Source organism: Hypomesus nipponensis, chromosome 27 (genome assembly GCF_054491055.1).
Source record: "Hypomesus nipponensis isolate SF chromosome 27, ASM5449105v1, whole genome shotgun sequence".
Classification (NCBI taxonomy): Eukaryota; Metazoa; Chordata; class Actinopteri; order Osmeriformes; family Osmeridae; genus Hypomesus; species Hypomesus nipponensis.
This window is the reverse complement of record NC_140387.1, coordinates 8,727,675-8,976,343: the sequence shown is the minus strand read 5'-3', so window position 1 is coordinate 8,976,343 and position 248,669 is coordinate 8,727,675. Positions and strand designations below refer to the sequence as shown.

Genomic DNA, 248,669 nt, shown 5'->3' with positions numbered 1-248,669 from the left:
CTTGTATCAGACACCTGCACTTTATAGATCTATAATAAATAAGTTGAATTTATCTTGAACTTGTACTTGGTGATTCACGTCATTGACTTGGTACTTTCACAGCAATTGGGTACTATCTTATACATCTTCAGTATTAACCCTGTAAGTTGTGAATTTAACGGTATAGAATCATGTTTAAAGCAATATCAATAGGCTAGTGACAAATAAACTTTGGTATCATGTTATAACAGTGTGCTAGGTTCTGTTAGTGTAGCATCCACACAAAAAATGAAAGTGAAGAAGAAAAGTGTAGTCAGAAGTATATCAATTAAAACTCCATTAGCAATAGGCTACATTTATTAGTAACTTATTAGAACCACCAAGTTAGCAAACACATCAAACAAACTCAACACAACTAGACTACACTGTTGCCACATGTTGGGAGATAACCAAATAAAAGCAATATAACAAATGTAATGAATGCAAACTTTACAAGCACCAAATACACTGTATTATGGTCACCTAGACTATTCTAGGTTGTGGTTCAGTGAAAGCACAGCTTCTTCAGTTGGCTATAATTGTTAAATACTACTTGAGAAAGCATATGTTCACAGATGTCATCTGTCATCTGAATGACTTAGTGATCGGGATGATGTTCTGATGATGGCATAAACCATGTTAGATTGTTGGCTCTGTGCATTGTTTGGTTCTCTTCTCCCTGTCTGTTTCTGTGTTTCTATTGCAGGATGGCAGAGGAGCTGTGATTGCTGCAAGGGTAGACCTGTGATCTGTGCCTCGGTTCTTAATAAGCTGTGCCCTACTATGCTGGGTCTCTCTATTACATATTATAGTCATTTATCAGACGCTCTTATCCAGAGTGACTTACAGTAAGCACAGGGACATTCCCCCGAGGCAAGTAGGGTGAAGTGCCTTGCCAAGGGACACAACGTCATTTGGCACGGCAGGGAATCGATCCGGCAACCTTCTGATTACTAGCCCGACTCCCTCACCGCTCAGCCATCTGACTCCCCTATTACTAGCAGGAACATCATCACTGTTTGATTTTTAGTTTGTAATGATTCTCTACACTTGCACTGATCCCACATCCACTCCCTACACTACTAATTTACATGACCCCTAATTTACATCCAACTGTTTCTTTGTAAGCACTTTTTATTGAATAAATACACTGTTATCCTTATTTTCTGTGCCTTGTCACTGCCTGAAGTGCCTACGTATCTATCTATTCTTCCTTCATATATGAACCCGGTTATGACAGGTTTAAACAACCACTGGTTGGCTACACACCCCATGCCGGGCTTATACAGATGTGTGTATTGGCACTTTGAAAGGTTTGAATGATTATATCCACATATCAATGTATAACTATTAAATGTCAAAATGTGAATAGCCTACAAACAATTAGCATACTACAGGCTACCTAGATTCTAGGTTTTAAAACATGCTCAAAATGAATACTGGATCTTAAAATGTATGATTAATCATTAGAGTACAACAAACCATGATAGAACATACAACTCTGACATCACTTTAACATGTTCTAAAAACCTTTAATCGTTTGTGTACATTATTGGAGAAAAAAAAATGTTTTCATCACAACAGTAGGGGGTGCAAAAGCACCCCCTGCACCTGTTGTAAAATCCTTTATGCTACAGACTGTGCACCGTTGGCTACTCTTACACTCATAGACATAACAGAGCCTGTTTAAGGAGAGCCTTGCCACTCCCTATTAAACCCCATTGTACCGAATTTGGCTGCAGTTCCACCAGAGTTCCACTGGGGGTGACTCGCGAGCGAGTGCATGTTGAATGGGAGTCTATGGAGCTAAACGGCTAAATTTGTCTCTTTCGCCTGATTGTCGTTGAAAAATCTCCGATTTGATTGTAGTTTGTGCATGTAAAATTGAATGAACGAGTACTTATGTCCTTTTGATTTCTTACATAGTGAGTCGTTGTTGCCCATAACACGCTAGCATTATGCTACTGAATGCTGATTGGTTAGTAAAGGACTGATACGACCAGAGCTCCCGCTTGATGGCATCCGAGGCGGAATCAGAATGTCGGAGCATTAGCAACATTAGCAACAACATTAGCAAGCCAAAACTCTTACAAGCATGTGTATTGACAGGGAGAGCCTAACCTGTCAGCTGTGTTGTCGATGCCCTGAGAGAAAAAAGTAAGTGACCAGAGCTTGCCGTCAAGCAGTAGCTCTGGTCGTACGATGTGTATGACGTCAATTACATTTTCAAAAGCTCTTTAGAACAGAAAGGCGACTTTCAACAAATCTAAAACCCGGCAGTGTTTATTTTTTTGGCCTCCCCTTTCGAATTCAGAATTCAAATTACTGGACAAAAAATTATATCCTGAGAAAAGTGGATTTTGAGGGGTACCGCTCCATAGACCTCCATTCATTCTGCACTCGCTCGTTAGCGCCCTCACATGGAATTTCAACCAGTTCAGAACCCGGAAGTTTCCCGAGAGTAGCGGTTCTCTCTATTCACCTTATTCCGCCCCGCCCACTTTCTTCATCTTTTTGCACTTCCGTTGTATTTGCACTTCCGCTTTACCGGGGATATCATTCAATTCAATGGAGAACTGCCGAGAAGTCCCTCTGCTAAAATATTAAATCATTTGGTGGATTTGTGCAAGATGTGCTATGTTCGTGTGCTACAACAAGTCAACAATACACCATTTCACTGGATGGCTTGAAAACGACTTTTAAGTGTTGATATAATTCGTTTGCCGGTCAGATTGCTGCCCTGCACTCTGCTGTGCTGCGATATATGCAGGCATCACATTAGCCACAAACATAAGATATTCTAACGATTTCACTGCAGGGCATATGCATTTGCTATACTTTGTTCGAAAGCTTAGGTCCTCTAGAATTCAGTCGTGTGATTAATTTTACAGTCAGTACATGTATTTGAGACTTCCCCTCTAAACCGACCAGCTAGCACTGTTAGCAGTAGAACGTTAGCTAGCTTCTTGTTTATCTACTTGAGGCTCTAGTTTTTACATCAGGTCTCTGCTATTAGCCATAAACTGCAAATGTATGAGTGACAAATTGTGCTGTAATAATAAAAAGTTACAACCTTTTCATCGAGGGGCTTTGGTACAAGCGATATGCAACGTGTTAAAACTTACAAGATATGTATCTTCCCTCCTATCTAATGGCAGTTAGAAAGACGCATGAAATAATTTGATTGCCGCGTTGTTTCAAAAGCTTTATATTAAATTTAGATGTACTGCAGCAATTGTTTTGCTCACAGCCATGCCCATACGTTTGGTTATAATCATGTATCTACTTATATCATGAATTGAGAACACTAAAACATACTAAAATATAGTTAGTTTACACCCTTTATTAATACGAGCAGACAAAAGGAAACTTCAGTTTTTTTTTATTCAGCGCCTTCAGCCAGGGACGCAGATCCTCAACTTTGGTTGGAGGTCGATGCAAATTATGTCGGCCCACAACACTCGGACCTCTTCTTTCCATGGTCAAAACAATGATAATACAGGGTCTGATTCCGTCTTCTCCACCTGTTATGGCAGCCACAAACTGCAGTTGACGCTGGGCATCTTTATTAGCCATAAATGAGTACCAGAGCCTGTTTAAGACACTGTCTTTTAGCACCGTTATACAGTGGAAAGTATCTAAACCGGAAATGAGAATACGCGGATGGCCGCGCCCATCGTGACTTCCGGAATAAGACATTCTCTGGACGTAATAAAGAGTGGACGCCGCATTGGCTGCTTGGGGACGAGAAATGCGGCCGCCATCTTGGAAAGGTCAAATTCCCAGTTGCGTGGCAGCAGAATAAACAAGATGCCGCAACACTGTGCAGCATATTCATGCTCTAATCGGCGAACCATCTTAAATAGGGCTCAGGGGATTACTTTTCACAAGTAATATTTACCATTACAGTACTATTTGTTGCATTTTGTAAATATAATCTTACCAACGTTGAGAAATTTTGAGCAAGAATCTTTGATATTACTGTACTGAAATTGTAGCTAGCAAGCTAGCCTAGCCCCCTATGTTTACTGCACCGGCCGGTGTATACCCGGCTATGAACTGAGACTTGATATGTCATATTCCATAACACTGACTTAGATGACTCAACTGACACAATAATGCTATTGTATAAATAAAACATATTACTGGAAAACATTGGCCAGCAAATTTTACACAAGTGGCACCGACTGTAGGCATCAGGGCAGTCGCTGTAGTACTGTAGGCTACTTGTACTTCTTCCACAATCGACCGAATTGGCCAAACAAGGCACGTACATTTAGTTTATAGTTTATATAATCTAGCAAGTTCATGTTGTTTTTTCAAATTTCACAGAAAGCTGCTAAAATCGAGGCTAAACAGTGCTACTACTGTCATAGCTGCCTATCAAAAACGGCCAACCCTGACACGTACAGTAGCTAATTCTTTGCTCAAATAACTCACGTCACTCCCACAAACAAATTCTTCGTAAGTAAAAAGTTTAGAATTTTAATCGACAATATTGACAACACATATTAAGAAACTTGTCTTTACTCATCATATCGTCTCCGATTTCAATTCGAAGCTGTGAATCTAACACAGAAGGCAATCTCCCATGGTCTCCGCTCTGGCTCCGCCTCGGAAAACAATGGCTCTTTCAGGCCAAATAGTGTCCTAGGGCCAAATAGTGTCCTACCTGACGTCACAATGCCGTTCCGAAGCAAGGACGCGTCCGTCGCTATGCCGACCTTAAATTCCTGAGATGGCTGCGCGTGCCAGCAGCGGGAAACTATCCTGGTTGCTACTCTGGTGTATGTAGTCATAGTATATGTATACAATAAAGAATTACAAATATAGTTTTTAATTACCTATCTTTGTGCTGCATTATACGTGTAATTTAATCCGTGCTCAAACATATATTTGGACTTAAATTAATATTACAGTGCATGACAGAGCAAACTGGTCAAAATATGATTGTCACATAAATATAGAGGAAAGGTAAGAGGTAGGTTAGTTTTATATACAAACCCCTTTGTTAATACATGGCAAGTTTTGTATTTAGGACTATTTAAAACAATTTAGCCTAGCCTCCTCTACGAATTGTCTATACTATACGTTTTCACTCGTTCGATAGCTAGTGCTAGCTAGTTTGGTAAACAATAAAAATATTACAAAGGTTATTAAACAACTGCCTTCTATGTTGAGCTAGTTGGTACCTTTTTTGTCGAAAAAATACATTATTTCGCATCGATTTTAACCGACCGGGTAGGCAAAGCGTATAGTATTCTCCATGCGCGCGTTGCTATCTTAGGAATGTCAGGAATTTAAGGTCGGCATAGCGACGGACGCGTCCTTGCTTCGGAACGGCATTGTGACGTCAGGTAGGACACTATTTGGCCCTAGGACACTATTTGGCCTGACAGCTCCCGTTGCTGACGATACATTTATTTCCCCCTCCCAGTAACCCCTAACCAATGACATGTACTTTGAGCTTAAGTTGTCAAGAGTATCTGGCAGTTTTCAGAAATAAAATCGGCAATTGGACGGCAAAGATATTGAAGCGGGAACCATGGGCATTTTAATGCCCATATTTGAATGGTCTGGCAGGAAAGGGTTTAAAGGAAAGGCCCACTATGAATATTAAAATACGCCGAAACATGTGGCCTGTATCATAGCTACATGTATGACCGTTGCAGCAAAAAAAAACGGTGTGAAAATCCGTTTGGTATTCAGTGCGGTATGATTAATTAAATGCGCTGACAGCTCATTGCCCCAACCAAACAGATTACACTGAGTGGAGCGATTGGACCTTTCCAATATGGCGGCCCCACGTCTCGTCAGCGCCAGTAGGCAGTAGCGTTCGATGCGGCGTCTATTCTTTATTATGTCTATGCTTACACATAGAATGTCTAATATAGAGAGAACCATAGATATATCTATGGAGAGAACTGCCACTCTGGGGAAAAACTTCCGGATTCTGAACTGGTTGAAGTTCCATGTGAGGGCGCTAACGAGCGAGTGCAGAATGAATGGAGGTCTATGGAACAATACCCCTCAAAATCCACTTTTCTCAAGATATAATTTTTTGTCTAGTAATTTGAATTCTGAATTCGAAAGGGAAGGCAAAAAAAATACACACTGCTGGCTGTTAGATTTTTTTTAAGTCGCCTTTCTGTTCTAAAAAACTTTTGAAAATGTAATTGACGTCTTACACATCGTACGACCAGAGCTACTGCTTTACGGCAAGCTCTGGTCACTTACTTTTTTCTCTCAGGGCATCGACAACACACCTGACAGGTTAGGCTCTTCCTGTCAATACGCATGCTAGAAAGAGTTTTGGCTTGCTAATGTTGTTGCTAATGTTGCTAATGCTCTGACATTCTGATTCCGCTTCGGATGCCATCAAGCAAGAGCTCTGGTCGTATCAGTCCTTCACTAACTAATCAGCATTCATTAGCAGAATGCTAGCGTGTTATAGGCAACAACGACTCACCCTGTAAGACATCAAAAGGACATAAGTACTCGTTCATTTGTCTTTCGACCTATAATCCATGTTGAACATGCAAAAACTACAATCAAATCTGAGATTTCTGAACGACTATCAGGCAAAAGAGACAAATTTAGCCTTTTAGCTCCATAGACTCCCATTCAACATGCACTCGCTCGCGATCACTCCCAGTGGAACTCTGGTGGAACTGCAACCAAATTCGGTACAATGGGGCTTAATAGGGAGTGGCATGGCTATCCTTAAACAGGCTCTGGTTATAATGACTGGGTTGTTACCTTCGGTGCTGCTTTAGTATTGCCTATTGTATTCAAATTGTGTTCAAATAAGGCCCAGTTTATAGGTATGCTCATTCTAGTCGGAATAAACTTCATAATTCATAAAATTCTGAACCTTTGCTTTTTTATCAACAGCATTTACTTGTACTTTTACTTTCAATACTTAAGTACATTCAATATCAGAAAATTACTTTCGATACTTAAGTATAGTAAAGATCAGATACTTTAAGACTTTTACTCAAGTAGTATTCTAAAAGGTTACTTTTACTTGAGTCATTTTCCAGTAAGGTATCTTTACTTTTACTCAAGTATGGATTTTGGGTACTTTATACACCACTGCTTAGTAGGCGTAAGTATTTTGTATACTTCCGAACATGCGTCGCCGCGACGTCGCCACCGGTAGACGTTCCTTACATGCTGTCGCAGTCCCATTCACTTCCATTCAAAAAATCCACACGTCTGGCGGCGACGTATGGTTAGGCTGCTCCTTCTCCTTCACTATGGGGGCTGATAAGTGCCCTCACACACACAAACAGCATGCACTGTATACTAGCTTTGCCCACACGATGCGTGTCGTCTCAGCCTTTTTAGCATTGGTTCCCAATGGGAGTGATGGCGGCGACATGGCAATGTAGTACGTAAGGGAACTTCGATAGCGGCGACGTATACAGCGACGTTACCTTTTTTTTTATTTATTTTTATTATTTTTTATTTTTTTATTGCATAAAGGCAGAAATACAATTACAATTACAGAGTATGCAAACACATACAGGAATTCAAGGGGGTACAAGACAGAAACAATTATACAAAGACCTTATAGAAAGTGCAGACATCAATTGTTTTGACAGCTTTCTCATTACAGGAATACAATATAGTTTGAATGTATATTTCTAATTCTTTGTAAAATATTAAAAAGAGAGGTTTTCTATTACCAAATTTGCATCGATGAATGTGATATTTCGCCATCAATAATACAAAATTTATGAGATAAAATAGTTTTTCCTTATTCTTATCACAATCATAAAAACCAAACAGTACATTCTCCCATAATAATACAAAATCAGCAAGAATATGATCCACCAAAAATCTGCTAGTATCTTGCCAACATTTCTTTACACTTGAGCAGTACAAAAACAAATGTAAGACAGTTTCTGGATGCTCACGGCGACGTTACCTTTGTAAACATTGCATTAGTGCGTGTGACGTCTAGCCCGTCTGCAATATGATATGGAAGGGCTAGTGGGCAAGTATTAATACGCCCCCGTGTGTTAACCACGCGTAATTAACGCGTAATTGTCTTTTGCGCCTTGTTTGACACGGCCTTGTCTCAACCACGCTTAAAAAACGCAGACTTCCATACAAAGTTGGCGTCTTTTTCGCCGCGAATTGACACGTCAAGTGACACGTTCAAAAGTATGGAAAGCCAAAAGGGTCATATGTACGCGTAATTTTGACGCATATTTTTGATTGGACACCCGTTTAGGAAGCGCCTGCGGCTGTGTCATAAGCGGCTGCAGCCGTAAATGTGCAGGCGAAAGTTACACATGAATGTACGCGTTAGTTAAGGCTTGCAGGCGTTAAATAAACGCCTGTATATTTACATGTGCATTTGCAGTCGTTAAATAAACGTGTGTATATTTACACGTGCAATTGCAGGTGTTAAATAAACGGATGTATATTTACACGTGCATTTGCAGGCGTTAAATAAACGTGTGTATATTATTGAAGGCCTAGTGGGCAAGTATTAAGACGCCCCCGTGTGTTAACCACGCGTAATTAACGCCGACTTGGCATGCAAACTCGGCGTCTTTTGCGCCTTGTTTGACACGGCCTCGTCTCAACCACGCGTAAAAAACGCAGACTTCCATACAAAGTCGGCGTCTTTTTCGCCTCAAATTGACGCGTGTCAAGTGACACGTTCAAAAGCACTCGTTTAAAAAAACGCGTGCTTTGAAAGTGTCACGTGACACGTTGCTATTTACACACGTAAATTACGTCTCAAATTTTGAGACGTGTCGAGCAAACCACACGAAATTAACGCCTGGTTTGGCACAATCAGCGTCTGGTTTTCCAAAATTAAAGTCTGCTTGCTTGAATCTCCGATGGGAAATTATGACAACAATTGTAACATCTAATACGTCAAGTAGGTCTTGGGATGCTCGTGCAAGCCTCTATTAAATGCAATGTTGGTTAGCTAGTTGGCTATTAGTATGAAGTTGGTGGTCACAATTGCAATACTTAAAGGGATGCAGACTAGAGACAAATAAATGCAGTAATATCAGGCTGGCTGGTTGTCTGGCTTTGCAGTTTTGTGAACTTTCCTTGCACTGCGATTGCGTTGCCTCAGTATTGTGCGCGATCTGGTTTCACTGCCAACATTCCTTAATGTAAGAGGCAATGTGCAAACTCAGTTGGTGGCAAAATACAACTGTTGTTACTATTCGTGTCAAGTGTATTTTATTGTCATTTTCAATTACTTATTGTTGTACAAACAAAACGTTTTCCCAGGACTGTGATGCCATATTAAAAAACATGACAGTAAGGTGCCAGGGTCAACGTATATGTAGCCTACAGTGACAGGGCAGTATATACACTGACAGGGCAGTATGTACACTGACAGGACAGTATGTACACTGACAGGACAGTATGTAGTGACAGGACAGTATGCAGTGACAGGACAGTATGTTCAGTGACAGGACAGTATGTAAAGTAGCAGGACAATATGTTCAGTGACAGGACCGCGTGTACAGTGACAGGACAGTATGTACAGTGATTGGAGGTAGCAGTTATGAAGTGATAGGTTCTCGTGCCAATATATTATGATGCCAATTTGTTGAGCGGTCATCTTCCTTGTATAGACTTAGAAAAGTGAAATACACAGCCACGGTGAGATAAATAAAGGTTCATCGGCTGTCCTTCACATTCACACACTGTTGTCTTTATACTTAACAGATCATCTATGATGTCCCAAAGGCCCAACTCCTTCTCAGGTCACCTTCTGGCAGCAACCTTGCAGGTGGGTTTCACTGTGCAAATGTAGCCGGTGTGTGGTGAAACTCACTCCTCAAGTATGTAACAGGCCACCCACATCAACAAATTGCTAGCTTTTCGTTGGCGTAGTTGGTAGTGGTGGCGCTTGGGAAGTCAGAGGTGGTGAGTTGGACTCCCGGTGGGAGCGGACGGTTGCCTGTATGCTTCTGACGGAACTTGCAAGACCACGTCTGTTACACAACCAGGCCTACCCAAAGCACCCGATACAGAATGAATCAGTAGATTTAATCGAACCAAATCACAAAAAAATCACCCATTTGAATCAATTAGTAGGGCACCTCCTGTCCTACCAGTAGTTTAGAAGGTTGGAATTACTCGATTTGTCTAATGATATGCTAAGCCGTGTGTGTTAATAATGAGCCACCCTGGACCTTAAACAAGCAGAAGGGCAGTAGATTACAATCGCACCTTTCATATAGTGATCCCAGTCACGAAAAATTATCAAATATTTCGTGACACGTTCAGAAATTAGCACTTTTTTTGTGACTATGCCACGTTTTTTCAACCAGTGCATTTCAATGGAGAGAATATGTGACCTCGGCACGTTTTAATTAGCCTACCCAATTTATTTCAATGGAGCAACAATAGTGAAATGTTTTTGTGTTCATTTAAGGTTTTGTTCCAATTTTTAAGCAATAAAAAACAAGTTCATAATATAACTTGCCGTGTTCTTTTTTAAGAGGTAGGCTTTAGAATATTTATTCGAATAATACCCTAACCTATTAAAGCCTACTACTTAACCACTGATCCGAGCTTTTACGTATCCTTTACCACCCGTATTCAACCGATCTTCCTATTTACAACCAAGGAAGGACTTAAGCAATAACCGAGGAAATATAGAAGCTCGCGACCTGGCTGGTTGCCCTGGCTACTATCTACCACGCTATTTTAACTTTCAGTGCGACTTCATCCCTTTCCTGGTAAGTAGCATAATCAACCTGCTCGATTTTTCATGTGCAGTCTACTTTGTGATGAAATTAGCCATAATTCCTGTTTTTTAAACTAAACATAGAAGCCCAACTGAATTGCAATTTTATTTTTATTTTTTTCAGTATTCATACATATAGTAACATTAAAGATTAGGAGGCATATTGAGGAATAATGTGGTCCCGGTTCTTGGGCCTTTATACCGTATATATCTATGCTTGGGACACCACCGGATAGAAAATCAGGAAACGACGTACTCGAATTAAGAGAGTTCGTGTAACTTCGTGTCTTTATCAGGAAATGACGTCCCGAAATGAAGATATTTCGTGTAACTTCGGCTCTTTAAATCGTCACCTTTCTGTTCTAAAAAGCTTTTGAAAATGTAACTGACGTCATACACATCGTACGACCAGAGCTACTGCTTTACGGCAAGCACTGGTCACTTACTTTTTTCTCTCAGGGCATCGACAACACAGCTGACAGGTTAGGCTCTCCCTGTCAATACACATGCTAGAAAGAGATTTGGCTTGCTAATGTTGTTGCTGAAGTTGCTAATGCTCTGACATTCTGATTCCGCTTCTGATGCCATCAAGCGGGAGCTCTGGTCGTATCAGTCCTTCACTAACCAATCAGCATTCATTAGCAGAATGCTAGCGTGTTATGGGCAACAACAACTAACCCTGTAAAAAATCAAAAGGAGATAAGTACTCGTTCATTCAATTTTCGACCTATAATCCATGTTACACATGGAATAACTACAATCAAATCTGAGATTTCTGAACGACAATCAGGCGAAAGAGACATATTTAGCCGTTTAGTTCCGTAGCCATTCAACATGCACTCGCTCGCGATCACCCCCAGTGGAACTCTGGTGGAACTGCAGCCAAATTCGGTACAATGGGGCTTAATAGGGAGTGGCAAGGTTCTCCTTAAACAGGCTCTGGCGTTTCCATGGCATTCAGAAATATACAACCGCGCAAATCGCGGTTAATACTGTAAGGTTAATACTGTAAGGAGTTTTCCTTGATGCTAGCTAGAGGCTAACGTTGTTACTTTATGGGTTAGTGGGGTGGTTCAGTTACATGTAGCAACATCTATCTGTATTATATACTTAAGACATATCTAATGTTTATCAGTGTTTATTATGACTAGACAGACCATCTTCAAATCTCAAAGCAAAACAGCTATTTATCAACTTGCCTTTCAGGTCCACAACCCCTGGTACCCTGAGTGTGCCAGCCTCCTAGCCCTACCTCCTGCTCTGCATCCAGCGCTGGTCCCAGCCTCCTTCCACTAACCCCTGCTCTGCATCCAGCACTGGTCCCAACCTCCTGCTCTGCATCCAGCGCTGGTCCCAGCCTCCTTCCACTAACCCCTGCTCTGCATCCAGCACTGGTCCCAACCTCCTGCTCTGCATCCAGCGCTGGTCCCAGCCTCCTTCCACTAACCCCTGCTCTGCATCCAGCACTGGTCCCAGCCTCCTTCCTCTAACCCCCTGCTTTGCATCCAGCACTGGGCCCAACCTCCTTCCACTAATCCCTGCTCTGCATCCAGCACTGGTCCCAGCCTCCTTCCACTAACCCCCTGCTCTGCATCCAGCGCTGGAGCCAGCAGCCTCCTACCACTAACCCCTGCTCTGCATCCAGTGCTGGTCCCAGCCTCCTACCACTAACCCTTACTCAGGTCCAGCGCTTTCCAATTATTTCGGTGTTGTAACCGCTAACCACTCTCAAATGAATGACAGTCCATGATGTTTGTGTGATGTGTCCAGAAAGGCCAGTACAGGACTGGTTGCCAGCCACAGTGGTGGCGAGAGAACTTGCCCTTTTCATCCCCCAACAGTGGTAAATCTGTTGATTAAATTAAAATATGCCATTAATAGTTAATATACAGCTAGCTGTCTTTTGTTTTTATGATGGAGACATTGCATTGCAACATCTCTAAAATTCCTTAGGTGAAAACAGCGGAACGTTTACTGCATCAGCAGTGTGAGGGATCATCAACTATTTTCTGTTATGGCTTGACTTAGGTAGCCTGGTCCTAACCAGACCCTCGTACATTTCATTTGTACAGAGGGTCTGGGATCTCTCCATTGACAAACATTAACTTCCTTGAAGGCGGGTCCTCTGTTGAAGTTTAAAACTATTGGATCCGCCCAGAGCCATTCTGATTTGCCATAACCAATCGCAAGCGTTCGCCTTAGCCAACTCCTTCACCACTACTGTAGCTGGAAAATCAAAATGTTCTCGAACCCCCTGGGGAGGAGGGCCACAACATCATGGCCACCAACAAAACTCAGCAAGGAATGTTCTTGCTCCGGCTTTAACCTATGGATATTCGGCAGCGTTGCCACAACCGCAGAATAGTTTCGCTTGCATCTTTCTCCGCCGCCATTACTAAACTACTCAAACTAGTGCACAACATTAATGTCATCGTTGTCTGCCACTCCCTCTGTTCGCTGAAGGGACATACAAAAAAATTGTTTCTGGAATTTGACTTCAGAGCCGAGCTCCCAGACCTAGTACAGAAGCAAAATCCAAATTGAGCGGAAGTACGTAGGACGGCAGAGCCAGGCTATGACTTAGGAGGTTAGTTTATGAAATTAGTATCTCTGTTAATCTATTCTTTGTTTTATCTTTGACTCACTGTGTTGTTTTTCAGATTGATATAGAAATGGAGGTCTGCTTCCCAAACAGCCTTGAAGAAGCCAGGGAGACCTTTACCAGCAGCTCTGCAGCAAAAACATCTTAATAAAGCATAATTTTTAACATTTATGTCCAATTATTTAATCAGAGATAGAATACAAAATGCAACCATATGAGCCAAACCTCGATCCAACAACTTATTAGATACCTACCCTACTTAAAACGTGCAACATGACCAAACTATTCCTAATAGCCTAGTTGGGGTTCGAAATATTCTAGGTTCTTTTAAGATCTTTTTGAACTAAGTGCAAGATCACAGTAACAAAACACTTCAATACAACACAGGTATAAGCATTATACATTGCAATTGACTTTTTCCAGTCTAAATTAATAGACAGCACACTCCTTGCCTGGTATAACGTCATTACAGAAGCCTATACCACTATGACTATTCTGACAGGAGCAAAAGTTATTGTGAAACAAGCCGAGCTAGTCAATACTGTTGAAATTCCCCGTCTCACGATTGTCACTTCTACAGTACGAACTGGTGAAGTGAGCAGCTCTTTTGAAGTAACATGGCATCCAAGATGAAAAGGGCAACTCCAATCATTCTCTCCCATGCTCCTCCTATATGTGACACATGGGGAATTGAAGATCCATGAACAGCTTTAATCTTGAGGGTCTGTAACTCTGTATTCTATATTTAGTCACTTAGCAGACGCTCGTATTTACCTTCAGCTCTTTGCAGACTCCTATTGAATTATTACCTACTTACCTATTACATAAAATTAGATTTAGTGTGGTGGCTAAATTCCTTTATGATATATATTTTGTTACTTACTATTGTTGTTAAGGATTCAACATGGGGCCAAATCTAACTTTTAAACAAATGTACAATACAAATACAGGGTTGCAGTCAGACATGCAGTTTTGGTCCAAAATTAGGGTTAGGGTTTTGAGTTCCCTTTATGGTACATAGTCATGACTTATTACAGTGAATAATTGGGGTTAGTTAAACACAATCTTTCAATATTATAACCCTAGTACCAACAGGGGTCAACAGCGCCATCTAGAATCCCAGATTTGGGGCCAAAAGTCCAAGTTCAGATGTCCATATTTCACACCAGGAAGCAAGTAGAACCTTCAGACTGGCATTGTTTTACTCTCCTGATCAAGAACTTTCCAATGACGTATTTGGTGTAGTCGTATGACAACATTTAAATTTTCACCCTGCTGGACTAGACCTTGTGTCAGGCGGACATTTCACAGAGGCATGAAAAAGTCAAATGCATAGAATTAGATTTTGTGTGTATAGTGGCTAAATTCCTTAATGATATATATTTTTTTACTTACTATTGTTGTAGAGGATTCAACCTGCGACTAAATACCACTCCCTGTCTGGGATTTTGTATTTAGACCAATATTGATATTCTTCACATAATGTCGGAACCACTTTCAAAGATGATGTGAAATAATGCTAGGTGAAGGTTACATATAAAGACAGTTAAATATTGACTTGTTGAGTATTGATCATTTGTGGCTTGTATGTATATTTTAAATTGTTGACAAAGATGTTTAAAATAACGAGTTTAAAAAGAAAACATTTCTCAAATCGCTGCCAACAAGTTTTTACGATAATGGGCACCATATTTGTAGTTTGGTTTGTTTACTTTGGTTGTAGCGCAGATGATATAAAGTTATTAAATATTAAATTACTTTAATATTAAACTTGTTGGAGTAGCCCACTATTAAATACAGTAAACCTTCAATGACTAATCGATCCCCAGCATGGTAAAAAAATATTTTGTATTTCTAATCGGCCCTTACCTACATAAATTGTAAATTTCTGGCCAAAACAAAAGAGGAATACTGAATGGAAATGAATGACTATTTAAAGTTGATAATAATAAATATTTACTTCTCAAATGTATTCCAAATAACACAAATAAAAGGGTGATGGTTAGGTAGTGGAGGTGAGGGTGGAGCTGTGGAGAAAAAGTAGCTGAGGGGACCTAAATCAACAGCTCTGTAGCATCAACATATTCATAAAGATTTTTATTTAATCAAATTATTATTCAATTATGTATCATTAGTTATTCAATACAATTATTGTTGGTGTCTATTCTTGGCTCTGTCCCGATGAAGGGTCTGTCCATTCGCTGTCGGAGGCCTTGCTTTAGGTGTTGTTGGTTTTGTCCTTGTCATCTGTGCTTCTCTCTGGCTGTCTGGCTGCTGGCATCCAGGGATTGTCTTCCAGAGGGCGCTTTAAAGGGGTGATAATCAAAACAAATGCAAATGCATTATTTCATATACACACTTTCTCTTTTAATCACAACCCGACTTCTCTCTCTCTCTCTCTCTCTCTCTCTCTCTCTCTCTCTCTCTCTCTCTCTCTCTCTCTCTCTCTCTCTCTCTCTCTCTCTCTCTCTCTCTCTCTCTCTCTCTCTCTCTCTCTCTCTCTCTCTCTCTCTCTCTCTCTCTCTCTCTCTCTCTCTCTCTCTCTCTCTCTCTCTCTCTCTCTCTCTCTCTCTCTCTCTCTCTCTCTCTCTCTCTCTCTCTCTCTCTCTCTCTCTCTCTCTCTCTCTCTCTCTCTCTCTCTCACACACACACACACACACAGCTTTCTGTTGCTCTTGTTGAAGTGAGCATGTGCAGAGGTGAGAGTCTTGTTGCATTGGGATGCATGCGCCTCCTGATGGTCCTGGGTGACCTTGCCCAACTTGCCAGGGTTGCTGGGCTTCTACATCTGTAATGGTAGATGGGTAGAGGGTGTTTACTTTAGGTTACACCAACACAGTTTGTGGGGCAAAAGGAACAACAGTATCATTTGTAAGTGTAGTTTGTGCATAGAGTATTATTATGGTGAATTATTTAACATTGGGATAAATTAAATTAAAAACAAGACCATTATGTGAATGCAGTCCCAGCAAAGTGTTAGTGTCATTATATATTAACTGTAGTTATATATAGTTTATTAGTTTACCTCCTGGATTCTGGGAAGGAGTTAGTGGTAGGAGGCTGGGCCCAGCGCTGGATGCAGAGCAGGAGGTTGGGACCAGTGCTGGATGCAGAGCAGGGGTTAGTGGAAGGAGGCTGGGACCAGGGCTGGATGCAGAGCAGGAGGTAGGGCCCAGTGCTGGATGCAGAGCAGGGGGTTAGTGGAAGGAGGCTGGGACCAGTGCTGGATGCAGAGCAGGGGTTAGTGAAAGGAGGTTGGGCCCAGTGCTGGATGCAGAGCAGGGGTTAGTGGAAGGAGGCTGGGACCAGCGCTGGATGTAGAGCAGGAGGTTGGGACCAGTGCTGGATGCAGAGCAGGGGTTAGTGGAAGGAGGCTTGGACCAGCGCTGGATGCAGAGCAGGAGGTAGGGCTAGGAGGCTGGCACACTCAGGGTACCAGGGGTTGTGAACCTGAAAGGCAGGTTGATAAATAGCTGTTTTGCTTTGAGATTTGAAGATGGTCTGTCTAGTCATAATAAACACTGATAAACATTGGATATGTCTAAATATGTAATACAGATAGATGTTGCTACATGTAACTGAACTACCCCACTAACCCATTAACAAAAAACGTTAGCCTCTAGCTAGCATCAAGGAAAACTCTGACAGCCTTACAGTATTAACCGCGATTTGCGCGGTTGTATATTTCTGAATGCCATGGAAACGCTCTTGACAATCGATTTAAAGAGCCAAAGTTAGACGAAATATCTTCATTTCGGGACGTCATTTCCTGATAAAGACACGAAGTTACACGAACTCTCTTAATTCTAGTACGTCATTTCCTGATTTTCTATCCGGTGGTGTATATGTTTATGGTCCCAAGCATAGATATACGGTATAAAGGCCCAAGAACCGGGACCACATTATTCCTCAACATGCCTCCTAATCTTTAATGTTACTATATGTATGAATACTGCAACAAAAAAAATGCAATACAGTTGGGCTTCTATGTTTTGTTGCAAAAACAGGAATTATGGCTAATTTCATCACAAAGAAGACTGCACATGAAATATCAAGCAGGTTGATTATGCTACTTACCAGGAAAGGGATTAAGTCGCACTGAAAGTTAAAATAGCGTGGTAGATTGTAGCCAGGGCAAGCAGCCAGGTCGCGTGCTCTCGTTGTCCAGGGGCCTGTACTACGAATCAAGATCAACATGCTCTGGATTACTTTCAGTTACCCGGCTACGCAAAGCCTAACAATCGCAGTCACGATAAGCGGTACTACGACGGCGGTTATCAACTCTCTAACTCAACCCAGATCTTTCCAATCTAGAGACGTGCGCGTTCACATAAAGGGGCGGTGTTTGCATCGTATGTCCAATTGCAAATTTGGACGAAACAAGAGCCGCATATTTCACGCAGGAGGAGCAGACAATAATCTTACAAACTTTGTCTACTCCTCCTGCGTGAAATATTGTAATACAAGCATATCAGGAATACAGACATAATACAGGCAAAATTCAACAAAGTCGCTGCAGCCAATCTGGCAGAAAATAGCAGCTGTAAATCCGTAAACTACATGACTTATTGAAGATGTGATCATAATTACACGTGTGCATTCCACAACGTTAAACTTTTGTTGCTGTATTATTTCAGTTGCAACCCTGCAGTGGCAACCCTGCAGTGGCAAACGATTGTGGGAGCAAATAAAAAATAAAACCATAATTCAAAACGGTAAGACAATACTTGTACATATTTTAAGGCCAACAAGTACAAGGCTGAATTGCCTGAACTCGTCCCTTTTTTAGGATATCTATCAGGGTCACCCCATGATGGAAGGGGGCATTTCTTCAGACCCTGGTGGCAGCAGGTTGGAAGCCCAGGCATATGTATGTTTCAAGTAGCCTAATCTATGTGACCATGTTCATTCAACAATTTTTTATGAATATTGTAGGAGTGAAATGTATTACGGTTCTCTGCAGTGACTGTCGTCCCACTGTGCCATACAGAGGTAACAGTGAAACTAATAGTCATACGCCAGTATGTATGCCATATGTGGTTGCTAAATATTGATCCAATATACAATTTACTTTCTCATCCAGGTCCTAGATGATCCGGAAACTGCGTCTGCCTGCTCATTTTGGGGGTACACATTTGAGTTGTATTTACCACTTGCAACACAGATGGTGAGAGTGTGTGAACGTGTGGTTGTGATTGAAGTGTCTGTGATAACTTACTAATGGTGGTGGTCTCAACATAAGACACAAGTCCTTAAAGTGCTCATTTCAAATATGACTCAATTGATTAAATTGCTATGGTGTTAAACTCAGCAGGAATAGGAACGTCTTCCTCCCCCTGAGCCTAGGGCCTCCACTTCAAAGCCAAGACAAAGACACAAGGTATAAGCAATGAACCTTGTAATAGTCAAATGGACACCTTCAACTTTGACCAAGTGTGCCTTGGAAAGGGACAATGTTCTTTTGTATTAGGTTGGAGCAGACAATGTGAGGGGCCCTGTATTTTAAAAAAAACCCTGGAGCTCGATTATTAGAGGCTTTTAATTAAAAAAACAAGGCTGGAGACAGAAAAACTGGAATATGAGGAGATAGTAATTGACTGAATGAATGACACTAAAATTAGTTACACTGACATATTTTTCTGTATTCCTAGGGAAGGGAGAACACATGAGGATGTATTTGTTAAACTTTGTTTTACGTTTTGGTCTTTTTAATACCTTTTTGTGGCTTTCTTGTTGTGCCCTTTGAATCTTTTCTGGGGGTTTTCACCACTTATCTCTTTCAAAGTCCTAAAAATGCTATAAAAGTGAATGAAACATCAAAATGTAATGAAAGTATTGAAATGATCATTTATGTATCACTTGTGAAGAGCTTTGTACAGATACCCATTGTTCTTCTTGGTTTGAAAGGTTTTGATTGGGGGAAAAAAAAAACATTTCTGATATGGAAATGATTAGAAAATGGCTCAAAGCAACCCAAGGACAACAGAATGGGTTAAGTTGTGAAATATGATATCATTTGCATAAATTTCCAGAAGGGAAATCAGAACATTGAGTGAAAAACCTTGTTTCATTTTGTCAACATATTAGAGTCCAAAGTTTTTACAAAGGGCACTTTGGAAATCTCTTTTTCACCACAACATTAATCAGCATATGGTGGCAACAACCATTAAAGAAAATCTGTTGCAAATAGCGGAGCAGACCTTGTTCTTGCTCTTGCTCAGGTACTCTGCATCACCCACACTATCAAAGTACCCATAGCGAAATAACGAAATGATGCATACAGTCTGTGGGACTGTGAGTGCACAGCTTCAATGTGTAGCATTGGCCAAATACGTAATTCCCTCTGCTAATAACCTATATCTTTCAGAAAGATAATGATGAGGGAATGCGAAAGGGTTTTGTCAGTCTCTAAATGTTCTGTTTCTTCTGAACGCACCTCTCACTATCCGCGCACCAAGCTCCATAGGAACTTCTATGAACGGTGACGACATTATCGTCAAGAATGAGTTAGTGGGCGGGGTTTTTATACCGGTTGATCTCTGATCTCCAACTTAACCTGCTCCCGACCAGGTTAGCCGTTCAGCATGTATTACCATGGCGATCTACCCCGTTAACAGTGATCCACCGTCGTAGTACAGAAAACCTTGGGTTGAACCTGAAGTTACCTCGCTAACGCCAAATCTTGAATCGTAGTACAGGCCCCTGGTAGAAGCAAGCCGCTCTGTCGTTTAAAGTGTTGTGTGGAGCCACGCTGTTTGTTGACGTGTTAAATAAACACATCAGTAGCAAGAGGAACTTTTGTAGCTTACTGGTATCCTATATTTTGAAATGTTTTTGACCCACCAATTTTTTACATATAAAAACGCCACTGTACAAAGGGCACTTTGGATATCTATTTTTCATCACTTCATTAATCAGAATATGGTGGCAGGGCCAGATTAAGACAATGGGCTTTAGGGGCTGCAGCCCCGGGCCTCGCCACTAGGGGGGCCTCAGGTTGCCCGATGTCGAGTGAGTCAACGGCACTGCTCATAAAATTAGAAAAATTCAGAGTGAAAACAAAAATAATGTTCGAAAATGTCCGTTCAAGGAAAGCAGAGAGTGTGGCCAAAATCTGCGATGGGACTAAACTCGAATAGCTTCGGCGACTTTTTATAGAACAAAATCGTTGTCAATCAAAAGGAGATGCAGTCTTTCGACACACCCTCCAATCATCAAGCAGAAGCCCAGCGTCCTGGCCAGCCCACTCCTCCATTCACTCCCAGAGACGCTGAGCTTCCAGAGAAGAATAAAATGGAAGGGAAAAAGATGCCAGGCGGACCTGAAAAAGCCAGGTAAAAAAAGAAAGATCTGTCACTTCATAAATCTAGGTTCCTGCAAGGGTGGGAACAATATGTTTTCTCAAAAGCCCTGAATCTTTCAGGTAAACATTTGGGTTGTAATTTCCAGGAAAATATAGCTAAGAATATGACTCCAACGTAATGTTCATATTAGGCTAGGCTACATAAAGCAAAAAAAAACGATTTTGCACTGAAATTAATATAAAAATTTCCGCTCGCGCGCCATGCGCGCTCGCATTAATGTGAAGTTCCGATTTCACCTCACATTAAAACCTTGACTAGGTAGGCTATTAGGTTGGGTTAAGCACCAAATGTAAATCAGTTTTTGGATATTTTAGGGGAAGCTGAGCTTCCCTTGCAGTCTTAAAGAAATCGCCACTGCACACAAAACTCTTTCTGCTTATGAGTTTCATTTTCACTGTCTCTCAGCCTACTACCTTGAACGGACCACCTACGTAAACACATTCCCGTATTCAACGGCGGCGTCATTATTTCGATCAGCGTAACCGGCGTAGTGCAAGCGTAGGGTTCGGGTTCGGTGGGAAAAAAATTAAGGTTTGGCCGAAACCGAATCCTGTCCAAAAGCCCAATATTCGACCAAATCCGAATCCTGGATTCGGTGCATCCCTAGTCAATAGAGCATGACATACTGCGCCAACTTCTTTCTTTTCTTTCAACTTCTTCTCTACTTTGAAGAGCTCATTGATGAGTTTGCATTGAGAAAGAGCAGAAAACGAACCTTTTAATATCACTGATGTGATGATGGTGAGTCACATGTTTAAACTAATTATATTTATAGAGTGGCTCTGTGGACTTTAAAGCACTGATGTGTCAGTGCACCTGGCGTGGGTTTGTGTGCGTGTCATGATGTGCGTTGGGGCGATATAGGGGCCTCATCCTGGTAATTAGCCCCAGGCCTCAAAATGTCTTAATCCGGCCCTGGTGGCAACATCCATTGAATAAAATCCGTTCAAAATTGCGCGGCAGACCGTGTTCTTGCTCAGGTTCTCCGCATCACCCACACTATAAAACTAGCTACCCATAGCGAAATAACGAAACGCTATGCATTCAGTCTGTGGGACTGAGTGCACAGCTTCAATGCGTCGCATTGGCAACATACGGCTCAAGAAGCTGGCAATATATGTAATTCCCTCTGCTAAGAATCTATATCTTTCAGAAAGATACTCATGAGGGAATGCGAAAGGGTTTTGTCGGTCTCTAAATGTTCAGGCTCTTCTGAGCGCACCTCTCACTATCCGCGCACCAAGCTGCACAGGATCTACTATGAACGGTGACGACATTATCGTCAAGAATGAGTTAATGGGCGGGGTTTTTATACCGGTTGATCTCTGATCTCCAACTTATCCTGCTCCCGACCGGGTTAGCCGTTCAGCATGTGTTACCATGGCAATCTACCCCGTTAACAAGTGATCCACCGTCGTAGTACAGAAAACCCTGGGTTGAACCTGAAGTTACCTCGCTAACGCGAAATCTTGATTCGTAGTACAGGCCAGATTCAGTGAGGAGATTGTTTTGTTAGCCATTGTTTGATTGCCATTTGTTTGATTTAAGACAGTTATTTAATTTGTATTGTGTCAAGTTATAGTTTTATTAAAAGGCTCATTAAGGTCAAACTGCAATCCTGACTCCTGGTCTCCTGTTTGTGCTATGGTAAGGTGTTATCTTTCTATTTCAATATTTGTTTCCATATGGACTGTGTAGTACAAGGTGCCAATGAAATGTTTCATTATTAAATGTATCTTATATTTGAATTTCTAAACATTCTTCTCACCACTAATGGGCTTTGGACTTAATACTAAATTATGTTAGTTTTCTGTTTTCTTTCATTTTGGACACCTCATACATTGAGTGATAGAACACCCTGATTTGTGATGCTATATTTACATATTTGGTATTGCTGGATTCACCACAACCCCACCTTCCCAACAGGCCATCAAATGTGTTTCTATAATAATCCCTGGAAAAGTAACCACAAAGTAAATGAAAACATTCTGCATAGATCTTGATTTTTGGCATGTTCGCCTATTTTAGGTATGTGTTTATATGTCTTTATTTATTCTATACATCAATATATTCACATCCAGTCTTTTCTAGCAGGTAAAGCAACTTCTTAACTACAAGCATGCCAAGTTTCAAAGCTCTCAGAGCTTGTGTGATTGATCAGCATTAGTTTATATGCCTATACTCCCATACGGACAGGCTATATTTTAGTCCTTTCTTGGTTTTGGGGTGTATAACAATATCTGTTAATTTAACAGTCTTAGCAGTAAAATATTTTTTGCCAAGAATCCATTTCATTTATGGGAGACCTTAGAGATTATGAAAAACATTGTTGGGTTTAGTTCTACCTCCGGTAGGGGTATCAACATTTTTTGGGGGTATTGTCACTACCCTATCTAACCATGGGAGCCGATATCTTGCCATTCTGTTGACAAAAAGCAGCTACCTCATTGGTGTGGAACGAACATGTGTCGAACCCTGGCACCACTCGCGACCAAAATCCTATTACGCTCTGAAGAAACTAGTTCTGCATAAAACAGACGCATCGACAATCGACTGTAAGTAAGTTCCTAATATGTTGGTCCTGGCACTTGAAACACAAAGCAAACAACTGAGAAACATGTTGACTTAAGTACACCTACAGGGAGCAGAAACAAGGCACAGGTGAAAACGATTTAACCTAATAACCGATGAAAAAACTAACTATCGGAGACCTCTAGTGGCCAAAACAAGTCCACAACCCTGACAACAAGTGCATCCAGTGTAGAACGACCCCTACGTTCCCCCCCCTAATCCACTCTGACATGTTTTAACAAGCCCCCTGCTTTCCAGACAAAACATCAACCTACCTACCAGCATTTTGTCATTGATTTACAAAGGTTAGATGTAAGGGCAATGGGCCGATAACTATCGATAACTAACCGCAGAGGAGGGGTCCTTTCCTGGTTTAACAAACAGAAGTACAACTGCACTCTTCCAGTCCAACAGTAATCAACCCTCCAGCCACACTTTATTAAAGAGTCCTAGGACAATCTCCATAAACCCATCTGAGAGATACATGACATAACATACCCTCTCAGCTAACGACTCTGCTTCTGTCTGGAGAGGGCTCAGGCAGATCACCAACTACAAGCCCAGAGCAAAGCAGCTGGGCTGGACTCTCCAGCCACACTGGAGCACCCTGAAGTGCACCCTGAAGCAGTGTGTATATATATAGACCCGGCTCTTCTGATATGCAAGCCAGCTCCCATTGTACAAGAGGCTCTTTCAGCTGACTCGTTCGCAAACAACCCATCACTATGTTCTTGCCATCGCCCTTTTATGTTGATAGCCTTCAACATCTAAAGAAGACCTTGCTCTTCTCAAGGCTGTGAAAGCCATATTGTGGTTGCGGATAGCAGTAGAGCATTCTTCCGTCCTCCATGGGACAGCTTTGCGACCATCTCCCCAGGACGTTCCAACATGAATAGTCTCAACAGCAACTGACACCATAACAACTATCAAAGATTAATTATACTCCTCCACAGCATCATCCACAGCAACAGCAGAACTGGAGGTATCACCGAGATATTGACAGAGGTTCCAGTTAGCCCTGCCCAAACACCAATGATCCACAACCTTATCGCCCACTCTTTCTACCAGACCAGACAGAACCGATAGCATAGGAAAATGATCACTCCCAATGGTAGACTCAGATAAAATCCTCCTTTCACTTCCAGCTGCCAGAGTCAGAAACCGGTGTTAAGTCTAGGCATGACGACGAGCCCCCGATTACATCCTGACGAGTAGCATCACCATCATTTTTACATACCAAACCCCTTGCTTCCATTAAGATTTCTTCTTTTTCTTCTTCTTTGGTTTATAATGGGAGCATTACCAAGGCCACTCAGTCAAATTCAGATGACTCTATTTATACACTTTTCTCTAGTTGCTAAATCATTTATGACAACTACTAAAACTAAAACATATCTTATTAAAATGTTTTGTGTGTACTGAAACTGCATTACAATTGATTGCATACTCAATTAAAAAACTCATTTCACAATAAAACATATTTATTGTTTATTAATCATATCAATAGCCTACAATAATACAGGCTATAACATACTAATATTAAAATTAATTTCCAATTTATTCATCTTCCAATTTATCTCCTAATATAGATTATATACTACAACATTTTAGTGGATTTGGCTGACTAAATTACATGCAGAAACATCAATAAGATATAAATAATACGACATACCGATAATGTAATGAAGTAAGGAGTTTTATTAGAAAGCATACATTTCAGTATTGTATTTGAAAGAAATCTGTTACTTTTGAACTACACAATGTCAACTAAATGGAAGGAAATAATGGGAATGAAGATAATTGACAATTAATGCAACATCAAAAGTGGTATCTTGCGTTTCACTTGTATTATTGGTACTTGAGTCAGAAGGTGCATACACATTTTTGTAATTTTCTATTTAAAAGTACAAAGCAGTCACAGAGCCCAAAAACCCAATGTCCTTCCAACTCTTGTCCCAGATCACAAGGTGATAGGTATGGGTACTGAATAAAGTCAAACCTTGAGGGTTACTTTAAAGAGTAACCAAACATCCCAATTCCAGACTAAACCCGCCCCTTTTTGTTTTCATGAAATGCTTTCTGGTGAAAAGTGGGTTGGGGATTTAACATTAATAGTCAGTTTGCTGCTTTCAGAAACATTGGAAGTACTACAGCCAATTAATATTCACAACCTCTCCATATGATGAGTCAGAGTAAACCTAAAGGGCATGTTTATAACCACTAAAGCCATAATTTACCACCAAATAACCCAAAATATATGTATGCACATATTAGTCAGAATCAGGACCAGGATCTATTAGTTAATCCATGTGAGAGTATTAACCATAAGAGTTTAACTTAAAAAAGAGGTTCTGGTGTAAACGTGGCATGGTGCTTTGTACTGCCGTCTCACAGCAAGAAAGTCCTGGGTTCTATCCCTGCATGGGACAATGGGACATGTTTTCCCCATGCTTGTTGGTGCTCAGGTGAGCTATCTCCTGGACCTCTGTGTGAAGTTTGCATTTCCACAAAGAACCCCAAAACAAAAACATGGAAAACATTAGAGATGGCTCTTCTGCCATATCCCTGACCAAGACATGGGGCATGAGCACACGGATTTGGTCCCCATGCGTCGCTTGATAGGGCTTCCCACTGCTCCTAGCTGCCCTTGGAGGAAGGACAGCAAGGATGGGGAAAAATGCAGAAAACACATTTCTACAGTGGACACTCCTGCATGCCTGTGTGTTCCCAGTGTTGCCACTCCCTGCATGTGTGTGTATTTGTCACTACTGTATGATGAAAAAATATTTTGTCTTTTCTATTCTGAATTCACCCGTAATAACAGATTCTGAAGCCATCAAACTACACTGTTATACCAAAGAGAAGCCTGCTGCTGCTCTATGATCAGTTTAGGCTACCCCCATCCTAACCATTGAACAGTTCAAAACATCTCTGACCCTAAAACAATGCTGAAGAGGGCTCTTAGTCAAGCCTTTGAAAGGTGGAGATTAGTACTAAGGTGACTCTTGGCTGGCATTGACTTAGTCACATTCACAAGCCCCCGGTCTGGAGCAACCAATAGCAAAGCTGAAAACAACAAGGCAGGAAGTTGCAGGAGCCCAGCAATTCATAATAGATCTCCCATAGTGCACTTGGTTCTATTCCCATTCTGATTGTCAGCGCTCTGAGCACATGGCTTTAAAGGTTGTTCTTTTCATCTTTAGTCCAACCATTAGAAAATGTTCATAGATTAGTTTTCTTCTAAATATCTAAAGTGCTGGCATTACATCTAAAGACATACAAACAAATAGTGCAGTTATATTCCAAGACTGCCAAGTGTTCACATGCATGTACATTACGCAGTAGTCAGTCTTCATAAGTCTCACACGGTTATAACAACCTAACTGTCGTGTTTATAATGCCGTGAGCTGGGTGGGTTAATGTAAACCGTCAGAAAGAGGCTCTTTACGGTATAAAGAAGTACACAAAATGGATACTCACTCACAGCAGGATTGCACACTCCTAATAGCGGTTCATAGCAAAGAGCTATACATTTGAAATAAAATGGATGGTAGAGATTTCAAGGTCAGACACTTCCATGGATTGGACTACCGGATTTTTGAAATTGAGCATGCATTATATTACAGGTATTTCATTAAATAAAAGCTTCTTGTTATCTCGACTGACTCTATGAAGAAACACAGAATTGGGGATTTTGTGAGGGATTTGCTCAAATTGGTTGATCCTTTAGGGCCGAAAGCCACAACAACATGGGTGTTACAACCAAATAGTGTGGAAATGGATAAACCGCCAACAAAGCAGTTACTTGTGAGAACACACCACCAAGCAGCTCACTGTACTGTGGGGATAGTGAATTGAGAACTTGGAAGGCTGACAAACCCAACACAATCCCACATGTTCTCTTGCTCATGTCGCATATAGTTGAAGTGATGATTTTATATAGCAATTGATGATAATTTGTATTTAATATAGTGCTTCTAGTTGTTTTGCAATAAAGTAAGCATTATTCAAATAGTACATCTTAATATTCACATACTGGGAAATGTTGCTTTTATGCAGCCACCACAAACAGTGCTCATTCTCTTTAAGGTTAGCCATGACATTCTCTGAGTTTCTCTGAGTTTCTGGTGCAACATATTATCAGTTTCCAACTACACCCAATGAAACATAAATGGGAGAGAGTAAATTGTTTATGAGGGTAGTTTTCTTAAACTTTTTGTGGGTAGACCAGTTACAGAAGAAGCAATAAGACAAGCAGAAATCTAATTTGATCCAAGCTTGTCAAAATAATTAACAAGGCAATGAACCAAGAATATTTACATAAATGAGTTCCTATGGATGAGCACAAACTCCAGTATTTTACTCCAAGGCTAAACTTAAATTGTTCTAGTTTACATGCTGTGTGTGAGCAGGTTTGATTGAGTCTGACTTGGAAGTAATCATATGGGTATAGTCTACATTATATTTTTGTTTCACTCTACAATTCAATTGCCTTGTCAGTCACAGATTGTCTATACCATGGTCAACCAGTGGAATAGACTGATATATTAACTTAAGAGTATGTAACAACATAGTGCATGTTAATATACCGCTCGTTGGTGTCTGTGAGAATCCCTAGACTTCTACAAGCGTGCCCATGCATACATAAACAGTATACAGTATGTTCTCAAATTGATAAATAGTTAGTTACGATCCGACTTGCTTCTCTTCACGTTTTGCCTACAGCTGCCGTAAAGTTAAAATAAATTCCCATATCCCAGCCTTAGTCAAAGTCATTGCCATAGTCTACCATTGAAATCTCAGTATTTATCATTACCTCTTAGCATAAAACTATGCAACAAATAGCTTTGAAAAACAACCATTAGAATACAACAACTCTTATAACTCTAATACCATTTAGTTGTCAATGACAGAATAATACAAACAGTGTTTAGAACATTCTCACACCCTGCAGTCTCGATTAAGGCACTTATCTCACCCCACATATCATCACAACAGGTGAAACCTAAACACTTCCTATCCTTTGTACTTCAACCCAAATGAACTACATTTAAACTAGCCCATCATCTCATCAATGTCACGTTTTTGTTATTGCCTGTCTACAAGAACATTTAATACATCATTTACTTAAAAACTGATGTATAGGTCCTAATTTAACGTTTTCTGACAGATATTTAAATATTTCTATTGAGAAACATGTTCACTCATTCTAAAAGGTATGAGAGCAGGTTTCTTGTTTAAATATGAGTAGAATAAGATAAGGTGCACAACCTATTTCAGCCCACATATCTGGCTAGTCTAGAATTATTTGTATATTTGGCAGATTAGTGGATATAATAAATCACATTAAAGACCCATTCAAAGTTACAGCCCTTCTCAGTGCTTGAGATCACTCAAGCTTCAGTCACACATGATAAGACCACATTGTACACCACATCGTACTGTCACAAAAAAAGGCATCAACATTACTCTCCAGCCTGCATTGATGAAACAGTACTGTGTTTCATCAGCTAAAAAAAAAAAAAGCGTTTTATCTTGTCCCAAATAGGGTTCCCAACTGTACCCTACAGAGTATTGGAAGTGTTACAATACACATTCACCCACAATACAAGACCTGTAACCCCACCCTCTCCCGGCCCAACTTTCCATAGCATATCACATTTCTCCAAGAAAGACTCCTGTAAACATTTTTCTCTTTACCTATAGTGCAATTTCAACCCTGTGCTCCTTATCACAGAAACAGGACCATCTTTAAGGTTCCCCCCAAAAAACATACACCGCACACATAGCATACAGACATTAAAATAACAAAACTGGCCCACCCTTTAAATTTGCGTATATACAGCACACACACACATATATATATGTACAAAAAATTGGGGGGGTGGGGGGTACTGTATCTATATTGTTAGATCAAGTCAGTTGAGCATTTTAGATTTTTTATATCAGGTCTTGTAGTGCACAGTCAAATGAAAATGTTAATGAAAAAGTCCTCTTAGACTTAAATCAGCTGAGTACATGTTGTTTGCATCATTCAACCAGACTATCCATATTTACTCAACCAACCTCCATATCCAGCAAGCAGTTAACATAATTTTAAAGCAAGGGTTAAAATCATTGTCTTAAATATTTCGTAGTTTATATTTCTGGGTGCCCTCCACTTTCATTTTAACCAAAAAGATTTGAACCAGATTTGAAGCTTTGATCAGGTAGACATTTATCCTTGAATTTTGGTAGCTATATTTATCCACCCTACCCCTCTTAACCTATCAACAAGATTGGAGTGAGAATGGACAAATACTAGCAGAAAAGGGGGCATTCTTATGTAACTTTTCAAATTCCATATAGCCATCCTCACTCCTTAACCTCATCAAGGGATAAAGCAACAAGCCAGCAAAACATTTGTGTCAGTTATTCACCCTGCATGACCCCCCAAACTCCCCAACAAAGATGGGTGCTGTAGTTCTTTGTGCCTGTTCTTCCATGGAGATGTAGTGAAACAGTGCTTTTCACTTACAACACTTGGTAGTGTACACTACTACGCATGGTATCTGTTTAGTACTCCCATTTTCAGTGTACTGTATCTTGTATCCTCTATATTAAGACAAAGCCAGTTAAAACTGATGGTAAATATTAGATCTTGGCAAGGACAAATCTCAGGTCAAACTTGGGTTAAACTCTTAAACTGGTCAAACCTGTGATAATCAGGTCATTCCTGGCTTCTCAGGGTCACATATGTATGTAAAGTGATGTATCTTCTGTCAACGGGAACTGTTTCTCTTCTGGATGCACCTTTATTAGTGACACATTGTTTTCTCTGGTGCTATTATCTATTTTAATTTTGCATGCAAGCTTTGTGTTTATATGTTCTTGTTTATGTTTCTATAATTTATGCCATTCTAAGCCTGTATTACAAGCGTGTATTATGGTCTGTTCTATTAAAGTATGCAAAGTATAGCTAGCACAATTAGCTGTCTTGTCTCAGACTCATGGATACTGGGGTTAAGACCATAAGGTGTGTGTGTGTGCGTGCAAGTGTGTGTGTGGCACAGGCTTCACATTGATGATCTAATTCAACATGTCGTGAGGGTAAACCATTAACAGACAAAAAGTCCTTCATATTTTCATATTGAATATTATCCTCAAGCTATTAGATGATAGTATCCTACCTTTACTCTATCATTAAAGTATCACATGCTGTTTTTGTCTCCATGTAAAAGTTATTAAATTAATAGGGTACCCTATGCACACAATTTAATTTAACATTTAAAGTAAATGTGTGACATGTCTTACAGAGTGGGCTAGTCTCATGCTACCATATCACTTCTTCAGGGAACTACAAGTTCAGTTGGCCACAGAACCAGTAGGGTCTTTTCAAGGTTACAGTCATTATTTTCAGAAGCTGGGCCGCTTTCCTAGAAAGGGGCATATCATTTGACCAATTCCTATCTATTGACACCACTCTCCAGAGAGTAGGCAAAAAGTAACTGTTACCACGGTGTACATCATAGTTACCAAGACAGGACAAGGGTATGAAATTTAAACATTTACATCCTATCTTCTATGCCTGTCTGTTCATTTGTTGTTAAAATTTGATGTGTGTGTGTGCATGTTTATGTGTGTACTGTATGTGAATGTGGCATTCTTACAGTTCTTAAATTTTTGCGAGCATTGCATATTGTGCGAAGAAATTCCCTTTGGAAAGTGCAGAGAAAAGGAGAGGTTAAAGAGTGAGTAAGTGAAAGTATGATACAACAAAAAAATTGATTGCATTCACTGTTCATTATTTCTTAGGCCCTCTGCAAACTCCTCCCCTTCTTGTACTGGGGATGTGTTGTGCCCAGCCTCACCTCCTGGAATCAAAGCCACTGCCCTCAATGTCCCGTCCACAGCCTCCAACCCTGCCTCATCCTCCTCTTCCTCCTGCTCCTCCTGACCCACCATCTCAGACTCGCCCTCACCTCCAGGAACCCCAGACCCTGGGCTACCTTCACCCGACAGAAGATGAGTCCTGAGTGGGTCTTTTCTCTCCTGGAACAGCCTTTGCTCCAGAGCTAGGCCAGAGGGGGTCAGGGACTCAAAGGGGTGTGCTACTCCAGCTTGGGAGACTCCCAAGGCTAGACCCAGGCCCACCCCGGCCCCTACCCCCATCCCGGCTCGGTAGACCTCCATGCCATCGGGAAGCATGGACTTTATCTTGGGTAGCCAGCGCTTGCGGACACGCCGCGCATTGGTACACATGTCGGCAGCAATGACGTTCATCTCACTTTCTTTAAAGTTTGGAGCAAAGTTCTGACAATAAACTGGTGATGGCGTGGGGATTGGGGGGATGGAAAACAATAGACACAGAGGCAGATACAAGGAAGAATCAACAAATAGAGATGGAAAATATGATAAGCAATATGATAAGCTCTTTGAGCTAAAACATGTATTTAGATATTAAATAGATATTGCAAAATCTTAGTATCTAATTTAGTAATAATTTAGTATTTAATGTCACTCAACATGAACTCTAAATCCCATTCCAGCACAGCAACTACAGACTGTTGGGATATGCAAGCAGTCACACTGGCATGGATCAGCTCTGCTCTAATCAGCTCAGCAGTGTAAAAAAGGCTGCCTGTTAGCAGTGTTGACTTACGTTTGACAGCATTGAGTACCCGACTGTCGAGAGGTTTCCTACTCGGGTCGCTGGTTGAGGATCGAATGCCTGTTCCACAACTGTTTGCCAATGTGTTCCTACAAATACACAAGAAAGCCACCAGAAGGCAGCATGAGGAACTGGTTTGGAATTAAATAGCACAGAATGGAGCAAAGAAGCACTATGAAAAACAAGCCCACAGAATAGTTGTGGAAGTTGTCATTGAAGTGCTTCAAGTTGTAATTACAGCCCCAGAAGAAATACATATTTCATGATGAGGGCTTGTATTGAACTATGAGATTAAGCAAAGCCTTTGGGTAGAGGACACTCAGGACAGTCAAACTGTTAGTCTCAAACAACCTTGAAATCCTGCTCAGTCAATTTTCTTTTTTCTTCTGAGTATCCTCTCTTACTGTACCTGTCGAAGAAGGTGGCAAGCAGGCGACGCAGCAGGACTTTGTGCTTAATACCAGCACACAGGTGACAGTTCATCAACTGGCCCCGTGTCATGAACACAGATGTTCCTGTGATGGAAAGAGAGAGAGAAAATTACAAAACACCTCAATATAAGAAATATCATCATAGCCTCACTCGTCTCATCACATTTACAGGATACTCTATTTAATAAAATGTTACTTTACGAACTAATTGCTGACTTTTTTGAAACCCTGTTCATAAATTTTACAATAGATATTGCTGCCTGGCTATTTACCTTTTCACCTTGTACATGCTTTGGTTTTTTCACAGGATGGTAAAATTATTCTGTCTCGGACATCCTTTTAACATCTTCATATCCGATCAAATATTTAATCTGATTCCCACTTTTCATGTTTACCTTTTATCTCTTTAATCTCAAATGTAATTTCTTATCTTTCATTTGATTGTATTTACATATTGTAATATATCTTTGAATCCACAAGACTTGGTTCAACCAGTTTTGTAGACATTGAGAAGCGATCTCTCTTCCATGTCTGGGAACCCCTATCATGCTGCTAACCTACCTCCCACCAACTCCAGCTTCTCCCCAGGATCTCCCTCTGTGTAAAGTTTGGGGTGGCAGCGGTACCCTATCTGGCTGATTAGGCTGGCGGGCAGTGCTACCAGGTCCCTGCGGATCAGCACACAGGAGCGGTTCTCCAGGGCCAGGGGCATGGATGCCATCTCCGGCTTGTCCTGGGCTGGGGAGGACAGCAGGCAGAATAACTTTCATGCCTGATGTGAATCACATTTGGGTTGCATCTGAAAGTCTCTTTTTTCATTGTTGACCGCTTACTTGGTTGCATTATACCAGATTTTACACATTTACATTTATTGATTTGGCAAATTATATTTAATATTTCCAAAGAGACTTAATAACAGTGCATATAATAACTGCTCTAGTCTATCCAATACACACTTCCCAATGGGAGTTTCTAAACACTTGAGGAAGAGTAAAGGCCAATTCACACCAAGAACGATAACAATAACTATCTATAGCAGAATTATATAGTTGGGATCACTTTCAAACTGATTTTTTCCAGCTGATGAACTTTAAAACTTGTAGTTTATGTGCGCCTGGACATTTGAAATGGAAGATAACATTACGAGAAGCTAATTGTCAAGGTTGGTGTGGATGCAAATACATAAATATATTGTTATAGCTATAGTATTTGTTATCTTCCTTCGTGTGAACGGGCCTTTAGGAATTATTAGAGAGATACAGAGAGGTCTCAGATGAGCAGAAGTGCTGCATCAGCATCTTCAGGGACTGAGAGTTATTATCCTTATAACACAAATATGTATGCAAGCCTTAAGTAAATTATTTTGTAATATTTAAGAACATGTAAATTAATATCAATAAACATTGTTGACTATTTTTTTATGATGACAAGCATCCTAAAATCAGAACAAACATTTGTGAGGGCATGACCAAGAAGGCACACAAGAACTGAGTAGGGTGCAAAATATTCAGGGGTTTATTAATTACATTTGAACGGATGGAACACATGGGCAAAGTAAATAAAACTGAGTAGTGAAGATAAAACCAGAGCCTGTTTAAGGAGAGCCTTGCCACTCCCTATTAAGCCCCATTGTACCGAATTTGGTTGCAGTTCCACTGGGAGTGATCGCGAGCGAGTGCATGTTGAATGGGAGTCTATGGAGCTAAACGTCTAAATTTGTCTCTTTTGCCTGATTGTCGTTCAGAAATCTCAGATTTGATTGTAGTTTTTGCATGTTCAACATGGATTATAGGTCGAAAGTTGAATGAACGAGTACTTATGTCCTTTTGATGTCTTACAGGGTGAGTCGTTGTTGCCAATAACACGCTAGCATTCTGCTAATGAATGCTGATTAGTTAGTGAAGGACCGATACGACCAGAGCTCTTGCTTGATGGCATCCGAAGCGGAATAAGAATGTCAGAGCATTAGCAACATTAGCAACAACATTAGGAAGCCAAAACTCTTTCTAGCATGCGTATTGACAGGAAGAGCCTAACCTGTAAGCTGTGTTGTCGATGCCCTGAGAGAAAAAAGTAAGTGACCAGAGCTTGCCGTAAAGCAGTAGCTCTGGTCGTACGATGTGTAAGACGTAAATTACATTTTCGAAAGCTTTTTAGAACAGAAAGGCGACTTAAAACATTTTTAACAGCCAGCAGTGTGTATTTTTTTAGCCTCCCCTTTCGAATTCAGAATTCAAATTACTAGACAAAAAATTATATCCTGAGAAAAGTGGATTTTGAGGGGTATAGCTCCAAAGACCTCCATTCATTCTGCACTCGCTCGTTAGCGCCCTCACATGGAACTTCAACCAGTTCAGAACCCGGAAGTTTCCAGAGAGTGGCAGTTCTCTCTATATTAGACATTCTCTGATAAAACCAATACATGAGAACCAACCAATGCTTCATATGCACAGAGGTTTTCCTTCTAGGTTGGTTCTTCCTCTCTCCCCTCTGCTTGCTCCTCTCACAGTTATATAAGCCTGGGCTGCCACAATAAATATAGGGAGGGGACGCCATACATCCTCCCACTTAATAATCGGAGCAAAATTGGAGCAAACACCCCTACAGCCCAGACAGGGATGAGATCTTCCCATCCACTCTGGAACTCCATTTAAGCATCATGTTTTCCAGTGGACACCCTTTACTGGGACACGGCAGCCATGCTGCCCTCATGATGGTCAAACAAAGAGGTAACAAAAATGCTAAAGCTAAACTGACAAAGATATATTAAACCAAAGGCAATGAAGATGACATGAGAACTAAGGAACAAATGTGACGTGTCATTTATGTGAATACAGTTGTATAGTGTTACTGAATGTTAACATGCGCATAAAGAAAATAAGGATACTTAAGTCCCTGTGTGGGCCGCTGTTAGGCGTCCATCACACATTTAAGATGATAAAAACGATTTATGTGTTAAATTATGGTTTGGAGATGCTTCAAAAGACAAAACATTCAAATGACAACCACAACCCTAACCTGTCACATATCAGTGGGGTTTTCCATCAATGTCGACTAAAGCCGCCCTCACGCCTGGGACACATTAGCTGCGAAGTGCCGCGATTAGCTGCAAAGTGCTTGGAAGCGCAGCCCTTTTCTGTTCGGCGCACATGTTATCAAATTGGACCGGCCACACAGGCTGCGAGGCGCTGCAAAGCAACGCGATCGGCTCGTGCTCTGCAGCGATCGTTTTGGCAGCTGGTTGAATTTTTCCGCGAGCCACAGCTTCATAACCGTTTTATTTTTTTTGTTTGGTGGACGTCGTTTAATTGAGGGCAGCGTTTATCACACAATGTTCATTTTCACAAAATGAGAGGACACAACAGACGAGTTTGCTACGCAAACGGCGTAAGGTCAGACTGTAAGAAAATGAAGGTGAAAGCTGTGCAGAATGTTTGTTTAGAAATAAATTTATGTAATCTGCTTGTCACATGTAGTGTAGTTGTTTGTTTAGTAGTGTGTTTCAAGCTGCATAGTGACAACAGCGAACAGTGAACTTCATTCACAGAATACGATGGTCACAAAAGATGTTATGAGTACCATGTTTCTGCAATACCGGAGGCTGCAGTTTCAGGACCACACTCCTAAGGCTACATTTCAAGGACCATGTGACATTGTTGCTTTCTAGATTTTATGGCCCAGTATTTTTTTTATTCTTCTTCAAAATCACACCTGTGTAGCGAGGTCAGCCAGACCACATGGAGCCAACATCCTGTCACACCTGTAGAGTCTGATCCGACCACATCAGACAAACCTAATCAGTCCTCTTAACACCCTCAGTATGCTGATTACCCATCAAATGCCGACGCAAAGGAACCACAGAGTTGGGGGGGAGCCTCTTCCTCTGCATGTGAGGCCCTCCTACTAGCTTGCAAGCTTCAAAGGGCATCCTTGAGATGCCATGTCTCCAGCAACCATGTGTGCTCTCCATTTGTGTTAGCAATTTGAACAAAGAACATACCTTGCCCAGAACTCTTAAGGAAAGTTCTTCAAGAGTTCACCTTTACCACAAAAGTAGAAGGTGGAGAATTATGAGAGGGATATTTGTGTAATGTTTGTTACTTTGTTTTAATGTTGTGTTTACTGTCATCCTGATTCTAGTAACTACTCCTTCTTCCTGAAAGATAACCAAGTCATTATTGGTATCTACTAGGGGTGCAACAATTCAACAAGCCCACGGTTTGGTTTGTATGGGTCACAGTTTCAGTTTCGGTTCGGTTTGTTTAGCACATTAGGGGGAAGAAAAAAACATTACCATTTCAGTGTTCTCTCTGTATTTTCTTTGCATGAATAACATTCTTACATCCAGAGATTTGATAACATATGAAATCAACATTATTTCTAGAGCAAATGTTACTCAGGCTATTTAAAGCAAACATAAAAATTATTCAATGTTAGTTTTTCCTTAATTTGTCTGAAATGTCTTTTGAAAGGCAGTGGGGAGGAGAGTTTGTTGTTTCTTCCCTGTCAAGTCCAACTCTTTTTCTCGTTCCGGCCAGGGCTATGTTTGGGTGATGCCGGCGTAGATGCCCATCATGTTAGATATATAACCATTATCATACTTTACACATGTCAAGCAATGCCTTGTTTACTGATGACCTTGACTCCATTGCTATTGTAGTCAACAACTAAACCCAAAATGTTACCACAGAGGTGACTTAAAAGACGATGGTACATCCCCAAACACTAACCTTTCGCCTCCACATGCCATCTCCATTCTCCACACATTCTTATCTTGCCTAGCTTCATATGATTTGCCTCTCTCCAGTTCCTTGCGGTACATGACTCGTCATTGATATACTGACAGCTCATTGGACAGGTACTCTCCGGGAAAGGGGAAGGACAAAGGGTGTTAGGTTGTGTTTTCTTGTAGATCCGAAACATGTAAAATGGCCATGGTGTGTGTGTTGAACAATAATCTTTTTTTTCGGTTTGGTTCTGCACCCCTAGTATCTACTCAAAGCTAACATAATAAAACAATCATTCAACCAGGGGTGTTGCTAGACCCATTTTTACTGGGGCATGTGCCCCAGTATAAATCTGCTGTGCCCCAGTAAAATCTAAAGTTTGAGTTTTAACAATTTACTTTATTTGTCAGTGCATTCATTTAGACTGATAATCCCGTAAAACATTAACGCAGTATCCCAATCAATGCTTGTAAAAGTGTTTAACCCTTGTGCTGCCTTCGGGTCACATGACCAAAAGGTTCATAACGAACCATTGTTGTGTTTACCCAATACAAAAGCAAATAAAAATAATTTTATTTTAAACTTCGCAATGTGGGGGGTCTGAGACAGCCCAACGGTTAAAAGAAAATGCTTCATTTTGTTTTTATATGCGGTAAAGTTGTTGCAAACGACGGTGGGTCACAATGACTGATGGGTCAGAATGACCCGAAGAGAACACAAGGGTTAACCCAAAACACAAACCGATGCCTGCAGAATTCCATGTCAGCACACTCTTCTGAGCTGGCCAAATAGCCACTGCAGCACGCACACACACACATTCGCACATTGGATTGCCATTTGACGAATGCATTGCCATTTCAATAAAGAGTCACAAAAACCTTGTGAATATTAAAAGCAATGCAATAAGCGTTCAGAATTGAGGTAGGCTAAGAAAACAATACAAAACTAAAGATAGTTTCTAAATGATAGGCCTACCAATCTTATTAATCTTATTTTGACGGAAACATAAAGACAATACTACACGAAGATCAAAAAAAAGAAAATGTGCCCACTTGCATTAGCTATTGATGTCCCTGTCAAATCAACCTCATGTCCCTGAACTGTTGTACAGTGGGTTACATTTTCACAGCCTGGAAACATACACATCTGCAACTGACGCAAGCACACCCCACAATTTGCCAAGAAATGTCCCCAGAAATTGTACCCTCTCTAGTTTTAGTTGGTTTATTACTTCAAAGGGTTTCTACTTCCGTCGTCTAGATGGCGCTTTCTAGGAATTGCGTAGATCTAAGTTTCCTTTCTTTTCCTGGTCAACGCCTCAGCCAATTTCAGAGGTAAAGGGAGAACAGCGTGGATGCCTATAAGTGTTTGTGAAGACCACTGCTGTATGTTTTGTGTTGTTTTTTCATTTTGGATGTTTGGTATGCCACTTATCAACCATTCCATGCTAATTAAGAGGGATAGAAGACATGTGCTCTCTCGACAACATCATCCATAATACAAATAACCCCAGAGAAGTTGTGTCCCTTTTAAAATACCTAATTATATGGGCTACACCCTTTTGGTACCAGGAGTGGGCTATTTTTTATTTGGGCTATGCAATGCGGTAGTGGTAAAGATTTGCGAGCAGTGTGGTCAGGACTGTGGTTATCCTGTTGAAGAAGGGTGATTACGGTGTGCAGCTGTCAGGTACCAGTGGCCAGCGTGGGTGCAGATGACTGGTGTTGTTCCAAGTGTTTTCGAGAAGTGTTTCCGATTCCTGGAGGTTCCTGCTGCAAGAAAAAAGCTTGCAGAGTTCATAAATGACTGCACCCAGTGCTGTATCCTACTTTTTTTTCTTTGAAACTGAATCTATTGTAACATCTTAAATGTCACAATAGATGGTGCAGGTGCTGACCAGGATCCTATGGTGGAGCCTATCCTATGGTGGAGTCCAATTCTGGAGCTTAACAAATTTAGAGATGAGATAGTAGCAAGTAGAGCTACAGCCAGTAATGGGTCTACTCGCTCATATATTTATGTACCTAGAGAGCGTAGCATTCCAGCATTTAGTGGGGAGCTAAGTGAAGATGGAAGGTTGGTTGAGGAGTTAATTGATGAGGTTGACAGGGTATTGAGGTCAAGAGAGCAATCTCAAGATGAACAGCTGGACTTTGTTATCTCTCTCCTTAGAGGTTTTGCCTTAGAGGAAGTTAGGTTGTGCATGGACAATGACATTCAACAGGCTAGTGATCAAATCAAATGTATTTGTATTGCCCTTTTTACACGCAAGAATGTCACAGAGGGCTTCACATACGCCCATAGAACTGCCCCATAACCAACGTAAAACCCCTATGTGGAGAAAAACGCAATGCTTCACCACTTTTACAGGCCTTTTACAATCGTAGACAGACAGAAGCAGAAACACTCTTTTTGAGCTGATTTTAAGCTATGTTGTGAAACAGTCTAGTGATACCATCCCTAATCAAAAAGTAATCCTTAGGGATCAGTTTATTAAGGGATTGAGGGATGCTGCACTTAGACGAGAGCTCCGGTTTCTGGTGGTTAAAGAGAATCCGAACTCACCTTCGGTGACTGATAGGCATGAACACTATTAGCCAATGCAGAAAAATAGTGCATGCTGAGTTTGATACTATTGGAGGGGGTCTGTTGGATCCTGACTGGAGGGAAGTTTTCTAGCAAATGCAAGCAGCGGCGGTAGTTGCTAAGGAGACCTTTGCTAGAGTTGCAGGGAAAGAACATGTTTTTAGTCCAGCCTCATCTGTAGCTACTGTCACGGCAAAAGGTCTCAAGACTGTAACAGCTAATGGATCCTCACTGCTTTTAGAGCCTGTAAGCACTTCTCTACCAAGTGGACTGGTAGTGTCCCTTACGAAAGGAAAATACATTGCAGTATATTGGAAAATATGATGTGATATATTAGGCAATATATGTCCATATATGGGATTTAATAATTATATTGTACGGAAATACATGGGATAATGTATTGATGATAAATATATTGCAAATATATTATAAACTATAATATATATTCATGTAATATATAGCAATATATTGCAGAATACAGCAATGATTGCCGTTTTCCATATATTGCAACATATTCAACATGAATACATAATATATGTGTTTATATATCCCAAAATATATGCAATTTTATATCTATAAATACCACCATAATGTATTCCGATTTATATGGGAAAATGTATTTGTAATATATGTAAATATATAGTGTCACATGTATGTTTAATATATGGTAGAATATATTTGAATTATATGTAAAAAATATAGCTGCAAGCAGTAATGGCGAATTCCTCCTTCAAAATGGCAAAATATTTTAAATTTGACATAATAGATAGTTACACCGGGATTACCCAGAAAACTAGAAACTGTTTTGTAAAAAAAACACCAAGGTCTGGAGTTGAACCTGGAACCCTTCAATTACCAGCACAACCTCTCATCCAATTGAGCCATTCCAAGATCTAGACTCTGCAGTGTTCAGTTACTAAATAACAAAAGAAGACGTTTCTCCTATGGCAATCATAGTCACATTTGGTCCAAGCTCAAACAACTCTAATTCAGGCATATATAAATAAATGTCAATCTTATGGTATTTACGTTTTTGGGGCAAATTTTCACTTAGCAGGTGGTACTGTTTGACCCGGGATTCCGTTTGAAATACTGCCGTTGACAACCTTATTAGAATACCTTGTAGATGGCTGAGTAGTTAGGGAATCAGGCTATTAATCAGAAGTTTGCCGGTTAGATCCCCGGAAGCGCAAAAATTAAGCTGTGTCCTTTGGGAAGGCAATTCACCCTACTTTCCTCGGGGTATGTCCCTGTACTTACTGTAACTTACTGTAAGTCACTGGATAAGATCGTCTGCTAAATGACTAAATGTATGCATGTTCTCATATATGTACACATGCATTGTACAATATATCTTTCCATATAATTTTACATATATTTAAAATATATTCTACCATATATGAAGCATACATGTGACACTATATCTTTACAAAAATTACCCAGACATTTTCCCATATAAAGCGGCATAGATTATGCTGGTTATTTATGAATACATAATTGCATATATTTTGGGATATATAACCACATATATTATATATATTCATGTTCCATATATTGCAACATATGGAAAACGGCAATCATTGTTGTATTCTGCAATATATTGCAATATATTACATGAATATATATTATAGTTTATAATATATTAGTAATATATTTATCATCAATATATTGTCCCATGTATTTCCATATATAATATATTGGTCAATGTAGTGGAAAATAATATATTAACAATATATTAAAATGTATTTCAAATCATATATTGGTAAATATATTTTCTTTCCGTAAGGGGTTACCTACATCAGTCACTTCAGACCATCATGTCTTTCCAGTGCAAATCATTAACATGTCTCAGGACAATTTGTGGCTTCTTCCCAGGACCAGGCTTGGTGTACTGGCTAATGTAGATCATGTAAATACAGTGAAGTCTTATGAGGTGAAATTTCAAAGAATTTCAGTGGATGTTGAGCAGATTTCCATTGATGTCTGACATTCAATACCCAGTCAGTTCTGGACAGAGTGAGTGTGGGTGGTACATCTGAACAAAAGGCACAGCTAGGTTTGTTTCTGGAGAAGTATGCACATGTGTTTGCAGCTGAAGATGAGGATTTGGATTACACATGAGGTTTTGGTCCTGATGGACCGCAGCCTTCTGCCGGAGGGGAGTGAGAGCCAATCACCTTCTCCGCAGTGCGGATGATGCGCTGAAGCCTGCTCTTGTCCTTGGCAATGGCAGCAGTGTACCAGATGGTGATGGAGGAGGTGAGGATGGACTCAATGATGGCTGTGTAGAAGTGCACCATTATTGTCTTTGGCAGGTTGAATTTCTTCAGCTGCCGCAGGAAGGACATCCTCTGTTGTGCTTTCTTGGTGATGGAGCTGATGTTCAGTTCCCACTTGAGGTCCTGGGAGAGGATAGTGCCCAGGAAGCGGAAGGACTCCACAGTGTTGACTGGGGAGTCATACAGGGTGATGGGGGTGAGTGGGACTGTATTCTTCTTGAAGTCCACAACCATCTCCACTGTCTTGAGAGCATTGAGTTCTAGGTTGTTCTGGCTGCACCAGGTCACCAGGTTGTCCGCTTCCCACCTATAATCAGACTCGTTTCCACCAGAGATGAGCCCAATGAGGGTGGTGTCGTCCGCAAACTTCACGAGTTTGACGGACGGATGACTGGAGGTGCAGCTGTTGGTGTACAGGGAGAAGAGCTGAGGAGAAAGGACGCCCTGAGGAGATCCGGTGCTGATGGAGCGAGAGTCTGAGACTTGTGTTCCCAGCTTAACGCACTGCTTCCTGTTAGACAGGAAGTCTGTGATCCACCTGCAGGTGGAATCAGGCACGCTCAGCTGGGAGAGCTTGGCCTGAAGCAAGGCGGGATGATGGTATTGAAGGCAAAGCTGAAGTCCACAAACAGGATCCTGGCGTAGGATGCTGGGGAGTCCAGGTGCTGTAGGGTGAAGTGGAGGGTTATGTTAACTGCATCATTCACAGACCTGTTGGCTCTGTAGGCAAACTGCAGGGGGTCCAGTAGAGGGTCTATGATGGATTTAAGGTGTGCCAGCACCAGGCGCTCAAAAGACTTCATTACCACAGAGGTCAGGGCGACGGGTCTGTAGTCATTAAGTCATGTTGGCCTTGCCTTTTTGGGCACAGGGATGATGGTGGAGGACTTGAGACAGGCTGACACATGGCATGTCTCCAGGGAGGTGTTAAAGATGTAGGTAAACACCAGAGACAGCTGCTCAGCGCAGTTCTTGAGGGTGGCTGGAGAGACAGAGTTCGGCCCAGCTGCTGTCTCTTGAACAGTTTGTTCACTTCTCTCTCCTGAATTTGTCACTGTAGAGGGGGGGAGGGGGAGGCCTGATTGGTGGAAAAGGGTTATTCAGGACTGTCCAATTGTCATTCAAATCTACAGTAGAACTCATTCAGGTCTTTGGCCAGGTGGGAGTCATAAGTGGAGTGGGGGGCTCTGGGCTTGAAGTTGGTAATCTGCCTGAGCCCTCTCCAGACAGAATCAGAGTTGTTAGCAGAGAAATGATGTTCTAGTCTCTCCAAGTACAGTCTTTTAGCCTGTCTCACCGCCTTGCTAAACCTGCTTTTTGACTCCTTGAATATGTCCCTGTCCCCACACCTAAACGCTACCTCTTTGTCCAGCCTCAGCCTTCTGAGTTTGTCATTGTTGAAGCTCAACCTGGTGCGATTGGTATGGCCTGCGGGGGCATGTAGACGCCGACCAGTATGAATGAAGCAAACTCACGTGGCGAGTAAAAAGGTTTACAGTTAATAAAAAATGATTCCAGAACAGGAGAACAGTGTTGCAGAATCACTGTCACATCTTCACACCAGCCACTGTTTATAAAAAAACAAATACCACTGCCTTTTGTTTTGCCAGAAAGCAGGGAGTCACGTTCCGCTCTTAGAAGTTTGAAACCTGCTAGCTGTAGCGCAGAGTCCGGGATCAGTTCACTCAGCCATTCCCACTAAATCCGCTGGAAGCATAAAAGTGGGAAATAAATCCACAGGAGTTGTAGTCCTGATGTTTAGAAGTTCTTCTCTTGTTAAAGAGCCCCAGATATCTTGACAGAACACTGAATTAACAGACAAAACAGAGTGCACTCGGTGTAGCTGCTTTGATAAGTTTCGTTGTTTTGGTTGCTGAAACGTCCGAGTAACATGAATTCTCCTCCACCCTTACGGAAAGAAAATATATTTACCAATATATGATTTGAAATACATTTTAATATATTGTTAATATATTATTTTCCACTACATTGACCAATATATTATATATGGAAATACATTGGACAATATATTGATGATAAATATATTACTAATATATTATAAACTATAATATATATTCATGTAATATATTGCAATATATTGCAGAATACAGCAATGAATGCCGTTTTTTCATATATTGCAATATATGGAACATGAATATATAATATATGTGGTTATATATCCCAAATTATATGCAATTATGTATTCATAAATAACCACCATAATCTATGCCGCTTTATATGGGAAAATGTCTGGGTAATTTTTGTAAAGATATAGTGTCACATGTATGCTTCATATATGGTAGAATATGTTTTAAATATATGTAAAATTATATGAAAAGATATATTGTACAATGCATGTGTACATATATGAGAACATGCACATACATATATGGTGATATTTACATTTAGTAGACGATCTTAACCAGTGACTTACAGTAAGTTACAGTAAGTACAGGGACATACCCCGAGGAAAGTAGGGTGAATTGCCTTGCCCAAGGACACAGCTTCATTTTTGCGCTTCCGGGTATCGAACCGGCAACCTTCTGATTAATAGCCTGATTCCCTAACTACTCAGCCATCTACAAGGTATTCTAATAAGGTTGTCATTGGCAGTATTTCAAATGGAATCCCGAATCAAACAGTACCACCTGCTAAGTGAAAATTTGCCCCCAAAAACGTAAATACCATAAGATTGACATTTATTTATATATGCCTGAATTAGAGCTGTTTGAGCTAGGACCAAATGTGACTATGATTGCCATAGGAGAAACGTCTTATTTTGTTATTCAGTAACTGAACACTGCAAAGTCTAGATCTTGGAATGGTTCAATTGGATGAGAGGTTGTGCTGGTAATCAAAGGGTTCCAGGTTCAACTCCAGGCCTTGGTGGTTTTTTTTTACAAAACAGTTTCTAGTTTTCTGGGTAATCCCGGTGTAACTATCTATTATGTCAATTTTACAATATTTTGCCATTTTGAAGGAGGAATTCGCCATTGCTGTTTGCAGCTATATTTTTTTACATATAATTCAAATATATTCTACCATATATTAAACATACATGTGACACTATATATTTACATATATTACAAATACATTTTCCCATATAAATCGGAATACATTATGGTGGTATTTATAGATATAAAATTGCATATATTTTGGGATATATAAACACATATATTATATATTCATGTTGAATATGTTGCAATATATGGAAAACGGCAATCATTGCTGTATTCTGCAATATATTGCAATATATTACATGAATATATATTATAGTTTATAATATATTAGTAATATATTTATCATCAATACATTATCCCATGTATTTCCGAACAATATAATTATTAAATCCCATATATGGACATATATTGCCTAATATATCACATCATATTTTCCAATATACTGCAATATATTTTCCTTCCGTAAGGGCAGCCACAGGTCGCTATTTGGTGTCTGATCTCTATCCCATTCCAGACTGGGCGGATGACAAAGACCAGGATGAGGAGGACTACAATTCTGGCACGGAGAACCAGGATGTGCTTTTCAGGATCTTATCAGGATTCTGACTGCTGAATGCAGTTGTTTCAACAAACTAGAGAATTGACCTACTATGTCATATTGAATATATTGTGTGTATAACTGCAAGAGCGACTGCCCCTCCAGATACAGTACAAAAAGACTTGGGGCCTCATGTACTAACGCTTTTGCGCCCACTTTAGGCGTATTTATTTTGCAATTTGAGCGTAAAAGCATGGCGAGGTATGTACAAAAATGCCGAACTGACGGAAAAGCGCAGACTGTCGCGGGAACTGCAAATTGCACTTTTCCGAATCATGCATATGCATTCATGGGAGGGACAAGGGGAAAATGGGAGTTCCCAAAAAGAGATGGGAGGAGATGAGTAAAGCGTGCCTAATTATATATTCTGCGGCATGTACAGAAACTGCCCGTAAAAGCATGCTTCCTTTTTGCAGTGACAATGATTCGCCTTTAAAAAGCTGGCGTAAACCAGGATACGCATATGCCTCCTGGTGAAATGAAAGCCATAACCCAAGCAAGACGAAAACATAGGCCAAAGGATTTTTGCCACAAGGATCACACTTTTTGAGTTGAGTAAACACGAAATCATTACGCGTTACAGATTAAGCAGCCATGCAATATAGTTACTGGAAGAAATCAAAGATAAGGCATCAAATCTCCGACTCAGCGTTTACTTTACATTCCAGCAGTGGTTAAACTCCTCTCTACATTACAAATATTGGCATCAGGATCATTTCAAACTGTCATCGCTGTTTTGACTTTGGTGGCTGATCCATGATGATAGAGAGAAGGAGGCACATTCAATTGCGCGTTTAAATCCTCGCAATGTACGGTATAGTGGGCGGAGAAAGGCGCTGTTTACCCGATGACCTGCAGGTTTCGTAATTACAACACAAAAAGCAAAACATTTGGCACAATTTTCACAACCTTCACTTGCTCGACCAATTGGTACTACGTCACACCCGTATCTGCATTAGACTCTGACTTTCCTTGTTTTTACACACTGATGTCAATTACACATCACATTGTTGTCACAACACTACACACAATGTTCAGTTGTTGCACACACTTCTCAAGTAAAGTCTCAAAGGATCAACCTACAACACACAAATATTCAAATCTCTAAACACTCAGGTCTGGTGAGCAATTTGCGATCAGGACTGCAGCATAAAAAGGGCCTTGAGCCTCTGTTTTGTTTGGTGAACAATGGAGAACTTGGAACATATCAACAACCAGAGAAGAAAAGGTATAAGAGTGAGAGGAGGAAGAGGAGGACAAGGAAGAGGACAAGGAAGAGGAGGAGGAGGCGAAGAAGAAGGAGGAGAAAGAAGAAGGAGAACGGTGATCTCTAATGAGATTTGGGCCACCGTGGTTGACCATTTGCTCAACCATGGTTTGAGCATGAGGAAGGCTGGCCAGAGGGTCCAACCAAATATCAGCCGCTTCACAGTTGCTGCCATCATTAGAAACTTTAGAATGGAGAACAGGTATGAATTATATTTGCCTTGTGTACTGAAATATTGCATATCAATAGAATACAGTGTGCTCACTGTATTTGTATTTTGCAGGACTGAAAGAGAATCACAACGTGGAGGAAGAACATGCACTTTCACAGCCGAACAGGAGACTGACATTGTGAAAATGGTTCGTGAAAACAACACTCACACTCAGACAGATACAAACCAGGATCCTGGCTGACCATGCCACATTCAGAAACATTCAGACCATCAGCCTCTCTACACTGTACCGTGTTCTCCGCAGGAATGCCATGCGGATAAAGCAAGTGTAGTTGCGGCAAGAGTTTGTAAGCCCCATACATTCAGCACTGACACATGCATGTATTGCACCTGTAATGTGTCTCACTGAACCCCACTGTGTTGACCCATCTGTGTCCATACTATACAGTAACTTGCATTATCATGCCGTCTGTTCCAGCAGATCCAGGAGCATGACACAGCTAATGATCTATATGAAGACATGAATACATATTCATTGATGAGGTTGGATTCAACTTGGTGAAGAGGAGGCGCCGAGGCAGAAATGTAATTGGCCAGCACACCATTGTTGAGGTCCCCGCCGAGCGTGTTGGGAACATCACTTTGTGTGCTGCAATGGGTTGAGCAGGCCCGTTGACAGTACTGTACTGTTCAAAAATAAAACTTTTTTTGCTGCATATGTGTGCTGTTTTATGTTTGACTATGAAATAATTTGGCCTACACTGAGACATTTTACAAAAGTTAAAATGGCTCATTTTCCAGGGTCATTGTCATTCATATGGTGTGTTCCATTTTGAGAATTGTGTTTTCAATTTTGCACTACTGTGTGCTGTGAATGCTTGGTAGTGTGCAGCAAATGCTTATTGTGTGTACTGTTATGAATGGTATGTGTGTGTCATTTGAAAATATGGCTGTGTGTACCAAATGAGAACACAAGTTCCATTTTGTAAACAGGTGAGAGATTTGATGGCAAAGAGTTATCTTGCAAAGGGAGTGTCAGGTTTAGCATTTTGTGTGTGAGGTTTTCAGTTTTGTGTGTGCAGTTTTGAGAAAGACGTTGTTTTGAGAAACGTGTGTTGTGAAAAATTGTGAAAAACTGTAATTAATTATTCATGATTATGATCATAAGAAAACACAGGACAAAGAGTTTTGCCAAAAATACTGTTAGTATAGTGTTGCTGCTGGGTCAAGTTACTGCACGTGCACTCCAGCAACAACTCACAGCATAGCAGGGGAGGGGCAAAGTGAGCTTGAGTGAAGTTAGAGGAGCAGTGTTTGCACAACCACTATGATGTAAAGGGAGTTGTGTACTGAATATAGAAAAGATAAATTGAAACTTAAGTATCAATCTCATCACGCCAGTATCAATCAATACTGACACCAACGTTGGTATCAATACTATTGATAGCCTTCTTTAGATCGATTTGCCCACCCCTACCATCTCGCTCAGGAACGTGAACACAATTTCATTGATGTCTGTGTCAGTCAGGTCTGATTTTATTGCTATATTTTCAGCGAAGCTCTCAATATGATGAAAAAAATGATGACAAAAAAAACAAGTGAATTGGCAGTTGCCTCCATCTCTTCAGCTACAGCCAACATTACGACCACTGTAGCATGCAGTATTTCATTCATTGAATTCGCACTAGGTGCTGCCATCTTGAATTAGTCAAAAGCAGTCGATTCAGGTTGAACCACCAATCAGAGGCTTTAACCCGCCCCCTGACTTGGTGACGGGTGACGACAGATATATTTTTCTGCAGGAAATTACTAGCCTGGATCTGCCCTCCTTCGTACTTCTGCTCAATTTTGCTTTTGCTTCTCTACTAGTTCTGGCCATGGTACGTAAGTCAGATTTCTCCGGTTAATTTTCTACTGACCAATCAGCGAACAGAGGGAGTGAATAAAATAAATAAAAAATAAAAATAAATAAATGTGAACAAATGAAAACGTAAATCTATATATAGCCTACACACAAGTACATGTAACATTTCTGTAACATTTCATTTGATAAATTTTATGATATGTATATATTGTATTGTAATTATTTATTTATTCAAGTAGTTAGCCATTTAATTATTTCTTTATTTAGTTTTGGCCCCTATAATCCTCCATAACGTATTTAGAGACCTACTGTAGTCAAACCCGCAGCGTGTATGACATCCTTTATAATACTACATTTTTGCTGAATGATTGAAGGGCTAGACAACAAACCTTCTAATGAAATAGAACAGTATATAAACGCGGAATTAACTGACAGATGGACAGAGGCAAGTTCATTTTCCGACCTTGCCTCCGTGCAAGAAGCGCCATTTAATGACACACCTCTGGAAAGGTGGTCTCAACAGTTGAAGAGGAAGGTGAACCGAGGCTCTGATGACTCTGAAATTATTATTAAAAGTTCTGTTCTTGTAAATATAGTTCTAAACAGCTTTTAATGTCATGTTTGATATGATTTTGTTTCTTATTATTATTATTATTACATTCTAGTAATAATTTGAATATTGTAACATGTATATTTACAGTATTTACAGAGTTTGTGCTTGCAGCAGACCAACATGTGTTTAACTTATTCCCTTGTCTCACAAGGGCACCTCTTGGTCTACTGCAGCCTTGATTAATGATCCAATTTGAATTTGTATGCGTTAGACAACTTTTCAGTCATATGACCGGTGTCCCCATTTTAGTCAGGTTTGGCTGTATATAGGAAGTTTTACCAATCACTTTGAGTTACTAGTATCTGTGAATACTTTTGTTAACCATTGCTCTGAAGGTATGTTTTGTATTTGATTATAATTTATTATCATTGTATTGATTATCTTACTATTTAGATAATAAACTATTATTGTGCATTTTAAGTTACTTGTTCTAAAACGTATCTATCAAGCTACGGCGGTGAAAACTTTGATCTTGTCTGGTTGATGCGGCTAACTGATTATAAACATAGATCTCCAGGCTCCTAAGGAATTTACCGGATTCTCTGAGTGATCGGTTTACATATCCTACTAGGTCGGTGGTTAAATCCATATTATAGTAGAGATAAACAAACGACTGATTAGTGAACACGCATACTTTAGGGTCGGTGCTCTGATCGAGCAGACGATGTTGACCTAGCCCAGAGTTTTATGTCATTAACTGCTTAGCGCTCAATGTTACAGGTAACGCCCTTGTGCACAATTCTACAATTTGAGTCAGATATTAACGAGTCAACTATCTCCCTAAACATCTAACCAGAATTGAATTGTACTGCCCAAGCCGGGGACAAACACGAGGTGTCTCTGGCCTTACAATTCACCACCTACAGAAGCAAGCTGCCCTGTTGTCTGGAAATGTGAGAAGACGTGTGTCTGAGCAGCTGGCTTAGGTCAACAAAATAGAAAACAGTATTGTTCTAAATTAAAGCCAATCTGTGGTTGCTTAAGTATCTGAAGTATGTTCTATTGAGAGGTTTATTGATTTTTGTAAGGGCTTCTGACAGTCATGTTTTGTTGAGTGAGATTTTAATATTATGGAACAGGATGTCGTAGAATGACACTACGTGTCTTAAATGTATTTTTTGTTCTAGAACAAGTCTGATTTTGTGAATGTTTATTATAAATCAGTATAGTTTGTGAGTGAATAAAACTCCCTCACAATTTAAGTTGTGTTCCATCTGAACTTGTTATATGGACACTGTATTATGTAACTACATGTATTACATTTGAGATTAGATTTCCTAAATATGTAACAATATGTTATATGTTCAATATTGTAGGCCTACAGCCTATGTGTGAGTGAACAATTAATTTTTAAGTACACCCTTTTAATGTTATTTCACCCCCCCCCCCAAAAAAAAAAATTATTGAGGTAAAATTTGATTTAAAAAATGGATATGTAATAAAATGCATACATTTGCGATTAATCGCGATTAATCATGAAATAATGTGATTAATTGCGATTTAATATTTTTATCGCTTGACAGCCCTACTTTTCAGACATTCGCCCAGTTTCCCAGACATGGATTAAGCCTTTAGACTATGCTTAATCCGTGTCTGGGAAACTGGGCAACAGTGCTAAAATAACATAAGGCTGTTCATAATAGACATGAATCCTTGCATACACAATAATACTTACTACCATAGGGGTTTGCTGATCGCCCATACAGATGACTATAGGCATCTTCTGTGATTCCATCAAACTGCTCCTCCTCAAACTCCTCATCCTCATTATGATATGATGTTGGGCTGTCCGTCATGGGCAGGCTGGATGCCCCTGGGCTGGACCTCTCAGCCCCGGCCCCTCCTCCAAGTGGATATGACGGCATTCCTGGGAAGATGGTGGTCCCACCTGCTGCCGTGTAGAACAGTGAACTTGCTCTCGCCAACCTTCCTGCCAGCTCACTAGATGAGGAACTCCCCCTTTTCTGATGGGAGAGGATGGACAGTCCTAAAGGAGTTGCGTCTGGTCCTTCTTGCTTGATCTTCCTGGCACCGAGCAAAGGCGACCAGCCCTGTGGTCCCAAAACGGCAGTAGCTGGATTATTGTTACCATTATTACTGGGACTTTGTGGTTCTGAGCCTGTTTCCTCTATGGAACCAGCTGTCTGGGAATCACAGTGAGGAGAATTTGCTTTAAACATCAGGTCCATCCCCTTCTCCACAATATGCTGTATCTGTAGGTAGCCAGCTGTGTACATGACCACAAGTTGCTCACTAGCAGCCATGGTCAGCTTGCCGGTGTAGCAGAAAGAAAGGATCTGCTCAAAGCAAGCGGGGGTGACAGAGGAAGGCAGCTCAAACTGGGTCTTGGAGGAGCTGCTGAAGAGATCACGGAAATAAAGGCTGCTGGCAGCCAAAACTGCCCTGTGAGCCTTGAAAGCCTGGCCTGGAGAGAAGGAGGAGAGGAAATTGATAAGAAATCATCATCTCAGAATTCAAAAGTAAAATATATACCTGCCACCAGTAATACGGTTTTCTCTTCAAAATGGCAAATTATTATAACAAATATCAGTAGAGGATTGGGGTAAAACGAAGGATTTTAGTCATCCAAAAAAATTATGCCCATCTTTCTGGCAGAATCTTAATAAAAAATAATGGATATGGCTGGATTCAATCATCTCAGTCAGCATTTTCATCAACTTTCTTACAGCTGCTGCTGCTTAGTTTGAAGTTCTGTTTCTGCTTGAAAAGAAAGAGTTTCTCCCAAAGGCTAGTATTGTTAGCGTCAGGTTTGGCCCAAGTAAAAAAATATCACAGTAGAGGGTTGGGGTTTAACCCTCCTGATTGAGGAATCCTAAAAACATGCATTTCTGGCAGAATTTAGATATTGTGGCTGGATTTGAACCTCTGACCCTTCACTTTCAAACCCAACTACTTTGCCAAGTGACCTATTCAAACTACTGCTTAGTTTGCTGTTCAGTTTCTGTATAAAAAGAAAGTTTCTCCTATGGCTAGCATTGTTAGTCTTGAGTCAGATTTGGCCCAAGTTCAAACATCAGTCATCTTTTGACATATCAAGGTGACATTTTGCACAGTACTTAAGAGTAATGCCATCTCGAAGTCTGTTAGGTTTGAAAAATCATCAGTCAAAATGGTATTACATTTTTGGGACATATGGATATTGAGACAATGTGTACATATACATAAATGTGCACCTTTCAATCATTTTGTACTATATTAACTTTTGCTAAGCAACCAATTGAAAGACATGAAGAAGACCTTTGTAGGTTTTCCCAAATTTTTACTGTACAAGAAAATCCATCATGGCAGACCATATGGGCTGTTCACCCTGAGAAATAAGGCATTTAAAACAATTGTCATATATTTTGGACTTTTGAGGCGGTGGGAAAATCCTGTTGACTTTGGCGATGGCTGTAGCGCCACTATAGACAAATGTGGGCCATTTGCGATGTGGGAGCGTGTGGCGAGTGATGACAGTTGGATAAAGGGTGAATATGGAGTGTTTATTTTCAATATAACAGACAAACATCAAACAAAAAGCGGACCAATAACGGAGATGAGGCAACTATTTGGCAAACATTTTTTCTGTGCAGCTCAAGCATTCTTGTCCATTTCAAGATGAGCAAAATCACTCTATTTTTATTTTTCATGGTACTCGATTTTAGCACCACATTCTCCAAAAACACCTTGTAGTGTATATAAGAAATAGAAAAATAGTTGTCACCCTATAGATATACAACAATGCAGAACATATCTCAAATCCCAATCACATTTTCACAATAGTGCTGGGTCAACCAGTCAGTCTTCCTGGTGGTTTGAACTTTGACCAGAAACATCCAGAGTCATACTTGGCAGTGAAAGACAGAAGTTGACCAAGATCGACAGAAAACCGTTAAGGATAAGGTTAACAACAACAACAACAACAAAAGTGTCTTTGTTTCTATAGCTGACCTTTAACTAGGATGGAAACATCGCAGTAATGGCCCAAGAGACGCTGTTCATTGAGAGAGCCCAGCACCGTGGTGCCAAAGTTGGGGATCTCCACTTGAAGAAGCTGGGACATGACAGAGGTGGAGTAAGAGGAAGGGAAGGAAGAGGGGCTTCAAATCACAGTAGACACGGTTGGTGAGGAGGGCATCTGGTGAGGAGAGAAAGAGATGAAGAATTAGATTTTTGTATACTGTAAAAACATGACACAAGTTCAAGTCCATTGTAAAAAATCTGGACATACCCGTTTACTTAAAGTGTACTAAGTATACTCGAAGTTGTTTCACTTTAGCACATAAAAGTACACTTAATACACTGTAAATTGTGCTTTAGTACAAAATGTGTTGTTCCAAAATAGCACACTTCAAATAAACTAATCATTCACAAAGTATACTAATGATTAATCAGTCTTCAAGTATACTCAACATTTTAAGTTTTTGTATACTTAGTAGGGATGGAACATATGGCACTGATGCTTGTGTCGCAAAACCAATACGCACAGTTTCGAAAAAGTGTTTTGGAGCTTGTATCAAATGACGAAACCACGTGATAGATGATGTTCAATGCTTCAAACGTCACAAACTGGTTCGAAGTTTTACATTTACATTTATTTATTTAGCAGATGCTTTTATCCAAAGCGACTTCCAAGAGAGCTTTACAAAGAGCATAGGTCACTGATTATAACAACATGATCCAAACAAGTCCCAAAAACATTGTGAGTAGCCAAAACATGAAGCACATATTGTGAACAACCAAAATAAGTGCCACAGGGAAGAACCATAAGAGCATGTAGTTAAACAAGTTACAATTAAACAACATGGACAAGTGCAAGTGTACCTGTGGGAAAACAAGCAACAATAAAAACCATATATCACAGCGAGTACAAAAATTGTACTCAGTTACCACTAACCACAAGAGCAACAAGTCTCTAAGCAAGAGTCATTGTGATCCTTGAGGAAACTAACATTGGGTCAAGCAAACCATTCCTAAGTACCGTTGTACTCCAGTTTTGCCGCTCTTCTGAACCAGAGCCATAGAAGGAACGAAGCCACTGCTTCTTGTTACAGACAAATCACACATTGCCAGAGAAGCAGCACCAGGCATCGCTCGAGTTTCCTCCATCAGTCATTATTATTTGGCCAAATCCGTATTGTAATAAGTATAAATCCATGCACTTGAGTGTTGTGTTATTTTATTTAAATGAAACAAAACATGATAGGACTAGGTAGGTCCAGGGGCACTTGAGGCCCCATGGGCTATGGATTTTTAATTTTATTTTTTGAGGCCCCCCTCCCGCTAATCGCAAATGTCAAAAGTTAAGTCTTGGTAGCAATTGAGTTGCTTGTATTTTTATTTACGTTGTGTTGCACGGTTTAGGATGAAATTCAGTTTTTGTGGCAAAAAGTGCCTTGTATCAACGAAGGGAACTTTGTGTGCTAGCCTATGTGACAACGTCAGCACACGTTAGCAACGACGGATGGATACAACGTGCATTGCTGCACAGCAAGTATCGTATCGTGCCATGGTGTACTAACATCATTATACATTTAAGCAATTCAAGACTTGCATGTACAGTAAGTAATGTCACATTAAATAATGTATTTAAACTCAAGCTTGTGTGGTGCGTCGCTGTCTTCAATGCCACAGCCTAAAATGTAAAAGAAACGTTTTTAATTTCCGGCGCATTCAAACAATCCCCTCAGTGTAATTTGGCTAGCAACAGCAGCTAGGCTAGCTTGCTCGTAGCACAATTCAGCCTCTCCACGCAGGGCTGTTGACTGAGACCAAAAAGTCGCGTTTGGGGGCATATTTTCAGTTAGCAGATGGAGACACTGTTTGAATCGCGATTCCATCTGAAAAATACTGCCATTGACAACGTTGCTAGAATAGCTTGTCTCAAAGGAGGTTCAGCTTGTTTCATATTAAATGGACCCATCTGCAACTGACTCAAGCAAGCACACCGAAATTGTACCCTCTCTATCCCTCCACATCCACCACCAGATGCGCTGTAGAGCAGAATAATGATACTGCGAAAATGGACGTTTATCATCATTATTATTTTGTATTATTATTTAGAGGCCCCTGATTGGTCGAGGCCCCGGGCTTGAGCCTAGGTAATCCCGTGCATTAAAGCGCCACTGGGTAGGTCTATACAGTGCCCAGAAAACAAATGTTGATGATTCGTCAACATTGTCAACAGTAATAATAATTTGTAAAAAATAAAGTCCCCCCAGTTCGCAATAGGCCTACATATTACCAATGTTAAGAATAAGAAAAAATCAGTGTAATCTAGTTTAATTGATAAAAAGAGTGTATCATGTAAACACCGTCTACCCGCATTAACTATTAAAGGGGCAATTGACTGCAAAACCGATTTTACCTTGTCATAGTTGAATAACGACAGTTCGGCGGATAAAATGAACATACTGTGAATATCAAAGTCCATTGACACCTCTTTCCTATTCAAATCTCAAAAAGAAAAAATTTGGCTGTAAAACGCTAGCTTTTCAACAAAGCTACTGGTCCTACTTAGGACCGGGGACCGCCCTTTTTGGCTCTGGTCTGTATCTTTGTCACGCCCCCTAATTTACATCCAGACCAGCCCGAGGTAGCGTCTATCTCCGATACTAGTTTAGCTGCGCGCTGCTCTGTGTAAGCTACTTATAAGGAATTACAAAGAAGAACGTTTTGAATTATAACAAGGATATTGAAAATGGACCACGGTCGTAAATGCTGTGTTCCAGGCTGTACAAGGAAGGCTAACACTCACAGTCTTCCCAAGGAGCCAAACATTCAACAGGCATGGCTGCTGTTGTCTTATGAGAAGATCCCGGCAAAGTTCGACAGTCAATCATTCATTTGCTCTGAACATTTCACCTGAACAGGTTTTGACAACCTTGGACAATTGCAAGCAGGATTTTCTAGGAAGCTGAACCTGGAAAGAGGTGCTGTTCCGACCGTATGCTCATTGCAAGCTATAAGGACAGTATGATGTTGTGCTAACAGTTATTAGCATTTCTAACGTTTACTGTATAATATAGCATACCAGGTAGAATGCTAAATAAGTTTCTACACACATCAAATGACTCTAGCTAGACTAGCTGTAGTCGGCATTAGAAGGGAAGCTTCCGAAAAATAGCCAGAAAACGAACAGCAGTCTGGCTTATTGCTAACACCTGTCTAGATAATCTATTTGAAAGAACTGGAGAAAGGCAGGTGCTTGATACAGGATACGTTAGCATTGCTTGTAACTGTTACTAGTTACACCTAGACTGTAGGCATGTAAACAAGTTTAGCTTGCTAACGCAAGAGCATAGGTAGAATGTGTGATAATTTAGCCTAGTTTATTGGCAATGGGGCTAACGTTGATTCATGTTCCTGACTGTTTCATTCAAATAAATAACCTGTGTAATGTAAATCTATAATTCACGATGCATGTTTGTCCAGATCTTGGTCATGTTATTTATCAGCAAGTTATTTAGAGCTAGCTAGCTAACTGAAGCCGAGTAGAATCAGGATATGGTTTGGTTGCTAAGCTGTAGCCTTACGTTCTACCCACCCAAGTCAATCCAGTTTGCTTCAACAACAGAAGTGGAAACAAGTGATGTTATCATTTCAAATGATATATAGTCAATCTGAAAACAGTGTTGTGTAGACACAATAGATTTATTTGCGCGTTTTTATTTCAAGTCTCCAACTTCGGTGTTTCAGCGAGTGCTGCTGTTGGCCGTGTTGCGTTTTTGCTCCCCAGCTTCACTCTTTGAAAACCAACCAATCAGCGCACAGCATATCTAAATATTAATGAGTACACCATAAAAGGAGAAAAGCTAGTGTTTTTTCCCGGGAATATTTCAGAGGATCTGTCAGTGGGCATAGAACAGCACCCGGGCCATTTTCAACCCAACCAATGTTACATACCCTATTCGGAGACCTTAAGGAACAGTGTGAAATACCCCAAAAACCCAGTCAATTGCCCCTTTAACACGTAACAGCTTTTACGGTGGTGTAGCTGGTTGAAGCGTTGTTTGACAACGTATTGTGAATGCGAGTCTGGATTCCCGAGTTTGCGCCCCAGTACAGTAGCCTGGTCCTAACCAGACACATTAAACATTACACATTACAACAGGCACATTACATTTGTACAGAGGGTCTGGGATCTCTCCATTGACAAACGTTAACTTCCTAGAAGGCGGGTTCTCTTTTGAAGTTTAAAACTATTGGATCCGCCCAGAGCCACTCTGATTTGCCATAACCAATCGCAAGCGTTCGCCTTAACCAACTCCTTCATCACTACTGTAACGGAGCTAGCTGCCGTAGCTGGAAAATCCAACTTTTCCCAAACCCCGTGGGGAGGAGGGCCACAACATCATGGCCACCAACAAAACTCAGCAAGGAATGTTCTTGCTCTGGCTTTAACCTATGGATATTCGGCAGCGTTGCTGCCACAACCGCAGAATAGTTTCGCTCGCATCTTTCTCCGCCGCCATTACTGAACTACTCAAACTAGTGCACAACATTAACGTCATCGTTCTCAGCCACTCCCTCTGTTCGCTGATTGGACCTACAAAACAAGTACGTAGGAGGGCAGAGCCAGGCTAACAACCAACGCCTTCTGCCCAGAAGTGCCAGTGCTACAGTTGATGATACAGCAGGTCCGTTTTCAACAATCCCAGATCAGTATATATTGTAGGTTTTTAATTTAATATCCATTTTGTAAGAAATAAGAAAATACTGTAACTTTAAGTTATTTGGAGTTGAATGTTTTGCACTTTTGCACATTGCTAGTTTAAACCATAAGCTATTAAAGTGGTTAACTGTGTACAATAGATGCATTGTCTGGTTTTATTTAGCTACTTTTCAGTACACCACATTAGGTACACCACTTAGTACTGTAAGACTTTGAATATTTAAAGTTCAAATCATCACACGACCAATCTGGGTTTGCGTCTGTTAAAAATTAAAAACTGTATAAGGGAGAAATAAATCAATGTTATCATGTTAGCAACACAACTAATAACATTGCTAATTAGTGCATTAGATTAATAGTGTGCGAATAATCAAGCATTAAAAATAACCAATAATATTTGCGTGACAGGGGGGCCCCTAAATCAATTCTGCTTAAGGCCCCATAAAGGCTTGGGCCGGCCCTGGTTACACAAACTTATAAATAAGTTATAGAGACGGAGCAGCATATTTCTTTCACTTTCCATCTTGACGTTATAACCTCAAGAGCACAAGCTACCCCTGTGCCATGGCAACTGAGCGTCATCGTATCTGGAAAGCTCCGGGGACCGCGTCCACACAACAACGCGTACCCGGCGTTTTCAAATGTCTCCGGCTAGGGGAGCATATTCGAAAAGCTCCGTTTTCAGTATCCGAATACGCCGTATTAGTGTGGACGGGAGGTGCAAACGCAGACATATGTTGCGTTTCTAAATTTACCCGGGCTAGTGTGGACGGGGCCTTAGTGCATGACTGGTCTACTAGTCCAGCGATCTTTCCATTGCTTCACAATCAAATCCGTTCCACTTTATCAGTAGGGAGAATACCCATAGAATTCCACTTCACGTTTTCTAGACAAACGGCATCACGCACGCAGATTCAACTCCCATACTCTGATGGACGCATTGCGCTTGCAGCTAGCACTTTAGATCTGAAATACGTTGTGCTTTTGGCCGTGTTCAGACCTAGGCGTCTGTTTCAGGTAGAATGAGATGACAATGTTATTTCCAAATATCTACAAAATAAATTGCTGGTGTTTTTTTTTGTGCCACAACAACCGTGAGCTAATCTGGAGTTAACCTTAGCTAACATGCTAGTTTTTCTAACGACTGTAAAAAAAAGAAAAACCCTTTATTTCAGAATTGTCTTCCAAATTTAACAAGGCTGCTCAATTTTGGCAATTCGTAGCATTTCATTACTAGGGTGAGTTCAGGTAATGTGGGACATCAGGTAAAGTGGGACAGTTATGCATTTTGATGATTTAATATGTGCAAAACTGACATCCAATAACCAGAGCTGATCTTGACTCGTAAATACAACACTTCTAGTCACTATGCAGTGGTTTTTATTTGTCTGACATCATCAGAGTAGGCGTGATCTGGCTTGACAAGAGGTCTAAACAGAAAAAACGCATCAAAAGTTCAACGGCATATGACATTATATTTCTCAATGATAAGGCTGGCAAAGGAATTTAAATGAAGTTACAATGAGTACTATTGCAGCATATTGAAGGGGTTTAACCACTGATTGAAACACACACAAACATTTGTAAAATAATGCTTTATTAGAAGAAAAAAAGCATTTTATGTGACTGTCCCACATACCTGATCATGTCAGTTAATGTGGGACAGCATTTTTAAGGTAAAGTGGGACATCTAGTAATGCTGTGTTTATGCTATAAAAGTAATTAAATTTGACAGTTGTCAAATGTTTTATACCAATGCATCATACTGCACTTAAGCTCCCAACTAATTAACAACTTACACTGTAATTGAACCAGCGCTTTCAGACTTGTAAGCGTGACCGCAAACGGTAGTCCAACAAAATGCTAACGCAGCGGGACTAGCTAGCTAGCACATAGACTGCAGATCACTAAGGTTTACATCAGTTACACTTTATGCCTATTGTATAAGTCAACCCCCACAACTAAATGAATCTTGCCACACCCTTGCACCTAGTATTGTTGTATATAAACTAATAATTATTATATCAGCAGACTAGGCTGACAGACAATGACTGTCCCACTTTACCAGACGAGCTGTCCCACATTACCTGAAAATGCTGCCTGAGTGAGAGAGGGGATCATGTTATGTTTGAAAGTGTGTAGCTTCTAAAATATTGTGTATTCCCATTTCATTCCAGCATGAAATTGTCCTAAGCCCTAAAACTATTTACAAAAACACCACTGGGGCGAGTTAACAGTTATTTTGTAAGTCTACTGGAGCCTCTACCAAAAAGTGTCCCACATTACCTGAAATCACCCTACATGTTAGTCTGTAACATGAAGGCAAAACTGATTCAACCATTAAAACCATATATCCTCTGAAAGCTTATACCCTCAGGATGTTATCTAATGAGACAAGAGACACGTCCTTCTCTCCATATTAGTACGCTGCCCATGCATAATAAATTTGGTATTGTGTGTTAAAGGTCACATGACATGAAAACTTCACTTTAGGAGGTTATTTAACATTAATATGAGTTCCCCTAGCCTGACTTTGGTCCCCCTGTGGCTAGAATTTTCAATAGGTGTAAACCAAGCCCTGTGTGTTCTTCTCCGCCTTTGAGAAAATGAAGGCTTAAACGCTCTGTTTGATAATCTCCTCCTTGTGACGTCACAAGGAGCTTCCGCACAACTGGTAGCCTATCTTAATTTTATTTTCGCTGGAAATGCGTGGACACAACCTCTCCAAGTTTTGCATGTCTGCCCCAAACATTTCAGCCACAATTGTTTCCTTAACTTGAGCCAATACAAAGGTAGCCCTGCTGACCGTCTGAAATTAAATTCTGGATCAGTACTCCTTGGTCCAGCTACAAACCTCGGACAAGTAAGTCAACTAACGCTATATAATTTTGTTGCTTACTATATGGTTACCTAGCTTGTTACCCTTAGAATCTGGCTGTAACATTAGCTCTGCAGCCATCAGCTGAGGTACTGTCGCTAATGTAAAGGTATAGATAGCATTAAGTATGTGTGTGAATACACATTCTGTAACGCAGTGTGTCGTTGTTATGTGGATAACGTTCTGCTGTTGGTGTTATGGCGTGCGCAATATCCGCCTTTCCCCACATTGAAATGACTGAGTGTGCAGCTCTGCAAACCAGGGTTATCAGATGAGAATGGGCAAATTCGAGGCATCTTACAGCAACGGGTCTACGAGCCATTGCGATACATCCACTGTAATCATTAGTGCATTGTGCCGCCTCTCTCCTCCTCATTTAGCATTTAAAGCTACAGACACAGAAAAAGCGCGTTCTGAGGAAAGCTCATTGTGGGACTACTCGTAGTGGCTATAATTCTGCACCAAGGCTGAATTTCGGGAAAGAGACTTCAGATACAGTATTAGGGAACCACTAATTAAGGCCTATATAAAAGCATCCAAAAACAGCATTTCATGTAACCTTTAAGAACCAATTGAATAGCCAGTGAGTGTATATATCCTTTGTGTTGAAATACGATATATGATGATACAATATTTGTTCCTTATGGAAGATGGGTATCAACTTTGGGTGCATTACCTTACATTAGTTGTACATTATCGCTATATTTGAATATAAGAACTTAACATAATTTGAACATAAGAAAGTAGAGATAAGTACCCAACTACTGTAAATTAACATGACACAGTAGGTGGGTTTTCCTCCTGTCCTCCACCAATTTATTTTGTCACCAGCCGCTACCGACTGGTACCCAGTAAACCAGAAATATTAATTTGAAACAAGTTTATACAAAAAGTCCTTTTGAAGTGCCTGCTAGCAACTAAATGTTAGTTCCTTTTACAATTCACAGTCCACTAGCCTTTATGGACCCCAGACATACAGTATTTGCACACCTCCTTCCCTGAACTTTATCTATGTTGTTTACTGTCCATCGACACATGCCAGTTTTATTATTGAGCAATGCTGCAAAACGGCTTCCAGGAATATGAACAAAAAAACATTCCCCACACCCCCTTCATATACCACATACAGACATGCCTGCACACACTAGCCACAGTTACACAATGTTACGCAATCAGTAAGACTAAACTGAGCCGACACACACACTGGCATGCACATACAAAAACAACACACACACACACACACACACACAGATCCTGAATGAACCCATAACCATCTTTCTTCACCCTCCCACTCCCCCCACACAAACTCCAGATAGTTCTGACCTGTACAAGCCAGTTCTTTGGAAAGGAGATTCAGGAAGTATCAAGGTCACACCATGAAGCTCTCAAAACTCCAGACAGACAGTTCCAGAAAATGAGAAGAAAGAGAGAGAGAAAAAACACCCTGATGCTTTCTCCAAGTGTCACTTTCTTTTTAAGCATCTTCCATCTCTGTCCCTCTCTTTATCTTTTTCTCTAACTGTTCCATATGTATCTAATTTCTCAGTTTCTCTCTCTCTCGTACTCTTTATACTTCTCTCTTTCTCCCTTTGGCTGTCTTGCTTTGTCTGATTCAGTGTTGTATTCAACGAGTGTTACTGCTGCAGCTGGATAGAACGAATAGAGAGCTGGGAGCATCAATGATGAAAGGGCTGGGTTGCTCAGTGTGTCTGTGCGATCAATGAGCCATCTATACATCGCAGGGCGGGAGTGAGTGAGGGAAGGACCAAGAAAAACACAGGCTACAGTTACATAGACAGACTAAGGAAAATTGCGAGAGAGAGAGAGAGAGCGGTACAGGGGGAGGGGGGGTGAACAAGACAGAAAGTTATCCGAGGACAAGTACAAGTACAGAGACCTGTAACCCTTTTGGACAGATAGGCTGCACACAGAGGAAAGGTCAGACTGAATAAAATAGGAATGTATGAAGGAGGGAAGGAGAGAGAGAGAGAGAACAAGGTGGAAAGGTGCTTATTCTACTTTTTTTTAAATGGAAGGACAGCTGAAAGTAGCCGTCAGACTATGAAATCTCCCTTTTGACTTGACAAAAAAAAGCCCAGGGAGAGGGAACTGGGAACATAAAGGAACTGTAACATACACAAATGTGTGATTTTGAGAGTTGTGAGTATGTGTTTGTGGTAACTGTAAAAAAAAAAGGGAATCTGATGGCTGAGCGGTTAGGGAATCCGGCTATGAATCAGAAGGTCGCTGGTTTGATTCCCGGCCAAGACAAATGATGTTGTGTCCTTGGGCAAGGCACTTCACCCTACTTGCCTCGGGGGGATGTCCCCTGTACTTACTGTAATTCGCTCTGGATAAGAGCGTCTGCAAAATGACTAAATGTCATTTTATAAATGTAAAAACGTATTATTTTTATTATTGTTTACTTTTGTGCCCCTAAGGCTCAGTCAATATTTGGACTACATAGACAACGTCGATGTCAAAAGATTCGTCTTGGTCATGATTGCGTTGGTTCTATTGGGATTTATGTTCCGTTGCACGATTTAGGTTTTTTATTACATTTTTGTGGCAAAAGTGAAGCTAACGGTGGCTAACTTGCTAGCCACAGTCACTGACGCTACTAACGTCACAAAATATCGCGTGACTACCTCTAGCAGAACATTAGTTTAGCAGCTCGTTAACTTCTGGGAGATAGCTAGGCTAACTGCTTTACTGCAAGGGAGCTGCAGAAACGCCACAAGCAAAGAGGCCAGGGTGTTTCACTATTTCACTGAAGCATTAGCATCATGACATTAGCCTCTGTTGCCAGGGCAACACATACCACAGCGGTCTATGATGCAATGGTTATCAATCGTTAAAATAAACATTCCTCACAAATACATTTTTGTTGTAGGATTTATTATGACATTAGATTACAAGTAAACAATTTGTTGGTGAAATTATCATTACCTGTGGTTTCAAACTCACTGCAACGCTGTACTGTAGCCTAGTCTAGTAGCAAAAAAAACATCTCCGCAGCTGTTTACAGTACAGTAGGAAGTTAAATGGCGGCACATGTTCGGCACTACCCTTACTAAACTATCTGACTAGTGACTACTAACCTGAACTCCATTGCCACAGCCTAAACTTTGTTCATAAAATCTGTTCATGAAAATAATTCATTTTAGCCTAGACCGTACAACGGAAGTAACGTTAAATCGAATTCAACCAACGCAATCGCTACCAAGACGAACACAGTCTAGTAGTAGTAGCCTACAATTTACCGGGGCAGCTTCTCAACTCAGGGCTATATTGCATTTTGCCTTGTTACTGACAATGATCGCTACCATTGACATATTTATGAATGACTGATTTTCCCCTAAATAAATATCAAGCTTATTTACGTTTTTGGGGGCATATTTTCAGTTAGTAGATGGTACTATTTGAATCGCGATTCCATTTGAGATAGCTACTGCTGGTAACGTTGTTGTTAAAATAAGCTTTAAAGGGTGTTCTTTATTAATGAATGAATGCAATAAGAGTAGGCTAAAAGCCTGGAAATATCAAGGGAAAAACTTACAATGACGTTTAAGTCATAGAGATTAGGTCAATTTTTACACCGGTCTGCCAAATGTATTCGTTTCGATTCAACTTTGAGGTTGCTGATCACCATTCCCTCTTGCAGGGGAAATGAGAAGACAACAATTTCATTCTTCTCTTCACTATTAGTATTTTGAGTTGTAAATGGGCAGAAAAAATTATGCCTTTAAATGTATGTGTATGTATAAATAATAAGTAGGCTATGCATTTTTATATAAAATATACAGAAATATCAGTTGTAAAATGTAATTTAAATACGGACCCCTGCAACCAACGCAAGCAAGCACACCCTACAATTTCCCCAGAAACTGTACCCTCTCTAGTATCAATTTGTTTCTTGTTCTCTCTATCTTTCTTTTTCACACTGTGCTCTATAATTGCATGGAATTACTAACCTGCATAACAAAATACAAAAACAAAAGCAGACACTCCACAGCATGATGTCCTAAACATACACAAACTTCACACCAAAAACATACACTGCAATACAACCTATGCCCATTTGTTACCTGCACTGACTATCTTGCCAGCAACTCATCCTTGGTCCTGTCTGTCTAATCAATATCTCAATATCAGATAGCCAGCAAATACAGAAGCCTTAAATTCTCTCTCACACACTCACTCACCTGACCCCCTTCCCCATTCAAGCCCCTCCCATCCCTCTCTTTAAACCATGTTTACCTTGCTGAGATGCTGTCTGTCTTTCAGCCCATTAAGGCACACAGGAGCTGCATTGCACACTCACCCCTCCACTGCTAGAGTGAGGCATGCTGGGTACAGAGTCTACAGACATGCATGTATGTGCCAGCTGGAGCAGAGAGAGAGAGAGGGAGGAGCAAAGAAGAAGGCAGGGAGGGAAGAAGCAGGAATATGTTGAGTCAGGCACACAGGATGCCACTGCACCTCGCACTGTTCACCCTCAGACGCACATGCACAAAAATTGCACTCAGTCAGGCAATAATGCACATAATAGTACACACAGAGACCACACATCAAATACATACACACATTTAATAATAATAACAACAGTGTGTAACTGATTACGTAATCACATAATGTATGTTCACATCATAGTCTTCAGACTGGTTCTTTCTTATTAACAAGAGGTGTTTACATATGATACCTTACTTTAAATTATGACTGTGTGATGTGTTTGTTTCTGAGGAAGATTTATGATTTGAACTTTCTTTACAACGAACCCTATCAATCCATTACACAACATCAAAGTGTCTTTGGAAAAAATGTATCAGCAGTTACTAGATAGGCTAGTGTACTGGAACTGCTTACGAATAGTAGCTAGGGCAGACAAATTTTGAATATGTATATGAGCTGATGGCCCAGGTCAATCCATGTACTTAAAATTAATAAACCACAAGATAAACATGATGCATGCTTCAACAACATGAAAAAAAATCCTTATTTTGTCTAGCTGGTTATCAGCTGATTAACGTTGTATGATTACATTTGTTCCAGCGTTGCAGGTTGGTATTACACAAAACTTCAAATTTCAAAGCCCACTTTGATGCTATAGAGTTTCAATATGAACAATCACTTGTTATAAATATTCAGATGCTGCAGTTGTTTCAATGTCTTAAGTGTACAGACAAGAGATTCTAGCCACGTTTGAAGTCTCTGTGCTCTGCACTCCCTGGCAACAGTCCTACCAATCCAGACAGAGAAGTGTCTGCCTCAAAGTAGAGGGAGAGAGAATGAGAGAAGAGGCAAAGAGAAAGCATGTAGAGTATGAAATCTGTATAATATAAGCGTCATCTTTGTAGAGCAGTTTACCAGTTACAATATCCCCCATGTAGACAAGTTTGACTATATGCTCAAAGTCATCATGTCTACATCCTCCCTGTGTATGTATAAATCATGGCTTATGTAACATGGGGAAAAAAACTAAAGTATTTTTGTTGTCATCTAAATATTGTAGACAAATCTTCCACTTTGTAGCCCAGAACCCATACTAAAACCAATTATAATTCATAAAATAATTTAATGGCAACAAATGGTGAGACAAAATGAGGTTAAACAGAACATCACATTAAAGGAAAATATTTAACTATGCTAGTGTATACAAAACATCCCACACAACACGACACCTCAAGAACTACAGATGCTTCAAATGTTCGGCATCCAAAATTATTTTGCCAAAGAAAAGAGCAAAAAAAAAAACACTTTCGGTGCTCGGCGGAAAAGTGTAAAGACCTTTGGTAAAATGCATTTTACCAAACGTTTTTAATAGTGCTGTCAGTTAAACGCATTATTAACGGCGTTAACGCAAACCCATTTTAACTGCATCAATTTTTTTTTCGCAAGATTAACGTTCTTTTTGGCCTAGCAAACTTTGTCGTTTTTTTCACATGCTGTTGCAACAACTACTAACATAAAAAAAACAACACCACCACACCGGATCTAGCTAGACCGGAAACAAAACAACAGGCACGCCGCACACTTGTTTGGGCTTGCGAGCCGGCTAAGGAGTAGTAGGCCAACGTTACCTTTTGAGTGGATGGCGAGCGTGAGACGCCGAAATGGATGCCAATAAGATTCTGAATGGAAAGTTTACTTTTAAAAAGTTGCCAACTGGTTCCAGTGACAAGACCAAAGTGATGTGTGTTTTGTTGTTGTGAACTGAGCTACCATCGCAGCACGTCCAGTCTGAAATACAACTTGATGGCCAAGCACACAGCTGATGCAAATACACATTTGCACCAAGCAATCCGATCCAATTTTCCATGTTGATAAGAGCATTAAAATGAGGAAAAAATAATAGGACAAAAAGACATTAAGGGACATTTAGAATAGATTAATTGCGATTACTCGCAAGTTAACTATGACATTTGTGCGATTAATTGCAATTAAATATTTTAATCATTTGACAGCACTAGTTTCTAATGATGAGATCAAATACCAATCGGCGCGGAGTGAGGCACGGCGCTTCATAAATGCAGGAAACGTGTCAGACACGTCCTCTTGCCGACTTTACTACACATTGCTGTTTATCAATCCACGTTTTTCTCCGTTCTTGTGTTCTTGCGAACTCGTTTGATGTCATCTTTCATTGACCAAGTATGGTTCCAATCCAAAGAACACAAGCAGAGCCCGTCTACAGAGAGCCTGTCCACTCCTATTAAGCCCCATTGTACCAAATGTGGTTTCAGTTCCACTGGGGGTGATTGCTGGCAAGTGCAAAATGAATGGGAGTCTATGGAGCTAGATGGCTAAATTTGTATCTTTCGCCTGATTGTCGTTGAGAAATCTCAGATTTTATTGTAGTTTTTTAAAGTTCAGCATGGATTATAGGTCGAAAGTTGAATGAACGAGTACTTATGTCCTTTTGATTTCTTACAGGATGAGTCGTTGTTGCCCATAACACGCTAGCATGCTGCTAATGAATGCTGATTGTATGATGTCATTGACATTTTAAAAGGCTTTTTAGAACCAAAAAGCGACTTTAAAAAAATCTAACACCCAGCAGTGTGTTTTCTTTGCTTCCCCTTTTCGAATGCAACATTCACATTATAAGACAATTTCCTGAGAAAGGTGGATTTCGAGGGGTATAGCCCCCTATTATAGACCTAAATAGACCTCTATTCATTCTGCACTCGACTGTGAGCGTCCTGAAACTGCAACCAGTTCTGAAGCCGGACGTTTCCCGAGAGTGGCAGTTCTCCCCTTATTAGACATTCTTTGACACAAGTCATGAGGAACACCAAAAATACCCGGAAGTGTTCTTGATCCGCCACTTTTATCGAGGATGCATCGGATGGTGACTTGATCAGCGAGAACGCATCTCCCAGAAGTCATTGCAAGAACACACGCTTCTCAAATCGCTTTTAGTTGAAAACAACTTTATTGTACCGTAAAAAACTAACACAAATATATTGAAGCGTAATTTCTTTTATTGCATGCATGAGCAAAAAGTGTGCCTTATACTGGATCCCAAGCTTTGGATCACATAACAAGTATGAAACACCCACATTTTAAAGATAGGCCCACATAGTTACAAACTTGCGAATCATGTGATTCCTGGCAGTGTTCTCTCGCAGCTCTCAGTTCTGAAAGTGTGTAAAACACCGTTCCTTCGTAGCCTAACTACGAATTTCGTAATCCTTGCAGGAAGGGGTTACGAGTCTGCAATCATTAGATCTGAGAGCTAAACTGTGAGAGAACACTGCCAGGAATCAGCGCATAGTGTCTTTGCTGAGTGTACTTCGTGACTGTCATCTAAACTGTAAGTAGTTAGAGTTTGTTTCCATCTATTTAGTTTAGGTAACTTAATAGTAGGAACTAGTAGCTAAATAGGTTAAATAATAGCTAGCTATTGATCTAGTTTCGGGTACTTGACGTAGCAAGACCCGCTTTGTTGACATAATTAGAGGATTGTTGTCTGCTGCGACTTAATATATTTAAGTCAGCCTAGTACTGCAGTGGCAGCCTCGTCTGGCAGCCTCGGCGTACAAAGACTCGGTCGGACGTCTACCTGCGAGAGTCCACCGAGGATGGCCGACGAGGCCGGATCACCTCTTCTGATAAGTATCACCCTATCTGTATTCTAATCCATCTAGAACATATTCATAGCCAGTGTTGGGAAGGACACTTTCAAACTGTATTTCGTTACAGAATACATGCCCAAAAATGTGTTTTGTAACGTATTCCACTACGCTAATCTAAGTAACACATTCTGAATACTTGGATTACGTGGATTACTTCCAAATGTTATTGGATTTTATAAGTGTAGGAATGAGGTCATCAAATCTTGCTTAGTAAACTGCATTTCCCGATAATGATGGATCTTAGTTGTTGGGGTTCTCTACGAGCAAAATAACAAACCATCGTTATTTCTTATGTGTTTTCCGAACATGCTCGTAAGGAGAACCCTCTTACGTGTCTCTAAAGAACTACTTGAGAGTGGATGAGAGGCGAAGGAAAGGAAAGAACGAGAAGGAAAGAACGAGAGGCAATGACATGGGAGCGATAGATGTAGTTGTGTTCGTACTAAGTGTAGAAAACCACCAGATAGTTGCCTTGATTTATTTAGAGAATGAATAAACTCGTGAAATAGATAAGTATCGTAATGTAATTCATTGATTTCAACAATGTAACTGTATTCTATATACCAACTATTTAATTTGTAACTGTAACAGAATACAGTTACACATACTTTGTATTCTGAACATGTAACGCTGGTACATGTATTCCGTTAGGAGCATTGTCTGGGGGTTGCCTTTTTCTCTCCTCCTCTCTCCTCATGTTATGCTTTGTAACCTTTCTAATTGGCGCCGCTAATGGCTGCCTAGGTAGGCTCTCCTGCCAAAGTAAATTCCTTGTTTGTGTAAACTTTCATGGCGAATAAACACCAATTCTGATTCTGATTACTCCCCAACACTGTTCATTAGGGTGCATCAAAAAACACAATTCTTTAATTTTGATATGGCTGGGTGCTAAAAGTGTTCCAATATATGTAGAAACAACACATGCAAAATATTTTTCCAGGACATGATGATTTAGGGGTGCCACCCTGTTTTTGTTGGATAAAGTGGTTAACAGTGCTCAATGGTCGCCATGGAGATCTGAGGTAAACGATACTACAGCTCAAGAAAACTGAGGTGATCTTTCTGTTTGAGGTGAGTGACAGGTGAGTGAGGTGAGTTTCTTCACAATCAGTGAGGAACAGCACAAGCAGTGGACACCACCTCAATTGTACACCCTACACTGGGACAGCAAGTTAACACCTATGCTCTGCAATGTGCGCCAGTTGGAGGAGCGTCTGGTGGTTGGAGATGCAGAGCGGCTGAAACTGCTTGGTGTCCCGGCGTATAAAAAGCAGACCAATGAGGCATGTGGAGTGTTCTTTGTTCGGTTGACATGCAAGTTGCTGCAGGACTGATGTTGCGCTGACCAGGTTGTCAACATGGCATTTGACACCACTGCGTCAAACGACGGCCATCTCACAGCAGCCTGCATTGCCATACAACTCTCACTGGGCCGACCACTGCTTTGGTCTGTGTGCTGGCACCACATTGGTGAAGTCCTCCTGAACCAGGTTTTCACAGACCTGGGGCCTGTACTACGAATCAAGATTTGGCGTTAGCGAGGTAACTTCAGGTGCAACGCAGGGTGTTCTGTACTACGGCGGTGGATCACTTGTTACCGGGGTAGATTGCCATGGTAACACATGCTGAACTGCTAACCTGGTCGGGAGCAGGTTAAGTTGGAGATCAGAGATCAACCGGTATAAAAACCCCGCCCATCAACTCATTCTTGACGATAATGTCGTCACCGTTTATAGTAGATCCTGGGCAGCGGTGCGCTCACAAGAGCCAGAACATTGAGACCGACAAAACCCTTGCACATTCCCTCACGAGTATCTTTCTGAAAGATATTGGTTCTTAGCAAAGGGAATTACGTATATTGCCAGCTTCTTGAGCCGTATGTTTCCAATGCAACACATTGAAGCTGTGCACTCACAGTCCCACAGACTGTATGCATAGCGTTTGGTTATTTCGCTATTGGTACTTTTATAGTGTGGGTGATGTGGAGAACCTGAGCAAGAACACGGTCTGCCACGCAATTTGCAACGGATTTTCTTTAATTTCTGTTGCCACCATATTCTGATTAATGGAGTGATGAAAAAGAGATATCCAAAGTGCCCTTTGTAAAAACTTTGGACTCTAATATGTCTAATATAATTTCATTTTGATGTTTCATTCACTTTTATAGCATTTTTCAAAAATAATAAATAGGACATTGAAAGAGATAAGTGGTGAAAACCCCCAGAAAAGATTCAAAAGGCACAACAAGAAAGCCACAACAGTATAAAAAGACTGAAACATAAAAATTTAACAAAAACATCCTCATGTGTTCTCCCTTCCCTAGGAACACAGAAGAATATGTCAGTGTAACTAAGTTTAGTGTCATTCATTCAGTCATGTACTATCTCTTCTCATATTCCAGTTTTTCTGTCTCCAGCCTTGTTTTTTGTTTTAATTAAAAGCCTCTTATAATCGAGCTCCAAGATGCTTTTAAACAGGGCCCTCACATTGTCTGCTCCAACCTGAAACAAATAAAGAACATTGTCCCTTTCCAAGGCACACTTTGACAAAGTTGAAGGTGTCCATTTGACTACTGTGTTTTAAGGTTCATTGCTTATACTTTGTGCCTTTGTCTTGGCCTTGAAGTGGAGGCCCTAGGCTCAGGGGGAGGAAGAAGTTCCTCACCATAGCAATTTTATCAATAGTCATATTTGAAATTAGCACTTTAAGGACGTGTGTCTTATGTTGTGACGACCACCATTAGTAAGTCATTACAAACAATTCAATCACAGCCACACCCTCACCATCTGTGTTGCAAGTGGTAAATACAACTTAAAAGTGTACCCCCAAAATGAGCAGGCAGACACAGTTTATCGATCATCTAGGACCTCTACTTCAGAAAGTAAATGGTATATTTGATCAATATTCAGCAACCACATATGGCATACATACTGGCGTATGACTATTAGTTTCACTGTTACCTCTGTATGGCACAGTGGGACGACAGTGGGTGGTGGCAGCAACACCACTGTATTTCCTGTCACTGCAGAGAACAGTAATACATTTCACTCCTACAATATTCATAAATAATTGTTGAATGAACATGGTGACATTACTTGATTACTTGAAACATACATATGCCTGGGCTTCCAACCTGCTGCCACCAGGGTCTGAAGAAATGCCCCCTTCCACTCCTTCCATCACGGGTTGACCCTGATAGCTGAAGAGGGCCAGTTCCTCGGCAGGAGTGAAGTCCTGTGGAGTCTGCGTGTAATATGGTCACATCTTCAATAAGTCATGTAGCTTACGTATTTACAGGGTCTGCTATGTTCTGCATGCTTGGCAGCAGCAGAATTTTACTTATATGTCTGTGTTCCTGATAAGCTTGTATTACAATATTTCACGCAGGAGGAGTAGACAAAGTTTGTAAGATTATTGTCTGCTCCTCCTGTGTGAAATATGCGGCTCTTGTTTCGTTCATGTTTTTGCGATTGGACATACGGTTCAAACACTTTATGTGAACGCGCATGTCTCTATATTGGAAAGATCTGGGTTGAGTTAGAGAATTGATAACCTCCGTCGTAGTACCGCTTATTGTGATTGCGATTGTTAGGCTTGGCGTAGCCGGGTAACTGAAAGTAATCCAGAGCATGTTGATCTTGATTCATAGTAAAGGCCCTTGAAGGTGGAGTCATCACGCTCGCCAGAGGTTACCTTGTGCACATGTCTGAGAGGGAAATTGAACCTGTTACCACAAGAATCCAGCAGCCAATGGTCCCGCTACATTCCTGGCCAAGCAACCACTCCTGGGCAATTTATGTGCTGAACTTGTCGGTCGTGCAAAATAAGTCACTGACCACAAGCAAGGTGACTACCATGAGTTTGTGCAGCTGTGTCTTGTGTTTCTGGATGCAGATAGTGAAGAGCAGACTGCAGTGACCTTCCAATGACCGGGAGCGCTCCACAAGGCATGATGGATGGCCAAGCTGCTCTATACTCTCAAGCTGGCTTTGATGGAGCAGCACATCGCATTGCTTCCCCAGGGCACAATCACCACACGGCAGCAGGTGCTGAATATTCGGGCATTTGCCATTTTCATTACACACATCTATGCAAAGTGGTGGTTGACCTGCGAGAAAGCTGTAGATGCTGCCTGGAATGACCTGACACTCCACCACCACCTGCAGGCATACAAGGTTGTAGATGAAGGCATTGCAGCATGAGGCATCAAGGCGCTGGAAAGGCATCGCTGGTACCTGACAGGTGAGATTCCACCCCTTGCTCTCTTCAGCAGCAAGGTGCCCAACGAAGAGCATGCGCTTTCCAGAGCAATCTTGGAGCACAAGACCCGCTGATCTTCCCATGCACATCCCTGAGCAGCGCTTTGACACTGGCTTTGGCAAGCAAAAGTTCCCCACCCTCTTTCCAACCACTAGCTTGGCTGACCTCGCCAATAAGGATTGCTGCTTTGGGATGCACCAGCTGCACATTGATCCAGAATTTATCGTGATGTGAAGGAAAGGGCGGCCAATGCTGCGTTAAAAAAAAGTGAGGTAAATGTCCATGCAATGAACGTGGTCAAAGAGTGGGCCGAGCGTGGCTTCAAGCTCACATCCGACTTTGTCGCAGTGGCAAGGAAGGATCACCACCTGCAGAATGTGCTGCAGGCAGTTGAATATGACCGCAACCAACAGCCAAACCTTGTCGCTGCAAACGTAAGATAATCCCTGAATAGGACGATTACTCTTGGGTGGCGGGTGGGGAGACATATCTGGGGGAGACGCACTGGCTAGGTTCAGAGTTCAGGTTCCATTTCCTCTCTCTTTCTCCCTGGTGATGTTGCTCAGTGGAGCAGACTCTGGCATAGACTGAGCAATTAAGTTTGAAGTTTATTTAGTGTCAGCTCTTATTAGGCCCTGTTAGTTGCCAGTGACTTAGCCACTAGAGAGGGTTTGTTCTGTTAAGTGTGTCAGTATTGCCCCTTGTGTTTAACAATAAAATCAATTAAACTTTATATGACTGTCCGACATCCATCACTGCTGCACAAAATTGAGGGTAAGGCCATGTGAACATGTCCCATTGACCTCCATTTTGTCTATATGACAAATGAATGGAGAATGAAAGTTGAATTCAGAAAAATGCCCAAGTTGCCCAAAGGGCAAACAAACAACTTTTACTTTGATAACCCTATAGAACATGTTACTGTATAAAAGTTCACTGTATTCAACATTTCCAGGTCAAACCTTTGGCAATTACACAAAGTTGCACGTTTTTTTAAATTTCGCAAATTTTGAAATTTGAAAGTTCATGTGGCACCTCTAAATCTCAATGGAATTCCTCAAAACAAGCAAAAGTCATTTTTATGTTAATTGGAACAAAATGCAATGCCAGCCAAAATAATATTTTGAAATTAAAATTTCCCATTCAAATTTGATGCACCCTACCGTTCAAAGCTAACATGTGTTTCTTCAGCATTACCGCCATAGACGTTACAAGTAAACATGGTCCACTTTTAATCTTTGCTACCTATTCAGATTTTCTCCACCTGCCTTCTCCCTTTCTTGGGCTATGGAACAGCTTTGTTTGCTGGTGGGATAGGTTTGCTCCTCTTTTCACATCTTAAATACACATCCACCCCACTCTTTGTCACTGCCAAATCATTTGAACATCATTATGTGATGCTCATTGATCCTATCAAAGCATTCTTAGTTGTCCTCTATCGCCCACCAGGTCCGCCCGCCGACTTACTGGAGGAGCTGGACATGCTCCTCAGCGTCCTCCCAATGACGGAACCGCGTCGATGATCCTTGGGGACTTCAACATCCACCTCGAAGGAACACAGGCTGTTGACTTCATGTCTCTCCTGACTTCAACCGGAAACCAGTCTCCATGACGGCCAACAGTGAGTTTCCAGGTCCCATCCAACGTCTATAAAGCCGAACAATGGATTTTGGTGTTTCAAAACCCATTAACATTGTAAGACTATGTTTAGCTTGTGTTCTGCTCCTCTCTCTTACCAACCGTCTCTGGAGGAGAGGATCCCTCTCTGAATTGCTCCTCCCAAGGTTTCTTCCATTTTGTCTCCCTTTGGGAGTTTTTCTGGGAGTTTTTCCTTGTCTTCCTTGAGGGTTTAGGTTGGTTGAGGGGCAGTTCTATGGGCGTATGTGAAGCCCTCTGTGACATGCATGCGTGTAAAAAGGGCTATACAAATAAATTTGATTTGACTTCCTTTGACCTGACGCTGCTGAACACACCGGCGACCCACAAGGCAGGAAAACAGCTCAATCTCATCCTGACACGTAACTGTATCACTGACTTAACCTAGGTAACCCCGCTGCACATTTTTGATCACTTCTTGTACCTCACTTCAACTCTACCTGTCAGTCCCCCCGACTGATCCGGGGATCTCAGCAAGACCCTGGTACTGACCTATCGAGCGGTGAACGCACCTGCCTACATCCAGTATCTCTATCAAATTGAGCAACTGATCTGGAAAAAGGGAAGTAAGGTCATAGCTTAGCCAATCTTTGATGCATTGACTCCAAACTTGGTGTATGAACTCAGGACCTTCTTATTAAGAGGTCTGATACAGGTAGTGTCATTTGACCTCTAGGGGGCACTACAATAGGCAGGATTGTGTGTTGACCAATTACTGTCGATTTGTTTGTTTTATTTAAGTGATCCTTTGTCTTGTGATATCTTAGTAGATCCCGTGTCTGACACATGTTAGCTTGTGATACTAGCCGAGTTGATGTGGCCGCCATTTTGAATGAATACAAAGTTTTTGCGCTACCTCTCCTATAAAGTTGTCCAATCTTCACCAGATTTGTCACAGATCATCTTCAGACCAAGCCTCACAAAATACATCACATGTTTTTGATATTCTAAACCTTTTGACTGGAACAGCCGATCAAAGTCGTCAACCAAGTCTCCATAAAAGAAGTGATGTCATATCTCAGCACCTCTTTACTGCATTGACACCAAATTTAGTATAGGGACTAGGGACCCTGTTCTAAAGAGGTCCAAAATAAGTCATGCCATTTCACCTCTAAGTGGCACTGCAATAAGCAAAATTTGACACCAATTATCTTCAAGGGGCCATTGATTTCCAAACTGATTTTACCTTGTCATAGTTGAATAACGACAGTTCGGTGGGTAAAATGAACATACAGTGAACCTCAAAGTCCGTTGACACGTCTTTCCTATGCAATTCTCAAAAAAATGTTTTGCTGTAAAACGTTATCTTTTCAACGGAGCCACCAGACTGACGTCAGTCCGGGGACCGCCTTTTTGGCTCTGGTCTTTATCTTTGTCACACCCCAAAATGTACATCCAGACCAGCCCACTCACTGGTGTTCTTGCCCAGTCTGAGGTAGTGTAGATCTCCAATGCTAGTTTAGCTGCGCGCTGCTCTGTGTGGGCTACTTCTAAGAAATTACAAAGAATAACGTTTTGAAGTATAACAAGGATATTGAAAATGGACCACGCTCGTAAATGCTGTCTTCCAGGCTGTACAGGGAAGGCTAACACTCATAGTCTTCCCAAGGAGCCAAAAATTCGACAGGCATGGCTGCTGTTTGTCTATGAGAAGATCCCGGCAAAGTTCGACATTCAATTATTAATTTGCTCTGAACATTTCACCCAAGACAGTTTTGACAAGCTTGGACAATTTCAAGCAGGATTTGCTAAGAAGCTGAACCTGAAAAGATCTGCTGTTCCGACCATACGCAAGTTGTAAGTAGGCTACAGTACAGTAGTATGATTTCCCTTACAAAAAATAAGTATATTAAAGTATACTATAAGTATACTAAAATATGGATAGTACACTTTTAGTTCACTTTTGATATACTTTTAAGAAGTATGCTTAGAAAATAGTTCACTTTTAATATACTTTTAAGAAGTATACTTAGAACATAGTTTACTTTTAATATACTTTTTAAGTATGCTTTGAAAATAGTTCACTTTTGAATACTGAAAAGTAGCCTGTGTAGTGCACTTTCAGTTCATCAAGTATACTTCCTCAAGTACTTCAAAGTATACTTTGGAATACTGTAAAGTAGCCTGTGTAGTGCACTTTCAGTTCATCAAGTATACTTCCTCAAGTACTTCAAAGTATACTTTGGAATACTCTAAAGTAGCCTGTGTAGTGCACTTTCAGTTCATCAAGTATACTTCCTAAAGTACTTCAAAGTATACTTTGGAATACTTTAAAGTAACCTGTGTAGTGCACTTTGAGTTCATAAAGTATACTTCCTAAAGAACCTCAAAGTATACTTTGCAATACTTTCAAGTGCACTTTCATTTAATGTAAGTACGTCAACAAGTAAACTTCTAAATGAAATTATATAACGTACTTAATGAGGGCGAGGAAGAAAGGCGCTGGACCACGGGGCAGGAAGTGACATGAGCAGCTCCCAACAGGGGGGGACCTAAACCAGCCGAGCAGGGATGAACACCCCTCCAAACATGGCATCTCTGTCTTCAGGGCTGAGCGTCACTGCCCCTAGGGGACCCCTGTCCCCCAGTACCAAGAGCTCCTTTCCCTTCCTCAACTCCCTGGCCCCGGGGATGTTTTCCCCCTCTCTGTCCAGGGGCACCCCCAGCTCAGGGAGGAGAGCTTCCAGCCCCTTTAAGACCCCCAGCCCGTCCATCATGACCTCCCCCAAGCTGTCGCAGAAGACCTCCATCTCCAGGTTGGCAGAGGAGTTCTTCTAGGGTATACTTTGGAATACTCTAAAGTAACCTGTGTAGTGCACATTGAGTTCATCAAGTATACTTTCTAAAGAACCTCAAAGTATACTTTGCAATACTTTCAAGTGCACTTTCATTTAATGTAAGTACGTCAACAAGTAAACTTCTAAATGTAATTGTACTATTATTTACTAATGTATTAAGATTTTAAAGTACATTACAGGTTACATTTTTTAGATCCATCTCATTCTAATTATTCATGTCTATGAAAATCTAATGCATTGCACATTGAATCTTTTTTTGTTACTGAAGCTGTAACCTTAATTACTGCTAAAACATTCTGAAACCCTATACTCTTATACTAATAATTATCAATTGGAGTATTAATGGAAAAAAACGAAAACGCTACTTGAGAATTTGAAGGTTATACTGTCAAACTGACTGAAGAACGAAATAACAACGTGAAATAATGAAGATAGTGTGGCTCATTGGCTAGTCAATTCCCATGATGCAAGGCGGTAAATAGTGTTAACATTTGCTGATAAGTTTGCCGTTTGTTCGAAATACAAATGTAACTTCATGAATTTCGTTTTTTAAATGTGTCTGCTTAGAATGTAGAGTTTTGTTGCGTGGTAATTGTCATTGTTGTGCTGGTTTACCATTGTAACCATGAGTTAAATGACTGTTACATTTTATAAGAGCAGCTGGATTTTAAAAAGGTTATTGAGTATCTAGTGAAGAGCTATAAATCTGCAGCAAATTGTTACGAGGGCCCTGTTCTCGCCAAGTGACTGAAGATCTAAGGTTTGAGGGGCCCATAAACATTTTAACATTAGTAAATAATTGTAACATTACATTAAGTTTTTTTGACGTACATACATTAAATGAAAGTTCACTTGAAAGTATTGCAAAGTATACTTTGAGGTTCTTTAGGAAGTATACTTCATGAACTCAAAGTGCACTACACAGGTTACTTTAGAGTATTCCAAAGTATACTTTGTAGTACTTGAGGAAGTATACTTGATGAACTGAAAGTGCACTACACAGGCTACTTAAGAGTATTCAAAAGTAAACCTTGAAATACACTACAAGTGTACTTTAAAGTGTACTAATTGACCTAAAAAGTGGGCCAATTCAGTTTACTTAGTACAAAAAAAGTATATAAATAAGTACACTGCTAGTATACTTTAAGTGACATGATAATAGTATACTTTTTATACTAAGTATACTTACAAAATAAACTTGAAGTATACTTCTTTTTTGTAAGGGTTTGTCGCTAACAGTTATTAGCAATGCTAACGTCTCCTGTATCTAGCATAGGTAGAATGCTAAACACAACAACATACTTTACTTAGCAAATTACTCTAGCTAAACTAGCTGTAGTCTGCATTGAAAGGGAAGCTTCCAACAAATAGCCAGAAAACAAATAGCAGTCTGGCCTATTGCTAACGGCTGTCTAGATGATCTGTTTGAAAGAATTGGAGAAAGGTGCTAGATACAGGATACTTTAGCATTGCTAATACCTGTTACCGACAAAATCATACTACAGCTTGCAATTATGATGAACGTAAGGTCGGAACTCACCTCTTTTCAGCAACAGCTTCATGGCAAATCCTGCTTTACATTGCCCCAGGTTTTCAACACCGTCCTTGGTGAAATGGTTTGCACAAACGTATCGTGGGTCAAACTGCACAGGGATCTTCTATATAGACAAACAGTACCGGTCCTAGCACATCTGGCGCCCTAGGCAAAATGTATCAACAGCACCCCCCGCCCCCCCCCCCCAAACGCAACACAGAGATAAGACGTGGGGCGGTTGGCGCCATCTGCTGGTTGTGCGGGAGGGTTAATTAATGGATGCACTTGGGAAAATGCCGCCCCCCTCTTCATGCCTGCAGGCTGCTTATGTCGCCTGTAGGAAGGACCGGCCCTGTAGACAAACATCAGCCATGCCCGTCTAGTCAATGTTAGATAGACTCGAGCTCATCTGCTTTTTATTAGCGCTGGTATGCAAGGAATGCAAGAACAGCTAGATAGCGAAAACATCTAGACTATAGGCATGTAAACTAGTTTAGCTTGCTAACGCAAGAGTACAGGTAGAATGTGTGATGATTTAGCCTAGTTTATTGGCAATGGGGCTAACGTTGTTTCATGTTCCTGACTGTGTTTCATTCAAATTAATAACCCGTGTTGTTATATAAATCTACAATTCACGATGCATGTTTGTCCAGATCTTTGTCGGGTTATTTTTCAGCAAGATATCTAGAGCTAGCTAACTAAAGCTGAGTTGTATCATGATATAGTTTGGTTGCTAAGCTGTAACGTTCTACCCACCTAAGTCAATCCAGTTTGCTCCGACAACAGAAGTGGAAACAACTAACGTTATCATTTCAAATGATATCTAGTCAATCTGTTGAAAACAGTGTTGTGTAGACACAATAGATTTATTTGCAAGTTTTTATTTCAAGTCTCCATCTTCGGTGTTTCAGTGAGTGCTGTGTGTTGCGTTTTTGCTTCCCAGCTTCACTCTGGTTGATTGAAAACCAACCAATCAGCGCGCAACTCATCAAAAAATTAATGAACGTACCATAAAAGGAGAAAAGCTAGTGTTTTTTCCCAGGAACATTTCAGAGGATCTATCAGGGGGCATAGAACAGCACCCGGGCCATTTTCAACCCAACCAATAGGTGTGTTCGACTTCATACAGCGCCGGCGGCACCAACAGTCAGCTGCTGCTGGCTGCCTTGAAGCTGAGAATGCCATTGGCTGCTTCAAGTCAGCCGGGCTACAGGCGGCTGCAGACGACACCGGCGCTGCATGAAGTCGAATGCACTTATTGTTACATACCCTATTCGGAGACCTTAAGGAACAGTGTGAAATAGCCAAAAAAAACTAGTCAATCACCCCTTTCAGATCAAGCCTCACAAACGTTTTCACATGGTTTTTGATTTTCAAAAAAAATTCCGATCAAAGTTGGAGATGAAGCCGCGAAAACAGGAAGTGAGATCATATCTCAGGAAATATTTGCTAAATTGACATCAAACGTGGTACAGGTGCTCGGGACCCTGTTCCAAAGAGGTCCACAAAAGGTTGTGTCATCTAACCACAAGGGGGAAATGCCGTGTCTGACACATGTTAACTTGTGATACCAGCTGACTTGATGCGGCAGACATTTTGAATGAATGAATAAAACATTTTTTTTCCTACAAAATGTATCCAATATTCACCAAATTTGGCACAGATTATCTTCAGACCACAATCACCTTGACATGTCCAAATAGGACTGAATTACAGCTGTTTAAACTTGGGCCAAATCTGACAACCGCTTGCCACACAAAAAACTGCTTATATTTTTACACAGTAACTGAAAACAGTAATTTTCACCACTGAGAATAGCACACTAGGATAAGTTGGTGTCCTGGCAAGGGCAACGTAAGAGGTTCGAATCCAGCCAAAGCCAACAAGCCTGTCATGGTTATCTGTTTACACTATCAAACCTCACCTAACTCTATCAAAATTATTCCGATTTTAAAAACCGTTTGTCCGGTACAGCCAATCGAAAACGGCAGCAGAGCCGCCTAACAGAAAGTTGTTTTATCTCATCACATCTTTGATGGATTCACACCAAACTTACTGCGTGTACTCGGAACCCTCTTCTGAGGATGTCTTTTGGGTCATCTGACCTGCTTGGCCACCCCATTACTGCTTGCAGCTATATTTTTCCATTTGATGTTGAAATGTTTATCCAAACAACGTCAATCCTGGCACTGCACTCCATTGGGTTATAAAGAGGATGTATCTAGAATATGAACTTTGCAGAGTGCCTGGTTCTTGAATGAATGAACGGTCTGGCCACAGAAAAATGTCTGGGCGGCGGCACTGCTGTTTCACGGCAACATAATATTAGGCAGGTGGTCATAATGTTATGGCTGATTGGTGTATACTGTATGAATATGGAATAAAGATGTGCAATTACACACACATGCTCAAACACACTCAGTCCTTACGGGATAAGTTCCAATGCCACTGAGTTGCCTGCATTTGAGGAGAGCCCGACCTAATTCTACGTGTCAGCAAAAGAAGGAGCAAAATACATAAATGAAAGAATCATATATAGCCCACAGTATGTGGATGGAAAGTCCGGTAGAGAATATGCAAGATTATTACAAAAATGTAATTAATAAATAAAGAAAAAAACAAACACAGAAGAGATACAAACAAAAAGCAGAGGGATAGAATAACAGAAAAAAGATAGTGGACTAAAGCAAAAACAATGTCTGAAGGGGGGTGGAAGTAAACTACATGAGAAACATGAAAAACGTTCAATAAATAGATAGGATAATAGAGAGTACAGAGAGAAATGGAGAGGCAGAGAGAAAGTGAGAGAGGGATAAAACAATTCAGTTGAGCCCCCACAGCCTCCTTGTGAACACCCCCAACTGAGTGAATTATATCATGTGATGTATATGGTACATCAGAGTTATTCAACATGGATGCTGGAGCAATAAGACAGAGAAAGGAGGACACATCATTCAGCATCAGTGCTCACTGTCACCAGACACACAGAGCGCCCCCAGCATATTTCTGAAGTGGGGCAGACTGAATTTCCTCATATCACTGAGTTAAAGGGTAGAAAGTATCTGTGAAAAGAGCCAGTACACAGTATCTGATTACATATGATCACAGTATCTGATCTGTATCACATAAGCATTTGTTTCATAGGTATGATTTTGAGCAAGAAGGGCTTGAAGTGGTACCCTTGTAATATTGTCTTACTTTGTAATGAGGCAACGGTATAATTTCTAAAAATAGATTTACTGCTTCCACGTATACACACATGCGCACATAAGGGCACAAAAACACACACAAATGTAATGTAACAGCCCCATCCCCCCTACTCCCACTCTCCACATACATGAACTCAAATAACATGTCACCTCAAATAACCTCCAGAGACTAGCATACCAGTGCTGTATTGGAAAGTCTGTTCTCTATCCAAACTGACAGTCTATTTTCTCCGCTTCTCTATGCTTTGGGAAGCTGTTGAGTCAGTGTACTGTACACATGCAACATGCAAATACGGTATTGGACTACGATACAAGAACCAGATGGTACAAAAGCCTCTTTTTACAATATATTTACTTATATTTGCATACTGCCCTTAAATACTCATTTTGCATTGTTAGAAAACAAGATAATACTTTACGGCACTTTTTGAAGTTTTTTGTAGTCTTTTACTTTGTTGTTCCGAAGACCGAGGCAAAATTAAGGAATCATTTGTGTTTCCTCTTGCTAGCAGTACTGAGTCTATACAGGTCACGTGAAAAACAATCCAAAGACTCATACCCGGCAGATTGGGTCTTTGATCATTTTTCACGTGACCTGTATAGGCTCAGAAGAGGAAACAGAAAGGATTTGTTTACCTCGTTCACGTTCGCGTGACTAGGTTTAGTAAGATGTGAATGATATTCGTTCACAAGTTATAATTACAGGTTTCGTTATTTTGACTTTTTTATACTTTACTTACAGTTACAGTGCATTATTTTGAATCATATAATCTGTCATGATGCATTATTTTAATCGAGGAATTTCTTTTAAAATAGTATCTTATGGTTTACATGCAGGCCTACATGAGAATAGGATAAATGTTCAGACATCCCAAGTCTCCCGAAGTTCCGGGAGTCTCCCACATTTCAATAGCGGGTCCCGGACGCCCGCAAAAGCTATACAATCTCCCGGAATTCGTTTTTTTTTGTATTTAGAGCGAGAGCGAGACTGTGCCAAGTTAATTTATGGTTGAAACAGGTGCATATCGCGCGTCCTGAATGCATCTGAGGGGGGGGAGGTACGTGCTGGTTGAGGGGGGTACATCATGCGTGCGGATTGCGTCCCGGGGGTGGGGGGAACCTCCCGGAAATGAGTCTCTGCAGGTTGGGATGTCTGAATGTTTGCAGTGGATGTACTTAGGCCAGGAAATTGGCCCTGTTGAAATGAACAAATGACTCGAAAAAAGATTTGTTCATTTTACTGAACGAGATTCAAAGAACCGAGTTAGTAAAATGATCCGAACTTCCCATCACTAGTGCATTGTGGGTTGAAAAAGGATGTTGACGCTTGGCAGAGACAGCCGTGCCACTCATTAGCAGCAAAATTAGTTGAGGAAACCGTGGGGGAATGATGACGTGAAGGCTCTTCAAATATGGGATGATGATCATATTGCAGAGATACTTGAGGAGACACATAAGAATAGCGAGGTATTTAAATTATTTTGTGATATACTGAAATAAATGGTCATTATTGCACAATAGACCAAAGGCGGTTGAAAATTTAAAAAAAGCTTAAGCTGCAATACATAAAAGTGAGTGATGTTCTATGAAAACACATTTTTTATAATTAAAAGACCAACGAGCAACCCAAAAAACTTGGTAGTGCAACACCAAATCATAAGATTTAAGATAGTATTGCAATTGCAATACGCTGCTGTTGCTCCATTGTTGTTCATGACAAGGAAGTGATTTTCCCTCACACAATCTGTCCAATATATTAACAACCTGTATGACTGCGTGTCATTGTTTTTAAATATTTTTTTTTACAAACGTTAGCGGTAACCCCTAACCCTAACCGTTTGCTTAAAACAGGACCGTATGAACACTAACCGGAACTAATGAAAAATGTAAAAAGGTGCAACTCATCCACTGATTCGGAACAAGCAAACAAACTAATAGGTGTGAAAGCCAAGGCCGGATTCACCATTAGGGCAACTGGTCACTTGCCCAGGGGCACATGACATCTAAGGGGCCCTGGACAACGTCAACTAAAACGTTTTATCACGTTATGAACGCAGTCCTTACTTTCCTTAATGTGAGCACTTTATTGCAACTTGTTCGATCAAAATATTATGTTAAATCACGTGTGTAGTAGTTGCCTCCACAAATGCCGCTTGCGGCTAACCAGCTCTACACCGCGGACACTGCGAGCAAAAGTCACGTGACTGGAAGCGCTGCGGCTGGAGGAGAGCGTTCTATGGGGAGAAGCAGTGTAGCAAGATGGATAAAGAGTTAAGCGGGAGTGCTAAAAGAAAATTGAAAAGAAAGGGGGAAATTGAGCCTTGTTGCCCAGGGCACAGAAACTTGTTAATCCGGCCCTGGTGAAAGCACACTTAATCTTTCACCCTGAATAAAATACAAAACAAGAATTACTGTGAGTAGTGGATAAGATCATTCTACATCTAGCTAGTGTATTGGATCTTTTGCATCATGTGTGTAAAAGTTGTCTTTCATCGATATTGTGAGACTGCGTTGCACACTTTAGTGGCGTTCGCGTCTGATCGCGTACTATAACATTGAATCTTTCAGTCTGGATAAAATACAGAAAAAAAAGAGCCATAACTAGTGTGTATAACAGATAACATCATGCTACATCTGCTTTATGTATGTAAAAGTGGTATTTTGATCGATATTGGGAGTATGTAAACCCAAGTCTGCACGCTTTGCCATGACGTTATACGAACAGTGACTTTAGAGACCACAACTCTGCATTCATCTGTCTGACAAGCCCACGAGTGTGGTACACTGTGGGAAGGCAAGCGAATTGTGTCGCTGTAGTGGACACGCACTGTAACTCACCATACAGCTCTTGTACATTTGCAATGTTCGAGCAGTTTTGACATTAGTAAACACATCAATGTTTCTTATATACTGTTATTAAAATTAGACCAATACGCTGTTCTTTTTGATCCAGAGAAGTTCTAAGAAGTCCGCAAAACCGTGTGCAGACGTAACTTTTTACGGACCTAGCAACACCTAGCAAAACTTTGTCGTTTAAATTTGTTAAATCGTTTGTTGACCAAACGTTTTAACAAATCTAACAAAGGCGTTTGCAGACCTGTCAAAGTCCGCATTTGCAGTAGTCTTATGTAGCCTAACAAATTTCACTGATCCATACTGACAGTATCCAACTTTGGCAACAGCTGAATATCTGTTGTGAAAGCAAATTCGCTTCAAATAACAAAACAGAATTTCTCTATTTTCCCAGCTACTTCCTTACTACAGCTAATGTTAAATCTGTGTTCACATCGAACGTGAAGAATATATATTGTTGCGCGGCAAGATTAGGCCTACATGTAAAGTCAATGCAAACAAAATACAAGCTATTCGCGTCAATTGCGTCTTTGTAAATTTGCATGAATCTGTGTCGCAAAAGTGTAGGGTGATTTTAGGTAATGTGGGACACTTTTTGGTAGATGCTCCAGTAGACGCTGGATGCTCCAAGGGGGGCATCCAGCGTCTGATGACTTGAGCGAGTAAACCAGTCAGTATGATGACTTGAGCGAATATCATTCACGTCTTACTAAAACAGCGGCAACGCAATAGGGAATAAGGAAACTGTTTGCTCTACTAAAAAATATTTACATTTAGCAGACGCTCTTATCCAAAGCGACTTACAGTAAGTACAGGGACATTCCCCCCGAGGCAAATAGGATGAAGTGCCTTGCCCAAGGACACAACGTCATTTGGCACAGCCGGGAATAGAACCAGTGACCTTCTGATTACGAGCCCGATTCCCTATCCGCTCAGCCATCTCACTCCCTATATAATGCGGGTCAAGTGAAAAAAGGATCCAAAGACTTGTAGAAAGACCGAGTCGGGAAATGAACGAATAATTTGTTTCTTCTAGCTACAGAGCCTATGCAGGTCACGTGAAAAATGATCCATAGACTCATAGAAAGACTGAGTCGGGAAATGAACGGATCTAATGAATCGAATCCAACGAATCTGAAGCTACAGAGCCAATGCAGGTCACGTGAAAAATGATCCAAGACTCATAGAAAGACCGAGTCGGGAAATGAACGAATCGATTGTTTCCTCTAGCTATCAGTACAGAGCCTATGCAGGTCACGTGAAAAATGATCCAAAGACTCGTAAATGAACAAATCATTTCTGTTTACTTGGACGAGCCGATGCAACAGTCCCGATGCGCGGCCACGAGAAAATGAACAAACCACTATTTGAGAGGACTCGTTACTCCTGAGTCCTTGTAAGGATTCGTTCAAAATGAACGAATCGTTCACTAACGACACATCACTACTGTTAACTCGCCCCAGTGGTGTTTCTGTAAATCGTTTTAGGGCTTAGGAACATTTTCATGTTGGAATGAAATGGTAAAACACAATATTTTAGAAGCTACAAACTTACAAACATAACATGACCCCCTCTCTCACTCAGGCAGCATTTTCAGGTAATGTGGGACAGCTTGTTTGGTAAAGCGGGACAGTCTGCTAGTATAATAATAATTTGTTTAAATATAGCTGCAAGCAGCGATGCGGGTTCCTCCGTAAAATAGCAAAATATTTTAAACATGTACACTGCAGAAGATCGAGACTTTGGACAACGAGAGCAAAACGACTTCATGTTTGGACATAAACAATTCCAGACTCTAAGTCAATGCACGACCAACTGAAATCATGTTGGCAACTTGGCTAAGATAGCGTTCAAATTTTGCTCATTGCAAGAAAAACCCGTAGCGGTTTAGCAGCCGACTCTCTGATGTGATTAAACTATACAACATACACAATCAGGGTGAACAACAAGATTATATTAACTAACCAACAATAACATTACAAACATCTAAATGAACAAACACAACAAGTGAAATCTCTTGCAAGGCTGTTGTAACCAAACTATTTTCCACAAGTCTTTGCATTTTTGGACATGCCGCACTGCATGCTGGGTACCCAAGGGTGCTGACGCTGATTATCTGGCTGTGCTCCGACTGCATGATATGAGTATTCGTTTTTTGTCAGCTTTGGGACAAAGGTTAATAAAAGTTTGACATTTCAAGGTTAAATTGCATGAAATTGCGCATGGTATTTCAGAATGATGTCTGCTTGTTTAACTAAACAAATAATCAAAATTATGACAGGCCAAAAGACTACCTAGATTCGAACCTGTGGCCTTATGTTTTGCAGTAAAACGCTTCAACCCATTGAGCTACCCGCAAGGCTGAGAAATTCTGATTAGTTTCTGTCCCCCCCGAAAAAGATGTATATCCTGTAGCATGGTTTGTATGATTCGGCCAAAGCTTAAACAGCTGTAACTCAATGATTTTTTGACATATTAAGGTGAAATTGCGCGTGGTACTTCAGAAGATGTCATCCTGTTTAACTAAACATGTATTCAAATTTAAGACAGACTGAGTGTTGCTGGATTTGAACCTACGACTTTGTACTTTGCAGGTCACCGTTCCAGCTCGTTGAGCTATTCTAAGTGTTGGGTATTGGCATGTTCAGTTACTGTACAAAAAAAAGCTGTTTCTCCAATGGCAAGCATTGTCAGATTTGGTCCAAGTTCAAACAGCTGTAATTCAGTCATATTTTGACATATCAAGGTGACATATCAAGGTGAAATTGTTTATGGTACTTCATGGGCGTGTCACTTTAAAGCCTAATAGGTTTGAAAACCCATCATTCAAAATGAACTTTGATCTAGTGACACAAACATATTGAGGCAATGTGGAAATTTACATAAATACACCCCTTTCAGCTATTTAGTATTTTATTCAATTGCTATAAGTAAAGTTTTTAAATACGTCAATGATACATATCTGTACAAAATCTCAAGTTAATTAGACCTTTGGTTCAAGAGAAGAGGAATTTTGAAGGTTTTCCCAAATTATCACTGTACAGGAAAATTGATCTGGCAGACCTTATGGGTCCTTGAGGCTTTTTTGTTTGCCCTGAGAAATAAGGCATGCACACCAAGTTCAGAAGAATTTGAGCAATGGGGTGGAAATACTATCACTTTGAAAATCGGACATTTGGGCGTCGCCTGTTGCGCCCCCTATGATCTGATGTGGGCCAGTCTGTGTTTGGGCCGTAGTTGTGGCATGTTGTATCAATATGCCAAATTTCAAAACTTTTTACCAATGTGTTCATGAGATAAATTACTAGAATAATAATAATAATAATAATAATAATACCAACAAACACAATAGGGTCCCCCTGACAGAGGAACCCTAAATACAACAATGCTAGGTGCAAGGGTGTGGCAAGATTAATTTAGTTGTGGGGGTTGACTTATACAATAGGCATAAAGTTTAACTGATGTAAACCTTAGTGATCTGCAGTCTATGTGCTTGCCAGCTAGTCCAGCTACGTTAGCATTTTGTTGGACTAGTGTTAACAGTCAAGCTTACAAGTCTGAAAGCACTGGTTCGATGACAGTGTAAGTTGTTAAGTTGTTATCCAACATTAAAATGTTTTGGCACTGGCCCCATCGGGCCAGTGCCCGGCCCCATCGGGCCCCATCGGGCCAGTGGGTTTGAAACTTACTGGCCCCAAGACCATTTTTACTGGCCCCCCCTCCAAAAGTTGTAATTTATCATTGTTACAACAAAACCAAAGACTTATAAGTTGTGTTATAACTGTTAACATGTTTAACCATTTATTAAACACATCCTGGATATAAAAATAACAACAATGAAATCACATTTCTATTGATAAAAAATAAAAAGGTAATAGTCAACAAAACAATTGACTTTTAACGTCAAACATGACGTGCTCTCTTCCCTGCTGACAGCCATCTCTGCACGACTCTGTCTGACAGAAACTGAAACCTCTGGTTCGTCAATGCTAATATATAAAAACTTCAATAGCCTTTCATGAGTATGATACTAGTAAGTACCCAAGTCGATACCATTCTTCTGCTGCAGTTCAATAGCCTGAGGGAACGAGGCGAACGGCTGGCCCGTCTTGATTATGTGATATGCCGTTGTTATAAGTAGTGCAATAACACGATGGGCATCTACATTTAAATTCCTGACCAGCATGGTCAACGGCCTGGAAGATGGATTGTTTACCATCCGTTTAGCTGTCACGCAAACCAGGTGCTGTCTGCTAGCATGGCTGGTCAGGGATTGTTTTCGAGAAATGGTCGGTGCCTTGGTAAAAATATCTACTTTTGTCTGCTTTAGAGGGGAACAAACGACAGACGACACAGTGCCAGTTGTTAAAAAATGTATTGAGATTAGAGAATTACAACATGAGGTCTCGTCACTTTGATCCAGCAAATCAAGAGTTGATCCAACTCTTGATTTGCCAACTGTGCGCCCCACGAGCTGCAAAGTTATTTATGCATTTAGCAGATAGCAAAACATATGAGGGATGTTAACTTTTACAATGCACATTTTTTTTCAATCAAGAATTTGTAGTTGCTCGATCGGGCCAGTGAGTTGCTAGTTTAACTGTCCCGATGTTACTTTTTAATGGACCCTGGCCATCGGGCCATTGTTATTGTCGAGCCCTGCTTAAGTAATGAAACCAGTTCAAGTTATAGACTTTTGACTTGAATCCAATGATTAGTCATCTGAATAAAAACCACTCGAGAAGTACTGCTTCTTGGATGATTTGTGCTCCACATCAGTTCATCTTACACATTTGCCTTTGTTTCCATGGGATTCATAGAATTGTTAGTTTCTGCTCCACCATCGTGTAATAAAACATATAATTTAGGACAGCAATTACATTTTTGTGTTATCCTTTCGCATTACACACATTTAGTCAATGTTCTTAAACTTGAACGATTGTTGTCATTTGACCATGCTGTTCATATTGAACAGACATCAGTGTTTGGGAAGATTACTCTATATTTCCACTTTTGATTTGTATTTCCATCGTAAATTTGGTCTTAATTAATTTCAATTTGAAGTGGTATTAAAAGGTCTTAAAAAGTCTTAAATGTAACTTGTTTACACCTGTAGACACCCTGTGAAGCCCTCACCCACCACTCCAGAGACAGTTGGTGACAGAGAGGTGCAGACATTAAGTTAAACATGGTTATGCCTTAAGAGTAGAGTCAAAAATAGAGACTAAATGTGTAAATGGATGTTGAAACTCAGTTCTCTGAGTTGGTGCATGTCAGTTTAGGCAAAGGTTGTCTTTTAAACCTCTAGGTTTAAATATGACTCTCTCTTTTATACATTCATAGTTGGATTTGGCATTTAACAGCCATTTAATTCATTAAGCGAGTTGTTTAACTCAAACAACCATAACACAGTACATATGGTATACAAAGCTGCAGTCAGATTTGGCGAAATTGTTAGCTTGGATGTTATCTTGACATTTACATGGGGTGTTGATGAAAGGGGCGTATTTACGTAAACGTCCACATTGCCTCAATATCTTTGTGTCAATAAATGAAATATCATTTTGACTGATGGTTATCAAACCTTATTGGGTTCAAGATGACATCACTCTGAAGTACCATCAACAATTTCACCTTGGTATGTCTATATATGATTGAATTCAATAGCGCGCGCGCTCCAAATTGTCACAGGCTCATCCAGTTCCTTGACACTAGGGTGACCACCTGTCTTGCTTTGCGTTGTGTTGCACAGCATTTTCACCTCTTGTTCCGCACGTTGCATATTGAAAATGCTGTGCAATACAGTTGAAAGAGGGACAGGTGGTCACACTACTTGACACACGCGCGAGCTCGACGAGACGCACACACATTCTTTCTGGAAATGGTGTGCTGACCAAGCCCCCACCCTTGGTCTTTAGCTCCTGTTTCATTTCGCTTCCAATTGCTGCTCGCCGTTACTAATATAAAGTATTTTTCGGCGGCCATTGTTGTTTTCAACTGGAATCGCCTGATAGACGGTTTAGAGGCAGCTACGTTCGGTAAGTCCTATTTTTACACATTTTAACCTAGAATCAATGATTGGGTTCGTGAAACTACACTACCCTTGAATTATGGTGAAGGTTTGAGCACTTTGAGACCTTTAGATCGTGAGTTTGAAGTGATGGAAAACCGAACTCGAAAAGTAGCTAGCTTTTTCCCTCTGTGTAATTACTGAATCATGTAGCATCTCGGCGAATTCATCAGAAAGGTAGAGGAGGGCAGCTTTTAGGAGAACAAGCGATTCCCCACCGACCTGTCGGCTCAGAATTTTGATTTGGCTTGTGAAAGTCTTTGTAATAAGCCTATGCGCCAGGGAGACCGCATAAGCTTAGGCAGCATCCATGTTTTGTTCACGTCATGTTCATAAGTTCACCATTTTACAGTTCGGTCGACACCAAAAATGTTGAGGAGGGCAGCCTTTAGGAGATGTGGGAATTGTGCTTTTAGCCAGATGCTCCGATTATTTTTGTGATTTATTGAAAACTTGTGGAGTGGAGTGAAGTGGAGTGAGACTGCGTCCCGGCGATTGTTTTGACTTAGCCTCATAGAAAGACTTGGCCCGCTCACTGGCAGTGTGTAAACTGAATAACTGAAAATATTGTATTTCTCTCAGTTCAACTCCTAAAACGTCAGGAAGGGCTGCTTTTTGTAGACAAGAGCCTGCTGAAGATAGCCGTCATTTGCCTAAGAAAGCGACCTACGTCAGCCAGGCTAGTTTCACTCTGTCAGCCTATTTAAAGGTCTCTGACAGTCAGAACCACTGTTTACAGGCAAAGGTCGAGCTGGTCTTTGGTCAGATGTGTATATATTGACCAGTTTAGAGCTGAATACTCTTGCTAGAGCCTGTGTTTTGAGTGACTTTGCATGGGTTTCCAACACATTTGGATTCAAGTTCAAGTATTGCCACTGCATTTCAGTCAAAACTGAAGTCTGTGTCAAATGTAGATGGGAAAAGCTTTATTTTTTACCACTGACATTGACCCTTTTTTCACTTTTACAGGTCATGCCTGCTAAACAGAGTGCAACAGAGCATAATGTGCGCAACAAGAGAGGATGCTGAGTATAACAATGGATGCAATAGAGAATGCTGAAGAAAACACAGACCCCTGGCTGGATAGCTTCTCTTCTACGCTGCCCCAAGACAGCTTCATTCAGCTGGCCTGCCCTGCCTGCCTGCCCCTGCCTTGATATCTCAGAAGATCACAGACTTACAGCTGTTTAAACTTCAGCCAAATCTTATTAAACTTGCCACAGAACAAATGGCTTACTTTTCTATACAGTAACTGACTACAATAGTTCTCAACACTGAGAATAGTTCAGTAGGCTAAGACAGTGTACTGCAAGGAGCTAGGTCACAGGTTCAAATCCAGCCGCAGTCTTTTGGCCAGTCATAATTTTGATTTTCTGTTTAGTTTAACAGGATGACATACTTCTGATATACCATGTTCAATTTCACCTTGATACGTCAACTGTTTCTTAACCTTTGTCCCAAAGCTGACTAAAGCTAATACTGAAATCACAGTTGGAGCACAGCTAGATAATCAGCGTCAGCGCCCCTTGGGTACCCAGCATGCAGTGCGGTATGTCAAATAGGCAAAGACTTGTGGAAAATTGTACGGCTACAACAGCCGTGCGAGGGATTTTAGTTGTTGTGTTTGTTCAGTTAGATGTTTGTAATATTATTGTTTATCAGTTAATATAATCTTGTTGGTCACCCTGATTGTGAATGTTGTGTATTTTAATAGGACCAGAGAGTCGGCTGCTGTACAGACATTGGCTATTCTCACAAGGAGCTGAGGGTGAGCTCTGCTGTTGCCCACATGACTATTGTTAGTTGTGCATTGACTGAGATTCTGGAAATAGATCAACTCAAGAAGAGTTACAATATCTGCTGTTTTTCAGCCATCTTGGGGAAAATGTGTCAATTGTGGGAGGCATGTTTTTGGACCACCCCTAAACCTAATTTGGCCGCCGTCGCATTTCTCCCTTGGCATGACCTGTGCTGGGAGAGAGGGAAACAGCATGGATGGATGTTGTGTGGGCAGATGTGTCTTTATATAGGGTGAAATGGGATAAGAAATGCAATACAAAATGGCTGAAAGGGTTGTATTTATGTAAATGTCCTCATTGCCTCGATATCTTTGTGTCTATAAACCTAATATCATTTTGACTGATGATTTTTCAAACCTTATTGGCTTTGAGATGACATTATTCTGAAGTAGTACCATGTGCAATTTGACATTGAAATGTAGAGTTTCTTAACCTTTGTCCCAAAGCTTACCAAAGGTAATACTGTGCCCTTTCTATTCATAACATCTCAACAGTTGGTGTGTAGCAGAGAGGATAGAGAGACTGACTTGTAACCTTACGCTCATGAGTTCAAATCCCCATTCAGCCTATATCAAGCCTATGGCTAAACATGAAGTCGTTTTGCTTGTACATTTTCATAATATTTTGCCATTTTGAGGAGGAACCCACACCGCTGCTTGCAGCTATAATTTTACACATTTTTGTGTGTGTTTCAATCAGTGGTTAAACCCCTTCAATATGCTGCAATAGTACTCATTGTAACTTCATTTAAATTCCTTTGCCAGCCTTATCATTGAGAAATATAATGTCATATGCCGCTCAACTATGGATGCGTTTTTGTGTATAGACCTCTTGTCAAGCCAGATCACGCCTACTCTGATGTCAGACAAATAAAAACCACTGCATAGTGACTAGAAGTGTTGTATGTACGAGTCAAGATCAGCTCTGGTGATTGGATGTCAGTTTTGCACATATTAAATCATCAAAATGCATAACTGTCCCACTTTACCTGATGTCCCACATTACCTGAACTCACCCTATAAATGTTGAGATGTCACTGACGTTTTAGAAGAAATGGACGGCAATAGGAGGCCTATTTTAACTCTCGGTGGGCATCCTCCCCAGATAACAAAATACCATCCATACCGGATGCGTAAAACGGACCTTGCCCGAGATCCAGATGCACAACGGCCAAAACCGTTACGGATCAAGAATCCGGATCACAGATTTAGGCCAGCATTGGCCCGGCTCAGACACAAATCTGCCGTATTTCGTTTGACCTCTGGATTGGCTCTGATCCAGATCTGTTTCAGTTCCAATTTTTGCTTGCTACTGATGGTGATGTGTGTTGTGTATGTATCTACATATGCTCTGAGAAACTACAAATTTAATCGTATTTTAATTTCTGTGTTTTAACATGGCCATGTACCGCCAACTTAGCGGTACTCATTTTAACAGCTGTGTTAAAAGTAACAGTCATGATTCATTTTTTTTGTATTGTACAGCAATGTCATTTTATATAAAATATAAAAGCATTTACTAAGAATCTATAAAACGATGTTAGTATTGTGTACTTGTACTCATTAAAACCCAGTTGTATTAAATGCAAACTTTTATTATAAATGAATAGGAATTAATATAAAAATAAATTGGAATTCATAAAATATAAAAAATAAATTCATGGCTACAGTGAAATATATATATATATTAAATGCAAGTGTGAATCAATTTGTACAGTGTTTAACCAAAAAAAAAAATGAATTAAATGAAAATCAAAAAGGTGGCAGTCAACATTAAAAAGTTACAAATTCATAAAATTAATCAAATAAATTACACACATTTCACAAATGACACATCTCACAAATGACAAATAGTCCTCAACAATAGTATTCTGGGGCCTCTTGTATAAACGTTGCGTACGCATGAAAAGCTTGCGTACGTGGTTTTCACGCACACGGTGTGATGTATAAAAATGTACTTGACGTGAGAATGTGCGGACCGTCCGCAAAGTCTTGTCTGGCTCTGTAATGTGGCGAATTCTAACTGAAAAGTGCCGAAACTCACAAAACATAACAAAATACAGTTTCCACTATAGTTACTGTCATAAGTCTATGAAGTTAACTATTCAAAAAACATAAAAATAAAAGTTTGATCATTAATCTGGATGATCACATCAAAAAGCCAAAACCCAAATGGGAAATGCTAGGCTACTGTTTAATCCGCCACCATTTAATAACTTCTGTTAAACTTGAGGGTGTCAAACAAACGACAAAACCACTTAGGAAATGCATGTCACGCTAACCCTATAGCTGTTTACAGCTCGTTTATTAATTTCAAGTTTTACTTTGGACAATTTCTTCTTAATTCCTGCCACAGTCCGGTTCTCCAAACCCACAGCATTTACGGCCATATAATAATCATACCTGCAAACTTTGAAGGGCTGAAAAAGGTGACACATTTTATACAGCCCCCCCCCCCCCCATATTGTCAATATTTTATGTGCTGGACCAAGGGGGTATTCCAGGTAGGGGGTTTAACAAACTCTGAGATTAACCCTGAACTCTGAGTTGAGTTACTCTAAAATGGGAAACCTGAAAATTTGTTTCCAGAAAAGCTGATATAAATTTGTTGACTCAACTCGCAGTACGTCAACTCTGAGTTAGCGCGGGCATGAGAACTATTACAAGCCAACATCATTGGAGCTCCGATACTAGGATTCACCATGGCATCCGGCGACAAAAAAACGTCCTTCGCCTTTTTCGTCCTTCAGACACAAGTTTTATGTCGTGTTTATGGTCGAGCACATATTCCGGAAAAAAGTAACACGGCTGTAGCAGCTTTTACAAGTGGCGTGGGAGACAATTGCTGCCGAGTCAATGCGTACATTTGAAGGCAATAGCCAGTCCATACATTGAACATTTAACACCACTGTCCATTAATATTGAAAATGTGTGGACTTAATAAAATAGCATGTTAAATTGTTTTATTAAATGTAAAAATATACTTCGAACAGGTATTGCATATTTTGCTTAGGCTATACGCTTGTGACTTTAGCCTCGACGTCACCATAGTTTTAATCATATTCGACATGATACAAAGTCTAAATATCAATTGGTGCCTATTTGAACTTGTAGTAGCAGTTTCCCCCAACAGAATGCTTTTCATCTAAGGTTGATGATGATGATAAAGATGACGAAGAGACATTAATGACTGCTGCCGCAGAAATGGATGCAGAGAATGATATATGGTAGCTACTGGTAGTTCTCTCTCCATGTACATTTATTTACAGGCTTGTGTAGAATTGTCAGTTACACTGACATTATGAGAAAAATGAATATAAAAACGATTTGCACATTCTGACAACAGAGCATGGATGCTGTATATAGTGAGATGTTCATTTAATGGCAGGTGAATATACATGTGGAACTGTAAAATGTAATGCAATCTCTTGTATTCCCAGTTACAAGTAAATTAGTTGTACAAACTGCATCTCATGAATAAAGTGTAAAAAACTGACCAAGAGATGGTGTACGCCTATTTAGGGTAGAAGAATAAAGGCTAATCTTGAAAAAGATTTACTGGAACACCAGTTGCAGGAGGATGCATGGTCACAGGTGATGTTAATAGTATGAACAATAACCTAACAATAAATCTATGTTGACCAAGAGATGGTGTACTTAGGGCAGAATAAAGGCTGATCTTGTAAGCCTCCCCCACCCTCAAATGGTAAAATATGGAGTTATCTCAACTTGATGGCTCTCACACATCATTGTCTAACTTACTGTAGCATTGTTATTCATTTTGATAAGGGTCAAGATTGTGGTGTGATTGTAGTTGTTCTTGGGTATAAAAGGAATTGTGAAGCATTGTTCTGTGGATTCTTGATCTACTGAGACCTTCTCCTCAGCTCTGGCTTGCCATACTCCTTCTTCCTCACCTCTTGCTTTCTATCTCTGTTGTACAATAATCATGGTAGAGAAGGAAGAGCTAACCTTCATTGATTTCATTCATTTGCAAAATGATAAAATTATTATATTATTTAACCTTAATTTGACCATTCTTGCTCTGATTTAACCCATAGAGTCAAATAACTGTAATTCCATTGGTATTGGCCTTATTTGGTTAATGTTAATACACTGTTCAGTCAACCATAGGGGGATTCGTTTCAGTTGTTTGAACAATATTGACCCCCTACAATCTTGAAATAGATTTGCTGAAATACCAGTTACAGCATGTAAATTGTAGGAAGTTGGAACAATAGCCAGTAAAAATACTCATTAGATTTCTATTAGTAGGCAATGAAGAAGACCAAATACAATTTTAATTTGTTCTTATTTCAGGGCCAAAAAGCATTTGGTCAGTTCTGAGTATAACAAGTAGCGAAGGGCTTAGAATGTTGCTAAAATAATTTACAGATTGTGAAGGGAAACGGTAGCCTGGCTTCCAGCCCAATTTAGCCCCGCCCACAACAACGATTTGGTCGGGAAGTTGGGTCTGGAGTAGCCTGATGTTGTCATACTCATAATTCTAGTCAGAATATGAGTCTGATAACTCTCCGTTGGGCTGTGACTATAGGGACGTGTTTGAACCGCTCAATTAGATAGACCTACAACCAATCATAGCAAAGTATTATGTTGTTTGTTGAAAACAAATTCAACCCAAGCACTCTTTCGTGACATTGTTGATTATGTTACTGTTGATCATCTGTCCATCATTGTATAAAGCCCGCCCTGGCAATTTCATTGGTCTACCCAGCTCCTGGTTTTATATAGTTTGTCCCCAATACGAGCCCCTCCAGACCCAACTTCCCGACCAAATTTTAGTTGTGGGCGGGGTTAAGTTGGGCTGGAAGCCAGGCTATGTCTGGAAGGGCTTTGAGCGAAGAAGCATTTGTTTCACCAGTTCGGTTGAAACATGCCCCATAGTCACAGCCCAACAGAGAGTTATCAGACTCATATTCTGACTAGAATTATGAGTATGACAGCGTCAGGCTAGGGAAACGGTAATGTTTAACTAGGTATTCATCAGGGAATTAAAGCACATCAAATTGCAGTCTTAAAATCGTCTCCAGCATATAACTAAGCGAATAAAATTGTGTTCGAGATCGCTTGGCTGAACCAGGAAAGGATATCCCAATGTCTGCCAATGCTAGCAAGCTCAGAAAGTGGGAGGGGATAGGTAGAAACACATGGAAAACCTGTTAGGGAGCAGGTTAGTTTCACGGTGTAAGTTACCATGGAAACTTACCAAAAGGTTTCGTTACCTCTCTTTTTGGAACGGAAACCTTGGAGTAAGCCTATTTTCAGGGTTAAACAACTCAAAGTTTTCACTAAACCCACTACCTGGAATACCCCCTGGGCTACTTTTTCATGATCATAAACGTTTGTTAAGGCTTACTCCGACTGCATTAAATCAACATTAAATGATCCGCCAGAGCAGGTGTTTCGATCACTCATTAAACCAGACACCTATTGGTCTTGTTTCATTATGTGTTCGTTTTCATTTTGCTCAAATCTTACAACAATATATAGATAAAAAATCTGATAACAATACTAATGCAGTGGAGGAAATAGCCTTGCCAAAAATCCTTCACATTGAACTAGCTCTAACATTGTAGGTAGGCTACTGCAACACATTTCACTGATCTTACGTTAGTTGACAAGCTGACTAGCCGACAAGCTGAATATTGTAGCCTTTTCAAAGCAGAAGCTGCAGTTCACCTGATTATGATTGGCCAAATGACTCGCCTGACGTGTCACCAAAGATTCTTTATTGTGAAGACGACCGCAGTAGGTTTTTGAAACTCCCGTTTATGGGAAATTGAACCCCCCCCCGCCCCCCCAAAAAAACCTCTCCGGATCTGCAAGATTCAAGTGGAAGACATTTTTTTCATTCAAAACGGCTATTTTCACTGAAAAGTGACAAGTTTGCAGGTATGAATAATAGTATTTGTAGTGCACTTTATATTTAGCTCAATTTCAAAGTGCTACAGGTAAAAAAAGGTCGAAAACAGTGACTGTTTTCCACTCCGCCGACTTTCTTTTGTCGCTAATACCTGATGCCGCCAAACAGGACACATTTTCTCGTCTCCACCTCTGTTGTCAGAACCTCGATCTAAAAGTCTTTGAATGTTTGTTTTTTTGCATGTTTAGCCATTTTACCGTGTTTCTTCTAATTAACGCAGCAGCTTTAATTAAATAACGATCATTTTTGGTGCTGCGTTTATTCAAGGGCGGCGTTTATTCAAAGAAATACAGTAATTCAGACAAAGAAATGACTTCAGGAGCGCATTTATATAATCTATCTGCATATTCATTTACGGGAGAAGGCAAGGCGGGGTCAGTGGCTCGTTCATGTGCGGTCAATATCACGTTGATTGTGATTATTAAGGAAAGGTGCGCAGGACCTGGCGTACTACCGGTTTTATGCATGTGAATATTTATGTGCGTAAGTACTTTGCAAGTTTTGGCCGTACCCATCTTCAGGTAGGAAAGCTGCGCAATCTTTTATACATGAGGCCCCTGGTATTGCAGCATGCTCTGCAGTCATAGAATGTTCTTTGCGACAACCTCCACGGTGAGAGGCCAGATTAAACCATCTGAATAGCGTGCCTTGAAATGTTATCATCTGATGCACTTAGTGAGACATGACACTTTCGTACAGAAATTAAACAAAACAAGTTACATAAAATAATCAATGTCTTACAATGTTTGGGTTGCAAACTCGATGTCAACAAATATTCTATTTCAATATTTATTCAATTAGTTAATGTATATCTATGTTTTGGAACCCTAGGCTGCTTTGTAGAAAGGGGTCTTCTAAATTAATAACTTGTACAGTGTTAATGTTAGCATTAACTATAAAATTGCTATAAAATGGAATTATAAAATTAAAATTGTCATTGCTATAAAATGGAATTATAAGCATATGAAACATATATAGATCTATTGAATCTCTTTACTAATTTACTTACGTTGGAGCACAGCCTTTATTGTCACCTGGCTAAAAGTTATTTTTCCATTCACCCCTTTCCAGTTATCTTCTTAGCAACAGTCAGAAAACATGTGCTAGAATGTTCCATGTTTCTCTTTCCGTATCATGTCCACCAATGGTTGCAAGAGCAGAAATCTATTTAGAAACAAAATCATTTTGTTATCTGTACAGCAAATTCTATGGAACAGCAAATAAGGAACCTCAGAACCGCAAAACAGAAAGAAGAGTTCAAACCCCTAGAACTGTGGTTCCCAACCCTGGTCCTCAGGGAACCCCAGTCCTGGATGGTTTTCATGTTTCCCTTCTCCAAAACAGCTGGTTCAAAGTAATAGGTAGTTATCCAGAACTGTAGAAGCCTGCATGTGACCATTCATTTGAATCAGGTGTGTTGGACAAGGGAAACATCTAAAACATGCAGGACAGGGGTCCCCGAGGACCAGGGTTGGGAACCACTGGTCTAGAAGGACCACCCTTAATCTGTCCATCTAGTTACCATACCATTAAAATCTATTAAATATGAAATATTAATTAATCATACCATGTTCTGTTTGAGCCTGGCATTTGTGCCATCTTGAAGCCAATGTTCAAGTGCAGTCACATCTCCAAGACTACTCAGTGGGAGATGCAAGGTCTCTGGCATCTCTGGTTGGGACACACTGTTCTTCACCCTCCCAGCTAGGCTGTTTACTACTGCAGTAATTTGTGACTGCTGATGCTTGATTTGTTGTAGTTCAGCAACTGCAAAAATAAAGAGGATTCATAGAATTTGAGTTTAATGACATGGCTGTACATCAGGGGTGTTTTATCCTGGTCCTCAGGGTCCGCTGTCCTGTATGTTTTAGATGTTTCACACACACCTGATTCTTATGAATGGGTTGTTATGAAACTCAGTAGATACCTGACAACAACTATTCATTTGAAACAGGTGTGTTGGAGTAGGGAAACATCTAAAACATGTAGGACAGCGGATGCCGAGGACCAGGATTGAACACCCTTTACATAAAATGGATCAAATCATAGATCAAAGTTATAGTAACATTTTAAGATCTGATCAAATATTATCCAGCTGCCAAATGATAAAACAGTAACAAAGCTTCCCAGTGTAAAGGATTTGATCTCTTCCAGACCTCCCCACTCTGTAGCTTCATTGTCACTCTGCCAGTCAAATTCTCCATACCATCTAAAAAAGGACAACATGTTTTGTTGTTGTTGTACAAATTAAGATTGACAAATATAAACATTAACTTAGTGAATTGTATGTTACTGTATATGCACAATGTACTAAGACACAGACCGTTACACTGGTTAATTAAGGACCCTTGGCTGGAACAGACAATCCTTTAGAAGGAAAACTGACCATGTCTTCGTCAATCAGTTCATGATTTTTAACATTGGTTTGTACAAATAATGACTCTGCTACTGTAATTAACATGATACTAATAAACATAGTTTGTCAAGTTACTAGCTATCTTTTTGAGGCCGACTATCCACATGCCATAAAAAAGTAGTCATCATCCCAGCATAGAAAACTACCTACAACTCACTTTACTGTACATGAGATGGCTATCTGGAATTGCCAAAGTGAAGGGACATATTATCTACCATTGAATCTCTCCAACGTCCCAGACCCAGAAAAAAAGCTTACTTACTAAGTAACCCCATGGCATTGATGACCATCTGCCAAAATAAATGTTTCCTTGGGCTATTGTTTTTTTTAATACGGAATGTTTCGTGAATGAAGTGTGTATCTAGTACAATGCTGTGACATTACTTTTTTAATTGGTACTATATCTAGAGCTACATTTTTGTAACTTTCCTTACGAGTGTCGAGAGCTGTGTACTGGTCGATATCGGCACCCTTACTGAACAGTATAGTGGGCTACATTGGATAGTGCTAGCTACATGTTACAGTATCCTGTAGGCCTGTACCCTGTAGATATAATGTGTAATTGGTGAGGATTCAATAACTGGCAAAATAGTTAGCTAGAATATAACTCTATACAGTAGCTCGATACTACAGAGGACATTACGTCTAAATTGTTAATGGTACATTTCATCTTGTACATGAATTAAAAGAAAGATAATCTTGCTCTGTAGGTGGCTTTTTGTAATATTTTGTGTGAAATTATTTGGGAAAATACATAGTTTAATGTTGTTTTACGGCCAACAAAGTGTTAACTTACCAATACAGTCTGCTGGCTGGACGATTCTTGTTTGACAGTTGACCAACATCCCAAAAGCTTAATGTATATGCTTGATCATGCTGCGCGTATCCATCGTTACGAACACGCGTTTTGGATCTGGTGCGAGGCATTAGTGAGTGTGACTATAACATAATAGACAGATTATTTTAAATATGCAAACTATTTTTAAAAACCATTAATTAATTAGAATTCCAATAATTGGGAAAGTGTCAAACGTTTTTTGTGTCAAGTAGCCTCGGCTATACAAAATTTTCGAATCCGTTCGGATAACGGCCAGTTCGGTAATATGATACTAAGATTGTAGCATTTGTATCAAATCTGGAACGGATCCGCAAAACGGATGAGACTTTTACGCAGATCTGCCAGAACTTAGCCGGATCAGGCAGGAAATCAGCTGCTATCTGGTTCTGCTACAACGCTAATACTTCATATTTGTTTATAGTAGCCTAGTCTTTTCGGGTAATGGAAAAAAACGGTTGGTTTCAAGTGATTTGCGCAAATGAACATGACATGAATAAGACGCGCAAATAATTATCTTCGCTTTTGGTTTGAACACAGCATAACTTTAATTTCATTGCGAATGCCTTTGTTAATTGCATTAGTTCAATTGCGGTAGGCTACTTAAGCAGTTTTGCCATCAGTAAACACATTCATTTATGTAACAAAATTCTCTGATCTATACTGAAAGTATATCCACGTGTCATTCCGTTTGCTTGCCAGCCCCTTCAAAAGAAACTGAATATCGGTTGTAAAAAAGAATTTGCTTCTAAATCACGAAACAGAATTTCTTAATTTTCCTTCATTGTGAATGCCTTTGTTAATCACATTAGTTCAATCGTGGTAGTGCACTCCATTGGATTATAAAAAGGACACCTGCAAAATACAAACTTTTCAGAGAGTGCCCAGTTCTCGAGATGTTTGTAGGAAGCTCGCTGACAGCGCCACCTAGCGAATTGGATAACCATGGACCGGAACAAGATATTATCGTATCATTATAGAATATTTCAAATATTTTCTTACTGTAGTGAATGTAGGTTGTAGGTAGGGATGGAGATTTTAACTGATTTCACTATTCGAATAGTATCCGAAATTATTTTCGAATATCCGGATAATCTATTTTGTTAATGTGGTTCCGTTATGTAATTAGCCTGACGTGACGCAAAGCATACAGTAAACACATAAACCACCACACATACTGGCAATAATTGGGACTGTTAAGCTATTAGATTAAATAAGGGTTGAATAAAGAAAACAAATGAAAAATCAATTTATTAACATGACGAAAAGACAATGAACTTGAAAAAACGCTGCGTCTTCAGACGTAGGCTCTTAATTTGGCGGAGAAGCGATTAGCCTATTATTATGTGAAATAAAAAGTAGGCTACATTGGACTAAATTAAACACATTGGGTAGGCTATCCTCGATAAAAACGAAACTATTGCATATTAACTTGGATATTAACTTGGAACCGGAATCCTATAGGATACGGTGCGCCACCACACAATGCAAACATAAACAGCCGATTACGCTAGCTCTACATGGCTACTGGTAAGAAAATAAATAAGCCTCAACTGCATTAGCCATACGCATTTTTATTCAGGAGAATTAGCATGTAAACATGCTCAGGGGAGAGGCGAGTACGGAGTCGATTTACGAGCAGGCCGGCGTAGAAAAGACTGCAGGACCTGAGGTTGCTGCGAGGTACTGCTTAGCCAGGACACTATGCTTCTTGTAGCGCCAAATGAAATGAAAGGAGAGTCGCAGCAGAACACAGGCGTAGCCTACCTTTTTTGATGGTTTTCATCATTTTCTAACGTCACAACTATTAGAATTCACAACACGACGGTTTTTCAATAAAATGTTTTTTTTAAATTAAACTACGCTCATAAGTATTCGAAAAAAGTATTCGAATACTAACTTACTTTAGGATATCCGGATATTCGATTAACCACGCCCATCCCTAGTTGTAGGTTGTAAATGTAGGTTACGGCTAAGTGTAGGTTAAGGTTAAGTGGTTTATTTGAATCACGTGGTTATGTATAAAACAATTTTGGTGTCTTAAATTGGACAATAAAGTTTTCCTAGTTTCTTGTCTCTCAAACCATTCAAATAGCCTATAGCCACAGAGCCAACAGGTCTGTGGACGATGCAGTTAATATGGCCCTCCACTTCACCCTACAGTACCTGGACTCCCCAGCATCCTACGCCAGGATCCTGTTTGTGGACTTCAGCTACTACTTCAGCCTTTAATACCGTTGTCCCCGCTCTGCTTCAGGACAAGCTCTCCCAGCTGAACGTGCCTGATTCTACTTGCCACAAGCTGTGTATGCCTTGGTCACCTTCCCAATAAAATCCATGACCGTAGGAGATTTCTTTAAAACTGCAAGGGAAGCTCGCCTTCCCCTAAAACAGGGGTACTCAATTAGAACTCAAAAGGTCCACTCACAAATTTCGATTCAGTCCAGGCTCCGGAACGAACCATGGTTTATTTTTCGGGCCCTTACCTCTCCCATTGACTCCCATTCAAAATTGACTTAGGTTTAGGAGGGCACAGTGCCCGTGGGCATCTTTCTCCCATAGACCAGAGTTATGGGGGTAATTTTGTATGTAATTTTGTATTGTTGTAAGTGTCTATGCTTTGTGCCATAGTGACATTTCACGTCAGCTCTACCACTTTTGACAAGAGCAACCGTCTCATTGCAGATTAAACACATCGGTTTTGTGCTCCCCACTGGCAACACAAATGCGTATTTGTTAGTCCATTCTGTCTGAAATGTGAGATTTTTGGAATCAACTTTTCGCTGGGTTTTGTCACGCCATGATTTTTGCTAAGGAAGAAACAGGTAGGCTAGTTACCGTTAGCAAATCGATTAGCCTGTGTTGTTGCAAATGATACGCACAACCTGCGTGACTCACAGAGGTTGCGGCCAACGTTGAGTGAGTTGTCATGGTGATTACAGTTATTACAGCTCCTGATTGGAGCTTTAGATTGGACACGGAAGATAAAGCACATCTAGTAGGAAAAAAATATAGGCTATAGCACACATCACGCACCAATGAATTGTGTCTAGGTATTCCGTTTATTGAGTACCCACCGCATACAGTAAAAGATACGCAATAAGAAGAAACACTAGTTGTTCACGCTTGCGTGCATAGGCTACTGCTGATTTGCTTATTTTCTATTTACTTGTTTGGTGGAGGCAATAAAAAATTACTGTTGGTGCAATTATAATCACCACCCCCCCCTTTAAAAAAAACTCTTCGGATCTGCACGATTCACGCAAGTCCCCCAAACTGACGTGAAAAAAGCGGGAGGCGCCGAAAATCCCTGGTGAGAATTAGGAGCGTGCACACCAGAGGATTTTTGGAAAATGCCCTAGCAATTAGCCAAGCATGCATCATTCAAATATTCACAAAAAATCTACTTCTCATCTTACATTCAACTTTTTCTCAGATTTCTGTACTAAACATTCTCAAGTCTTCCTATGAACTTGTGATTTAATTACTTTTTGACTGGCGGATGTGTAAAGCATTATTTTAGCGTTAGCGATAAATTTGATTTGCTCTATATCAATCACTTTTGGAGATATGCAGTTGCCTTTGCACATCGTAACATGTTGTAGTGTTTTCATCACGACATACCAAGTTTGGTGTTGATGTCTCAAAGATTTGCTGAGATACGACCCAACTTCCTGTTTGGTTGCTTTGCTGCCGATTTTGATTGGCTGTACCGGTTTTGAAAATCAAAATTCCAGTGATAACTTAAGTAAGGGTTGCTCTGACCAGCAGCGGCCCGCTCATAGAGGGCGCTAGGGCACCGCCCCACCACTGCTGCATCACATTCCGACCTGAAACTTAATTTAATAAGACTTAAAAATAAATAAAAACATGTCTAATGAGTAGTGATGGGCAAATCGAGGCTTTTCGAAACACCGAGACAATTGAAACATTTGAGTCGGGGCCTTTGAAACGCTCGAAACCTTTACCCAACAGCAACATCTGCTGGCAACTACGAGTATGGCATAACCAACAGTTTTATAACTAATTCCACATTGGTTGTGTAACGAGCTGCGTGGTTGAGTGGAATTATTGCTGTTCTGCAATGCAGAGAGTGTGGAATCAAATACCACAGAAATCTCTCTCAGTCAAAAATAGAAATGTCCTAAAGCATGGTTTATGAACAGTTTGAGTCGGTAAACTAAAAATATACATTTTCAAATATATATTTATACATCTTTTGCATTGTTTCCAAACCAAAATGAAGGCCAAAAATATATATTGTTAGTCGAGTATGGATTTCGGGTGGATGTGTGTCATGAATTCATAGGGCAGTGCAAACACTGCACCTTGTTAGGGAAGACCAGAGCAAAGTGCTCCGACACATGGGACCTTTGTCTCTTGTTGGCTCTATACTACAAACTATCTACACTATTTATCTGAACTATCTAACAAACTATCTATCAACTAATACTGAATATAAACAAACTATGGAAACACACAATTAACTAACTAAGGCAGCACTAAACTATGAATAACTACACTAAAGCTCATACGGATAATATCTATACATATATTTAAAATTTAAAAAAAAAACACACAACAGCACACAAACAGACAAATGAACAAACAGGATTTCGCTAATGGCACACAAGTAGCTAACTTTCTCTAACGTTCTCTGTCTCAAACTCTCTCAAACTGTTTCAAACTCTCTCAATCTCTTTCAAACTGTCTCAAACTCTCTCAAACTGTCTCAAACTCTCTCTATATTTCTCAAACTGTCTCAAACTCTCTCTATCTCTCTCAAACTCTCACAATTCTCTCAACCAAGGTCTCACTCATTCAAAACCTTTGGCTTTGCCGCCTCATTTTATACCCCGACACATCAGTCTTTGGGCAAGTTTGGCACAGGTTTCGTTCAAGATCACGTCACAAAACGTTTCGAATCATTTTGCCACGTGACCGGAAGTGTTTTTAAAACCCGTCTCGAAACGTTGTTCCGATGCAGTGAGTGTTGAATGTGTCGGGACAGTATCGACACTGTAGTACCGAGCAGCCCATCACTACTAATGAGTAAAGTCCATATTATATAGCTAATAGAATATTGAATCTGCAAAAAAATGTGGAAGAAAAAAATCTACGTTGTATAAAGTTAGCTGATAGGCTACGTATTTCCAGCCCAAGGAGCCCCATTGACTGTCGTTATAAGTTGTACAAGCGTAGTTCGCTCCTCTCTTCGCATGTCGGTTGCAAAAGACAAACTTCTAACTATTGAAATTATTATTATTAAAATTAACAGATTGTTTTATACACAGAGCAATCATTCTGTCATACCCTATGACCCAATTTTCACGTTGCACGCGTAACCGTTGCCTCTATAAGATAGCTAGATCTATATAGCTAGCTCTAACTAGCTCTAGCTAATAAGCTGATGCGCTAGATAAAACAAAACAACGAGGTCTCAGTGGAAACAGTCACATTTTACTGCTGTGAAATCACGTTCAATGTAGTAAATCCCTCAACGTTTCACCTTAGCTAAGGAAACCATGGGATTCTGAGCAACCCCCTTAAGTAAATCCCTTAGCTAAGGAGAATGTACCCTTAAGTGTCATACTTATGGAAAGAAATTAAAGTGTTTTGTGCAAGCGGCCCCTGACTCCTAACGTCGTATTGATGGGTTCTCTCTTCCCATTACTCCAGGAGTATATCCTCGCGTTCTTGGGTCCAGAAACCAGCCATTGTTGAGCCTAGTGGTCAAGATAACGAGCTGTCAGAATGTTGGAGTTCGTTGGAAATCGCTCTACATTGGTCAGTCATTCTGCAACAATCCGAATGAACATGTTGAACTCTTCCGACAGTACCCGACAATGACCAACAAACAAACTGCTGGCGCATACTGACCCGACTGTTGGTGTTTGTTGGCATTTGTTGTAGAATGTTGGCGTTTGTCAAGGCAGTGTGCAAGCTGCTATGCTACTGCCTGCCAGTGAGATACGTTAGACAGGAGGCAAACGCAAACAGGAGCAAGATCAATTAGCACTAACCTGCTCCAACAACGCACCAAAAATACGGTAGGAGCAGCATGTCTTGAAATACCTAGTAGCAGTGGGGTATTCGTCGTAGCTCGCTAAGCGGTTTAGCGAGCTAATTTTCAGCTCCCCTGTTTTTGGTTCGTGGAAGCAACTTTTGATAAATAACCATAGTAACATATCAATTAGCAGGCTAACGTATGTGTAGCTGGATAAGCTCGCCACACCCCCGGAAAATAACTGGCAGCTCCCTTTTTGAGAGACCCAGTTGACCAAGGAGATATATTCTAGTTCGATTAGCTTTCCATACCAATAGAGTTATTCGCAATAGCCAAGATCCTTTATTTCACACGGATGAGTTCTTGTTTGAGCAATATCGATTCAGCCGACAAGGACCTATTTATTTGCAAGACCTTCTAGTAGGCCTACATGATATGAGTGCTTTCAGTAGGCCTTCATATATCCTCATAAGTGTCTATGAATTTGTATCAATTAGATACTCTTTGGCCTTGTTTTTATACTTATTCTGAGAGTTTATATCATAATTTTCGCTAGCTAGATCTCATTCGATGATTAATTTCCATGAAGCCTACTGCCAGCAGGCACATTTAAAGAAATGTGATCTGATTGATTGGGGTAATAAGGCACTTAAGATGAGCTTATACATTTTTGGCCTTCCAAAATACGCATTTAGCTTATCGGCAATTTTTTGCTAAGCTGCCAGTCTTGCTCTGGCAGCGGTGTTTGACTTGACCATGATAATATTATTGTCTTCGTAGAGACTCATTAAAATAGTTTTCTCGGATGGCACCGCGCTCTCTTTCGTCTTTTCCACCATCATACTGTTTGAAAATCACGGTTTTGGTGATCGACCTTTCCTGCCTTTTGAAGTAGGACGTGCTCGGTCACTTGCCCTGATGAGTTTAGCCTGATTGAAATTTAACCACATGATTTGGATGCGGATCAGCCGTCGACGAACCGATATCTGCGGTTCTCAATTAGCTTGCTAATGTTAACGGGCTAAAGGGACAATTGATGAATGCTGGGGACACACTATACAATTGTTTTAATCTTATGCTCTTGCGTTAGCAAGCTAAACTAGTTCACATGGCTACGGTAGGTAGTCTAGGTGTTTTCGCTATCTAGCTGTTTCCTAGCAAATCAGTGGTAATAAAAAGCAGATGAGATAGAGCTACCTAGTCTAACTAACATTGACATTTGATTGTCTTTTTACAGTACAGATCAAGGGGCTGCCATTGACTTCCATAGGAAAAACATAATGGAAAAAGCCAACAACAACAATGGGGTTCTCCTACCGGAGGAACCCTAAATATAGCTGAGCGATGAAGGTTCCTCGGCAAAAATATTATAAAAATGTACATTGTAGAAGATCAAGAGCTGGACAAAAAGAGAGCAAAAATACTACAGTCAGCCTCTCTATCCTCTCTGCTATACATCAACTGTTGAGAATAGAAAAGGCAGAGTAATAGCTTTGGTCAGCTTTGGGACAAAGTTTAAGCAGCCTGAAATTCTTTGACATATCAAGGTTTAATTGTGTATGGTACTTCAGAATGATGTCATCCTGTTCAACTAAACAGATAATCAGAATTATGACAGGTGAAAAGGTCTGTCCTTAAATTGATCAGTTAACAACAATTAAATAGTGATTACTTTTTTTTTTAATACTGTTTTAATGTTCTGAATATAATAAACAATGTTTGATCTATACCTTGCAATATTAAGCTCATGAGCACATAACCCTTGGTTATGTCCAGGAGAGAAATATGCCTATCTATTAATTATGTTTCTTGTATCATTAATAAACTGTCATTATACTGTTTTGATATGCCTGCATAGCCATAAGTTGGGTCTTGGTAAGGTGTGACTAGGAAAGGCCTGTGTCGCTGATGTAAGTCAGAGGTCACAATTTTGTGTATAATGTCAAGGGTAATGATGTAGTCCTCAAGCACTCAAAAAAATCTATCTTCTCCTCTTGCTGTAGGCATTCAACGCAGCGCAGCACCCTATATAAAAAAATCAACGATGTCATCGCGATTGGCAAATACTAATAAGACCTGCAGACTGATCAAAATATTTAGAAGTTGCACCTTCATATTCAATCACAAAAATTTAAATGTCACGCTCTTACTCGCTGCCACACCATTGACCGTTGGCTAAGATTGGCGCTTTGCCGCTGTTCAAAACCTGCACTCTTTGCTTCCGCCTTCCAGTGTAAATGATGACCTTGACCTTGAAATTTCATTCATACATACTACTGAAATGCTCTAACGGTCACTACTGAAATTACTTGTATGAATACATGTGAAATGCTTGCACATCCTCATTTAAGAGCATACATACATATAACTGAAAAACGTATACATTCACATTTGAAACATTTATACAAATATATGTGAAACACTTGCACATGTATCTAAACTTTTTATATCTTTGTAATCATATGCAAGGGATTCAGTTATGAATGAATGTTCAACAATATATATATATATATATACACACATACACTTTTATATGTGCATGCATGAGTGTTTCAGAGATACGTATAAATGTTTCACTTGTATGCATGTAAGCATTTCATATGTATGTGTATATGACACAGAGGTATACATGTATGCGTGTGTTTCTCATATGAATGTGTAAGTGTTTCAGACAAGTATGTATAATGTTTTATATATGAGCGTGCGTAGGTTTACAGAGTATGTATGTATGTTTGAGAGTTTCAGTAGAGTGTGAGAGCGTTTCATTAGTATGTGTGAGAGTGTCTCAGTAGTGAGTGTGAGAGTGTCTCAATAGTTATGTCCTAGACGGCCCCTCATACATACAGGTACTACAGCAATGGTTGATAGCCACTCAATTTAGAAACATGGGGAAATTAAAGTTACAAATGGCTTAAAAAGAACTAGTATTCTTGAGTTGGTGCCTGGAAATGCTTATGAAGCGAATGTCGGAAGAATTTCAAACTTGGGACAATGGGGATCAGAGCGATGGAATCGCATGGGCAGAGCAAAAAACACAGAGACTACGTAAAGGCACGCCAGCAGCCTGCAATTGCTAGTTTCTGCTCCACCATTTCCACCGCAAGCAACGATGTCAACGCTGGATGTTACAATCCACAAATTCAGAGCCAACAATGCCATCTGACCTCTGAGCAATTACGCACTTAGTCAATGTACTTAAACTCAACCGATTATTGTCATTTTACTATACTGTTCATTTTGAACAGACATCAGTGTGTTTTTTGGAAAGATTACTGTATATTTCCAGTTTTGATTTGTATTTCCATTGAAAGTTTGGTCTTAAATTTAATTTAGAAGTGGTATTAAAAGGTCTTAAAAAGTCTTACATTTGACTTTTTTATAACTGTAGACACCCTGGATCCATAAATGCAGATTTGCCCATTCACAAGCACAGCTTTTGATTTGTAAATGTGAACATTGGAAACAAATCACATTCTTTTTTGTATTTGTGAATATAATTTTGCATTCATCCGTATAATAATTTATGAAAAACAATTTGAGTAGTGTTTGCTTGTGGATGGCAAAAACTAGGGATGGGCATAATTAATCGACGATCGATTATCGATCATTAAGAATTTCATCGATTACATTATTTGTTCATTGACAAAACTAATGCGTGTTCCGTTGCGTAGTGTTAGTCTTGAAGGAATGCAATGGATTTCGCTATGTGGCAGGATTGAAACATTTTACCATATGAAGCCAATGTTTGGAAAAAAACGCCACAAGGCTACTCAGTTACCGGCGAGTTTACATGTATTTCAAAAGTAAACATGAAGAGGTCACGGCAAAGTGTAGAGTGAGACAATTTTTACTTAAAAATGACTTTGTTCACTGCAAAGCTGAGTATAACTACAACTCCTCCGACCCTGGTTTGTGGGGGTGCATCCTGCTCTCGGTGTTAGCACGGAGGAGCTGCGATGCACAACGAGCAGAGAAAATTACCCAACAGATCTGCAAGTCCATCGAGATAGATATACTACCCTTAAGTATTATTGAGGGCAAAGGTTTTTATGAAGCTTTGTTAATTAGCCGGAAAAAAACGAGGGTCAGTTGTGTTTGGACACCGCCTTCTAGCTGTCGGCTCCGCTTCTGGAGTTACAGAAATAGTTGTTCTTCTTGTAATACAGATCTCAATGCGGAAACACGTTGTGATTTTTCTATTTTCACTGCATTTTGATATAGCCTAATAGTGAATATTAATTAAAAAATGTCAATGATTAATCGAAAATCGATCATTAATTCTCCCGACGTTCGATTAAGACAATTTAATCTAGGGTGACCAAACGTCCTCTTTTACCTGGACATGTCCTCCTTTTGAGACCTAAAAAATACGTCCGGCAGGGATTCCAAATTCGTCCGGGATTTTACCTAGTCGGATATCTGTTTCTCTGGGTCTTTCACAAACTAGCTCTGACTGTAGAGAGAACTGTCATTGGTCAACCGCCTTCTCAGTGTTGCCAGATGCACGATAATTATCCTCCAAATACGATCATTTTGAGCCTTTGGTATAATACCATTTCCAATCTGGCAACAATGTGAGCACCTTGCCGCCTTTATTATCATTATTGCTTGAATATATGAGGAGGACTGGAAAATGTCTTAATTTTCTTATTTTAATATGTAGCCATATAAATAATTTATTATTTAGAATTTTGTATTTGAAATCATTATTGCTTTAATATATGGACAAGACACATTAAAGACATTCATTTAATGTCCCCCCCCGTCCCGTCCCCCCCCCCCCGCGACGAAGTGTTTTTCACAAACTCAAATCTGGTCACCCTATTTAATCGAATGCCCATCCCTAGCAAAAACCAATTTTTCAGTTGCATAAACTCATTTGTGAGTTTCAAAAACTGTTTTTGGGCGACCCCAACTGCCATCGCACACCACTGGTGAGTCAACCCAAAAAGGGTTAGGGTAACATTATACTAGGTTGTGGTGTTTGAGAAGTGCATAGGTTTGTCGGGCTTTGATTTATTTTTCACAAAGACCCTTATTTAGCAACCAACACATTAAGTTGCTTTGCGCCAGCATTGCTAGATGCGGATGTAGCAGACTTAATTGACACTCGAACGCCATTGGGTCATGTTGTGCTGCTCTTTAGAGATCCGAAAGTTGCAGACTGAATTACCTGAGGAATACCATGCGGCTGTGTGTCTGCATGCCAATCAACACTCTTGAGATATTGCAAGCCGACATCTTGAGATACGGCCGTTGCAGCCGGCATTTCTCTAAATGCGGATGCTGTCAACTTTTGTTTCACAAGCCGCTTCGTGTCAGCCCTTCTAGATGTGAATGTGGCATACTCAATTGTCATGCCAACACCCTGAGTTGCAACCGTGCAGGCATTTTCAAATGTAGATGTGGTCGACTGAAGCATCATTCTAAGAAAGTCAAACCACTGCGTGCCACCATGATCTAATGTGGACGCTGGCCACTGTAGTGTCAATCCAATGCTGTCAAGTTGCTGCATGTGGGCATTTTAGATGTGGACGCTGGTGACTTTTGAGTCTTGTTAACACAGTCAAATTACTGTGTGCCTGCATTTCAAGACTCGAGCGCTGGCAACTTTCGTGACAAAAGGAGCTTTATGCCGGCATTCTTAGATGCCAACGTGGTCAAGGAACATTCAATACAAACAAATCCCTGCGTGCCAGCATTTATAGAGGTTGATGCTAGCAACTTTCGTGTCCTACTGGGAACTAAAGCCTTCTGTTTCTGGAAGGGCAAGTGGCCACCAGGGGCGAATCTAGGTTCCCACTTTTGGGGGGGCTTAGCCCCTAGATAAAACCTATTATTTTTCCTGTGTCCCAGCAAAACTAGGGGAGTCTGGGGGCATGTTCCCCCAGAATTTTAAAAAAAATATCCTTTTAAAAAGTGTCCTCTAGTGGGTTTTAGGAAGAGAAATTAACAAATTTAGATTTAAAATATGAAGAAAAAATTGGGCTAGATACGCCCACTGCCCACCATCAAGAAAGAGCACTGCTGATGCCTTCCTGACTATCCAGGTGATGTCCTCTGGGAACAGGCCCTTGGGCTTGCCAGTGGAGAGCTTGGTGATGGCCGTGGTAAGCCGGGCAGCCTGACATGGCTGCGGTGCTCTGGGCGTCAAGCATAAATGCCTCGTCCACCAATGAGGTGGTGAGGCAATCTCACAAGTTGGACAGAATTGCCTTCGCAGAGGAAAACCAGGTGCTTGGCCCAAGACCACGGATTGCCTTCCTTCGAATGTACACCCCCCCCCCCCCTTCAACTTTCTTCCCTTTGTAACTAAAGTAAAACACTAAGTGTGCCAGACGTTGAAGTCTCAAGATGGAGGTGGGTTAATTTTCGGCAGTCAAGAATGAGTTTTATGAGTTTGCCGAAATGTACCCCCCCCCCCTTCTAATTTTCTTCCCTTTGACACTAGAGCTTAATTACATTATTTTTCTGGGATATTTTATTGGTCAACATGAGTTACCAAAACAATTCTGTTTTTTTTTTAAGTGTGCCAGTCCTTTTAGTTTACTCATCGGGCCAAACGCACATGCTAACTAACAGCGCTGCCAGGTTAATCGGTCTTGCCACACCCAACCTTGCAGAGCTAAATAACACATTCCTGCCATTCCACGCATTGCAACATCAATGGCAGAGGACATCACACACCTACTCAGTCACCACCTTACCCTACTGCCCTCTGGGCGCAGGTACAGAGCACTGTGGTGCAGAAGGGCTCGCTTTGGGAAAAGCCTACTCCCCCTGGCCATAGATAAATAAATGTAATAAAAGGTCCAGCTGAACTGGCCATAGTGTATACTATTGTTTGTCATTGAATGTTGTTACTGTGTGCTGTTGTTGTCTGACATGTACAGTGCTGTGGAAAGGAATTTTCCCTATAAATTCTAAAGCCTTAAGTCTAAGATACGGAGGGCTACTGATTTTCAGTAGGCAAGAATATGGGAATATGAACACAAATTAATTTCTATAATAAAATGTAGTTAATTATTTTTACTGTTGTCTTTAAACACAAATGAAGAATGCTTTCATGCAGTAAGAGCAGTGAAACTTTGACTACATTGATAACAAAGTGAATAGCAAACATCTCCACAAGCAAGCGAGTCGCAGCAAAGCAGAAAAAGTGCGCGCCCATTCATTAGCAGGGGGGTTCGATGTCAGCAGGGGGTTGTTTTTTGCCACAACTCTGGCTGTAGTATTCCTCCAAATTCCGTCTTGCTCCTAGCTTCAGACCTGACCCCTGGGGTAATTGAACACTAGAGCTAACTACTGCTGTGTGGGATTGCTAGGTGTTTCTGCAGCTGTCTTTTTGCAGTTTTAGCTCGCTAGCTATCTCCCAGAAGCTAACTGAACTATGTCTGAAAAATTGAAGATAACTTTAATCTGCATAAAATGATACTGTGTTCAGCATTCCTTGTGTGCAAAGAGGCTTACCCCCAAATGTGAACTTTAGGGTAACACTGGGCTTACGTAAACAAGGGGACCTGGGCTGACCACTACCTTACTGGATGGGCCTTAAAAGAGTTAATCATATGGTCAAGCTTAGAGGGGTCAGAGAGCGCACACTCAAACACGCACGCACACACGTGCACCAGGTCTATGCAAGGGAGCCAATTAAGAAGAGCCATGGGACATTTGCATGCCTTTGTTTTAACCAATGACTGTCAAGCGGGTCTGTTTAAATAGGTAGCTAGCACAACATGCTAGCGGACATACTTTATAGCACAATGTCGTGTGATGTCTTTGTCTCCTTGTGGGCCGGCTGCAAGCAATAAACCTTTCTTAAACTTGTTCACCGACTGACTGTGCAATGCTTGATAGATTAATATTTCTGACAACTACTGTAGGTAAATGTGCACAGGTTTGAGATGTTAGCTCCCATTAGAGGCCCTTTTTGCCCCCCAAAATTTACATTCTTCAGAAACTGTGCAAGAGAACCTTTGCAGAAGTAATAGCAACGCATATCGGAACGAGATGCAGATTTTGGTTCTGATTTCTTCGAAATCTAAGAAACAGTCCACAGAGGATTTGTCTACATGTGAAGCAGAATATATGGCACTGGCTGCAAACACCCAGGAAACCACGTATCTGGTACAGATGTTCAACGACACGGACATTGGCTGTTTATCAATCCACGTTTTTCTCCGTTCTTATGTTCTGGCGAACTCGTTTGACGTCATCTTTCATTGCCCAAGTACGGTTCCAATCCAAAGAACACAAGTCACCAAAAACGCCAAAAATACCCAGAAATGTTCTTGATCCACCACTTTTATCGAGGATGCATCAGATGGTGACTTGGCCAGCGAGAACACATGATTTCCCAGAAGTCATTGCAAGATGTCAGGAGAGGCGGACAAACTTCATAACCTTACGTTTTTACTATTCATATTTCAGCTAAACAGTACGTGAAAATCAGCATCTGAATTCAAATGTGATGAAAAATGTGCTTATTTTATTGATGAAATGGCTCATTTGTAAATTTGCTCTGACTTTTCGATAACCGAGCTAGTCTTCTCTACTTGAGACTGGGGGGGCGTGTCGCCTGAAGGAGCTGATGCTCCGCCCCCTCATTTGTATTTATTTAGCAACAACAGCAACGTTAGCTAAATCAATTGCAGATATCAGAACAGACCTACCTGCAGTCTCTTAGTGTTTTATGTGTTAATTACTTTGTCTTTGCATCATACCAGCTGAGTAACAGAATGCAACTTTCTATGATCTGACGTAGATAGGTCGCTGTGACGTAGATAGGTCGGGTTTTGGCTCCGCCTATACAAAACCTGAGCTGAAAACGGAAGAGAATCTGTTCAATGGTGTCACTCCACATTTCAGTGCAACAAAGTTTTTGCTTTCAGGAACTCATTTCAGACGTACAGTACCAGTGAATGGGAAAATGTGTCCAAACTTTTGACTGGTACTGTATATAATGTACTGAGTAAAATCATGGAATTTCCTTTACAGCATCTTGAAGGCCTCTGAGTCACTTACAGTAGGCTTTCCATGCTTCGAAGGTAATACCGTAGCCTTTGGGGATCAGTTTGCATACATGTAATGGTGGTTAAATCCATATCCATAGTACATTTAGATTTAGTCATTTAGCAGACGCTCTTATCCAGAACGACTTACAGTAAGTACAGGGACATTCCCAGGGGCAAGCAGGGTGAAGTGCCTTGCCCAAGGACACAACATTTTGCATGGCTGGTAATTGAACCGGCAACCTTCTGATTAATAGCCCAATTCCCTAACTGCTCAGCCATCTGACTCCATAGTAGAGATAAACTGCTGATTTGTGAGTATACATACTTTAAGGTCGGTGCCCTGATCAAGCAGACAATTTTTACCTATGTCCGAGTTTGATGTCATTAACTGTTTAGCCCTCGAGGTTACAAGTAACGTACTTGCACATTTCTAAATTGGAGTCAGATATTAACGAGTCAATCTCCCTGCCATCTAACCGAATTGTTTAACAACCGGGGACAAACACAAACACTCTGGCCTTACAACACATAACTTGAACCATATTCGGGCCAGGTCCAGTGCAATGTAGTCAATACAAAAATGCTAGGTGTTGAAACACATCAAGGATAAGTCAAGAAAGCAGGATCCTGGAATTGGATCGAGTGCGAGTACTGTTTTCTTTTTCTTTTCTTCACTGCGGTGAAATAACCGGCGCTCAACGTTCTAAAGATTAACACAACGTTCTAAAGATTAACACAAAATAATCACACCTCTCTTAAGGCGTGAAAAGGTCTAAAATCTTTGAAGCCGAATATCTGGGCTAGAGCTAACCAGGTTTATCAACATTCAGATATGCGTATCTTCTTCAACTATTTTCAGATTTCAATGTGTGACACATCATTTGATACTGCACTTTCACAATCTGTAAACAACTCAAAATGATGTTGGCTGACAACCGCCCCTTTTCACCAGAGAGTGTCACATGTGCCAGTAAAAAGGTGCCATTGCTCTATTAAATAACCCAGTGTTTCATCAAAGATGTAAACATATCAATATAAAATATTATTTGATCAGCACTCAATAAAGGCAACGTGACAATTGAGTATTGTCCCACCAAAGAAATGGTGGCTGATGTCATGACAAAACCAGTGACGTTTAAATTTGAAAAATTGTAAGTATGTAAATCCAATATAAGAAAAATCCAATATAAGAAAAATGGTAAGCAGTTATGTTGTTATAATGGTATACAGTATTGTACAGTATGAAAGCAAACGGGAGTTTACATGTGTTAAAGGTGTGCTCTCATACTTCTCACGTCATATGTATGAGACCTGTCTTCTATAAATTTAAATGCAATTAAAGGTGGCCTGTTCCAGTTCAACAGAATAGCTAGTAGCAAGCATGTTTTTGCCTCCCACAGGAGGATTTGAAAAAATGACTGCTTTTAATACATGCCTTGATGAAACTATATAAGTACTTCTATTGTCTCTCTAGTACTACTATAAGTACGTATTTGACAATTATTTGGCATGTTTTTATAAAAAAGAAGGGGACCATTTAAAATACAAAGATTATGTAAATAAAAGTCTGTTTACATACACTTCATACTGTAAATTACACTTCATATTGTTAAGTACAAGGCAAGTGGTCAGTTTGACTACTGTCACTAGTTGATGACTACCGTCATCCTTTTTTCCGAACATCAAACTCCCTTTCCTTGCACTGTGTAAGCGCATTAATTCATGGTGAAAGTTTGAACAGCCCAATGCAAATATGTTCTGTCTCTCTTTCCTTTTCTTTTCCCCCTCCTCCCAGGCAGACATACTTGTACACACACCCACACAGACACACACACAAACTGGCGTGACATCCGTCCCATGTGATCTTGCCAGGCATTATGCCAAAGGTGAAACCAACCACTTACCAGAAATCTCTGTGTGAATAAATGTGTGTTGTGTGTGTATGACAGAGAGACCGAGTGTTTTGAAAAGACTTTCAGTATTGCTTGAACTCCTTGTCGAGTGTCTTTAGATTGAATGTGTATAGGTTAAGTTTAGACTACAAATCTATACTGCCACAATACCTCAGTATAAAGTTTTTAGAAGCAGGTTGATTCTCAGCATGAGGCTCATGTCAGTGTGACTTGGCTTTATTGTTGAATTGTTCCTGATGTAACTGTTTATTGTCCAAGCTCATGGCAGGCACAAAGTGAGCCAAAGGATCCAAATCAGTTCGGTCACAGAAAATGTTAATAGACCCCCCCCCCCTGTAGGTCTGTCTCTCTCTTCCACTTATCTTTTCTTTCTTTCTCTCTTGCTGTGCTGTGTGACACTGTAGCTCTGCAGTTATCTTTCTCTCTCAGTACTCATCTGACCGTTGTGGCTGGGGACTAAAAAAATGCGGAGGACTGGAGGAAAATATTAGTCAGTCAAGGTTAGTCAGTCCAGTGGAGAAAACTGCTTGCTCTCGCACACCCTGATACCTACTCACTAGGTACAAGCTGCTTCTGAAGATGGCAAGGCACATTTTTAAATAAATGTCAGTAACTGGACACACATTTATTTCTACAAACCAAGAAAACAAGTACCATACTTTTTCTCCTCTATCTTAAAATTCATTTAAATTGAATTTGACTTAAATGGTCAACCATCACTCCATCTTTATCTAACAACAAACGTCACAAAATGTCTCAACACATGGAGAACACCCCAAAGCTGTTGAAGAATCTTTTGCCCACAATAATGCTCTCCGGATACTATTTTATGATTGGATGGACAGCATGTCAGTTCATACTGCAAAAGCTTTGATTGGTGAGACGATGTCCTTTGGAAGTGGTCACGAATACCATGTATATGTCTACAGTTGGGTGAGGCCTACCAGCCTCCTAGGTTTTGTATTGAAGTCAATGTACTAGGCTAGCTGTCCTTCAGCTGTACCATGGTGCTTTTTGCATTTTTGGTGAAAATAATGTATTTATTAAAGTTTAATGTAAACATTTTACAATTTTTATTGTTATAAAATTTCATTGAGGAGGGGTCCTCCCCTAATGGGCCCCCACTGTCATCTGAGAATTTTTGCCCCCATTTCCTAGCTGGTAGAGTTACTTGTCTATCGTGTTCCAGGAAACAGGCTCATAAGAGGGAATAACTATATGACAAACAATCCAGTGTTGACCAAACAAACCACCGCCACCTAGCTAAGACCACCATTTAATTATATCTGTCAACCAACTGTGACAGCTTTATAGACTTTAGTAGTTAGGTTATTGACACAGTACAATACATACAGTAACTAAGGCTACATTGAATCTAGGTGGACAGAATTGAAAAATCTTTGAGTTTAATGGTAGTAAAAAGGTTACTGGTTCGATTCCCGGCTGTGCCCAATGACATTGTGTCCTTGGGCAAGACACTTCACCCTACTTGCCTTGGGGGAAATGTCCCTGTACTTACTGTAAGTCGCTCTGGATTAAAGTTTAATGTAACTTTTACTTATGTTATGTTGTGTTTTTTTGCTGCTTAATGTTGTTTCCAACAGTGGTGGTATAATATACCGACGCTTTACAAGACAATCTAAATTCATTTAATAAAAAAAAAAATATTTATTGAAAACAGACCATCTTTACTAAAGTCAAACTAACAAGTTAAGATGTTATCCCTCAACACCAAACACACACACAGGCATAAATATGCATCATAGCCCACCAACAGGAACTGTGTTAACGACTGTATTCAAAGACCTGGAGCATGGGATCCATGTCCTATGCCTGCCCTGCATTACGTACCATGCACATTGTGCCTCGCCATCCTTCTCTCTCAAGAGGCCCATGTAGACACAAGCCAGATAACTGAATGGTGTTAGGACCCTTGCACACAGACCTTTTATAGTATGTAGTGTAATGTAATGTAGTGCACTGCCCAGGCCCATCAACTGCACTACGGAGCTATGGAGTCAAAGAACAATAGAGACAATACTAAGCCTCCTTCATAGTGAGTGTGTTGTGGAAGATCAAATCAGCCAATATGGGTTGTCTAATAAAACAATGTACTTGCAAAATAGTATAAAATACATTTGTGAATCAACTTGTGTGTATATATATATACATATATAAACAGACTTGATATATATATATCAAAACTAGTGAAACACATAAAAAGATCAGAGTGCTCAAGTAGTGACTGAATTGAGGTCACAATGGCCCTAACTGTGTTCTTTTACAGTGACAACCTCCTGCTAAGGGTCCAATGATTAGGATTCTGTCAGGAATCTGGAGAGAGGTGAAATGAGTTGAATGGAACCCTGCAACCTTGCTTCTGCTCTCCCTCTATCTATCTTGGCGTGCCATGCCAAAAGTGTGCCTATGTTTGTGTGTATGTGTGTCTCTGCACCGCCCCCTTGGCCCCCATGTGGAATGTTTTGCAGTATGGGGCCTATGGAGAAAGGGCATCCCAGGACACAACGTGCGCGCACACACACACACACAAACAAATACAGCTGTTGAAGGGTATCACAGACTTGGCAGGCGTCAAAGGCAGATGGCATTGATGGTTTTTCAACAACAAAAAAAACTTTTTCAAGTTCACACATTTCCACATATGTTGTGTTAAACATTGAAGATAAGAACTTGGCAAAGTCACACTTTCCCTGAATGATCTCTCGGCAACAAGGAAAAACATAAATAATTGTCAGAGGTGTCATTGTTTATCTTGACTTTATAGATGGGCAGGAATAAATGCATAGATTTGACTGAATTCAAGATCATAGTTGACATTGTAGTTACTTGTAGTTTGTTCTGTAGTTTTGACTTCACTGCTTTAGTTGATGACAGCTAGAGGATTTCACTGAGGTGAGCAGAACATGAGAGGCCAACCTGTAGGTGTGGCGGGCTGTGTTGCAGCCTTGCTTATTGAGGCCAAATACATGAGAGGAGTCAAACAAGGACAACCTATGGATCTTAAAGGAGAAGTTACGGGAAAGTTGACTTGAGTTTGGAAGTCATCTTGAATATTGTTAGAGCATGAGTTCTGTGCCATCAACTATAACAATGAAATAAAGAGTGAGAGAAAGCATGTGCAAAAATTATGCATTTGCGTAATTGATTGTATGTATGTATTTGGTGTGTTATTAATCAGGACAGAAATTAGAGTGAGAGTTGTACAATATGTTTGTGTGTGTGTATATGTGTGTGTTTATGAGACAGATTAATGGAGAAGGAGATGAGGTGGGCTAGATAAGGAAATGAAGAAATCGCCACAAGCCACAGCCAGGCGGCCACCACATATTGTACAGTTGGAATGGAAGCATTGTGTGTTTATAGTCACATGTTAGACAGACTGAGTTCACAGGAAGCAGGCATGGCAACACAGCTTTCACATCTAAGGTTGTGAACAGTTCTGAAGAGTGCTAAACTATCTTAACTCTCCTTATGTACAGAACGCTTAGCACTTAGTGAACTTAATTCTCAAATGTTATATTGACCCATGCTACACAATAGTTTTTATCAACATTTTAGGAGACAACGGTAATAATACACTAACTGTTGGCGACAGCTGTAGATATACTCATATTAATACCAAAATATTTCATCAAAAAAGCTTGCATAAATATTCTATTAAATAACAGTACATTGAAACAAAAAAGTCCTTTCACGTGTTGTACCATGAATACTAAACTAATCTTTGAAGAAAATACATGATTGAACAGACAATTCAAGAAAAATTCAAGGAAAATATGGGTTGTGAGACTACTCTAATATACAATAGTTTATGACCACTTTGTTCCATAAATAGAATATATCAAAGCCTCCTCCAACAGCCTTCAATAGCCACATAATTTGACAACATATGTATTATTTAAACTATAAATAAGCTTGTATTCAATTCAAATACACTGACGTGTTCTAAACTGTCTGGATAGTGTCTGTTCTTTGTGAATGTTTTCTTTAAAGCTAGATCGGTTTCGGTATGCCATGTGTAGGCTACATGTGCTAATGCAGTGGGGTGCGTTTTGGGTTGGAGTTTAAAGTGACGCAACGGCCGACACCATGTCATACCACTTTCCCCAGTTGTCCCAATTGAAAATTATATCCTTTTCACTACTGTACACTAACATAATGGTACTGCATATTCGTTAGCCAACATTTTAAAAAATGTAGGCTAAGTAACATTTCAACAAATTCTTGAATTCCGTTACTGGCGTTTCAGTTTTCGGGAATCCATGATACAGTAGAAATATGGCATAGATGTAGGCTAATAACAAAATTCGGAAAAAATACATTTAAAATTGAAGTGCAATCGTTTGCAGTCTTGTGGAATCACACGTCCATGCAATGCCACTAGAAAATATGGTAGACTATAACACCCATGGATGTGACATATATATATATATAGTCATCTACATCGCCAGGGAATTAAACATGGCAAACCTTAGGCGTCACACAATCAAACAATAAATTTGCAGCGACAGATTAAATGCGAATGTTTACCCGAATGTTGACGCTCCTCCGTCAAATGGTGATGTCAGGCAAAACAGTGTTATTTCATGTGATGCAAAGTTTGCAGGGTCGTCTATATCGTACGCAGGCCCCGGTTTCACATCGATTGCTCGCTCTCCGTATCTAACCCGCTCACCCCCCATCTCCCTCTCTCTTTTTGCGTGCCTCTATCCCTTAGCAGGAAGTGGACGACGCTCACATGAACGGTATATGAACTGCCTGAAGCCTGACACCATTCTTCATTCGCCAAAGACTTTTTTAAAGAGACAGACTACGCACGCTGGATGTTCCTGTACTACTTTACTGTATCATGGCGAGATATCAAGATATCAGACTGCTCATTAACTTACTCAGCTTGCTGCACAAACTGCTGAACATCGTACGTCCAAACGTGTACAATTGCGTCTATAGATTTTGAATGGGTTTACAGTTTTTCACAATTGGTAAAAAACATTTCTTGAAACAGTCACCCATTTTCTCAAAACTGTAAACACAAAACGAAATCTTCAAACTCAATTTCCAAAACCTTTGACTTTTCTGGCAAAATCTCTCACCTCTAGACCATTTAATCTGTGCTCTAAATCAAACAATGCTTTCAGATCATAAACACAACAAATCAATATATATAAACTGTGGAGCAATCATTAGCCATAACACCCAAAAATTGAGAACACAGCATCCAGGGCATGTAGTTACATGTAAAGAAAAATGTGTTTATGTATACACAGTAAATGCATTTAGCAAAACATTTCATTTTACAGTAACCATCACAACTTATTACTGTCAACAAAGAACAAATAACCAATTTGTCGAATCAGACACTCATTTGGCAAAACTCTAAACACATTCTCATTCACTAAAAACATTTTGCACTGTGATGCAAAATGGTAAACACAGGCGGCTAACAGTAAATACAACTACAACACAGTTGTCATCTGTAAAACACAATGACTCAAAATTGTTCACACTTATTTCAAATGGTGGTTTGGGCGAATGTCAGCTTTCACCGTGGTGAAAATAGTTCAACATTAACCATCAATTTTTACAGTACAGCGCTTTTCTCATCCCAATTGAATAGTTTTTCTCTGCGTGGTGGTGGAAGGTCTATGACGAAACCCATATACCAAGGTACAATTCTCATTGGTAATGGAATTGGCCTGTGGTGACATAGGTGTGGAGTGTTTTCAAGGTTGGATCCAGCACATCAGAGGGTTTTTATCCAGCACACCAGAGGGTTTTTACAACTTACTGTACTGTAAGTTGTTATGGTTACTGTAATATTTTCAAATCAAATTTACAGTATTTGTATAACACTTTACAAGAAATGTCACAGAGGGCTTCACATACGCCCATATAACTGCCCCTCAGCCAACCTCAACCCTCAAGGAAGACAAGAAAAACTCCCAGAAAAAATCACAAATGTACGAGGAAAAGTTTTTTTTTCCCCAAAGCCAAACAAATCTAGTTCCAATGGAGTAGCGGCATGCGGGCATATGTTGGCGACAGGGACGGACTGGGAGTGAAAATAGGCCCTGGACTTTGATTCAGACTGGCCCACCAGAACCGGTCCCGTATATGCCACCACAGCGAGCGCCCTGCTAATGCATGCAAATTCTGTGCCTGATGTGATGCTAGTTAGGGACTTCCACGCTTAGCTCGCGCGCGCATTTTTTGGGCTGATTTGAGCAAAAAATAGTTTTTGGAGCTTTATGTAAAACAAACGAATATAGCAGTTTTTTCAATTTATAAAACATTGTCTAATGAAAGTAATTACGTTTACGTTTCTCAGCCTGGTTTTCCATCTTTATGTTGTCTCTACTAGCTACCTTTCGATCTGTCAGTGTCTCTGTTGTGTATAAGCGGCACTAAGGGCTGCATAGACGTTAATTTGGAATATCCCAACAGTCCCGGGGGAAAATGGCCCAGAAGTGCTTTGGCCCATCGGGAATTCTCCTGGTGCTCCCGATGGCCAGGCCGCTACTGGCTAGCGATCATACACTTTCCAGCACCAGGCTGAGAAGAATTCCTCTATGGGATTTAGAAAAGGTGAAACTACAAATTGTGGATAGGTGGCAAACCAGTTTTGGACCAGAACAGCCCGGTGAAAACTAACATTGTCCCATATAACCAAAAATCTAGGAGGCTCCTGATCTGGATCAGGGACAAGCGTTGTGTATATTGCATCCAGAAAAGTGAGTATATGGCCAGTGTTGTACAGACCCAGTGTGGCATTGTGATGGAGGACCCCGTTTTGAGTGATGGCAGCACACATAGTTATATTACCCCCACGCTGTCCAGGTAGTTATATTACCCCCACACTGTCCAGGGACATTGGTAATTGCCCTCTGTCCTATTACATTTCTTCCGTGGTGCCTGGTTTTGGTGAGGTTGAAGCCAACCTCATCCACACAAATAAATTCATGGCAAATTACATGGGTATCCATCTCCAATACTCTCTGTAACAGACAAAAGGAAATACAGATGAGTACATATGGTATGTATGAAGTACTGGAACTAGTGTTACATTTACATTATATGTATTCATTTAGCAGACGCTTTTATCCAAAGTGACTTCCAAGAGAGAGCTTTACAAAGTGCATAGGTCACTGATAATAACATCAAGATAGCCCCCGAAACATTGCATGTAGCCAAAACATGAAGCACATATTGTGAACAACCAAAATAAGTGCCAAAGGGAAGAACCATAAGTGTTGCATACATACCTCTACAAAGTCATGTCGCAGATTGTGGACTGTCAGAGTTTCTCTCAAATGGCACCTTGTAAAGTTGTTTCATTGTCACTTGGTGCCGTTGGATGATGCGTTGTATGGTCGACAGGCTACAGCATTGATGTTGTTAAATATGGTGTCATTATTCAAGATATGCTCTCTTATCTTGACGTGGTTCAAATATGGACTACGTTTTTGATCAATTTGAAACAGCACTGAAACTCAGCAAAGTTTGAAGCAAAGTGTTTATCAGAATTCAGAGTGACAGTGAGTCCAACAAACATGAGCAAGATCCCGGGATCAGACTGGAATTTTTGTCTGGACATTCGTCTTATATATTTTCCCAATTATTTTATGAGGTTCTGCCATTGGTACTATACTTGTTGGTCACAGAATACATTATGATTGTAGATGCCTTTTTTACATAGAAAACTCTCCTATTTTTGGGCCTACTCTGGCCTTGAAGACCAGCTGCAAGGTTCTGGGCATGGGGCCATAACACTGCCTAATGATAGCTGGGCCTTGTAGTTTTCTATGAAAGAAGCATATACATTTCTCCCGCACTCAGACCCTAATTATCCAGATTTTCACATTTTGGGCTTAATATCTTCTACATGTTTATGTACCCTATGTACGGTTTATGTACCCTATGTACCCTTAGTATAGATAGTCCACATATTTACATCTTAGGTTCCTATATGTTTATTGTATGCACCTTCCTGCCAAAGTAAATTCCTTGTCTGTGCAAACTTTCTCGGCGAATAAATCCCATTCTGATTCTGATATTAGTGGTAATACTCATCAGTCAACAGCTTTGCATCTGGTTTTCAGTAATATAGCATATACAAGTAAAAAGATTGATTAAGAGGTTCATTTTCAATCATATAATTCCATAAACATTACCCATCTTCATAATTACAACAGCGTGATGTTTTTTCCACAACAATCTCTCGAATCCTAATTGCATTGTTGGCCAAAACCATATTTATAATTGCAGTCTCTTGTACATCTGTAAACAACAGTCCTCGTCCTCCATGATGTCTTTGCCTTTCCACTCTATACAGAATTCAAACACAGTATGTGTTCAGTATAGGAACTGTAAACAATTTACAAAAATTTTTAGTACAGCAGGATAACCAACCTAACTTATTCAATGCAGTGAAGTAAATGGATGGCTTAGAGTTACAAATGTTTATGCAATACTATGCAGTCATATGTATTTTATAGTACATTACTGTTTTGCTAAAATAGTCATTTGATATGAACAGCATACCTGTTCTCATTTCTGAAGGTTCGAATTATGGACGCCACTGTAAATTGATTCAAGTTGGGCTGGACTCTCAGTCCGGCCTCTCTCATGGTCAAACCGTGGTTGATCACATGATCAACAAGTGTTGCCCTAATCTCATCAGAGATGGCTCTCCTTCCTTTCCTTCTTTGCCCTCGTTCTCTTCCTCCTACTCCTCTTGCTCTCTGTCCATTGTTGGCATCCATTGTTCAAAACAGGTGATCTGATCTTTGACCTGTTTATAGGCCTATACTAGAGTAAAGCAGTGATTGGTTCGTGATCAGTTAAGAAATTAGTGTTTGCATATGTGACGGCCTCTCTCTCCCCCTATCTGTTACCTCTCAGGTGTGAAGCGTTGCCGGCTTATGAAGTGGACGTGTCCATCATAGCTCCTCGTTAGCTAAACAGGAGAGCTCATCATGTGTATATGTGTCAGTTTGTGATTGTGTTGTGAGGGGGGAGGGGAGAGGGTGGTAAGAGCTGTGTTTGAGTCTTGTTTGAAAACCATAAGAGAACCACTCTGTTGCTTGTTAGGGTTCCTCGGGTAGGAGGAAACCTATTGTTTTTGTTAGTATTCCTATTATTATTATATTTCTCTGCTAAATGGCCCAACAGCTCAAAAAGTCCAGGACCCGATTTTTTTTTTTTTATTTGGCCCAATGATACAACAGGTCCCTCACTACTCCCACACGGCTAGTGGCCCATGTGCGCCCATAGGTGGCGCTATAAAACACGCCCAAAATCTACGTGATTTCCCCAGCGCCCCATTACTCCAAAATGCCTGAAAATTTGTATACATGCCTTATTTCTCATGGGCAACAAAAAAGCCTCATAAGCCCCATAAGGTCCACCATGATAGATTTTCCTGTACTGTCCAAATTTGGTACAACCTTCAAAACCCTTCAACTCATGAACCATAGATCCAATCGACTTGAAATTTGTTACAGATGTGTAGAATACATGTTTTTATAAAAGGTCAAATTGAATAAGAAATGCAATACAAAATGGCTGAAAGAGGTGTATTTACGTAAATGTCCAAATTGCCTCAATGTTTTTTTTGTTAATAAATCAAATATAATTTTGACTAATTGCATATCAAACCTAATAGGGTTCAAGACGTCATCAATCTCTAGAAAACAAAAACAATTTCACCTTGGTATGTCAATATATGATTGAATTCAATTGAATTGCTCCACAATGCGCGCTCCAAATTCTCACAGACTCATCCTGCCCCTTGACAATAGGGTGACCACTTTGCGTTGTGTCGCACAGCATTTTCACCCCTTGTTCCGCACGCATATTGAAAATCCTGTGCTATACAGCGCAAAGAGGAACAGGTGGTCAACCTACTGACACGCGCAAGCTTGGCGAGACGCACACACATCCTTTCTGGAAATGGTGTGCTGACCAAGCCCCACCCTCATTTCGCTTCCAATCGCAGCTCGCCGTTACGAATATAAATTATTTTTTGGCGGCCATTGTTGTTATCAACTGGTATCACCTGAAAGCCTTGTTGGAGGCAGCCACGTTCGGTAAATCCTATTTTTACACATTTTAAGCTAGAATCAATGATTGGGTTCATGAAAGTACACTACTCTCGAATTATGTTGAAGGTTTGAGCACTTTGAGACCTTTAGATTGTGATTTTGAAGTGACGGAAAACCGAACTCGAAAAGTAGCTAGCTTTTTCCCTCTGTGTAATTGTAGTATCCGAGGTGTAAAGTCTGAATATCTCGTGATATTGGACAAAAACTCAGAGAACTGAAACTCTTGGAGCTCAATAACAATCTCCGTTTATTTTCTTTTTTTTCCACCCCACCTCCCTTGACGCTCTCTCTCCACGTCATCAACCTGCCACACCGGCCTTAGCAACAACATTATAACTTGAAAAACCGAACACTTTATGTCTCAACTCGACATACGTCCCCCCTTATCGAAAGAAATGTCCACATTTCAATCCCAAAAGTACAGAACCAAAACATACCATGTATACATACAACAATGCATATATGTAACAGATGTGGTCTTGCAAGTTCCGTCAGAGGTATACAGGCATCCATCCGCTCCCACCGGGAGTCGAACTCACCACCTCTGACTACCCAAGCGCCACCACTACCAACTACGCTAACGAAAAGCTAGCAATATGCTGACGCTGGTGGCATTTTACATACTTGAGGAGTGAGTTTTACCACACACCGGCTACATATACACCAAAAAAACAAAACAATCTCGATATATAGCCTATACCCTGAGAAAATGGAATCATAAGCACAGAGAAAAATGCAAACATAGCGCTGCGCAGTCCCCAACCAAGGGCACAGGTGAGCAAACAGACATGTGTTTCTGACACACGTCAACACAACCAATAAAGAAATAAACAACATCCAAGAGCCCAGCGTACGTTGTACCCTTACAATAACACATCAATTCAAAAACCAAAACCCTAGCCCAACCTGTAATCCATAAAACGCACAGGGGCCGCGTTGACCTCCCAGCCCTAGTTAACCCCGTTGAGGCAGGAACCTGTTCTGGCGAATCCATAAAAACAGGCCCTGGTTCCAGCACGAAGACCATGCCTCCCTCGGCAGGTGAGCCTGTGGAGCTCCTGGGGTCGGCCACATCTCCCTGCAGCACAGCAGGTGTGGAACAAGTAAAGGGAGTTCTCGGCACGCCCTTCCCAACAGAAACCTCTGGCAAGTTGTAAGGGCGTAGCCTGTCATAATGGATAGTCTGGAGAGGAGGCTCATCTCCGAATGGGCTACTTATCTTGTAAGTGACCCCCACTTCATCCCCCAGATCCAGTCGTTTCCGCACCAAGTATGGCCCCTTCCAGTGTGGAGCTAGTTTACGGCGGCTCTCTGTAGGGTCATTAAGCCACACAAGATCCACAACCTGTCTCATCCACCAGTCTCATCTTCACATCATAGTATTTCTTCTGTCTATTGCTCGCTGCCAGATTGTTGTCCATCGCCTGCCCAAATGCTGTGTCCAAACTGGCGAGGAGGTAAGAAGCAAAGTCTCCCGCAGCGCCTCGCACAGGGTTGCACTGTGTCAACGGACCCAACACTACATCCACAGGTGTCCGAGCTTCCCGGCCATGAGTGAGGAAGTACGGCGTAAACCCTGTACTGGCATGGACACTGGTGTTGTACGCGAATGCCACCAGCAGAAGGAAAGAGTCCCACTCCCCTCTGCAAGATAGTAGAGTCTTTGCCAATTGGTCAATAAATGTCCTTTTAAATCTCTCCACCATGCAATCAGATTTAGGATTGTACGTTTGTTTTGTTTTTGTTTTTCGAACCCCCAGCCTCCCGAACAAAAATCTAACCACATCGGACTCAAACTGCCTGCCCATGTCTGTATGCAATGTTTCCATGACACCATGTTCCAAAATGTAGATGTTAAAAAGACACTCAGCGACAGTGGTGGCTTTCTGGTCAGGGATGGCATATAGGTTGACAAACTTTGTGAAGTAGTCCTCGACAACCAACATATACCGGCTGCCTTTAGATGTAATCGGCAATTCCAGTATGTCGGCCGCAACCCGTTGGAACGGTCTCTCCACTTGTGATGTTTTCATTGGAGCATGATGTCGGTGTACTGGCGACTTACGTCTCTGACAGGCGTAACATTGGTCACACCATGTTCGGATATCACTATGCATAGAGGGCCAATAGCACACACTTCTCGCCCGTGCCAAGACATGTTTATAGGCCAGATGAGCTGTCAAATGGGCCCCATGGAGGTGTTTCAGGACCTCGGATACCAGGACAGCAGGAACAGCGACCTGGTTGGACTGACCGGCCCCAGCCCGCCAAACCGCTCGACAAAAGATACCATCCACGAATGTCAACCGCGTAAATTCATGCCACAACCTCCGCAGACCCTGACTGGCACCCTTTAACCTCCACCTGGGTGGTCTCTGACCCATTTCCAGCCAGGACAGAACTTGCTCGATGTCTGCATCCTTCCTCTGCAGCTCCTTGACATTTGAGCCATCGTGAGACAGCAAAAACATCAAGGCCTGGTCTGTGAGAGTGTCGGGGTCAGGGGCTGCCTGGGAGCAGGAGCCATTATCAGCGGCCTGTGTATCAACAGAACACACTGTACCAGAAACTTTGTCTAGTTTTGTCTGGGTGCTGGTGTCGACTAGAGTGCGGTTGGTGCAGGGAAAATCCCCGTCCTCTTGCACTCCACCATGTTCCGGCCTGCGTGAAAGGGCATCAGCGTTTGTATGCTGAGCCCCACTTTTATGTACAATGACCCAGTCGTATGGGTCCAGCTCCAAGGCCCAGCGGCTGCGACGTCCTGTCCGGTCGTTGTCGATGGGAAGCCGCCGGAGGCCCAACAATGGCCGGTGGTCTGTGACAATAGTGAATGGCAGGAGACCCAAGTAATGTTTAAAACTTCTCACAGCCCACACTATGGCCCACAACTCCCTATCATATGTGGACCAACGTCGTTCAGTGGCAGTGAGGGAGTGACTCGCATAGGCCACTACTCTTTCCAGGCCCTCCGTCTCCTGTGCCAAAAGTTTGGATGGGCAACAATAGGTTCTGAGCACAGGGCGTCTCTCAAGAACACAAATGCCTCCTGGCAATCCGCTGTCCAACGGAAGGGACATCTTTTCCCTGGAGCACATGAAGGGGTGCGGCATGCTGGCCAAAACCTTTAACAAACCTCCGATAATATGAGCCGAGCCCCAGAAACGCCCGTACCTCTGTAGCAGACTGTGGGACTGGCCATGCCTTCACCTTATCGGTGTTCCGAGGGTCAGGGCGGAGCCCCTCAGCCGAGACAACGTGACCAAGAAAAACCGCATGGTTGCGGGCCAGGTGACATTTCCTGGCGTTTAACCTCAGTCCAGTGGCTCCAATCCGTATAAAAACCTCTTCCAAATCCCAGAGGTGGGCTTCGAACGACCTGCTGAAGACTAGTATGTCGTCTAAGTAGACCATGCATATGCGCCATGGCAAACCCCTCAACACCAGCTCCATGACCCTCTGAAAGGTTGCAGGTGCGTTGGTGAGGCCCATGGGCATTGATCTGAACTGATACAGACCGTGGCCGGCAGAAAACGCTGTTTTCTCTTGATCCTCTGATGCCACTTCAACCTGCCAGTATCCGTCAGAGAGGTCCAGGGTGCTGAACCAGGTGGCTCCCGACAGAGCATCCAGCGTCTTCCTACTACCCCTCGTACGGAACTGAATACCCCTTGGTGTTTCTCCAGCAAGGTATGCAGTTGTTGTCTTTGGTCAGCAGATAACAGGCAATCAGGTATCTCCGGAAAAGATGTGCGATGTCTGTCGGCATCACAAACCTCAGTAGGGGATATTACATCACACCCGTTAACATGGTAAAACACTCCCAGCCAGGAGCCGGGGTGCAGTTTGAGCTCCTGGTTGGTGGGGTTCAGAAGTCGCGCCACTGTGCAGCCATTTTTCACTGGCGCCACTGTACGTGCCACTACAAGGCCCGTACTGTCACGCACCTCAGGTTCTAAATAACCAAAGTAATCCCCAATGTGCTTTCCAGTTGCCTGAGGGTGCTCCACCTGTACAGGAACAATTATTTCACAAAAGGGTGGAACAATCACATCAGTAGACATAGACACATTACAACATTCTGGTATACAATCCGGGGTTCGCGTAAAAGGAATGACATCTTTCCCAAGCCGGAGCAAACCCTGTCCAATGTCCATAACAGCCTGGTTCTGTAACAAAAAATCAAAACCCATCAGTACAGTCTGCGTTGCCCCCCGAACATGAACAGCATGTTCCCAATGTTCACCCCCCAGCTGTATGTGAAGGGTCAACGTCCCTAGTGTGTCCAACAATTGTCCATTCACTGCGCGAGCAAGGTTGTACTGCTTATTTAACACACTTTTACGCAATGCAGGCATGGACATTCTGAACTCCTCAGATAGCAGTGAAACATTGGACCCTGAGTCAATTAACATAGTCACATCAACCCCTTCTACCAGTCCTTTGACATAGGCTGTAGACTAAGACTCCCCCACTGAACATGAGTCCACTCTAGGACTAGGGGTTGCCTCCGGTGAATCTCTCTGTGGACCCTGAGGCGACAAGACTGGCATCCGGGTCTCAATGCCAGTCACTGGAAGTTTCCCTGCATCTGTCTGGATGAGGCCGGAGACGGTGAACGCCGAGAGGGGGACAGGAACCTCACTTCCCGTCTTGACCGTTGCTCGTCCATGCCGTAGGACCTCCGCTGGCCCCCACTGTCTGGTCGGGGTGGTGAGGGGTCAGCTGTGTCACGGGACCCACTCCTGCGAGGAGACCAGCCGCTGCTGTTGTATCCCCCCTGCGGTCCGCGCAGTGGAGAGCAACCCCTTCTACCGTCCTCCGTCCGGGGGTCCCTGGTAGCAGATCTACAGCCCCGCTCGCCACAGTCACACCGACATGCACGCTGGTGCACCCTGAGTGGTCCTGTGTCATCTTTCCGAACAGGGGAACTCCATCTGCTGCTGTCAGCCCTAAGTGTGTGAGTCTTCAGTTCCCTCATTTCCATCTGGAGATTGTCCACTTTCAAAGTGAGACGTTCAACAACATCAACAAGCATATTCGTGGCATTGGCACTGCCATCCACCGCAGCAGCAGGTGGAGAACTCAGAGAGGCCACCACAGCAGGTGGGGTAGGGGGGTAGTGCGACCCTGGTGCGCCCACCCTAACTGCTAGTCTGGCACGCTCGCAACGGCCCGCTATTATCATCGCCTCTTCCATGTCGGATGCCCCTTGCTCGTGGCACTTAACTTGGAGAGCGGGGTCTAGACCAGCAAGAAAGCATAGGCTTAGGCGGCAGCCATGTTTTGGTCGCGTCATGTTCATAAGTTCACCATTTTACAGTTCAGTCGACACCAAAAATGTATTTGTCACCAAACCTCGAGCCCTCCCTGAGTCACCACCTTACCGCGGTGGAGGGGTTTGCGTGTCCTAGTGATCCTGGAAGCTATGTTGTTGGGAGCTTTATGCCCCTGGTAGGGTCACCCAAGGCAAACGGGTTCCAGACAAAGCGTGGCTCAAAAACCTACCATGAAGAAAAATAACAATGGTTCTCAGTTGCCCCTGCCCGGAAGCGTGTCACCGGGGCACCCCCCTGGAGCCAGGCCCGGGGGTGGGGCTCTATGGCGAGCGCCTGGTGGGCGGGCCTTTTCCCATGGGGCCCGGTCGGTAGGGATGGGTATCATTAATTTTTATCGATATCGATACAATTTTCGAGACTGCTGTAGCAGAGAGTCAACAGACAAAGCATGGTACCATCCACACCTTTCTCCTACCCCCGACAAGGAAAGGGTCTTTCCCCCTTTGTCCTTATCTCCCAGAGCAGGAGCCTCAAAGTCCTGACCCAGCATGGGGTCAGGAACAGAGATCACATTATCAGAACAAAGGGAATTACTTGGAGGAACTTTCTTGTGTGGATTTACAAACATTTTCTAAAGGACTACATGGCTCATGGACACTAATTCAATGACAGTAGTCGATGTGTTATAATGTGTTTGTCTCATTTACCTAGAACGTTGTTTAATTGATGTTTGATTATAACTTCCCTTCAGGTATAGTTAAATCAGTCAATCTTGGTATCAAAATAATTGTATCATACTAACAAAACTCGTTATGAACGTTGTATTGTTATATTCTGAAGTTTAAGCATCCCATGGACATTTGAGATAACGGAACTCAAAACTAAAAGCCAATTCACACCTCTAGGCAGGTCCCAGGATGACGCCCAGGTGGAAGTAACTGACCAATGAGAGAGGTCACCTTTACAGGGAAGACCCCCTGTTCTTTGGGGTATATAACCCCCAAACGTACAATCACCCCCGCTCGTTCGTAGGAGTAACTGGAGGTGCACACTCTAGTCTATTTCCTCATAACCTGCACATTCACTTTGCGCTCGGAACTTTGACGAGAGATTCAGTTTTCTATTCGTAGGACATAACGAACCATCGATTTCGTTCTTCAAACCGACAAAGTAACTGCGATTTGCAATATTTCTTACTTGTGACATATTGGCATGTTGTGATTTAATTGTTGATGTTTTATTGTATTTTACAAATGATTTACCTAACCATCGTTGGGTCAGTTGCCATTGATTGTCCATTGTTACTATAGAAGCCTCTTCCTCTCTACCTCTTCCTCAACTTCTTCCCCTCCCCCTTCACACGCGTTCTACGCAGCCACTGTGTAGTGCGCTCATTAGAATTTAGGCCTACTGTACTGTTTTAGCCCAACTAACCCATAACTTACCTGGTATGTGTTCACTATAATACATTCTCTTAAATAAATCATTGTGTATAATACTTACTCATCTCTCACGTTATATGATCGGCTCTACTTTCATAGAATTTACTACTTAAGATTTGACTGATTATTACGAGTGCTATTAATCAATATTATTAAACAAGGTTTCCTCTGTCCCTTCCACGAATCAGAGGTGGTGCCCCCAAGAACTACTATACTTTATTATAAACTAAGTATTGCTAATCTTAACCGTGCAAACCACGCTACACTGCTTAACGATTCGAGTCTTTATCGATACCACTATCGATACAATACTATTTCTTAAGTAAAACATATATAACAAGGGGAACGTGTTGCTCTCAGGAGGAGGCTGGCTAAAAGGAGCATTTAGGCACAATGGATCCTGACTCTGGCTAAATCTCTCCACTACAGATGTACTCAGTGCCGCCGCTCCTATAACGCGCACTACGCGCTGTGCATAGGGCACCAAGACCTGAGGGGGCACCAAAAAATTGCCAACTGAAAAATCATCATAGTTATTATTATAATTATAATACCGATATTATTTAATTAGGCCTATATAAATATTACGCACCTTTTAGGCATGTATGTCACAAAACCGGCAAAACAAGAGATATATTTAATTGCTCAAAAAACGTTACAATGGAGAGGTTCATAAAGCTGATTTGAGGAGAGGTGCTCAGTGAGCTGTTGTGCCACAGCTTTTTCTAAAAAGTATCATCCCTAATCATCAGTATCATCCCTAATCAAAAGTATCAGTATCAACCCTAATCATCAGTATCATCCCTAATCATCAGTACCATCCTTAAGCATCAGTATCATCCCTATCGCTATCGTCAGAGCTGTCATCCCATGTAGCCCTTTCCTCTGTTTCCTGGGTAACATTTGCACAATTTTGGCACAGATATAAATCAGTACAAGAAAGTCTTGCAGACATACAGGAACATCTTCCAGACTCACATTTGCTTTGCTTGCAACTGCAGTGGACTACCTGCAACACACTCAGTGCCGCCGCTCCCATAACGCGCACTACGCGCTGTGCGTAGGGCACCGAGTCCGGGGGGGAACCCAAAAATTGCCAACTGAAAAATCATCATAGTTATTATAATTATAATGCCGATATTATTTCAGTCGGCCTATATAAATATTACGCACCTTTTAGGCATGTTTATTACAAAACAGGCAAAACAAGAGATATATTTAATTGCTCAAAAAACGTTACGATGGTGCCCCCCCCTCCCACCCCACAAAAAAACAAATACACACTCAACTTTCCAAGCTCGCCGTGGGTGCCCTTTCCTATCTCAGTGGCCTGACGAACTTTGACAGTAGGCTAGGTAAACGTTTCGAAAATGGCCTCAAAAAGACAACAAGAGTCAGGGGCAGAAAAAGAAATAAACTGCGAGATGATGCCCGTGCATCACTTTCAGGTAAGTCCATGTTTAGTTATGGTTAAATACGGGAAATGTGCTGCTAACTTATAGTTAGCCTATGCATACACCTCGAACTAGCTGACGTTATTGCTAATTTTAGCTCACAAATATTTTAGGTGCAAACTAAATTTAGATTTTACTGTTAAACATTATCTATGCATTTGAAATAACTGACGCCAGCTAGATGTTACTTTACTGTACATTCTATGATGCTTTTATATTCGATTGATCAAATAGTTTTTAAATGAGTAATAAAGGTGGAGAGCTCCTTGGCTGCATGCTTTCAGTTTTAAATGTTTATAATTAATTTGGAAAACTAGCATCATATCAAACACAGAAAGTGGATGCATTGACAGGGCAGCTGTGGTGGTGGTGGTGGGGGGGCATCATAAAGGAATTATGCGTAGGGCACCAAAATGGCTAGCGGCGGCACTGAATGTATTTTCCACAACCTGGATGAGTAACTACACTGTGATTGGTTGGTTGACAAAAAGTGACATTGTCAAGCTCATTGACTTTATGAAAAGTTGAACACGTTTCAACAAAAGGCACCTGATATAGCTAAATGACCAGCTAACCAAGCCCAAACCTTCCTTATCTTATCCCTATTTTCTTCTGTCTGTTTTTGTTTAACACTATGCTTAAAAATCCCAAAGAGCCATGCTCGCGGTGACTATGTTTTGAATGATCAGCAGTGAGGGGGGGAGGCTTGTCTTTACTCACACACTGTGTTCGTAAATAATTTTTGCAGTTCGCGCACACATCAAATTTTAGGGGCATATGCGAGTGAAATAGTTGCGCTGTTGAGCCCTTATTATTGTCAAGAACGGAGACTCGCTACAAAGTTGGGGTGCGCTCACCAGAGGATTGTCCTGCAAAGGCAGCTGTTTGCACCGTTGCGACTCGGAGACAGTCGAAGTACTGCATTTTATCTTTATCTGATGCACAACGTTGAGGTGCTTGTTCACCGCACTTGTTTTTCCCCCTTTACAAGAAATTACTTTAGAACATATATTGGACTTTGCTTTGTCTTTATCTTTGGCTTTAATAAAATGTAGCCAAGCCTTTGACCGTTTTGTGCGTTCTGCCATCGTAGCTCGCAACAACATGATAAATGAAGCGAAGTAGCGTGTGAGGCAATTAAATTCTTATTTGTTTAGTTTAAAGGCGGTTGGCAGGCCATTCAATTGAATTTTGTCATTTTATTAGTCAAACGTTGTATGTTTGTGCACCTGTGATTTGACTCAACTAATATTTCTCAACACATAAGTCAACACTACATTATATTACTTCTCGATAGCGGTATCGATAAGCTTGGACCTTATTGATATTCGGGTTTTGAGAAATTTGGAATTTGTCCTGGGTCTTCCCCGGGGCCTCTTCCCAGTGGAACGTGCCCGGAACACCTCACCAGGGAGGCGTCCAGGAGGCATCCTAATCAGATGCCCGAGCCACTTCAGCTGGCTCCTCTCGACGCGGAGGAGCAGCGGTTCTACTCTGAGCCTCTCCCGGATGACCGAGCTTCTCACCCTATCTCTAAGGGAGAGCCCGGACACCCTGCGGAGAAAGCTCATTTCGGCCGCTTGTATTCGCGATCTCGTTCTTTCGGTCACTACCCATAGTTCGTGACCATAGGTGAGGGTAGGAACGTACATCGACTGGTAAATAGAGAGCTTCGCCTGATCATGTCAGGTAATGTGGGACAGCATTTTTCAGGTAAAGTGGGACAGTAATGCTGTGTTTATGCTATAAAAGTAATTTAATTTGACAGTTCTCAAATGTTTAATACCAATGCATCAAACTGCATTTAAGTTCCCAACTAAATAACAACTTACAATGTCATCGAACCAGCGCTTTCAGACTTGTAAGCATGACCGCTAACGCTAGTCCAACAAACTTAAGGTTTACATCAGTTACACTGTATGCCTATTGTATAAGTCAAAGTCGAATTTTGCCACACTCTTGCACCTAGCATTGTTGTATATAAACTAATTATTTTTATATTAGCAGACTAGGCTGACAGACGATGACTGTCCCACTTTACCAAACAAGCTGTCCCACATTACCTGAAAATGCTGCCCGGGTGAGAGAGGGGGTCATGTTATATTTGAAAGTGTGTAGCTTCTAAAATATAGTGTATTCCCATTTAATTCCAACATGATGAATGTTCCTAAGCCCTAAAATGATTTACAGAAACACCACTGGGGCGAGTTAACAGTTATTTTGTAAGTCTACTGGAGGCTCTACCAAAAAGTGTCCCACATTACCTGAAATCACCCTATATGAGCTCTTATTGGATGCGGACCATAGCTGTCCCCAAAACATGCCTGTGTCAATAAAGAAACAAAATGTTTGTTCCTTGAAAAATGTGCAAGAACTGTACATGCCAACACATTTTTTTATGGTTGTTGTACTGTCCTCCAGGTGTGTTTCTTAACACATGTTGACAACCTGCCTAACTCTTTTCATATGGACGCGAAGTCAGGATATAGCTTCCAAGCTCCAGGTTTTTTATTGAAACAGAGTAAAACTGAAAGTAGTACAAGAATATGTTTTTACAAATGTGTTATACAATTATAATCCAATTTGATAGAATAAAGGTACAATAGAGTCTCTTGAGGTCCTGAAATAGCTTATGCTAGCAGGATAAGTGATATAGCTTAATCAGAGAAATAATTGAAATTACTAAGATCTATCATACAATTATAATTAACCGAAAGTATTTATAAATGGTAAGCTACTTAAAGACGATGCTTTATAATGAATCAACATAAATACAAGGATCGATATTGTTTAGGACCAAGAGAGTAGTTCTGTTGTTTGTATTATCAACGTAAAAATGAATTATTTCAGAGCCGGCTTCTGTTACCATGGAAACAATAAACAATAACACGAGTCAGCTGTGGCTGCTGTAAATAACCAACGGAAAAATACTGAAATTCTAAAATGGCCCCTAGATAGCGCTAAACTGCCAAGCATATTCTTTATATGCCAAGGGCCGAACACTCCCCGCCTGGCATCTGTGAAAAATATCACATCAACATTAATTAAAGAAAAGGATACGTAAGTCTTGCTTTCCCAACAGCAAGACAATATCTGTCACAGGTCTAAAGAAGTTCTTAACTGTCCCGTCTTTGGTTCACTTTTGACGTGGTCACAGTGTTTGGAGAAGAGACCTTTGAAGGAGGTCCACAACTTGTTCCCGTCACTGAAGACAGAGGCCCACATACTGATGGAGGTCCCAGCTTTTCTCGAGAAGACATCTGGGGGGCACGGCGTCAGAGGCGGAGGTCTGGATCCCTGGACCATCTACTGAAGAGCAGAGATCGGTGCAGAAACGGAGAGGGGGGGACCGATGTTGTGGTAAAACTAGAGACCACTGCAGATGATGAATACATTGAAGAGGTCACTGATGAAAGGGATGTGAGACAATGGGATATAGTTGAAGGTTCACTGGATTTTTCCATTAACGGTGGAGGTATAGAAGACCTAGGAAGGGGTGCACACACTGAAGAGGGGGGAGACACTACTGATGGATGAGACCAAGATACAGGGGAACTCTTAAGGCTTTGGACCACCAATGGAGGGGAGGACTGCCTGTGTTGCGCAGATGAAGAGAGAGCAGAGGACACTATGGGAGGTATTGAGTTCCGTGGAGGAGTAGATAGGGTCGTAGGGGATAAAGCTACTGGGGGTCCTGGTGAAGGCTGAGGAGGACCAGAAGCTGACACCCTTGGAGGTGTGGCCAAAGACGATGTACCAAGCACAGGAGGCGGAGCCGACACGGCCGAGGGAGGCGACGACATTGAGTGGGGAGGTGTGGTCATGACAGGATCCTGGGCTGAGGACGCCACTTCGAGGCGCTGGGTCACTGGCTGGCAGTAGTCACTGGTGGGCCCAATCAGGGGTCCGGGGGGCTGGGAGGGGTAACTGTTGCATTTGGGCAGGCGCTGGGATACAGATGATCTATCCCTCCCATTGTGGCTTTTCAGTGTGCGTGAGAGCTCCTTGATTTGAATGTGGCTGGGGTATGAAGTGAACATTAAGGGGCGTCCATTTTCCAGTACATTAGTCTTTGCACTGTAAACATTTGGTTTGTGGGCATTTCTCAGGCACATCCCACCTACTAACACCCAACCAAGATCAAGCTTCTGGGCGAAGGGGGCGTTGTTAGGCCCATTGATGTGTTGTCTGACTTTATGTGCTCTGAGCACGTCTCTGCCTAGCAGTAGGAGGATGTGTGCATTTGGATCCAGGTGTGGGATTTGTGATGCAATGGACTTTAAGTGTGGATGTTGCATGGCCACTTCAGGCGTGGGTATTTTGGCCCTGTTATCCAGTATTTCATTGCATTCAATCAGAGTGGGGAGTGCAAAGCTGTTTCCACCACTAATTGGTTCTATGTGAAAACCGTTAGCCCTTCTGCTGCTTGTCTGCACTATACCAGCACAGGTCTTTAAAGAATATGGTGCTATGGTGTTGAAAACTTCAAAAAGATCGAAAAAGTTGGACCTGACCAATGACCTATTGCTCTGATCATCGAGCATGGCATACATTCTTGTGGCCATCTCAGGCTTCCCGTGTGGATAAACTTTTACAAGACAAATCTTTGCACATGATCTTCCTGTGCGGCCTTCTTCACAGACTTCTATGCAGTTTGTGCTGATATTAATGGATTTTTCCCCTTCTGGTCCTCCCCGCCGTCCTTTACAGCAAGATCAGCGGCTTTTGATGACTAGGGGGGTGGACCAGGATGCCGAGCACTGATGTGGTTCCTACTGTCACACTCCACACACTGAAGTTCAGCATGGCAGTGTTTTGCCAGATGAGTGCTAGATGCACAGCACTTAAAGCATATGCCATTATCTTTAAGAAATGCTTTTCTCTCCTCCAGTGTCTTAAGCCTAAAGCCTCTACACTTTTTAAGGGGGTGGGCCTTATCGTGGATAGGACAGTGCTTATCCACATCATCGGATTTGCTTGCATTCTCATGACCAGTAGCGGAGCCTACGTCTATCCTGTGCACTGCCACAGCCGTTTTGTTGTTGAATTGAAGACACAAAAAAACTGTGAAGAAAGAGAACAGAGGGTAAGTAACATTGTGTTCACTTTTGAACTTTGACCCTTGGTAGATCCACTTTTCTTGTCGTCCAAAGGGTAACTTTTCCGCTATGGGGTTAATGCCCCGGTATGTGTCTAACACTATGAGCCCAGGCAGATACCCGTCTTCCTTTGCAGAAAGCAGCTCCATTAGAAGATCTCCTAACTCTCGTAGCTTGTGGTAGTCCCTACTGGAAATCTTGGGAAAGTGGTCTAGCTTGTTAACCCTTGTGTTCTCCTCGGGTCATTCTGACCCATCAGTCATTGTGACCCACCGTCGTTTGCGACAACTTTACCGCATACAAAAACAAAGTGAAGCATTTTCTTTTAACTGTTGGGCTGTCTCAGACCCCCCACATTGCGAAGGTTAAAAGAAAATTATTTTTATTTGCTTTTGTATTGGGTAAAATTGGGTAAACACAACGATGGTTCGCTATGAACCTTTTGGTCATGTGACCCGAGCCCTCCAGCCGCGCCCAGACCAAATGCAGGGCTGCATTGGGGTTCCCTATGTGGACTGATCTGAGCCGTTTTACGTAATTGGAGGGTTCTTTGCCCAGCCATTTTGAAAGCAAATCAAATTCTTCGCTTGCGGACAGGTTCAGGTCATTAATGGAATTTAAGAATGATGACCTCCAAGCTCTATATGACTCTGGGCAATCGTCAAATTGCTTTAGGTCTGTGCTGACAATTTCCCTGTGAGCTAAATATCTAGCCATGTTCATCATGTCGTCAGGTGGACATTGCGGTGTGGTCGTGTATGGAGAGTAAGGAAATCCAGGAGTGCCTAGTGGGACGCCGGGTTGCGGTACGTGATGTGGCCTCTCTCTGTTTACAGTTGTAGGCTTCATAGGCAGACTAAGATGTTGTGTCAAGTGTGAGTATGGATTCTGAGATGATCTCTGATGCTGACGTTGCATGTTAAAGCAAGGAATGTATCCTCCTGCAGTGGAGCGAGGCCTTCTACTTCCTATCAGTGGCTCATCTATAGCAGTGCTGACTGGTTCTGGGTTAGGTGATGGCGCAGGCAATCCGTTCACATAGTCTCTTGTGCGCTCTTCTACACAGAACGTCTGTCTCGGGCGATTAAAGACAACTTCACTTTTCATACGCTGTTCTAAGGCTTCAGCATTTACATGTTCTTCTACCGCTTCAGCTTCTGCTATAGCGGCAGCGGCCTCCTTTTCAAGAGTAAGGGTTTCTAGACTTGCTTCTGATCTTGCTTTATCTATTTTCATTGCAGCCTCTCTCTCTGCATAGGCTGCTCGAGCCTTAGCTGCCTCTGCTCTGGCACGGGCTATTGCTGCTGCAGATGGTGCCGTCACAGAGCCGGATTGTTGGGAATGATTGTCTGACATATCTCTGTCCTTGTAGTAGCTTGTTTACCCCTTTGAGATACATCTTTTTACAGTACAGTCCTCCAGGTGTGTTTCTTAACACATGTCGACAGCCAGCCTAACTCTTTTCATATGGACGCGAAGTCAGGATATAGCTTCCAAGCTCCAGGTTTTTTATTGAAACAGAGTAAAACTGAAAGTAATACAAGAATGTTTTTACAATTGTGTTATACAATTACAATCCAATTTGATAGAATAAAGGTACAATAGAGTCTCTTGAGGTCCTTAGTACAATTTCATTGAAATAGCTTATGCTAGCAGGATAAGTGATATAGCCTACATATAATCAGAGAAAAAATGGAAATTACTAAGATCTATCATACAATTACAATTAACCGAAAGTATTTATGAATGGTAGGCTACTTACAGACGATGCTTTATAAGGAATCAACATACATACAAGGATTGATATTGTTTAGGAACAAGAGAGTAGTTCTGTTGTTTGTATTATCAACGTAAAAATGAATTGTTTCAGAGCCAGCTTCTGTTACCATGGAAACAATAAACAATAACATGAGTCAGCTGTGGCTGCTGTAAATAACTAACGGAAAAATACTGAAATTATAAAATGGCCACAAGATGGCGCTAAACTGCCAAGCCTATTCTCTATATGCTTGCCAAGGGCAAAACAGTTGCAGTTTTAAAGCGATACGGAAAAATCCAGCTCCTCCATCGCCAGGGATCGTTCAAATACACGATTTTGAGCTTTGGCCCACCACCTACTTTGTGTAAATTCAAATCACAAAGTCGGATGAGAAGAGCAACGTAGGAGTTAAGACCAACTTTTTTACGTCCAGCTGGTGCACTCAGCTAGCCTGGCTCTGCCCTCCTACGTACTTCCGCTCAATTTGGTTTTTGCTTCTGTACTAGGTCTGGGAGCTTGACTTTGAAGTCGATTTTCATAAACACATTTTTTGTAGGTCCAATCAGCGAACAGAGGGAGTGGCTAAGAACGATGATGTTAATGTCGTGCACTAGTTTGAGAAAGATGCGAGCGAAACTATTCTGAGGTTATATAATATCCATATGTTGAAGCCGGAGCAAGAACATTCCATGCTGAGTTTTGTTGGTGGCCATGATGTTGTGGCCCTCCTCCCCACGGGGTTAGGGAAAAGTTGGATTTTCCAGCTACGGCAGCTAGCTCCGTTACAGTAGTGGTGAAGGAGTTGGCTAAGGCGAACGCTTCGGATTGGTTATGGCAAATCAGAGTGGCTCTGGGCAGATACAACAGTTTTAAACTTCAACCCGCCTTCAAGGAAGTTAACGTTTGACAATGGGGCGATCCCAGACCCTCTGTACAAATGAAATGTACGAGGGTCTGGTTAGGACCAGGCTAGCACTCGGCTACTGTTGTCAAAGAAAACGGGGTCGACTTAGGTGGGTAACACTTAGCAAACAAACTACTGTGATTTAACTCAGCTTCAGTTAGCTCCAGCTAGTGCTATCTTGCTGAAAAATAGATCTGGACAAACATGCATCTTGAATTGTAGATTTACATGGCAACACAGATTATTTATTTGAATGAAACACAGTCAGGAACATGAACTAACGTTAGCCCCATTGCCAATAAACTAAGTCATCACACATTCTACCAATGCTAGATAGAGGCAGGATACATTAGCAATTGCTAATAACTGTTGGTGACAACATCATACTACAGCTCGCGGGTTGTGATGAACATAAGGTCGGAAAAAGCACCTCTTTTCAGTAACAGCTTCATAACAAATCCTGCTTTACAGAGTTCCAGGTTTTCAAAACTGTCCTTGGTGAAATGGTTTGCGCAAATGTGTAATTGAGGGTCGAACTGCACAGGGATCTTCTCATAGACAAACATCACAGCCTGTCGAGCATTCGATTCCTTCGGAAGACTGAAAAGTGCCAGCATTCTCTGTACAGCCTGGAACACTGCATTTACCACGTAGTCCATTTTCAATATGCTAGAAAACTCTTCTTCTTTGTAATTCTGTGGAAGTACACAGAGCAGCGCACAGCAAATTTTAGGGTGTGACAAAGGTACAGACCAGAGCCCAAAAAGGTGGAGCTGTCAGGCCAAATAGTGTCCTAGGGCCAAATAGTGTCCTACCTGACTTCACAATGCCGTTCCATTGCAAGGACACGTCCTTCACCATGTCGACCTTAAATTCCTGAGATATCTACGCGTGCTAGCAGGAAACTGTCATAGTTGCTATACTGGTTACTAGGTACGAAGTTTTGTATTTAGGCATATTTAAACCAGTTTATTCTACTCTACGATTCAAAGTTTTCACTCCTTTGATAGCTAGTGCTAGCTAGCTAGTAGTTTTAGTCGAAAAAAATTCTTATTTAGCATTCATTTTAACAGACCGGGAAGGCAACACGTATAGTATTCTACCTGCGCGAGTTGCTGTCTCGGGAATGTTGAACGAGTGAAAACTTTAAATCGTAGAGTAGAATAAACTGGTTTAAATAAGCCTAAATACAAAACTTCGTTTTTCCCTTGGACACTATTTGGCAGTGAAAGATCATCCAGAAGTAAAAGTTTCACGCCCTGAAGCTCCAGCTTCTCTGGAAAGGCTGTAGGGGTTTCTTTAGGGCCAGGAACATGAGCTGTGGTTTGAGTCGCAGGCCCCTCTCCTTTTCAGGCAAGACAGCGGCCTCGCTCTCGGCTGTAGGGAAACGCCGGTGGTATATGTCTGGGTAGGACCTCTGGAACTAAGGAATTGGCGGACAGTTAGTTTACAGTACATACAGTGCATCCAGATAGTATTCACACCTCTTCACTTTTTCCACGTTATGTTACAGCCATATTTCAAAATGGATTAAAAAAAAAAATTCCCCTCAAAATCCAACACACAATAATGTTAAAGTAAAAAAAAAGAAAGATTCACGTAAGTATTCACGTTTGCAATTACACTCAAAATTGAGCTTGGGTACATCCCGTTTGCACTGATCATCCTTGAGATGTGTTTACAACTTGATTGGAGTCCACCTGTGGTAAATTCAGTTGATTGGACATGATTTTGAAAGGCACACACCTATCCATATAAGGTCCCACTCTTGACAGCGCATGTCAGAGAACGAAACAAGCCATTGTAACGCAGAGCCACACACAAACCAGGCTAACATTCACACCCTCTCCTACCCCCAACAAGAGAAAAGGGTTTTCCACCTTTTTCTTATATTCCAGGAGGAGCTTCAAAGCTGCTGGCCCAGCATGGGATCAGAAGGTAGAACGAAATGGTCTTGCAGTATGGAGACAAAGGAGTCTGAGGAAAACAAACTTTTCCTGGATTTAAAAAACATTCCCCAAGGACTACATCATTCATGGACACTATTTCAATGACAGTAGTTGATGTGTTGTAATGTGTTTTTCTTAGAATGTTGTTTAAATAATGTTTTATTATAACTTCCCTTCAGAAAGAGTTACGTTAGTCAATTTTAGATCCACATAATTGTACCATACCAACACAACCATTTATGAATGTTGTATTGTTATATTTTGAAGTATTAACAATCCATGGACATTTGAAATAACTAAACTCAAAGTTACCAACCATTTCACACTTATACGCTAATCTCAGGACGACGCCCAGTTGGAGTCACTGACCAATCAGAGAGTTCACCTTCAAAAGGAAACCCCCCTTGGATTATAAAACCCTGACGCACAAGCAAACCCTGCTTTTTCGTAAGGATTCACCGTAAGTGTTCACAACACGTCTAACCTATCCTTCTAATGCCAGGAACTTTGACAAAAGATTCCTTTGTTCTATTCGTTCGACTACGATAACGGAACTTTGATTCTTCTTCTTCAAACCGACAACTGCGATATTGCTACATTTTTACTTGTGACATTGGCATGGTGTGATTTAATTTGTCTGTTTGATTTAGTTTACAAATGATTTAACCTAACTTTTGTTAGGATTAGTGACCACAGACCAGTGGTTCTCAACCTTTTTTAGTGACCCCCTAGCCAGCGCAGAGCATTTTTGATTGAAAAATAGATGTAGGCCCTAATACACAGCAATATGCCATTGTAACTGATGTGTTCAGGGCATGAACAGGCACAATTTATAAGTCGGTTTTTATATTTATTTGCTCCTGCAGAAGACAATGAAACAACAAATTGCCATCTTATTATATCTCTCTTTGCACCTCAGCTTCCCTCAATCAATACAAAATGTAGTGTTCATTCAACATTACATCACATATTCAATGCACACTACTAGCCAAGAGCAATTTAAATTTGAACAGAAAACATTTAGTAAATTAATGTTAACATCACAAAAAACTATATCCAGAGGAGATAACAGTGCCACCTAGAGCAGGGGTTCTTAAACATTTCAGCCCACGACAGGGCTGGAGTGGGGCCACTTTTCAGCCTGGGAGTGTCAGGCCCAAGACCGGCCCACTTTTTATTGTCTAGCAAACAGGGCCGGATGCAGCCTGCTTTAACTGCGGGTGCAGTGAACTTTTCTGGGGGGTATCATGATTACAGAAAGGGATCGTATTATTTTTTTATAATGATAACATTTTTGAGACTGCTAAAGATCCGAGTGTTAATCAGGCACGAAGCCAGACTTTGTAAACATTCTGGCCTTAGCCCAGACCTAGGACGTATGGGTTTGATGTGATGCAAGATAGGGACTGCCACACGTAATGCGAGCGTGCATAGCGCGCAAGCAAATTTTTTTTGCCATTATTTGAGCGCAAAATTGTTTAATTGAGTTTATGTAAAATAAACAGACGTTTTTCAATTGGTAAAACCTTGTCTAGTGATGCCATCACTCCGGCCCTGCTCCCATCCATCCTCGCTGATGCGTATCGTTACAGTAGGGCCCCCCGGCCCAGCTATTGGTAGCCGTCTATCTGAGAAAACTTTTTGGAAGAGACGAGCTATGGACCCAACCAACTCTATTTAGGAGGGGAGAACTCCCTCATATGGTACAACCCATGCAGAGGCTGAAGTGTCAGAATGCGGAACGTGTGTAGCTTACTTTTAGAGAAGATAATACTAACGTGACAAATGTCAACAACAAAAAATACTCGACCGGCCCAAAAGTGAAGCGGCCCACCGGGAACTCTCCTGATTCTCCCGATTACCCACCCCTGCCCTGGCCTACAACCCCTAAAATAATGGTGCCAGTGACTCGCGACTCCTGCATCCACGAAGGTGGTTTACATATACGTGGGAGTAAAAATAGGCCCTGGACTTTGATCCAGACCCGCCCACCAGAACCGGCCCCCGTATACGCCACCACAGCTGCCCTGCCCTGCAAATGCATGCACATTCTGAGTTAGATGTGATGTTATTTCGGAAGATCAATAGTTAATGCGAACACGCGTAGCGCTCAATCCAATTATTTTTGCCTTTATTTGAGCGTTTTGTGTAAAATAAACAAAGCTGTTTTTCAATTGGTAAAACTTTGTGCGTAGCAACCCACCTTCTGAATTCAAGTTTTAATGACTTTCCGTTATGTTAAATGACCGGACTACTTGCGGAATGATATGAAAGATGTGAATTAGAAGCGCAAAACCCGTTGCCAATGACAGCGGTCATAAACTTTTAACCGCAATGAATATCAAAAAATTATAGACCTGCGAACGCAGGCACTTAGCCGGCGTCATGGAGCTGACCAGTTAAATAATTATTTAGTACTAGCGTTGCTACCTGCATATGCAGAAATTATTTGTTTGTTGTTGATTTTGTGAAGGAGTGAATCATTTTGGATTAACATTGAATATAATAAAGTTCTGTGTAACAAATTATTAACGGGTGGAATTATTTTGAACCCCGCCACAAATAGCTTTTTAATCTGTGGGAAACACTGAGATCAGTGAATTTTGTTACATAAATTAATGTGTTTACTGATGTCAAAACTGCCTGAATATTGCAAATGTACATGCAAGCACTGTATGGTGAATTAGGCCTACAATTCTGGCTCAACCATTGTGCGTGTAAGGACTTCTGTTATAAACTAAATGTTTAGATGAACAGAGACGCGAAAAACGTTGAATGCAAACGGTTTATTTTTTTCATAGTTTGACGTCGAATACGATGTAGCCTACCACCTGAAAAACATAAGTTGGTCTTGCCCTACTTCGCTCATGCTAACGCGCTGGGTTGAAAAATGAATATGCCTATTATAAGAATCACATCCAACTTGAATGACATTATCTTCTCCGGCCAAGACAACAAAATCTTTCTCTGTTGCAACGTTCCCCACTCAGCTACTACGCAAGTTCGCATGCTGCAAGTTTTCAGGCAGTAATAAGCACGCTCTGATGATTTGAAAGTTAAACAAACAATATTTTGTATTTTTAGTACAATGTAAGAGATACTAAATACTATCGGCATTTGGTTACAACAGGACTGGTGATACGAGTCTTATTATTAGTAGGCTATTAGCGGCTGAATCTGCAATGTCCAGCAGCCATTGAGTCAGATCGTTTATTTATTTTTTTAAGAGTTTCAAAGTTCGATTGGTCGATTTTCAGACGTTTTAGTCAAGTCTTGGTCGACCAAAGAAAATCTTAGTCGGGGACAGCCCTAGTAATTTGACAAGAATAGATGTGGAGGTTGAACAAGTACTTCAGAGATGACAGAATTTCAATTGTGATCTGAGAAATATAGATATCAAAACCACTAAGAAGTACTGTTGTCACCAACTGCATCACATCTATCTATAGTTTAAGTAATCTGTATGTGTGTATGTTTCACTGACATCATAATCACTGACTGCATCACAGGCACTATGCAATAGTTGAAAATAAATTCAAGATGGCAATTCAAATATGAATTTGTGTGCCTCTAAATATTGGGAGGTCTACTCAACTGGTACCCTTAATCATTAGCTATAAGAATCTAGTCATGTTCAAAGTTATTTTGCCAACACACCATTCCTCTCCTGGTTACCTGTTTGAGTCTCTTTCTCTTGTCCTTAGCTGAGAGCCCTCGGTCAGCAATGAGTCCCTCCAGTAGCTCTTGCAGGGGCCCCTGGGAGCCTGAGACCCTCTGTTCCTCAAATGCCGCCCTGCTGATTTGCCTACAGTAGGCTGGGGACACCATGGAGGAGTCTGCATCCGCACCCAGGTACTTTATCTGAGGTTAAAAAACCATGGAGGATTTCAAGAAAAGTTGAATAGTTGAATAATCAAAATACAGTCATGGTCAAAATTATTGGCAGCTCTGAATTTTAAGTCCAGAATATCTTAAGAAATAAATACAAATGAAACAATTAAGTATAATCAGAATATTTTAACCCTCCTGTTTTCTTTGGGGTCAATTTGACCCCATTCAACGTTTGACACCACAGAATATGTCTAACATAATTATTTTTGCTTCTTATTTAATGACATTTCATAATATAATGTGGACAACAAGGTATACACAAAATTAACTTGATTATATGTTTTCAGTGTTGTCTACATATTTTGTAACATTGATGTTCTTTGGGGTCATTTTGACCCCAGGCTGTTCTAGCTGTATGAAACATACAAGAAATATCTACATTTACACACATTTGTTTTAAATAACAAGTAATTTTATAATGTTTACAAAATGTCCCTCTGCTTTAGGGTCCTAAACTAACACTATAGTATTGCGAGAACCACTGATTATTTCCATAACATTGGAGGGTGGGAAAACATAATTCACCCAACACAGGGGAGGAGCAAACAAATAAAAGCTTCCAGAGCAGCCTTATAAACTACTTCTCTTGATGCTATGTGGGCTCTCTCAATTCAAAAGGAGCTAAAAGCAAAGTCTGCTGTCAATTATGTTTTGTCACAGGTTTTTGACAGTGAAAGTAAAAGAGCAGAATGAGTCTGAGGCAGACGATAATATTGAGGACCCTGATTATGAGGGATCCTCTGATGAGAATAATACTTTTAGTATCAACCGTCCTGTTATGGCTCAACCACCAGCATACACATACCTTCCAAGCATTTAAGGTTATTATGGTCCCCCTCCCCACTTGACTGATTGGGTAGACTTAGTGCTGCTAATGTCATCAAAGTAGTTTCAGGGGCCACCAGACACACTGTCAACCAAGTCCAAACAACTCCAGCAATTATAATGTAAGGTGTAATGTATTCAATTGAAAAGGATATATTTGAAATAAACAGGGGGGCGGCACGTGTATGGGTACAGTTGGAAAGCCAATAAACTGAAAACATTTTTTAGGTAATTACTTTGGATTTTATGGTGATTTACATTGTTTCCATAGTCAGGCAAAAGGTAGTTTTGATGTATAAAGGGGGGTGGGTGGGGGTTATTTTGTTTATTTAAAGGGCTATTTAGGTGGGTCAACAAACAAACAAAGTACCTGAAACAAAAAACCTGGGTACAAATCTGATTCTGGCAGTTAAAATAGCTGGGGTCAAATTGACTCAAAGTACCTGAAACAAAAAACCTGGGTACAAATCTGATTCTGGCAGTTAAAATAGCTGGGGTCAAATTGACTCCAAGGACCTAGGATGTTAGTAAATTTGAGGATAACAGAAATGTCCAAAGTTACCGTCCACACAGTGAAATAAAAAATAGGGTTTCCACACCTTTTGACCGATACATACAAGTTTTTCTTTATAATTCCCATGCTTTTTATGCATTTAAATGACCGTAAAATACGGCATTAACACACACCTGGCCATCTAACAAGTATGATTACACATGCATAAGGTTAGGCCAAAAATGGTTAATTCTGACAATTTGCCGCCAAGTTTGCGATGGATCCAGAGTACCACAGGGTTCAGGTCTAGGCCCCTCTGTTATTTTCACTCTATATGTTGCCTTTAGGGAAACTCTGGGGTAAATGTTCACTGTTATGCAGATGATACTCAGCTATATTTGTCTATAAAGTCTGGATTTCCACATGCTATGGAAAAATGTGTTTCCAGGTTGAGAACTTGGATGACTGCAAATTTCCTCCTTCTTAATTTGGATAAAACCGAGGTTAAAATTTTTGGTCCTAAAAAATACAGAAATAATTGATCCAATCTGACCTTAGACGGCGTCAAAGTCTCTCAAAGCCAGCTGGTAAAAAATTTTGGAGTCACAATGGACCCAGACCTTTCGTTTGAGTACCATACTAAGCAAATTACCAGAACTGCATTTTTCTGTCTATGTAATATTGCCAAAATACGAAAATTCCTCTCAAAGGATGATGCTGAAAAACTAATACATGTATTTGTTACGTCCTGATTTGACTACTGCAATGTGTTGTTCTCTGGCCTCCCAATTACCTACCTGAAAAATTAACAGCGGGTGCAAAATGCTGCTGCTAGACTATTGACTAGAACAAGAAAGTTTGATCACATAACATCTACTCTTGTCTCTTTACACTGGCTCCCTATCCATGCCAGAGCTGACTTCAAAGTTCTACTACTAATTTACAAATCTCTGCATTGATTGGCACCACTGTACCTCTCCGGTCATTATCGGGAAAATAAGCCCCTTCAGGGCGAAACAAAAATTCGCCCTGTTGGGGCTTATTTTCCCGATAATGACCGGCGTTCTATACATTATCCCTTACAAAAGAAACTTTCTAATTTCCGGCGCTTTCAAACAATCAGTGAAGTGTGGATAGCAACGGCAGCTAGCTTGCCTCTGCTTTTGAATTAGCCATGTCCCCCTAAATTAATATAAAACTTATTTATGTTTTGGGGGGCTTATTTTCAGTTAGCAGACGTAACTATTTGAAATCGCAATTCCATCTGAAATAATGCCAGTGACAACGTTGTTACAGTAGCTTGTTTCAAAGGGGGTTCCTTGTTTCAAAGGGTGTTCTTAATGAATTATGCAATATGAGTAGGCTAAATGCTTGAAAATATCACTAGAAGGGAAAACGGACCCACTTGCAACCGACGCAAGCAAGCACACCCTACAATTTCCCCAGAAATTGTACCCTCTCTAGTTGTAGCTTATATGTTCACATTGCCCCATCTAGATGTTACATCCAGATTTTACAAATAAAGTAAACCTGTTACTGTATATTGTTACTGTTATAGTTTCCGTTGCTGTATATTTTTACTGTTATAGTTTCTGTTACTAGTTGGAGTCAACGGGGGACGGGTTGTTTTCGTCCTTATTCGTATAACTTATTTTAGAGTTCTTTCCCCTGGAACAGATTTCATGTTCCAACCGAGGGGGGCTGTCTTGGTGTGTGGGGCTAGCAAATACCCCTTTTTGCTCTGGTAAATTGCTGCACTAGTCCACACTTGACCGGTGTGGATCTCATTCTATTATGACTGTAACTGTTAGTTACTCCTGGCATTCTCTAATCTAGGGGTGGGGAACTTTTTTTGTTGTTGCAAAGGGACATTTGGATATGTATAAAATCATTCGGGGGCCGTACAGAATTATCAACTTAAAAATGTGCCTGCTATATTTGGTCAAACATTTAATTAACTCACCCCTAATGTGATGGCTGGAACTGCTTCTCTTTGTGATGTTAGCTGGCACTGATGCAGCCTGCTTTGACTGGGGGGTGCAGTGAACATTTCTGGGCGGGTATCATGATTAGGGAAAGGGATCGTATTATTTTTTATATTGCTACCATTTTTTAGACTGCTTATCGATCCGAGTGTTAATCAGGCGCGGAGCAAGACGTTGTAAACACTCGGGGCTTAAGCCAAACCAACAATGTATTACGGGTTTGATTTGTTAGAAAGGAATTCCACACAATGCGAGTGCGCGAGCAAAATGTTTTGGTACATTGGTACGCAACGCGCGCCTGTGTTCTGCTCCTCTCTGTCACCAACCGTCTCTGGAGGATGGGATCCCTCTCTGAATTGCTCGTCCCAAGGTTTCTTCCATTTTTTCTCCTGTTGTGAGTTTTTCCTTGTCTTCCTTGAGGGTTTAGGTTGGTTGAGGGGCAGTTCAATGGGCGTATGTGAAGCCCTCTGTGACATGCTTGCGTGTAAAAAGGGCTATACTAATACATTTGATTTGATGTGCACTAGAGCAGTGCTTCGCAACCCTAGCCCTCAAGTACCCCCTGTCCTGCATGTTTTAGATGTTTCCCTGCTTCAACACACCTGATTCAAATGAATGAGTTGTTATCTAGTTATGCAGAAGCCTGCTAACGAGAATCTATCATTTGAATCAGGTGCTGAATGCTGGCATGCCATTGAATCAGTTGCTTTTAAAGGGTTTCTTTTATGCCGGCTGTCTAACAAAACAATATAAGTGGATACTGATGTCAAAACTGCCTGCACATTGCAAATGTGCACATACTCTTAAAACCAAATAAACTACGACATTTTAATCACCAGCTGCATCACGCCAAGGGCACTATTCCTACCACTTTAGCCTCCTTGGTCGGATTCTTGAGGCATGGATATAGAAATCCACAAACAGGCATACGACAGGCACAATGTTCAGACCTCGGTCAGTTGTGTCTTATTTATGCGATACAGAAAATACAAGATTACAGCATTGCATAGCACAAAGGAAAAAATACTAACTTTAATGTAAACATAAACAGAACTGCAAGCGCTGTATAGTGAATTAGAACTACAATTATGACAACAAGCTCAATCATTGTGCATGTAATGACTTCTGCTATAAACAAAGATTTAACAGAAAACTAATATAATACATTTTGATCAACATAACATGCAATTGTTAACGTAGGAAACAGTATACAAATGAAGGCTACATAATCACTTGCATGAATGTACCAGAGCATTGGCAATTAAAATGATGAGAAATTGCTTTTATGATGATGTGCATAAGTGACTATAATTAGGTATGCTCAAGCCTTTTTTGCGAGCACAGACATTGTTCTCTCACATATATATTATTATTAATTTTTCGACCCCTAAGGATCCCTCAATATTTGGACTACATAGACAACGTTGGTGTCAAAATGTTTGTCTTGCTAGCGATTGCGTTGCTTGTATTTTTATTTACGTTCCGTTGCCTGGTTTAGGAGCTTGCAACGTTTTTGTGGCAAAAAGAGCCTTGTGTGCACCAAGGGACCTTAGTGCTAGCCTAACGTCACAACGTCAGCACACGTTACCAACGATGCATAGATACGTCGTGCATAGATAGTCTGAGGGTGGTATGGGGTGTTCTCAAAGCCCTTGATTCCTAGATACTTGCTTAAGAAGTTTTGAAGTGAAATTAGTTCCCTGATCAGTAAGCACTTCCCTCGGAACCCCCACCTGTGAGACCAGCTGGAGAAAAGCATTAGCTACCTGCCTCGTTTTGATGTTGCGTAGAGGGAACACTTCTGGGTACCTAGTTGCATAATCTGCAAAGACCAGAATGTACCTATTGCCTTTGCGACTGCGTTCTAATGGCCCCACTATATCCATTGCCACTTGGGTAATGGGAACATCTATTATAGGCATAGTGACTAATGGCACTCTATCCACAGGATTTACAGAACTGAACTAACTCTGCATACATATTAGGCCAATAAAAAAGGTCAAAAACCCTGTCCCATGTTTTATTCTGGCCTAAATGCCCTCCCCATGCACTAGCAGGTGCTAGATCCATAACTATAGCTCTGAGAAGACCTCTCTCTCATCCCCATGGCAGTACAAGATGTTTCCCTTTAGCTTAAACTTGGGGCCTGTAGCCTCCCCATGCTCATCTTCAGCCAACCCTGTGTAGAATGGTTTCAGGGACATATCTGCTCTTTGAGCTTTACCTATGTCTGCAGGGATTGCCTTATTCAAATCATTGTCAAACTCAGGGTTTGTATCCGTTGCTACCAGTTTAGTACCCCTAAACTTCTCTCTTCTCTTCTGGCTCCTTGTCTTGCATTTATCTGAGTCAGCAAAAGGTAACCCATGTCCCATGAACTGTACCTGTCGCCTGATAGCAATGTTAAAGGCAGCCACGTTCGGTAAGTCCTATTTTTACACATTTTAAGCTAGAATCAATGATTGGGTTCGTGAAAGTACACTACTCTTAAATTATTGTGAAGGTTTGAGCACTTTGAGACCTTTAGATTGTGAGTTTGAAGTGACGGAAAACCGAACTCGAAAAGTAGCTACCTTTTTCCCCTCTGTGTAATGACAGTACTGAATCATGTAGGTTAGCATCTCAGCACATTCATCTAAAAGCTAGAGGAGGGCAGGTTTTAGGAGAACAAGCAATTCCCCACAGACCTGTCGGCTCAGAATTTTGATTTGGCTCGTGAAAGTCTTTGTAATAAGACTTTGCGCCAGGGAGACGGCACAGGCTTAGGCGGCAGCCATGTTTTGGTCGCGTCATGTTCATAAGTTCACCATTTCACAGTTCGGTCGACACCAAAAATGTCGAGGAGAGCAGCCTTTAGGAGATGTGGGAATTGTGCTTTTAGCCAGATGCTCCGATTATTTTTGTGATTTGTGGAAAACTTGCAAGTGGAGTGAGACTGCGTCCCGGGGGGACATTGTTTTGACTTAGCCTCAGTGACAGACTCGGCTCGCTCTCTCACTCAGTGGCAGTGTAAACAATATCGTAAATCACTAAATTCTAGTCCTAAAACGTCAGGGAGGGCTGCTTTTTGTAGACAAGAGTCTGCTGAAGATAGCCAGTATATAGGATCTTTCAAAACAAGCCTATTTCATTTGTCATTTTCCTGAGAAAGTGACCTACATTAGCCAGGCTAGTTTCACTCGGTCAGCGTATTTAAAGGTCTCTGACAGTCAGAATCACTGTTAACAGGAAAAGGGCGAGTTGTTGGTCTTTGGTCAGATGTGTATATTGACCAGTTTAGAGCTAAATACTCTTGCCAGAGCCTGGAATCGAGCCAAATGTTTGGTGTGACTTTGCATTGCCGGGTCTCCATCAGTTCAACACATTTGGATTTAAGTTCAAGTAATGCCATTGTATTTCATAGTCAAAACTGTAGTTTATGTCAAGTGTAGATGTAAAAAGCTTCATTTTTCACAACTGACATGGATCTTTTCTTCACTTGTACAGGTCTGGAGGGTCATGCAGAGGCCTGCTCAACCAAAAATACGGTGTAACAGAGGATGCCCCGAAGCCTTCATCCCCACCAATTTGCCTACAGAGCGAACAGATCCACAGGAGACGCAGTGGCGGCAGCACTCCATGCCACTCTGTCAAACCTGGAGCAGCAGGGGAGCTATGTGCGAATGCTCTTTGTGGATTACAGCTCTGCATTCAACACCATCCTCCCACACAAGCTAGTAATTAAGCTGGGGGACCTCAGGCTCCCTTATACCACATGCAGGTGGATCACGACTTCCTCTCTGGCCGCAGACAGTCAGAGTGGGCCATCACACATCCACAGCCCTTAGCCTCAGCACTGGCTCCCCCCGGGGCTGTGTGCTCAGTCCCCTGCTCTACTTCCTCTACACACACGACTGCACCCCTGTCCATCACAGTAACACCATTGTAAAGTTTGCAGATTACACCACAGTGGCGGGGTTTATCTCTGGGGGGGATGAGCCCGCCTACAGAGAAGAAGTGGAGCAACTGTTGAATTGGAGCACGGCCAACAACCTTCTCCTTAACACTGCAAAGACAAAATAACTCTTAATAGACTACAGGAGAAAGAAGACCGAGATCACACCATTGACCATCAGCCGGATCAGTGTGGAGAGGGTGGCAGACTTTTGCTTCCTGGGGGTCCACATACAGGACAGCCTATCCTGGAGTGTGGACACCTCTGAGCTGCTGAAAAAAGCCCAACAGAGACTGTCCTTCCTGAGAATACTCAGGAATTGAGGAGTAACATCACACAAAGACTTTAATTTGTTTGTACCTGTGACAATGACAAATAAAGATCTATCTATCAGGATGCAACAGAAGATGCTGTGAGAAAGACAGACCCCTTGCTGGACTACCCCTCTCTAGCTGGACAGCTTCTCTTCAGCCCTGACCCCAGGATGGCTTCATCCAGCTGGCCTGCTCTGCCTGCCTGCCGACTCTGCTTGCCACTGCCTGCCAGCCCTCCAGAGACAGACAGTACAATACAAAATGGCTGAAAGGGGTGTATTTATGTAAATGTCCACATTGCCTCAAATCTTTGTGATACTGATTATTTATTTAGTTAAACAGGTGTCCAGGTACACCACAGTATGACTAGCTGTATAGTCAAAATAGTAACGGTAATGTTTCATTCTGAGGGGATTCCTACACAATAGCTAAATCTGGCTCTTTTTCATTTAACTAGCAAGTTTTCCTTTTACATGGTAGTTGCTATGGCTCAGGGGTATTGACAATTGCGGTGGACATTTGAGAATGAATACACCCAAAGCTGCTAGAATGTAGTAAGTATTTATTGAATATAGCTTTTTGCAGAAAGGACCTGACACACACAGCGTACATTGGGTAGTCTGTTGGCATCTGATGAAACATTCTCCAGAGACAGGGTTTTTATACATGGAGATACAGCTGTAGCCACCTGCACACATCAGTGTCTTGTTCATATTATTAGCACAAAGTATCAAAACACAAGGCTACAGTTTTCTCTGAAACTTTCTATAAAGTCACTAAATTATATATATTCACTACCACAGCTTGATTGATGGAAAGATTAACATTTCTTGTATAGAACAGACAATAAGTCAGTCTTTTCAAAGGTATGCAATTTACTTCAATGTTTAGTTTAATTGTTTATTTTATAGTTAATATAAAGGTGAATTGCCTTTCGTAATTAACAACTATAAAAGTCATGATTTGCTTGCTCTATAGAAAGTCAACACAATTGATCGTTGGTTTCACTTGTTGCTTGTCTACCCTTTTGGTTTGCCATTTACTGTGTAGTCTACTGTTGGTATTATAGGCTTGTGTGCTGTCAGTTATGTGTTTACTGCCTTTTTTCTTACTGTGCTGCCACATGCCAAAGAAAAATGTAATGTATGCATTTGATGAATAATAAAGTTTGGTTGTTTTACCATGTCTGGCCACTAAATCCATAGACATAATAAAGAATGTCTATGATTAAATCATTAAGTGACCTAAAAACAGGTGTGAAGCCTGGTCATTTCCGGTTATTTTCTGCCACGAGGTATGAAGGCAAACAAGCATCTAAGAGAAGCAACTACTAAATCAAAGCAAGTCATCACAAATTATGCATACAACTTAAATATATTATATATATATATAGTCAACAGTGAATGAGTTTGTTAGGCTACTAGCGTAAAGTTAAGTTTGGTAATAATTTCAGTAGACCCTAACCGTTGTTTGGCGAGAACGAGAACTGAACATTGAGCTAGCCTAGCCTAGCTGTTGTTGGGTTCAGTTTTTCATGTTTTTTCCACAAGATGATACAATCTCAACGTTTCATATGTTAAAGATATAATTGAAAGAGGCACATAGTAGTACTATACAAATGTATTCGAAGGGTAGTGAGTTAGGTAGTCTGCGTTAGTCATTAAACTGAGTAGGATACCTGTTTTGTAGGCTTTGCATACACGTGTGCCATCGAAACCCAGAAACCACAGAGCCCCCCGATATATCAAACCCCAATTTACCCCCTGATTGTAACTTATGTCATAGAGCTATATCTGTGATTCAGACTGTAGCCTGTTGCAACATTTCTTAAACGGTCTTAACAGCAGAGGTATTGTAGTCAAAAGTGAATGGGTCTCAATTGTTTTGTTACCTGGGCTTGCATGGTTAAGTTAATGACTCGTGTATAGCGTTAGCTAGCTTGTAGCCGTGGAGTGCATTTCATTAACACAGTGAATGAACTAGTTAGTACTGTTTAAACAACACGGTTGAATATAGTAGGTTTAGTTTGACTTGTTACCAACGTGGGACAACTGCACAAGACTTCTCAGACATCACTTATGATCCCAACAGTTCGTATGTAGCAGAGAGGATAGAGAGACTGACTTGTAACCTTACGCTCATGAGTTCAAATCCCCAATCAGCCTATTGTTGTTGGCCAAACATGAAATCGTTTTGCTTCTACATTGTACATGTTTGTAATATTTTGCCATTTTGAGGAGGAACCCGCATCGCTGCTTGCAGCTATATTTGTTAATTCCCCAACGGAAATGTTTTCAGTATGTCACTTCCTGTTTGATTGTCAGAAGGAAAAGAATAGAGAAGTGTGTCAAAAGTTTTAATTTCTTTACAATTATAAGCCATCCGATCAAGAAACCTAAGAATATAAACCCCATTCTTAGCGCACAAGCAAGCAAAAGTGATATGCAACTGTTTTTTCGAGTTTTACAAGTTTACGGTGCGTTTTACATGTGTCTGAATTTGTGACTGATGGTTTGTTGTTTATTTTTGTATTTAGTTCTTGTGTTGGTGTTTGTATTGAAGAAGCAACAATACATTAACCCTTGTGTTATCTTCAGGTCATTCTGACCCATCAGTCAGTGTGACCCACCGTCGTTTGCGACAACTTTACCGCATACAAAAACAAAGTGAAGCATTTTCTTTTAACCGTTGGGCTGTGTCAGACCCCCCACATTGCGAAGGTTAAAAGAAAATTATTTTTATTTGCTTTTGTATTGGGTAAAATTGGGTAAACACAACGATGGTTCGTTATGAACCTTTGGGTCATGTGACCCGAAGGCAGCACAAGGGTTAAACATCTATGAAAAAGGAACCTCAGCCTTCGCGTTGTGTCTAAGGGTGGCATAATAATAGATGATGTGGAGTAGGGGTGGGCAATATGGCCAAAATCTTCTATCATGGTATGAGTAATTTTATATCATGGTTACAGTATATATCACGGTATCGTAATTGTTCTGTAAATTCAATTAAGAAATGGTACAAAATAACCATATCATACTTTATCATTACACTCAATTATTTATTACAAACAAAAACAACTGCTTCACATGAGACAACATGTAATCCGTAATGCCCGAAAATTAAAAAATGAGCGAAAACGATCAGTCTGAGTTTTACTATCCATATCTAACTTCGGTTTTGGCGTATCAACCTTGTTTAAGCTCGGTCGATATGTTAAAGCATCAGTTTGATATTTCCCGGCATGACCTCACTCTCAGTAAGTAGTTAGACTCACAAGTCATCCTAAATCAAGAATGCTAGCAACGCCACCAGTGTAATTTTACAACAATAATTTTACAGCACGAGACATAAAATTTGAACAACAAATCAAATTGGATACCTGCAGAATGGGTCATCAAATATATCATTAGTTAGCATCAGCATGAATGTGGTCCGCTTACACAAAATACACTCCACATTGAAAATTCCGTCAGACCAACGCAAACGTGCTTCAAGGTCAAACGAAAATAGCAAATCAAATAAAAGTTTAACTACAATTCTAAATATCGCAATAATGCAATTTATATGATGGCTTATATACAATACAACAACCAGACATTTAATTGACACGTGTAATACAAAAATATAGTATAAAAGTATACCGCGGTTGAAACAGTATAGCCAAATCTCTCCCGGTAGACACATTTCTACTGTCGCACGGTATATACCGTCATACCGCCCAGCCCTAATGTGGAGGTTGAACAAGTACTTCAGAGATGACAAAATGTGACTGAGGAAATATACATACTAAAGCCACTGAGAAGAACTGTCATCACCAGTTGTTTCTACAGTTCAAGTCATCTGTATTAGTGTTTCACTGACATCTTAATCCCCAACTGCATAACAGGCACTGTGCACTAGTTACATTAAGTGATATAAAACAAGAATGAAATATAAACAAATGAAATAAAACAACCTTATGTGTCTTATGTGGCACCAAAACAAAGGATGTTTTCAATATTAATTAAGATATTCAGATCTAGCCTGACTGACCTGAACCCTGCGGAGGTGAGAGAGGTGCTCCTCCACGTGGCGCTGAAGGCTGCGGGGGACGCAGAGTACATCTTCATGGTTCTCCATCATGAAGGTGACGAGCTTGGTGGCCAGCAGCTCGTCCAGGTCCACCTCATCAGCGGAGCGCAAAATGGAGCGTGAAAAAGTTTGCACCATCTGACAATGAAGGACAAACATAAAATGTTAAAGTATGACAGAAACTGCAGATATTTTGAAGATTCTGAGCACTTTGAACACTGTTATTGCAAGGGGAGCAAGGTACTTCCATTCAATTTGACTGAATACAATCTGATAAACTTTTCTAAGTTTAAATAATGAAAGAAACCCCTTTGTGAACTACCGTATTTTATGGAAAATAGGCCACATTTTCTATAAGCCTGTAGCAGACCTGTCTATGTTCAACGGAAAAGGGTGTTTTGTCCCTTGGGAGTTGCCATAGGCATGATGCTTACCCAAGCATTATGTGAAGTCATTGAGGACTGTTCGAATGGCAATGTCAAGAAGAGAATTGGGAAAATACAAGTTGTGAAAAGAGACTGCGTCCGTGTCTTATTGTCCACATGACCATATAAAATAATATCTAAAACAAACCTAAAAGAGCTTGTTTACACTACCGAAGTTGAATTAGCCAATTGCTCATTAGCGATGCTAGCTAACGTTTGTTTGCTAGCTGTACATAACATTTCACTGGGTCTTGTTTGATTTACTGAAATTATTATTAAAAACTCACGAGCCAGTTTGGCAGGTGATGCATGAGGCATTACATGAATGATACATAAGGCTCTGTTCTCTGTCATTTATCGCCCTGGCAGTACTTCCACTTTCCCATGAACACTGTAGGGCTGTTTTGGCAGGCCCTTTGTCACTGGTCACCCAGACACTCGTCTGGGACAGTTGTTGATTTGCATGAATGCTAAAATGACAATCACACCTTGATGACACACCTCTGGAGAGGTGGTCTCAACAGTTGAAGAGGAAGGTGGACAGAGGAAGACCCTGAAATTATCATTAAAAGTTGTGTTCTTGAAAATAAGGTTCTAAACAGCTTTAAATGTCATGTTTGATATGCTTTTGTTTCTTATTTTGTGTGTTACATTCTAGTAATAATTTTAACACTGTAACATGTACATGTACAGGGTTTACAGAGTTTGTGCCTGCAGCAGACCAACATATGTTTAACATATTCCCTTGTCTTGCAAGGGCACCACTTGGTCTACTGCAGTCTTGATTAATGATCCAATTTGAATTTGTATGCGTTAGACAACTTTTCAGTCATGTGACAGGTTTGGGTGTATATAGGAAGAAGTTTTTACCAATCACTTGGAGTTCTGTTTACGATACAGCTCCGGTGCGTTAGGCGCCTAGTCCTCATTGTGAATACCTTTGTTAACCATTGCTCTGAAGGTATGTTTTGTACTTGATGATATTTCATTATCATTGTATTGATTATCTTGCTATTTAGATAATAAACTATTAATGTGTGCATTTTAAAGTTACTTGTTCTCCTTGAAACGTATCTATCAAGCTACGGCGGTGAAAACTTTGATCTAGTCTGGTTGATGCGGCTAACTGATTATAAACATAGACTTTTGGAGTAGGTTTTAACTTAAGGCCTCTGAGTCACTTACAGTGGATCTCCACGCTCCGAAGGAATTTACCGGAGCCTCTGAGTGATCGATTACATATCCTACTAGGTGTACTATGGTTAAAATCCATATTATAGTAGAGATAAACGACTGTTTAGTGAACACGCATACTTTAGGGTCGGTGCTCTGATCAAGCAGACAATTTTTACCTACGTCAGAGTTTCATGTCATTAACTGTTTAGCGCTCAAGGTTACAGGTAACGCACTTGTGCACATTGTCAAAAATTGGAGTCAGATATTAACGAGTCAATTATCTCCCTGAGAATCTAACCAAAGGTGACTTGTGGTTCCCAAGCCAGGGACAAACACCAAGCGCGTCTCTGGCCTTTTGATTCACAGCCTACACCGTAATGCTACTTGATAACGTTTTATATGCCCATAGCCTGCGTGCAGTTTGAAGTGAAACCAGCGCGAGAAACCGTGGAAGCGAACAGAGCGTCCACCAGAAAACACAAGGAAGAAGTAAAACAAAGCATAGAGTAAGAGCTAGCTAGAGTAGTAAAGTAAAAAGTTAACTTAATACGGCGGTGGTTAGGACAAACTTCTGGGAGCGAGAAGAGGAACGAGGCAGGGGATGAGGATATTGATAGCACTCAATATCAAAGAGAAACAAAGAAAATGTAATGCCAAATGGCTGACGGGTCGGGAATGGCTTGTGTTTGACAATGAAAATGTTGTCATGTTTTGTAAGGATTGCCGCATGTAGTCAGAATCAGAATTGGTGTTTATTCGCCATGAACGTTTCCACAGACAAGGAATTTACTTTGGCAGGAGAGCCTACCTAGACGGCCATTTTTGGCGCCAACTAGAAAAGTTACAGCATAACATGAGGAGAGAGGAGGAAAGAAAAAGGCAACCCCCAGACAATGCTCCTAGAGGAGTACAGTGTGGGAGCAGGCAAAAACCTCAGCACATAAGCCCAACAACATTTACAAAAACACGTGCAACGGGGAGTGGGGGGACCTGCAGCCATGGTAGGCGCTGGACACAGACCCGCCAGCCACCCTGGGGAAACAAGCAGTTGAAGGTGTTGGATGGGGGTGGGGGGGTGGTGATATCTGTAGTAGGTGAAAGTTAATGTGTGAGTAGGTCTGGGTTGGCGCCCTCGACCTCGGCCACAATCAGTTCGATTCTCCCTATGCAGATTGTGTTGGCAAGGAGACATCCTTGGTCATGACCCGGGTAGAGACCAAACCACAGATGTCGGTGGGGGGGGGGGAAGGGAAGAGCAAGATAGTCTCGCTCCAGCGCTCTCCAGGGGAGTTGTTTTCCAGCAACAGCCTTGGCCAAGGCCTGTGCTGGTTACGAGGCCGAAAGTAGATAAGATTGGGGTAGTTGTTTTGACGAGTAGCCGCGACTCAGTTTTCACGTCCACCCTTCAGGAAGGTCTCCAACTCCTCCTTCTTACTTTGCAGAGCCACAAACTTATCCCTGTGGTAATCCATACTGTGTTGTATGTTCACAGTCTGAGCTCCAACAGCTCTGCCCACCAAATCAATCAGGTCGGGCACAGCCTAACGGGGCTTTTGATGGCCGCAGCCGTTTCCTTAAATTTCCGATATACAAACCTACCGCCTATTCCAAACAGCCTGTAATCACGGTTCCGAATATGAAGATGTCTTTAACATTAGAACAAAACATTAGCAGGGTTCGACATAAGCGGAGGCCCGATGGCCCGGGGCCAGTAAAAAGTTACGTCGGGACAGTTAAATAGCAACTCACTGGCCCGATTGGGCCACTGCAAATTATTGATTGAAAAAAAAAGAATTTGCATCGTAAAAGTTAACCCTTGTGCTGCCTTCGGGTCACATGACCAAAAGGTTCATAACGAACCATTGTTGTTTTTACCCAATTTTACTCAATACAAAAGCAAATAAAAATAATTTTCTTTTAACCTTCGCAATGTGGGGGGTCTGAGACAGCCCAACGGTTAAAAGAAAATGCTTCACTTGTTTTTGTATGCTGTAAAGTTGTCTCAAACGAAGGTGGGTCACAATGACTGATGGGTCAGAATGACCCGAGGAAAACACAAGGGTTAACATCCTTCATATGTTTTGCTATCTGCTAAATGCATAAATAACTTTGCAGCTCGTGGGGCGCATATTTGTCAAATCAAGAGTTGAGTGACGAGTGGTTGACAAATTGTAATTCTCTAATCTCTATACATTTTTTAAGAACTGGCGTGAGACAAAAGTGAAGATGAAAGCAAAGTAGAGCTATGAGTTCAAACGGAAGCAACTTTTTTTATGGAGCTAAGATGCACTGTGTCGTCTGTCGTACGTTCCCGTCTAAAGCAGACAAAAGTGGATATTTTTTACACAGGCACCGACAATTTTCGAAAACAATCCCTGACCAACCATGCTAGCAGGCAGCACCTGGTTTGTGTGACAGTGAAGCGGATGGTTGACAATCTATTTTCCAGGCCGTTGACCATGCTGGTTAGGAATTTAAGTGCAGGTGCCCATCATGTTATTGCACGATTTATAACAACGGCATATCACGTAATTAAGACGAACAGACGTTCGCCTTGTTCCCCCGGGCTATTGAACTGCAGCAGAAGAATGGTGTCGACTTGGGTACTTAGCAGGGAGGAGCAGCAGGGAGGAGAGCACATCATTTTTGAGGTTAGAAGTCAATTGTTTTGCTGACTACTACCTTACTATTTTTTGTCACTAGAAATGTGATTTCATTTTTGTTCTTTTTATGTGTTTATAAATGGTTAAACATGTTAACAGAATAACATAACTTATAAGTCTTTGGTTTTGTTGTAACAATGATGAATTACAACTTTTGGAGGGGGGGCCAGTAAAAATGGCCTTGGGGCCAGTAAGTTTCAAACCCACTGGCCCGTGGGGCCAGTCGCAATTTTTTAAAATGTTGAACCCTGATTAGGCTATATCACAACACAGTATCACATCAAAATAAAAAGGCATCTTTACCTGTGGGTGTTTTAGCATTATTTTTTTACATTATTAATTTCTTTACGCTTCTTTGGTGAGACCTCAAGGTACCCTGTTAGCGCGTTAGCCATCAAAACATTAATTTTCCAACATGAAATGCACAGTTTAACAGGTTTGTGTGAACAATTTGCAGTTTAAACTCATTACATTCTTGAAACAAATTTAGATTATGAAATTAGGCTGCATGTTTGACTGTGGGTAACATTGAGAATGATTTTCGACAATCTTACAAACGTTGTTAGTGTGAGGAAGATCACGAAGCGTGTAGCATTAGTCAACCTTTGTGTGTCCATATGTGCTGCAGTCAGTGATTAGCATTCTGATTGGCTACTCAACAAGCAACCTGCTGATAGGACACCTTTTTTACCTGATTTTGACACGGCAAAAGATTTGCAGGAGCAGAAAACGATTTGCAGGAGCAGAAAAAGATTTGCATCCGTAATAAAAAGTGTTTGTAAAAAATAATTTGCATATTACAACACTTTCTGCTCCTGCAAATAGTTTTCTGCTCCTGCCAATCGTTTTCTGCTCCTGCAAATTATCATTGACCCTTAGGTTTAGGATTATATTACAGTAAGTAAAATAGTCTGGTTCAGTACAAAAGTGAACACCATTTTGCTACCATATACCTAGCTATAGCTTAACTTTGTTTTGCTCCTAGATTCAAATGTAGCCCTGGTAAATTGTAGAGCTAGCTAACTACTAGACTCCTGCCTGGCATTTTACAACATTATTTATTAGGGCTGTGAAATGATTACAATTTGTAATCAAATTAATCACAGGTTTCTGTGGATTAATCATGATTAATGCTATTACCGATTTTCCGAATTTTTGTCATTAGTGTGCGTCTTTGATTTTGAGGTAGGCCTACCTTGATGCTCAAGTCACCCGTTGCCACTCGCAAAACTTTGGTGAACACCTCGTCCTCAACAATATCAATCGGTCTACAGCTTTTTGCAATATATTTGGCAACTGTGCTAGTCACCTTGCCACAGGCACTTAGTGAGGGCCCTATACGCTATTCAGTGACGGTGGTTTGGCGCATTCTATTTGAACACCCCTCGCCGACCAACGCATGCTTCGCGTTGAGATGGTATAGATTACTATAGGCTGGTATTGCTTCGGTGAAACGATAACATTCAGTCATTTAGCATTCAGTCACTTAGCAGACGCTCTTATCCAGAGCGATAACGTCTTACTGCAGAGTGTGCATATCACTTTGGTTTTATTGGATGTTCCATCTTAAGTTTTTTTGGAACACGAACTTCTCATCCAGAAGTTGCAGATTGGGTGGAATTGTGGTTATATTACGTTAAATGCGTTAAACAAAAATAACGAATTAATCCTGTAATTTAACCATAACGCGTTAACGCGTTATTTTTCACAGCCCTATTATTTATTGATTAAAGAGTTTGATTCAAGAACTTCATGCAAATATTGCTTTTGATTATTACCTTGATCCGTTTTGCTGTATAATGAGGACTGATCATGTTATATACGAGTGACACTGAATATTCAGTACAATATGTGCTATTGCTGAGGTCAACCCATTAAATGTGCCTTCTGGGCATAAGAGTGACCAAGGTGAATTGTCTTAGAAATAAAATACTTTTCTTAATGTAACGCAAAAGTAACTTAACGCCTTACTCTCTACAGCAAGTAACTAAGTAACGTAACTAGTTACTTTACAAGGAATGTAACTAGTAGGGATGGGACATATGGCACTGACGCATTGATGCTTGTGTCGCAAAACCAATACGCACAGTTTCAAAAAAGTGTTTTTGAGCTTGTATCAAATGACGAAACCATGTGATAGATGCCATTCAATGCTTTAAACGTCACAAACTGATTCAAAGTTTTGCCGCTCTTCTGAACCACAGCATAGAAGGAACGAAGCCACCGCTTCTTGTTACAGACAAATCACACATTGCCAGAGAAGCAGCACCAGGCATCACTCGAATTTCTTCCATCAGTCATTATTATTTTCAGGGTTCATACGGTCATGGAAAACCTGGAAAAGTCATGAAATGGTTATTTTCAGGCCTGGAAAAGTGCTTGAAAAAAATAAAATCCCCAAAGTTTTGGAAAAGTCAAGGAAAGTTGTTATAATCATATTTTCATGTTGTTCATTTACACTAAGTTTTAAATAATTCACATGCTTTTAAAAGAAATACGTTCAAAATATAAGCAGGCATACGCTCTCATACTAGCTAACTGAAAAGTTTGATGGCCATAGCAACAGTAACTCAGAGAAGCGCGAGGGATCATTCAAAATGCCAGGAAAGTGTAGATTTAACGATGCTTGGCTACAAATGGAAAGATACATTACAACACACAAAGACCCGGGACGAGCAAAATGTCGGTTGTGTAGTGGAAAATCATTCGACATTTCAATCATGGGAGAGGCGGCATTAACTAGCCATTCCAAAGGTAGCAGACATCGGAGCGCTGCTGCAAGCAAAGCTACAGCAGCTGGTGATGGGTGCTGCTATCAAAGCTACAGCAGCACCCATCACCGGCTTTCTCACCATAGCGAGGTCCACTGCTACGCCTAGCAGCGGAGGTAATGTGGACTGAAGGGGCTTATTTTCCCGACTATGACCGGCGTTCTATACATTATGCCGCTTATTACACAGCTACTTGCCAAAAAAATTACTTAACACAGTATATCTTTTTACAATGTATTTGTTACCATTCGTAGTGTTGATCAGCAGAAAAATAGTTTGCCAAAGACGTTGAACTTCATAAACGTTGAACATTCTTTAGGCTTCAAATCAGCTGACGTCGCTAAGCAACGGAGTACGCTGGGGTTGAAAAGTTACCGGACTGCTTGCGGAGTGCTACGAAAGATGCGAATCCGAGGCCCATGACGGCGGTCAAATATGCATTGCCAAGTTCAAATATTGAAAAATTGTTTACCGCAGAACGTTGGGAAGCCCCATTTAAGTGAATGGAGCATTCTACAGTATTACGAACAGCCGTGTAATACAACTTTTTAACGTATACACCAAGATTTCACAAAAGGTTTGGTCATGGAAATTTGGTTTAAAGTCATTGAAAAGGCATGGAAAAGTCATGGAAATCCATTGGTCAAAATGTGTATGAACCCTGTATTTAGCCAAATCCGTATTGTAATAATTATAAATCTTTGCACTTGTGTGTTATTTTATTTAAATGAAACGTAACATGATAGGACTAGGTAGGTCTATACAGTGCCCAGAAAACAAATGTTGATGATTCGTCAACATTGTCAACAGTAATAATAATTAGTAAAAATAAAGTCCCCTCAGTTCAGGCCTACATATCACAAATGTTAAGAATAAGAAATCAGTGTAATCTAGTTTAATTGATAAAAAGACTATCGTATAAAGACCGTCGACCCGCATTAACCGTTAACACGTAACAGCTTTTTCGGTAGTGTAGCTGGTTAAAGCGTTGTTCAACAACGTATTGTGAATGCAAGTCTGGATTCCCGAGTTCACGCCCTAGTGCAGGGAACCTTGGAAGATATTCTTTAACTTTTACTGTGAGAAAATGACAATTCTAATGGCCTACAGATGTATCACAACCTTTTAATGTGTGAGCACTAATATCAGATCAAAATGAACACATGTAGCCTTAATTAAAATATTAAATAACGTAGGGTAGTCTACCGTCGGAGACAACCACTACGCCTCATTCAGCCAGTTAAAACGACTGCTAGATGTCGCTGTTCATTTTCAATGCGCCGATAGTTTGGCTCTTTGGGCCGGCACAATCCAGAAGAAACCACCAAAGCTTCACAAGGCATTGTTTGCCCATCCCGAGTAACTAGTAATGTAATTAGTTATTTTAAAAAGTAACATTACCCAACACTACTTAGGCCAAAAACTTTTCTGTAAATGCATGGGCAGGAGTCAATCTCATGACGCGAATGGACATTTTAGCCAATAAATCATGTCCTTAGTCACGTGTTGGTGATTTCACATACCCTTGCATCATACTTCTGTGCTTCATTTTACTTCATTGGTGGCCAAGCCGCGAAGCGGTGAAGCCACCTTAAGGGTTTCTACGTATTCTACTTATTATTATTGGTGGCCAAGCCGCAAAGCGTCGAAGCCACTTTGAGTGTTTCTACCTTTTGTTATAATTATTATTAGGGGCCAAGCAGTGAAGCTGGGAGGCACCTATTGTTATTGTTGGTATTATTATTATTAGGGGCCAAGCAGCAAAGCTGTTGTTATTGTTAGTATTAATAGGATTCCTCCATAACCTCCATAAACCTATTGATATTGTTAGTTTTATTAGGGTTCCTCCCGTAGGAGGGAACCTATTGTTTTTGATAGTATTCCTATTATTATTATATTTCTCCGCTAAATGGCCCAACAGCTCAAAGTCCTGGACCCGATTTTTTACAATTTGGCCCAATGATACAACAGGTCCCTCACTACTCCCACACGGCTAGTGGCCCATGTGCACCCATAGGTGGCGCTATAAAACACGCCCAAAGTCTACGTGATTTCCCCAGCACCCCATTATTCCAAAATGCCTGAAAATTGGTATACATGCCTTATTTCTCATGGGGAACAAAAAAGCCTCAAGAACCCATAAGGTCCGCCATGATAGATTTTGCTGTACTGTCCAAATTTGGTACAACCTTCAAAACCCTTCTCCTCATAAACCATAGATCCAATCGACTTGAAATGTATTACAGATGTGTAGAATATATGTTTTTATAAAGGGTCAAATTGAATAAGAAATGCAATACAAAATGGCTGAAAGAAGTGTATTTATGTAAATGTCCAAATTGCCTCAATATTTTTTTTGTTCATAAATCAAATATAATTTTGACTGATTGTTTTTCAAATCAAATAGGGTTCAAGACGACATCAATCTCTAGTACCATAAACAATTTCACCTTGGTATGTCAATATATGATTGAATTAAATTGAATTGCTCCACAGTGCGCACGCTCCAAATTCTCACAAACTCATCCTGCCCCTTGACACTAGGGTGACCTGTCTCGCTTTGCGTTGCACAGCATTTTCACCCCTTGTTCCGCACGTTGCATATTGAAAATGCTGTGCGATACAGCGCAAAGAGGGTCAGGTGGTCACACTACTTGACACCCGCACGAGCTTGGCGAGACGCACACACATACTTTCTGGAAATGGTGTGCTGTACAAGCCCCCACCCTTGGTCTTTAGCTCCTGTTTCATTTCGCTTCCAATCGCAGCTCGCCGTTACGAATATAAATTATTTTTCGGCCGCCATTGTTGTTTTCAAATGGAATCGCCTGATAGCCGGTTTGGAGGAAGCCACGTTCGGTAAGTCCTATTTTTACAAATTTGAACCTAGAATCAATGATTGGGTGCGTGAAAGTACACTACTCTTGAATTATGGTGAAGGTTTGAGCACTCTGAGACCTTTAGATCGTGAGTTTGAAGTGACGGAAAACCGAACTCAAAAAAAGTAACCAGGTTTTTTTCCTCTGTAATTACTGGATCATGTAGCATCTCAGCGAATTCATCAAAAAGGTAGAGGGCAGTTTTTAGGAGAACAAGCTTTTCCCCACAGACCTGCCAGCTCAGAATTTTGATTTGGCTCGTGAAAGTCTTTGTAATAAGACTTTGCGCCAGGGAGACCGCAACCATGTTTTGGCCGCGTCATGTTCATAAGTTCACCATTTTACAGTTCGGTTGACACCAAAAATGTCGAGGAGGGCAGCCTTTAGGAGATGTGGGAATTGTGCTTTTAGCCAGATGCTCCGATTATTTTTATGATTTGTTGAAAACTTGCAAGTGGAGTGAGACTGCGTCCCGGCGGTACATTGTTTTGACTTAGCCTCATAGACAGACTCGGCTCGCTCACTGGCAGTGTGTAAACAATATTGTCTTTCACTCAGTTCAACTCCTAAAACGTCAGGAAGGGCTTTTTGTAGACAAGAGCCTGCTGAAGATAGCCAGTATATAGGATCTTTCAAAACAAGCCTATTTCATTTGTCATTTGCCTGAGAAAGCGACTTACATTAGCCAGGCTAGTTTCACTCGGTCAGCCTATTTAAAGGTCTCTGATGGGATGGGAAAAGCTTTATTTTTCACCACTGACATGGACCCTTTTTTCACTTTTACAGGTCATGCAGAGGCCTGCTCAACAGAGTGCAACAGAGCATAATGAGAGCAACAAGAGAGGATGCTGAGTGTAACAGAGGATGCAATAGAGAATGCTGAGGGCAACACAGACCCCTTGCTGGATAGCTTCTCTTCTGCCCTGCCCCCAAGACAGCTTCATCCAGCTGGCCTGCCCTGCCTGCCTGCCCCTGGCTTGATATCTCAAAAGATCACAGAATTACAGCTGTTTAAACTTCAGCCAAATCTTATTAAGCTTGCCACAGAACAAATGGCTTACTTTTCTATACAGTAACTGACCACAATGGTTCTGAACACTGAGAATAGCTCAGTAGGCTAAGACAGTGTACTGCAAAGAGCAAGGTCACAGGTTCAAATCCAGCCGCAGTCTTTTGGCCAGTCATAATTTTGATTTTCTGTTTAGTTTAACAGGATGACATACTTCTGATATACCATGTTCAATTTCACCTTGAAATGTCAACTGTTTCTTAACTTTTGTCCCAAAGCTGACCAAAGCTAATACTCAAATCACAGTTGGAGCACAGCGTCAGCGCCCCTTGGGTACCCAGCATGCAGTGCGGTATGTCAAATAGGCAAAGACTTGTGGAAAATAGTGCAGTTAGAACAGCCGTGCGAGGGATTTCAGTTGTTGTGTTTGTTCAGTTAGATGTTTGTAATATTATTGTTTATCAGTTAATATAATCTTGTTGGTCACCCTGATTGTGCATGTTGTGTATTTTAATAGGACCAGAGAGTCGGATGCTGTACTGACATAGGCTATTCTCACAAGGAGCTGAGCATGAGCTCTGCCGTAGCCCGGTTGCCCACAGGACTATTCTTAATTGTGCGTTGACTGAGATTCTGGAAAGAGATCAACTCAAGAAGAGTTACAATATCTGCTGTTTTTCAGCCATCTTGGGGAAAATGTGTCAATTGAGGGAGGCATGTTTTTGGACCACCCCTAAACCTCATGTGGCCGCCACAGCATTTCTTCCTTGGCATGACCTGTGCTGGGAGAGAGGGAAACAGCATGGAAGGAAGTTGAGTGGGCAGATGTGTCTTTATATAGGGTGAAATGGAATAAGAAATGCTATACAAAATGGCTGAAAGGGGTGTATTTATGTAAATGTCCACATTGCCTCAATATCTTTGTGTCAATAAACCTAATATCATTTTGACTGATGGTTTTTCAAACCTTATTGGCTTTGAGATTACATCATTCTGAAGTAGTACCATGTGCAATTTCATGCAATTTGACATTGAAATCAAGTCAAGTTTCTTAACCTTTGTCCCAAAGCTGACCAAAGGTAATACTCTGCCATTTCTATTCATACACTCTCAACAGTTGGTGTGTAGCAGAGAGGATCGAGAGACTGACTTGTAACCTTACGCTCATGAGTTCAAATCCCCATTCAGCCTATTGTTGTTGGCCAAACATGAAGTTGTTTTGCTCTCTTGTTGTCCAATTCTTGACCTTCTACATTGCACATTTTTATAATATTTTGCCATTTTGCGGAGGAACCCGCAACGCTGCTTGCAGCTATATTTAGGGTTCCTCCGTCAGGAGGACCCTATTGTAATTGTTGGTATTATTATAATTAGGGGCCAAGCACGAGTAACGATTTTGACAAAGAGGATGCCAAAGCAGACATGAGGCCTTGACTCTGTGACGGTTTACCGTATGGAGTCGAAACTTTGGAAATGTCATCACGAGCATGTAATCTAATCATCTTCTTACCACAATAACCTTGATATGTCAAAATATGACTGAATTACAGCTGTTTATACTTGGGTCAAATCTGACAAAGCTCGCCACGGGAGAAACGGCTTCCTTTTTTTTATAAAGTAACCGAACACAGCATTTTCCAGCAGCGAGAATAGCTCACTGGGATAAGACAGCTGCTTTTTTCGTAGGATCGAATCCAGCCACAGACGTCAAGCATGTTGTGACACTGGATTATCTGTTTGGCGAAGCCAGGTATGCCACAGCAGCTGTCTCGCAGTACAATCATAATGGTAACGATAACGTTTCATTGTCAGGGGATTTATAGTCAAGAAGAAGGGGAGTTATTGTGCTTTGTAGATATAACGCTGCAATAATGTAGCCAGCGCATTTTGTCTCAAAATGACATTAATGTTTTTTATGAAATGTTTTGCTTTGCTGCTTTAGCTACTGAATTTCCATATCGAATGATGCTTGGCCCCTTTGATTGCTGCTTGCAGCTATATTTATTAGGGTTCCTCCGTTAGGAGGAACATATTTTAATTGTTGGTATTATTAGGTTCCTCCGGTAGGAGGGAACCTATTGTTATTGTTGGTATTCTTCTTATTATTTTTCTTCTCCTTGCGCCCCAATATCTCAAAAAGTCCCTGGTCATAAATTTTCTAATTTGGCACATTGATACTACATCCAAGTGGGTACCCCCACACCAAATATGGGCCACATCGGACCATAGGGGGCGCCACAGGCCATGCCCAAAAGTCACATTTTCAAAGTGATGGCATTTCCACCCCATTGCTCCAATTCTTCTGAAACTTGGTGTGCATGCCTCATTTTTCATGAGGAACAAAAAAGCCTCAAGGACCCATAAGGTCCGCCATGATGAATTTGTACTGTGATAATTTGGGAAAACCTTAAAAATTCCTCTTCTCTTGAACCAAAGGTGAAATTGACTTGCACAATTTCATGCAATTTCACCTTGAAATGTCAACCGTTTCTTAACCTTTATCCCAAAGCTGACCAAAGCTAATACTCTGCCCTTTCTATTCATACAATCTCAACAGTTGGTGTGTAGCAGAGAGGATAGAGTGACTGACTTGTAACCTTATGCTCATGAGTTCAAATCCCCATTCAGCTTGTTGTTGGCCAAACATGAAGTAGTTTTGCTCTTTTGTTGTCCAACTCTCGATCTTCTAAAGTGTACATGTTTATAATATTTTGCGGAGGAACCCGCATCGCTGCTTGCAGCTATATTTATTATTATAATTGTAATTTATCTCGAACACATTGGTAAAAAGTTTTGAAATTTGGCATATTGATACAACATGCCACAACTACGGCCCAAACACAGACTGGCCCACATCAGACCATAGGGGGCGCCACAGGCGACGCCCAAATGTCCACTTTTCAGAGTGGTTGCATTTCCACCCCATTGCTCCAATTCTTCTGAAACTTGGTGTGCATGACTCTTTTTCATGAGGAACAAAAAAGCCTCAAGGACCCATAAGGTCCACGATAATGGATTTTCCTGTACAGTGATAATTTGGGAAAACATTAAAAATTCCTCTTCTCTTGAACCAAAGGTCTGATTGACTTGGAATTTGGTACACATATGTATCATTGACGTACTGAAAAATGTTACTTAAGGCAATTGAATCAAGTACAAAATGGCTGAAAGGGGTGGATTTATGTAAATTTCCACATTAACTCAATATGTTTGTGTCGCTAAATCAAATGTCATTTTCAATGATGGTTTCTCAAACCTAATAGGCTTTAAGGTGACATTACTCTGACGTACCGTACACAATTTCACCTTGGTATGTCAAAATATGATTGAATTAGAGCTGTTTCAACTTTCGCTTACCACAGGAGAAACAGCTTACTTTTTTTATACAGTAACTGAACATAAAAATATGCAACATTGAGATTAGCTCACTGGGCTGGGACGGCTACCTGAAAAGTATAAGGTCGTAGGTTCGAATCCAGCCACACTGAGTCTGTCTTAAATTTGAATATATGTTTAGTTAAACAGGATGACATCGTTCTGAAGTACCATGCGCAATTTCACCTTGATATGTCAAAAGATCATTGAATTACAACTGTTTTAACTTGGGCCGAATCGAACAATCCATGCTGCAGGAGAAAAGGCTTCCTTTTTTGATACAGAAACTGACCAGAATTTCTCAGCCTTGCAGGTAGCTCAATGGGTTGAAACGTTGTACTGCAAAGCATGAGGTCACAGGTTTGAATCCAAGCACTGTCTTTTGGCCTGGAATAATTTTGATTACTTGTTTAGTTAAACTGGCAGACATCATTCTGAAATACCATGCACAATTTCATGCAATTTAACCTTGAAATGTCAACCGTTTCTTAACCTTTGTCCCAAAGCTGACAAAAAACTAATACTCATATCACGCAGTCGGAGCACTGCTAGATAATCAACGTCAGATCCCTTGGGTACCCAGCATGCAGTGCGGCATGTCCAAAAACGCGGAGACTTGAAAATAGTTTGGTTACAACAGCCTTGCGAGGGATTTCATTTGTTGTGTTCGTTCAATTAGATGTTTGTAATGTTATTGTTGGTTAGTTAATATAATCTTGTTGGTCACCCTGATTGTGTATTTTGTGTAGTTTAATAGGACCAGAGTCGGCTGCCAAACCGTTACAGGTTATTCTTGGAAAGAGCTGAATATGAACGATGCCCTAGCCCAGTTTTCCACATGACTTTAGTTAGTTGTGCTTTGACTGAGAGTCTGGAATTGTTTTTGGCCAAACATGAAGTCGTTTTGCTCTCTTGTTGTCCAAGTCTCGATCTTCTACAGTGTACATGTTTAAAATATTTAGCCATTTTGCGGAGGAACCCGCATCGCTGCTTGCAGCTATATTTGTATGTGTTTTTCATGGCAACACTATTAATAGAATGATCTAATGCGTTCAGTGAAACTCATAATTGTTCTGATTTTCAACTGAAAGAATTTGGCTAGTGGAAATTCTGACTGGTTGGTAACTTTAGAAAGTTACCAGCCACATTGGCTGGTGATCAAAAAAGTTCATTTAGAACCCTGGTTATAAGAGTGTTATAACCCCCTAAAGTGTTTGTTGTTTTGTTCTAAAACCGACTATAGGCTGCTTCAAAATATACGCTGTATGACCACTACAAAACTGTCAAATCAGGATACAGGCCACGGCTTTATTTTTGAAAAATACGGTACTCTTTTTACCAACTTTTCCGTACTGTCCTCATGGAGAGAAAAGCCAGTGAGACTAGGCTATAAAAAGAGTTTGGGTATTTGAGAAGGGACGTGGATATGTACCAGGGTGGGTGTGGCGATGGTGTCATTGAGGTGTGGCAAGGCAGGGTTTTGGCATATCCTGGCCATAAGGCGGAGCAGCAGCTGGAGCTTGTGCCGGTTTTCCGGGGGCAGTAGAAGGCAGCACACCTGGAGAGCATCCAACGCCATCTCACGCTGCTGAAGCAGGCCTGGGAAGGGGGCAAAACAGAAACAGTCTGAGTAAAAAACACATACACACTCAAACACTAACTGTAGGCTCATACACAGTCACACACAAATAAAGACACAAGCTCACAAACATTGTCAGTGCACTGACAGTAACCCCTTTATTCCAATAACATGTAGTATCAGTGTTTTCCATTCATAGTTTTTTTTTGTGGTGGCCTGCCACATAAAAAAAATTGGCAATCGTTTTTACTGTTTAATATGTATAGCAAAAATATATTTCATTGTAGATTTGCGCACAGCCCCTTCTTGCCCCGCTCGCAGTCTCTCTCTCTCACTACGAATGACCCGTCTTTGAATAGCCCCTTTTCTCTGTGCACACACTGAATCAATGTGCGGGATGAACGGCGTTTTCCCTCAGAAAAGACGGCCGGAGAATCAATCCAGAGTTTACTAACGGTTAGGCCCAATCCCAATGTCCACCCTCACAGACTCACAGACTTTGGGGCACGTTCTCGCTAAGTCTGTGAGGGCTGTCCCACTGTAAAATCATCAAGTGCGCGAGGGCTCTTCCGCAGATATTTTGAGCCCTTTATGCCTGGAACACACTGGCGCCGCATGTTTTTTAAATTCAAATATACCAAATAACATGGTGTCCTTTATCATCTTCTAGACAAATTAGCATGGAAGCGCCTGGAAGCACAGCCTTTTTCCTTTCAGCGCCCATGTTATCAAATTGGACTGGCCTCACAGGATGCGAAGCGCCGCGCTCGGCTCGCGCTCTGTAGCAATTGTTTTTGTTCGGCAATCGGTCAGTGTTTTTGTATGATATTATTTTTATGTTACTAAAATTGTATTACGTTAGTTGGAGGCTATAGTCTATAGCTATCACTCCAAAAAACTATATCCGATAAATTCTCAAAATTTTAACATAAACAAAAACTGATTGATGATTGCGTTGACTGTCAAGCCAACATATTGGTCAGTTGTTTGTACACAGTGTGTTTAAGAGCAAGATAGACGAGCTGGCATACACTCAAACAAAAGAGACACCAAAACCTTATATCACAAACCAGCTGAGAAATTTTGGAAGATTGATGATGCAAAATTAATAATCAAAGTTGAGTAGCATAGGCCTACATGGAGTTGTATGACCCACAGCACTATAGCTTATTTTATAAAGACAAGCAGGGCTAGCCCTAGCGTTTTAGGGGCCCTAAAACAAAAATAGTCTATGGGGCCCTTTTGATTGCCAACTTTAGTTTTTGGGGGGGCCCCGAACCAATCACGGGGCCCGAAACAAATATTTCGTTTGTTTATTGGGTTGGGCCGGCCCTGAAGACTAGCCTACGGCAAAAGAGACAAATGTTGCCACATTACATTGGGATGCTGTTGCGATGGCTGTTGGAGCAGCAAGTTTCCTAAATAAACCTTATGCAATGTTTATGTCAGCTTTCAATGTTAAAAAGGAAAGCTCAGAGAAGGTGAAAGGCTGCCGAGAAATGCGCGTCTAGCGTGAACAGCCTCGCGCCATTCGTAGCCGATCATGGCCCTTCAGGGCGCTTCGCAGCCAGTGTGTTCCAGGCATTATGTTGAGATGATGTTGTGACGGCTGTTGGAATAACAAGTTGCCAAAATATAGCCTATCCCATGTTTATGTACAATGTCAGCTTTACCTGTGAAAAAGGAAAGCTCAGACAAGGTGAAAGGCTTGGTGACCGACGCAGAAAAATGTCTAATTTGAACAGCCGATTGTGGCGCTTCCGGCGCTTCATTCATCAAATATAACAATTTGACTCCAACATGATATTTCTATTACATAAAACTCCCAAAATTTTTATCAAATTACCGCAAAAACTATTTGCTTGCGCCTTCTGTGTGCTCGCATTGTTGAGCTCCCTAATGTTGACAACGTCTGGCCTACCATCACAAAAATAATCTAATTCTGTGGGAAACACTGAGTATACATTTTATCATGCAACACTCACTGAGTATGTTGACAAAAACTTCGTAGAGGTGAAAGGTCAACAGCGGCTCCTTTAGTCTCTGGAAGTACTCGGCCACGGTCCTCAAGACATCTCTCTCGAAGCCCGGGTACATGGGCTGTATAGACTCACCCTCATTCTGCCCTGGGGGGGGGGGGGGGGAGGCGCGGACGGAGAAATATTCAAATATGTAAGGACATAAATAATGTATTTTTGCCATGATAAACAGTAGTGGATGATGCCTAGCCTAGGACCAGATTAATCTACAAACTCATGCTTTATTTGCTATGGCAGATGGGTCTGGCCACCTTCACATTCAAACAGATATCCCCCAAACCAGAATCTGGATGGACCAATCACCACCGTTTATTTGAAATGGGGCTAGGTTTACAGTGTGCACTACAGTGTCGTTGAGCATTTTCGAACACAACCAAAATGAAGTTTTGTTGCTTTTATGTTGACTGTTTATTGTTGTTATTTGTTCGTTGGGCCATTCATACTCACAGTTGGAAAGGCATTTCATAGCTGACAGAACCCAATAGGGCATGTCGTCTGGCAATGCAGAAAGAGGGAAAAAGAGAGTTTAATACAAAAGTTCATATGCAAGCAAGTACAGTAAGTAACCAATTAAAGTAATATATTGCAGTCTCATTTATAAAACCTGCTATATATTTCATAGTGTATTGCTGGCAACAATGGAAAGCAAAGTTATGCTTCCACAAAAAAGTGGCCATTTATAATCATGGCATACAAAACTAATCCTAATCTTGATTAATATGAACACGTTTTATCCACCTCTTCAACACCCACAAATCAGGATAATACGAACCTAAATCAAGGCACAAATAGCCTTAATTCACTAAACAGTCAACACACTTATATATTTGTATACACATGGTTTATAAATCAGGCCCTGGTAGTTACCTGCTTTGTTTTTCAGGATGACTTTTCCCGTCAGGTTGACACTGGACACATTGTGATTGATGTGCTTGGCATTTACATATCTTCCGTCCAGCACTCCGTCCATTGACTTCAAACCCAGCACTCTCTGCAAACTGCCACAAAGGTTGTTATAAAACAGCTGGCAAAAAATCGGTATGGAGTATGACCAGGAGTACTAACATCAGGACACTGAAAGGGTACACAGGGAAGCATGAGAGGGAGGGAGGGAGGGAGTGCAGGTGGGGTTACGAAGATACAGACTGTGCTATAGTCATTGACTTCCAGATATGGTCCATTTGTTTGGGTGTGATTTCTCTCCTGCGTATGAGTTTGCACTCGGGCACTTCCCCAATGGCAATGCTGTGCCTCTTGTTCCAGGACTCAGAGTTCTGATTGATAACAACACAAATAAACAGTTTTATGCCCCCCACATTTGTCACACTTTTACTCTAGTACACTTGTCTGTAATATATTCAAAACTGAGAATTTAGAGACCAGGGCTACTCTAACCAGCGCCTGAGGCTTTCTGAGTAGGTTCTCCTGCTGAGGGAGCTCCTCATCATCCCAGTGGATCAGCCGGGGCACGTCATTGAGCTCTGTCACTGGGAGTCTCTGGGGCACAGGTTTCAGGGGCGATAGTGGAGGGAATCTATTGGACAGGAGGAAGACAATGCTTACTATGAGTGTTTTCAAAATGCAGCCACTTTATTGATCCTAGGCTATATGAAGGAAATACAAGATTGCATTCAGATATCTGAAGAGAACATCACCTGTAGAGTTGGCCACTGTCCTCAAAGTCTTCATTCCCATAGCGGCCCTTGATGTCTTCGATAATGTGATTCTTCAGGAACTTTCTCAGAAGCTGTAGGGTCTGGTATCGAGTCACCGTTGGCCCAAAGTTATGGTTACGCCGCAGCATCTCATGCAGCCAATCAATGGCCTCGGAGCCTGTGAAGCTGGTGTCATAGATACGGAAGTGTGCCCAGTGTCTTCTCAATGGCATGCCGCCACGGAAGAGCTTTATGGTTTCATTCCACTGCAAAGCAGATTTTTGTAAAGCATGTTGAAAACAGGAAGACTTGTGTTAAATATTTTCTTGTATCCTAGTGCTTTCTGTACTGTACCTAAGACTGTTTCTCAGCAATCAACATGTCAATATATTTTGCCCACTTTGTCCCACTTCAGGACAAGCTCTCCCAACTGAACGTGCCTGATTCCACCTGCAGGTGGATCACAGACTTTCTGTCTTACAGGAAGCAGTGCGTTAAGCTGGGAACACAAGTCTCTGACTCCCGCTCCATCAGCACCGGATCACCTCAGGGCTGCGTTCTTTCTCCTCTGCTCTTCCCCCTGTACACCAACAGCTGCACCTCCAGTCATCCGTCCGTCAAACTCCTGAAGTTTGCGGACGACACCACCCTTATTGTGCTCATCTCTGGTGGAGACGAGTCTGATTATAGGTGGGAAGCGGCCAACCGTGTGACCTGGTGCAGCCAGAACAACCTAGAGCTCAATGCTCTCAAGACAGTGGAGATGGTTGTGGACTTCAAGAAGAACACAGCCCCACTCACCCCATCACCCTGAGTGACTCCCCAGTCAACACTGTGGAGTTCTTCCGCTTCCTGGGCACTATGCTCTCCCAGGACCTCAAGTGGGAACTGAACATCGGCTCCCTCATCAAGAAAGCACAACAGAGGATGTACTTCCTTCGGAAGCTGAAGAAATTCAACCTGCCAAAGACGACGATGGTGCACTTCTACTCAGCCATCATTGAGTCCATCCTCACCTCCTCCATCACAGTCTGGTACGCTGCTGCCACTGCCAAGGACAAGAGCAGGCTGCAGCGTATCATCCGCACTGCTGAGAAGATGATTGGCTGCAATCTGCCTTCCCTCGAGGACAGGTCTGCACACCTCGAGGACCCTGAGGCGAGCGAGGAAGATTGTGGCTGACTCCTCCCACCCTGGACACTCCCTGTTTCAGTCACTCCCCTCCGGCAGAAGGCTGCGGTCCATCAGGACCAATACTTCACGCCACAAAAACAGTTTTTTCCCTTCCGCTGTTGGCCTCTTCAACAAGGCCAAAGGTCCACACTGACTTTAATGACTACTTAAAACACATTACATTTAAACAATTGTATCTTGTACATTTGTATTTTTTATAATATTTGTATTTTTATATTGTAAGTGGTAACTTATATTTGATTTTATGACAAATTATATTTTTATTTTATTGTACATTTTATTCTAATTCCACTTAGTACTGTTAGTTTATGTACCCTATGTACCCTTAGTATAGATAGTCCACATATTTAAATTTTAGGTTCCTATATGTTTATTGTATGCACCTTCCTGCCAAAGTAAATTCCTTGTCTGTGCAAACTTTCTGTGCTAACTTTCAATCATTCTGATTAAAATAAAGTAAAATAAATCAACAAAGATGATTCAGAGTTTTGGTTTTGTAATGAAGGATATCATTTGTCTAGCACTTCAAATGACATCGAGCCTTGAACAGAGGACTCAGTGAAAACCTACTTAGTTGAGCATTATCACTTAATACTTATGAAATATTTTATAATGGCTTCTTTGTCCTTAACATAAAGTATTTGTCCTGCATTTGTCCAGCAATAATGCACCCATAGCAAAGAGCATTCCGGGACTATGCCACTCGAGCGAACACAGATCTGTGTTTTGCTCATGCAGAATTCGGTTAAATAAAATCGGTAAAATAAACGTAATGAGTGGAACAAAAAATGAAGTAACGTGGCATTTTATTTTGTGTTAGTTTTAACTTGTCCAGTGAGGCAAGTACATTTCTCTTCCACTTGCCCTACAAAAAAAATCCACTTGTCCCGGACAAGCGGACAAGCCTTAATGCTGAGCCCTGCCGTATTTGTTTTTGATTGATTATATATTATGAGTTTTATACACATCCATTATGCAAGTACAATGTATTGTGACAATAACATTTGATTAGGTAATAATCAACAAATAATCGTGATAATTAATCGTGATCTCAATATTGATCAAAATAATCGTGATTATCATTTTGGCCTTAATCATGCAGCCCTAACACCTGTAATCTGAAACCCCAGGACAAGGGACCAATAATGTGAGGGTGCATAATGTAATGTATCTGTGACCAACTGTATTGTACCAATAGCAAAAAATGACACAAATAATAGGCAGAAAATACAGTATAAAAGGGACTGTCTGGAGATAAACGGACAGTCTGCTCTTCGGAGCTCACTCACTGTTTTACCCTGTGTTGGAATAAACCTTTGCATCAGACTCTGAGTTCCAGTGCCTCTGTTTTGGACTTAGTTTATTTTTCATCTGTTGGGACTTACAATAATTTTCACTTGTTGGAACTTAGCCTGATTTTTGACGGGTTTGGACTTAGAATAATTTAGAACTTTTGTACTTAGTTTATTTTTGACTTGTTCGGACGTAGGATTTTCTTCACTTCGAGACTCTGATTTATTTTCACTATACACACTTTTCACTATAAATTATCCACAACACTTGTTCCTAGCTCCGAAACTCATGCATGCTTGCAACTAGCTGTATACGTTATACTTTGCGACAACCAGTCGCGAGCTTGTGAGCTGGAGCTAAGGCATTGCAGAAAACTGTCAGATTATAGTACAAGTCCGATCAAGAAGCAGATAGCCTACATGTGAACTTTACGAAAATCAATACTATTAGTAGGCTACTGTAGTATTATACGTGCAGGGCCTATACGTTGTTCTTTTTGCTTTGTGTTTATAGTTTAACTGCTTATGTATTTTGTCAGATAAATAAACTGTAAACCTGAATATCTGGCTCCATCGTTGTTCCAGCTTTACAAAGCAAGCTAAATTAAGCCTTTACCTTTGTTATTATTATAATGATGATGAGTGTTGTTTACTATACTAGCTTATTGTTAATGCAACAATAACATTTTTTGGCACTAGCCCCACCGGGCCAGTGGGTTTGAAACTTACTGGCCCTGAGACAATTTTTACTGGCCCCCCCCCTCAAAGTTGTAATTTATCATTGTTACAACAAAACCAAAGACTTGTAAGTTGTGTTATTCTGTTAACATGTTTAACCATTTATTAAACACATCCTGGATATAAAAAAAACAAAAATTAAATAAAATTTCTAGTGATAATAAAAAGGTAATAGTCGACAAAAAAATTGACGAGACGTGATCTCTTCCCTGCTGACAGTCATCTCTCTGCACAACTGAAACCTCTGGTTCCTCAGTGCTAATATATAAAAGCTTCCATAGCATTTCATAAGTATGATACAATGTACCCAAGTCAACACTATTCTTCCGCTGCAGTTCAATAGCCTGGGGAAACGAGGCGAACGGCTGGCCCGTCTTAATTACGTGATATGCCATTGTTACAAGTCGTGCAATAACACGTTGGGCGTCTACATTAAAATTCCTGACCAGCATAGTCAACGGCCTGGAAGATGGATTGTCAACCATCCGCTTAGCTGTCACGCAAACCAGGTGCTGTCTGCTACTGCTAGCATGGCTGGTCAGGTATTGTTTTCGAAAATTGTCGGTGCCACTGTAAAATTAAAAAATATCCACTTTTGTCTGCTTTAGACGGGAACATACGACAAACGACACAATGCATCTTCGTTCCATAAAAAAGTTGCTTCCGTTTGAGCTCGTAGCTCTGCTTTGCTGCCGTCTTCACTTTATTGTCTCGCGCCAGTCTTGCGCCAGTTGTTAAAAAATTTATTGAGATTAGAGAATTACAATTTGACAACCACTCGTCACTCCTCAACTCTTCATTTGCCAACTGTGCGCCCCACGATCTGCAAAGTTATTTATGCATTTAGCAGATAGCAAAACATATGAAGGATGTTAACTTTTACAATTGTAATTTTTTTTCAATCAATTTGCAGTGGCCCAATCGGGCCAGTGAGTTGCTAGTTTAACTGTCCCGACGTTACTTTTTAATGGCCCCGGTCTATCGTTATTGTCGAGCCCTGGTTAATGCCATCGTTGTGGTGTTAACTGACTTAAAGTTCTAACAATATAACGACTATAACAGGAGACCATCAGACATGATTTATTCATCTTTGTCTTTGCCTCAGAATAACATGTCAACAATATATAATGACACCGTAACATGCCACGATATTATAACTAATTATATTAGTCTATAATTACGTTTGTTGTGCCATGAGCATAATAGCGTTCATTACAAAATGGTTAATCTGCTTTAAAATAACTGAAATTAACTCTACAAACAACCGTCATGCATGTCGTCCCTGTAAAACGTGCTACAATAAAGGCAGGCAGCTGTAGATGATCAAATACTTTCTCCTTGTTCTCATTCAGCTCAGGTAAATCAGCGATTTGCTGATGCTCCCTTTTGTGCTCGTTCATTGTTCGTATCCGCGAGCAACTTTTCTTGACATAAGCAAATATATAGGCTAGGGCTGCACGATTAAGGCGCAAAATGATAATCACGATTATTTTGATCAATATTGAGATCACAATTAATTATCACGATTATTTGTTGATTATAACCTAATCAAATGTTATTGTCAAAATACATTGTACTTGCATAATGGATGTGTATAAAACTCATAATATATAATCAATAAAAAACAAATACGGCAGGGCTCAGCATTAAGGCTTGTCCGCTTGTCCGGGACAAGTGGATTTTTTTGTAGGGCAAGTGGAAAAGAAATGTACTTGCCCCACTGGACAAGTTAAAACTCACACAAAATAAAATGCCACGTTACTTCATCTTTTGTTCCACTCATTACGTTTATTTTACCGATTTTATTTAACCGAATTCTGCATGAGCAAAACACAGATCTGTGTTCGCTCGAGTGATATAGTCCCAAGATCTCCACAGACCTTGCAGCTAATTTAATGCTCAACAAATGAACGGGGGCTTATTACTTGAAAGAGGAATTATTTACTGTGTCGTCTCAGTTACACTAGGGCTTTGGTAAACTGTGCCAAGCTCAAATAGGCTAATGGCTAGTAGAACATAACATTTCAGAATAATTTCAGTAAATCAAGCAGCGCTGCAAGACCAGGTTAAAAGTTATGCAGCTAGCAAACGTTAGCTAGCATCGCTAACGACATTGGCTAACTCAACTTCGGTAGGCTATCCTCTGTATTTGCAAGCTATCTAAACTTGTATTTGCAAGCTATCTAAACTTATACTGTATCTAAAATAAGGCTTTAGGGATTAGCGAAGGCAGGTCACATGTAGTTTTTTTTTGTTTTCTTTGTTAAGATAGCAGCCTTATGGCCGACTTCTATCTGTTGCGGAATTTTCCTCACGTTACTCTGTCTGTAACCGACTACATCTAGAAATTGAGCTGTATGGTGCAGGGAACAACTCTGACTGGCTCATGGAGGCACGTGAACAGACATTAGGTGTATTCGACTCCACGCAGCGCCGCAGCCGGCTGCAGCCTGCAGATTGGAGAAAGAGTTTACCATAGCCCAATACATTGACACATTTTCCGACTTAAGGAGCCGTTTATAACTCCTCCCCGACAGCAAGCGGCAACTCTCGCTGGTCGTTTCATGCAGCCACAGCCGATGTCGAATGCACCTATTGGTTTACGGAGCGCTAGATTGGCTTTGCAAAAAAAAGCTTTTATACGGAGCGTTCTATGAACGGAATGACTCATTTTAAATATCACTCGATCACGCGAATTTGATCGTGGGAAGCCGAAATCGTGATCGTGATTAAAATTCGATTAATCGTGCAGCCCTAAAATAGGCTGCTAGTTTACCCATTTCGGATTGGTTTCAATCTTAGCAAAAATCATTCTATGAAAAAGCTAGTAGTATAAGCCAGGTTTGAGAATTGAACAAATTGGGGGAGATAGATTTAGATAATGTTGACTGGAGTTAATAGAATAAAAACAACCAGACGAGTCGGATAGAAAATCGGAAATGCAATACCACCTACATCCACCGGGGCTGTTGCCTCAATCCGAGAGTCGAGGGGTGGGGGGTTGTGAAGGATTAGATTTTCCAGACCGCACACGTTTTTTTTTTAAATAAAATTATTTTATAAAACCAATAAATGTTCAGTTGATCGGCGAAATGCGGCGAAGCCCACTTCATAAAATTTCAATGTCACTCTAGACGCAAGCTTTTAACAAAACGACTGGCAACGAAAATCAGAAATGTTACCTTTACAGGTGAAGAGCGTAGGTTTGCGTAGGGTCCATAGGGACTAGACACAACCAAAGTTTGGGAAAGATATAATTGTCCCCATCAATATTTTGTTAATTTGCGAATAAAAATAATTGGCACATATTTGCAAAACTCATTTGTATTATTATCTTTACTATATTTGTTGCCCAGAAAAGTGAAAAATACATTTCCAAGTTAACAAATGCGCCCTTGAGCCTGCGAGACAAGACAATGTCATTTAATTGACTGAAGTGGCCGGCAGAGTCAGAAACACTGCATGAATCGTGACTTGCAGAAAGAGAGCTGGCAGTACGCCAGGAAATAATAATAACTACTTACTAACCGAGAATGAGGTCATGCCGGGAAATATCAAACTGAGGCTCTGTATCGACCTCGGGAAATATCAAACCGTATCGGCAAAGCCGAGGTTTGATATTTCCCGGCATGACCGAACGGTCGAGGTTAGTAAGTAGTTTGTTATATGGCATTTTTAGCTTCTTTTCATTTTGTAAACGAAAATAAATGGTACCTCTAGGTTAATTGTAGCTAGCTCTCAAGTCTTCTCACGCTGTGTTTCATGTGTTGCCTAGCAACTCATTACTTTTGATAGAAAGCGGACAACATGGTTCTGCTAAAATGGCTTTAATTTCAACACAAAATAACGACACAAGTGATTAAAAGAGTCTAGTCTTCATCCTCACTTTCGATGACAAATCTTTTCAGCATCCTCTGGATAGTACAACTCAGCAGCTGACTCGTTGCTCATTTCGAAGATGACGTCAGAGGGCAATACGGAGCCGTATTGACCGCTGAGGAGGGCAATACGCGTCTGGCATGACTCCCCATTAGCTCGTACCGTCGTTGCCACATAATAAAGCCTCATATTAGTATTTCGTTTGGTCTCAGCATTTATATTTTTGACCTTTGTGTGCTTTATAGATAGGAAAATGTCACCCAAAAAGAAGAGAGATATCAGAAGTTTTTTCACCACCCAGAGAGTAGCCTAAGTAGCTAGCAAGAAGGTCGTTGTTAGTTAGCTCATAGGAAAACTACACACAGTGCAAACCTGCTGGCCTTACATCGACACCCATTCTACAATGGAAACATGTTTGAAAGTTGTTAGTTTAGTGGAGCATGTAACTTTTGCTTGTATTCAATCTATCCCTAGCGTCTGCAATATTTCAACCAGTGTGTTAGCAGCAGCTTGTCTTGTTGAAGCCAGAAGGATAAAGGATTAGGGCTAGTTTAGCCTAGTACCCATGGTCGTCGTCGCATTGTAACTTGGGGGGGGTCACGTCCCCCCCAGTTAAAAATAAAAAGTTGTTTGGACCCCCGCACTTTTGCGATCAAAATACTAGTGCATGAATGGTCTACTAGTAGAGCGATCTTTCCATTGCTTCACAATCAAATCCGTTCCACTTTATCAGTAGGGAGAATACCCATAGCAATAGAATTCCACTCCACGTTTCCGAGACAAACTGCATCACGCAGATCAGATTCAACTCACATACTCTTCAGGGTTTTTCCTGCATAGAGAACATTTGGCGCGCGCCAAAGCTGTTTTCCCGAGCGCCAATGACAAATGAGCGCCAAAGGCAAAAAAAAGTCCAATGAAGAAAATAAGAAAAAAAGCTGTGTTCATCACGCGTGCAATGCATGTAAGCGAATATGTTCTCAATAGTATGTTTCAAGTAGGCTACAGCCAAACCCTCGTTCTGTTTTGATCATTAGTAATCGAGTTGATAAGCATGTCTTCTTGTCTGATCTGTGAGGTGCGCAAATGGACAGAGTGGCCACTAAACTGTCGTTCCGCTGCGAGGGCAAGCCCGACGTGCACGAATACACCTGTACAAATGCAAATGAAATTTCCACTAAAAATGCTGACAAAAGTTTGATTTACGATTTCCAACGCAGCCTCCATTGGTATTCTTAACCTGGAATGATAATATATAGTGCAGTGTTTCCTCTATGGCAAAATTTCTGCCGCCACGGTATCAGAAGTCAGGCTGTACAACATTTTAGAAATCACGCGTGCAATGCATGTCGGCCAATATGTTCTCAATAGTATGTTTCAAGTAGGCTACAGCCAAACCCTCGTTCTGATTTGATCAATAGTAATCGAGTTGATAAGCGTGTCTTCTTGTCTGATCAATACGCAACTGTGAGGTGCGCGAATGGACAGAGTGGCCACTAAACTGTCGTTCCGCTGCGACGTGCACGAATACACCTGTACAAATGCAAATGAAATTTCCACTCAAAATGCTGACAAAAGTTTGATTTACGATTTCCAACGCAGCCTCCATTGGTATTCTTAACCTAGAATGATCATATATTGTGCAGTGTTTCTTCTATGGCTAAAGTTCTGCCGCCACGGTATCAGAAATCAGGCTGTACAAAATTTTTGGCAGTCTATCAGCAGTGATTGTTAGAGTACATGTCGGAGAATTGCACGGACACGCGCTTCACACCGCAGTTGAGATTGTGTGTGTGCGTCCTTGAGAACTGTAAGGGTGCTTTCACACCTACCGTTTGCTTGGTCCGAATCAGGGGATGAGTTGCTACTTTGTTGCATTTTTTATTAGGTCCGGTTAATGTTCACACGGTCCCGTTTTAAGCGAACCAACGTTTGAAAAAACAGACATAAAAAAAAAATGACACACGGTCATACAGGTTGTTAATCTATTGGACAGAAAATGTGTGAGGGAAAATCACTTCCTTGTCACGAACAACAATGGACTACAGCGATCGCAATACTATCTTTAATCGTTATGATTTGGTGTTGCACGACCACATTTTTGGGGTTGCTTGTTGGTCTTTTACTCAGGACTATATCCAGGTTATCAAACCATGGGAACTATATGTTTTCGTCTGACGAGCTACCACTTTTCCATAGAACATCACGCACTTTTAGCTGTCTACGTTTTTAACTTTCAAACAACATTGGTCCACTGTGCAATGATGACGCTTTATTTCAGTATATCACTAAATAATTTAAATAGCCTAACTCGCTACTCTAATGTGTCTCCACAAGTATCTCTGCAATATGATCATCAGCCCATATTTGCTGTTCCTTCACTTCATCATTCACCCACGTTTTCCCTCAACTCATTTCACTGCTAATGAGTGGCACGGCTGTCTCCGCCAAGTGTAAATTCCTCTTTCAACCCACAATACACTACATTTTGGTTTGCTTCCTGGAATAGGTCAAAATTACGTTCAGACCTAAAGCGAACCGAACCATGATTCACTTGGAACCGGACCGAGTCCCATCTTTTTAGGGGGACCATGGTTCGGTTATTTGATCCGCACTAGAGTTCGAATGCGTGTACTCACCTCTCCAAACGAACCGTACTCTGAGAAAACGGGCCATGGTCCCATTGAACCGGACCGAACATGTCAGGTGTGAAAGCACCCTTATTGTACAAGTCTATAGTTCTTGCAAATTTAAATCAAGTTAACTGGTGATTATTGTTGTTTGTATTCTTCCCCTGCTAGCTAAATTGCACATGTCTGTTGATTCAATAGCGATTGCTGCTCTTGCTCAGCTTTGTATTTTAGGTGCCTTATTATCCTGAAGTAGTTTTAATGAATGAAAAGTGGGTTTATTGTTAATATATGCTTCAGAATGCTTAGCCTATCAATATCAAATGAAGCAAGCCGTGTACATGCTTCAGAGTGGCCTACCTTAATCAATAGGCTAGGCTAATGACCTTTTACAATAAGTTATGTCAATTATTAATTGGCAGCATTTATGCCATTTAGAACATACTTTGAGTGTATGGTGTCTTTAAGTAGCCTAACTTTCTTGCTTTAGGGGAAGTAGGACGAACATATGTGACACCTGGGAATAAATACATTGATTAGAAAAAATAAGAAAAAAAAGAATATATATATATATATATATTTTTTTTTTGGGGGGGGGGGGGGGAGCACTGAAGACCCATTTTGACCCAGGAAAAACCCTGCTCTTTGATCGACGCATCGCGCTTGCAGCTAGCACTTGACTGACATGACTGTTCCACAGACGAGATGGACATAAGGAGGTTTTTTGGTTGAGGAAGAGGAAAGTAAGTCAGAGTTGCCCAAGCACCCTTATGAGACATTCTCTGACTATAATAGCATTAGTTAGCGTTAAGTCACAAAGATCCTTCTGCAAACATTAGGATTATAGCTAGCTAGATAAGCAAGCGTTTTACCTACATCCAGCACTCGGCAATAGCATACTTTATTTACCCATTACAAGTGGAACAGCATTTGTTGATTTCTTAATCTGGGTCTGAAATATGTTGTGCTTTTGGCCGTGTTTCAGGCAGAAAGAGATGACAAGGATGTTTTTTCCAAATAGCTACAAAATAAATAGCTGGTGTTTTTTTTATTGCCGTAACAACCGTGAGCTAATCTGGAGTTAACCTTAGCTAACATGCTAGTTTTTCTAACGACTGGGGAAAAAAGGAAGAAAAACCCTTTATTTCAGAATTGACCGTTCCCCAGGCCACGCCCCCTTAGTTATTGTTGCTACGTCCGACACAATTCCCGGAACTGTCAACCCAAAAGCCATGGCGGGTACGGGGATAAGCGTGACAGCTGTCAGTGTGAGTGAGGATTTTTTGAGTAATACCTCTGCGATATCTCCCAGATCCAGGCAGAAGGGACTGCAATATGCAGTTGAAGGATATATTCAAAATATTAAAGTTAGCAACGAAGGGGAAACAACAAAAATCGAAGCCAAAGCATACAGGTCTCAAGTAGCCTTGTCTGGCCAGGCATTTGAACAGCAAGCACAGGGTTGGGATACTCAGGAATAGGTCGCCCACTCACAAAATTCTACGAAGATTAAAATAAAATAAGTTTATAATGGCTTGTTGGGATGTTTTATTCAACATTGATACAGTATTTTAAAGCTCCTGCCAACTTGCTGGCGTTCGTTGGCTAGCTCAGCTTTACAGACGTTAACATTTTGATTTTAACATTAACAAATTTGTTGGAGTCACTAGTTATGCACTAGTAGTGGTAATAATACTAGTTTACATGAACCATAACTGTTTGGGGATGTTCTCTCAACTAACATCTTAGATATCGTTCGCTAGCAGCTTAATACTAGCTAGCTACCTTGGAGCAGACATATGCTATATGTTTGGTGATGTTCTCTAAATTAAGTTGGGAGTGGGGTCTCCCACACCCGCCGGCACCTTCCCTCTTGAGTCTTCGGCTTTGTAAATGGAAAAAAAAAATCACACCTCCCTCTAAACTTTTGGGATATCTAGTGTAAGATCGACACGTCCCATAGGCACACCGTTTAACCATGTTGCTTCCGAGTCAAAGCTTGACGGACCTTCTTCTCTTAGTAGCGGTTGCTAAGGTACGATTGAACGAGGGCCGTTCTAGGGAGGAATTTCGGGAACGGTCAATTGTCTTCCAAACTTAACAAGGTTGCTCAACTTGTAATTTGGGCAATTCGTAGCATTTCATTACATGTTACATGTTACATTACATGTAAAATCAAGGTAAAACTGATTCAACCATTAAAACCATATATCCTCTGAAAGCTTATACCCTCAGGATGTTATATAATGAGACAAGAGACACGTCCTTCTCTCCATATTAGTATACTGCCCATGCATAATAAATTCGGTATTGATAAATGGAGTATATGGCTGATACTTTTTTGGGCTGTGCCATTTAGGGAAACGGATTCAACCACCTAACCCATGTATTTTCTGAAAGCTTACATCCTAAGGATGTGAACCGTGTAAAAGACTACAGGTTTGAACACACATCTGACCATTTCTGAACAGTCCAGTCATGCTTTAGGGAGATGCACATTTTTTATGTAGCCTACATAATTATTAGGCTTCTAAACTTATACCAATTGTGAATTTGATACGCTGATAACATGAATTACATCTCAGAAATCTTCATATGAACAATCTACATTAAGCTTACGTCAATTATTAATATGAAAGAATGCTCAATGCATCTCCATGTCTCCTGATATAGCCTAGGTGGTTGAGATTGAGAGTGAGTCAGAGGTAGCATGCAGGGGCAGTGGAGACAGCTCTGTTGCTGAGGTGAGTGCTGAAAGGTGACAGGTAGTTGAAGATGTCCCATTGCTTATTGGGAAGTTTAGTTTTCAAAATATTTAAATGTCCAGCCCCTCAGTACATGTATAACAACTATGGTAGTAATAGTTGTGGTAAATGCACCAGACTGCGGGAAATTGCATTTACATCTTTAAAAGAATTCTGGGGGACAAACCCCCAGAACCCCAGCAAAATGTGTGTCCCCCACTTTCAAAAAGCTGCTGACGCCCCCTAGTACCAGCAGGTTAACAACTCAAAGGTGTTATTAACTGGTAATAAGTAGGCCTATACGATCCCTTGGATAGTAATATGCCTATCCCTTTAATCTCGACCAATGTCAGCAGTCAACTAAGCATGGTTAGCGTCTGTATTAAATTGATGAATTACTGTGCAGGAAAAACAGCACCCTGAAGATACAGATGCAGAGCAGGTTGGTGATGAATCAGCATCAGGGGTTAAGGTGAGAAGTTGAATTGTCCATTTTGGTAAGTATTGCATTAAATTGCAGTTTTATAACGGATGTTTAGACAATGTTACCCATGAATGTTATCATTCACACTTATACTTGTAGATAGTAAAAAGGTGCTATAAATTGGGATGCCCAAAAGTATGCATCATATAATATTTCATTGCTCATAAGTCCAGTAGAGATTTTGTAGGCCTAGTACAGCTCTATAAAACCGGAACCAATTACCTACGTATAAAAAAAAAAAGTGTCCCTACCAAAGCTGAGACCAAACCTACGCCCTTGTTACAAGTACCCAAAAAAAGGGGCAATTTTACATTTAAACACAAATGGCTTGATGAAATTGTTCAAACGGACATAAGCGATGGTCCAGGTAGGCTGATGAAGCTTTCTGATATATTTAGCTACGAAGAAGCAAACAGAGTTCTTTGCAAACTTTGCTCAGAGTACTGAGGTTTGCGCTCAGACAGATTTCTATTTGCTCTGAGCGGAATTTTTTTTTGAGGGAACATTGCTCACATAATAAATAAATGTGGCATTGAGGAATAAAAGTCCCATTAAATAAATAAATGTTGTCTTTACAAAAACGTTATTTTGAAATAAATGAATGTATTTATTTAATGATGTCGGTAAATGCATTCAGCTATATAATTATATAATGCTATATTTATTGCCATCTTTTTTTGATTTCAGAATTTTTTTCATAGCCGTATTTATGTATTTATTTACCTATTTATTTATTTAATTTTGACTAACTCGGCGTTCCATAAGTGTCGTAGTGGTGAACTAGCCAGTGATAGAAAATTAATGTAAAATCTATATGATTTAGGCCGAAAATGACCTTCCCCTATTTGAAAGACTAGCAGCCGCCTGCGCTTATTCAAACTCATGTCGTTGCGCTTATTGAGAACTTTGATCGCTATTTCAACAGAGAGGTATGCCATTCTGAATGATCCCTTCGAATTTGAGTGTCCTGAAGCTTTGCTTGAGTTGACGCAGAATTGAGTCCTGCCAAAGAAACCGAGTTGTTGCAGCTCAGCAGCGATCGCACTGACGTTATGGATCTGTGACTTTATCACTCTGGATAAGCATATAGTCAGAATATCCTGTCCTCAGTAGGGCCAGTATTTCTATCCTTATTCCTTTCACTACCACGTACATGTGCAAATTGGGATTTTCTGTGCTCACAAAAATGAAGACAAAGCACAGAAACAGCAGAAATGCTGCGCCTGATATGAGTGTTGCGCTCTCCTCCTGCACCACGGATTGAAACGCACTACAAAAACGCGGACAGGCCCACCTATCCCATTAGCGATGTTGAAATGGTACAACATGTTTTGTATAATTTGTAATGTTTTTGTAATTATTACATATTTTGTTCCAATATTTCTGGTTTAATTGAATGTTGAAAATAAGAAGAAATGGGCTATATTTTTTTTTATAGCCTACATTTAATGTCCAATTAGGCACTTATTGGATACCTTCTTTAAATAATGCTGGTTTAATTGTTCAGCAAGAAGTGACCACTCAGTCTGAGTGGTCACTTCTTATTATTGTTCAATAATAGTCAAATCCACCTTAATTTTGTGATTTACGAATAATGTCTATTGGCTTGGGTCGCAAAGGCTTGTGACTTTTAAACAATGGGTCCCAGAAAAAATGTTTGGGAAAAACAATGCTCTATCACCTCACTCTGCAGCTGCTAGGGGTGTGCGACACTGCAGAATGTGGTATAGATCCGATACCAAGGAGTAAATACAGGGCCAGTATTGCCAACAGTGCCGCCGCCCCCATAACGCGCACTACGCGCTTCGCGTAGGGCACCAAGTCCTGAGGGGGCACCAAAAATGTGCCAACTGAAAAATCATCATAGTTATTATAATTATAATGCCGATATTATTTCAGTAGGCCTATATAAATATTACGCACCTTTTAGGCATGTTTATCACAAAACAGGCAAAATAAGAGATATATTTAATTGCTCAAAAAACGTTACGATGGTGCCCACCCCAACAAAAAAACAAATACACACTCAACTTTCCAAGCTCGCCGTGGGTGCCCTTTTCTATCTCAGTGGCCTGACGAACTTTGACAGTAGGCTAGGTAAACTTTTCGAAAATGGCCTCAAAAAGACAACAGGAGTAAGGGGCAGAAAAAGAAATCAACTGCAAGATGATGCCCGTGCATCACTTTCAAGTAAGTCCATGTTTAATTATTGTTAAATACGGGAAATATGCTGCTAACTTATAGTTAGCCTATGCATACACCTCAAACTAGCTGACGTTATTGCTAATTTTAGCACACTCAAATATGTTAGGTGCAAACTAAATTTAGATTTTACTGTTAAACAATATCTATGCATTTGAAATAACTGACGCCAGCTAGATGTTACTTTACTGTACATTCTATGATGCTTTTATATTCGATTTATCAAATAGTTTTTAAATGAGTAATAAAGGTGGAGAGCTCCTTGGCTGCATGCTTTCAGTTTTAAATGTTTATAATTAATTTGGAAAACCATGCTAAGAAACGTAAGGGTGGGGCTAAAAAATTAAGAGACAAAAATACATCATGCACTCAAATAAAGGCCCCAAAATTTCGCTTGCACGCATTGCGCGCTCGCATTAACTCCGTAACCAGCATCATATCAAACACAGAATGTGGATGCATTGACAGGGCAGCTGTGGAATTATGCGTAGGGCACCAAAATGGCTAGCGGCGGCACTGATTGCCAATACCAATACTTTTAGCTTAGAAAAGCAGTTTATCTACTTTTGTGTCGGGGAAAGCAATGCCTCATAGTTGATTAAGTGAATGCATCATCAATATGAACATTTGAATGAAAATTTAAAATGTCATGATCATTCAATGATTTTTCCTTTAATTAATTGTTCATGATTATGATCATAATAAAACACAGGAAAACGAGTTTTGTCAAAAATATTGTTAATGTGTGCTGCTGAGTCGTGTTACTGCACGTACAGGCCTGCAACAACTCGACCAAGCAGGGGAGGGACAAAGTGAGTTTGAGTGAAGTTAGACAGTGTTTGCATAACCACTATGATGTAAAGGGGGTTGTGTACTCAATGTAGAATTAGGCCGAATCCCAATACTCCCCCTTACCCCTTCCCCTTAGTTTTGCGTGTTCCCGTGAGAGCTAGTGGTATCCCAATAATCTTTTTGAGCTAGGGGTAAGTCTAAGGCCGAATCCCAATACTTCCCCTTACCCCTAGCCCTTAGTTTACCCCTAGCCCATGGCCCTCGAAACTGAGGGGTATGGGCAACATATAGCTAAGAAATGGGACACCACTTGGTTACAGCAGTGGTTCCCAACCCTGGTCCTCGGGACCCCCTGTCCTGCATGTATTAGATGTTTCCCTGCTCCAACACACCTGATTCAAATAAATGGTCGTTAACAGGCTTCTGCAGAGCTGGATAACGACCCAGTCATTTGAATCAGGTGTGTAGGAGCAGGGAAACATCTAAAACATGCAGGACAGGGGGTCCCGAGGACCAGGGTTGGGAACCACTGGGTTACAGGTACGTCATCTAGCACGTATCGATATCTCCAAAGCAAGTAGTGTTATGCACTGATATTAAACGAAATTTGCTGCTAATGGAGTTTACTTAAAACTGTAGACATGCTAGTCAAAGAAATGCGGGACTGTTGTGCAATTCAGCACTGTAACATTAGTGTACCAACCTAGCGATTTTTAGAAACGTTTCAAGTAGGAAAATGGTTGCAAATATATATGTTCAGGACTGTGTATAACACAAAACAAGACTGTCATAATTGTTTTATCAATTAATTAAGCCGAATATATTACATTTATTGGACTCTCTGGATGATCTGGCCGCCATTGTTGCCAGTCGAACAGTATTCACATGGCCCTAGGTTTCAAGTAATCTCCCGATCTTACTTGGTTTTAAGGGGTGTATACCCCTTAGTTTTAGCCCTACCCCTGGCTCAAAAAGAGTATTGGGACACCACTAGCTCTCACGGGAACGCGCAAAACTATGGGGAAGGGGTAAGGGGGAGTATTGGGATTCGGCCTAAGTATCGACCTTTTTGCCCACCCCTATGCTGTACCATCTCGCCGAGGATCGTGAACACATTTTCATTGATCTCTGTGTCAGTTAGGGCTAATATCATTGCTATCATTTCAGCGAAGCTCTCAATATGATGTAAAAAAAAAGTGAATCGGCAGTTGCCTCCATCTCTTCAGCTACCGCCAACATTTCGACCACTGTAGCATGTCCATAACATTGATATATTTTGTGTCTCATTTAATATGTCATTTACATATTTTGTATGTCAATTAGGCATTACATTATATAATTATTCATTTATTTAAGCTTTGTGTTAAAGTATTTATTTAGTTAGTTTTGGCCCCTATAATCTTCCATAATAAGGAAACAGTAAATAGCAGTAATCTAAGAAGACTCAAGGGGTATGGTTTAGGTAGGTTGTGTATGTGTCAGTGAGATGGTGAGATACTGTATGGATGGAGAACCCATCAGACGTCCTTGCATACTCCTTTGTAACTGCAGTTGGGAATACGCTGTGTCACAATTTCATGGGTGTTTCTGTTCATTCATTACAATAACCACATGAGTATCAGAATCAGATTTACCGTCCAGTACTGCAAATAGGCCCTCTCCCGCATCTCGAAAACAGGCTCGTTGACTGGACATACAGTTGCAAACTAGTCTAACAAGGTTAGCTAGGAACTGTAGCTAGGTAGCCTAGTTTTGTATTGTCCTCTACGTTTGATAACTACGCTGAGTAGTACTCTATAACATTGCTGATTTGTTCTGATCCGAGTTTTCGGTTGGGAAAAATCAAAGCTATCTAGCTTGTTAGCAAAACACTATGTCCCACAACTAGGCCTACTAGTCTACACAGTAGAAACGCAGTACTCGCAACAGCGCTAGCTCTAGTAGTCTAGTATGTTCAACCCAAAGTCGACTGCCAGGAGATACGGTACTCACCAGTTTCGTTGCCCTGTATGGACCCGGCCCAATCACTTTGCCCTCCATTCCAGAGTTTAAATTTCACAGTTTAACATTCATAGGCGAAATACTTTGCCGTTTTGATTTAAACCTTAGGTTTAACTTGGGCTTACAAACTGCATTCTTTGCTGGCTCACAAACTTCAAATCTTGAGGGTAAGATTTGAACAATGTCATTGGCTGAAAGACTTGCCACGTGACTTTTGGAGACAACTTTTGTACAAGCAGTTGAAGAGACATGGGTAACAAAATTCGACCTTCATTATTAATTGTATTCCATTGTGGTTACAAACATTTCACCTGACACTAGCTTAAAAAAAAATTGTATTCACGTTTCTCTATCAGGAGATGGCCAATATTCGACACAATTTGAAATAACGTTCAAGACCAATTATGCAAATTTGACCAAAACTTAAACCCACGCAAAGATTAATGCAAATAATTGATTACAACATAAACATTTATTACAACATAAATGTGGTAGTCTTAAGTAAAATACACAGTATTTGTTAGACTGACGTAACATTTCAGCTTTTTCCACATCTGGTGTTCTCATTCACCATGGGCACATGAAACCAGCTCCTTAAGAACATTGGGCCTCATTCACCAATATCTTCCTAAGTTATTTCTTAAATTTGTTCTTAAGAAAGTTCCAAAGAAAAATCTACGTGTGATTCATGAAGCGTTCTTAAACAGCAGAATTGTTCGCAGGTGTGTTCTATCTTAGAATGATGAATCCCAATATTTCGTAAGTTGAAAACTCTCGCAGTTCGGTAAAGTTGACATGACATTCACACATTCAAACTTCCGGGATCAATAACTAATAATAATCATATCGAAATGTTATTAAATCACAAATAACACATATTTCGTACAACAAGCTACAAAGTAATTTCCATCAAAACGAGCCGTCCTGCAACCTGAAGAAATAACATTGGTCTCTACGAGCAGCCGGCAGTAAGACGAGCGCTTAGGGATCGTCTACAAACTACAACAGCGAAAACAGATACAAAAAAATATTTATTAATTTAATGTTTAAATAAGGTAGTTTTTCCAAACTTACCTCAATTATAATTTGTCTCCTGCTGGTTGTACTACAGCACTTACTTTTAAAAAAAAAGCATTAACCTCATTTATGGGAATATTTTTTTGCCCAAAACGTTTAATAGCTTAATCATTAAACACAGTTGTGTCTTTAAACTTTCCTCACACATAAATAGTCTTCTGTTGGTGGTACTACAGCACTTACTTTTCAAAAATAGGCATAAATATAATTTTGGGGAATATATTTTGCCCAAAACGTTTAATAGCTTAATCATTAAACACAGTTGTGTCTTTAAACTTTCCTCACACATAAATAGTCTTCTATTGGTGGTACTACAGCACTTACTTTTCAAAAATAGGCATAATCCTATTTTGGGGGAATATTTTTTGCCAAAAACGTTTAATAGCTTAATCATTAAACACAGTTGTGTCTTTAAACTTTCCTCACACACAAGTAGTCTTCTATTGGTGGTACTACATTACTTACTTTTCAAAAATAGGCATAATCCTATTTTTGGAGAATATTTTTTGCCCAAAACGTTTAATAGTTTATTCATTAAATACAGTTGTGTCTTTGAACTTTCCTCACACATCAATAGTCTTATGTTGGTTGTACTACAGCACTTACTTTTCAAAAATAGGCATAATCCTATTTTTGGGGAATATTTTTTGCCCAAAACGTTTAATAGCTTAATCATTAAACACAGTTGTGTCTTTAAACTTTCCTCACACACAAGTAGTCTTATGTTGGTTGTACTACAGCACTTACTTTTCAAAAATAAGCATAATCCTATTTTTGGGGAATATTTTTTGCCAAAAACGTTTAATAGTTTTATAATTAAACACAGTTGTGTCTTTAAACTTTCTTCACACACAAATAGTCTTATGTTGGTTGTACTACAGCACTTACTTTTCAAAAATAGGCATAATCCTATTTTGGGGGAATATTTTTTGCCAAAAACGTTTAATAGCTTAATCATTAAACACAGTTGTGTCTTTAAACTTTCCTCACACATAAATAGTATTCTATTGGTGGTACTACAGCACTTACTTTTCAAAAATAGGCATAATCCTATTTTTGGAGAATATTTTTTGCCCAAAACGTTTAATAGTTTATTCATTAAATACAGTTGTGTCTTTGAACTTTCCTCACACATCAATAGTCTTATGTTGGTTGTACTACAGCACTTACTTTTCAAAAATAGGCATAATCCTATTTTTGGGGAATATTTTTTGCCCAAAACGTTTAATAGTTTATTCATTAAATACAGTTGTGTCTTTGAACTTTCCTCACACATCAATAGTCTTATGTTGGTTGTACTACAGCACTTACTTTTCAAAAATAGGCATAATCCTATTTTTGGGGAATATTTTTTGCCAAAAACGTTTAATAGCTTAATCATTAAACACAGTTGTGTCTTTAAACTTTCCTCACACACAAATAGTCTTATGTTGGTTGTACTACAGCACTTACTTTTCAAAAATAAGCATAATCCTATTTTTGGGGAATATTTTTTGCCCAAAACGTTTAATAGCTTAATCATTAAACACAGTTGTGTCTTTAAACTTTCCTCACACACAAGTAGTCTTATGTTGGTTGTACTACAGCACTTACTTTTCAAAAATAGGCATAATCCTATTTTTGGGGAATATTTTTTGCCCAAAACGTTTAATAGTTTATTCATTAAATACAGTTGTGTCTTTGAACTTTCCTCACACATCAATAGTCTTATGTTGGTTGTACTACAGCACTTACTTTTCAAAAATAAGCATAATCCTATTTTTGGGGAATATTTTTTGCCCAAAACGTTTAATATCTTAATCATTAAACACAGTTGTGTCTTTAAACTTTCCTCACACACAAGTAGTCTTATGTTGGTTGTACTACAGCACTTACTTTTCAAAAATAGGCATAATCCTATTTTGGGGGAATATTTTTTGCCAAAAACGTTTAATAGCTTAATCATTAAACACAGTTGTGTCTTTAAACTTTCCTCACACATAAATAGTCTTCTATTGGTGGTACTACAGTACTTACTTTTCAAAAATAGGCATAATCCTATTGTTGGAGAATATTTTTTGCCCAAAACGTTTAATAGTTTATTCATTAAATACAGTTGTGTCTTTGAACTTTCCTCACACATCAATAGTCTTATGTTGGTTGTACTACAGCACTTACTTTTCAAAAATAGGCATAATCCTATTTTTGGGGAATATTTTTTGCCCAAAACGTTTAATAGTTTATTCATTAAATACAGTTGTGTCTTTGAACTTTCCTCACACATCAATAGTCTTATGTTGGTTTTACTACAGCACTTAATTTTCAAAAATAAGCATTATCCTATTTTTGGGGAATATTTTTTGCCAAAAACGTTTAATAGTTTTATAATTAAACACAGTTGTGTCTTTAAACTTTCTTCACACACAAATAGTCTTATGTTGGTTGTACTACAGCACTTACTTTTCAAAAATAGGCATAATCCTATTTTGGGGGAATATTTTTTGCCAAAAACGTTTAATAGCTTAATCATTAAACACAGTTGTGTCTTTAAACTTTCCTCACACATAAATAGTCTTCTATTGGTGGTACTACAGCACTTACTTTTCAAAAATAGGCATAATCCTATTTTTGGGGAATATTTTTTGCCCAAAACGTTTAATAGTTTATTCATTAAATACAGTTGTGTCTTTGAACTTTCCTCACACATCAATAGTCTTATGTTGGTTGTACTACAGCACTTACTTTTCAAAAATAGGCATAATCCTATTTTTGGGGAATATTTTTTGCCCAAAACGTTTAATAGTTTATTCATTAAATACAGTTGTGTCTTTGAACTTTCCTCACACATCAATAGTCTTATCTTGGTTGTACTACAGCACTTACTTTTCAAAAATAAGCATAATCCTATTTTTGGGGAATATTTTTTGCCCAAAACATTTAATATCTTAATCATTAAACACAGTTGTGTCTTTAAACTTTCCTCACACACAAGTAGTCTTATGTTGGTTGTACTACAGCACTTACTTTTCAAAAATAGGCATAATCCTATTTTGGGGAATATTTTTTGCCAAAAACGTTTAATAGCTTAATCATTAAACACAGTTGTGTCTTTAAACTTTCCTCACACATAAATAGTCTTCTATTGGTGGTACTACAGTACTTACTTTTCAAAAATAGGCATAATCCTATTGTTGGAGAATATTTTTTGCCCAAAACGTTTAATAGTTTATTCATTAAATACAGTTGTGTCTTTGAACTTTCCTCACACATCAATAGTCTTATGTTGGTTGTACTACAGTACTTACTTTTCAAAAATAGGCATAATCCTATTTTTGGGGAATATTTTTTGCCCAAAACGTTTAATAGTTTATTCATTAAACACAGTTGTGTCTTTAAACTTTCCTCACACATAAATAGTATTCTATTGGTGGTACTACAGCACTTACTTTTCAAAAATAGGCATAATCCTATTTTTGGAGAATATTTTTTGCCCAAAACGTTTAATAGTTTATTCATTAAATACAGTTGTGTCTTTGAACTTTCCTCACACATCAATAGTCTTATGTTGGTTGTACTACAGCACTTACTTTTCAAAAATAGGCATAATCCTATTTTTGGGGAATATTTTTTGCCCAAAACGTTTAATAGTTTATTCATTAAATACAGTTGTGTCTTTGAACTTTCCTCACACATCAATAGTCTTATGTTGGTTGTACTACAGCACTTACTTTTCAAAAATAGGCATAATCCTATTTTTGGGGAATATTTTTTGCCCAAAACGTTTAATAGTTTATTCATTAAATACAGTTGTGTCTTGAACTTTCCTCACACATCAATAGTCTTATGTTGGTTGTACTACAGCACTTACTTTTCAAAAATAGGCATAATCCTCTTTTTGGGGAATATTTTTTGCCAAAAACGTTTAATAGCTTAATCATTAAACACAGTTGTGTCTTTAAACTTTCCTCACACACAAATAGTCTTATGTTGGTTGTACTACAGCACTTACTTTTCAAAAATAAGCATAATCCTATTTTTGGGGAATATTTTTTGCCCAAAACGTTTAATAGCTTAATCATTAAACACAGTTGTGTCTTTAAACTTTCCTCACACACAAGTAGTCTTATGTTGGTTGTACTACAGCACTTACTTTTCAAAAATAGGCATAATCCTATTTTTGGGGAATATTTTTTGCCCAAAACGTTTAATAGTTTATTCATTAAATACAGTTGTGTCTTTGAACTTTCCTCACACATCAATAGTCTTATGTTGGTTGTACTACAGGACTTACTTTTCAAAAATAAGCATAATCCTATTTTTGGGGAATATTTTTTGCCCAAAACGTTTAATATCTTAATCATTAAACACAGTTGTGTCTTTAAACTTTCCTCACACACAAGTAGTCTTATGTTGGTTGTACTACAGCACTTACTTTTCAAAAATAGGCATAATCCTATTTTGGGGGAATATTTTTTGCCAAAAACGTTTAATAGCTTAATCATTAAACACAGTTGTGTCTTTAAACTTTCCTCACACATAAATAGTCTTCTATTGGTGGTACTACAGTACTTACTTTTCAAAAATAGGCATAATCCTATTGTTGGAGAATATTTTTTGCCCAAAACGTTTAATAGTTTATTCATTAAATACAGTTGTGTCTTTGAACTTTCCTCACACATCAATAGTCTTATGTTGGTTGTACTACAGCACTTACTTTTCAAAAATAGGCATAATCCTATTTTTGGGGAATATTTTTTGCCCAAAACGTTTAATAGTTTATTCATTAAATACAGTTGTGTCTTTGAACTTTCCTCACACATCAATAGTCTTATGTTGGTTGTACTACAGCACTTACTTTTCAAAAATAGGCATAATCCTATTTTTGGGGAATATTTTTTGCCCAAAACGTTTAATAGTTTATTCATTAAATACAGTTGTGTCTTTGAACTTTCCTCACACATCAATAGTCTTATGTTGGTTGTACTAAAGCACTTACTTTTCAAAAATAGGCATAATCCTATTTTTGGGGAATATTTTTTGCCCAAAACGTTTAATAGTTTATTCATTAAATACAGTTGTGTCTTGAACTTTCCTCACACATCAATAGTCTTATGTTGGTTGTACTACAGCACTTACTTTTCAAAAATAGGCATAATCCTATTTTTGGGGAATATTTTTTGCCAAAAACGTTTAATAGCTTAATCATTAAACACAGTTGTGTCTTTAAACTTTCCTCACACACAAATAGTCTTATGTTGGTTGTACTACAGCACTTACTTTTCAAAAATAAGCATAATCCTATTTTTGGGGAATATTTTTTGCCCAAAACGTTTAATAGCTTAATCATTAAACACAGTTGTGTCTTTAAACTTTCCTCACACACAAGTAGTCTTATGTTGGTTGTACTACAGCACTTACTTTTCAAAAATAGGCATAATCCTATTTTTGGGGAATATTTTTTGCCCAAAACGTTTAATAGTTTATTCATTAAATACAGTTGTGTCTTTGAACTTTCCTCACACATCAATAGTCTTATGTTGGTTGTACTACAGCACTTACTTTTCAAAAATAAGCATAATCCTATTTTTGGGGAATATTTTTTGCCCAAAACGTTTAATATCTTAATCATTAAACACAGTTGTGTCTTTAAACTTTCCTCACACACAAGTAGTCTTATGTTGGTTGTACTACAGCACTTACTTTTCAAAAATAGGCATAATCCTATTTTGGGGGAATATTTTTTGCCAAAAACGTTTAATAGCTTAATCATTAAACACAGTTGTGTCTTTAAACTTTCCTCACACATAAATAGTCTTCTATTGGTGGTACTACAGTACTTACTTTTCAAAAATAGGCATAATCCTATTGTTGGAGAATATTTTTTGCCCAAAACGTTTAATAGTTTATTCATTAAATACAGTTGTGTCTTTGAACTTTCCTCACACATCAATAGTCTTATGTTGGTTGTACTACAGCACTTACTTTTCAAAAATAGGCATAATCCTATTTTTGGGGAATATTTTTTGCCCAAAACGTTTAATAGTTTATTCATTAAATACAGTTGTGTCTTTGAACTTTCCTCACACATCAATAGTCTTATGTTGGTTTTACTACAGCACTTAATTTTCAAAAATAAGCATTATCCTATTTTTGGGGAATATTTTTTGCCAAAAACGTTTAATAGTTTTATAATTAAACACAGTTGTGTCTTTAAACTTTCTTCACACACAAATAGTCTTATGTTGGTTGTACTACAGCACTTACTTTTCAAAAATAGGCATAATCCTATTTTGGGGGAATATTTTTTGCCAAAAACGTTTAATAGCTTAATCATTAAACACAGTTGTGTCTTTAAACTTTCCTCACACATAAATAGTCTTCTATTGGTGGTACTACAGCACTTACTTTTCAAAAATAGGCATAATCCTATTTTTGGGGAATATTTTTTGCCCAAAACGTTTAATAGTTTATTCATTAAATACAGTTGTGTCTTTGAACTTTCCTCACACATCAATAGTCTTATGTTGGTTGTACTACAGCACTTACTTTTCAAAAATAGGCATAATCCTATTTTTGGGGAATATTTTTTGCCCAAAACGTTTAATAGTTTATTCATTAAATACAGTTGTGTCTTTGAACTTTCCTCACACATCAATAGTCTTATCTTGGTTGTACTACAGCACTTACTTTTCAAAAATAAGCATAATCCTATTTTTGGGGAATATTTTTTGCCCAAAACATTTAATATCTTAATCATTAAACACAGTTGTGTCTTTAAACTTTACTCACACACAAGTAGTCTTATGTTGGTTGTACTACAGCACTTACTTTTCAAAAATAGGCATAATCCTATTTTGGGGAATATTTTTTGCCAAAAACGTTTAATAGCTTAATCATTAAACACAGTTGTGTCTTTAAACTTTCCTCACACATAAATAGTCTTCTATTGGTGGTACTACAGTACTTACTTTTCAAAAATAGGCATAATCCTATTGTTGGAGAATATTTTTTGCCCAAAACGTTTAATAGTTTATTCATTAAATACAGTTGTGTCTTTGAACTTTCCTCACACATCAATAGTCTTATGTTGGTTGTACTACAGCACTTACTTTTCAAAAATAGGCATAATCCTATTTTTGGGGAATATTTTTTGCCCAAAACGTTTAATAGTTTATTCATTAAACACAGTTGTGTCTTTAAACTTTCCTCACACATAAATAGTATTCTATTGGTGGTACTACAGCACTTACTTTTCAAAAATAGGCATAATCCTATTTTTGGAGAATATTTTTTGCCCAAAACGTTTAATAGTTTATTCATTAAATACAGTTGTGTCTTTGAACTTTCCTCACACATCAATAGTCTTATGTTGGTTGTACTACAGCACTTACTTTTCAAAAATAGGCATAATCCTATTTTTGGGGAATATTTTTTGCCCAAAACGTTTAATAGTTTATTCATTAAATACAGTTGTGTCTTTGAACTTTCCTCACACATCAATAGTCTTATGTTGGTTGTACTACAGCACTTACTTTTCAAAAATAGGCATAATCCTATTTTTGGGGAATATTTTTTGCCAAAAACGTTTAATAGCTTAATCATTAAACACAGTTGTGTCTTTAAACTTTCCTCACACACAAATAGTCTTATGTTGGTTGTACTACAGCACTTACTTTTCAAAAATAAGCATAATCCTATTTTTGGGGAATATTTTTTGCCCAAAACGTTTAATAGTTTATTCATTAAATACAGTTGTGTCTTTGAACTTTCCTCACACATCAATAGTCTTATCTTGGTTGTACTACAGCACTTACTTTTCAAAAATAAGCATAATCCTATTTTTGGGGAATATTTTTTGCCCAAAACGTTTAATATCTTAATCATTAAACACAGTTGTGTCTTTAAACTTTCCTCACACACAAGTAGTCTTATGTTGGTTGTACTACAGCACTTACTTTTCAAAAATAGGCATAATCCTATTTTTGGGGAATATTTTTTGCCCAAAACGTTTAATAGTTTATTCATTAAACACAGTTGTGTCTTTAAACTTTCCTCACACATAAATAGTATTCTATTGGTGGTACTACAGCACTTACTTTTCAAAAATAGGCATAATCCTATTTTTGGAGAATATTTTTTGCCCAAAACGTTTAATAGTTTATTCATTAAATACAGTTGTGTCTTTGAACTTTCCTCACACATCAATAGTCTTATGTTGGTTGTACTACAGCACTTACTTTTCAAAAATAGGCATAATCCTATTTTTGGGGAATATTTTTTGCCCAAAACGTTTAATAGTTTATTCATTAAATACAGTTGTGTCTTTGAACTTTCCTCACACATCAATAGTCTTATGTTGGTTGTACTACAGCACTTACTTTTCAAAAATAGGCATAATCCTATTTTTGGGGAATATTTTTTGCCAAAAACGTTTAATAGCTTAATCATTAAACACAGTTGTGTCTTTAAACTTTCCTCACACACAAATAGTCTTATGTTGGTTGTACTACAGCACTTACTTTTCAAAAATAAGCATAATCCTATTTTTGGGGAATATTTTTTGCCCAAAACGTTTAATAGCTTAATCATTAAACACACTTGTGTCTTTAAACTTTCCTCACACACAAGTAGTCTTATGTTGGTTGTACTACAGCACTTACTTTTCAAAAATAGGCATAATCCTATTTTTGGGGAATATTTTTTGCCCAAAACGTTTAATAGTTTATTCATTAAATACAGTTGTGTCTTTGAACTTTCCTCACACATCAATAGTCTTATCTTGGTTGTACTACAGCACTTACTTTTCAAAAATAAGCATAATCCTATTTTTGGGGAATATTTTTTGCCCAAAACGTTTAATAGTTTATTCATTAAACACAGTTGTGTCTTTAAACTTTCCTCACACATAAATAGTATTCTATTGGTGGTACTACAGCACTTACTTTTCAAAAATAGGCATAATCCTATTTTTGGAGAATATTTTTTGCCCAAAACGTTTAATAGTTTATTCATTAAATACAGTTGTGTCTTTGAACTTTCCTCACACATCAATAGTCTTATGTTGGTTGTACTACAGCACTTACTTTTCAAAAATAGGCATAATCCTATTTTTGGGGAATATTTTTTGCCCAAAACGTTTAATAGTTTATTCATTAAATACAGTTGTGTCTTTGAACTTTCCTCACACATCAATAGTCTTATGTTGGTTGTACTACAGCACTTACTTTTCAAAAATAGGCATAATCCTATTTTTGGGGAATATTTTTTGCCAAAAACGTTTAATAGCTTAATCATTAAACACAGTTGTGTCTTTAAACTTTCCTCACACACAAATAGTCTTATGTTGGTTGTACTACAGCACTTACTTTTCAAAAATAAGCATAATCCTATTTTTGGGGAATATTTTTTGCCCAAAACGTTTAATAGTTTATTCATTAAATACAGTTGTGTCTTTGAACTTTCCTCACACATCAATAGTCTTATCTTGGTTGTACTACAGCACTTACTTTTCAAAAATAAGCATAATCCTATTTTTGGGGAATATTTTTTGCCCAAAACGTTTAATATCTTAATCATTAAACACAGTTGTGTCTTTAAACTTTCCTCACACACAAGTAGTCTTATGTTGGTTGTACTACAGCACTTACTTTTCAAAAATAGGCATAATCCTATTTTTGGGGAATATTTTTTGCCCAAAACGTTTAATAGTTTATTCATTAAACACAGTTGTGTCTTTAAACTTTCCTCACACATAAATAGTATTCTATTGGTGGTACTACAGCACTTACTTTTCAAAAATAGGCATAATCCTATTTTTGGAGAATATTTTTTGCCCAAAACGTTTAATAGTTTATTCATTAAATACAGTTGTGTCTTTGAACTTTCCTCACACATCAATAGTCTTATGTTGGTTGTACTACAGCACTTACTTTTCAAAAATAGGCATAATCCTATTTTTGGGGAATATTTTTTGCCCAAAACGTTTAATAGTTTATTCATTAAATACAGTTGTGTCTTTGAACTTTCCTCACACATCAATAGTCTTATGTTGGTTGTACTACAGCACTTACTTTTCAAAAATAGGCATAATCCTATTTTTGGGGAATATTTTTTGCCAAAAACGTTTAATAGCTTAATCATTAAACACAGTTGTGTCTTTAAACTTTCCTCACACACAAGTAGTCTTATGTTGGTTGTACTACAGCACTTACTTTTCAAAAATAGGCATAATCCTATTTTGGGGAATATTTTTTGCCAAAAACGTTTAATAGCTTAATCATTAAACACAGTTGTGTCTTTAAACTTTCCTCACACATAAATAGTCTTCTATTGGTGGTACTACAGTACTTACTTTTCAAAAATAGGCATAATCCTATTGTTGGAGAATATTTTTTGCCCAAAACGTTTAATAGTTTATTCATTAAATACAGTTGTGTCTTTGAACTTTCCTCACACATCAATAGTCTTATGTTGGTTGTACTACAGCACTTACTTTTCAAAAATAGGCATAATCCTATTTTTGGGGAATATTTTTTGCCCAAAACGTTTAATAGTTTATTCATTAAACACAGTTGTGTCTTTAAACTTTCCTCACACATAAATAGTCTTCTATTGGTGGTACTACAGTACTTACTTTTCAAAAATAGGCATAATCCTATTGTTGGAGAATATTTTTTGCCCAAAACGTTTAATAGTTTATTCATTAAATACAGTTGTGTCTTTGAACTTTCCTCACACATCAATAGTCTTATGTTGGTTGTACTACAGCACTTTTTTTTCAAAAATAGGCATAATCCTATTTTTGGGGAATATTTTTTGCCCAAAACGTTTAATAGTTTATTCATTAAATACAGTTGTGTCTTTGAACTTTCCTCACACATCAATAGTCTTATGTTGGTTTTACTACAGCACTTAATTTTCAAAAATAAGCATTATCCTATTTTTGGGGAATATTTTTTGCCAAAAACGTTTAATAGTTTTATAATTAAACACAGTTGTGTCTTTAAACTTTCTTCACACACAAATAGTCTTATGTTGGTTGTACTACAGCACTTACTTTTCAAAAATAGGCATAATCCTATTTTGGGGGAATATTTTTTGCCAAAAACGTTTAATAGCTTAATCATTAAACACAGTTGTGTCTTTAAACTTTCCTCACACATAAATAGTCTTCTATTGGTGGTACTACAGCACTTACTTTTCAAAAATAGGCATAATCCTATTTTTGGGGAATATTTTTTGCCCAAAACGTTTAATAGTTTATTCATTAAATACAGTTGTGTCTTTGAACTTTCCTCACACATCAATAGTCTTATGTTGGTTGTACTACAGCACTTACTTTTCAAAAATAGGCATAATCCTATTTTTGGGGAATATTTTTTGCCCAAAACGTTTAATATCTTAATCATTAAACACAGTTGTGTCTTTAAACTTTCCTCACACACAAGTAGTCTTATGTTGGTTGTACTACAGCACTTACTTTTCAAAAATAGGCATAATCCTATTTTGGGGGAATATTTTTTGCCAAAAACGTTTAATAGCTTAATCATTAAACACAGTTGTGTCTTTAAACTTTCCTCACACATAAATAGTCTTCTATTGGTGGTACTACAGTACTTACTTTTCAAAAATAGGCATAATCCTATTGTTGGAGAATATTTTTTGCCCAAAACGTTTAATAGTTTATTCATTAAATACAGTTGTGTCTTTGAACTTTCCTCACACATCAATAGTCTTATGTTGGTTGTACTACAGCACTTACTTTTCAAAAATAGGCATAATCCTATTTTTGGGGAATATTTTTTGCCCAAAACGTTTAATAGTTTATTCATTAAACACAGTTGTGTCTTTAAACTTTCCTCACACATAAATAGTATTCTATTGGTGGTACTACAGCACTTACTTTTCAAAAATAGGCATAATCCTATTTTTGGAGAATATTTTTTGCCCAAAACGTTTAATAGTTTATTCATTAAATACAGTTGTGTCTTTGAACTTTCCTCACACATCAATAGTCTTATGTTGGTTGTACTACAGCACTTACTTTTCAAAAATAAGCATAATCCTATTTTTGGGGAATATTTTTTGCCCAAAACGTTTAATAGCTTAATCATTAAACACAGTTGTGTCTTTAAACTTTCCTCACACACAAGTAGTCTTATGTTGGTTGTACTACAGCACTTACTTTTCAAAAATAGGCATAATCCTATTTTTGGGGAATATTTTTTGCCCAAAACGTTTAATAGTTTATTCATTAAATACAGTTGTGTCTTTGAACTTTCCTCACACATCAATAGTCTTATGTTGGTTGTACTACAGCACTTACTTTTCAAAAATAAGCATAATCCTATTTTTGGGGAATATTTTTTGCCCAAAACGTTTAATATCTTAATCATTAAACACAGTTGTGTCTTTAAACTTTCCTCACACACAAGTAGTCTTATGTTGGTTGTACTACAGCACTTACTTTTCAAAAATAGGCATAATCCTATTTTGGGGGAATATTTTTTGCCAAAAACGTTTAATAGCTTAATCATTAAACACAGTTGTGTCTTTAAACTTTCCTCACACATAAATAGTCTTCTATTGGTGGTACTACAGTACTTACTTTTCAAAAATAGGCATAATCCTATTGTTGGAGAATATTTTTTGCCCAAAACGTTTAATAGTTTATTCATTAAATACAGTTGTGTCTTTGAACTTTCCTCACACATCAATAGTCTTATGTTGGTTGTACTACAGCACTTACTTTTCAAAAATAGGCATAATCCTATTTTTGGGGAATATTTTTTGCCCAAAACGTTTAATAGTTTATTCATTAAATACAGTTGTGTCTTTGAACTTTCCTCACACATCAATAGTCTTATGTTGGTTTTACTACAGCACTTAATTTTCAAAAATAAGCATTATCCTATTTTTGGGGAATATTTTTTGCCAAAAACGTTTAATAGTTTTATAATTAAACACAGTTGTGTCTTTAAACTTTCTTCACACACAAATAGTCTTATGTTGGTTGTACTACAGCACTTACTTTTCAAAAATAGGCATAATCCTATTTTGGGGGAATATTTTTTGCCAAAAACGTTTAATAGCTTAATCATTAAACACAGTTGTGTCTTTAAACTTTCCTCACACATAAATAGTCTTCTATTGGTGGTACTACAGCACTTACTTTTCAAAAATAGGCATAATCCTATTTTTGGGGAATATTTTTTGCCCAAAACGTTTAATAGTTTATTCATTAAATACAGTTGTGTCTTTGAACTTTCCTCACACATCAATAGTCTTATGTTGGTTGTACTACAGCACTTACTTTTCAAAAATAGGCATAATCCTATTTTTGGGGAATATTTTTTGCCCAAAACGTTTAATAGTTTATTCATTAAATACAGTTGTGTCTTTGAACTTTCCTCACACATCAATAGTCTTATCTTGGTTGTACTACAGCACTTACTTTTCAAAAATAAGCATAATCCTATTTTTGGGGAATATTTTTTGCCCAAAACATTTAATATCTTAATCATTAAACACAGTTGTGTCTTTAAACTTTCCTCACACACAAGTAGTCTTATGTTGGTTGTACTACAGCACTTACTTTTCAAAAATAGGCATAATCCTATTTTGGGGAATATTTTTTGCCAAAAACGTTTAATAGCTTAATCATTAAACACAGTTGTGTCTTTAAACTTTCCTCACACATAAATAGTCTTCTATTGGTGGTACTACAGTACTTACTTTTCAAAAATAGGCATAATCCTATTGTTGGAGAATATTTTTTGCCCAAAACGTTTAATAGTTTATTCATTAAATACAGTTGTGTCTTTGAACTTTCCTCACACATCAATAGTCTTATGTTGGTTGTACTACAGCACTTACTTTTCAAAAATAGGCATAATCCTATTTTTGGGGAATATTTTTTGCCCAAAACGTTTAATAGTTTATTCATTAAACACAGTTGTGTCTTTAAACTTTCCTCACACATAAATAGTATTCTATTGGTGGTACTACAGCACTTACTTTTCAAAAATAGGCATAATCCTATTTTTGGAGAATATTTTTTGCCCAAAACGTTTAATAGTTTATTCATTAAATACAGTTGTGTCTTTGAACTTTCCTCACACATCAATAGTCTTATGTTGGTTGTACTACAGCACTTACTTTTCAAAAATAGGCATAATCCTATTTTTGGGGAATATTTTTTGCCCAAAACGTTTAATAGTTTATTCATTAAATACAGTTGTGTCTTTGAACTTTCCTCACACATCAATAGTCTTATGTTGGTTGTACTACAGCACTTACTTTTCAAAAATAGGCATAATCCTATTTTTGGGGAATATTTTTTGCCCAAAACGTTTAATAGTTTATTCATTAAATACAGTTGTGTCTTGAACTTTCCTCACACATCAATAGTCTTATGTTGGTTGTACTACAGCACTTACTTTTCAAAAATAGGCATAATCCTCTTTTTGGGGAATATTTTTTGCCAAAAACGTTTAATAGCTTAATCATTAAACACAGTTGTGTCTTTAAACTTTCCTCACACACAAATAGTCTTATGTTGGTTGTACTACAGCACTTACTTTTCAAAAATAAGCATAATCCTATTTTTGGGGAATATTTTTTGCCCAAAACGTTTAATAGCTTAATCATTAAACACAGTTGTGTCTTTAAACTTTCCTCACACACAAGTAGTCTTATGTTGGTTGTACTACAGCACTTACTTTTCAAAAATAGGCATAATCCTATTTTTGGGGAATATTTTTTGCCCAAAACGTTTAATAGTTTATTCATTAAATACAGTTGTGTCTTTGAACTTTCCTCACACATCAATAGTCTTATGTTGGTTGTACTACAGCACTTACTTTTCAAAAATAAGCATAATCCTATTTTTGGGGAATATTTTTTGCCCAAAACGTTTAATATCTTAATCATTAAACACAGTTGTGTCTTTAAACTTTCCTCACACACAAGTATTCTTATGTTGGTTGTACTACAGCACTTACTTTTCAAAAATAGGCATAATCCTATTTTGGGGGAATATTTTTTGCCAAAAACGTTTAATAGCTTAATCATTAAACACAGTTGTGTCTTTAAACTTTCCTCACACATAAATAGTCTTCTATTGGTGGTACTACAGTACTTACTTTTCAAAAATAGGCATAATCCTATTGTTGGAGAATATTTTTTGCCCAAAACGTTTAATAGTTTATTCATTAAATACAGTTGTGTCTTTGAACTTTCCTCACACATCAATAGTCTTATGTTGGTTGTACTACAGCACTTACTTTTCAAAAATAGGCATAATCCTATTTTTGGGGAATATTTTTTGCCCAAAACGTTTAATAGTTTATTCATTAAATACAGTTGTGTCTTTGAACTTTCCTCACACATCAATAGTCTTATGTTGGTTGTACTACAGCACTTACTTTTCAAAAATAGGCATAATCCTATTTTTGGGGAATATTTTTTGCCCAAAACGTTTAATAGTTTATTCATTAAATACAGTTGTGTCTTTGAACTTTCCTCACACATCAATAGTCTTATGTTGGTTGTACTACAGCACTTACTTTTCAAAAATAGGCATAATCCTATTTTTGGGGAATATTTTTTGCCCAAAACGTTTAATAGTTTATTCATTAAATACAGTTGTGTCTTGAACTTTCCTCACACATCAATAGTCTTATGTTGGTTGTACTACAGCACTTACTTTTCAAAAATAGGCATAATCCTATTTTTGGGGAATATTTTTTGCCAAAAACGTTTAATAGCTTAATCATTAAACACAGTTGTGTCTTTAAACTTTCCTCACACACAAATAGTCTTATGTTGGTTGTACTACAGCACTTACTTTTCAAAAATAAGCATAATCCTATTTTTGGGGAATATTTTTTGCCCAAAACGTTTAATAGCTTAATCATTAAACACAGTTGTGTCTTTAAACTTTCCTCACACACAAGTAGTCTTATGTTGGTTGTACTACAGCACTTACTTTTCAAAAATAGGCATAATCCTATTTTTGGGGAATATTTTTTGCCCAAAACGTTTAATAGTTTATTCATTAAATACAGTTGTGTCTTTGAACTTTCCTCACACATCAATAGTCTTATGTTGGTTGTACTACAGCACTTACTTTTCAAAAATAAGCATAATCCTATTTTTGGGGAATATTTTTTGCCCAAAACGTTTAATATCTTAATCATTAAACACAGTTGTGTCTTTAAACTTTCCTCACACACAAGTAGTCTTATGTTGGTTGTACTACAGCACTTACTTTTCAAAAATAGGCATAATCCTATTTTGGGGGAATATTTTTTGCCAAAAACGTTTAATAGCTTAATCATTAAACACAGTTGTGTCTTTAAACTTTCCTCACACATAAATAGTCTTCTATTGGTGGTACTACAGTACTTACTTTTCAAAAATAGGCATAATCCTATTGTTGGAGAATATTTTTTGCCCAAAACGTTTAATAGTTTATTCATTAAATACAGTTGTGTCTTTGAACTTTCCTCACACATCAATAGTCTTATGTTGGTTGTACTACAGCACTTACTTTTCAAAAATAGGCATAATCCTATTTTTGGGGAATATTTTTTGCCCAAAACGTTTAATAGTTTATTCATTAAATACAGTTGTGTCTTTGAACTTTCCTCACACATCAATAGTCTTATGTTGGTTTTACTACAGCACTTAATTTTCAAAAATAAGCATTATCCTATTTTTGGGGAATATTTTTTGCCAAAAACGTTTAATAGTTTTATAATTAAACACAGTTGTGTCTTTAAACTTTCTTCACACACAAATAGTCTTATGTTGGTTGTACTACAGCACTTACTTTTCAAAAATAGGCATAATCCTATTTTGGGGGAATATTTTTTGCCAAAAACGTTTAATAGCTTAATCATTAAACACAGTTGTGTCTTTAAACTTTCCTCACACATAAATAGTCTTCTATTGGTGGTACTACAGCACTTACTTTTCAAAAATAGGCATAATCCTATTTTTGGGGAATATTTTTTGCCCAAAACGTTTAATAGTTTATTCATTAAATACAGTTGTGTCTTTGAACTTTCCTCACACATCAATAGTCTTATGTTGGTTGTACTACAGCACTTACTTTTCAAAAATAGGCATAATCCTATTTTTGGGGAATATTTTTTGCCCAAAACGTTTAATAGTTTATTCATTAAATACAGTTGTGTCTTTGAACTTTCCTCACACATCAATAGTCTTATCTTGGTTGTACTACAGCACTTACTTTTCAAAAATAAGCATAATCCTATTTTTGGGGAATATTTTTTGCCCAAAACATTTAATATCTTAATCATTAAACACAGTTGTGTCTTTAAACTTTCCTCACACACAAGTAGTCTTATGTTGGTTGTACTACAGCACTTACTTTTCAAAAATAGGCATAATCCTATTTTGGGGAATATTTTTTGCCAAAAACGTTTAATAGCTTAATCATTAAACACAGTTGTGTCTTTAAACTTTCCTCACACATAAATAGTCTTCTATTGGTGGTACTACAGTACTTACTTTTCAAAAATAGGCATAATCCTATTGTTGGAGAATATTTTTTGCCCAAAACGTTTAATAGTTTATTCATTAAATACAGTTGTGTCTTTGAACTTTCCTCACACATCAATAGTCTTATGTTGGTTGTACTACAGCACTTACTTTTCAAAAATAGGCATAATCCTATTTTTGGGGAATATTTTTTGCCCAAAACGTTTAATAGTTTATTCATTAAACACAGTTGTGTCTTTAAACTTTCCTCACACATAAATAGTATTCTATTGGTGGTACTACAGCACTTACTTTTCAAAAATAGGCATAATCCTATTTTTGGAGAATATTTTTTGCCCAAAACGTTTAATAGTTTATTCATTAAATACAGTTGTGTCTTTGAACTTTCCTCACACATCAATAGTCTTATGTTGGTTGTACTACAGCACTTACTTTTCAAAAATAGGCATAATCCTATTTTTGGGGAATATTTTTTGCCCAAAACGTTTAATAGTTTATTCATTAAATACAGTTGTGTCTTTGAACTTTCCTCACACATCAATAGTCTTATGTTGGTTGTACTACAGCACTTACTTTTCAAAAATAGGCATAATCCTATTTTTGGGGAATATTTTTTGCCAAAAACGTTTAATAGCTTAATCATTAAACACAGTTGTGTCTTTAAACTTTCCTCACACACAAATAGTCTTATGTTGGTTGTACTACAGCACTTACTTTTCAAAAATAAGCATAATCCTATTTTTGGGGAATATTTTTTGCCCAAAACGTTTAATATCTTAATCATTAAACACAGTTGTGTCTTTAAACTTTCCTCACACACAAGTAGTCTTATGTTGGTTGTACTACAGTACTTACTTTTCAAAAATAGGCATAATCCTATTTTTGGGGAATATTTTTTGCCCAAAACGTTTAATAGTTTATTCATTAAACACAGTTGTGTCTTTAAACTTTCCTCACACATAAATAGTATTCTATTGGTGGTACTACAGCACTTACTTTTCAAAAATAGGCATAATCCTATTTTTGGAGAATATTTTTTGCCCAAAACGTTTAATAGTTTATTCATTAAATACAGTTGTGTCTTTAAACTTTCCTCACACATCAATAGTCTTATGTTGGTTGTACTACAGCACTTACTTTTCAAAAATAGGCATAATCCTATTTTTGGGGAATATTTTTTGCCCAAAACGTTTAATAGTTTATTCATTAAATACAGTTGTGTCTTTGAACTTTCCTCACACATCAATAGTCTTATGTTGGTTGTACTACAGCACTTACTTTTCAAAAATAGGCATAATCCTATTTTTGGGGAATATTTTTTGCCAAAAACGTTTAATAGCTTAATCATTAAACACAGTTGTGTCTTTAAACTTTCCTCACACACAAATAGTCTTATGTTGGTTGTACTACAGCACTTACTTTTCAAAAATAAGCATAATCCTATTTTTGGGGAATATTTTTTGCCCAAAACGTTTAATATCTTAATCATTAAACACAGTTGTGTCTTTAAACTTTCCTCACACACAAGTAGTCTTATGTTGGTTGTACTACAGCACTTACTTTTCAAAAATAGGCATAATCCTATTTTTGGGGAATATTTTTTGCCCAAAACGTTTAATAGTTTATTCATTAAATACAGTTGTGTCTTTGAACTTTCCTCACACATCAATAGTCTTATCTTGGTTGTACTACAGCACTTACTTTTCAAAAATAAGCATAATCCTATTTTTGGGGAATATTTTTTGCCCAAAACGTTTAATATCTTAATCATTAAACACAGTTGTGTCTTTAAACTTTCCTCACACACAAGTAGTCTTATGTTGGTTGTACTACAGCACTTACTTTTCAAAAATAGGCATAATCCTATTTTTGGGGAATATTTTTTGCCCAAAACGTTTAATAGTTTATTCATTAAACACAGTTGTGTCTTTAAACTTTCCTCACACATAAATAGTATTCTATTGGTGGTACTACAGCACTTACTTTTCAAAAATAGGCATAATCCTATTTTTGGAGAATATTTTTTGCCCAAAACGTTTAATAGTTTATTCATTAAATACAGTTGTGTCTTTGAACTTTCCTCACACATCAATAGTCTTATGTTGGTTGTACTACAGCACTTACTTTTCAAAAATAGGCATAATCCTATTTTTGGGGAATATTTTTTGCCCAAAACGTTTAATAGTTTATTCATTAAATACAGTTGTGTCTTTGAACTTTCCTCACACATCAATAGTCTTATGTTGGTTGTACTACAGCACTTACTTTTCAAAAATAGGCATAATCCTATTTTTGGGGAATATTTTTTGCCAAAAACGTTTAATAGCTTAATCATTAAACACAGTTGTGTCTTTAAACTTTCCTCACACACAAATAGTCTTATGTTGGTTGTACTACAGCACTTACTTTTCAAAAATAAGCATAATCCTATTTTTGGGGAATATTTTTTGCCCAAAACGTTTAATATCTTAATCATTAAACACAGTTGTGTCTTTAAACTTTCCTCACACACAAGTAGTCTTATGTTGGTTGTACTACAGCACTTACTTTTCAAAAATAGGCATAATCCTATTTTTGGGGAATATTTTTTGCCCAAAACGTTTAATAGTTTATTCATTAAACACAGTTGTGTCTTTAAACTTTCCTCACACATAAATAGTATTCTATTGGTGGTACTACAGCACTTACTTTTCAAAAATAGGCATAATCCTATTTTTGGAGAATATTTTTTGCCCAAAACGTTTAATAGTTTATTCATTAAATACAGTTGTGTCTTTGAACTTTCCTCACACATCAATAGTCTTATGTTGGTTGTACTACAGCACTTACTTTTCAAAAATAGGCATAATCCTATTTTTGGGGAATATTTTTTGCCCAAAACGTTTAATAGTTTATTCATTAAATACAGTTGTGTCTTTGAACTTTCCTCACACATCAATAGTCTTATGTTGGTTGTACTACAGCACTTACTTTTCAAAAATAGGCATAATCCTATTTTTGGGGAATATTTTTTGCCAAAAACGTTTAATAGCTTAATCATTAAACACAGTTGTGTCTTTAAACTTTCCTCACACACAAATAGTCTTATGTTGGTTGTACTACAGCACTTACTTTTCAAAAATAAGCATAATCCTATTTTTGGGGAATATTTTTTGCCCAAAACGTTTAATATCTTAATCATTAAACACAGTTGTGTCTTTAAACTTTCCTCACACACAAGTAGTCTTATGTTGGTTGTACTACAGCACTTACTTTTCAAAAATAGGCATAATCCTATTTTTGGGGAATATTTTTTGCCCAAAACGTTTAATAGTTTATTCATTAAATACAGTTGTGTCTTTGAACTTTCCTCACACATCAATAGTCTTATCTTGGTTGTACTACAGCACTTACTTTTCAAAAATAAGCATAATCCTATTTTTGGGGAATATTTTTTGCCCAAAACGTTTAATATCTTAATCATTAAACACAGTTGTGTCTTTAAACTTTCCTCACACACAAGTAGTCTTATGTTGGTTGTACTACAGCACTTACTTTTCAAAAATAGGCATAATCCTATTTTTGGGGAATATTTTTTGCCCAAAACGTTTAATAGTTTATTCATTAAACACAGTTGTGTCTTTAAACTTTCCTCACACATAAATAGTATTCTATTGGTGGTACTACAGCACTTACTTTTCAAAAATAGGCATAATCCTATTTTTGGAGAATATTTTTTGCCCAAAACGTTTAATAGTTTATTCATTAAATACAGTTGTGTCTTTGAACTTTCCTCACACATCAATAGTCTTATGTTGGTTGTACTACAGCACTTACTTTTCAAAAATAGGCATAATCCTATTTTTGGGGAATATTTTTTGCCCAAAACGTTTAATAGTTTATTCATTAAATACAGTTGTGTCTTTGAACTTTCCTCACACATCAATAGTCTTATGTTGGTTGTACTACAGCACTTACTTTTCAAAAATAGGCATAATCCTATTTTTGGGGAATATTTTTTGCCAAAAACGTTTAATAGCTTAATCATTAAACACAGTTGTGTCTTTAAACTTTCCTCACACACAAATAGTCTTATGTTGGTTGTACTACAGCACTTACTTTTCAAAAATAAGCATAATCCTATTTTTGGGGAATATTTTTTGCCCAAAACGTTTAATAGCTTAATCATTAAACACACTTGTGTCTTTAAACTTTCCTCACACACAAGTAGTCTTATGTTGGTTGTACTACAGCACTTACTTTTCAAAAATAGGCATAATCCTATTTTTGGGGAATATTTTTTGCCCAAAACGTTTAATAGTTTATTCATTAAATACAGTTGTGTCTTTGAACTTTCCTCACACATCAATAGTCTTATCTTGGTTGTACTACAGCACTTACTTTTCAAAAATAAGCATAATCCTATTTTTGGGGAATATTTTTTGCCCAAAACGTTTAATATCTTAATCATTAAACACAGTTGTGTCTTTAAACTTTCCTCACACACAAGTAGTCTTATGTTGGTTGTACTACAGCACTTACTTTTCAAAAATAGGCATAATCCTATTTTGGGGGAATATTTTTTGCCAAAAACGTTTAATAGCTTAATCATTAAACACAGTTGTGTCTTTAAACTTTCCTCACACATAAATAGTCTTCTATTGGTGGAACTACAGTACTTACTTTTCAAAAATAGGCATAATCCTATTGTTGGAGAATATTTTTTGCCCAAAACGTTTAATAGTTTATTCATTAAATACAGTTGTGTCTTTGAACTTTCCTCACACATCAATAGTCTTATATTGGTTGTACTACAGCACTTACTTTTCAAAAATAGGCATAATCCTATTTTTGGGGAATATTTTTTGCCCAAAACGTTTAATAGTTTATTCATTAAATACAGTTGTGTCTTTGAACTTTCCTCACACATCAATAGTCTTATGTTGGTTTTACTACAGCACTTAATTTTCAAAAATAAGCATTATCCTATTTTTGGGGAATATTTTTTGCCAAAAACGTTTAATAGTTTTATAATTAAACACAGTTGTGTCTTTAAACTTTCTTCACACACAAATAGTCTTATGTTGGTTGTACTACAGCACTTACTTTTCAAAAATAGGCATAATCCTATTTTGGGGGAATATTTTTTGCCAAAAACGTTTAATAGCTTAATCATTAAACACAGTTGTGTCTTTAAACTTTCCTCACACATAAATAGTCTTCTATTGGTGGTACTACAGCACTTACTTTTCAAAAATAGGCATAATCCTATTTTTGGGGAATATTTTTTGCCCAAAACGTTTAATAGTTTATTCATTAAATACAGTTGTGTCTTTGAACTTTCCTCACACATCAATAGTCTTATGTTGGTTGTACTACAGCACTTACTTTTCAAAAATAGGCATAATCCTATTTTTGGGGAATATTTTTTGCCCAAAACGTTTAATATCTTAATCATTAAACACAGTTGTGTCTTTAAACTTTCCTCACACACAAGTAGTCTTATGTTGGTTGTACTACAGCACTTACTTTTCAAAAATAGGCATAATCCTATTTTGGGGGAATATTTTTTGCCAAAAACGTTTAATAGCTTAATCATTAAACACAGTTGTGTCTTTAAACTTTCCTCACACATAAATAGTCTTCTATTGGTGGTACTACAGTACTTACTTTTCAAAAATAGGCATAATCCTATTGTTGGAGAATATTTTTTGCCCAAAACGTTTAATAGTTTATTCATTAAATACAGTTGTGTCTTTGAACTTTCCTCACACATCAATAGTCTTATGTTGGTTGTACTACAGCACTTACTTTTCAAAAATAGGCATAATCCTATTTTTGGGGAATATTTTTTGCCCAAAACGTTTAATAGTTTATTCATTAAACACAGTTGTGTCTTTAAACTTTCCTCACACATAAATAGTATTCTATTGGTGGTACTACAGCACTTACTTTTCAAAAATAGGCATAATCCTATTTTTGGAGAATATTTTTTGCCCAAAACGTTTAATAGTTTATTCATTAAATACAGTTGTGTCTTTGAACTTTCCTCACACATCAATAGTCTTATGTTGGTTGTACTACAGCACTTACTTTTCAAAAATAGGCATAATCCTATTTTTGGGGAATATTTTTTGCCCAAAACGTTTAATAGTTTATTCATTAAATACAGTTGTGTCTTTGAACTTTCCTCACACATCAATAGTCTTATGTTGGTTGTACTACAGCACTTACTTTTCAAAAATAGGCATAATCCTATTTTGGGGGAATATTTTTTGCCAAAAACGTTTAATAGCTTAATCATTAAACACAGTTGTGTCTTTAAACTTTCCTCACACATAAATAGTCTTCTATTGGTGGTACTACAGCACTTACTTTTCAAAAATAGGCATAATCCTATTTTTGGGGAATATTTTTTGCCCAAAACGTTTAATAGTTTATTCATTAAATACAGTTGTGTCTTTGAACTTTCCTCACACATCAATAGTCTTATGTTGGTTGTACTACAGCACTTACTTTTCAAAAATAGGCATAATCCTATTTTTGGGGAATATTTTTTGCCCAAAACGTTTAATATCTTAATCATTAAACACAGTTGTGTCTTTAAACTTTCCTCACACACAAGTAGTCTTATGTTGGTTGTACTACAGCACTTACTTTTCAAAAATAGGCATAATCCTATTTTGGGGGAATATTTTTTGCCAAAAACGTTTAATAGCTTAATCATTAAACACAGTTGTGTCTTTAAACTTTCCTCACACATAAATAGTCTTCTATTGGTGGTACTACAGTACTTACTTTTCAAAAATAGGCATAATCCTATTGTTGGAGAATATTTTTTGCCCAAAACGTTTAATAGTTTATTCATTAAATACAGTTGTGTCTTTGAACTTTCCTCACACATCAATAGTCTTATGTTGGTTGTACTACAGCACTTACTTTTCAAAAATAGGCATAATCCTATTTTTGGGGAATATTTTTTGCCCAAAACGTTTAATAGTTTATTCATTAAACACAGTTGTGTCTTTAAACTTTCCTCACACATAAATAGTATTCTATTGGTGGTACTACAGCACTTACTTTTCAAAAATAGGCATAATCCTATTTTTGGAGAATATTTTTTGCCCAAAACGTTTAATAGTTTATTCATTAAATACAGTTGTGTCTTTGAACTTTCCTCACACACAAGTAGTCTTATGTTGGTTGTACTACAGCACTTACTTTTCAAAAATAGGCATAATCCTATTTTGGGGGAATATTTTTTGCCAAAAACGTTTAATAGCTTAATCATTAAACACAGTTGTGTCTTTAAACTTTCCTCACACATAAATAGTCTTCTATTGGTGGTACTACAGTACTTACTTTTCAAAAATAGGCATAATCCTATTGTTGGAGAATATTTTTTGCCCAAAACGTTTAATAGTTTATTCATTAAATACAGTTGTGTCTTTGAACTTTCCTCACACATCAATAGTCTTATGTTGGTTGTACTACAGCACTTACTTTTCAAAAATAGGCATAATCCTATTTTTGGGGAATATTTTTTGCCCAAAACGTTTAATAGTTTATTCATTAAACACAGTTGTGTCTTTAAACTTTCCTCACACATAAATAGTCTTCTATTGGTGGTACTACAGCACTTACTTTTCAAAAATAGGCATAATCCTATTTTTGGAGAATATTTTTTGCCCAAAACGTTTAATAGTTTATTCATTAAATACAGTTGTGTCTTTGAACTTTCCTCACACATCAATAGTCTTATGTTGGTTGTACTACAGCACTTACTTTTCAAAAATAGGCATAATCCTATTTTTGGGGAATATTTTTTGCCTAAAACGTTTAATAGTTTATTCATTAAATACAGTTGTGTCTTTGAACTTTCCTCACACATCAATAGTCTTATGTTGGTTGTACTACAGCACTTACTTTTCAAAAATAGGCATAATCCTATTTTTGGGGAATATTTTTTGCCAAAAACGTTTAATAGCTTAATCATTAAACACAGTTGTGTCTTTAAACTTTCCTCACACACAAATAGTCTTATGTTGGTTGTACTACAGCACTTACTTTTCAAAAATAAGCATAATCCTATTTTTGGGGAATATTTTTTGCCCAAAACGTTTAATAGCTTAATCATTAAACACAGTTGTGTCTTTAAACTTTCCTCACACACAAGTAGTCTTATGTTGGTTGTACTACAGTACTTACTTTTCAAAAATAGGCATAATCCTATTTTTGGGGAATATTTTTTGCCCAAAACGTTTAATAGTTTATTCATTAAATACAGTTGTGTCTTTGAACTTTCCTCACACATCAATAGTCTTATGTTGGTTGTACTACAGCACTTACTTTTCAAAAATAGGCATAATCCTATTTTTGGGGAATATTTTTTGCCAAAAACGTTTAATAGCTTAATCATTAAACACAGTTGTGTCTTTAAACTTTCCTCACACACAAATAGTCTTATGTTGGTTGTACTACAGCACTTACTTTTCAAAAATAAGCATAATCCTATTTTTGGGGAATATTTTTTGCCCAAAACGTTTAATATCTTAATCATTAAACACAGTTGTGTCTTTAAACTTTCCTCACACACAAGTAGTCTTATGTTGGTTGTACTACAGCACTTACTTTTCAAAAATAGGCATAATCCTATTTTTGGGGAATATTTTTTGCCCAAAACGTTTAATAGTTTATTCATTAAATACAGTTGTGTCTTTGAACTTTCCTCACACATCAATAGTCTTATCTTGGTTGTACTACAGCACTTACTTTTTCAAAAATAAGCATAATCCTATTTTTGGGGAATATTTTTTGCCCAAAACGTTTAATATCTTAATCATTAAACACAGTTGTGTCTTTAAACTTTCCTCACACACAAGTAGTCTTATGTTGGTTGTACTAAAGCACTTACTTTTCAAAAATAGGCATAATCCTATTTTGGGGAATATTTTTTGGCCAAAACGTTTAATAGTTTATTCATTAAATACAGTTGTGTCTTTGAACTTTCCTCACACATCAATAGTCTTATGTTGGTTTTACTACAGCACTTAATTTTCAAAAATAAGCATTATCCTATTTTTGGGGAATATTTTTTGCCAAAAACGTTTAATAGTTTTATAATTAAACACAGTTGTGTCTTTAAACTTTCTTCACACACAAATAGTCTTATGTTGGTTGTACTACAGCACTTACTTTTCAAAAATAGGCATAATCCTATTTTTGGGGAATATTTTTTGCCCAAAACGTTTAATAGTTTATTCATTAAATACAGTTGTGTCTTTGAACTTTCCTCACACATCAATAGTCTTATGTTGGTTGTACTACAGCACTTACTTTTCAAAAATAGGCATAATCCTATTTTTGGGGAATATTTTTTGCCAAAAACGTTTAATAGCTTAATCATTAAACACAGTTGTGTCTTTAAACTTTCCTCACACACAAATAGTCTTATGTTGGTTGTACTACAGCACTTACTTTTCAAAAATAAGCATAATCCTATTTTTGGGGAATATTTTTTGCCCAAAACGTTTAATATCTTAATCATTAAACACAGTTGTGTCTTTAAACTTTCCTCACACACAAGTAGTCTTATGTTGGTTGTACTACAGCACTTACTTTTCAAAAATAGGCATAATCCTATTTTGGGGGAATATTTTTTGGCCAAAACGTTTAATAGTTTATTCATTAAATACAGTTGTGTCTTTGAACTTTCCTCACACATCAATAGTCTTATGTTGGTTTTACTACAGCACTTAATTTTCAAAAATAAGCATTATCCTATTTTTGGGGAATATTTTTTGCCAAAAACGTTTAATAGTTTTATAATTAAACACAGTTGTGTCTTTAAACTTTCTTCACACACAAATAGTCTTATGTTGGTTGTACTACAGCACTTACTTTTCAAAAATAGGCATAATCCTATTTTTGGGGAATATTTTTTGCCCAAAACGTTTAATAGTTTATTCATTAAATACAGTTGTGTCTTTGAACTTTCCTCACACATCAATAGTCTTATGTTGGTTGTACTACAGCACTTACTTTTCAAAAATAGGCATAATCCTATTTTTGGGGAATATTTTTTGCCAAAAACGTTTAATAGCTTAATCATTAAACACAGTTGTGTCTTTAAACTTTCCTCACACACAAATAGTCTTATGTTGGTTGTACTACAGCACTTACTTTTCAAAAATAAGCATAATCCTATTTTTGGGGAATATTTTTTGCCCAAAACGTTTAATATCTTAATCATTAAACACAGTTGTGTCTTTAAACTTTCCTCACACACAAGTAGTCTTATGTTGGTTGTACTACAGCACTTACTTTTCAAAAATAGGCATAATCCTATTTTTGGGGAATATTTTTTGCCCAAAACGTTTAATAGTTTATTCATTAAATACAGTTGTGTCTTTGAACTTTCCTCACACATCAATAGTCTTATCTTGGTTGTACTACAGCACTTACTTTTTCAAAAATAAGCATAATCCTATTTTTGGGGAATATTTTTTGCCCAAAACGTTTAATATCTTAATCATTAAACACAGTTGTGTCTTTAAACTTTCCTCACACACAAGTAGTCTTATGTTGGTTGTACTAAAGCACTTACTTTTCAAAAATAGGCATAATCCTATTTTGGGGGAATATTTTTTGGCCAAAACGTTTAATAGTTTATTCATTAAATACAGTTGTGTCTTTGAACTTTCCTCACACATCAATAGTCTTATGTTGGTTTTACTACAGCACTTAATTTTCAAAAATAAGCATTATCCTATTTTTGGGGAATATTTTTTGCCAAAAACGTTTAATAGTTTTATAATTAAACACAGTTGTGTCTTTAAACTTTCTTCACACACAAATAGTCTTATGTTGGTTGTACTACAGCACTTACTTTTCAAAAATAGGCATAATCCTATTTTGGGGGAATATTTTTTGCCAAAAACGTTTAATAGCTTAATCATTAAACACAGTTGTGTCTTTAAACTTTCCTCACACATAAATAGTCTTCTATTGGTGGTACTACAGCACTTACTTTTCAAAAATAGGCATAATCCTATTTTTGGGGAATATTTTTTGCCCAAAACGTTTAATAGTTTATTCATTAAATACAGTTGTGTCTTTGAACTTTCCTCACACATCAATAGTCTTATGTTGGTTGTACTACAGCACTTACTTTTCAAAAATAGGCATAATCCTATTTTTGGGGAATATTTTTTGCCCAAAACGTTTAATAGTTTATTCATTAAATACAGTTGTGTCTTTGAACTTTCCTCACACATCAATAGTCTTATCTTGGTTGTACTACAGCACTTACTTTTCAAAAATAAGCATAATCCTATTTTTGGGGAATATTTTTTGCCCAAAACGTTTAATATCTTAATCATTAAACACAGTTGTGTCTTTAAACTTTCCTCACACACAAGTAGTCTTATGTTGGTTGTACTACAGCACTTACTTTTCAAAAATAGGCATAATCCTATTTTGGGGGAATATTTTTTGCCAAAAACGTTTAATAGCTTAATCATTAAACACAGTTGTGTCTTTAAACTTTCCTCACACATAAATAGTCTTCTATTGGTGGTACTACAGTACTTACTTTTCAAAAATAGGCATAATCCTATTGTTGGAGAATATTTTTTGCCCAAAACGTTTAATAGTTTATTCATTAAATACAGTTGTGTCTTTGAACTTTCCTCACACATCAATAGTCTTATGTTGGTTGTACTACAGCACTTACTTTTCAAAAATAGGCATAATCCTATTTTTGGGGAATATTTTTTGCCCAAAACGTTTAATAGTTTATTCATTAAACACAGTTGTGTCTTTAAACTTTCCTCACACATAAATAGTATTCTATTGGTGGTACTACAGCACTTACTTTTCAAAAATAGGCATAATCCTATTTTTGGAGAATATTTTTTGCCCAAAACGTTTAATAGTTTATTCATTAAATACAGTTGTGTCTTTGAACTTTCCTCACACATCAATAGTCTTATGTTGGTTGTACTACAGCACTTACTTTTCAAAAATAGGCATAATCCTATTTTTGGGGAATATTTTTTGCCCAAAACGTTTAATAGTTTATTCATTAAATACAGTTGTGTCTTTGAACTTTCCTCACACATCAATAGTCTTATCTTGGTTGTACTACAGCACTTACTTTTCAAAAATAAGCATAATCCTATTTTTGGGGAATATTTTTTGCCCAAAACGTTTAATATCTTAATCATTAAACACAGTTGTGTCTTTAAACTTTCCTCACACACAAGTAGTCTTATGTTGGTTGTACTACAGCACTTACTTTTCAAAAATAGGCATAATCCTATTTTGGGGGAATATTTTTTGGCCAAAACGTTTAATAGTTTATTCATTAAATACAGTTGTGTCTTTGAACTTTCCTCACACATCAATAGTCTTATGTTGGTTTTACTACAGCACTTAATTTTCAAAAATAAGCATTATCCTATTTTTGGGGAATATTTTTTGCCAAAAACGTTTAATAGTTTTATAATTAAACACAGTTGTGTCTTTAAACTTTCTTCACACACAAATAGTCTTATGTTGGTTGTACTACAGCACTTACTTTTCAAAAATAGGCATAATCCTATTTTGGGGGAATATTTTTTGCCAAAAACGTTTAATAGCTTAATCATTAAACACAGTTGTGTCTTTAAACTTTCCTCACACATAAATAGTCTTCTATTGGTGGTACTACAGCACTTACTTTTCAAAAATAGGCATAATCCTATTTTTGGGGAATATTTTTTGCCCAAAACGTTTAATAGTTTATTCATTAAATACAGTTGTGTCTTTGAACTTTCCTCACACATCAATAGTCTTATGTTGGTTGTACTACAGCACTTACTTTTCAAAAATAGGCATAATCCTATTTTTGGGGAATATTTTTTGCCCAAAACGTTTAATAGTTTATTCATTAAATACAGTTGTGTCTTTGAACTTTCCTCACACATCAATAGTCTTATCTTGGTTGTACTACAGCACTTACTTTTCAAAAATAAGCATAATCCTATTTTTGGGGAATATTTTTTGCCCAAAACGTTTAATATCTTAATCATTAAACACAGTTGTGTCTTTAAACTTTCCTCACACACAAGTAGTCTTATGTTGGTTGTACTACAGTACTTACTTTTCAAAAATAGGCATAATCCTATTTTGGGGAAATATTTTTTGCCAAAAACGTTTAATAGCTTAATCATTAAACACAGTTGTGTCTTTAAACTTTCCTCACACATAAATAGTCTTCTATTGGTGGTACTACAGTACTTACTTTTCAAAAATAGGCATAATCCTATTGTTGGAGAATATTTTTTGCCCAAAACGTTTAATAGTTTATTCATTAAATACAGTTGTGTCTTTGAACTTTCCTCACACATCAATAGTCTTATGTTGGTTGTACTACAGCACTTACTTTTCAGAAATAGGCATAATCCTATTTTTGGGGAATATTTTTTGCCCAAAACGTTTAATAGTTTATTCATTAAACACAGTTGTGTCTTTAAACTTTCCTCACACATAAATAGTATTCTATTGGTGGTACTACAGCACTTACTTTTCAAAAATAGGCATAATCCTATTTTTGGAGAATATTTTTTGCCCAAAACGTTTAATAGTTTATTCATTAAATACAGTTGTGTCTTTGAACTTTCCTCACACATCAATAGTCTTATGTTGGTTGTACTACAGCACTTACTTTTCAAAAATAGGCATAATCCTATTTTTGGGGAATATTTTTTGCCCAAAACGTTTAATAGTTTATTCATTAAATACAGTTGTGTCTTTGAACTTTCCTCACACATCAATAGTCTTATGTTGGTTGTACTACAGCACTTACTTTTCAAAAATAGGCATAATCCTATTTTTGGGGAATATTTTTTGCCAAAAACGTTTAATAGCTTAATCATTAAACACAGTTGTGTCTTTAAACTTTCCTCACACACAAATAGTCTTATGTTGGTTGTACTACAGCACTTACTTTTCAAAAATAAGCATAATCCTATTTTTGGGGAATATTTTTTGCCCAAAACGTTTAATAGCTTAATCATTAAACACAGTTGTGTCTTTAAACTTTCCTCACACACAAGTAGTCTTATTTTGGTTGTACTACAGCACTTACTTTTCAAAAATAGGCATAATCCTATTTTTGGGGAATATTTTTTGCCCAAAACGTTTAATAGTTTATTCATTAAATACAGTTGTGTCTTTGAACTTTCCTCACACATCAATAGTCTTATCTTGGTTGTACTACAGCACTTACTTTTCAAAAATAAGCATAATCCTATTTTTGGGGAATATTTTTTGCCCAAAACGTTTAATATCTTAATCATTAAACACAGTTGTGTCTTTAAACTTTCCTCACACACAAGTAGTCTTATGTTGGTTGTACTACAGCACTTACTTTTCAAAAATAGGCATAATCCTATTTTGGGGGAATATTTTTTGCCAAAAACGTTTAATAGCTTAATCATTAAACACAGTTGTGTCTTTAAACTTTCCTCACACATAAATAGTCTTCTATTGGTGGTACTACAGTACTTACTTTTCAAAAATAGGCATAATCCTATTGTTGGAGAATATTTTTTGCCCAAAACGTTTAATAGTTTATTCATTAAATACAGTTGTGTCTTTGAACTTTCCTCACACATCAATAGTCTTATGTTGGTTGTACTACAGCACTTACTTTTCAAAAATAGGCATAATCCTATTTTTGGGGAATATTTTTTGCCCAAAACGTTTAATAGTTTATTCATTAAATACAGTTGTGTCTTTGAACTTTCCTCACACATCAATAGTCTTATGTTGGTTTTACTACAGCACTTAATTTTCAAAAATAAGCATTATCCTATTTTTGGGGAATATTTTTTGCCAAAAACGTTTAATAGTTTTATAATTAAACACAGTTGTGTCTTTAAACTTTCTTCACACACAAATAGTCTTATGTTGGTTGTACTACAGCACTTACTTTTCAAAAATAGGCATAATCCTATTTTGGGGGAATATTTTTTGCCAAAAACGTTTAATAGCTTAATCATTAAACACAGTTGTGTCTTTAAACTTTCCTCACACATAAATAGTCTTCTATTGGTGGTACTACAGCACTTACTTTTCAAAAATAGGCATAATCCTATTTTTGGGGAATATTTTTTGCCTAAAACGTTTAATAGTTTATTCATTAAATACAGTTGTGTCTTTGAACTTTCCTCACACATCAATAGTCTTATGTTGGTTGTACTACAGCACTTACTTTTCAAAAATAGGCATAATCCTATTTTTGGGGAATATTTTTTGCCCAAAACGTTTAATAAATTATTCATTAAATACAGTTGTGTCTTTGAACTTTCCTCACACATCAATAGTCTTATCTTGGTTGTACTACAGCACTTACTTTTCAAAAATAAGCATAATCCTATTTTTGGGGAATATTTTTTGCCCAAAACGTTTAATATCTTAATCATTAAACACAGTTGTGTCTTTAAACTTTCCTCACACACAAGTAGTCTTATGTTGGTTGTACTACAGTACTTACTTTTCAAAAATAGGCATAATCCTATTTTGGGGGAATATTTTTTGCCAAAAACGTTTAATAGCTTAATCATTAAACACAGTTGTGTCTTTAAACTTTCCTCACACATAAATAGTCTTCTATTGGTGGTACTACAGTACTTACTTTTCAAAAATAGGCATAATCCTATTGTTGGAGAATATTTTTTGCCCAAAACGTTTAATAGTTTATTCATTAAATACAGTTGTGTCTTTGAACTTTCCTCACACATCAATAGTCTTATGTTGGTTGTACTACAGCACTTACTTTTCAAAAATAGGCATAATCCTATTTTTGGGGAATATTTTTTGCCCAAAACGTTTAATAGTTTATTCATTAAATACAGTTGTGTCTTTGAACTTTCCTCACACATCAATAGTCTTATGTTGGTTTTACTACAGCACTTAATTTTCAAAAATAAGCATTATCCTATTTTTGGGGAATATTTTTTGCCAAAAACGTTTAATAGTTTTATAATTAAACACAGTTGTGTCTTTAAACTTTCTTCACACACAAATAGTCTTATGTTGGTTGTACTACAGCACTTACTTTTCAAAAATAGGCATAATCCTATTTTGGGGGAATATTTTTTGCCAAAAACGTTTAATAGCTTAATCATTAAACACAGTTGTGTCTTTAAACTTTCCTCACACATAAATAGTCTTCTATTGGTGGTACTACAGCACTTACTTTTCAAAAATAGGCATAATCCTATTTTTGGGGAATATTTTTTGCCCAAAACGTTTAATAGTTTATTCATTAAATACAGTTGTGTCTTTGAACTTTCCTCACACATCAATAGTCTTATGTTGGTTTTACTACAGCACTTAATTTTCAAAAATAAGCATTATCCTATTTTTGGGGAATATTTTTTGCCCAAAACGTTTAATAGTTTTATAATTAAACACAGTTGTGTCTTTAAACTTTCTTCACACACAAATAGTCTTATGTTGGTTGTACTACAGCACTTACTTTTCAAAAATAGGCATAATCCTATTTTGGGGGAATATTTTTTGCCAAAAACGTTTAATAGCTTAATCATTAAACACAGTTGTGTCTTTAAACTTTCTTCACACACAAATAGTCTTATGTTGGTTGTACTACAGCACTTACTTTTCAAAAATAGGCATAATCCTATTTTGGGGGAATATTTTTTGCCAAAAACGTTTAATAGCTTAATCATTAAACACAGTTGTGTCTTTAAACTTTCCTCACACATAAATAGTCTTCTATTGGTGGTACTACAGCACTTACTTTTCAAAAATAGGCATAATCCTATTTTTGGGGAATATTTTTTGCCCAAAACGTTTAATAGTTTATTCACTAAATACAGTTGTGTCTTTGAACTTTCCTCACACATCAATAGTCTTATGTTGGTTGTACTACAGCACTTACTTTTCAAAAATAGGCATAATCCTATTTTTGGGGAATATTTTTTGCCCAAAACGTTTAATAGTTTATTCATTAAATACAGTTTTGTCTTTGAACTTTCCTCACACATCAATAGTCTTATGTTGGTTTTACTACAGCACTTACTTTTCAAAAATAAGCATAATCCTATTTTTGGGGAATAATTTTTGCCAAAAACGTTTAATAGTTTTATAATTAAACACAGTTGTGTCTTTAAACTTTCTTCACACACAAATAGTCTTATGTTGGTTGTACTACAGCACTTACTTTTCAAAAATAGGCATAATCCTATTTTGGGGGAATATTTTTTGCCAAAAACGTTTAATAGCTTAATCATTAAACACAGTTGTGTCTTTAAACTTTCCTCACACATAAATAGTCTTCTATTGGTGGTACTACAGCACTTACTTTTCAAAAATAGGCATAATCCTATTTTTGGAGAATATTTTTTGCCCAAAACGTTTAATAGTTTATTCATTAAATACAGTTGTGTCTTTGAACTTTCCTCACACATCAATAGTCTTATGTTGGTTGTACTTCAGAACTTACTTTTCAAAAATAGGCATAATCCTATTTTTGGGGAATATTTTTTGCCCAAAACGTTTAATAGTTTATTCATTAAATACAGTTGTGTCTTTGAACTTTCCTCACACATCAATAGTCTTATGTTGGTTTTACTAAAGCACTTACTTTTCAAAAATAAGCATAATCCTATTTTTGGGGAATATTTTTTGCCAAAAACGTTTAATAGTTTTATAATTAAACACAGTTGTGTCTTTAAACTTTCTTCACACACAAATAGTCTTATGTTGGTTGTACTACAGCACTTACTTTTCAAAAATAAGCATAATCCTATTTTTGGGGAATATTTTTTGCCAAAAACGTTTAATAGTTTTATAATTAAACACAGTTGTGTCTTTAAATTTTCTTCACACACAAATAGTCTTATGTTGGTTGTACTACAGCACTTACTTTTCAAAAATAGGCATAATCCTATTTTGGGGGAATACTTTTTGCCAAAAACGTTTAATAGCTTAATCATTAAACACAGTTGTGTCTTTAAACTTTCCTCACACATAAATAGTCTTCTATTGGTGGTACTACAGCACTTACTTTTCAAAAATAGGCATAATCCTATTTTTGGGGAATATTTTTTGCCCAAAACTTTTAATAGTTTATTCATTAAATACAGTTGTGTCTTTGAACTTTCCTCACACATCAATAGTCTTATGTTGGTTGTACTACAGCACTTACTTTTCAAAAATAAGCATAATCCTATTTTTGGGGAATATTTTTTGCCAAAAACGTTTAATAGTTTTATAATTAAACACAGTTGTGTCTTTAAACTTTCTTCACACACAAATAGTCTTATGTTGGTTGTACTACAGCACTTACTTTTCAAAAATAGGCATAATCCTATTTTGGGGGAATACTTTTTGCCAAAAACGTTTAATAGCTTAATCATTAAACACAGTTGTGTCTTTAAACTTTCCTCACACATAAATAGTCTTCTATTGGTGGTAATACAGCACTTACTTTTCAAAAATAGGCATAATCCTATTTTGGGGGAATATTTTTTGCCAAAAACGTTTAATAGCTTAATCATTAAACACAGTTGTGTCTTTAAACTTTCCTCACACACAAATAGTCTTATGTTGGTTGTACTACAGCACTTACTTTTCAAAAATAGGCATAATCCTATTTTTGGGGAATATTTTTTGCCCAAAACGTTTAATAGCTTAATCATTAAACACAGTTGTGTCTTTAAACTTTCCTCACACATAAATAGTCTTCTATTGGTGGTACTACAGCACTTACTTTTCAAAAATAGGCATAATCCTATTTTTGGAGAATATTTTTTGCCCAAAACGTTTAATAGTTTATTCATTAAATACAGTTGTGTCTTTGAACTTTCCTCACACATCAATAGTCTTATGTTGGTTGTACTTCAGAACTTACTTTTCAAAAATAGGCATAATCCTATTTTTGGGGAATATTATTTGCCCAAAACGTTTAATAGTTTATTCATTAAATACAGTTGTGTCTTTGAACTTTCCTCATACATCAATAGTCTTATGTTGGTTTTACTAAAGCACTTACTTTTCAAAAATAAGCATAATCCTATTTTTGGGGAATATTTTTTGCCAAAAACGTTTAATAGTTTTATAATTAAACACAGTTGTGTCTTTAAACTTTCTTCACACACAAATAGTCTTATGTTGGTTGTACTACAGCACTTATTTTTCAAAAATAGGCATAATCCTATTTCGGGGGAATACTTTTTGCCAAAAACGTTTAATAGCTTAATCATTAAACACAGTTGTGTCTTTAAACTTTCCTCACACATAAATTGTCTTCTATTGGTGGTACTACAGCACTTACTTTTCAAAAATAGGCATAATCCTATTTTTGGGGAATATTTTTTGCCCAAAACGTTTAATAGTTTATTCATTAAACACAGTTGTGTCTTTAAACTTTCCTCACACATAAATAGTATTGTATTGGTGGTACTACAGCACTTACTTTTCAAAAATAGGCATAATCCTATTTTTGGAGAATATTTTTTGCCCAAAACGTTTAATAGTTTATTCATTAAATACAGTTGTGTCTTTGAACTTTCCTCACACATCAATAGTCTTATGTTGGTTGTACTACAGCACTTACTTTTCAAAAATAGGCATAATCCTATTTTTGGGGAATATTTTTTGCCAAAAACGTTTAATATCTTAATCATTAAACACAGTTGTGTCTTTAAACTTTCCTCACACACAAATAGTCTTATGTTGGTTGTACTACAGCACTTACTTTTCAAAAATAAGCATAATCCTATTTTTGGGGAATATTTTTTGCCCAAAACGTTTAATATCTTAATCATTAAACACAGTTGTGTCTTTAAACTTTCCTCACACACAAGTAGTCTTATGATGGTTGTACTACAGCACTTACTTTTCAAAAATAGGCATAATCCTATTTTTGGGGAATATTTTTTGCCCAAAACGTTTAATAGTTTATTCATTAAATACAGTTGTGTCTTTGAACTTTCCTCACACATCAATAGTCTTATCTTGGTTGTACTACAGCACTTACTTTTCAAAAATAAGCATAATCCTATTTTTGGGGAATATTTTTTGCCCAAAACGTTTAATATCTTAATCATTAAACACAGTTGTGTCTTTAAACTTTCCTCACACACAAGTAGTCTTATGTTGGTTGTACTACAGCACTTACTTTTCAAAAATAGGCATAATCCTATTTTGGGGGAATATTTTTTACCAAAAACGTTTAATAGCTTAATCATTAAACACAGTTGTGTCTTTAAACTTTCCTCACACATAAATAGTCTTCTATTGGTGGTACTACAGTACTTACTTTTCAAAAATAGGCATAATCCTATTGTTGGAGAATATTTTTTGCCCAAAACGTTTAATAGTTTATTCATTAAATACAGTTGTGTCTTTGAACTTTCCTCACACATCAATAGTCTTATGTTGGTTGTACTACAGCACTTACTTTTCAAAAATAGGCATAATCCTATTTTTGGGGAATATTTTTTGCCCAAAACGTTTAATAGTTTATTCATTAAATACAGTTGTGTCTTTGAACTTTCCTCACACATCAATAGTCTTATGTTGGTTTTACTACAGCACTTAATTTTCAAAAATAAGCATTATCCTATTTTTGGGGAATATTTTTTGCCAAAAACGTTTAAGAGTTTTATAATTAAACACAGTTGTGTCTTTAAACTTTCTTCACACACAAATAGTCTTATGTTGGTTGTACTACAGCACTTACTTTTCAAAAATAGGCATAATCCTATTTTGGGGGAATATTTTTTGCCAAAAACGTTTAATAGCTTAATCATTAAACACAGTTGTGTCTTTAAACTTTCCTCACACATAAATAGTCTTCTATTGGTGGTACTACAGCACTTACTTTTCAAAAATAGGCATAATCCTATTTTTGGAGAATATTTTTTGCCCAAAACGTTTAATAGTTTATTCATTAAATACAGTTGTGTCTTTGAACTTTCCTCACACATCAATAGTCTTATGTTGGTTGTACTTCAGAACTTACTTTTCAAAAATAGGCATAATCCTATTTTTGGGGAATATTTTTTGCCCAAAACGTTTAATAGTTTATTCATTAAATACAGTTGTGTCTTTGAACTTTCCTCACACATCAATAGTCTTATGTTGGTTTTACTAAAGCACTTACTTTTCAAAAATAAGCATAATCCTATTTTTGGGGAATATTTTTTGCCAAAAACGTTTAATAGTTTTATAATTAAACACAGTTGTGTCTTTAAACTTTCTTCACACACAAATAGTCTTATGTTGGTTGTACTACAGCACTTACTTTTCAAAAATAAGCATAATCCTATTTTTGGGGAATATTTTTTGCCAAAAACGTTTAATAGTTATATAATTAAACACAGTTGTGTCTTTAAACTTTCTTCACACACAAATAGTCTTATGTTGGTTGTACTACAGCACTTACTTTTCAAAAATAGGCATAATCCTATTTTGGGGGAATACTTTTTGCCAAAAACGTTTAATAGCTTAATCATTAAACACAGTTGTGTCTTTAAACTTTCCTCACACATAAATAGTCTTCTATTGGTGGTACTAAAGCACTTACTTTTCAAAAATAGGCATAATCCTATTTTTGGGGAATATTTTTTGCCCAAAACTTTTAATAGTTTATTCATTAAATACAGTTGTGTCTTTGAACTTTCCTCACACATCAATAGTCTTATGTTGGTTGTACTACAGCACTTACTTTTCAAAAATAAGCATAATCCTATTTTTGGGGAATATTTTTTGCCAAAAACGTTTAATAGTTTTATAATTAAACACAGTTGTGTCTTTAAACTTTCTTCACACACAAATAGTCTTATGTTGGTTGTACTACAGCACTTACTTTTCAAAAATAGGCATAATCCTATTTTGGGGGAATACTTTTTGCCAAAAACGTTTAATAGCTTAATCATTAAACACAGTTGTGTCTTTAAACTTTCCTCACACATAAATAGTCTTCTATTGGTGGTACTACAGCACTTACTTTTCAAAAATAGGCATAATCCTATTTTGGGGGAATATTTTTTGCCAAAAACGTTTAATAGCTTAATCATTAAACACAGTTGTGTCTTTAAACTTTCCTCACACACAAATAGTCTTATGTTGGTTGTACTACAGCACTTACTTTTCAAAAATAGGCATAATCCTATTTTTGGGGAATATTTTTTGCCCAAAACGTTTAATAGCTTAATCATTAAACACAGTTGTGTCTTTAAACTTTCCTCACACATAAATAGTCTTCTATTGGTGGTACTACAGCACTTACTTTTCAAAAATAGGCATAATCCTATTTTTGGAGAATATTTTTTGCCCAAAACGTTTAATAGTTTATTCATTAAATACAGTTGTGTCTTTGAACTTTCCTCACACATCAATAGTCTTATGTTGGTTGTACTTCAGAACTTACTTTTCAAAAATAGGCATAATCCTATTTTTGGGGAATATTTTTTGGCCAAAACGTTTAATAGTTTATTCATTAAATACAGTTGTGTCTTTGAACTTTCCTCACACATCAATAGTCTTATGTTGGTTTTACTAAAGCACTTACTTTTCAAAAATAAGCATAATCCTATTTTTGGGGAATATTTTTTGCCAAAAACGTTTAATAGCTTAATCATTAAACACAGTTGTGTCTTTAAACTTTCCTCACACATAAATAGTCTTCTATTGGTGGTACTACAGCACTTACTTTTCAAAAATAGGCATAATCCTATTTTTGGGGAATATTTTTTGCCCAAAACGTTTAATAGTTTATTCATTAAACACAGTTGTGTCTTTAAACTTTCCTCACACATAAATAGTATTCTATTGGTGGTACTACAGCACTTACTTTTCAAAAATAGGCATAATCCTATTTTTGGAGAATATTTTTTGCCCAAAACGTTTAATAGTTTATTCATTAAATACAGTTGTGTCTTTGAACTTTCCTCACACATCAATAGTCTTATGTTGGTTGTACTACAGCACTTACTTTTCAAAAATAGGCATAATCCTATTTTTGGGGAATATTTTTTGCCCAAAACGTTTAATAGTTTATTCATTAAATACAGTTGTGTCTTTGAACTTTCCTCACACATCAATAGTCTTATGTTGGTTGTACTACAGCACTTACTTTTCAAAAATAGGCATAATCCTATTTTTGGGGAATATTTTTTGCCAAAAACGTTTAATAGCTTAATCATTAAACACAGTTGTGTCTTTAAACTTTCCTCACACACAAATAGTCTTATGTTGGTTGTACTACAGCACTTACTTTTCAAAAATAAGCATAATCCTATTTTTGGGGAATATTTTTTGCCCAAAACGTTTAATAGCTTAATCATTAAACACAGTTGTGTCTTTAAACTTTCCTCACACACAAGTAGTCTTATGTTGGTTGTACTACAGCACTTACTTTTCAAAAATAGGCATAATCCTATTTTTGGGGAATATTTTTTGCCCAAAACGTTTAATAGTTTATTCATTAAATACAGTTGTGTCTTTGAACTTTCCTCACACATCAAAAGTCTTATCTTGGTTGTACTACAGCACTTACTTTTCAAAAATAAGCATAATCCTATTTTTGGGGAATATTTTTTGCCCAAAACGTTTAATATCTTAATCATTAAACACAGTTGTGTCTTTAAACTTTCCTCACACACAAGTAGTCTTATGTTGGTTGTACTACAGCACTTACTTTTCAAAAATAGGCATAATCCTATTTTGGGGGAATATTTTTTGCCAAAAACGTTTAATAGCTTAATCATTAAACACAGTTGTGTCTTTAAACTTTCCTCACACATAAATAGTCTTCTATTGGTGGTACTACAGTACTTACTTTTCAAAAATAGGCATAATCCTATTTTTGGGGAATATTTTTTGCCCAAAACGTTTAATAGTTTATTCATTAAATACAGTTGTGTCTTTGAACTTTCCTCACACATCAATAGTCTTATGTTGGTTTTACTACAGCACTTAATTTTCAAAAATAAGCATTATCCTATTTTTGGGGAATATTTTTTGCCAAAAACGTTTAATAGTTTTATAATTAAACACAGTTGTGTCTTTAAACTTTCTTCACACACAAATAGTCTTATGTTGGTTGTACTACAGCACTTACTTTTCAAAAATAGGCATAATCCTATTTTGGGGGAATATTTTTTGCCAAAAACGTTTAATAGCTTAATCATTAAACACAGTTGTGTCTTTAAACTTTCCTCACACGTAAATAGTCTTCTATTGGTGGTACTACAGCACTTACTTTTCAAAAATAGGCATAATCCTATTTTTGGGGAATATTTTTTGCCCAAAACGTTTAATAGTTTATTCATTAAATACAGTTGTGTCTTTGAACTTTCCTCACACATCAATAGTCTTATGTTGGTTGTACTACAGCACTTACTTTTCAAAAATAGGCATAATCCTATTTTTGGGGAATATTTTTTGCCCAAAACGTTTAATAGTTTATTCATTAAATACAGTTGTGTCTTTGAACTTTCCTCACACATCAATAGTCTTATCTTGGTTGTACTACAGCACTTACTTTTCAAAAATAAGCATAATCCTATTTTTGGGGAATATTTTTTGCCCAAAACGTTTAATATCTTAATCATTAAACACAGTTGTGTCTTTAAACTTTCCTCACACACAAGTAGTCTTATGTTGGTTGTACTACAGTACTTACTTTTCAAAAATAGGCATAATCCTATTTTGGGGGAATATTTTTTGCCAAAAACGTTTAATAGCTTAATCATTAAACACAGTTGTGTCTTTAAACTTTCCTCACACATAAATAGTCTTCTATTGGTGGTACTACAGTACTTACTTTTCAAAAATAGGCATAATCCTATTGTTGGAGAATATTTTTTGCCCAAAACGGTTAATAGTTTATTCATTAAATACAGTTGTGTCTTTGAACTTTCCTCACACATCAATAGTCTTATGTTGGTTGTACTACAGCACTTACTTTTCAAAAATAGGCATAATCCTATTTTTGGGGAATATTTTTTGCCCAAAACGTTTAATAGTTTATTCATTAAATACAGTTGTGTCTTTGAACTTTCCTCACACATCAATAGTCTTATGTTGGTTTTACTACAGCACTTAATTTTCAAAAATAAGCATTATCCTATTTTTGGGGAATATTTTTTGCCAAAAACGTTTAATAGTTTTATAATTAAACACAGTTGTGTCTTTAAACTTTCTTCACACACAAATAGTCTTATGTTGGTTGTACTACAGCACTTACTTTTCAAAAATAGGCATAATCCTATTTTGGGGGAATATTTTTTGCCAAAAACGTTTAATAGCTTAATCATTAAACACAGTTGTGTCTTTAAACTTTCCTCACACATAAATAGTCTTCTATTGGTGGTACTACAGCACTTACTTTTCAAAAATAGGCATAATCCTATTTTTGGGGAATATTTTTTGCCCAAAACGTTTAATAGTTTATTCACTAAATACAGTTGTGTCTTTGAACTTTCCTCACACATCAATAGTCTTATGTTGGTTGTACTACAGCACTTACTTTTCAAAAATAGGCATAATCCTATTTTTGGGGAATATTTTTTGCCCAAAACGTTTAATAGTTTATTCATTAAATACAGTTTTGTCTTTGAACTTTCCTCACACATCAATAGTCTTATGTTGGTTTTACTACAGCACTTACTTTTCAAAAATAAGCATAATCCTATTTTTGGGGAATATTTTTTGCCCAAAACGTTTAATAGCTTAATCATTAAACACAGTTGTGTCTTTAAACTTTCCTCACACACAAGTAGTCTTATGTTGGTTGTACTACAGCACTTACTTTTCAAAAATAGGTATAATCCTATTTTTGGGGAATATTTTTTGCCCAAAACGTTTAATAGTTTATTCATTAAATACAGTTGTGTCTTTGAACTTTCCTCACACATCAATAGTCTTATCTTGGTTGTACTACAGCACTTACTTTTCAAAAATAAGCATAATCCTATTTTTGGGGAATATTTTTTGCCCAAAACGTTTAATATCTTAATCATTAAACACAGTTGTGTCTTTAAACTTTCCTCACACGTAAATAGTCTTCTATTGGTGGTACTACAGCACTTACTTTTCAAAAATAGGCATAATCCTATTTTTGGGGAATATTTTTTGCCCAAAACGTTTAATAGTTTATTCATTAAATACAGTTGTGTCTTTGAACTTTCCTCACACATAAATAGTCTTCTATTGGTGGTACTACAGCACTTACTTTTCAAAAATAGGCATAATACTATTTTTGGGGAATATTTTTTGCCCAAAACGTTTAATAGTTTATTCATTAAATACAGTTGTGTCTTTGAACTTTCCTCACACATCAATAGTCTTATCTTGGTTGTACTACAGCACTTACTTTTCAAAAATAAGCATAATCCTATTTTGGGGGAATATTTTTTGCCCAAAACGTTTAATATCTTAATCATTAAACACAGTTGTGTCTTTAAACTTTCCTCACACACAAGTAGTCTTATGTTGGTTGTACTACAGTACTTACTTTTCAAAAATAGGCATAATCCTATTTTGGGGGAATATTTTTTGCCAAAAACGTTTAATAGCTTAATCATTAAACACAGTTGTGTCTTTAAACTTTCCTCACACATAAATAGTCTTCTATTGGTGGTACTACAGCACTTACTTTTCAAAAATAGGCATAATCCTATTTTTGGGGAATATTTTTTGCCCAAAACGTTTAATAGTTTATTCACTAAATACAGTTGTGTCTTTGAACTTTCCTCACACATCAATAGTCTTATGTTGGTTGTACTACAGCACTTACTTTTCAAAAATAGGCATAATCCTATTTTTGGGGAATATTTTTTGCCCAAAACGTTTAATAGTTTATTCATTAAATACAGTTTTGTCTTTGAACTTTCCTCACACATCAATAGTCTTATGTTGGTTTTACTACAGCACTTACTTTTCAAAAATAAGCATAATCCTATTTTTGGGGAATATTTTTTGCCCAAAACGTTTAATAGCTTAATCATTAAACACAGTTGTGTCTTTAAACTTTCCTCACACACAAGTAGTCTTATGTTGGTTGTACTACAGCACTTACTTTTCAAAAATAGGCATAATCCTATTTTGGGGGAATATTTTTTGCCAAAAACGTTTAATAGCTTAATCATTAAACACAGTTGTGTCTTTAAACTTTCCTCACACATAAATAGTCTTCTATTGGTGGTACTACAGTACTTACTTTTCAAAAATAGGCATAATACTATTTTTGGGGAATATTTTTTGCCCAAAACGTTTAATAGTTTATTCATTAAATACAGTTGTGTCTTTGAACTTTCCTCACACATCAATAGTCTTATGTTGGTTTTACTACAGCACTTAATTTTCAAAAATAAGCATTATCCTATTTTTGGGGAATATTTTTTGCCAAAAACGTTTAATAGTTTTATAATTAAACACAGTTGTGTCTTTAAACTTTCTTCACACACAAATAGTCTTATGTTGGTTGTACTACAGCACTTACTTTTCAAAAATAGGCATAATCCTATTTTGGGGGAATATTTTTTGCCAAAAACGTTTAATAGCTTAATCATTAAACACAGTTGTGTCTTTAAACTTTCCTCACACATAAATAGTCTTCTATTGGTGGTACTACAGCACTTACTTTTCAAAAATAGGCATAATCCTATTTTTGGGGAATATTTTTTGCCCAAAACGTTTAATAGTTTATTCACTAAATACAGTTGTGTCTTTGAACTTTCCTCACACATCAATAGTCTTATGTTGGTTGTACTACAGCACTTACTTTTCAAAAATAGGCATAATCCTATTTTTGGGGAATATTTTTTGCCCAAAACGTTTAATAGTTCATTCATTAAATACAGTTGTGTCTTTGAACTTTCCTCACACATCAATAGTCTTATCTTGGTTGTACTACAGCACTTACTTTTCAAAAATAAGCATAATCCTATTTTTGGGGAATATTTTTGCCCAAAACGTTTAATAGCTTAATCATTAAACACAGTTGTGTCTTTAAACTTTCCTCACACACAAGTAGTCTTATGTTGGTTGTACTACAGCACTTACTTTTCAAAAATAGGCATAATCCTATTTTTGGGGAATATTTTTTGCCCAAAACGTTTAATAGTTTATTCATTAAATACAGTTGTGTCTTTGAACTTTCCTCACACATCAATAGTCTTATCTTGGTTGTACTACAGCACTTACTTTTCAAAAATAAGCATAATCCTATTTTTGGGGAATATTTTTTGCCCAAAACGTTTAATATCTTAATCATTAAACACAGTTGTGTCTTTAAACTTTCCTCACACGTAAATAGTCTTCTATTGGTGGTACTACAGCACTTACTTTTCAAAAATAGGCATAATCCTATTTTTGGGGAATATTTTTTGCCCAAAACGTTTAATAGTTTATTCATTAAATACAGTTGTGTCTTTGAACTTTCCTCACACATAAATAGTCTTCTATTGGTGGTACTACAGCACTTACTTTTCAAAAATAGGCATAATACTATTTTTGGGGAATATTTTTTGCCCAAAACGTTTAATAGTTTATTCATTAAATACAGTTGTGTCTTTGAACTTTCCTCACACATCAATAGTCTTCTCTTGGTTGTACTACAGCACTTACTTTTCAAAAATAAGCATAATCCTATTTTTGGGGAATATTTTTTGCCCAAAACGTTTAATATCTTAATCATTAAACACAGTTGTGTCTTTAAACTTTCCTCACACACAAGTAGTCTTATGTTGGTTGTACTACAGTACTTACTTTTCAAAAATAGGCATAATCCTATTTTGGGGGAATATTTTTTGCCAAAAACGTTTAATAGCTTAATCATTAAACACAGTTGTGTCTTTAAACTTTCCTCACACATAAATAGTCTTCTATTGGTGGTACTACAGCACTTACTTTTCAAAAATAGGCATAATCCTATTTTTGGGGAATATTTTTTGCCCAAAACGTTTAATAGTTTATTCACTAAATACAGTTGTGTCTTTGAACTTTCCTCACACATCAATAGTCTTATGTTGGTTGTACTACAGCACTTACTTTTCAAAAATAGGCATAATCCTATTTTTGGGGAATATTTTTTGCCCAAAACGTTTAATAGTTTATTCATTAAATACAGTTTTGTCTTTGAACTTTCCTCACACATCAATAGTCTTATGTTGGTTTTACTACAGCACTTACTTTTCAAAAATAAGCATAATCCTATTTTTGGGGAATATTTTTTGCCCAAAACGTTTAATAGCTTAATCATTAAACACAGTTGTGTCTTTAAACTTTCCTCACACACAAGTAGTCTTATGTTGGTTGTACTACAGCACTTACTTTTCAAAAATAGGCATAATCCTATTTTGGGGGAATATTTTTTGCCAAAAACGTTTAATAGCTTAATCATTAAACACAGTTGTGTCTTTAAACTTTCCTCACACATAAATAGTCTTCTATTGGTGGTACTACAGTACTTACTTTTCAAAAATAGGCATAATACTATTTTTGGGGAATATTTTTTGCCCAAAACGTTTAATAGTTTTATAATTAAACACAGTTGTGTCTTTAAACTTTCCTCACACACAAGTAGTCTTATGTTG

At 38.9% G+C, this 248,669-nt stretch overlaps 2 protein-coding genes and 2 long non-coding RNA genes across 15 annotated transcripts; 2 read left to right on the top strand and 2 right to left on the bottom strand.

Moving 5' to 3' along the window:
* Window positions 1–15,440: 15,440 nt before the first annotated feature.
* nacc2 (NACC family member 2) lies at window positions 15,441–124,163 on the bottom strand. 9 transcript variants are annotated; one of them, XM_084693679.1, is made up of 9 exons: window positions 123,989–124,163; window positions 53,392–53,578; window positions 51,116–51,865; window positions 32,936–33,112; window positions 32,353–32,458; window positions 31,935–32,032; window positions 31,144–31,596; window positions 16,019–16,146; window positions 15,441–15,663 (listed from the first exon to the last, which is right to left on the bottom strand). In XM_084693679.1, exons 2-9 carry the CDS (start codon window positions 53,501–53,503, stop codon window positions 15,577–15,579), a joined length of 1,911 nt encoding a protein of 636 aa, XP_084549805.1. In that variant the 5' UTR covers window positions 53,504–53,578; window positions 123,989–124,163; the 3' UTR covers window positions 15,441–15,576. The 9 variants fall into 9 exon arrangements, with proteins under 9 accessions (XP_084549805.1, XP_084549809.1, XP_084549812.1 ...); XM_084693683.1 differs by having other exon boundaries at window positions 31,255–31,596; XM_084693686.1 differs by lacking the exon at window positions 31,144–31,596 and adding an exon at window positions 16,384–16,536.
* On the top strand, window positions 72,953–92,723 carry LOC146220750 (uncharacterized). The gene is made up of 4 exons (XR_014750883.1): window positions 72,953–73,176; window positions 73,297–73,372; window positions 74,840–75,011; window positions 92,480–92,723. It is a non-coding gene; the product is annotated as an uncharacterized LOC146220750 (long non-coding RNA).
* A 21,555-nt stretch (window positions 124,164–145,718) lies between the features above and the next one.
* On the bottom strand, window positions 145,719–200,662 carry LOC146220747 (DEP domain-containing protein 1B-like). 4 transcript variants are annotated; one of them, XR_014750867.1, is made up of 12 exons: window positions 200,476–200,662; window positions 182,529–182,794; window positions 182,269–182,407; window positions 182,020–182,147; window positions 181,741–181,871; window positions 181,321–181,368; window positions 180,820–180,960; window positions 178,688–178,854; window positions 162,919–163,095; window positions 151,120–151,305; window positions 146,311–146,918; window positions 145,719–146,190 (listed from the first exon to the last, which is right to left on the bottom strand). XR_014750867.1 is itself a non-coding variant. In XM_084693490.1 (12 exons), the coding sequence occupies exons 1-11, from the start codon at window positions 200,521–200,523 to the stop codon at window positions 147,383–147,385; spliced, it is 1,521 nt and encodes a 506-aa protein (XP_084549616.1). In that variant the 5' UTR covers window positions 200,524–200,662; the 3' UTR covers window positions 146,780–146,918; window positions 147,376–147,382. The 4 variants fall into 4 exon arrangements, 3 of the variants coding, with proteins under 3 accessions (XP_084549615.1, XP_084549617.1, XP_084549616.1); XM_084693490.1 differs by lacking the exon at window positions 145,719–146,190 and adding an exon at window positions 147,376–147,472 and having other exon boundaries at window positions 146,780–146,918; XM_084693489.1 differs by having other exon boundaries at window positions 145,719–146,918.
* On the top strand, window positions 154,326–160,066 carry LOC146220748 (uncharacterized). Its single transcript, XR_014750868.1, has 2 exons — window positions 154,326–157,060; window positions 158,125–160,066. It is a non-coding gene; the product is annotated as an uncharacterized LOC146220748 (long non-coding RNA).
* Window positions 200,663–248,669: the final 48,007 nt, after the last annotated feature.

Coding starts and splice junctions, on each gene's coding strand:
- nacc2 (XM_084693679.1), bottom strand. CDS start 53,503: ATGTCCCAGCTTCTTCAAGTGGAGATCCCCAACTTTGGCACCACGGTG. Junction 51,866..53,391: donor TGTTTCCATCCTAGTTAAAG/GTCAGCTATAGA, acceptor CCTTCTCTCCAG/GCCAGGCTTTCAAGGCTCAC. Junction 15,664..16,018: donor AACAAGAGCAACAGAAAGCT/GTGTGTGTGTGT, acceptor ACCCCTTTAAAG/CGCCCTCTGGAAGACAATCC.
- LOC146220747 (XM_084693489.1), bottom strand. CDS start 200,523: ATGGAGGGCAAAGTGATTGGGCCGGGTCCATACAGGGCAACGAAACTG. Junction 181,369..181,740: donor CATCCTGAAAAACAAAGCAG/GTAACTACCAGG, acceptor CTGCATTGCCAG/ACGACATGCCCTATTGGGTT. Junction 178,855..180,819: donor AGTTTTTGTCAACATACTCA/GTGAGTGTTGCA, acceptor CCCCCTTCCCAG/GCCTGCTTCAGCAGCGTGAG.